This window comes from Dysidea avara, chromosome 10 (genome assembly GCF_963678975.1).
Source record: "Dysidea avara chromosome 10, odDysAvar1.4, whole genome shotgun sequence".
Taxonomy (NCBI): Eukaryota; Metazoa; Porifera; class Demospongiae; order Dictyoceratida; family Dysideidae; genus Dysidea; species Dysidea avara.
This window is the reverse complement of record NC_089281.1, coordinates 10126600-10390475: the sequence shown is the minus strand read 5'-3', so window position 1 is coordinate 10390475 and position 263876 is coordinate 10126600. Positions and strand designations below refer to the sequence as shown.

The 263876-nt window shown below is 38.3% G+C and overlaps 19 protein-coding genes, 2 long non-coding RNA genes, 1 other non-coding gene and 1 pseudogene across 31 annotated transcripts in view; 12 read left to right on the top strand and 11 right to left on the bottom strand.

The window, feature by feature from the left end:
• Window positions 1-1243, bottom strand: part of LOC136268859 (cytochrome b5 reductase 4-like) — a 5113-nt gene extending 3870 nt beyond the window's left edge. For both annotated transcript variants that reach the window (XM_066064327.1, XM_066064328.1), the window contains exons 1-2: window positions 1037-1243; window positions 59-159 (exon numbers count right to left, since the gene is read on the bottom strand). In XM_066064327.1, the coding sequence (XP_065920399.1) occupies window positions 59-159; window positions 1037-1232 (297 nt within the window). In that variant the 5' untranslated portion in view covers window positions 1233-1243. The remainder of the gene's footprint in view (window positions 1-58; window positions 160-1036) is intronic.
• A 17593-nt stretch (window positions 1244-18836) lies between these two features.
• LOC136236932 (uncharacterized) lies at window positions 18837-41485 on the top strand. Its single transcript, XM_066027162.1, has 14 exons — window positions 18837-19547; window positions 30240-30406; window positions 32061-32241; window positions 32440-32529; window positions 32580-32804; window positions 33535-33648; window positions 33728-34163; window positions 34681-34843; window positions 34944-35211; window positions 35261-35342; window positions 39049-39241; window positions 39351-39534; window positions 39623-39812; window positions 41257-41485. The coding sequence occupies exons 1-14, from the start codon at window positions 18939-18941 to the stop codon at window positions 41433-41435; spliced, it is 3081 nt and encodes a 1026-aa protein (XP_065883234.1). The 5' UTR covers window positions 18837-18938; the 3' UTR covers window positions 41436-41485.
• Window positions 41486-47582: 6097 nt separating this feature from the next.
• LOC136268906 (uncharacterized) lies at window positions 47583-63163 on the top strand (annotated as a pseudogene).
• Window positions 63164-63314: 151 nt separating this feature from the next.
• Window positions 63315-66477, bottom strand: LOC136236931 (ras-related protein Rab-4B-like). The gene is made up of 6 exons (XM_066027161.1): window positions 66353-66477; window positions 66225-66305; window positions 66049-66163; window positions 63804-64021; window positions 63656-63751; window positions 63315-63564 (listed from the first exon to the last, which is right to left on the bottom strand). The coding sequence occupies exons 1-6, from the start codon at window positions 66366-66368 to the stop codon at window positions 63455-63457; spliced, it is 636 nt and encodes a 211-aa protein (XP_065883233.1). The 5' UTR covers window positions 66369-66477; the 3' UTR covers window positions 63315-63454.
• On the top strand, window positions 66373-74669 carry LOC136236930 (atlastin-2-like). The gene is made up of 12 exons (XM_066027160.1): window positions 66373-66534; window positions 66584-66813; window positions 68476-68604; window positions 68872-69027; window positions 69506-69562; window positions 70121-70213; window positions 70769-70907; window positions 71118-71245; window positions 71304-71360; window positions 71470-71541; window positions 71589-72020; window positions 74400-74669. Exons 1-12 carry the CDS (start codon window positions 66480-66482, stop codon window positions 74478-74480), a joined length of 1629 nt encoding a protein of 542 aa, XP_065883232.1. The 5' UTR covers window positions 66373-66479; the 3' UTR covers window positions 74481-74669.
• A 2364-nt stretch (window positions 74670-77033) lies between these two features.
• On the bottom strand, window positions 77034-78346 carry LOC136268655 (uncharacterized). Its single transcript, XM_066064050.1, has 4 exons — window positions 78245-78346; window positions 78109-78147; window positions 77531-78022; window positions 77034-77472 (listed from the first exon to the last, which is right to left on the bottom strand). Exons 1-4 carry the CDS (start codon window positions 78288-78290, stop codon window positions 77225-77227), a joined length of 825 nt encoding a protein of 274 aa, XP_065920122.1. The 5' UTR covers window positions 78291-78346; the 3' UTR covers window positions 77034-77224.
• A 3972-nt stretch (window positions 78347-82318) lies between these two features.
• LOC136268603 (uncharacterized) lies at window positions 82319-84962 on the top strand. Its single transcript, XM_066063978.1, has 7 exons — window positions 82319-82424; window positions 82580-82720; window positions 82817-83023; window positions 83078-83236; window positions 83349-83555; window positions 83884-84396; window positions 84455-84962. Exons 1-7 carry the CDS (start codon window positions 82358-82360, stop codon window positions 84694-84696), a joined length of 1536 nt encoding a protein of 511 aa, XP_065920050.1. The 5' UTR covers window positions 82319-82357; the 3' UTR covers window positions 84697-84962.
• A 2290-nt stretch (window positions 84963-87252) lies between these two features.
• LOC136237079 (exostosin-2-like) lies at window positions 87253-108147 on the bottom strand. The gene is made up of 12 exons (XM_066027354.1): window positions 107638-108147; window positions 107367-107579; window positions 106407-106671; window positions 104576-104740; window positions 103597-103704; window positions 103364-103546; window positions 97138-97180; window positions 97019-97088; window positions 95542-95638; window positions 95235-95378; window positions 95053-95181; window positions 87253-87592 (listed from the first exon to the last, which is right to left on the bottom strand). The coding sequence occupies exons 1-12, from the start codon at window positions 108084-108086 to the stop codon at window positions 87371-87373; spliced, it is 2088 nt and encodes a 695-aa protein (XP_065883426.1). The 5' UTR covers window positions 108087-108147; the 3' UTR covers window positions 87253-87370.
• Window positions 108148-110584: 2437 nt separating this feature from the next.
• LOC136237078 (uncharacterized) lies at window positions 110585-111198 on the top strand. The gene is made up of 5 exons (XR_010692302.1): window positions 110585-110730; window positions 110810-110834; window positions 110893-110946; window positions 111001-111075; window positions 111125-111198. It is a non-coding gene; the product is annotated as an uncharacterized lncRNA (long non-coding RNA).
• A 146-nt stretch (window positions 111199-111344) lies between these two features.
• Window positions 111345-124302, bottom strand: LOC136237077 (mitochondrial amidoxime-reducing component 1-like). Of its 2 annotated transcripts, XM_066027351.1 has the most exons (6): window positions 124019-124302; window positions 123655-123849; window positions 115559-115727; window positions 115277-115441; window positions 113279-113340; window positions 111345-111943 (listed from the first exon to the last, which is right to left on the bottom strand). In XM_066027351.1, exons 1-6 carry the CDS (start codon window positions 124210-124212, stop codon window positions 111736-111738), a joined length of 993 nt encoding a protein of 330 aa, XP_065883423.1. In that variant the 5' UTR covers window positions 124213-124302; the 3' UTR covers window positions 111345-111735. The 2 variants fall into 2 exon arrangements, with proteins under 2 accessions (XP_065883423.1, XP_065883425.1); XM_066027353.1 differs by lacking the exon at window positions 113279-113340 and having other exon boundaries at window positions 111723-111943.
• A 4621-nt stretch (window positions 124303-128923) lies between these two features.
• On the bottom strand, window positions 128924-142466 carry LOC136268904 (mitochondrial amidoxime-reducing component 1-like). Its single transcript, XM_066064371.1, has 6 exons — window positions 142209-142466; window positions 135709-135903; window positions 132487-132610; window positions 131872-132036; window positions 130208-130269; window positions 128924-129145 (listed from the first exon to the last, which is right to left on the bottom strand). The coding sequence occupies exons 1-6, from the start codon at window positions 142400-142402 to the stop codon at window positions 128938-128940; spliced, it is 948 nt and encodes a 315-aa protein (XP_065920443.1). The 5' UTR covers window positions 142403-142466; the 3' UTR covers window positions 128924-128937.
• Window positions 142467-145269: 2803 nt separating this feature from the next.
• On the bottom strand, window positions 145270-146358 carry LOC136268173 (kelch domain-containing protein 8B-like). The gene has a single exon (XM_066063432.1). The coding sequence runs from the start codon at window positions 146353-146355 to the stop codon at window positions 145339-145341; it is 1017 nt and encodes a 338-aa protein (XP_065919504.1). The 5' UTR covers window positions 146356-146358; the 3' UTR covers window positions 145270-145338.
• Window positions 146359-148833: 2475 nt separating this feature from the next.
• LOC136236704 (anoctamin-10-like) lies at window positions 148834-171188 on the bottom strand. 2 transcript variants are annotated; one of them, XM_066026931.1, is made up of 12 exons: window positions 170917-171185; window positions 169931-170098; window positions 169421-169619; window positions 168497-168675; window positions 167867-168166; window positions 167407-167540; window positions 167201-167343; window positions 166799-166896; window positions 165449-165520; window positions 161579-161703; window positions 155321-155494; window positions 148834-149082 (listed from the first exon to the last, which is right to left on the bottom strand). In XM_066026931.1, exons 1-12 carry the CDS (start codon window positions 171112-171114, stop codon window positions 148935-148937), a joined length of 1938 nt encoding a protein of 645 aa, XP_065883003.1. In that variant the 5' UTR covers window positions 171115-171185; the 3' UTR covers window positions 148834-148934. The 2 variants fall into 2 exon arrangements, with proteins under 2 accessions (XP_065883003.1, XP_065883002.1); XM_066026930.1 differs by lacking the exon at window positions 148834-149082 and adding an exon at window positions 149089-149236 and having other exon boundaries at window positions 155238-155494; window positions 170917-171188.
• On the top strand, window positions 171166-183569 carry LOC136236705 (probable inactive tRNA-specific adenosine deaminase-like protein 3). Of its 5 annotated transcripts, none has more exons than XM_066026934.1 (13): window positions 171166-171323; window positions 174237-174304; window positions 181085-181139; window positions 181194-181258; window positions 181522-181720; window positions 181771-181873; window positions 182163-182437; window positions 182489-182889; window positions 182937-182961; window positions 183017-183070; window positions 183125-183199; window positions 183244-183368; window positions 183429-183569. In XM_066026934.1, exons 2-8 carry the CDS (start codon window positions 174247-174249, stop codon window positions 182655-182657), a joined length of 924 nt encoding a protein of 307 aa, XP_065883006.1. In that variant the 5' UTR covers window positions 171166-171323; window positions 174237-174246; the 3' UTR covers window positions 182658-182889; window positions 182937-182961; window positions 183017-183070; window positions 183125-183199; window positions 183244-183368; window positions 183429-183569. The 5 variants fall into 5 exon arrangements, with proteins under 5 accessions (XP_065883006.1, XP_065883004.1, XP_065883007.1 ...); XM_066026932.1 differs by having other exon boundaries at window positions 183424-183569; XM_066026933.1 differs by having other exon boundaries at window positions 171170-171323; window positions 174243-174304; window positions 183424-183569.
• On the top strand, window positions 181319-181390 carry Trnae-uuc (transfer RNA glutamic acid (anticodon UUC)). Its single transcript has one exon. It is a non-coding gene; the product is annotated as a tRNA-Glu (tRNA).
• On the bottom strand, window positions 183517-185407 carry LOC136236707 (ufm1-specific protease 1-like). Its single transcript, XM_066026937.1, has 5 exons — window positions 185248-185407; window positions 184180-184365; window positions 183947-184049; window positions 183740-183831; window positions 183517-183685 (listed from the first exon to the last, which is right to left on the bottom strand). The coding sequence occupies exons 1-5, from the start codon at window positions 185368-185370 to the stop codon at window positions 183572-183574; spliced, it is 618 nt and encodes a 205-aa protein (XP_065883009.1). The 5' UTR covers window positions 185371-185407; the 3' UTR covers window positions 183517-183571.
• Window positions 185404-192500, top strand: LOC136268903 (uncharacterized). The gene is made up of 5 exons (XM_066064370.1): window positions 185404-185505; window positions 185789-185969; window positions 187130-187263; window positions 190797-191327; window positions 192419-192500. Exons 2-5 carry the CDS (start codon window positions 185793-185795, stop codon window positions 192498-192500), a joined length of 924 nt encoding a protein of 307 aa, XP_065920442.1. The 5' UTR covers window positions 185404-185505; window positions 185789-185792.
• A 13638-nt stretch (window positions 192501-206138) lies between these two features.
• On the top strand, window positions 206139-219003 carry LOC136268899 (mucin-2-like). Its single transcript, XM_066064365.1, has 4 exons — window positions 206139-206212; window positions 208208-210489; window positions 210535-218909; window positions 218995-219003. The coding sequence occupies exons 1-4, from the start codon at window positions 206139-206141 to the stop codon at window positions 219001-219003; spliced, it is 10740 nt and encodes a 3579-aa protein (XP_065920437.1).
• On the top strand, window positions 218870-230560 carry LOC136236703 (uncharacterized). Its single transcript, XM_066026929.1, has 3 exons — window positions 218870-225956; window positions 228858-229031; window positions 229490-230560. Exons 1-3 carry the CDS (start codon window positions 219003-219005, stop codon window positions 230465-230467), a joined length of 8106 nt encoding a protein of 2701 aa, XP_065883001.1. The 5' UTR covers window positions 218870-219002; the 3' UTR covers window positions 230468-230560.
• A 2174-nt stretch (window positions 230561-232734) lies between these two features.
• Window positions 232735-241305, bottom strand: LOC136267864 (transmembrane protein 62-like). Of its 2 annotated transcripts, none has more exons than XM_066063031.1 (14): window positions 241086-241301; window positions 240921-241032; window positions 240739-240873; window positions 237686-237719; window positions 237453-237603; window positions 237275-237399; window positions 237099-237221; window positions 236894-237049; window positions 236686-236842; window positions 236532-236642; window positions 236385-236478; window positions 236250-236333; window positions 236077-236195; window positions 232735-233089 (listed from the first exon to the last, which is right to left on the bottom strand). In XM_066063031.1, the coding sequence occupies exons 1-14, from the start codon at window positions 241257-241259 to the stop codon at window positions 232847-232849; spliced, it is 1818 nt and encodes a 605-aa protein (XP_065919103.1). In that variant the 5' UTR covers window positions 241260-241301; the 3' UTR covers window positions 232735-232846. The 2 variants fall into 2 exon arrangements, with proteins under 2 accessions (XP_065919103.1, XP_065919104.1); XM_066063032.1 differs by lacking the exon at window positions 232735-233089 and adding an exon at window positions 235416-235747 and having other exon boundaries at window positions 241086-241305.
• Window positions 241091-241945, top strand: LOC136267867 (uncharacterized). The gene is made up of 3 exons (XR_010706807.1): window positions 241091-241408; window positions 241566-241797; window positions 241846-241945. It is a non-coding gene; the product is annotated as an uncharacterized lncRNA (long non-coding RNA).
• Window positions 241856-251754, bottom strand: LOC136267866 (zinc finger protein ubi-d4-like). Of its 2 annotated transcripts, XM_066063034.1 has the most exons (10): window positions 251439-251754; window positions 251133-251356; window positions 244876-245007; window positions 244646-244779; window positions 244489-244588; window positions 243715-243810; window positions 243158-243409; window positions 242337-242449; window positions 242200-242281; window positions 241856-241998 (listed from the first exon to the last, which is right to left on the bottom strand). In XM_066063034.1, the coding sequence occupies exons 1-10, from the start codon at window positions 251495-251497 to the stop codon at window positions 241943-241945; spliced, it is 1248 nt and encodes a 415-aa protein (XP_065919106.1). In that variant the 5' UTR covers window positions 251498-251754; the 3' UTR covers window positions 241856-241942. The 2 variants fall into 2 exon arrangements, with proteins under 2 accessions (XP_065919106.1, XP_065919107.1); XM_066063035.1 differs by lacking the exon at window positions 243715-243810 and having other exon boundaries at window positions 251439-251715.
• A 34-nt stretch (window positions 251755-251788) lies between these two features.
• LOC136267865 (protein adenylyltransferase SelO-like) lies at window positions 251789-263406 on the top strand. Its single transcript, XM_066063033.1, has 17 exons — window positions 251789-252307; window positions 253476-253540; window positions 253593-253649; window positions 254411-254509; window positions 255910-255977; window positions 256721-256872; window positions 256925-256997; window positions 257109-257192; window positions 257843-257963; window positions 258426-258470; window positions 261018-261099; window positions 261155-261247; window positions 261351-261436; window positions 261486-261532; window positions 263023-263102; window positions 263156-263200; window positions 263248-263406. Exons 1-17 carry the CDS (start codon window positions 251828-251830, stop codon window positions 263323-263325), a joined length of 1755 nt encoding a protein of 584 aa, XP_065919105.1. The 5' UTR covers window positions 251789-251827; the 3' UTR covers window positions 263326-263406.
• Window positions 263407-263876: the final 470 nt, after the last annotated feature.

The following is a 263876-nucleotide window of genomic DNA, read 5'->3' as shown; positions in this document are numbered from 1 at the left end:
GTAGTAAATAGGTAAGTGTTAAGTTATATACACTACTGATGCATATTTTCAGTATTACCTGGTTAAATAGCATAGTACAATCAGTTCCAGCTGCTCTCATCAACTGAGATTTTCCACCAGGATGAAAAGTAAGGTAGTGGGTGATGTCATACACTACTCCTGGATTTAAAAGAAATAAAAAAATTGAATTATTTACTTTTCATTTTTTTATGCAGCTAGCTATATGACACAGTAATTCACAAAATAAATTTCACTGCAGCTATATGAATGCATACCACTTTGAGCAACATTATTTATTGCATTGGGCAGACAAACTACGTAGCTGCAGCTGATGCACCCAGGGGCAAGAGAAAGTTACACAAGAATACAGCAGTGACAATCATAATAGTAAAATTACACATATGGTATCTATATTGCATTAATTAGATTAATTATATTTAGTTACATAAAGTCATTAACATTGCCAGATTCTATGATTGGTAAATTATTAACTACATGATTTTCTCAATGGTAAAAGCTACATTTAGCTATATGATTCAGTACAGTTGCTGGGAGCATGCATGCTTTAATTAGCTACTGTATTGTTATGGTATCTAAACATATAGCTAATGTCAGCTGAAACATGTGGGGCATGCTGTTTACCAAAGCTACAAATTAGTAGTAAATAGCTATATACACAGCTTGCATACATACATGTTTTTAATGTTTTACAATCAACAGTTAATGTAGGAACAGGATGAAGCCAGTTGCTACTTGACCGCTACTGAGGGAATCTGCTCAGCAGCTAAGGTGGTTAATTGACCCAAACCCAAGCCCAACCACACATGCATTCACGGTCTGAAGTGAAAAGCTACCGGAATTTTAACATAGCTACGTGCTTATATAATGTAATATAATGAAATGCTGCAGGCCATTCATGATCAGTTAAGGGGAGAGTTCTGCACTACTGAAATAGCTGTACTGCATGGCAGCTGACGGCACGTCAGTACTGGCAGTAGTAGCTATATGCGTGCATCACTTTCTAATAGCTGTATACCTCTAAATGCAGTCCAGCAATCATCTTCAGAATTATGTTTCTGCAGCTCTTCGAAGGCTACCATTTGCAATTGGTCCGTATCATTTTGCTGCTTGTACTTCCTGCAGAGCTTAATCCAGTCCAACAGGCCTTTTCCAGGATCAAGCTTGCTACGGCGGCGCTGTCTTGGGTCTGTCACTGTCATCCGTCCAGCCATAGCCCTTGTGACCTAGTACAAATTACAGGGTACCCTAGATCAGCCCTGATCACACTTTTATAGAAGGCTGCTCACGTGCATCCAACCAAGCTAGAATATACGGAAGTATTAGTGTATAGCAGAGGGTATAGGTAAACATTACATGGTGGGTAGCTAATAAACCAGGTGTGATGCGTTATGTTTTAACAGGATGTGGTTTGTATATGCTGCCAATTGATATTATCTGATTATCACTCCCATGGCATTGGTAGACTAATACAATTTGTCTTCTAGACCAACCTAAGGTATATATATAGACCATTTCCTATTCTCAAATTATGTGAATGTAGTGGAAACATAAAGTGTAAAACATTGAAACTTTTGAATGAAAGCATATGGCAACAACAAACGAGACAAGTGTCTCTGTATTGCCCATACAGTTTGCACATTGTTAATGTACCACCCATCCTGTGAATCTCTGTAATCATATATGGTCTGATGAATACAGCAACAACAAAAAATATATCACACATTAGTGAAACCATATTCATTGCATGTGTTTAAAGTAACCATAGTATCTACTCACATATATAATGTGTATATATAGCTAATTAAGTATATTTATAGTACTGAAAACTTTTATACATGGCTTTACATTATACAGTACATAGCTACCTCTAGCGGAGATCATATTAAAACAAATGGCATGGTCATAAAAGATTTTTTGCATGACCCCTTGTTGTATGCTGCAATTCAAGTATACATGTTCTGTTATGGCAACAAGCAGCAGTTGTGACAATGAGTTATATTTTGGAGTTGGCATTGAAGATGAGTTTCATAATAAAAGTTCAGGGTTTGCTTGTGCTTGCACACAAGAAAGTTTAGCCAACTACAATAATTATATAGGGCTATGACATTGATTGCATGCATTTTTAATTGATGAAGAGCGCCTGCTATGTGGCCACTTATAATTGTTGAATTTCTGCATGATCCGCACAGGATGTACTAGAATGCGCTAAATGCTGATTATTATTTCTTTTCACTATGGGCTGTCAGAATTGCACAAAAACACATGTTTCCATGGGTGTATCCATTCACTAGACTGGACTCAAACTTTTTTTTTGTTTTCTAGCTAGACTTTACCACAGAAGTATTTTAGAAATCACACCATTCATCACAGGACATAAAACTTGCACTCAAAGCATATAAACCTGCACATTATTCACTAAAACCTCAGCGTGGCTCATTATCAAAAATAATTTGCCTGCCGCTAGCAACAATACAAGTACTGTGCACTGTTAACACTGCTAAATGCATCTGTCAGTGTTTTGTAAAATAGCACACATTGGCATAAAATTCAGTTTTACACCTGCAATTATATTGAAATAATGTAGCATTGCCTAACCTGTCAGCATATAGATTGGCCAGCTCCTTGGTTTATAATGCTTGTAAATAGCAACGAGTGCACAGTGTTTAGTTAACCAGAGAAATGCTTCCCAATGCACACACCATCTAACAGGCAGGTAGGAAAAACTACATGTAGTGTACAACTTTTTAAGAAGAATTCAACCTAGCTACATTGATTACAAATTTATCATACCATTAAATAGACCACTAAAACTAGACTACAGTTATAATTAGCTGTATGTACCTCTAGAATGCAAGACAAGACACTGAGGACCCTGAGTGTGTGATATACAAAGTAATGATCATATGGCAAATCACTTTTAGTGGTTGGAAAAGGTATCTGGGCAAACTTTATGTGTGTCCACTCAGTAGTCCAGTAGTCCAGTCCAGTGAATGGATACACCCTGTTTCCATGGCATCAAATATAAATGAAATTTTCACTGAGGAAATTAGAAAGTTTTCAACAAATTTATGCTACTATGTTTTGTGCATGCAGTCTTTTACCATTTATACATAATTATGTCAATTAAACCGGCATAGAAAACGAAACAAATGTCTTAAAATCACGTGATTTTTCAATTCAATTCAATTATTAGCTTTATAGTGCAATGTTACAGGTGTACATGGTTGTACAACAATAGAAGTGAGTTTGTATACAATTGCACTAAAGGTAATCTGGTAAGTACCAGATCCCATAACTTAAATTAAGTACTTATCATTACTTATATAATTACAATTAGCTGCTAAATGTATCAAAGTTAGGTGGCTTGGGATGTTTGGAGCAGATGCTACAAGGACATGTAAAATGGAAACTATGCTGGTTGTCTGAATCGAAGTTTCTCATAAAATGCTGCCATAGGATTTTAGTTAGTTGAAATTTAATGGTAACAAAGGGTTGAGTTAGGTCAATTACTGGTAAGCTGTTGAAGGTTCAAGGAAGTCTGTTGAAGTAGAAGTTTCTTTGTTGATTAGATGATGTAAAAACATGTTCAAGTTTGTTACTGGAAGAAGACCTAGTAGAATGATGACAGAAATTGATGAAGGTCTGGATGTTGAAATGATCAGATGGATTTTGAATTGATTTTATGAAAAACAGAATGTCACACTGGTCGTAAATATACATTAATGGTAGTAGGTTGAGCTTGATAAGGCGAGTTTTATAATCAGAAACATAATCGTTGAGGATGTATTTTGTAGCTCGGCGCTGTATTCTTTCAAGAGCAGAGATATCTTGGATAAGGTAGGGATGCCACAATGGGGAACAATACAGGAGCTGAGACCTTACTATAGTGCTATGTACAGAGTTCTTTTAGTTGTAGTATTAATAGAATGGCTGAATGTACGTCTAAGCAATCCTAGGGTTCGATAAGCTTTGGATGAAATGTGGTGATAGTGGTTTCTCCAGGACAGGTCAGTAGATAGAATGATACCAAGGTCACGATGGGTGTTACTAGATATTATTGAGGAATTGTCAATGTTGTAAGAAGTTACTAGATATTATTTCGGTGCAGCAGTTCGTAGGGTTCTTCGTATGCCACAATATTCACTTTCAACATTGTTCAAGTAGTCTACCATCAACTCAAAGTATTGGTGGTTTAATTTTATTGGTCAGTTTCTGGTGGCAGCACGATATGTGCAGCTTTTTGGCGACAGACAAAATGTTTCTTGCTCTGGAGCACAGGACAAGCAGAGCAGCAACTGCGCCGTGGGTCAGCAATGACCATGCAGTACTAGGTAAAGTACCTGCATGCGGAGTATGGTTATAATTGAAGCTTGTTAGCCATCTATATGCTGAAATTCGGCCAAAACGACGCGATTTTTCCAAACAAATACCAGAATGGTTGATACATCAGTGAGACAGTCTCAGATGTGAAGCTCATAAACACCTAACAATACGGTTATCTCGTCCAGTAAACGCATAGAGCAATCCATTGCATGAAATAAGCGCTCACGTGATCAAAATTCAAATCGCGGAAAATACAACCATAATCTATTCCAATGACCTTAAAATCACTTGGAATCAAGTGGCAATCAGTTTGTGTACATTAGGTTCAGCATCTCGATTAGCCCAGCAGTCTGAGACTCTCCCTATTATGCCATCACAGCATAAAACACATCTGCACTGGCCCAGACCACGCCTGAGTGAACAATTAACACAAACATTTACAAAAGGAGTACACTACATGGTTCCTATTCAGAAATGAAAGTGATTTAGGGTGGCAGGTCAGACCCTTTCTGTCTCAATTGGTGGTAGTGTGTTGTCTCAGGTGCATTCTGTTCGGTATCTTGGAGTATTAATTGACTCTGCGTTGTCTTGGAACTTGCATATTTGTAATATGTTGTCTAGAGTTAGATCAAGGCTTGCTTCAATTATTCGGTTTGGGTCTCTGCCACCTGCAGTGTTGTGTGTATTATATTCAGCATTTGTGATGCCACTTTTTGATTACTGTGATGTTATCTGGACTCCATCTACGGCAAAACAGACTTGTATGATTGAAAGGATTCATTTCAAATTTATGCATAAGCTGCCGTCATCTTTCAGTTCCAAGTTTCAATTTACATTGACTGAACGTCGCTGTTTTCATACAGCTATTCAGATTTTTAAATCTTTACATCAAATTTCTCCTCCTTATTTACATGATATATTTCAGTTTTCGAAGGATGTTAGCTACTGGTCATCTTAGTCGTAATGTTAATCGTTTATTTGTTCCTAGAGTGTTTATCAACTATGGCAAGCGAACTTTTTTCTACCAAGGAACTGTTTTATGGAACAACCTTAAGTCCACTGTTACTGGGGCTGCCACTTTGTAGTCATTTCGTAATTATTATCTTAATTAATTCCTGTGTAATTTTGTCTATGTATCCTTAGTTGTGTATGTATGTTTGTTTGTTTTTTGTATATTATTAGTTATTGTATGTGTCTATTGTATGTTTGTTCAGGGCTCCACTGAAAATCAGTTTTACTGAGTGGACTCCCTGCTTAAAAATTACAATTACAATTTCATTGGTATTTCCGCGATTTGAATTTCGATCACGTGAGTGTCTATTTCAAGCATTGGATTGCTTTATGCGTTTACTGGGCGAGATGGCCGTATTGTTAGGTTTTATAAGCTTCACATCCTTGCTGTTGGAGACTGTCTCACTGATGTATCAACCATTCTGGTATTTGTTAGTAAAAATCGTGTCATTTTGGCCGAATTTCAGCATATAGACGGCTCAGCCAGATGGCTAACAAGCTTCAATTATAACCATACTCCACATGCAGGTACTTTACCTAGTACTGGTCATTGCTGACCCACGGCGCAGTTGCTGCTCTGCTTGTCCTGTGCTCCAGAGCAAGAAACATTTTGTCTGTCGCCAAAAAGCTGCACAGATCGTGCTGCCACCAGAAACTGACCAATAAAATCAAACCATCAATACTTTGAGTTGATGATAGACTACTTGAACAATGTTGAGAGTGAATATCGTGGCTTACGAGGAACCCTACGAACTGCTGCACCGAAAAATCACGTGATTTTAAGACATCATCATTTTCTACCAGAAGAAAGTGACAAACTTGGCTGCCACGCTGGTGTTATTCAAGTTACACTTAGCCTAACACATGACAATAGTTAGGAAGCCGGAGGATATCGATTTTTCGCGTTGCGGACCCTACCTATGGTAAGAAAAAAGTCAGTAAGAAGCTCATGGTCACCATAAATTATCAGAAGTAAATTACAGAATAGGCTGTCAAATCCCCACTATGTCCCCACCCCCATAGTAGGGGATTTGACAACACCTCAAGGATGACTAAGCGCATACTAAATTATTTCGTGCATGCGACTAGTAATAAACCTGCCCAGTAGCTAGTAAAATTATAGCAAGTGCGATTTTATTGTTTAGAAATGCAACTACAGAAAATCGGTGAGTGAATTGGACAACTGTCAATTGACCTTATGTTCTTAATAAAATCATTGAAATCGCCATCAGACAACTTTGAAATTAGAGACCATATTACCTTTACCAGTAACTCTACCAGATCAGGGACACATCACAAGCTAACCCATCCTAGAACAACATCAGCGGTACAGCGTCACTTTTACTTCAATAGAATCACACGACTTTACAGCTACCTCCCAGTTATTAACATTTCATTACCAACTAACATTATCAAACGCCAATTAATCCAACACTTATGGACTCATTTTTACAATACTTTCAATTCTGATCGAGCCTGCACTTTTCACCTTCTTTGTCCATGTCATCGCTGCTCCAGTGTGCCTATATCTGTAAACTTCAATGAACTGTAACTATAATTCTGTAATTAACGGTAACTAAAATTGTTTATTTATTAAATTTTTTTTTTTTTTTCACCTTGGATGTCAGCACCTGTTGCTGGCATACCTTCAGCATGCAATTTTGATTTTACTTGCACGCATGCTGTAACTGAAACTAAATAAATAAAATAAAAAAATTGCCCCAGGGGTGGGGACAAGAAGCAATGTCAAATCCCCACCTGGGGTGTGGGGTAGTCTCGCGTGCCAGACGGTTTGTGTGGGGGCGGCAAATAAACCGTCTGGTCACTGTTGCACACTTTCCGTGAACTCACTGGAATGCAATTAGATTACATCACGGCATTGTTTTGCGCCAAGGATGATGCAATAATCGTTCCAATCACCTCTTTGAGCAGACTAAGACAATAATTGTACTGGTAATGTCCTGGTGATGTATTCGAAACATTACTGAACGTCTTCGCTCGACTGAGACAATTCTGTCGTTTCACAAATCCGTAGCGAACCACGATCGTTCTTATACGAACGCTTTTAAGAGCCCTGTACTAGGGAAACAAAGATCCTAAGCCCATGGCGTTGTTAAACTTTCGAAAAGGTGATCTGTAGCCGAGATTCAGTTCTTTATTACACTATAAGAATTTGAATTATTAGTGGTTGTTTCGTCACAGAGTGCGCGAAGCGATCTGATTGGCTCTGCCAACATTCCGGCAGTGGTCCCGGAATGTGTGCAACCATAGATACTAAATACATAATGGATTGGAAACGCAATACATTTTACGGTTACGGGCTCGATACGGTCACGTGATGACATTTACGGGGCACAGCAGCATTTTCAATAGGCACAATACATTTTTGTCGAATTCGCCCAGAGTTTTCTCGAAAACAGGTGTCTTTTTTAATTCGTTCATCCTTTTTTTAGCACTCTCGAAGGTATGAACTTTTCTTTAGTATAGCATGTATCGCTAGACTTGTTTTCACAAAGCCAGGAAAACCCCCACAGCCACTACCGTCATGTAGCCATTCTTTCGCTTCGCTTTCGGAAAGTAACTGCTGTACAGTGCTAAAAATAATTATTTTGTATTCATTACGATGTGGCGAAACTGTTCAGCACTTCTAAAACTTCGTACGTAATACGCCCTATGCACTAAAACCCCCACAGTATTATTATTATTATTATTATTATTATTAATGGACAAAAATTGCTTGGCAGTACAAGACTGTCAAGCTAGGCCGCAGGCCTTTGAGAGTGCCCATATCTTGTTGTTCTCCATAAATCATCAAGATTCTTCTTAAACAATGCCACAGTTGGTGCAGAAATAACATCTGCTGGAAGAGAATTCCACAAATTAACTACTCTGTTAGTAGTTTTTGAACACAAATTTCGCGTTCCTTCCTTCACACCTTCGGTTGTACGAAACGACTAACCTTCAGTCACAAACCAATAAATAGCTGAATCATTTAGCAATGATTTAACGCTTTATAAAACCTGTAATAGTAGTCTCAGTGTTAAGAACAACTGCAGTTTGCACACTTGGTATCATTGCCATAAATCACGTGACCGTATCGAGCCCGTAACCGTAAAATGTATTGCGTTTCCAATCCATTATGTATTTAGTATCTATGGTGCAACAGTGACCAGACGGTTTATTTGCCGCCCCCACACAAACCGTCTGGCACGCGAGACTAGGTGTGGGGACGCCCGGGGGTGGGGGGTGGGGCATGAAATTGACAAGTGCATGACTAGCAGGTAAGAGTTGATCGGATCATAGATTATATATATCGATTATATATTCCCTACCCCAGGATTGGAAACCAAGGTAATTAACTCCAATCAACAGTTTAACTCAGCGTTGAACGTGTAACGGCGTATAGTGTAACGAAAATTCAGTTCGTCAGTAAATCAGGAAGAAATTGTGCAGAGGAACACCAAGACTCTCAGTGATGGATGATGAACGCGAGCTACGTATATAGCATCCACAGGTCATGTAAGGCCCCTATTTGGTGATTATTAGTTTCTCGCATCCTTCTTAAGCTACCACACGGTAAGCCATTATTTACTCTGCGCATGCTCAGAAGAACACGTGATACCAAACTGTTATAATTTTTGTTGATGAACGCTACAATGCGCTTTATATGATTATGATTATGATTATGATTATATACTGGGTCGAGACAGCACAGCTGATAATTGACCCAGGTAATTACAGACAAAAAAAACCCATTTAACATATACATGCATACATAAAAATTAATTATTTATTGTGTGATGACAAGGTGGTTGGTAAAAATTTCTGTGGATTGCTCTTCAATAAAGTTGTTAGGTAAAGTGTTCCATTCTCTTAAAGTATTCGAAAGAAGCTTTTCTGATATGATACAGTGGAACTGACTGGGATTATAAATTGATGTTGATGGAGCTGTCTAGTTGGATACTGAGTTGGTAAGAAATAAGATGGTAGCTGTATGGAAGGAGTAAGCTGATGAACGATTTTGTGAAATTGGCTTAACCTATTAATGTGTCTTCTCTCTTGTAGGGTTGGCCATTCAAGGAAGTTCAACATATCTGACGCACTACTGTACCAACTAAAATCAGAAAGGACCCATCTTGCAGCACGTCGTTGGATTTTTTCTATGTCATATATTAAGTATTCATGATAAGGGTCCCAGACACAAGCTGCATACTCTAACAATGGTCTTATGATGGTAATGTAGGCATTTTGCTTGACATTACTACTACATTTACTTAAGTTGCGCCAAAGAAAATTTAAGGATCTGTTTGCTTTAATGCACATAGCTTGAATATGATGCGACCATTGCATGCTTTCATGAAAAATAAGTCCCAGGTATTGATGTTGTTCTGTTAATGGAAGAGTTTCGTCATTTAAATTATAGTCATAATTAATGGGAGGTGTTGATCTTGTACACCTTAATACTACACATTTGTCAATGTTCAATTGCATCTGCCACTTTTTAGTCCAGTTAAGAATGATACTGAGGTCTCTTTGAAGGCACAGTGAATGTTCTAAGGAATCAATTATCCTATACATAACGCAATCATCAGCAAATAGCCGAACAGTTGAAGAAATATTTTCATCAATGTCATTAATGTACAACAAAAGCATGAGAGGTCCCAATACGGTTCCTTGTGGAACTCCAGACTTTACGGGTAGTTTACTTGACACATGATTTTCTTGAGTTACTTGTTGGTTTCTTTTAGTCAGCCATTGCTCTATCCATTTAACAAGGTTACCAGTAATTCCATAGTGCTTTAGTTTGTTTAATAGCCGTCTATGTGGCACTTTATCAAAGGCTTTGCAAAAATCTAAAAAGATCAGATCTACTTGTTCCTTTATATCACCAGGAGAACTGTTGTTTTCCTTAGCAAATTGCTGCAGTGCCAGTTGCAATCGTGCTCTATCGACTTCATCAAAGCAGGCTTTCAGTTGACTGTCGAAAAACAGTTGGCGATCACGAAAAGTAGAATCAGCTGGTGAAGGAAATGTTTGTAGTAAGAAAGAAAGACAATCTGGACAAGGTCTGTACATCAGTGTGTTAATATTATAAAATAATGGCATAATGGTAATACCCTCCCGCCCGCATCATAATAATTAGAAAGGCTGGATGAGAAACTAATAATCACCGAATAGGGGCCTAACAATGAATTGTAGACCTGGTGCTTAACTGTGACTAGCATTACTCACCAGGCCTTCCACCAAACAGCTAGCTACTCAGTGAGTGCACTCATTAGCCACATATTTGGCTTAAAGTGGTTCTGTATACTGCATCTATGTATAGTTACACTTTCAGAACTTTTATTATTGCTGATCTGTAAGTAATCTTACCTTAATTGTACATCAGTATTGTTTCATTACTTTCTTTCCTTGTAGGTGAAAGAGCAATTTGCAATGGATCGCACTGTACAGCATGACGCATCACTGCAAGCTTCGCATCTTTCATTGTAATTGCTAACAACATCTTATTGAGTTACTGACATTCTTTTGCAGCTTGGAACGACCACTGAGATAATATGAAGGCACTTCAGTATGCTGTGTTATGCTGCTAATATGTAAAATACTGTGCAGAGAATTGAACACAATATAAGCATGAATTATGTAGGTTTTCCTGGACTAGCCTCAGCATTTGTTGGCATTTTCTAAAATGCAGCCATGACTCATGATGATTTGGTATAGTTTTGATGCATCAATTGATCAACATGAGTTGTACCTGCTGCATAAATGCACAGTGACAGTCAGAGCCTGCATGGATGTTATCAGTTGAATGTTAGAGGACTGCCAAGTTGTATAGAAAAGCAGTGCCACTATAGCTACCTGTATGAGTACAAACAGGAGGAAAAGGTGTAGGACAGATACACTACCCATTTTAAAGACATAATATGCAGTATGTCTCCGGAATATGGAACAGTTGAAAATTATTTTGGTTTGCAAGTGTTCGGATGATAGCAAAGAATACACAATGGCTGAAGAGATCAGACAAGAAGTAACTAGCATCAAATCATTACTAGAATTGTCACACATAAAATCACGTACATCTCAATTATAAATTACAACATTTTTTACATCAAACAATTGTATTCCTTATACATGAATAACACTGCCCAGTAACTATCGGTCATCTACACAGTATAGTCACTTCGATAGAAACCAATAGTTACAAGCTGCCAGCAGCAAACCCATACCACAATTCAGTAACCTTATTATTTACACAAAATAGCTGCAGTCATAGTCTATAGGCTGGTGGTTCCAGCAACAATCATCCTTTTCTTCATTCTTCTTATTCTTATCCTCTTTACCAATTAGGCACTGGAGGGCATACACCTTTTCTCGAATATGCTTACAAAGAAAGTGTATAATTTCACATATAAGACTGCTATGGTCCTATGAGATCTTTGTGAAGATTACTTTGATCAGTGCATTGATGAGACAATGCCAGCATGGACACTAGCTAGATGGTGATCACCAAGATTCTTAGTATGGACATACACTGCCAATCTCTTCAGTTTGGACTTAATCTGCTTTGAAGACTCAACCTGCTGACTTTCCTGTACTCTTTCCTGTCGTTCAAAATAATGCAGTAAAATGTGTCTAGACAACTACTGAGTATAAAAATTATACATAGAGTTTACACTAAACACGAATATTTCACACTTACTGCTTATGGATACCAGACAATAAATTCATGTGAACCGTTCCTATAGAACTAAATTCCTAGAAATACACGACAAATCCAGCAGTAACCTCTCAGACAACGCCCTAAAACCTCCAAACTTTGTTATTGCAAATCGCAAATTGAAAGAGTCTTTTGTTGTAATTTCGCCTGAAAACGAACTTTGTATGGACTTTTACCTAGTCAAAACGACGCGAAATTGATTTAGTTGTTACTAGGAATACTTTACAGGGGATTTGGACACTTCATCAGAGCTCTAAAACCTCCAAACTTTCAGGGTACGCTTTTCCTTGCCATGCCCACTGCTGTCCACTGTTGGTCAGACATGTGGTCGCATGTTGTCCGAGGACACATAAAATATAATTTGTTTGTAATCATGCATGTTTTCTCATCAATTATTAATGATGGTTCTCTCTCCCTCCCCTTATGTAAGCAAATAAATAGGCTTCCCTTTGAAGTCAGCTCTTTTAGCATAATTCACCTCACCATAGACAAAGTTTACCAATGTAATGTACTGTAAAGTCAGTTATGAACATACACAATAGCAGTTTATTGGGAATACCAAGAAGACCCCTTGTTCTCAAATGATAAAAAGTTAGCTAGCCAGCTGATTAGTACATGTATGCATTGTAAAAGTACACTCAATGTATAATGAAGTATTCATTTATTTATTATCAACTTTACCAGTTAGGCACTGGAGAGCGAAAACAAAACAGAAGGCAGAGCCTGTGCAAGGTGTTTACCACTAACCTAGGAACCTAAGCGAAAATCTTTGGGTAAAGTAAACGGGACTATCTTGTAAACGTTTACAATGAGCCTTTCCCACTATTGTGTCAGAAAACAAAATTTAAGCCAAAGTTCATTGCCATGCTGCACACTGAACTGAACCCTCATTAAGACAGTTAGTTTCAGACAAGTAGTAAAGTATTGAGTTATAAGTCATACAAGTGTTGCGGTGGGGAAAAGTATGCTATAGGAGCTGACCTCAGTGGGGGATCCTATTTATTTGCTTACTTAAGAGGAGGAGTTGTACATATTTGGATGTACAGAATGATATTGAACTTCCATTCCAGTATTCCACCATTCCAGTAGTCCATTCCACTGTTTATACACTCCCGTAGGGAATATCTAATCCAAAACAGCCAAGCTGTAAAAAAAGTGTGCGGCCCTCAGAAAGGCTATGGTGAAAAAAGATGTGAAATCCAAGGTGGCGGCCAAGAAATGGCTGTGATGGTAGGTTAATGGTAAAAATTTTAATAACAACAATTCAGGTGAATTTGGTGCCGCTTGGTCTTGGCACAAAATTCACCTGAGTTGTCGTTATTAAAATTTTTACCATTAACCTACCATCACAGCCATTTCTTGGCCGCCACCTTGGATTTCACATCTTTTTTCACCATAGCCTTTCTGAGGGCCGCACACTTTTTTTACAGCTTGGCTGTTTTGGATTAGATTTCATTTCTTTTTGCATTTGTATACCCCAAAGCCGGCCTATGGCCAGCTTTGGGACTTTTTTAACCTAAGAAAAGATGAAGTAGATGTACTTTAAATATTTTATCAGTAAATGTACAAATTATATATACTGTATAATACATATGTGACCGGATTTGCGAAAAGGGGTCTTCCACACACATCCAATTTGCAAACTTTGACAATTGATAACTTCAGATTGGAAAGAGCTATTGCCTTGAAGTTTGGACAGTGGTGAGCACCACTATAGCTGAATACGTGGTGACATTTTCAGGTTAATATGTTACTTGAACACTGAGGTATGGTCTCCAACGTTTACGGAATTGGATGTGTGTGGAAGACCCCTTTTCGCAAATCCGGTCACATAATATTATATTGATTACAGAAATCTCCATGGTAGTTTCTTTGTAACTGAACACTCTACAAGGTGACTTCTTCTAATTGCTCTCTCTACAGGGTGAATTGTTTGTAGCTGAACGATCTACAAGGTAACTTCTTCTAGCTGATCTCTCTACAGGGTGATGTGTTTGTAGCTGAATTCTGTATAGGTGATTTGTTTGCAGCTGAGCTCTTTACAGAATGGTTTCTTTGTAGCTGAACTCTCTAAAAGATAACTTCTTCTAACTGATCTTTCTACAGGGCAATTTGTTTCTGGCAGAATTTTCTAAAGGGTGATTTCTTTGCAGCTCAATTCTCTACATGGTGGTTTCTTTGTAGCTGAACTCTCTACAAGGTAATTTCTTCTAGCTGATCTCTCTACAGGGAGATTTGTTTGTAGCTGAACTATCTACAAGGTAACTTCTTATAGCTGATCTCTCTACAGGGTGATTTGTTCGTAGTTGAATTCTGTACAGGTGATTTGTTTGCAGCTGAGCTCTTTACAAAATGGTTTCTTTGTAGCTGAACTTTCTCCAAGGTAACTTCTTCTAACTGATCTTTCTACAGGGTGATTTGTTTGTAGCTGATCTATCTACAAGGTAATTTCTTCTAGCTGATCTCTCTACGGGGTGATTTGTTTGTAGCTGAATTCTGTAGAAGTGATTTGTTTGCAGCTGAGCTCTTTACAGAATGGTTTCTTTGTAGCTGAACTCTCTACAGGGTGATCTGTTTGTAGCTGAAATCCCTACAAGGTAACTTCTTCTAGCTGATCTTTCTACAGGGCAATTTGTTTGTAGCTGAGTTCTCTACAGGGTGTTTGTTTGCAGCTGAATTCTCTACATGGTGGTTTCTTTATAGCTGAACTCTCTACAAGGTGACTTCTTCTAGCTGATCTCTCTACAGGGTGATTTGTTTGTAGCTGAACTCTCTACAGGTGATTTGTTTGTAGCTGAACTCTCTACAAGGCGATACTTCTAGGTGATCTCTCTACAGGATTCCTTGTTTCTAACTGAACTCTCAACAGGGTGATCTGTTCATAGCTGAACTTTCTACTGGGTGATTTGTTTGCAGCTGAACTCTCTAAATGGTGGTTTCTTTGTAGCTGAACTCTCTACAACGTGACTTCTTCTAGCTGAACTCTCTACAAGGTGACTTGTTTCTAGCTGATCTCTCTACAGGGTGACTTGTTTCTAGCTGAACTCTCTACAGGTGATTTGTTTGTAGCTGAACTCTCTACATGGTAGTTTCGTTGTAGCTGAACTCTCTACAAGGTAACTTCTTCTAGCTGATCTTTTTACACTGCATATTTGTTTGTAGCTGAGTTCTCTACAGGGTGATTTGTTTGCAGCTGAACTCTCTACATGGGAGTTTCATTGTAGCTGAACTCTCTACAATGTGACTTCTTCTAGCTGAACTCTCTACAGGGTGACTTGTTTATAGCTGAACTCTCTATAGGTGATTTGTTTGCAGCTGAACTCTCTACATGGTGGTTTCTTTGTAGCTGAACTCTCTACAAGGTAACTTCTTCTAGCCGATCTTTCTACAAGGTGATTGAGTTTTTTGCAGCTGAACTCTTTACATGGTGGTTGCTTTGTAGCTGAACTCTCTAAAAGGTGACTTCTTCTAGCTGAACTCTCTACAGGATGATTTGTTTGCAGCTGAACTCTCTACGTGGTAGTTTCTTTGTAGCTGAACTCTCTACAATGTGACTTCTTCTAGCTGAACTCTCTACAGGGTGACTTGTTTTTAGCTGATCTCTCTACAGGGTGACTTGTTTCTAGCTGAACTCTCTACAGGTGATTTGTTTGCAGCTGAACTCTCTACATGGTGGTTTCTTTGTAGCTGAACTCTCTACAAGGTAACTTCTTCTATCTGATCTTTCTACAGGGTGATTTGTTTGTAGCTGAATTCTCTACAGGGTGATTTATTTGCAGCTTAACTCTCTACAAGGTGACTTCTTCTAGCTGAACTCTCAACAGAGTGATTGATTTTTTTTGCAGCTGAACTCTCTACATGGTGGTTTCTTTGTAACTGAACTCTCTACAGGGTGATTTGTTTGTAGCTGAACTCTCTACAGGGTGATTTGTTTATCACTAATTTTATTTCAGTTGTTCCTTATGTGGGGCAGGATATTGTTGTTTTGATTTGAGGTGGGCCGATGGTTTGTAATGCGACTTTAAATAGGTTTTTTAGTTTACATTACTTGTTTCCTTTTGTTTTGTCCTTCTTGGCGTTAGTTCATTTGCATTTTTTGCATAAAGTGGGGTCGAATAATCCTATGGGTTTGCCTTCTGATGTAGAGAAAATACCGTTTCATCCTTATTATACGGTAAAGGATTTATCGGGAAATATGTTATTTTTTGTTTTGTTTGTTTTTATTGTTTATTTTTTTTCCGGATTATTTGGGTGATGCCGAGAATTTTAAGGAGGCCGACATTTTAGTTACTCCTATTCATATTAAACCGGAATGGTATTTTTTATTTATGTATGCCATTTTGCGATCTATTCCGAAACTCTCTACAGGGTGATCTGTTCATAGCTGAACTCCCTATAAGGTAACTTCTTCTAGCTAATCTTTCTACAGGGCGATTTGTTTGTAGCTGAGTTCTCTACAGGGTGATTTGTTTGCAGCTGAACTCTACATGGTAGTTTCTTTGTAGCTCTACAATGTGACTTCTTCTAGCTGAACTCTCTACAAGGTGACTTGTTTCTAGCTGATCTCTCTACAGGGTGACTTGTTTCTAGCTGAACTCTCTACAGGTGATTTGTTTGCAGCTGAACTCTCTACATGGTTTATTTCTTTGTAACTGAACTCCCTGCAAGGTGACTTCTTCTAGCTGATCTCTCTACAGGGAGATTTGTTTGTAGCTTAACTCTCTACAGGTGATTTGTTTGCAGCTGAACTCTCTACATGATGGTTTCTTTGTAGCTGAACTCTCTACATGATAGTTTCTTTGTAGCTGAACTCTCTACAAGGTGATTTCTTCTATAGCTGATCTTTCTACAGGGTGATTTGTTTGTACCTGAACTATCTACATGATGGTTTCTTTGTAGCTGAACTCTCTACAAGGTAACTTCTTCTAGCTGATCTCTCTACAGGACAATTTGTTTGTACCTGAACTCTCACATGATTGCTTCTTTGAAGCTGAACTCTCTACAAGGTGATTTCTTCTAGCTGATCTTTCTACAGGGTGATTTGTTTGTAGCAGAACTCTCTACAAGGAAACTTCTTCTAGCTGATCTCTCTACAGGGAGATTTGTTTGTAGCTGAACCCTCTATACATGATTTGTTTGCGGCTGAATTCTCTACATGATGGTTTCTTTGTAGCTGAACTCTCTACAAGGTAACTTCTTCTAGCTGATCTCTTTACAGGGTGAATTGTTTGTAGCTGAACGATCTACAAGGTAACTTCTTCTAACTGATCTCTCTACAGGGTGATTTGTCTGTAGCTGAACTCTCTACAAGGAAACCTTTTTAACTGAGCTCTGTACAGGGTGAATTGTTTGTAGCTGAACTATCTACAAGGTAACTTCTTCTAGCTGATCTCTCTACAGGATGATTTGTTTGTAGCTGAACTATCTACAAGGTAACTTCTTCTAGCTGATCTCTCTACAGGGTGATTTGTTTGTAGCTGAATTCTGTATAGGTGATTTGTTTGCAGCTGAGCTCTTTACAGAATGGTTTCTTTGTAGCTGAACTCTCTACAAGGTAACTTCTTCTAGCTGATGTATCTACAGGGTCACTAGTTTGTAGCTGAATTCTCTACATGGTGGTTTCTTTGTAACTGAACTATCTATAAGGTGACATCTTCTAGCTGATCTTTCAACAGGGTGATTTGTTTGTAACTGAACTCTCTACAAGAAAACTTCTTCTAACTGATGTCTGAACAGGGTGAATTGTTTGTAGCTGAACTCTCTACAGGGTGATTTGTTTGTAGCTGATCTCTATACAGGTTACTTATTTCTAACTGATCTCTTGAATTCTGTTCAGGGTGACTGCTCTATTAGGATGACTGCTCTATTAGGATGACTGCTCTATTTGAGTATCTCGATCTCGCACTTGCTACACCAAGTTGGATTTCGTGTTATAACTCCGTGGCTTTAAGTCTGATTTTTCTACACCATTGAAGAGCCTTTCTAAGATGATAACTCCATCTGTACAGCGATTTTCAAAGCATTACCCCAAGTGGTTTATCTGGTAGGCTTGGCAAGCATAATAATAATAATAATAATAATAAAAATTAGCTAATCTCGATTGCGTAATTGTTACACACTGTTGATTTTTTCGCTGTATCTTCCTGGTTTTTAGCTTGATTTCTTTCAAACCACAAAAGGTTTGAGGTTCAATAGTTAACCTATTCACCCACCGATTTTCAGCTTCTTCCCATACGCGGTTTACCCTGTAGGCGTGACAACATATTGGTATTATTTTTCGTGCATAATCGCTCATAACTCTTTGCCTGTTTATGGTATTCCAGCCAAAGTTGGTACAGAGATGCGCCTTTATACCCCCCTTCTGTGTGCCAAATTTCAAGGCAATCGGATAACGCGCTCGAGTTTTATAGCAGTTTTTGTAAGTGTGCGAAAAGAGGAAGAAAAATAAGAAGAAAAAAAAACGAAGAAACTAAGCCAATTTTTGAAGTCGCATATCTCAGGAATGCCTGAAGCGATTTCGCTCAAATTTGGAATGTGGAGTACTGAAGTTGGAGGGAATGTACACAGCAAAATTTGTCTTGTTTCATCAAGGCAGCACAGAGCTACGGAGGTGCGAAAATTGCGTTTTCTTTCTTCCTGTCAATATACTCACGGGGTTGCGCGCCGGCTTCTTGGGCCGCACGACACACTACCGTGTGTCTTGATATAATCTATGATCGGATGCATCTAATCGTTTTCTCTTGCCTACTAGTGCGCAAGCGTAGAAAACCACGTTGTTTTCGTGTTGCCCACAGGACATGTGTACATGTACCGGTATGTGTACACAGGACATGTGGACATAATATTATGATACTGTACCTGCTGTATGGTGAATATGGAGCAAGGTGTTGATAAGGTGTTGGTGATCGGTGTTGATGTCGGGGGTACTAACACGGATGCGGTTATATTGGAAGGCCATCAAGTACTCGCCCAAGTCAAACACCCAACTACTACGGATCGTACCAGTGGAGTACGAAGCGCCATAGAGAAAGTGATTGACAGTTTTGTCTCCCAGAACAAACAATTTTCAATTCGAAAAGATGTAATAACTTGTACGCTAAGAGTAAATATTGGCACGACCCATTTTGTGAACGCTTTGATTGAACGAAAGAACCTTCAGAAGGTTGGAGCACTTCGTCTCTGCGGATCTGCTTCAGTAGCCCTACCTCCATTTACAGATTTTCCTACATATCTGAAGCAGGCAGTTTATGGAGGTTATAAACTAGTTGATGGAGGGTTTGAGTGCACCAGACAAGAAATAGCTAGCATCAACAAGGAACAGATAATTCAGGCGGCTCAAGAATTGTATAACTCTGGAGTACGAAATTTTGTTGTGTGTGGCGTCTTCTCTCCACTGGTTCACAATCAGGAAAATGAAGCAGCAGAAATAATAAGAAATTTGTACCCAGATGTCTCCATAACACAGTCACATGTGGTGAGTACTACAATTTAATTATGGAACTCCCTTGAATTAATTAGTATCATGAAATTATACTAGATGAATAAAAATTTGCAAATTTTAAGAGGGATAATAGGGATCGCTGAAAAAAGCCACAAAACAAGAAGGGATCACTGGGATGCAGTGTTGGGCAAGTTACTTTGTAAAAGTAACTAGTTACATATTACTTGCAACTGAACTATTTAGTTACAGTTACATGTTACCCGTATATTACTTTGTGTCCACAGCCTTAAGCTGTCACGTGTGAAACGACCACTTTATCACGTGACATGATTGCATTGTTGGACAATGTGCAAATCTTGGTTATAAATAAGAAGTTGGTGAATAAGCTTCATTCAGTAGGCTTCATTACTTCGTTTAGGCTAGGCATTACTCAGAGGATAACTAACGAGATTAGTAACTTCGTTACTTGTAGTAATAATATTACGTAATATTAGACTTATTACAGTAACTATATATTACTTAGGTAACGCGTTACATTTGTAAGTAAAGTAACTTGAGTTATATTACCCATTTTTATAGCGTATTTTGTTATATTACTTAGTTATCACAAAAGTAATAATATTACGCATTACTCCCAACACTGCTGGGATGGTAATATAAACCACAAATCCCTATTTTGACTCATTTCAAAATGACAGAGCATGTAACTAAAGATTTAAGACAGAGAGTCAAAATAGGGATTTGTGGTTTACATTACCATCCTAGCGATCCCTTCTTGTTTTGTGGCTTTCTTCAGTGATTCCTATTCTCCCTCTTAAAATTCTCAATTTTTTATTCATCTAGGTTATGTATGTTTTATTAATCCAGTGATGAATTATGGATTTCTTTGATTGATAATGAAGACTGTGGTGAATACACTATTTTTGCATTCTGTATAGAGCTATTTCAGCATGTGATCAACATTACGTAAACCGTACTGAGATGCCATTTTGGTGCACCACCTGATTGATACGAACTGCGGAATGTACAGGATCTACGTATGGTAGAGAGGAAGACTTCCCGACGAAGCAAAGGAATGATACAAGGATAAACTATGAATTATAGGTGGGATCGACCAGTTTCTCAGCGATCTGCGAATTTAGCTGACAGTTTTTCCGAGTTTTCCTCCTGCCTGTCCTATGGAATCCATTGACACCGTTTGTTACTTTGTTCTAAGGACTAGTTTTATCACAGCTGAGCAGCTTAAAGCGTGGAAAGGCCTTGAAGCCTACAACCAGTTTGTATGCTAGTGGTTGGTTATATTAATTGTACCGAACAGGAAAGTTACTGGAAAGTCACTGGCTGGGTAAGGTATATTTCTTTATTGAATCATAACCTCTGATTGAATGATACTTGTAAACTATCTTTGTACATGTACAGTTCATTCTATACACATACAAAGTTGTATTTATATATTATGTGTTGTATAGGTTTGCCATTCACAGATGATGAGACGTTGCTGTGCATGTAAATTCTAGAGGAGTCAGGTCATGTCTGCTGTTCACATTGCAATTGCATGGATGGCCTTGGAGAAGGAAGTCCGTACACATATAGTGTGCTTTTTATCTGGTTCACACAGACAATTTTTGAGGAAACAAGGAAAACGAACTTGTGCTTTTGCCAAGGTCCAGAGAAGGGATCCACAGATGGTTTTACTTAAGCTCATGACTGTTCCTAAGGGAAAGTGGTACTGCATGCCCTAATTGTAGAATTTGCCACAATTTCTAAAAGGAAAAGGCAGCAGTAAAAAAAAACACTTAATAAGTACGTGAGGCATGCCATATTATTTGTGTTGTACAACCATTCATGTAAAATATAATATTTACTGTACAATTGTCTATTAATTTTAGTTTTAGTCAAATTAATGGTACAACCGAGTCACATACATTGATTAAAGCACAGCAAACATGGATTATTCAATCAATCAAAGGTGCGTCTTTGCCTTTTCTGATCAAAAGTGAATCGTTAGGTAAACCAGCGTGTGCTCCAGTGAAATCGTCACTCACAAAACTTTCCTCACATAATGGTGGTAGAGGTTCAGTTCCTTGCTCAGTTAGTTCATGAGTAGCTGTCTGGCAATTAGTAAGCTGATCCTGCACATTTCCAGAGCCATCACATTCTAACTTTCATCACTTAGCTGCATTCTTACCCAGCCAGTGACTTTCCAGTAATTAACCACTAGCATACAAACTGGTTGTTGGCTTCAAGGCCTTTCCACACTTTAAGCTGCTCAGCTGTGACAAAACTAGTCCTTAGAACAAAGTAACAAACGGTATCAATGGGTTCCACTGACAGGACAGGCAGGAGGAAAACTGTTAGCTAAATTCGCAAATCACTGAGAAACTGGTCAATCCCACCTATAATTCATAGTTTGTCTTTGTATCGCTCCTTTGCTTTGTCAGGAAGGCCTTCAGCATAGCTTGACAATCTCTACATTCCGCAGTTTGTATCAATCAGGTGGTGCACCAAAATGGTGTCTCGGTATGGTTTACGTAATGTTGATCACGCACTGAAATAGCTCTATAGTAATGCCATCAATGTTTCAGTACACGCATGAAACTGATCAAATTGCAATGTGCATATAGACTGAGAGTCTCCTAATATGAGCTACAATTTACATTACTGATACCTTGAATAGCTGTCACATTCAGTGCAAGGGTTGTTGTTATACACTTGACTGCATTATTAGAGTATTTACATGACTGCTCTATTAGAGTATTTTAATCTTGATAACCTGCCCACGCACAATAATCATGTAGCGAAAAAAAAAGACACCTTGCAACAAAGTCTTCAGCACAGATTATGCTTCCTGGCCTATACTGAGCTTAATTCTATTAGGCCACTCAAATTGGTAATTATGTTTCTGGTCCTTTGAAAATCAGTTTTAGGTGCAAGCAGGCAGAATTCAGCAACAAAGCAACAATGGAGTGACCGCTCAATTAGAGTATTTTTTGTGATTTACTAACTGTTCTATTAGAGTATATCGATCCATACTATATATGCACTCTGCCCATTTCTTGCAGGTTTTCACTGATAAAATGCAAATCATGACACTTAGATAGTTAGATTTAGCATACTTGTTGCAGCCCAATATTTGTTTCTGAAATCCAGGTTTTTCAAAAAGCTGATGCGGGCCATTTTACCCATGGGGTCATTCCATGCCAAATCAACAAAAAAAATCCCGATTCCTTTGGATTTTCATGAAATTTGGCATAGACATGGACTCTACTAAGAAACTTTCTCACACCAAAATTTGGCCCATTCTATTGATCTCCCTTTAAGATATGACCACTCCAAGTTTATTACAAAATACTACACTGGTTTAATAAAATGGCCATAACTTTGTCAGTGATTATCACAAAACCTTTCTGTTTAGATTTGTGGAATGCTTATTAAATTCTCTTTCAAGTGATATATAATTCATTATAATTACTCAAAGGAGAAGGTCAAACCACAGAAATGTGACTTTTTCCTTTTATCTTACTTTTTTCAAAAAAGATATTTCAATTACTTTCATTTTTTGTTCAAATATTCTTCTAATTCCCTTCTTTCATGACAGTAAGTTTGAAGTTGGGATGGCAAGTAGATCATGAGTTGTGGCTACATACGTAATTTTACATGTTACCGGGGGTATAAGTATGAACACTATTATAACATTACAAACTTTTAAATTAACTTATAATATGGAATTTCATCAAAACATGGCCAAGTTGCAATACACATACAGTTGGAGGCATAGTATATAAGTATCATAAGGTGATTAAACAGAAGTATCAATATTCACCATTTCTGAAGCTACACCAATATCCCCTATTGCTATGTATATCGATGCAGTTATGATAACAACATGATTTTGTGCAAATACCATCAGGGGTCCATAATAGAGGTTTTATGAACTCCGGATGCCATATAGTGGGAGGGTTTAGTAGTAAATTATCTTATCAAAGGTTTGACAAAATTGTGGAAACTTCACATTAACATTATGAAGTTGGAAAGTAAATCATTCCTTATTCACCAAATTCTTCAGCTAAACTTTTCTGTTATTCTGCAGGACATCTGTACATGTCAGCAGACGCTATATACATAATAACAGAAAAGTTTGGTGGAGGAAATATTTGGTGGAGAATTTGGTGAATAAGGAATGATTTACATTGGAACCTATCTAAGCCGGTCAAAACTTTGGGCTGGTCACTGTAGGAATGACACGAGGTGATCATAACATATCACGTGACAATCATACAAGTTACATCTAATACATTCGTGCAGTGCTATGATTATACCTAGTGTTACAAGTGCGTGTGTGTGTGCGTGTAATCTATATATATATCTAGTTCAGTTCCTACATCTCCCCCCCCCATCCTTGGTGGGCACGGGTGCGTATGTTGCTGCTATGGCCAAGTGGGGTCCTCAATTAGACGTGCGGGTGCTCTACGAGATCTCTGTGAACGGCGCTGCTGTTGTGCAGATTGAGACGGTTCGTGGGAGGGGGTATGTGAATCTTGAGGTAAGTTTGAAGGGATGATCTGCTGAGGTGTGTAGGCAGCACAAGAGGCAGGTGTCCGATGTCTCAGGAAGCGTCTGTTGCGTACGAGAACCCGTCCACTCTGTGTTCTGACATGATATCTTCGGTGAGGGCCAATTGCAACGACTGTTGCATATGTGTCCCAAAGCTTGGTCTGTGTGTTTTGCAACGCCACCGCCGACCCAATCTCAATGTCTGTAAGTGGATGCGTGTGGGTGTTATAGTATGTCTCTGACTGACGCAATGTGTGGGCTGCTTGCTGGTCTGCTTCCTGCGAGGAGCGTTGCCACTCTGGAGCAAAGGAGCGACGATGGGCTGGCAGACTGTCCTGAACAGGGTGGCCATAGAGTTTCTGAGCTGGCGATAGGCCGTCTCTACGTGAGGGAGTGTTGCGATACTGGAGGAGGGCTCTGCACAGCCTATTGTCATTAAGCTGGCGGTGATCCCAGGATGCTGCAAGAACCCTCTTCATCGATTTGACGGTTGCCTCGGCTTTACCGTTGCTCTGGGGGTATCTGGGTGATGACATCTTATGTGTGAAGCCCCACTGGGCAGCAAAGGTGTTAAACTCTTTGGCTGTAAACTGTGGCCCCCCATCTGACCACAGGATGTCAGGAATTGCTGTGCGGCAGAACGTAGAACGTAGTGCGGAAACTAGGTGTCTAGTAGTAGTGTTGGAGCCCATTGGAATGACGTCTGGCCAATCAGAGTAACAATCAACAATGATTAAAAATTGTTTACCACCGTAGGCGGCGAAGTCAGCAGCAACCTCTTGGAATGGGCGTAGTGGTTTAGGCTTGGACACTATCGGTTCCTTCGGATTGGATGGTAAGTGATCTTGGCAGAACTGGCAAGCTGTGATGATGTTCTCGATGTCATTATTGATTCCTGGCCAATACACCGTCAAACGTGCCCGTTGCTTGGTGCGGACTATACCCTGGTGTGCTTCATGAAGATCTGCTAGTACTTGACGGCGCATGGCTCTGGGGACCAGTAACTGGCAACCATGTACAATTAAGCCATCCTCTATGCTCAGATGTCCCTTAACAGCCCAGAACTGCTTGCAGGTTTCAGGGAGTTGACGGCGGTGTGCTGGGAATCCATTGAGGATGGTGCTATAGAGGTCCTGGTATTCCACGTCTTGTTCTGCCTTGTCCCTTAAGTCCTGGAGGCGTGTTGGTAAGGTGAAGCCCAGGCAGCTCACAGCCCGTATTTCTGAAATGGTGATTTCCGGGCAGAGCTGGGAGTCTGTTTCTGCCATGGTGTCCTCCTCGCACGGGTCCATGGTGGGGTGCCGAGAGAGGGCGTCTGGTGCATGATGGCCACTGCCTTTTGTCCACTCTGCTGTGAAATTATATCCCATGATTCGTGTCTTCAGACGTTGTAGTCTCGGGTTCTCTATCTCATCCAAGCGATGAGTGTTTAAGATCGATATTAGAGGGTTGTGGTCAGTGATAATGTTGAAGTGCGGTAACCCAGCTAGAAAGATGCGGCATTTCATAATAGCCCATGCAACTGCGAGCATCTCTAATTCAATGACAGCATAACGTGCCTCTGCTTCTGACAAGAAACGTGAATCTGCTTGAACTAGGACCCATCTCTCTGCTGTCTTCTGCTGTAGTATGAAGCCTAGCCCCTGCCTGCTGGCATCAGTACACAAGCGAGTTGGTTTGTGGATATCGAAGAAGGACAACACTGGGGCTGTGGTGAGGGATTTCTTGATCTGACTAAGGGCTTCGTCTTGGGTGGCAGACCACATAAACTCATTTTTGGTACTCAACAATGGTCTCAGCGGGCCTAGGAGAGTAGCAAGGGTGTTAGTACTGGTTGACAACTGGTTTACAAGCCCAAGAAAGGATCTCAACTCAGAGCGGTTTGTAGGGGAAGGGTAGGCTGTGATTGCCAAGGTAATGGATGGGTCAACCTGATACCCTTCTGCTGACAGTTGGAAGCCAGCAAAAGTGACCTGGCGCTTGAAGAATTGGCACTTGTCTGTGTTCAGGGTGATATTGCAGTCTGCGCAGCGTTGCAGAAATTGTCTCACGTGTTTCTCGTGTTCACTGATGTTGCTGTCATATATGACAAAGTCATCGACTATGCGGCGGAATCCTGAGAGGCCCCTGAATGCTTCGGTCATGCGCCGATTATAATGTTCTGATATGGACGAAAGTCCATAGGGAGCACGTAAATACTTGTATCGCCCAAATGGTGTAATGAATGTGGTGAGGGGTTGACTGGTTTCATTCAAGGGGCATTGGTGGTAGCCCTTTAGTGCATCAAGCACTGTGAATATCTTGGCCTCACTAGCGGCGATATCAGCAACTGCTTCCGCTGGTGTGGGCGATTGGTACCTCTCACGGATTACGAAGCGGTTAAGGTGGGACAAGTCTACGCACATCCGAATTTTATCCAAGTTCTTCTTTGGTGTCACCACAATTGGTGCACACCACGCTGTAGCCTCGGTAACCGGTGTGATTATGTGTTGTGATTCAAGCAATTGAAGTTCAGCCTGGAGCTTCTCCCGGTAGGCGAAAGGGATTGTGCGAGGTGTGTGAACACAAAACGGTTTGGCTGAGTCTGTTATTGCTATATGGAATTCTTCGCCTTGCATGACCCTTATGTGTCCGTCAAATACAGTTGGAAAGGCAGTAGTCAGCTGGTCTGTGGATGACAGTGGTGGCTGTAGGATTGCTGCATTGATTGTCACTGTTGGTGGAGTTGCCTGTTCCTTGGCGTTGATGGCAGCAGGGGCTACCGGGAGCGGTGTTGGGTAACAGGGTGGGAGGATTCCAAGTGCTTTACAGGCCTTCCATGACATCATTACTCCTGTGACGTCCTTGAAGACATGAATCTCTTCACGGTGTGTTCTGCCTTGGAGTGAGAAAGTAGTGGGAAGCTTCCCCATAGGTGTCATCTTGTGGCCACTAGCTGTGAGTGGTGATATAAGTGAGGGTAAGAGGTTAGATGGGTGTTCGTCAAGTAGGGTCAAGAGGTGTGGGCCTGCCGCTGAGATGTCAGCTCCAGTGTCGGGGAGCATGGATGTGACAGCGGATCCATTTACCGTGCTGACCTGTATGCTGATGGTTGGGGCATGGTCTGTACCAGTGACTTGTCTGAGTGCGGACAGGTGGTTGGGACTTTGTTCTGTGATGGTGGCGTCCTCTGGTGGTATATACATAACATTCGCCGATGGGTATGCTGGTGGCTGTGTGGTACCTGGTGTTCGGGATTGGCGTGCCCGGCACACTTTGGCAAAGTGCCCTATTTTGCTACAGTGGTGGCAGGTTTTGTCATAAGCTGGACAGTGCGTTCGTCCCCCCAAGTGTGGTTTGGATCCACATCCAGGGCACTGCTGCTGTCGTTGTTGGGGTGGTTGCGGCCTCTGGAGTGGTTGCTTTCGCTGGATAGGAAGTGGTTGCTGTTTATGTTGTTGGATTGCTAATACTGATGCTGGGGTACCCTCTTGGATTGATCGGCACTGCTTCTTAGCAGCCTCTTGCGCTCTGCATATGGTGATAGCAGCCTCCAAGGTCAATTCCTGCTGTCGAAGAAGGTGCTCAACGGTGTCCTGGTCTATTAGCCCCTCGATGATCTGGTCTCTGATGCTCTTTTGCGCACAGGGATTGGAGCAAAAGTTACAAGTCTTTGTTAGCTCTCTCAGGGCTACTAGAAAGTCATCGAAACTCTCTCCTGGTTGTTGCCTGCGGCTCCTCAAGTTGCGGCGCTCAACAGATTCATTGATCTGGCCATCTATGTGCCGTTTGATTGCCTGTATGATTGCAGCGGAATCGCTTCGCTGTTCCTCTGATAGGCCGAGGTTATTTACAATAGAGAGGGTTTCCCTCGACAAACACAATGTCAAAACCTGTACCTTGGTGGCAGCTGATTCGCCGGCCAGTCCTGATAGTGTGCAGTAGGACGTCCACTGTGCCCTCCATGCCTCAAAATCACCACCACGGTCCACTTGTATGTCGAGCTTGGGTAGATCAGACTGTCGGAAGACGTATGGCATCGCGGAAGTCTAGGGGCAAAGTACGACAGAAACAATGTAAGCTAATTACGGTGTAACCTTTACAGGTGCCTCGACCGGCACAGGGGGTCACTCAGGTGGTTAGAATAGTCTTCGGTCGACGAAGGTCACAGCGAAACTGCTCGCGGCGCCATGTAGGAATGACACGAGGTGATCATAACATATCACGTGACAATCATACAAGTTACATCTAATACATTCGTGCAGTGCTATGATTATACCTAGTGTTACAAGTGCGTGTGTGTGTGCGTGTAATCTATATATATATCTAGTTCAGTTCCTACAGTCACCTTCAGGCAAGTGGCTGCTTTTGAAGGTGGATTAGTGTATAGGTATCTCATTTGGAGAATTTATAGTTGGTTCTTATATGGTGGCCTTTCTGTACAGTCACTGTACCAAATCAAAACTCTCCAACTTCATTATTTTAATAGAAGCCTATTGGAAGTTTCCACAATTCTGTCTAACCTTTCTCTTACAAGCCTTACAGTATCATAAGATAATTTGCTACTAAACCCTCCCACTATATGGCATCCAGAGTTCATAAAATCTCTATTATGGACCCCTGATGGTGTTTGCACCAAAATCATGTTGTTATCATAACTGCATCGATATACATAGCAATAGGGGATATTGGTGTAGCTTCAGAAATGGTGAGTATTGATACTTCTGTTTAATCACCTTATGATACTTATATACTATGCCTCCAACTGTATGTGTATTGCAACTTGGCCATGTTCTGATAAGATTCCATACTATAGTTTAATTTTAAAGTTTGTATTGTTATAGTAGTGTTCATACTTATACCCCCGGTAGCATGTAAAATTACGTATGTAGCCACAACACATGATCTACTTGCCATCCCAACTTCAAACTTACTGTCATGAAAGAAGGGAATTAGAAGAATATTTGAACAAAAAAAATGAAAGTAATTGAAATATCTGAAAAAAGTAAGATCAAAGGGAAAAGTCACATTTCTGTGGTTGACCTTTTCCTGTGAGTAATTATAATGAATTATATATCACTTGAACGAGAATTTAATAAGCATTCCAAAAATCTAAATAGAAAGGTTTTGTGATAATCACTGACAAAGTTATGGCCATTTTATTAAACCAGTGTAGTATTTTGTAATGAACTTGGAGTGGTCATATCTTAAAGGGAGATCAATAGAATAGGCCAAACTTTGGTGTGAGAAAGTTTCTTAGTAGAGTCCATGTCTATGCCAAATTTCATGAAAATCCAAAGGGATTGGAATTTTTTTTGTTGATTTGGTATGGAATGACCCCATGTATTTCTGAAATTTCACATTCTCCAAAAAAGGATGCGGGCCGTGGACCAGAAACATAATTACCACTTGGAGTGGCTTTAGCCACAAGCAGCGTACACCAAAAAAACTACCCTCTGAGTGTGATCTTGTATGGCTTCTCATGCATAATGGCATTTTGGTAAGAAGAAACGGCTAGGTTTGGGCTGTTTCCATCCGAAAACGAAATTTAAAATAGGCCATGGACACGCACAATGATCAATTCAGCAAGCCTTGCTACTTTTTATCCTGTAACTTTATTGTTATACTACTTTAGTATATGGAACTGCTGCCAATAGTGTGAGAACTTGGAAAAATTTCATGGTCTAGGGTGGTTCGCGATCTGTGGAATACGGGCTTATTAATAGGTCACGGACATGTGGAAGGACTCAGTAAGCATTGCTATATAGTTTTTAGCTTGAAAAAGTGGATAACGTGGATAATTTTCACTGTACATGAGTGAAACAAAATAATAAGAAAAATAATAGAATTATGAAGATGAACAAAATGGCAAATTTCAGTTGTGTTCCAAATACACATACTGTTTCCTTTTTACTTGATACTTACTAGTGGACCAATACTGATTGCAAATAACCACCAGAGGGTTGTTTTGAGTTGGAGGATGCTTTCCAAGGTGGTTTTTAGGCGTGCGTTCTATTAGAGTTTTTGCAAAAAACATGGGCGATCCCTATTATGAACCCACTATCGTGGTTCATGATATCCTGGTGTAGAGTGTTTAATTTTTTCAAATAAAAGTGATTGTGTGTTAACTAGTATTGCTTGCTGGCTATGATAATGTTTTAAAATGCATCCTAACCATTGCATATTTTGTAGTTTAATCAACTTGGGTTGTTGGAACGAGAGAGTGCAGCAATCTTGAATGAGTCACTGAAGAATTTATGTCATGATACAATCACTGCATTTCGAAAAGCATTGGATGATGTTGGCTTCCCGGAGAATTGTCCATTTTATCTCTCACAAAATGATGGTACCCTAATCAGGTATGTCTGTGCATACAATATGTATTCAAATTGTATATTAAGAGCTCGTAATATTTATTCAGAGAACAGTCTGAGATGTTTGTTGAATGAGCTCCAGGTGGATACTCTCCTCCATAAAATAAAATGCTTGTTAATAGGCATAGAATATCTTATTAGTTATTGACATCAGTGATGAGAGTCTGATGAGATTTCTACACAATTTTCATAGACCTGAAATGCATGTGGACAAAGCTAAGTTGAAGCTGAAGCTACATCATCTGAGGGGCTGTATATTGCATAGAAAACTGTCAGTCAGCCAACATGTTCTCTTTGTGTTAGAAAACATCCAAGTGAAATAGAAAAAGGGACAAGTTTATCCTTATAATTAGTTAGCCTTAGTGGCAGCATTGCATCCATCCCATTCTAATGATGTCCATCTATTAGTAATATCGATTTTACTTTTGGTTTACCCAATTTTCATTGGATCAATAGTAAGCAATCACAGGCGAGTTGCTAACTAGTTACCCTGCAGGTTTACTTTCTAGCTTGTGACCTGCTGCAGGTTTCTATCTTAGATATAACCTCATTAAGTCCCCAGGTATCAAAGGAAAGTATTCATAAATTTTCTAATTATCAAACTGCGTGTGTGTGTGTGTGTACTGTTCATATCACAGTGTGTTATGTACATATCATATAGCACAGTGCAGTGGCCTTAATTTTACTTCTATGAATGGAAGTGTGTAGTGTAGACCTGTCTCCAACATAAAGTCTGTCTCAAGTATTGTAATGAATGCTGGGATTATTATGCCAGCAACTTTTATGCCACCATCCTCCAGTAAGCTTGTTAATGCTGTGATACAGTACACAATTATTACCTCATTCATCATTGTCACTGTCTATTTGGTAGTAAAATGGGCCTCATTAGAATATGCCATTGGATTACCAGTGATTCCATGAAATCCATCAATTGCAAGCTTGTACTTATCTTTAGCTGATGCCACTTCAAACTTGTTGTATTGCAGGAAGATTTCGCTACCATCAGTAAACTGTATGTCCATTCTCATTTCCTAACCACCTTGGCCTATAAGACAATAGAGGGCTCTAAGCCCATACCAAAATTCACCAGTTAACTTGCCAAACCCATCTTCATATTCCCGTTATAGTCAACAGATCCATCTTGTCTCCTCTGTACTTCTAACATCCTCCTCCTCCATTGATAGTGTCACTATAAGCCTCAACCTCCAAGTGATCATTTCTACAGAAATTGTTAATTACATATACTCCTGATGGTTTCGTGTTTCTGATAAAGCTGAGGTGACCATACCCTAGATCACAACAATCATCGATAATGTGATTGTTATCATCATTCTGATCATTGACCAATGGTACTATTACTGTAACCAATATAATTGCCATTACTGGAGTACAACTGCTAGCCCATTCACTGTTACTTCTTTTATACTAGTAATGAAGCCACTATAAATAGTATAAATAGAATAGTGTATCCAAAATAGCTATTAAAGTTTGTGCGCAAATAGCTTAGCCATGGTAGTAATGCTATTAATAGAACAATATAATAATATCCTAACTAGATAATACTAATTTAATGCAAGTTGTATCTTTATGCCAGCCAACATGTAGCTTATAAGTTATCAATGGTACTGTGTGTTCATAGTGAAGTGAAGGCCAAAGAGTTACCAGTACTAACAATATCATCAGGTCCTACTAATAGTATGAGAGGTGCTGCCTTCCTCAGTGGAGTACAGGATGCTGTAGTGATTGATATTGGAGGGACCACTACTGATGTTGGAGTTATAAAGTCTGGCTTTCCTCGTGAAGCCTCTGGCTACTCTAAGGTATTACAGATATATACAACAGTTTGTTCAGTGAACCACACAAATCATCTAAAAATATCAACATGATTTGTATTTTATACAATCCAACATAGTACAATGATTTTGTCTAACATGTGTACATTGCACATAATACTATATATCAGTATATGTGCATGTTGGACAAAATTGTTGATACAGTTTATAAATCATTTTTTTTAGCTACCAGGTGTAGATGTACGTACCAGATTTCGTCATCCAGATGTGATAAGTATCGGCCTAGGAGGAGGCTCAATAATAAGATGTAACAATGTAAGCTGTACCTGTGTATTGTAATAGTGTATACATTTTGTACTGTTCAGAACAACATTGTTCAAGTTGGACCAGATAGTGTTGGACACCAATTGCAAAAAGAAGGAGTTTCATTTGGTGGTGATGTCACTACTGCCACAGACATTGCTATGGCTACTGGATTGTTGGCTCCATTTGGTACTGCTAAACTACCCCAAACTATTGGATGTCAAACAGCTTATGCTGCCAGCATGCAGATCTACAAGATGATTGGTGACACCATTGATGCCGTTAAGGTTATGTATGTTTTTGTATGAGATGGCATAGTATGTTGTGTTGTGATTATTTTCAGTTCTATCTGCAGCACCTCTTGTATATTGGTTCTGAATGTGATGCTCTTTCGTGGGTTTACTGATGTAATCAATATATAAAGTCCTACACTGAATACCTTAATTTTATTTATATATGAGCTTGATGAATTTTGTCCAATTGCTCTATGGTATAGTTAAAATGAGTTTAACACTATTTAGAGACCCAAAGACGATGTGGGTGAAGGCCACCCATGGTTGATTGTTTTGGCCTGTGTCTTTGGCAATTAAGCCAAGCCCACATCATCTGAGGGGCTCTCAATCATGTAGAAACTTTTTAGAAAATTTCTTTGAGTGAAGAGTATAAAAGAAAGAGCTGCTAGTATGAAGATTTACCCTTCCAAGTTATATAGTGTCAGTGCCAGATCTTGACATTAGTGTATTGGTGCCAATGACGTCTGTAAAAAAAGTGAGGCTACTTCATTTTTGGCTTTGCTGATTCTCGTTTGATGAATATAGTAAACAACCACCTGGCTAGACCACAAGTTAGTAATCCCTCTACAGGGTTCAATTCTAGATAGTAACCTTACGAAGAACATACACGTATCAGTCTAGACAATAAAATACTTTAATTGAATAGTCATACTGTACTGCTCACTACAATATATCACTTACATGCATAACCTCTGGTGTCATATAATTGTACAATACATTATAGACCTCGTCCAAGGATGTTCCTGTACTACTGGTGGGAGGTGGTAGTGTTCTAGTAGATACTGACAACTGGGTGTTCAAGGGAGTCTCTGTCATGCAAAGAACACCTCACTTTGATGTGAGTGATTGTTTATCAACACCAGTTATATGTTATACTTGTGTTAAATACAATTTCTGACATCACAACACTCCTATAGGTAGCTAATGCAGTAGGTGCTGCTATAGGACAAGTCAGTGGCGAGTACAGAGACATGGTGTCTTTGTCATCACCAGAATACAGAGATCAGCTGATTGATGAAGCTATTGCAAAAGCCAGAGAACATGCTATAACCAATGGAGCAAACCCTGACACCATTACAGTGATAGAGAAATCCATAGATCCTGTGCCTTATGTTGGAGAAGTTGGGAAGTTTAATGTAGTGAATATTTACATTAAAGTTGTGGGAGATTTGCTGGAAGATGTTGACAAGAAGGATATTATCACTGCAGCTAATCCTGTGGTCACCACCAACCCTCAAGTACCTATTACTGATCATAGTAAAATAGAAAGGGCAGATAATCCACACTGGCCATATGAGAATGAGGAAGTCAAGAAACTTGACAAACAGTTTGGACTACCAGATCCTGTGATAAGTATGTTACAACACACTATATAGGAAACTGAAATGTTGATGAATCCACTATTCATCAGCTTCGGTATATTAAATGTTGATAAAAACAACCTCTTTTAAAGGAACTTTCCAATGTTTAAATTTTGAAGAACCGATTCTCAACTTTTTCTTCCATCAAATTTTCCTGTTGTACGGTTAAATATTAATGCATGTGTACTCTAGTGGCAATCTTGGTAATTAGGGTATAAAATAAAACCAAAACATTTGGCTGTAAAGGTCTTTTTGTAATAAACTTTATCTATGCTCAGAAACTGAATTGCATATATACTACAACAGTATAACAAGTGCTAAGTAAAAACATATACTCCAATAGATCAATCAGTGTGAAAGTTCAGAGATCACTCTTATTTTGTACCTTTGTGTTGATTTTCTTTGTACTTTGTAGTAACTACCATAAATTCATGCATTAAAGTTTTTCATATTAGTGTTGCTTGCTTTTTACACTTGTACATATGAAATTTGTTATAAATTCTGCACAGACTCCTCAGGAGAGTGGGTACTGTCTGCTCAAGATATTGAATGCTTGTGTATTGGAGCTGGTATTCTTGGCTGTGGTGGAGGTGGGAGTCCTTACTTTGGTGAACTCTTGGCCAAGAAGGAAATCAACAATGGAAAGGAAATGAAAGTTGTAAACCCACTGAGGTATGATTGTATACGCAATCACACTCTATATATATATATATATATATATATATATATCCTGCTACAGTAAGTAATCAACATTTTTTGTTTTGTTTCACAGACTCGATTCATCTCAACAAGGATTGTGTGCTCCTGTAGCATTCATGGGTGCTCCTTCTATTTCAATAGAGAAGGGAGTGTCGGGTACTGAAACATTAATAGCCCTTGAGGCTGTGAAGAAGCTACTTGCTTCTGGAGTGTGTGAAGAAGCTAACGACAATGGGAAGAAATCTGTAGGTGTTGTTGAAGTCAAACAGTCCACCAAGTATTCGGGTATTTATGAAGCAACTGGATGGGAGAAAGTTGATGCATCCAGCAAAATTAGTGAGGTTTGTTGTATAAGGATTTAAAATGATGAATATTTAAATAATTTTAAAGGACAGAAAAATTACTTCATTACTTTGTTGTGAAGTTGGTGGACTAAATGCTGTGGAGCCTCTCTTACTAGGAGCTAAATGTGGTATGCATGTACAGTACATGCTTGTGTGATTGTTTGGGCATGCATAAAGCACGCTAGCCTGTGTGTATTAAGACACAAGATAGTGTTGTGTGGCTCATGGAAGCCTTGTGTGACTAAGAAGCACAATTTTTTTTGTGGAAATTTCCCCAGGGTTGGAAACATACCTATGTCAAATTTGAGATGTGTGTATCTTAATTAATGATGTGTTTAAGAAAATTGTAACATGCCCTTATATCCATCAATAATAGCTAATTTGAATTTGTTAAGAGATAAGAAAAATTAGGCAAATGATGAAGGCATGCATCTTGGAAATAGCTAAGTTTTCATCACAATTTTGATTTGTTGTAATACCTACGTACCACTTAAAATACACAAGAAAACTAGCTGAATTTTCTTGCAGACCTTGAGATACAAACATCCTCTATTGAAATAGAAATGGGATTGAAGATCACAGGAATTATAATACGAAGAGTAGCTATCTAACAAGGATGCAATCTGTGTACTCTATTAGAGAGCAGCAATTTAGAGGTCTGTTGACAGAATTACTCTAATAGAACATACTCAAAATACTCTAATAGAACAGTCATTTTCCAATTTTGACTGCATGAGCGTCTACTGTATATTTTAATACAAGTATTAATTACTAATAACACTCGGTTCTGCTATTCACCTTCAGAAAAATAAAAACAAAATGTAAGCCTTATCTTATGGCTTTATATCTCTTCAATCATACAGTATAGTTGTACTGTATATTAGGGATCACTGTCTTTCTGGTAAAAAAAAATCACCCAAAATTAGCTTCACAATACTATCCTGGTGCCTTGGCAGTATTGGTTAGGTATTACCAGGAGCTTATGAGGCGGCGAAGGAGCATGAAACTCGGTTCCATCACAATCCAAATTACGTCACATTTTTTGAATAAATTGCTATGAGTGTCGCGCACAATTAGTATACAGCATCGATTAATGAGATTTTACTTTCCTTATATTGAAACTAATTGCTAATGAATTTGGATTTTGATGGCACCCAGCAGGCTACATAAGTTTCATGCTCCTTCGGTGGTTCATAAGCTCCTGGTATTACCAAGCCTAAAAGTGCCTTTAGTAAGATTCTACAATAGATTATTACAAAATTTAAAAAAATAATTATTCAATGGAATTTTCTACTGACTAACTGCTGCCTTCAAACAATAACGGCTAAGGTTACAGGCTTAATTTTTTCACTTTTTGACATCACTTTGTCCTGAGATGTGCCTTTTGGCAGTACATACAATGCATGCATCATGGACTTACCTTTGTCCTCCTTTGTGAGATGATGAGCACTTCGTTTGGCACAAAAAATGCTTGATACGTACATCAGCTGGCATTGTTGGACACCAAACGAATGCATGACAGACAGATGGACAGCTTTTCAGCTTTATATATATATACAAGTATAAGGGAATTTTAAATTTGATTAGGGGTAATGAAAAAAAAGTAGGGAAACAAGGAGATATACTAGTGAACATTTAATCTATAATTCAGTCATTAGGGATTAAAGGCATATCTGCAGGTGTAGGCAACCTCCTACTTTTTTCCATGATCCCTAATCAAACTTAAAATTCCTAATTATTCCTTATACTTGTTGGTTTACTTTTTTTGTATATAACATTATTATGACTGGTGAACCCGCACGTACCGCATCAAAGAAAAGGATGACATCAGAGTTAATGTTTTCATCTGAGCATGCACCCCAGCTATCAATTACTGACGCAAAAGTGAAGTGGTCATTACGCTTTGCTTTCAGCTATGTTCAGCCTGTTACACAGTGCTACAAACAAAGAACAGTAGGAGAAGCGCCACTACAATCAATCCAGTCACCATAAAAAATACGGATGATTTCTGTTTACAAACGTAGGGAAGTCATGTATCATGCTACTGTGAATCGACACCTTTGGCAGTCAGCAAAAAGAAATGGGAAAGAATTACCTTGCTTTTAAATAAAGTTTCCAAATGCTGTGTTTCATCATTTACAGCATGTTAAATGCAAGGGTGTAGAACAAAACTCACTCAAATTCTTTCTATAAATCGGATGCAAATTGCAAGTAAACACGTACCTATTCCATTCAATTTAAGCATGCCTTTATAAGTAACTTTTAAAGATACTCTAACTGCAGGTTATGTTTAGTCCATGTGGTAGAGCATGAGACTAGGGTATGAGATTATTATAGCAGGAGTAATGTATTTTGTGGACTGGACTCGCAGACTGGACTCACGGACTGGACTCATGGACTGAGCTGGTTATAGCTTTTAAATTATCCATCTATTTTAGCACTGGATAACACCACTAATGAGCTACAACTGCTGGTACTCTTCCTTACAAGTTGTGAAGACAGTGCATGCACTAATTAATTAGAATACACTTATGATACATGTGTACTAGTAGTGATAAAGCGTGATAGAGGCTATTGTTGTAGTGTAAGTGTTTTCCTTTGTTGCTTTAGCATTAATGTTAGGGCTGTAGTGATGAGCCAGCTTATTTGCATAGTGCCATAACCTTAACCCACCCACCTGCTGAGAATAATTAGCTGGTTCATCACTATAGCCTTAACACTAGTGCTAAAGCAACAAAGGAAAACACCTATGCTACAACAATAGCCTCCATCATGCTTTATCACTAGTACACGTGTATCATAAGTGTGTTCTAATTAATTAGTGCACGTGCTGCCTTCACAACTTGTAAGGAAGAGCAGTACCAGTACTTGTAGCTTGATACTGGTGTCTCCAGTGCTGAAATAGATGGATAATTCCTGGATTAGCTATTTCCAGCTCAGTCCATGAGTCCAGTCCACGAGTTCAGTCCGTGAGTCCAGTCCGCAAAATACATTATGCCATTATGGCACAATATTGCAGTGGTCTTTGCTTATGTAGCTACATTCAGCTCTGCTGTATAAAATTACCTGTATACTGTATGCTCATACCATTTCAGTGTACTTGCAGGATGGCATAATGCAGCCTCATGTTCTTTAAAAGTGACATCCATATACATGCAACATAGCTACATGAATTTTAATGCTTGGTTTCCATTACATTATGTGAAGATGGTCCTGCATATAGTGCTTAGTGCATAACAGATGTATACACAATATGGCAAGTTCTGCATTGTAGGGCAGGTACCAATGCCACAGTATTAAGGTGCAAATAAATGTCTTTTATTGTCAACATATTATTATCAAATGATGCTACATGTATAGCCTGCATAATAGGATAGGTAGTACTAGAACCATGCACATCATTTATACCTGTGTGATAAACACATAATTACTACAGTTGCTTTAGCTTAGCTACTGCAATTCTGCAAGTTCAGGAGTACCTGCATGCTTCATCATTTCGGTATACTTGGCAGGATGGTGGTATAAGGCTCATTTAAATGTGATACCACCATGCTTGCTGCAGGGCATGAATGACACTGATGTTTAATGCTTGGTTGTTATTATAATGTGGTCCCTGCATTTAGAATACTAGTTTGTACTATATAAAACCAAAATGGCTGAGCTGTAGAGCACAGCCATTGGACTGGTTGAAGGTGTGATATCAGAGGGCAGCGACCAAGAAATCCCTTTAATTTCAATTTACATTGTTGGCCATACTTTTTTCACAGCTCAGCTGTTTTCGATTAGCTATTATAATTTATCCATTTATATACCACTGCTATATTTGCTCTACAGGGTTGCCTGTACTTGATGCTGATGGGATGGGTAGAGCATTTCCTGAACTACAAATGTTTATACCATTCATCTACAACTCTGCCCCATATCCAAGTTGTGCTGCTGACAACAAGGGAAAAGTTGTGGCTATTTCCCATTCTGAATCCGCTAAACAACTGGAAAATGCCATGAGAATAGCCTGTGTTGAGATGGGGTACGATATGATCACTGTGTTACACATGCATGTTTTAAATTTTTTTTGTGTTGCTTGTGCTTTAATACAGTTCATAGAGATTTAGTTAGTGCCTGTGTGTCTTCAACAGGTTTAGCTGTGCTATTACCCTGGGTAATTTAACAATTGATGAAGTCAAGAGTATGTGTATATTGCACACACTCAGTAAGGCCTGGTGTCTGGGAAGAGCTGTACGTCGAGGACAGCTAGCCAAAACTGACCCAGTTAATGTTGTTACTAAAAGTATGAATGGAAGGTTGATTATCAGTGGAAAGGTACAGATAGTCCCAGACATATATGTTCTTATGTGTCTATCATGATTATATTTGTGGCATATGATTATTTTCTTTACAACCTTTACAGATAATTGATATCCATCGAACTACTGAAGGAGGGTTTAACCGGGGCTACCTAATGATTCAAGGATTAGGAAAATTTACTGGCTCAAAAGTTCAAGTTTTGTTTCAGAATGAAAACCTTGTTGCACACTGTGAAGATGATAGTGCAGATAGTATGGGAAAAATAATTGCTACAACTCCAGACCTGATCTCAGGTATGCCTATGCAATATACAGAGGAGTATGCATGTGTTATTTCTTCAAAATACTCTAATTAAGCAGTCGAAATAAGTTGATATTGTGCTACTTTTAAAAACCAGGTGCTCATGTAGTTAATACTATCCTTTCCAGCTAGATAGGTAATTAATCAACCTTGTATATAATTTAGTGCTCTGCTATGATTTAGCTAGATATACTGTAATTCAGTTTACATGAGTTATTTTGTAATTACAATGCTATGCACTGCTAAAGAAGTATAATTCGAACAAACTACTTTAAACTGCAAATTACGCACAGAACTCAACTGTTATATAGCGTGTGTATCATGTTTTCTCACAAATTGTTTAGAGAAAACCTTGAGGCTACAGCTGCCCTTCATTTTCATTTGCAAAAGTACGGGACATGACGCTCTTTCACCTTGAAGAAATTTGTTATTCCTGTTGGCCTATGTGAAGCTAGATACATTATGTTTCGTGAATGGCATTTATAAAGTCTCCAGTAATTCATTTCACTTGTGGTATTCAAGCCAGCATTAATAACCTACTGCATATTGAAAACTTAAGGTTAATACTGGTGCTGTACAGCCTTCATTTCTCACATAGAGACTGCTTTTAACGCAAAACTTTTGCTCACACACAAACTTTCCAAAACAATTGCGGTAAACCAGGGCATGCGCCTGGTTAAAAATAGGGAGGAGTTGATTATACAGGAAGACAAAAGCAAGGAGAAAAAATAATGTCATAGTAGGACAAAATCAAACATAATGCACTTGAAAATGGTATAATATGATAATTACCACAATGATTGAACCGCCATTGGAGATCGTGATACTCTAATAAAACAGCCACCACAAGCATGTAATCAACTTAGAATATGCATGTGTTATGTTAGTAAAGTCCAAGCAAATGCAATCCTTCTGGTAAAATAATAAGGATAAGGTGAAAAATAAAACACTTGTTGGAAATTGGAAGAGAAGAGTTAGTAAGATTTGCCATCATTATAATCAGGAGCTCATAAGAGCTGCAAGGCACAAAGGAGTGTAACACACTAGCTGTGTTCTATCTTTTATGAAATGCCTTTGCAGCCACATGTCCTTATAGAGAGAGCATGCAGTAATTACCTGGGCTGTGCCTGGTTATGTTAATTAACAGGTGCTAGCAGTTAATATGCAGCCATACAATGTCCATAATACTGGTAAGGTAGTTAAAAGATTGATTTCAACATAGCTCTGTTTCTGGTCCTCTACAGCACAGAGAGCTTACAAAATGGTTACTTAGTTCATTGTTAAGAGTTGCTCAGGCTTTTTACGTTACGAATAGCACACAAGTACTTAGACTCATCATGGCTTCCTTTGTGATTAGTCAAATGTTGGAACCACTAGTATCACGCTCTATAAGCTCCTATTTTAATAAAGCAATAACATTTTCACATCACCCTGTAGTGCTGGATTCAGATAAAGGAGAACCCATTACTACTGAAGAGGTCAAGTTTGGGATAAGAGTTGCAGTGGTTGCCATGGCAGCTGATCCACAGTTAACCACAAAGAGAGCACTAGAAGTAGTTGGACCAAGAGCATTTGGTTATGACTTTGATTATGCTCCTTACAATAGTACAATGTAACAAGGATGATCTGTATTATTACATAATGTTCACTCTTTGTCCCACAGCAATTATATACTGGTACCAGGGGGAGTTTTCTGGGGTTCTGGAAACCCCCTTTGAAATTTGAACTTGAATAGGCTTGCAGCAGAAACACCAAGCCATCACAGTGTGGTTGCGCAAATGTGGGAATAGAGTAGAGCAGTATAGCTACAGTGTATTAGGAAATTTATTCAAAAAGGAATTAAGGAAGAACATGCAAGAGTATAATTTAACTACAAGGAAAAACATTAATGAAGATCGAGATACTCTATGCAGTCAATTAAAACTACCCTCATAATGAATTGCGATTTAAAAATGTAAATTAGTTTGAATCACTTTAAACTTTCAATACCTAATTCTAAGTTTTTAATTGGAAACTTTGGACATGCATACATATTATTTGGATCACACTACAGTACTCCTGACCAGCCATTAATCCCTTTTAAAGGGAACTAGGAATAATATTATATTGAAATAGCATAATATAGTCATAGAGCATAAATAAATTTTGAAGCTATTTAATGTACAAAATTTGTCAGCAGCTGGAGGCTGCGCCCCTAGACCACTGCATCAATAACTATCAAATCTGGAAACCACCTTGGAAAAATTCTGGATATGCCCCTTGGTACATTATTATAAAGCAGCCAAGCTATGAAGAGCGTGTGATGCACTAGCATTGGAACACAATACACTATATGTGACCTGACTACACTACATTGTAATCTTACATATAAGAGTATATACGCACCAAAAGATTTATAAAAAGCAGTTCATTTACTATGCATAGCAACTCTATAGGTGTGATATACATAGCAAACTAAACAGAATGAAATAAAATCACTTTAATGTTCATGTGTGTAAACTAAACAGAATGAAATAAAATCACTTTAATATCAACAACTACAGTCACTTTGTTTTCGTGGTCAACGATCAGTGGTAAGCTTCCTCAAAGATCTGTCTCCATATTGTATCCCTGAACTCATCCGCTCTGGATCCAACTCTCTTGGGAAACATAAATACTTAACTAACATGCTACAGCTAGACACAAGTGCATATGAGCACAAACAACTTTACCAACCTGCTTCAATTTTAGAAAGTATCAACCGTGCTGTCTTGAGGAACACCTCTTCTACATTTTCACCAGACATGGCACTTGTTTTCAAAAAGGTCATCTCTATACCACAAATGAGATCAATTATTGGACCAGCAATGGTTCAAACACTGACCATTCTCTTGGCAAATCTGCTGGCTTCCATAAAAGTGACCTCGCATTCAGCATCAAGGTTGCCAACCAGGATGACTATGATGTTGGGCTAGCCAGAGTTCTAGCATCACTCAACCAACTGGATATTGCATTGTATGAGTCTCTACTGGAAATGTCATATACCAGTAGAGCACCCGCAGCTCCTCTGTAGTAGCTCCATGTTACAGCTCTGTATGAAGTGTTTAGGTAACAGCTAATTATTAAATTGTGTATCTTGGCATTCATTACGAATATTCAATCACAATTACTCTACATTGATGTACCAATATGGACATGCTTCATAGTTCTATACATGCACAGCGTTTACTTTTTGGTTACTGTTTAGAATGAATATACTTACAATCAATTCTAAGCTGATTTGTAGTTAAACAACTATTGGATGGTACAACAGATGTGATGTAGTAATGTCAACATTAAGTGACATGTGACACATCAGGGATTAATAACAAGAATCGTACAGTGTGTCTAGGAAGAGTATGGCACTATTTTAAGTCCTGCAGTGTTCATCAAGAAGTGGGGTCTTATGTTTTGTTACTGCAGGTCAGTAAAGTCTGAAAAGTATTTTGTACAGTTGACATAAGTAAGCATTATAGATGGGAAAGCACTCCATGTAAACTAATCAGGAAGAAGGCTTTGTGAGGGTTCTGGGACGCATGCATTCAATTCACATATTGCCATATAGCCATTTTATTGCTTTCTTACCACGGACTTTAGTGTCAGTAGTTGGCTATCATAGTACACTAATGATCATGTAGGTAGCCAGTGTGTAGTGTATAGCTATGCTGTAGACCAAGGTGTAGTCACATCAGCCCAATGTATATAATTACCTTAAGGTTTACCGTTATTCAGGTGTCATTATTGTGAACATCCAAATCAACTGCATATATTATCAGTGTATAGTAGAGGGTATAGGTAAACATTACATGGTGGGTAGCTAATAAACCAGGTGTGATGTGTTTTAACAGGATGTGGTTTGTATATGCTTCCAATTGATATTATCTGATTATCACTCCCATAGCATTGGTAGACTAATACAATTTGTCTTCTAGACCAACCTAAGGTATATAGACCATTTCCTGTTCTCAAATTATGTGAATGTAGTGGAAACATGAAGTGTAAAACATTGAAACTTTTGAATGAAAGTACATGGCAACAACAAACAAGACAAGTGTCTTTGTGTGGCCCATACAGTTTGCACATTGTTAATGTACCACCCATCCTGTGAATCTCTGTAATCATATATGGTCTGATGAATACAGCAACAACAAAAATATATCACACAGTGAAACCATATTCATTGCATGTGTTTAAAGTAACCATAGTATCTACTCACATATATAATGTGCATATATAGCTAATAAAGTATATTTATAGTACTGAAAACTTTTATACATGGCTTTACATTATACAGTACATAGCTACCTCTAGCGGAGATCATATTAAAACAAATGGTATGGTCATAAAAGATTTTTTGCATGACCCCTTGTTGTATGCCGCAATTCAAGTATACATGTTCTGTTATGGCAACAAGCAGCAGTTGTGACAATGATTTATATTTTGGAGTTGGCATTGAAGATGAAGTTTCATAACAAAAGTTCAGGGTTTGCTTGTGCTTGCACACAAGAAAGTTTACCCAACTACAGTAATTATATAGGGCTATGACATTGATTACATGCATTTTTAATTGATGAAGAGCGCCTGCTATGTGGCCACTTATAATTGTTGAATTTCTGCATGATCCGCACAGGATGTACTAGAATGTGCTAAATGCTGATTATTATTTCTTTTCACTATGGGCTGTCACCAGAATTGCACAAAAACACATGTTTCCATGGGTGTATCCATTGGACTCAAACTTTTTTTTTGTTTTCTAGCTAGACTTTACCACAAAAGTATTTTAGAAATCACACCATTCATCACAGGACATAAAACTTGCACACAAAGCATATAAACTTGCACATTATTCACTAAAACCTCATTATCAAAAATAATTTGCCTGCCGCTAGCAACGATACAAGTACTGTGCACTATTAACACTGCTAAATGCATCTGTCAGTGTTTTGTAAAATAGCACACATTGGCATAAAATTCAGTTTTACACCTGCAATTATATTGAAATAATGTAGCATTGCCTAACCTGTCAGCATATAGATTGGCCAGCTCCTTGGTTTATAATGCTTGTAAATAGCAACGAGTGCGCAGTGTTCAGTTAGCCAGAGAAATGCTTCCCAATGCACACACCATCTAACAGGCAGGTAGGAAAGACTACATGTAGTGTACAACTTTTTAAGAAGAATTCAACCTAGCTACATTGATTACAAATTTATCATACCATTAAATAGACCACTAAAACTAGACTACAGTTATAATTAGCTGTATGTACCTCTAGAATGCAAGACAAGACCCTGAGAACCCTGAGTGTGTGGTATATACAAAGTAATGATCATATGGCAAATCACTTTTAGTGGTAGGAAAAGGTATTTGGGCAAACTTTATGTGTGTCCACTGAGTAGTCCAGTAGTCCAGTAGTCCAGTGAATGGATACACCCTGTTTCCATGGCATCAAATATAAATGAAATTTTCACTGATGAAATTATAAAGTTTTCAACAAATTTATGTCACTATGTTTTGTGCATGCAGTCTTTTACCATTTATACATAATTATGTCAATCAAACATGTGCTCAGTGAATCATTATACACTGTCAAAAAGCAAAACTATATAGCTACATTGAAAACATAATGATAAAGTCAAGTCACTTTTTGGAACTAATAATTGGTACTTGGTCCAGGTCACACTGTGCTCTGCTAGGGTAATAAAATATAGACCATGCAATACATTGGTCCATTGATACATATAGCTACTAGTATAAAAAGTGGTCTAATTGGACCGTACAGGAACCGAGTAAAATAGCAGCCTAACCATTGCAGCATTAATTTTAATTATGCACTTAAGAGCAGTTCATAATAATAATGGTGAGACCCTGCCTTGTAGTTATTTAACTCTTGTTATGATTGTTAAGATCACCTTAAAAATTTGTATATATATAATTCCATGACCTCATTAATATAGCCACCTCTATACTGAAACCAAGAGTTGAGACCAAATGTTTGTACAAATGCGCTGAGTCAAGTTCACCAATTGATCAAATTAATGCCAGGTGATTGGTTCTGTGATCAAAGAGAAACTTTCCTTTACACTGATCTAAATAGTCGTCCACAACCTTACAAAAATTATAGATCAACTATATAATTATCTGAGGTGTTCCTGTGATTTTTGCGAGGGATCTGCACAAGCAACTTCAACATAAGTACAGTCTCTTAACAGCTTGGATAGTGCTAAGATCCTTGAAGCACTGGGAAACAATAAGATAGAGGCTGAAATGTTACGGGATTCCATCATTGGCTATATACACACTGCCTTATTCCCACTGTTCCTGAAATACGTAGCAGAACCCAACATGAATACATATCTCCAGCAATCCACCTCCCATGCACCTGTATCTCCAGAGCATCACACTAGAGTACCTGTCTTTCTCACTCATCTCCATTTTGGGACTATACTTTGTGGAGGCCATACACATGACACATCCTTGACAGGAGTCCAGAAATTTAGTTAGCTGCCTGAGTGTTCAACTTAAGAGGGAAGCATCTAAAATTATTACCGAATTTCAATTGACTAACACTGTTCAGTGGCCTGCTTTGGACAGCCATGCCCCATGCTAGAGTCAGGGTCAGCAGTGCATTTCTGGTCTCCCCATCTAGGCTAGAATTAAAAAGTTAATAGGGAGTTAGAATTTTGACAATTAAATGCATAAAAAACAGGGACTAACAGCATCTTGCTGCTTGGCAATTCAAAAATCACATAACTGTTTTGCAACCCTCACTAAAGCCATGCCCACGTATTTAGGCGGCATGCATTTGAACCCTGCATCGACCACAAAACGACAACAGAATGAATCCAGCTCTCTTTTATCATGAGATTTTCTCTGAACCAGTGATGCTACTTTGTTAAAATCCTGGCAATAATTCAGCACACGTGCATGTATAGATATCTATGATAATATGGTGCCAGAGGCCTTGACCTATGTAAACACATTATGACAGTTTACACCTGATCCAAAATTGTGTCTGAATGTAGGGATGACCACGTTTCAGTTTTTCAGAAATAAGGGTAGCAAGCTGTTTGCAAACAACAGTTGCTGCTGGTCCCATCCCACCACAACAAGAGAACACCAATGGAGAGAAGGTACCCCTCTCTACTTCATGAGCTCACTCATTATACATACGCCTTTTGTCAAGTTCAGGTCAGCAAAAGCATTGAGCTAAAGGGATGGAGCCGCACATGTGATAAGAGGAGGCCAAAGGATTAAAAATTTTTATGTCAAAAAAATGCCATTCTCGGCTATCCTGTCCCTCAGCACTCATGAACATTGTGACAAAGCCTATATCGCTCTGACAACAATGCTGCTCAGTGTGACATCAGTAGTTACATCACGCAATTCATTATAGCTAATTGAATGAAAACCACCGAAGGAACAGCTGAACTGAGACATGCTCAACAGTCATAGACATAGATTTCCCACAAACACAGCTTGAAGGCAGTGAAGAAGGCTGCTAAGCATTACGAAGACACTACTGAAGGGCATCACGAAAGGCTCCTTTTATATGTAGATCTAAAGCATAGCCATGATCTGATAGAGGAAGGGTGGTAAGCCCTTTCCTCACTAGAAATTAATACAGAACGTTGTAACTAGCAGGTAAGAGTTGATCGGATGCATCTGAGAAAAATTGACTAATTGTTTTCTCTTGCTTACTAGTGCGCAAGCGTAGAAAACCACGTTATTTTCGTGTTGCCCACAGGGTACATGTATGTGTACACAGGACACGTGGACATATGATACACTACCTGCTGTATGGTGAATATGGAACAATGTGTTGATAAGGTGTTGGTGATCGGTGTTGATGTCGGGGGTACTAACACGGATGCGGTTATATTGGAAGGCCATCAAGTACTCGCCCAAGTCAAACACCCAACTACTACGGATCGTACCAGTGGAGTACGAAGCGCCATAGAGAAAGTGATTGACAGTTTTGTCTCCCAGAACAAACAATTTTCAACTCGAAAAGATGTAATAACTTGTACGCTAAGAGTAAATATTGGCACGACCCATTTTGTGAACGCTTTGATTGAACGAAAGAACCTTCAGAAGGTTGGAGTACTTCGTCTCTGCGGATCTGCTTCAGTAGCCCTACCTCCATTTACAGATTTTCCTACATATCTGAAGCAGGCAGTTTATGGAGGTTATAAACTAGTTGATGGAGGGTTTGAGTGCACCAGACAAGAAATAACTAGCATCAACAAGGAACAGATAATTCAGGAAGCTCAAGAATTGTATAACTCTGGAGTACGAAATTTTGTGGTGTGTGGCGTATTCTCTCCACTGGTTCACAGTCAGGAAAATGAAGCAGCAGAAATAATAAGAAATTTGTACCCAGATGTCTCCATAACACAGTCACATGTGGTGAGTACTACAATGTAATTATGGAACTCCCTTAAATTAGTTAGTATTATGAAGTTATATATCCTGGTGTAGAGTCGCCCTTGTAGAGCATTTAATTTTTTCAAGTAAAAGTGATTGTGTGTTAACTATTGCTTGCTGATTATGATAATGTTTTAAAATGCATCCTAGCCATTGCGTATTTTGTAGTTTAATCAACTTGGGTTGTTGGAACGAGAGAGTGCAGCCATCCTGAATGAGTCACTGAAGAATTTATGTCATGATACAATCACTGCATTTCGAAAAGCATTGGATGATGTTGGCTTCCCGGAGAATTGTCCATTTTATCTCTCACAAAATGATGGCACCCTAATCAGGTATGTCTGTGCATACAATATGTATTCAAATTGTATATTAAGAGCTCGTAATATTTATTCAGAGAACAGTCTGAGATGTTTGTTAAATGAGCTCCAGGTGGATACCCTCCTCCATAAAATAAAATACTTGTTAATAGGCATAGAATATCTTATTAGTTATTGACATCAGTGATAAAAGTCTGATGAGATTTCTACACAATTTTCATAGACCTGAAATGCATGTGAACAAAGCTAAGTGGAAGCTGAAGCTACATCATCTGAGGGGCTGTATATTGCATAGAAACTGTCAGTCAGCCAACATGTTCTATTTGTGTTAGAAAACATCCAAGTGGAATAGATAAAGGGACAAGTTTATCCTTAATTAGTTAGCCTTAGTGGCAGCGTTACTAATAGTTCCCATCCATCCTATCTATCCCATCCTAATGATATTGATGTCCATCTATCAGTAATATCGATTTTACTTTTGGTTTACCCGATTTTGATTCAATCACAGGCGAGTTGCTAACTAGTTACCCTGCAGATTTACTTTCTAGCTTGTGACCTGCTGCAGGTCACAAGCTAGAAAGTAAATCTTAGATATATAACCTCATTAAGTCCCCAGGTATTAATGAACTGTGAACTAGTGGAGGTAAATCTTAGATATATAACCTCGTTAAGTCCCCAGGTATTAAAGGAAAATATTCATAAAATTTCTAATTATCATTGTGTGTGTGTGTACTATCATTTACTCTTGATATCATTGTCACAGTTTGTTATATACATGTCACATAGCACAGTGCAGTGGCCTTATTTTTACTTCTATGAATGGAAGTGTGTAGTGTAGACCTGCCTCCAACATAAAGTCCGTTCCAAGTAGGGATGCCGTGATAGTCACGATATACGACATGTCACGACATATATGTCTACGATACGATACGACATACAGTACTGTATGTCGCGATACGTACACGTGACCTCACGTGCACCTGTAAGTGAATAATGGCCATTGTCTCGAGAAATGGACGCCAATTTAACTTTTGCTGCCCCTAGTTTTAAGACTAGAAGTGAAATATGGACTTACTTTGGGTTCATGGCGGACAGTGATGGAATGGTAGTAGACAAGAAGAAAATAGCGCGCCGTCTTTGTCGAGCGATAATTGCCTACTCGGGTAACACGTCCAATATGACGTATCATCTTGAACAATTGCACATCAGCGAATTCAAGAAATACTTAGAGAAAACTGGGAAAACCAACTCTGTCAATGGCGGCAAATTATCCGAAGAAAACACAGTCGTGGATGATGAAACTGAAGCCCAGCCAGAGTCTAAACAACTCACGCTTAGTGCAGCATACAAAAGGACAGCTCCGTTTCTACAGAATAGCCCCAGATACTGTTCTCTGCTTCATGTAACAACAAATTTTATATTTCACACGGTGCAGCCATTAAGCTTAGTGGATGAGCCAGCTTTTTGCAACCTATTACAGGTTGCTGAGCCTAGATTTCAGCTGCCACACCGTACTCACATAACTACAAAAGTTCTACCTGAGGCATACAGTGGAGTTAGTATGGCAGTTGAAAAACAGCTGGCTTTGGCAAGCAAATGTACCATAACAACAGACCTGTGGACATCACAGCTCCAGCACATGTCTTTAACAGTTCATTTCATTGCTGATAAATTCACTCTGCAGAGCAAGTGTCTTCAAACACTTGAGGTCCCACAGGACCATGATGCAGTTCCATTGAAAGATGTACTCTCATCTATGTTTTCGGACTGGAAAATCACAGATAAGGTTTGTGGAGGTATCAGTGATAATGATAGTAACATTGTCAATGCCTTTACTCTGTTAAATATCGACCACTTTCCATGCATAGCTCACGCTTTACAATTGGCAGTCAACAAAAGTTTGAAGGTAGCAAGAGTGCAGAGAATTATTGCACGTTGCAAAGCAATTGTCAGCCATTTCAAGAGATCAGCTAAAGAGACCTACAAGTTACGAGAAAAGCAAGAATTGTTAAAGTTGCCACAACACATGCTTGTTCAAGATTGTGTAACACGCTGGGGTAGCACACTTTCTATGTTTCAGAGACTGATTGAACAACAAACGGCTATTTCAGCAGTGTTGGTGGAAGGGAAGGACGGGCATTTGATGTTGGAAAGTGGTGATTGGGAAGTTGTTGAAATGCTAGTAGAGCTACTGAAGCCATTCCAGCAAACTACCACTGTTATGGAAGCTGTTAGATATCCCACATTAAGCACTGTTAAGCCTCTGCTCTATAAGTTACTTACTAAAACACTGAAGATCACTCAAGGAGACTCTGCTACTTCTAAGGCAGTAAAGCAGAAGATTAAGAAAGACCTGGATGATAGGTATCACAAGCCAGCTGTGGAGAGGATAATCAATATGGCTACTTTCCTAGATCCAAGATATAAGGAACTATCATTTCTTGACTCCTATAGCAAGCAAGAAATTGTAGACATGGTAGAAGAGGAGTTGATTTCTTTGGAATCTGATGGTACAAATCAAGAAATGAGAACTGAAGAAGTTGTGGGTGATGATGATTTAGATCCACCAGTGAGCAAGAAAAAGAAGGGACCGATTTCTAAATTGATAGGAGACTTGTTTGAAGGGCAGAACAGCTCTGGATCTTCTACTTGCAAAGCATCAAAGGAATTAGAGCTCTACAGGGTTGAACAGCCTGTGAAGGACCTTGATTCAGATCCTCTAACATGGTGGAAATCAAGACAGTCAGTGTATTCCCTGTTGTGTCAGTCAAAGCTGTTCATTGCTTTGTAGCAACCAGTGTACCTTCAGAAAGGTTATTCAGCTCATCAGGGAATATCATTTCAAGCAGCAGGAGTCGTCTAACCCCTGAACATGCTGACCAACTAATTTTCCTTTTTGAATACAAAGCTTAACTAATTACCTGACAGCCAGTGACAGGTGACAAAGTTTTAATGGTTTTTAAAATTCATAACTTCAGACTTGTATTCATTAAAATTGTTAATTTGTTACATGATGTTACAAACAATATAGCAACTGTAATAATGTTATAGTTGGATGCAGTGGCTTGGCGTTGGTTGATAAGTGATGACATTTTACCTTTAGATAGATATAATACACATACAACCAACTGAACAAAGTGGCTTATGTCGTGACATGTGACATAAAAATTTCTGTATCGTGACACCCCTAGTTCCAAGTATTGTAATGAATGTTGGGATTAATACGCCAGCAACTTTTATGTCACCATCCTCCAGTAGGCTTGTTAATGCCGTGATACAGTGCACACTTATTACCCATTGTCACTGTCTTTGGTAGTAAAATGGACCTCATTAGAACATGCCATTGGATCACCAGTGATTCCATGAAATCCATCAATTGTAAGTTTGTACTTATCTTTAGCTGATGCCACTTTAAACGTATCGTATTGCAGGAAGATTTTGCTACCATCAGTAAACTTTATGTCCATTCTCATTTCCCAACCGCCTTGGCCGGTAAGACAATAGAGGGCTCTAAGCCCATACCAAAATTCACCTTGCCAATCCCATCTTCATACTCAACCCAGGTCTTGTTAAAGTTAACGGATCCATCTTGTCTCCTCTGTACTACTAACCATCCTCCTCCTCCATTGATAGTGTCACAATAAGCCTCAACTTCCAAGTGATCATTTCTACAGAAATTGTTAATTACATACTGTAGATCAGGAAATATTCGACAGTAAGAATATTTTGTGGTTGCCTCGACCAACGAAGATAAATTACGCGAAATGTTTTCGCTCTTGAATATTTTCTATTTGAGAAATATTTTTTGGAAGTTGAGCCATTGAAACACTTGAGGAATGAGTACGCTGTTGGAAACGGAAGACTGATGGCCTACCATCAGTGCCCAATATCTACCAGAATAAGTTTGCATGCCACTGTAGCTGCAATTTTAATACCGTAAGTCGGGTTGTTAAGCGCATGCGCTTATAATTTTCGGAGAAACCTTTTGTAAAAATCATACTATCTGTTAGGCCCATACGCCTAATAAATAATTATGGTGAGTGTAACACGGAATCACTATGTTGTAATAGAGTAGTTAATAGTTTGTCACGCCAGTATGTAAGGGTATTTGACTCCATTTTCGGGTGAATTCCTTTGTGATGAACGAAATTATCACTATCCAGATGGCTGATTTGCTGTATACATAGCGAAGAGAGACCTCAAGGGAGATGCAAGCGCTTGAGGAGACTTTAATTTTTCAGTATTTTCAGCTTTTCTTGCTGTGTGTAGCTCTATCATCGCATTTTGCCATGTGCGCTTATCATCCATGATTAATTACAAGAAATGTGTATGCGCTTAACAAATAATATGCGCTTAACAGATATATGCGCTTAACAACCTGACTCTACGGTATGATTATAGTGTCTAGTGGTCGAGGCTGACCTAAAGCTCCGTCACAGCTAGGAATGAATTGCACGTTCATTGTACCTGTTATCGGTTTTATCCTATCTTTCACGTTCCTTTCTGGCACACGGAATGCATAGCGACTACTACCACTAGATAGTAAAGAGCACACCGCTATGCTACTACAGTGCTAGCTTCTGAACCTGACAGTGTGCTGACCACAAATACAGCATCAACATGAATAGCCCTATGTTTAATTATTTGCTGTACAGAAATATTCACTGGTAAAATATTTTCGTGGTTTGAGCTGTCCACGAAAATATAACACATTAATTTATTTTATAGCTAAACTATCTCAAATGAAAATTTCCCGATTTACGGTATACTCCTGATAGTTTAGTGTTTCTGGTAAAGCTGAGGTGACCATACCCTAGATTACAACAATCATTGATAATGTGATTGTTATCATTCTGACCATATGCATTGACCAATGGTACTATTACTGTATCCAATAATAGTGTAATAATGGCCATTACTGGAGTGCAACTGCTAGCCCATTCACTGTTATTTCTTTTATACCAGTAATGAAGCCACTATAAATAGTATAAATAGAATGGTATATCCTAAAATAGCTTTGTGCACTAATGGCTTAGATGGTGGCAATGTTATTAATAGAACAATATAATTATATCCTAACTAAATAATACTAGTTGTGTCTTTACGCTAGTAGCTATCTAGCCAACGTGTAGCTTATAAGTTATCAATGGTACTGTGTGTTCATAGTGAAGTGAAGGCCAAAGAGTTACCAGTACTAACAATATCATCAGGTCCTACTAATAGTATGAGAGGTGCTGCCTTCCTCAGCGGAGTAGAGGATGCTGTAGTGATATTGGAGGGACCACTACTGATGTTGGAGTTATAAAGTCTGGTTTTCCTCGTGAAGCCTCTGGCTACTCTAAGGTATTACAGACATATACAACAGTATGTTCAATGATTCACGCAAATCATCTAAAAATATATCAACGTGATTTGTAATTACGTAATCTAACATAGTACTACAATGATGTTGTCTAACATGTGTACATTGCACATAATACTATATATCAGTATATGCGCATGTTGGACAAAGTTTATAAAATCATTTTTTTAAGCTACCAGGTGTAGATGTACGTACCAGATTTCGTCATCCAGATGTGATAAGTATTGGCCTAGGTGGAGGCTCAATAATAAGACGTAACAATGTGAGCTGTACCTGTGTATTGTAATAGTGTATTATATAATCATTATGTACTGTTCAGAACAACATTGTTCAAGTTGGACCAGATAGTGTTGGACACCAATTGCAAAAGGAAGGAGTTTCGTTTGGTGGTGATGTCACTACTGCCACAGACATTGCTATGGCTACTGGACTGTTGGCTCCATTTGGTACTGCTAAACTGCCCCAAACTATTGGATGTCAAACAGCTTATGCTGCCAGCATGCATATCTACAAGATGATTGGTGACACCATTGATGCCATTAAGGTTATGTATGTTTTTGTATGGGATGGCATAGTTTGTTGTGTTGTGATTATTTTCAGTACTATCTGCAGCACCTCTTGTATATTGGTTCTGAGTGTGATGCTCTTTCATGGGTTTACTGATGTAATCGAAATATAGAATTAAGGTATTCAAAGTGTATACACTTTGAATACCTTAATTTTTTTATATATGAACACTTTGAATACCTTAATTTTTTATATATATGAGCTTGATGAATTTTGTCCAATTGCTCTATGGTATAGTTAAAATGAGTTTAACACTATTTAGAGACCCAAAGACGATGTGGGTGAGGGCTACCCATGATTAAGTGTTTTAGCTGTGTCCTTGGCAACTAAGCCAAGCCCACATCATCTGAGAGGCTCTCAATCACGTAGAAACTTTGTAAGCTCTTTAGAAAATTTCTTTGAGCAAAGAATATAAAAGAAAGAATGCTAGTATGAAGATTTACCCTTCAAGTTTTATAGTGTCAGTGCCAGATCTTTACATTAGTGTATTGATGCCAATGATGTCTGTCCAAAAAGTGAGGCTACTTCATTTTTGGCTTTGCTGATTCTTTTTTGCTGAATATAATAAACAACCACCCGGCTAGACCGCAAGTTAGTAATCCCTCTACAGGGTTCAATTCTAGATAGTAACCTCACGAAGAACATATTAGTTTAGACAATAAAATACTTTAATTGAACAGTCATACTGTACTACTCACTACAATATCAAGACACACGGTAGTGCGGCCCAAGAAGCCGGCGCGTAACACCCGTGAGTATATTGACAGGAAGAAAGAAAACGCAATTTTCGCACCTCCGTAGCTCTGTGCTGCCTTGATGAAACAAGACGAGTTTTGCTGTGGACACTCCCTCCAACTGCAGCACTCCACATTCCAAATTTTAGCGAAATCGCTTCACGCGTTCCCGAGATATGCGACTTCAAAAATTGGTTTAGTTTCTTCGTTTTTTTTTTCTTATTTTTTTTCCTCTTGTCGCACACTTACAAAAACTGCTATAAAACGCGAATGCCATATCCGATTGCCTTGAAATTTGCCACACAGAAGGGGGGTATAAAGGCGCATCTCGGTACGGGGTATAAAGGCGCATCTCAGTACCAACTTTGGCTGGAATACGATAAACAGGCAAAGAGTTATGAGCGATTATTCACGACAAATAACACCAATATGTTGTCACACCTACAGGTTAAACCGTGTATGGGAAGAAGCTGAAAATCGGTGGGTGAATAGGTTAACTATTGAACCTCAAACTTTTTGTGGTTTGAAAGAAATCGAGCTAAAAACCAGGAAGATACAACAAAAAAAACCAACACTGTGTAGCAATTATGCAATCGAGATTAGCTAATAAAAAAACGACTGCTTGCCACGCCTACCATGCACCAAGTTGGATTTCATGTTATAACTCCGTGGCTTTAAGTCTGATTCTTCTACACCATTGGTGAGCCTTTCTAAGATGATTACTCCATCTGTACAACGATTTTCAAAGCATTACCCCAAGCGGTTTATCGCAAGTGCGAGATCGAGATACTCTAATAGAGCAGTCATCCTAATAGAGCAGTCACCCTGAAGAGAATTCAAGAGATCAGTCAGAAACAAGAAACCTGTATAGAGATCAGCTACACGCAAGTCATCCTGTAAAGAGATCAGCTAGAAGAAGTTACCTTGTAGGGAGTTCATGCAACTATGGAAAGAGATTGTTCAACTAGAAGAAATCACCTTGTAGAGTTCAGCTACAAAGAAACCACCATGTAGAGATTTCAGTTACAAACAAATCGCCCTGTAGAGAGATCAATAGGAGAAGTTACCTTGCAGAGAGTTCAGCTACAAAGAAACCATCATGTAGAGAGTTCAGCTACAAACAAATCTCCCTGTAGAGAGATTAGCTAGAAGAAGTTACCTTGTAGAGAGTTCAGCTACAAAGAAACCATCATGTAGAGAGTTCAGCTACAAACAAATCTCCCTGTAGAGAGATCAGCTAGAAGAAGTTACCTTGTAGAGAGTTCAGCTTCAAACAAATCACCCTGTAGAAAGATCAGCTAGAAGAAGTCACCTTGTAGAGAGTTCAGTTACAAAGAAACGACCATGTAGAGAGCTCAGCTACAAACTAGTGACCTTGTAGAGACATCAGCTAGAAGAAGTTACCTTGTAGAGAGTTCAGCTACAAAGAAACCATTCTTTAAAGAGCTCAGCTGCAAACAAATCACCTATACAGAATTCAGCTACAAACAAATCACCCTGTAGAAAGATCAGCTAGAAGAAGTTACCTTGTAGAGAGTTCAGTTACAAAGAAACCACCATGTAGAGAATTCAGCTACAAACTAGTGACCCTGTAAAGACATCAGCTAGAAGAAGTTACCTTGTAGAGAGTTCAGCTACAAAGAAACCATTCTTTAAAGAGCTCAGCTGCAAACAAATCACCTATACAGAATTCAGCTACAAACAAATCACCCTGTAGAGAGATCAGCTAGAAGAAGTTACCTTGTAGAGAGTTCAGCTACAAATAAATCACCCTGTAGAGAGATCAGCTACAGAGTTCAGCTACAAACTAGTGACCTTGTAGAGACATCAGTTAGAAGAAGTTACCTTGTAGAGAGTTCAGCTACAAAGAAACCATTTTGTAAAGAGCTCAGCTGCAAACAAATCACCTGTACAGAATTCAGCTATGAACAAATCACCCTGTAGAGAGATCAGCTAGAATAAGTTACCTTGTAGATAATTCAACTACAAACAAATCTCCCTGTAGAGAGATCAGCTAGAAGAAATTACCTTGTAAAGAGTTCAGCTACAAAGAAACCACCATGTAGAGAGTTCAGCTGCAAAGAAATCACCCTGTAGAAAGATCAGTTAGAAGAAGTTACCTTTTAGAGAGTTCAGCTACAAAGAAACCATTCTGTAAAGAGCTCAGCTGCAAACAAATCACCTGTACAGAATCCAGCTACAAACAAATCACCCTGTAGAGAGATCAGCTAGAAGAAGTTACTGTACCTTGTAGATCTTTCAGCTACAAACAAATCACCCTGTAGGGAGATCAGCTAGAAGAAGTTACCTTGTAGAGAGTTCAGCTACAAAGAAACCACCATGTAGAGAATTCAGCTGCAAACAAATCACCCTGTATAAAATTCTGCCACAAACAAATTGCCCTGTAGAAAGATCAGTTAAAAGAAGTTACCTTGTAGAGAGTTCATCTACAAAGAAACCATTCTGTAAAGAGCTCAGCTGCAAACAAATCACCTGTACAGAATTCAGCTACAAACAAATCACCCTGTAGAGAGATCAGCTAGAAGAAGTTACCTTGTAGATCGTTCAGCTACAAACAATTCACCCTGTAGAGAGAGCAATTAGAAGAAGTCACCTTGTAGAGTGTTCAGTTCACCATGGAGATTTCTGTAATCAATATAATTATATATATATATATATATAAATTGTACATTTACTGATAAAATATTTAAAGTACATCTACTTCATCTTTTCTTCCTGTGGTAAAGAAAAAAACGTAGGTTAAAAAAGTCCCAAAGCCGGCCATATAACAAATACAAAAAGAAATGAAATCTAATCCAAAACAGCCAAGCTGTAAAAAAAGTGTGCGGCCCTCAAAAAGGCTATGATGAAAAAAGATGTGAAATCCACGGTAAAAATTTTAATAATGACAAGTCAGGTGAATTTTGTGCCAAGACCAAGCAGCACAAAAATTCACCTGAATTGTCGTTATTAAAATTTTTACCATTAACCTACCATCACAGCCATTTCTTGGCCGCCACCTTGGATTTCACATCTTTTTTCACCATAGCCTTTTTGAGGGCCACACACTTTTTTTTACAGCTTGGCTGTTTTGGATTAGATATCACTTACGTTCATAACCTCTGGTGTCATATAATTATACAGTACATTATAGACCTCATCCAAGGATGTTCCTGTACTACTGGTGGGAGGTGGTAGTGTTCTAGTAGATACTGACAACTGGGTGTTCAAGGGAGTCTCTGTCATGCAAAGAACACCTCACTTTGATGTGAGTGATTGTTTATCAACACCAGTTATATGTTATACTTGTGTTAAATACAATTTCTGACATCACAACACTCCTATAGGTAGCTAATGCAGTAGGTGCTGCTATAGGACAAGTCAGTGGCGAGTACAGAGACATGGCGTCGTTGTCATCACCAGAATACAGAGATCTGTTGATTGATGAAGCTATTACAAAAGCCAGAGAACAAGCTATAACCAATGGAGCAAACCCTGACACAATTACAGTGATAGAGAAATCCATAGATCCTGTGCCTTATGTTGGAGAAGTTGGGAAGTTTAATGTAGTGAATCTTTACATTAAAGTTGTTGGAGATTTGCAACAAGATGTTGACAAGAAGGATATTATCAGTGCAACTAATCCTGTGGTCACCACCAACCCTCAACCACCCACTACTGATCATAGTAAAATAGAAAGAGCAGATAATCCACACTGGCCATATGAGAATGAGGAAGTCAAGAAACTCGACAAACAGTTCGGACTACCAGATCCTGTGATAAGTATGTTACTACTTGACATACAATATAGGAATCTGATAAGTTGATGAATCCACTCTTCATCGGCTTTGGTATATTTAATGTTGATGAAAATCAAGAGATCATAGATCAAAAAATCCTCTTTTAAAGGCACTTACTAATGTTTTGACAAATTCAAATAATAAAACTGATTCTCAACTGTTCCTTTCCTGTTGTATGGTATAATGCAAAGTAAATATTAATCTGTGTGTACTAGTGACAATCTTGGTACCATAGATGTAGTAACAGGGGCTAGAGCCTCCCCCCTCCCCCCTTGTTTTAGAGGGGCTTAATATCGATATACTCTAATAGAGCAGTCATCTACTAAATAAAGCAAAGTGATCCCCTGTGTTCCACATACTGAGTGAGCTTTACCCATTGTACAAATTGTATTAACCAGTCACCACCTTGCTTTGCCCCCTCATATTAGTTTTGTTGCTACACCTTCAGTAATTAGGGTATAGCGTAAACTATTTAGCTTTAAAAACAAACTTTATCTATGCTCAGAAACTTACTACTAACTAGCAAGTGCTAGGTAAAAATAATAGACCAATCAATGTAATTGCAAAAGTTCATTATCAGCACTCTTATTTGGTAGTTGGTACCTTTGTGTTGATTTTTTTTCTTTTTATAGCTATCATTCATACATCATGCTAGTATTGCTTGTTGTATGAATTTTAAATTCTACAGACTCCTCAGGAGAGTGGGTTCTGTCTGCTCAAGATATTGAGTGCTTGTGTATTGGAGCTGGTATTCTGGGCTGTGGTGGAGGTGGGAGTCCTTACTTTGGTGAACTCTTGGCCAAGAAGGAAATCAACAATGGAAAGGAAATGAAAGTTGTAAACCCACTGAGGTATGATTGTATACTTTACCATACTCAATATAATTATGCTGCTACAGTAAATAATAGCATTAACATTTTTTGACAGACTCGATCCATCTCAACAAGGATTGTGTGCTCCTGTAGCATTCATGGGTGCTCCTACTATTTTAATAGAGAAGGGAGTGTCGGGTACTGAAACATTAATGGCCCTTGAGGCTGTGAAGAAGCTACTTGCTTCTGGAGTGTGTGAAGAAGCTAATGACTATGGGAAGACGTCTGTAGGTGTTGTTGAAGTCAAGCAGTCCACCAAGTATTCAGGTATTTATGAAGCAACTGGATGGGAGAAAGTTGATATGTCCAGAAAAATTAGTGAGGTTTGTTGTACAAGCATTTAAAATGATACAATATTTCAAAAAGGACAAAAAAAATTACTGCATTATTTTGTTGTGAAATTGGTGGACTGAATTCTGTGGAACCTCTCTTACTAGGAGCCAAATGTGGTATGCATGTACATGCTTGTGTGATTGTTTGTGCATGCACAAATTGTGCATTAGCCTGTCTGTACTAAGACATAAGGTAGCGTATTGCGTGGCTCATGGAATCCTTGTGCGACTATATTATACAAGAACTACAAAAAAAAACTTTAATTGTGGGAATTTCCCCCAGGGTTGGACACATACTTATGTCAAATTTGAGGTGTGTATGATGTATTGTAACATGCCCCTTATGTATCCATCCGAGAAAAGAAAATTGATAGGAAGAACATAAGGCAAATGATGAAGGCATGCATCTTGTAAGTTATTTATCACAATTTTAATACATACCACTTAAAATACACAAGAAAACCAGCTGAAGTTTCTTGCAGACCTTGATCATGAGTTACAAACATCCTCTAACGAAATAGGAATTGAATTGAAGATCACAGGAATTATACAAAAAGCAGCTTTGAATTGTTCAGATAACTGAAGCCATATATGTGTAGAGGTCTGTTGAAAATATCTGGGTGAAAAAGTTGTGAAATCAAAGCCATTATTAAAAATTTTTAGCATTAACATCATTGCAGTCATTTCTTGGCCGCCACCTTTGATTTCACAACTTTTTCACCCAGACTTTTTAAGGCTGCACCATTTTTTCACAGCTTGGCTGTTTTTGTGTGGATATACTATACTCAAAATACTTTAATAGCAGTCATTTCCGATTTTGGATAAAGAAGGGTCGGATAACTGGGGTCTACTGTATATTTCAATACAACATTCAGCAAGTATTAATTACTAATAACAGTTACCTCTGCTATTTGCCTGTAGAAAAATAAAAACAAACACGAGCCATAAGTAAAGCTGGCTTGTGGTTTTATATATGTACAAAAGGTTGATCTGTAGGCTAGTTGAAAATGTGATATCAAAGGGCATCAAACAAGAAATCCCTATGACATCCTTTTCAATTTACATTGGTGGCCACACTTTTTCATTGTTCAGCTGTTTCAATTAGATATATAATATAATATTATCTGTTCTACAGGGATGCCTGTACTTGATGCTGATGGGATGGGTAGAGCATTTCCTGAGCTACAAATGTTTATACCATTCATCTACAACTCTGCCCCATATCCAAGTTGTGCTGCTGACAACAAAGGGAAAGTTGTGGCTATTTCCCATTCTGAATCCGCTAAACAACTGGAAAATGCCATGAGAATAGCCTGTGTTGAGATGGGGTAATGATCACTGTGTTACACATGCATGTTTTAAATTTTTGTGTTGCTTGTGCTTTGTAAGTAAGCTATATAAAATAAGTTCATGGAGATATACTTAATGCCTGTGTGTCTTCAACAGGTTTAGCTGTGCTGTCACCCTGGGTAGTTTAACAATTGATGAAGTCAAGAGTATGTGTATATTGCACACACTCAGTAAGGCCTGGTGTCTGGGAAGAGCTGTACGTCGAGGACAGCTAGCCAAAACTGACCCAGTTAATGTTGTTACTACAAGTATGAATGGGAGACTGATTATCAGTGGAAAGGTATGGATAGTCTCCAGACATGTACCTTCTTACATGTCTATCATGATTATATGTTCACAGATAATTGATATCCATCGAGCTACTGAAGGAGGGTTTAACCAAGGCTACCTAATAATTCAAGGATCAGGTAAGTTTACTGGCTCAAAAGTTCGAGTTTTGTTCCAGAATGAAAACCTTGTTGCACACTGTGAAGATGATAGTACAGATAGTATGGGAAAAATAATTGCTACAACTCCAGACCTGATCTCAGGTATGCCTATGCATGTATCTTCTAGTTAATTGCACAATAATTAACAAAATACTCTAATTAAGCGGTCAATTAAACAAGTTGACACTGTACTTCTAGTTGCCCAGGCAGTTAATACTATCTTTAATTGATCTTGTATATAATTTAGTGCTATGCTATTTAGCTAGGTAAATATTGTAATTAGTTTATTTCATAATTCATGAATTATGTAATTACGTTGCTATGCACTGCTAAAGAAGCGTAACTCTAACAAACAACAAATTACACACAGAAGTATCTTTTCAATTTATAGTACATCTATTGTGTTTTCTCAGACAAATTGTTTAGAGAGGCTGCCTCTTCATTTTAAGCATGCCCTTTCACCTCGATATTCCTGCGCCTGGTTAAAAAGGTAGGGATGAGTCAATTAATTTTTAGAATATAGGAAGACAAAAGCAAGGAGAAAATGCTGGCATAGTAGGACTAAATTTAGCGAAATGCACTTGTACTTGAGAAAATTGAAAGTAAACAATTGTGGTATATGGTATATCAAGAATTACCAGAATGATTGAGCCATCATTGGAGATTATGATGCTCTAGTAAAACAGTCACCACAAACATGTCATCAACTTAGATTTACATGTGCTATGTTAGTAAAGTCCAAGCAAATACAATCCTTCTGGTAAAATGAGGATAAGGTGAAAAATAAAAGAATCATTGGAAAGAAAATTGGAAGAGTAAAGTTAACTAGCCGTAACAGAGTTTGTCATTATAATAAAACAATGATGCATCTTTATATCATCCGTAGTGCTTGATTCAGACAAAGGAGAAACCATTACTACTGAAGAGGTCAAGTTTGGGATAAGAGTTGCAGTGATTGCCATGGCAGCTGATCCACAGTTAACCACCAAAAGAGCACTAGAAGTAGTTGGACCAAGAGCATTTGGTTATGACTTTGATTATGTTCCTTACAATAATAGTACAATGTAACAACTGTAGTATGGATGAACTGTATTATTACATAATACATGGTTCACTCAGTAATTATCATAAAATATATACCGGTATGTATATGGTAAATGTGTACACAATACACTCCATGTGTTGGCATGTGACCTGACTTTCATCACTGTAACAATACTGTATAACAAAGTTGGTATGTTGTATCCATACCTAGCATCTCTTAGCACTTTTGCATCTAAGCAAAATATTAGAGTACACATCAAATTTATAAAAAGCAGTTCATTTACTTGCATAGCAACATAATGCACTGTACAGGTGTAATATACGTAGTAAACTAAACAGAATGAAATAAAATCACTTTAATGTTCGTGTGTGTTTCATATAATATCAACAACTACAGTCACTTTGTTTTCGTGGTCGACGATCTGTGGTAAGTTTCCTCAGAGATCTGTCTCCATATTGTATCCCTGAACCCATCCGCTCTGGATCCAACTCTCCTGGAAAACAGAATACTATACTAGCTAGGACTACATGCTACAACTAGACACAAGATATGAGCACACACAACTTTACACAACTTTACACAACCTGCTTCAATTTTAGAAAGTATTGACCGTGCTGTCTTGAGGAACACTTCTTCTACATTTTCACCAGACATGGCACTTGTTTCCAAAAAGGTCATCTCTATACCACAAATGAGATCAATTATTGGACCAGTAATGGTTCAAATACTGACCATTCTCTTGAGCAAATCTGCTGGCTTCCATAAAAGTGACCTCACGCTCAGCATCAAGGTCTTTCTTGTTGCCGACCAGGATGACTATGATGTTGGGGCTAGCCAGAGTTCTAGCATCACTCAACCAACTAGATATTGCATTGTATGAATCTCTACTGGAAATGTCATATACTAGTAGAGCACCAGCAGCTCCTCTGTAGTAGCTCCGTGTTACAGCTCTGTATGAAGAGTGTTATAGGTAACATGCCTCATAGTTCTATACAGCGTTTACTTTTTAGTTACTGTTTAGAGTGGAATATACTTACAATCAATTCTAAGCTGATTTGTGGTTAAACAACTATTGGATGGTACAACAGATGTGATGTAGTAATGTCAACATTGAGTGACATGTGACACATCAAAGAATAATAACAAGAATCATACAGTGTGTCTAGGAAGAGTATGGCACTATTTCAAGTCCTGCAGTGTTCATCAAGAAGTGGGGTATTATGTTTTGTTACTGCAGGTCAGTAAAGTCTGAAAAGTATTCTGTACAGTTGACAATGACATGCAATGATGTTAGGATTGAGGTCGGTCATGCTCTATGACATAAGTAAGTATTATAGATGGGAAAGCACTCCATGTAAACTGTACTCAGGAAGGAGGCTTTGTGAATGTTCTGGGACGCATGCATTCAATTCACATATTAGAAAAAATGTTAACAACACAAGGTGTCAGGATTGAATGGGTTGAGATTACGATATATTTGATGACATGTAACATTCTGTAGGAAATTAACAGATGCATGTACCACAAACAACATAACACATGTACTTTGCATGTGAGGATCGAAGTACTGCTGCATACAGAATTTTCATACATACAGGTTACCAATTAATTAGCTACACAACCGTACCATATGAGTCAAGCAGTACATGGTTGGGCAAATACCGTACAGTACAGTTATGTGGATAATTGGGCAAATACATTCCACTTGGGCAAATACCGTACAGTACAGCTATGTGGATAATTGGGAAAATACACTCCACTTGGGCAAAATACAGTACAGTTATCAGACAGCACAATTGATCACATGCATGACATTGTAAAATCCTACCAGTTGGTTCTACGACTAGAGATTACATGGAGACTTACTGATATTCTCATCACCAAAAATTGAAGCAGTTTATGTGAGATGAATGCTCTGAGCAATAAGACCAGAAGTACAATATAACATTTAATCTATTGACAGCTGAATTCCTGGTAACTACTAGCTGAATTCCTGGTAACTACTGACTGAATTGCTAAATCATGTCTAATTGACCTTACTATGCACAGAACTACATAGTAACCATGCATCTAAATACTCACTATGAAATAAGGAACTCAACTGTGTTGTTTTTGTATAATACTATAACCACAAGAAGGTTATACATAGCAAAGTCTAAACTCCATCCTGAACAAACAATGGAATCCCAACTAACCGTCTACAAAGGAGTCTTACACTCCATAGAACTACTGTATTCTGTTTTGCTACAAAACACACTAAACAGTTTGTAGCGAAGCTAGTTTTATTCCTTGCATGATCTATAATGCCATGCTGCCATATGGCGGTTAAAGCCATTATACAGCTGTAATTAATGGGTTAAACCACTGTTGTGAGTATGAAAAACACAGAACTTAGCGGTGTCTCAAGGGAACTACAGCACTTGGCTTCACCTCATGTCATGCTGAATTAGCCTCTTAACATTCCCCCCCTCGTACTGTGTTTTCCATACACAAACAAACACACACAGAGATCAGTGTTTTAACTATATAACATACAGTACTGTACATACCACACTGTACCAGACAAATGTCAAATAAAACAACCAGTAAAAAAATGTTATAATGATCGAATACAAATGGAATGATTGACGGGAATGTAGATAACAGACATACAGTATGTACTCTACTACTATATCCAGCTGTAGGCATGCTGATCATCAATCTCACTTTATATGCATATGAACTATACGAGAGCCACTTTGTTTTAACCGCCAATAAATAAATCTACAACAGGCATACAAACCCAAAAATGGAAGGATACAACCAGTTGAGCATACCATCAGAAAACGAATTCTATGCATAAAAGGAAATATTAAGCTAATAAATCTATTTCGATAAGTTTGAAATCGTTTGAATTACGTGAATGATTTAGATCTGCTTATTTACTAAACTTGTTATCACTAAACATTCAGTAATTACACTTAGTAGCAACCCTCACCGAAATCTCTCCTGTCCTGCAGTGTCCCAGATTTGAACTTTGACTGATTTTCCACTAACATTGATTATCTTTGATCCAAACTCCACACCAATGGTATGGTTTGAGTCTGACTTGACTGTATAGGATTACACCAATGTATTCGTGTTAACAAGTCAACTAAAAATTTTAACACTTACATTTCTGTTCCATGAACTGATGTAGAATACACGACTTTCCCACCCCGGCATTTCCAATAATCAAGAACTTGAAAAGATAATCTAAGGATACAAATACATGTTGAACTAGTATTAACTGGCTGACTCACCATATGTCTCCGCCATTTCAACCGTTGTTCACTCCGCGTATCCGGTGACGGGCTTTTATTAGAAAAAAATGCGTTCAAATCAAATTCTGTGACCTTTCTTGTTTTTGAGCTAGCTAATCGTCTTAATATGAGCTCGCGTTACTCTGGACATACAACTAGACTATCTGGAGACAGTGCTGATGGTATGAATTTAAAAATTGTACAGTTTGTGAATGATTTTGCTTCTTGTAGACAGCGATGTGATAGATAGTCCCAGACCTATTCAGATAGTTATCGCTAAAGGCGATCACTCCTTCGAGTTGGATATAGAAGCGTTGGAGGCTATTTTGTTAAACAACAATGTTAAGAACAAGAAAGTTGTGGTCCTTTCTGTTGCTGGAGCGTTTCGCAAAGGAAAATCCTTTCTCTTAGATTTTCTCATAAGATACTTGGAAGCGTTAGAAGCAGATGCTGATGTTGAGGTGATCCTACTGTGCATTAAAAAGAATGTCAAATAGGAATGTTCTGTTCCACATTCTTTTTCCAACAGTTAATTTAAGTAGATAATGCACTTACATGCATGACAGGTACCTTTGAGCAGTTCAAGGACACTTTTACTGATTACTATTGTCAAGAGTTCATAATATTATGAACTCTTGCTATTGTGCAATTTACACATTTAGAAATTGACCACTGGTACATGTATATGATTCCTTCTGCTTGTTCTTATAAACCTTACTCTTTTGCCACAGTACTAGAAAAACAAATCTCTAAACATATTATTGGTAGTTCATTTGGTAGCTATAGGGCTACTATGTTTATTTCTTGTACACAGCTGTTTTGAAAATGTGTTTTGGTCTTATTGTACTCACTAGGTAGAGGTTATCCTTGAAAGTGATAAGTTTATATTATAACCACGTGATTGTGTACAATAATTGGGCTTGCTCTTCTCTCACACCACTACTATATATAAACATAACGTAGGGAATATAATGTGAAGTCAAGAGATGCCACTGTCAGGAACCCCAGAATTATTACTTTGCCCACCATGTGATAAGCCACCACTATCATTTTGATCCAGTGAAGTTGTGCAATACATGACCTTAGCACTTTACCAAATGTCTGCTTTTGCATACTTTTGTGAGATTAAAGAATATTGGAGGATTTTATATAAAATTTTCTAGGAAAAACAAGTTGATGTTGTGCAACTTCTAAAAACCAGACGCCATGCAGCTAGCTAACTCATCTGAAATGAAGTTATTAACCAACTATATGTATTACATAGGTTTTTGGTTGTGCAATAATACATAATTAATTTATTATAATTCTTTTATTTCATAATTCACGAAATTTTGTAATTCTTCAATTACGTTGCTATGCGCTGCTAAGGAAGCGTTTGTTAAACAAACCGCTTTTATCAGCACTTTACGCACAGAAGTATCTTCTAAACTGTTTTATAGTTTGACTATCGTGTTTTTTCCCACAATTTCTCTTGACAAAGCCTCAAAGCTGCTCTTCATTTTTGTACGCGTAAGTAGGGGTACGCCCCCTTTCCAACTCGAAGGGATAGGCTATTCCTGGTAGTCTACGAGGCCTGCACAATTGTTTTAAATGCTTGTAAAACCCGAAAGGAAGGTAATTCACGAAGTCGGAGGAGAATCACCACACCCGTATTTCAGACCGCCGAAAAGAAACCACCTCAAAGCAAAGTTTACCTGTGCGGAAGTTTACTACAGACTTCATTTAACTTTTACTTCTTATGTAAAAGCTGCTTTTCCATTTAACGATTTTGCTCACGTGGGTGAGTACGGACAAACATAGGTAGATAGGTACTAGGTAGGTACACACACACACACACACACACACACACACACACACACACACACACACACACACACACACACACACACACACACACACACACACACTTTTACGAAAACAATTTCAGTAAACCAGGCGCATGCCCACAGCCGGCCTTTGGCTGGCTGTGGGCACGCACCTGGTTTAACAAACTTCAGCAAATATATATTATGAGATTTGACTGATAGAATCATTATCTTAAAATATATGGTGTAGCCATTAGTCCATTGTGCTGTGATATATTTTTATGATGGGTACTCGTCATACAGTCTTGTTACACCCAGGAGTGGTTAGGTAGTGAGTCAGAACCACTTGGAGGGTTCTCATGGAGGGGAGGAGCTGAGAGGGAGACCAACGGTATCCTCATGTGGAATAGAGCATTCATCATCACCAAACCTTCTACTGGAGAAGAGGTCAGTGAATATATACCAGTAAAACAATTGGGCCACCCCTGGGTATATACTGTATTGTCGTCACGGCATACAGCTTAGCTATGTTTGAGACCTACTTGACATTGCCACTATAGTGAGGCACTTTCAGTACATGTAAAGTGGTGACTGTTAAGTGAGCTCAAGGTTACTGTATTTTGATCATTTGTGTAGTGCATGTACTGTACACTTGCAAACCCAGTAAACTGTTTATACTATCAACCCTTACATTAATTAGTGTAATGGTTTTAGGTAGCAGTATTATTGTTGGACACACAAGGAGCATTTGATAATCAGTCAACAGTGAGAGATTGTGCGACGATATTTGCTCTCAGTACAATGATCACTTCAGTACAAGTGTACAACTTATCTCAAATGATACAGGAAAATGATCTACAACATCTTCAGGTAGGGAAACTAGATTGTGATCTTTATATAGAGTATAGTTTCAAGTGACATCACGAGTTGTGGTGTTAAACTGAAGCGGATGGCATTTGTACAGGTAGAATGGTCATTTCATTATTCTGCTACTGTAGAAACACAGACAGCCAAACAACTATGGTGATATATATGTAATCACTTACCAGTTGGTACTAACATATTAGGAGCATACTTTGTCTAATTTCTGATATGCTCCATCTCCTCGTCCACACATTCTGTAAAGTTGCTCACCAATTAGATGGTAGAGGATATCAGAAACCAGACTAGCTATGCTATCATGTCTTAATGATAAACGATTGTTTCACCTTGGTGAATTTACTGTCCATGTTTCTGTCGTGGCAGACATACTGCAACTATTATGTGATATTGAGCTTTTGCCACATGAATGAAACTATTCTATACTCATTGTACAGTATTCATTTTAGATTTTTGTGTATTTATTTAGCTGTTCACTGAATATGGCAGACTGGCTATGCAAGAGAGTGAGTATAAACCATTTCAAGTAAGTAACACATAGAATGGTGTACCACTGTGTAATCCGTGCGTGCGTGCGTGCGTGCGTGCGTGCATGTGAGGCAACATATCCAGCATATGGCCTGGCAATTGAAAGGTCCAGGTTTGATGCCCAGTTATGCCAAGTTGCTGCCTTACTTACATTGTTTCGCTGTATAATGGGGCCTGTCAACTGGGGAATCAGCCCACCCAGCTGTAATATCGATGGGTATGGTACTTGGTGTTAACTGGGAGAGCAAATGACCAACTGTCCTTGTCTTGCTTAGCAGTGTTAGGGTTGTTGTGGAACTTCAGGTTAGATTTTTTTTGTGGTTGTGGAGTCTAATAACGTAGACTGCCCTGATTTATAAACTGAAACGTCTCTTGTACATGCAGCAGTATGATTAGCCTTCTTGTAGCCATCATGTTTGTGATTATTGACACAACCTCCCATAGGAGACCAGAAAGTTGATTCATGAGACAAACTACAACAGCATGCTAACAATGTTTATTTCTAAATACTGACCTGATACCTGTTAACTATAAGTACTTTATTACTTACCCCTAGTCACTGCTGTTTCTGGTGAGGGACTGGAGTTATCCTTATGAACACTCTTATGGACATGATGGTGGACAGGAATATTTGGATAAGATATTGAAAGTAAGCATGATGTATTGATCAGCTTTGTTGCAGAATGATGCACATGTAGCTACCATACTCAGGGGCAGATCCAGGGTTTGACTGAGGGTGGGGGGGGAGGGGGGGACCATGACCAGGGTAGTAGGTATAGCTATAGGTGCTTTACTTGTTTCAGAACTGAAATTTTTAATGTAGTATAGTTATATGCTAAATCAGAGTAACTTTCTAAGTGGTCTATACATTGATCAAGAGCTGCATGTAGGGAGCATATATTTGACTGACTGTTCTATTAGAGTATCTCAAGTATCTCAATCTCCCCTTCTGAATCCGCCACTGATACTCCCTCTACTTTAGTAGCAGGAACAAAATACTCTAACCATCTTAATGCAAACAATATTCTAATAGAACAGTCACACATGTATGTCATACAAAAGTAGCAAACTATGTAGCGTATAATTTTTTTTTTGAAAAAGAAGTTGTAGCTGGGAAACAAAGTTGTGAAACGATAACGCTATTTTGTATAACATGTTCCTATAGGAATTTGTTTGCATAATTTTATTTTATTGGTGTTTTTAGCTTACTGATTCTCAGCATGAACAGTTGCAGTTGGTTCGAAGACACATTCATTCTTGTTTTGACAAAGTGGCTTGTTTCTTAATGCCCCACCCTGGCCTTAAAGTTGCCACTGACAAATGCTTTGATGGACGACTAGCAGGTATGAATGTGGTACTGTATATACTGGAGTACTTATTGACTGTACATTGTAGTTTGTGTTGTCTGTATGCACACACTCACATGAGTGTAGGCAGGTGTTTGTTTATGATGAGCATGTACGTATCTGCACCTGTGCATGTATATACATGCAGCTGATTGGATTACAAATTTGTCATAGAAGTTTATTGCCTTTTTAAAATGTGTTCTCTAGATATTGACGGTGACTTCAAAATGCAGCTATCAGATCTTGCTCCTTTACTGCTGCACCCAACTAGACTAGTTGTGAAGACCATCAATGGTAACTCCGTGACTGGAAAGGACTTGCTAGAATACTTTAAGGTAACTAGTACCGGTGGTGTAATAGATTGTGTATATGAAGTACATGTTGTGTACATAGGTGTATATGAAGATATATCAAGGAGAAGATCTACCTGAACCGAAATCAATGTTGGAAGTGAGTTATGGGGTATATTTATTTTGGGTGTGTAGTGCTTGAAATAATTAATGAAATCACAGTTACAATAATAATATGATGATAGATGATAGATATGTATTCTCCATAGGCAACTGCTGAAGGAAACAATCTCACTGCATTAGCTGCAGCTAAAGAATACTACAAAAGAGAAATGAACGAGGTAAACATTATAATAAAACCAGTTTATTAATAGCTGTCTATGTTTAGCTGTGTGGAGGAAACACACCATATATGGCAGAATCTGAGCTAGAAAGACAGCATCTTGAGAACAAGGAAAATGCTATTGATAAGTTCCGTGCAACTAAGAAAATGGGCGGGCAAACCTTTAGTCAGAAATATGAGGAACAATTATCAAAAGAAATTGAAACAGAATATGAAGAATTTGTTAGCATGAACAACAGCAAGAATATTTTCCATGCTGCAAGGACTCCAGCTGTTCTGTTTGCACTGATGGTAGTTTTTTATTTGATATCCTATCTGGTTGGGTTTATAGGAATACAAGTGATATCATCACTTGCCAACTACTGCCTAGGCATCTCCATACTCTTGTTACTGGCCTGGTCCTATATCCGATATAGTGGAGAGTACCGTGAAATGGGTAGTAGGATTGACAGCATTACAGAATTGATATGGGACAAGGTAACTCTGTGTGTGTGTGTGTGTGTGTGTGTGTGTGTGTGTGTGCTGTAGTAAATCTTTTATATGTATTATTGTCTCGTTGGACAATCAGTGATATCAATGGTCTCAACGGTGTTTACCTACTGTGACGAATGACACGGTTATGTTATTGACTTGTAGTGGGACTTTTCAAATACCATAGTTGATGCTATGCCTACTAAGAGCCCAATCTCAAAAAATGGGTGTGTCCACTATTTGAAACATTTTATTGCATAAAACATTAAAGTGTAGACACTATTTGGTACACCTCCTTACCGTCCATATATTCAACTCGAGTGCTAGAACTGTTTCAATTTTCAGTGACCACACCATCAGTAAGTGTTCATGTGATCTATAGCTAATTGTAGAACAAACTGCTTTTAACAGTTTACAATGCCACACACATAGTCATTCTTGCTGTCTGAGTGGGATTGTTTTCGTGACATATTCTTTACATATATGTACTGTATTTTCTGCCAACCTTTATGATCACTAATGTACAAATCCAACTGAATGTACATGTACAATTTGAATGAAATGTTGTTACAGTATGCTTCAAAATCTTTGTTATTCTTTCTGAAAATTCTTTTATTATTTTCAAGGCTATATTCCTGAAGTTTTGCCAAATATAGGCAAATTGGCTGGAGTTTTTGAAAAATATATGTGACCACTACAGATATTGATTGCTTTATTAGAGTGATTGTTCTGTTAGAGTATCTCAAACTTTCAAGCTGCTCACAGTGTTTAAGAGGTGCATCAGAAATTGAAAAGGTATTTATATTTTTTCCAAGAATTCATCTGATTATTACTTATTACTTCCATACATTCCTAATTGAAGCACAGAAGGGCAGTATAACATTTTTGAGCTTGATACCATTGTAGTATTTGTCACCTTGTCGGGGGTGAAGAAATGGGGCATAGGGGTCACTGCACCCCATTGCCCCCTCACTTTTCTCAATTCCCAGTTGCTGCCAGTTAACCAATGGTAGGATTTGAACATTGCATGAATCAGTATTGGGGTGCATTGTATCAAAACTATTTTAAAAAATTGTTAATTTAAAAATGAAGTAGGGATCTAGCTAATGCAATAAAAAGTAGTGAAACAAGAGATGAATGATGGTATTACAGCATAGCTCAGTTGGAAAGTCCCTTCGTACAATTTTGTAAAAATATACTAGTTTGTTTAGTTTTTGTTGTAGCACAGCTAGCTACAATGTAACTTGTGACTGTTGTATTAGAGTGACTGTTGTATTAAACAGGCTGTAGGACCAGGTGTCCTACAGGCCTTTAGCACTTGTGCTGTAAAGCCTCAATAAATAAATAAATAAATAAATAAAAAGTATATCTTGAGTCAGCCAAGGGGTGTGCAGCTAGCTAGACCAATAAGGGATGAGGTCATTTTGTTTACTGTTAAGTAAACAGCTAGATTATTAAGAAGGTAAGGTGTGGTATCCATACTCTATCGCTATTAGTCCACCTAGATCTTTATTGATGGACGTGGTTGCGAACCTATCATGAACGGGATCCAATCATGAACTTGCAGATATCTAACTAGTATATCTCTTTATAGTAGTGCCAAGACTGAAGCGCTTCTGAAATCCAGCTCTGAAATGATTCTATGGCATCTATTATGCTGCTGAAAGAAAGTATTGATACGGAAAATTAATGCCTCGGTATGGTTTCGTTGGATGAAGAAGAAGGCAAGCAGCCTGATTGAAGATAAAAGAAAACACAAGGCGTAGAGGGCCTACACTTGTTGGGACCCCCAAAAAAGCACATCCCACTGGTGAGCTTGTTATTGTGGTGTAAAATGGTGGCTGTGTGCTGCTCCGTTTGGCTTCTAGCCTTGCGACTGTGATCATTCAGGCAGTGAGACCAAAGTTCAAGTTTTGGCAATTTTTAAAAATTTTATATCCGGCCACCTGTAAGTGTTTTGTTACATTTAATGCTGTATTGTATATTTTATGGACTAGTACTATTCCGTAAAGGTGATTTTCTTTGCGTAAAATGTCTCTAGGATCACTTTTAAAGGTGGAATTTTGGGTGGCATGCAGGGTGATCCCTACTTAAACAGTACTACCATTTGATACTGTAATAGAACAGTCACGTTACTACATGTTGTACCCTATTCCAAGTACACATGTACCACCGAAAATGCACTCAGAATCAATCTCAGAGCATTCAAGTTTCAGAATTTTTCTGTAAAGGGCATGCCTTCAACCCCCTGTAGTGTTGGCATGCTGTGTTTCACGTGTACAATTAATGATTTTTAAGTACTTTGTAACTGACAGCCACCCCATATGATTTGCCCCACCCCACTTTGGAGTACTATGCACCTTGACATATATTTATTTGACTTAGGTGTTATCTCCTGTGTCTGGTCAGCTGATGAACAAAGGTATACAACATGCTGCTAAACTTGCTTTAAAGAAGAGTCAGTAGATACTCCAATTATTTCATTAATTATTAATATATGTGTATTTAATGTTTTATAGGCTGAGCATATTTCAAATAGAATTGTAATTGCATTGTAACATGTTTGTAACTACATTATGACTTATGTGAACATGAACATGTAGTGTGTAATTTTAAGCATGTATTATTTGGTGTCGTTTCTAACTATACAACTGACTTATTGCCACAGAGAATAGCCGGTTTTCGTTTTATTGCAGTGTCATTTTTAGCACTAAAACAAATACCTGTATAGGATTTTGGTATTCAGAATTGGTACCTGATTCTCGTTAAGATCATGTGACCCAATGTCATCAGTATGATGTATTCCTACATGGGGTCTCTTGTAAGACATTGCATATTGATTAGCTGACGTGATGTACTTGTCTTCAAGAAGTGAAACCACAAGGCTGTGGAATTTGATTTTGTGGATTTTAATGTATAGTTCAACATGCATTGGATAGCAATTTATTGAACATAAAATCCAACATTAATAGAAAGGCAAAATCCAGCCGATCAGCTAGATCATTGTGATGGAATATAGCATCCCAGTCTCTTATTGTTTTGTTTTTTACATGGGTATATCAGGTGATGAGAATAGCAATATTTTGCTTACACATATACACAAGTATAATTTACCAATACTTGTGTGGGTTCAATAACTTCTTAAATGTCATACTACTAAGCAACTAGATTTGTTTGTACAACAATGTGCAGCTGTAGTGGTATATACATGCTGGGGCTAAAATCACATGTAGTTGCCACACAGCTGTTTGCTTTCAGTGTAATAGATACTGGTAGAAGAATGTCAACATGAAATTCTGTGATTTATAAAACAGACCATTGCACAATGTTAAGCTACTCCAAATAAATTCTCTGTTTGCCGTCCTGGACTCTAGAATAGTTGCAAGCAGGCGGGGTCAATTTCCATTATACTTAAAAGTTTTTCAAGCCGTAATTTGCCTGGCACAACCATAAAAAATTTACATTAAAATGCTTATACATGAAATGTGAGTTTGTGCTGATTTGATAGCACTGCTGATACTGTTACAAGATGGGCTTTTACCAAGCCTGTACAGTATGCAAGTATAACCAGAAAATAGTGGAAGAATATGGAATAACATTTAGAACTGACAGAAACCAGATGTGGCGGTGGATGGGAAACAGAATTTTTTTGGAGTGGCCTTATAATGATCATGGTCAATAGGTAAAGTATTGGTTTTTGAATGTATATATTGCATACACAGTAACAACTTTTTTAATCAGCACGTCAAGCATATAGGTAGCTATACAAAACATCCAAATAACTTCTTTTTATATACTGGGCATCGAACAAGCCCAGACAAATTATAAAATTCATAGTTTTAGAGATTAACTAAGTATAGTTCCAGATACAATGTGATTATTGCCTGTGCATGGTCACCAGATGACAAATTTATGCTGTTTATAGTAATTATAACGTCAGATCACCTGTAAGGTGTGATACTTGCACATCCCCTAACCCAGTACCGCTCCATGTTGTGAAAGTCAGTGTTTTGTCTGTTGTTAACTGATTCCACAAAATGGCAAATCTTGTTTGTGTTCCTCATATATAGGAACGGACAAAATTATTCACCAAATTTGCTTAACAGAAAAGCAGTTAGTTACAATTTAAACAGAAGCAGTGCATGGTATTCATCAAATTGTACTATATACCTTACCAGAATATATCACATTCAATAGAGGCCATTAGTACAAACTTCCCTTATACCATTCATACAGAGATAGAGACCTTCTGTGCTTCACACAGAATTTAGCAACCTGCAATATAAAAATTGTGCAATCTGTATTAATTTTGTACATTGCATTTATGCTTGTTGTGCAAGGTACTTGCTATATTATGCATGTCCATCTACTCTATGATACTGTAAATGTGTTAGCTTATTGTATGTATCAACTACATTAATTGCTGTGAGGTTTATCTCCTTGAAGATGCAGTGACATGTTACCTGGACTTGATCCACTGCATCAGTGCAAGTGGTACTTTACAGAGCAGCCTTTCATTGTTTTGCACCCTTCTTTTGGAACTACAGTGTAAAGGAAATATATTTTTACATCCTGTGTATCCTATAAACCTGATACTGATTCTTGAGGAATTTGTGGTGTACACCTGTACATTGTGAAGTTTTACATCGCCATGTGATCCAATATCTTGTAACAACTGATTCTGTTTACGATTGAACTATGTATAATAATGTTTGCAGTGTAAGGTAAAACATGCACATAAAAGTTACTCATATAGTATATAGGCACACTGAAAGTATTAGATGTACCTTGATATATGCATTGCATGTAGTTCTGCATGTGTTTTATATTGTTATACGGTGTAATATAATTGTACATCATATGCATTGTCATGCATGAGGTATCACTTACTGTGTTACTGTTTAATTGTTAGAGCTTTACAGTGAACAGGACTGAAGGTTTGACAGCAATTTATGCTACATGAAGTCTTTGGATCACCTAACTATGGAGACTTTAAGACAACTCAAATGAAGTGAACAATTAGTCAGTGATATAGTATGTTCTTGCAAATCTCTTAAAATGATATTTCAAATACAATTATATGTGGTTATGTATATATAAAAACACCTACAAAATGTATGATTGTAAAAAATGCTGTGATAATTGCCATGCTTTAAAACATTGATGTTTAAATAATTATTTAAAACTACATAATGATTATATACTTTAAATTATTTATGTTTTACAAAAGCGAAGTTCTTTTGTAATACACTGGTGACTATGTAGTCAAAAATATTTCCTTCAATTAGTCCCTCTCCTTGATGTCCATAGTTCTTAGCATGCCAGCAAGGGGAAGTGCTGTTGATCACAGGGTTGTAGCTCCACACTTCACCGAGTTGTACTGGAACAGGTGGAAGATCGGGTCGTATCAAAATCTGTTTGACTCTATCAACAGTAACTCCATTAGCCATAAATTGACCTGATAAAGAAGGTAATAATAATAAGTCTTATATGTTGCATAGGCCATTTTATCTTACCCATTAAGCCATGAGAATGTGGAATCAACTGATCTTGGATTTTCCAGTCAACATCAAGATGGTCAGGGTGGAATGTAACATCAAACTTTGCCTTTAGCTGTTCATGTGATACTTTGATGAGGTTGGCTATGGGGCCCTGTTTAGGGACTAGTCCTTTTGTGAACTTGATGTTGATGTGTCCACTAGCCTGTATTGTTATTTGTCTGATAACTGAAGCTTTTAGCTTACCCTGGTTGGGTAGCACTACTTCTTGTTTGACAGAGTCAAATATGATTGCTTGTGCCTTTTGCATATTCTGTGGTATGACAGCAAGCTTTCCAATCCATGTTGCCTCAGTGGAATCATTAACACTGTCAATAAATAGGGCATTGACGGTAAGGTGTGGGTTAGATATTAGGTTAAAAGTTAGTCCAGCATATCCTTGAATTGAATAACAAAGAGTTTCATTTCCCATCAACGGAATTGTAAAATGCGGATCTCCTGATACACCAGCTGTATAAGAAAATAACAAAATTTTGTTGGTTGTGTATATTTACAATTCTAATTGCAAATTAATTATAGCTATCAGTGCAACTTACGATTGTTATCTTCATCTCCTGATCCAGGCATACCGTTTGCTACACAGCACAAAACATATAGTGTTAAAATTTACTAGATAATAAGCTAAATGCAGTTAATATGACTTAAATGTTCTACAATATATACATCCCTTACCTTGATAAAGAAAAGTAAGTAACATCCACACTGCAAGAGATTTCATTTTACTAGTGACAGGCTGTAGCTACTATCAGTACTGGTAACTAGAGTAAATGATTCTGTAGGGAAATATCTTGTGTTTTAAGGTGGTTGTAAGGAATCTTTTAAAAGGTTTCAGGTAGTATCAATATTATGTCAACAGAATTCAATCCACTCCTTTACCAGCTTCACTGGTTATGCTACCACTATTATTCCAGACTTAATTTCAAATACTTGGGACACTAGTAATTAATTATAATGTCAATATTATTTGTTGACTGTAACTTTTATGTGTTGCCTTGTTGGCAGGCCACGTACATTTGTGGGGCTATTGTTGTTTGCAAATGTCAGCAAACTTTTGCTATTGAGGATTGGCAGTTTGCAGTGTCATAGACTAAATTAGTTCCTATATATTATGGTATGTGCTGTGTGTCTACTAGCTATAGCTTCTGTGTGTACATTAGTACAAATTTCAATGGACATATGTGTTAGTAGCTAATCCATTCAGATGTCTTAGCTATATATGTATGTATGGACACAGTATAGACCAAGTGGCTGACCCCTATATGGGTCCAGCATACTCCCTTTTCCCACATATCTAACTGAATTATGACTAAACACTGTCAAACATACCCACTTGCAGTATCATCTACATGCTTCACCCACACATTATCCAAAAATTGTGCAAACAAAGTAATGAAAGTGTAAGTATCATTTTCTCCTTCAGCCTATTATGTCACACAATGTTATAGTATCCCAATTATACTGTGTACATTGGCTACATTCTGTAAGTTCATATGGCATAGATCAATAATAAACATGTGCCATATAAGAACTAGTTTCTGGGATAATGTATGTAAATGATACTACAAGTGGATATATGTTTGACAATGTTTCCACAATTCAGTTAGATACATGGGAAATATTTCATGCCATAAACATGAAATGAACATCCACCTAAACATTGCCATAATCAAACAGGAGATGGACTGACTGTGTATTTTGTAATTATCATTTGGCATTTGTGTAAGCTTTGAGCTTTGTAGTAGTAGCTATATGTAGTAGCATCTTCTTGCAAGCTACACAATTACACTTGTAGGATCAAGAATTTATAATGCCTACACCATTATAAACTCTTGGTAGGATTATAAGTAATGTACTGTTATAGCATTCTAGTATGTTTGGCAATCACGTAGGTAGATTCATTTTTAGAATGCTGCTGCAAATCAGTTCAATTATCTAAGAAATCAATTGAATTAGAATATTCTACATAAAGGGTAATAGTACTACATGTAACTGATCATGCAAGGCCTTGTTTGTCCAGGTATGTTACAAGGCCAATTTTGGAAATTATTGGACAGCCTAAAAATTGCCAATTTTGGCTACTTCTTGCAAACAAAAGTTACCACTTTTGGCAACTTAATGAAAGCTCTCCAGGTACATTTCTTTTTACTTCCTACACCCAGGTATAGGTGTACATTCGTTTCTGTGAAACATATTGCCTTCATCAGAATTCATTTCATTAAAAGTACTTTCAATCAACCCATGAAGTATTGAAAATCACCAATCTCTTACTACGTGGCCTTAGTGCCATGTGATACTTTACAGCAAATGAAAATGTTTGAAGAACTTTCTACCAGTTACCCAAAACTTGTCTGAGTCATTTTCACGTAGATTATAAAAAATGCATAATAAAGTGTTTGAGGTCCTGATGACAATGTCTAACATGACATTGTGGTATTGTATAACTAATCAATTCAATTCTTAACTGATAGCTTCAATTAACTATACATAATTGTAGGACAATTAATGTTATGTTGCATTGATACCATCTTGCTACAGTGCATGGTATTTAACTACATGCAGCTGCAGGTAGCTAAGCATACAACTATGACTATCACTTTAACAATTTGCTACCTATGATGCACATAACATTACTGTGTTCATCTTTAGAATACAGGTGTTCACCAACAATATTATTAACTATGCAGATTCCTAATATGCCTTTCATGACTATATCACATGCATACACAACTATCGGCACGTGGTTGTGCTGTAATGTACATGGCTTGTGTGTGCAATGTTTCTTTTTCTATTCCAAGAAGTCAGCACCTCAAGTTAATCAAAACCACACAACATACAACTATTCAGGAACTACTTGATTATGAATACATAGTGTAGTATTAGTCCCTGTCAGTTGAAATATGTGCAGGTGTGCTTGAACTTGATGTGTATAGTTGAACACAGGAAGGATATAGATACTTTATAGAAAATGAAACAAGGATAGATACTTTATAATTACCACTGTATTTGGTGTGGAGATGTTGCAAGTAGCTAGCTTTGTCACTTAGTAGTTGAAAGAGTACGCATATGCACACACACACACACACACACACACACACACACACACACACACACACACACACACAGAGATCTTGCTAAATTCTTACCCAAACACCAGTAGAGAAACAGTGGTGTCCTGGCAAGCTCTGCTAGACTGTAAGGAACTGAGTATGGATATCTTCTTGACCTCTGGTGGACTGTTATCTCATTATTGTGCCAAATAGCTTTAGTGACTAGAGTTGTTGATGGGTCTTAAAATTTGACTGTATAAATTATAGAACAATATAATGTATGCATATTATATTGTTCTGTAGAGCTATTATACTCCTAAAGCATAACTTTGAAAATCTTTCTTTCATTCTTAGAATAGCTTAGCCCTTCATTTTTTTCTCTTTCCATTTTTCCGCTACCATATGCTTATAATACAATTGGTTACACCTGAAGTTTATTTTATCCTCTACTGAGCATATAAAGAGAGGTACACTCATCCCTATCATAGTGCATGGATGGAAAAATACTTCAACCTTCCGTACACAAATATCTGCAATGCATCCATGGATAAATAAATTAATATTGCTACTCTAATAAATATATGTTTCAACATAATTATACTTGTGCAGGTGTGTTGTAGGAAGATGTGAGAAGAATATGAAACTGGAAGTTTTTTTTAGTCGGTTCTAAGGCTAACTTACATTGGTAGTTATGAAATAAGACCATACATAACAGCAGCAACACTTCCCTTAGAATTTCAACACTTCCCTTAGAATTTCAACACTTGTGAAAAATAGATACTGTTGATTATAATAAGATTAAACATGCTCATATACAATGTTTCATTTCATAACTACCTATGCTCACATATAATATTTCATTTCAAAACTACCTAATCAAGTTACTTGTTTAAGATTAAACTTTCGATTGAAGGTGGTGAATAATCAGGTAGGAAAATATTATTATTAATTGATTGATTGATCATGCATCTTTTCTGTAGAATCATTTGATAGCTAAACTTAGCAGCCATGTACTAGAAAGGCCAGCCTCTTAACAGGCCATCCTTTAATAAGAAATTTATACAGTAATCCATGCACCTGTATAAAATGTAGTCACCTGCTTATTAGAAATTTGGGACCATGCAGATGGGTTCCACTATATCACAGAATTCACAGCTTTAAAATATTCTACAAATAAAAACCATAGCTTAGTATAAGATTGACTGTTCATCTCATATAGCTTAACACTGTATGAGTATTTAAGCCTGGATTCTATTGAAAACTAATTCTCTCCTGTTTCCTTAACATACTAGCCTTTTTTTTTCTATCAAACAAGAATACTAAATAATGCAGACAATTTAAGCAGGATGCACCCATTCATAACTCACATAAGGTATGGTTCTTATTTATTTAGCCAGTAATAATTAACACCAGGAAAAATGTAGGATTAATAGTACACATATACATTGTCATGTACTCAAAACAACGAAGTATTGATCTGAGCTACACCACACATATTTAAAAGAAACAGAAAAAGTTATGGAGGCTCAAAGCTTGTATGTACATCGGGATGTTTATCTTGGAAACCAACTAAGGCAGTTAGCCTGTGTGTGCATGCTTGATTGAAGACTACCAACACCAATACAAACATTCAAGTGCACAACCTCATATGTATTAATACAAGTATAGCCAATACAAACTCTCAGTATTGTCTACAAGAGATGGTGGTTGTAGTGTTTTGTGTGATCCAGTGATAGTCATGGCCTGTGATAAACTATGTTGCTTTATTCTACTGCTAACAGTCACCATCAGCCAACCATTACCAGGTAAATATACCATAGAAATGAAAGTATACAGATATTGTGATAATATAACATGCATAGATATGGTGCATACATTATATTGTTCTATATACAGTCACAGATCCAGATCTAGTGGATTTTATTTGTATGGATTCATTACAGTATTGTTTTTTACACAGTTTCCCATACAGTAAAGTATGGCTTCAGTACAACTAATGGTGTGGTGGTGAGATCTGGCTCACACTACTACTTCAATGTGCACATCAGCGAAGCAGTGATTGAAGCATTGAGTCTCGTAGCTCGAGTGACTTGGAAGAAAAGTCAGTGTGTATATACACAGTAGCAGCTGTATGTGTCTTACTGTGATATATATAGCTAATATACGTATTGAAATGAATACTTTTACATTACTACAGCACAACGTAACAGATTACTTGACCATCCAGATATTGAGCTTGCGTTAGTGACTGGCAATACAGTAGCAAGAGGATCAGTACGTTTGGACCACATACCATCTGATGTATCCAGCTTGGAGTTGTCATTTGTATATACTGACTGTTGTATTGTCAATGATAATGACAATGGCTACTATGACAAACACATTGTAGAGATTACAGATCATGGTATGTCTTCTATGTGACTGTACATGTTGAGGTATGTATAATTGTTTTTCATAGTACCTGTTGTTGATTTCTCTTCTGCGAAATTCACTGGTACTGAAGATGATGGTAAAGTAGAAGTGACCCTCTTCACTACAATGCCAGCAAATATCGATATTCCAATTACATTGATGATGACAGATCAACCATCATCTCCAACATCTGCAGCTGCTTTAAGTAAGGCAAACACCAAAATACTCTTACTTGAAGAGTTTGTCTTCTAAGCAAACACATGTAATTATTTTCATATATAAAAATTGCCTATATTGTGTATTTTACAAATTTATAGGATACATCGACTATGACGCTGCTTCAATTACAACAATGATACACATTGGTGAAGAGGAAACTTCAGTTGTCATTCCCTTGTATAGTGATTGCGATAATGAAACAACTGAGATGTTCACCGTCAACTTTACTATACCTGAATCGCTGAAAGATGAGGTCACCACTGGACTAGCCAATATAGTTACTGTTAATATCATTAATTCACCAAGTGAGTCTGGTATACAAGCTTGTTATGTAACCTTCAGCTAGCCTGCCTTTAGCACACCTGCATGCATCAAGGGATATTTGACTAACATATAAAGCCATGTTTAGAGACAATGAAGCCCTTTAAAGCACTGTCAATAAGTGTTTTATTTCATGACACATGCAGAGTCCATACAATTAATCAACAGGTGCAAATATTCAATTCTGCAGCTGGTTTTACTATAGTATGGTGAATGCCGTTTGTACAAGGTTTCATCTCTTAGTGTGTAATTGCTACATATAATTTTTGATAGTCATATCACACGTTACTATAATGCTGTGTTTTTGTTTAGATTTAGTAACATGTGACCAGCCTAAGGTAGTCGGTGATCCTCATTTTGTAGTACCGCTGTTATCCAACCAGACACTATGTTATTCTATACAAGGGTATGCTGGACTGGCATTTAATCTGATTAGTAATGAGGACTACTTCATCAACGCCATGTTCATTGACAGTGAAGAAGATACCACTGAGTCAACGTGGATTGGAAAGTTGGCTGTAATCCCTCGAAATGTGAACAAATCACAAGCAGTCCTATTTGACTCCATCACTCAAGAGGTTAACATACTTGGACAAGGAACTTTCAAGGCATCCATGATTAACCAAATTGTATTTAAAAAGAATCAGTCAGTTAGTTTTAAGTTAGCAATGAGCAGTGCTAAGAAACAGAAAGATGCACAATCCACAGTCAACGTTGTATATGATAAACCAAAGGCTAGCTTCACTGTACACTTACTTCACAATAAAATAGATGTTGACTGGAACATGCATTATGAGGCCACCTCAAATATACATGGATTAATGGGTTAGTTTAAATCATTGTTCTCCACACGTCTTGTGTACATTGCAACTCTATTCTACAGGGCAATTTATGGCTGAAGGAGTGAAGATTGATCCAGAAAATAAACTGTTAACTCGACCAAGAAACAATCCAGTTTCAGTTACAAAGAACACTAGTAACGATGCACTGAAGCCACAGAAATCATGCTGGCATGCAATAACTCATGGCAATCAAGGAGAAGGACTAATAGAAGGCAAGATATTGGACTACACAATGGAATCTATAATGGAAGATAATTTTACACCACCAAGCAACAGTCAGTGATGTGCAACTATGTGCACAAAAGAAACATGAAGGTGTTCCCCTTGTAGGCAGTGACCTTAATTGACTGCCTTATAGAGACAGACCACATATATATTTGTTTACAACAATATATCACTTGTTGTATATACCATGTTTTAACTACTTCAGTTAGCTTTGTATATCAAATACTTGTGGCATATTATTTTGATTGAAATACATTCCTATAGTAATGCATTCTTGTATGCACATGTATTCTTTTATACAATGACCAAAATACTTCAACATGTAGCACATTATAGTCTACCAGCTCTTGTTCAGCTAAACTGTGTTAGATGTTACATTGATTAAAACAAAAAAGCTGAGCTGTGTGTGACAATATAATATATCATGATAGAACTCATTATCATCACACATGCAAATAATGCAATCCTTTATTATGCTACATAATACTGATTTACCAGTGTCAATCATAAAATTACACTTAATCCACCATAATAGTAAACATATCTTGTGACATGGAACTGCATATCTGTATACTTTATAGTAGTATCCAACGATTTACTGTTCTAATAAGATTCAAAATAATAATTACCTTGTGACTACTAAAGCATAGAATGAATGCCATTTTAATTTTTTGTAATAGCATGGGACTTACATTTTGTCTACATATATTCATGATAGCATCTTTACTTCATTAATTTTTATTGCCTTTAAATGTTTACTGTCACTCATAAGCTATATAGAACTTTCATTTATAAGGTAGAAACTGAAGGAAGTGGATAGCTGGCAGTTATGGTTATGACTCTTAGGTAAATGGTTCAAATTGGTATATATACACTTAAAAACTATTTTCAAGTCACTGTTCTATTAGAGCATCTCAACCCACATTTGTTGGTTGTTTTTTTGTAGCCAATTTCTTCCGACAAAATTTGAGCTAAAATGGGTACCCAGTGATTTCAACTTTTCCCTTACCATGTAGACATGACAAAAATTTGGTCTCTTATCTCTTGTTTTGTAAATTTGACTTTACAATAATTTCAAGGCAAGTCGAAAGCACATTTGGGTGTTTATGAAGAGTGCAAACAAAAGAAACACAGAAAAGGGAGAAAAAAAAGAAAGTTAGGATGCTTCCAGGTAATTTCGCTCACATATAGTGTGTGGCCTTCCCTACACGGTAGGAAACGTCATTGCAAAAGAAGTTCCAATTGGGGAATGTATGAGCAAGTCTTTGCAATATGTTGCACTGTTTTTTTTTTGTTTTTTTTTGCCACACTACATCATTACACAAAACTATTGTATGGCAGTTTGTAGTAGATCTTAACAACATTTATAATTACTTTTAAAGTCAGTTAGGGGTGAAATGAATACAAAAATTTGGAAACAAAATAATCTGAGTTAACAAAGAAATTTTTCTTAAAGAGTTTCTGCATAACTAGGTGTTTGAAAGGGACAAATTCACGCTGCAATTTGGTTGTTATGCAATGAAAAGTCCTTAATTTGCTTTTAAAATGACAATGAATGAATGACAGGTTTAAAATGACAGCTTCAGTTTCAACAGCTTTTAAAGGTAAAAGACTGATTAACGAATGAATGAATGAATACTTGTAGTGTTTCAGGTCTACAATCAGTCATTAAAAACTTCTAGGAAATATTAATCTGCATTACTAAACCCCTGCCCCAATACAGTAGTCTTCTTGGAGCAATACAACACTTACACTGTGTGGTCTTGATTCTTGTAAATCAGAATTGCTGCAAATTATAACTATGCACAAGATTGTGCTACAGACTATATAAGACATTCTGTTTGATGTATGCCCATATGCTTGTGGTGTCTACTCAAGACAGGGCAATACTATTTAGTGGACTGGACTACTGTACTGGAATACTGGACTGGACTGATATATTTTTTGTTTTTGCACATTATATGGTTGGATTTATTGAGTTTCGCCAGTTAACGGCAATTTGGTAGCCTGCAGCCCACTATTAATAAACATTGAATACGGGCAATAAATGTACAAAAATTATCTTTTAATAATTATGCTACTGTTCAGTTGTGCTGCTATACAGCATGGGGTTCAATACAGCACTTACTCCTTACCCTGTAATGCTGCTATGTGACAGTGATAGTGATCATCTTTTCAGTTGACTATGACATCCTTAGAGCAAGCACAACGAGCAAACTGTGTAGTTTTTTGTGGCATCTATAGGGGCTTAGCCTTTTCAGCACTGGCGATTATAATTTCTAATTGTTAAGCCCCAGTGTTGAAATAGACATCTGGCCACGAAAGACTACACAGCTTGATCATTGAGCCAGCTCTTCATCAACTGGAAAGATGATCACTGATTAACTATCACTGTCACATAGCAGCATTACAGGGTAAGAAGTAAGTGCTGTATTGAGCCCCCTATGCTGTATAGCAGCATAACCCCGTATTTAGTGTTTAATAGTGGGCTGCAGGCTACCAAATGGCCAATAACTGGTAAGACTCAATAAATCCAACCATGTGTAAAAACGTCCTAATCATAAGTATGGATACATACGCAATATTTTTCTCACGCTGAATTTTGAATGTCACGTACATGGGTATGGTATATTGTAATGGATAAAATACAGTGAGTGATGAAATGAGTACAGAATGTATGACTGGAAATAGTCTGATTTATATATACAAGAAATAATTTGATGGGTGGAGTTTCACATGCTGCCCATATCTGAAAATTTCTTTGGTACTGTAGAAACATCATCTTTGTACAAAACTGGGTCTGCTCTGAACTGCACAGACTTCAGTGGCATGTTACCATAGATATTAGTGAATACTTTTAGACATTCATGTCTCTCCAAGAAGTGGTTAGGATCTGACCATAAAGAACCAACTGGTGAACAATCCGCACATTTAAACTTCTTTCTAGGTGTGACCTACATGTAACAGTAAAGTACATTAGTAAAAGTGAGTATAGTAGAAGCTTTATACAAGTATTCAAAAGTTAAAAATACACCAACCTACAATGGCCCCTCTATTATCCGAACTCATTGGGCCCCAAGGGTGTTCAGATAATCAAAAATTTTGGATAATAGAAGTCCATTCATCTATATATATATAGCCCTAGCCCTGTTCAATTACTCTAATGGATAATCGATGGCCGGATAATGGAGGTAGTACAACCATGTACTCTATATGTACTAGTGACATTGTTGAAAGGGTGGAGATCTCTTAAAAACTTACTTTCTGGACAAGACAAGTGTCATTCTTGCCCGACATAATAACTACTTGATACTGGTACTATTGTCACGTAAAGTTATGAATGTCATGCCAGTGCAGTGGCACTGACACAATCAACTTGACTTAAGGATAAATCCCAATGCTAGCATGCACAGTTTGTCTCTTTCCCTACCTCTAAAACACTTAGAACGGGCCGGAAATTGGTTTCTATGCTTTTTAGAGCCTTTCAGACAATGAGAGCTTGGCTACTCAGATAATTACCTCAGCATGTAGCTTCAGTAGTTAAGCTTATGGGTATCCTCACCCACATCATCCTTTGGTATTTAAATAGTGTAGAAACCTTTTTGGCCATTCTAACTAATGACTTGGAAATTTAGGACATTTAGATAATCAGGATACTTTTGGTTGGTCCCAAGGTTCTATACAGATTTCACTATAACACTAATCATACAGTACGATAGTACTGTATAGTAGGGACCACAAAAGGTGTGGGCGTGTCCCATGAAAAAACATCACCCAAAAACCAGCCTCAATTTTTCTAGACGACAGTATTGGTAAGGTAAACTAAGCCCAAACAAGCCTTCAGATCGACCTGAAAAGCTTTCAACAAGTTGTTATGGAGTTTAAAAAAATATTATTTAAGGTTACGGGATACTGTAAACCCCACATGTACACTATCAATCATTTTTCATGATTAGGGGTTTGATTTTTCTTAATGCATTGTTATGCATTCTTAACTTCTCATTAATCGACATGGAATTCAAATGTTGTTATGGAAACATGAGTTGTTCCCATGCCAATTAGTGAAAACTGTGAACTAAAAATCAGACCAATGAAGAACCATGAGAACTTACTAACCATTCTGAGGTCTGAAGAACATCACTTGTGAGGGACTATCAAGAGGATTTGTGAATTATTTATTTATTTTTATTTATTATCAATTTTTCCAAAGAAGGGTTCCACAAAAGGCTAGTTAGCCTGTACTATAGTATGTTCATGTTGAGCTGAATCCTCAAAAACATTTAATAACTCATGGGTGCAATTACACACCATTTTGAAATTTGGCTCATTTGTAGTACTGCTTGACCCGCTAAAAATGTTTCAAAATCTTTTTGTTCAAATGTTTGACATCATATTTATGGCCATTAAAAATTTTCACAATACATTTCCTATGGAGAAGCCATATAAATACAGTGTCTATTACAGCGTTTTCCCGAACTTTTGATGGAGTCAAACTGTATGTGTCTGTTGTTAACACCTTTGTTGTTACCAATAATCATCTGGTTGGCTGAAATGTTAACTCTGTTGAGATAAAATCCACTTTTAATTTTAACTGTTTTTCAGGGTTCAGCTCAACGTGAACATACTATAGGTGGTCCCCAATAATGTGTATAGTTGCTGAAATATGACTACAATATGGCCTAAAGCAAGACACTGTGGTCACAAAATTAATTTTTAAATTGATATCACAAGCACTAGAAACATTATTTCTAACAAATGGCTCCATCAAGCCCTAGACAAGAAACCAAACTAGTAGTCTGTTTATACAAAATGTTAACAACTAGTTTGACAGTCCTAATTTTTGGTTCAGGAAAATATCACCATTAGTCAGCAAAATTACGCATGGCTTAAAGTTGCTAAGTGTGTTGTTTCTGTTATCTTGTACTGTTACATGTGTTTTCTTGTACCTTGTAACTGTCCAGTCAGCATGCTCTTATTCTCCCAACAATTTAAGCCTGTTACCAGCTGATACACAACACAACATCAACTTAATTACGTAATAAAATTTTTGTTTGACAGTTGCTCACTATCCCGTAACCTTAACGGAATTTTCTAGTGACTGACTGACTGACTGACTGACTGATGCCTTCAGACAAGCGTAACTCGATAACAGCTAAGGCTACGGGCTTGATGTTTTCACTGTTTGATGTTGCTTCAGCCCGAAAGGTGCCTTTTGGCATACCACAGTGCGTACAATGCATTCTTCGTGGACTTACCAGTGTTCTCCTTTGTGTCCCATTCCTCTTGGCTGACAGCGAAAAGTGTCGATTTGGCGGTAGCATGTGATGGCTTCCCTTCGTAACGGAAATTGTCCGTATTTTTCATAGTGGCTGCTTTGATTACGCTATTCAAACAGTTCTTGATTCGTACTGCTGTGTAATGAACATAGTTGGCAACGAAGCATAATGGATGCTTCACTTTTCAGACGACAATTGATATAACTGGGGCGTGCGGTGCCATTTCTTTGGTTCACCAGTCATTACAATTATATATTTTTTTAAAGTTAACAAACAAGTACACAAAATTTTTTGAAATTTTCAACTAGAGTAGGGACCATAGCACATTGATAAAAAGTACTGAAACAAGCTGGAGTAGTGCATGATATTTAAATCACAGTAAAACAATAAGAAGTGATATATCCATACTGTAATGGTATCTTGAGCACAGTAATTCCTACAGTAATTCCTACTTTTCTCTTTAAAATTTCCTAATAAAACAGTCAGCTGCAGATTTTAATACAGGTGTAGGCCAGTCATGCTATTATACTTTTGACATTTACACATGGCGTTAATCCTTTCATAGCTACAACCGGATTTATCTGGTACGACGCAATAAAAGATGCTCCGAGAATAATTCTAATGTGCTACCACTTCTATCATGCATTTTATAGTATAATGTGCTTACCCGAAATGGGCACGTCCATAGAGGTCCTGTTTCTGGGATAATCAGATCCTTCGTACACTATCATGGGTTTGTTTTGTAATACTGCAAAGCTTTTCTTATTCAACCACCAGAAAATATGTAATCCCTACTTTGGCATTGTGGAGTAATGCCAAAGTAGGGAATTTCCCACATTGCTACAATGTCAAGTAGCAGAAGGTTCCTTATCAACATGAAATTGACTAAATACAGTGACATATGACAGCCATTTTGAAGTACACATGACAAGGTTGAGAATATGAACTCACGGAGTGAATTATCATAATGGACAGGAATACCAGTTGTACAAATGTATTAATATAATTATGTGTTTTTTTTGTTAACCATCATATCAAGAGTTAATAATAAGAGAGGAGGGTGTCTAACGCCGTATAGTCCTGTAATAGATGATTGTGCAGAAGTTAAACGGCTTCTTTTCCGTGTAACGTACAGACTGGCTAGTATATTTTCGCATTTAACCACAAAGGCTATCCCTGACACAAGGGCGTGCGTTCAACTCGATGTTCAAGTTCACCACGAAGAGCATTGCTCTGTTTCATAAAGAAGTGTAGCTGTTAACCTCGAAGATAACTCTAGGGGAGAGCGTCTGAGAAACCAATAAACACGAACCAAAGGCGGAGTATCGCTTCGAATTTTCACTGCGTCGCCATGTTACCCTACCATTGAGCATCTTGAATTGAAGGAGCACTGTTCCCTGTACATACAGCTCAGTCTTTAGTTCAGTCCTCGAATATTCTCGAGGATTCATCACGGTACGGCTAAACTAATTGCGGTAAGGAAACAAACAAATACTAGAACCCTATATGTTACACGGAAAGGAAGCCGTTTAACTTCTGCACAATCATCTATTACAGGACTATACAGCGTTAGACACTCTCCTCTCTTATTATTAACTCTTGATCATATTATCGCTGAAAATTAGGGCTAAAACAAATGGTCTAAATGCTATTGAACCAAATAACTTTGAATATTTAAATATTCTATATGTTTATATTTCCATAGGAAAAAACTGTGCTTGTCTGTTGGTGCAACTCTTATAGGCCCTAATAAAATGACAATGTAGTATTAGGGGTAGAAACAAAATTCTGCTACAGCCACTACCATGTAGTGGCTATGGCCCTAAAAAAATTCTTGACCATCCTTGAACGATTAGAGTATCTCAAACCATACAACTTGTTAATTCTGTTAGGACATTGTCCAAATTTACATATGGTGCAGTCAATTTATCCCCATGACAGCAGCAGTTCCCTTCCTGTGGTAACTATGCCCAGCACAGCAAAGGTATTGAAACACCCATCATAAAAGTATGACTACAAGGTACTGAGTATGTAGAATATACTGAATGTGGATATTGCCAAACCCTCCACTGCTGGACATGAAGAAAACCTCAAATTCACGGTAAGATGAGTGTACCATTTGGTAGTACGTGGTGCTGATTGTAATTTCTACAGGAAGAGATGGAGTATCTCTGGAGATTTAAGCCTGTTAAGACTGATGGAAAGGCTTACGCTCATGCACCAGGAGAATTCCGTGAACTAAGTCTGTCCAGCAGTGGATAGGTGAGGCTTTGTTTGTGGCCAAGAACAAGCTACTTTGTGGTGGTACCCTCCTCCTCTAAAGAGGAATGACAAACAGATTCCCCAGCCAGATAGATGTCTATGTGACACATACAGTAGGCTGTTTTCATGGATGCCAGTAAGGAGATGGCAGGTTGTGTTGAAGAGCCCAAAGTGTAAAATAGACACATTAACGTGAGTGAGCAAAATTGGGCTACAGCAATAATTCATTTAAATTACAGAACCATTGTCAGGAGGACCTGTTAGCATCTGGCCCTGAAGATGAAAAGGAGATTGACTGGGCCAAATTCCGTGCTAAAACGATGTTAAGAAGGATGCAGAGAAGGAGAAGATGCATCCAGTACCAGAATCCTACTTCCTGGTAATCCTCCTTCCTGGTATGATTTCCCAGGGCCAAGTGGTGGCTACTATGGTGTGGTATACTCAGATGCCAGTTCTACAGGCTATGATGATTACATGCTTAACCGTCCATATTTGCCTGGATAGATGAGATTTGGGGTCCACACAGTATCAATATATTTGCTAGCCCAGTAAATACTCAACTGGAGAGATCCAACACAAGATTTCGGGCCCCGGGTTCTGAAGCTGTGGATAAAGCTGTAACTTGAGCACGAACAATAACTGGTTATTTCTACCTGTCAATTTGATCCCTAGAGTGATTAGACATACATTAGGAGCCAAAGGCACTCATTGTTCCCCACTGGCTGTCTTCCCCATTCAGGCCCATATTGTTTCTCAATGGTACTGAGCCAGCAGACTTTATCTTGAATTGCCCTGTGGTGATGGGACTAATTTTACGTGGGAGCTCAGGTGCAAGCCTATTTCATGGATTGCCCAACAAACCAGTCCTAACTATCTGGTTCCAATGCAACGCTGAGTAGATAAAGCCCCTAGCTACATTATCAACAAAAAATTTAAAAAGTAAAATAAATAAACACATGAGCCCATAAGCGCCACAAGGTAGTCATAAAATAATGTAATAATAAACACTTTGGTCACAACACAGAGGTGTAGTGTTATGTTGGCCACAGTTCAGATGAACAGTACAGTGCTGTGCCAGTCATAGCCCAGAGGTGCTACATATCACAGTTCAATGCATTACTATGCTGTGTTGGTCATAGTTCAGAGGTGAAACACTGTGTAGACCACAGTTCATTGGGTTGCAATACTGTGTCAGTCACAGTTCATTGGATCGCTATACTGACAAATCAGAAGTGTAATGCTGTGTTGGGCCACAGTTCATTGGGTTGTAGTGCAGTGTTGGTCACAGTTCAAGAGCTACAGTGTTGTGGGTCACAACTTAAATTCAAAGCCCAGTGTTAATACCTGGGATAGTCACAGAAGGCAAAGGGCACTAGCGTGTACATAGGCCGTGAAAACCTACTGTGATATTCAAGACAATGTGTTCATGTTATCTTGTTCTGTACATATGTTAACACATGGGTGCTGGAAGTTGATCAATGAAACAGAAAACCCTGAGTTAAAAGACCTTGCTAGCAGGTTGCCAAATACAGTGTTGCATAGTCGGGCTGATAGCACTGCTAAGAATACATCAGTGCCTTTAAAAGATGGAAGAGATGGGGCACTGGCTCACCAATTGCAACCTATTAAAAATATAGATATGAATTTCATAAGGTGTATAATTAACTGTTGCCCCTAACAATCATTACTTGTAGGTCTGTATGTCTGAAGTAATCTCTCCCATCTTAAAACATAGGCCATGAGATACATGTACTGTATGACATTTTTTAATTTGTAGTTTTCCTATACGTACGTTATAAGTCAACTAGTCAAACAGCAGAAATTCCATTAAATAAAAAAAAATATTGAAATTTTGTAGAAACCTACTGGAAGTACTTTGGATCACACTAAAGGCAGTTTTGGGCTTGGTTATACCAATATTGGCAAGGCACCATAAGGTATTGTGAGTTTTGAGATGATATATTTGGCCAGAAAAGCCCAAGAATCTTCATGATCCCTAATGTACAGTACTATCGTATACATACTTCTCATAAATGTGACAAAAGGACTTCATAATAACGATGCCAATTTCAAGTGCCATGTTTGGTTGTGCAATCACACTTAGCAATATGTATTTTGATTTTCACCATTGTGAAAAGTATTCACAATATCTTCAGAAAGTTGTTTCACTCATTTTTAAAACTGGCACAAAATAAAGCACCATATGCCATATACTTAGAAATTCAATACAGGTTCTATATGGCTCACATACAGGCTGCTATTAGCATACAATATTTAGCTGAACATTTTGCTCACGGAAAAACAAACAAATATACAAACAAACAAACCCACATATATGAAAAGCTCATGTTCTAAAGGCTGGTTTCCATATAGCCGCCAACTGCCTGTGCATTGTCTGCGATAATTGCCGGGGTCATGACGGGGGCACTTTAACCAATATGTAAACATACCTTGCAGGTATCGCAACAACTGTGCCGCAGCCACCATAAGTTATTCCTGGCTCTTCTGGCATCACAGGCAGGACGATTTGTTAATGGAAACAAACACTGCAGGCAAACACCAGCAATGTTCAACATGAAGAAGCCAAGTATGGCGCCTACAAGTATGCCATGCTTCATGGAGTGTTACTAAAACACCTGTAACGTGCCATGTTGCAACAAAATAAGGCATACCTTTGCAGGCCAACTGCAATAAGTCGCAGGCTACCATAGACACTCTGACTCAGGCAATAATGCAGGCAGTCTGTGGCTATATGAAAACCAGCCTTAAGGCCTGCTTTTATAACACAACTAGGGTACAGTAGGAATATGAAACAAATCAGAATACTAGTACTATACATACCTACATACATACACACACATATATTTTATACTGACTTTGATAGGAGCTTTTCCAGTGTAATTTGAGATCACAAAATTCATAGCTATGTCTTCACAGTTCATATTCTTATCAACCCAATCTTTCATTGACTTAGGAAGATGATGTGTATATAGGTGATTGTAAAACTACAATTTTAACACACATGTAATAACACAATCATGATCACATTCAACAACACCTTGTGATAAAATGCGGCTCCTGTCAATACAATACTAATATTATTAGTCCATTCTGAGTTGTACTTCCAAGTGTTCTCTGTGTGTGACCAAAAGTGGACTCTGCCAGGAAACCCAACCAAATGATCAGGGTACTCCGTCCACACCTGTTGTACACATACAGAACGTTATGAGGTGGTTACACAAACCATTGTACTAAACATGTATGCATATAAATATAACTAACTGCTTCAAACTATGCAAATAAGTATATTACAAAAGACCCCTGATAATGTGCTATCTGTAGTATTGTGTAATGTGTGTTCTTACAGTATAGCCAAACTCCAGTTCATCAGGGGTCAACATGATAATGTCATCATCAATAGACAGGACACAATCAGTTGTTATTTGAGGGTAAGGATAAAACCTGTGTGAAAAACAAGTATTTGTAAATTAAGTGATATTCAAGTAAAAATGATATTCAAATAAAAAAAAGCATGCAAAAAAGAGCTAAATGGTTAAGGTAACAAAACAGATACAAGTGTATGGCACTATAGGCAGTAACAGACATAAGTAATTACAGTATTGTGTAGTGGCAGATCTAGAGGGGGGCATGTCCCCTCCCTCTCCCTCCCCCAAAAAATCTAAAGATTGAGATACTGTATTTACTCTGCGGCATTCATTACCTTCATTCATAAAATCATTGCGGCAAATATTCAAATTTGACCACCACTCGATACTCAAAAACAACGTTGAAGCCCTTATTTTCAAAATTGATTGTGGTACAACTCAAGTGCAGCTACTATTAAAGGTACGGTAGTAAATACAGTACTCTAATAGAGCAGTCCAGAAAATACTCTAATAGAATAATCACCACATGTTATGTATATTGTAACACTATAAGAATCCTCCACAATTATGAAAGCTTGCATCTGCAGCACCAGCTTATGAGCTCCTCGCTGCACCAACCCATGGGCATACTTTTAGCTTTATAGCCTGCTAGGATTTTTTTTTCTGTTTTTGCAAATTAAATATACTTGGTACTTAATTTTATATGACTTTAGGCTCATAACTGAACTCATGACCATCACTGAATCCCTACATGTAACTCTTCATCCAAGTTATGCTTGGCTGAAGGCAGTTAGTAGGAAATTCAGTTAAATAGAAATTTTTTAAAATTCCATACAAATTTGTGCGGTTGCTCTTTACAATAGTGAGATCCCTACTATACAGTACTACTGTACTGTATGATAAACTGAATTAGGGATTAAGTGTCCACTAGTGTATCTTCAGGTGTAGGTGATCCCCTATTTCTTTGATCCCTAATCAAACTTAAAATTTGCTAGTACTTGTAAACTACTTTGTCAACTGTATAGACAAAATTTCGTATAGCAGCATTCTTTTCCAGGAAACATTTTTCACAAAAAAACATCCCCTTTGAAATTTGCAGCTCAATTATATAGTATTGTTTGTATTGTATTGTTTGTTTCAGGGTCTTTTAAATGCATAATGGACCCTGAAGAAGAGAAAATCTTTCTCCCCCTCAAAATTTTGGATGGTGGCAATCCATGAAAATCCCCCCCTCAAAAAAATCCTGCTATAAGAGATGGGATAAAACACTCTCACTTCTGTGACTTGCAATGTTGCTATAGAGAAAAAACTTTATTGGAAGTAAACATTTGGACTTGAGCTCACCCATCTAAATCATAGTAACAGATACCTGAAGCTAATCATTTGTGAGATATCTTAAACACCTACTGCTTATCATACATACAATATATATGGTATTTGGTCACAACTAACTAACCTATTGCTTAGTTTATTTTCCTTGCTCTGGATCAATTCCACTGGCTTGCCAATAATAGGCCATTCGGTAGCTACAGGAGACAACAATCAACATAACATACGCATATCAATAGCACTGACATGGAGGAGGTGACTTGTCCAGGTTATTCCATATTATCAGAATCTGTAACAAAATAAAATGGTTGTCGAGAACTAGTAGCTGACAATGTTATTATTATTAGTAGTAGTTGTAGTGATTACGTAATTCATTGTGTGTATGTATCACGTTTGTTGTAGGCTGATTAGTGCGCTTCATGAAGAGTGAACACGTGTAAGTTGAATCGATCCGCTATTGTCGAGATTGTCCATTCGGATAGCTTCGAACCTCCGTTTCGTTACTAACTCTAGACTATCTATCACATTTTGGTGCTGTGACCAGGGATTTCGAATGGATACCCTTCAACACGCCCGTGCCTCCAGACGTGGCGGGCGCTCCTTCGTGACCAAGCTTCTCACCAAAGCTCAGGCGATCACTGAAACTTACACCGACGACACCCGGGAATCGATTTCGTCCGAAGACAGGGAAGGGATAGAACTCGTCCTCACTCAAGTCTCGTCGAAGAAACGCCAACTGGAAGAACTGGACCAGACGATCGCAGCAGCACTAACAACAGAACAAGAACTGGAAGACGAAGTTGGGGATACTGAGATGTACCACTTCAACCTAACTGAACGCATGGCCAGTTTGCGGAAGTTCACCATTTCTCCTGTGTTGCTAGCGAAGACTAAGGCCCATTCAGGAAGTTCTCAGAACCGTCCTATCTCTGACAACAGTACTGATCAACAGCCAGAGGACAATAACACTCAACCAGAGAATGCTGATCATGAGCAGGACTATTCATCAACAGGGCACACAGCAGCTGCTGGAGTGGTGAGTAACTCATTGCCGCACACACATGTTGCACGCAATGTGGGTCAGTCTGTGGGGCAGTTTGTAAGCCGCTTACCCAAGCTTACCCTCCCAACATTTAGCGGGGAACCACTTCAATTCCAGACTTTCTGGGATTCCTTTGTGGCGGCTATCCACAACGATGAGGGTTTAACAGGGGTCCAGAAATTCCATTACTTAAGGGCACAATTGCAAGGGGATGCATACAATGTAATCGATAACCTCCTCCCGCTCACTGACCTGAACTATGAACATTCTGTGGCTTTGCTCAAAGAAAGGTTTGGGCAGCCTTATAAGTTGGTTGATGCCCATATGAATGCCCTAATGCACCTTCCAAAACCTGTTAATAGCCTGACTAGCCTACAGAATTTTCATGACAAGCTGGAAAGCCACATGAGAGCTTTGATGTCTCTGGGAAAGTCTCCAGACACCTACAGTACTATGCTGACCCGCATGGTCTTAGGAAAGCTTCCTGCTGACCTTAGAAAGCAGTTTGCTAGGGACAATAGTGGTGGTGAGTGGACCATCAGGGATGTCATGGCTTGCATCCTTAAGGAAATCCGCGTCCTTGAAATAGGACATTACTCTAATGACTCTAACAAAGAGTTCCACTCCACAGCTGCATCCCTCCACACCGGAGCAGCTAAATCTGCAGGCCAACGAGAGAAGAGGGAACCAGTTTGCACCTACTGCAAGGGCTCGCACACAGCCAACCAGTGCACTGTTGTTACAGACCACCAGCAATGCACGTCTATTGTAAAGGGAGCAGGTCTGTGCTTTAATTGCCTGGCACACCATAGAGTGTCACAGTGCACCTCCCGCAGACGTTGCAAACAGTGCAACCAGAAACACCACACAAGCTTGTGTCATTCTCTCATTGCTACAACCAGAAATCCACAGCCACCACCCCCTAGCACCCCTCAGCTACCCCCTGCCCCTGTAGCAAACCACATTCAGTCAGTGCCTCCTCCGCAGGCCCCCCCTGCTGCTAGTACAAGTGCACTTACCACTGTCTCTAGGCCCCAAACCCCCCTTGAGTATATTCGTAGTCCCTGCCTGCTGAAGACTGCTATCGCCACAGTCTCTGCAGGTCCGTATAGCACGAAAGGAAACATTCTCCTTGATGAAGGCGCACAGCGCTCCTTCACCTCTCAGGACCTCGCAGATAGACTTTGCCTGAAGACAACAAACAGAGAACGGGTATCTTTGTCATCCTTTGGAAACCGTGCATCTTCTGCCAGACTCCTTCAAGTAGCTACAATCTCAATACACACAATTGGTCAGAGCCCCATTCCTATCTCAGTTTTGGTTGTACCTCAGCTGGCGGCTCCACTACAGAACTCCATGCGGATGGAGCTTACCAAGTTACCCTACTTGAAGGGCTTGCAGTTAGCTCACCCTGTCACAGAGGATGACAACTTCGAGATTAATGTTCTTGTAGGTGCCGATTACTATTGGACATTTGTCCAAGACCAAGTCATACGTGGCAATGGCCCTACAGCTGTCAAGTCCCATCTAGGCTATTTATTGTCTGGCCCTCTACTGCAGCCATCAGCAGCTGCTAACTTGATTCAAGTAAACTTTACAGCTGTAGATGACCTTAGCCTTGACACCTTCTGGAAAACAGAGTCAACTGGAATTTCCTCAACTACCATGGACAGTGATAACCATTTCTTGAAAGACTACATGCAATCTAATATCAAGCGCCAACCGGATGGAGCCTTGTCCCTGAAATTCCCTTGGAAGGAGGATCACCCCCCTCTGCCTTCCAACTTCTCCATATGTGCCAAGCGTACCAAATCCTTGGCCAAGAGGTTAGCTAAGACCCCAGAACTCTTGAGCATGTATGGCCAGATTATTGCTGACCAAGAGACCAAAGGCTTCATTGAGAGAGTCAATGATTTCAACACCAAACAATCTCATTGCATCCCCCATCGACCTGTTAGGAAGGACTCGGCTACCACACCAGTCCGCATAGTGTATGACTGCAGCTGTAAGCAGTCATCCCACTACCCTAGCCTCAATGACTGCCTTCAGGTAGGCCCACCCTTTCTTAACCATCTGTGTGCCATACTGCTACGCTTTCGTTTGTTTATGTATGGTCTGTCTGCTGACATCGAGAAAGCGTTCCTTCATGTACAGCTTGATGAGTCTGACAGAGACTATACACGCTTTCTCTGGTTGTCTAACCCGCTTGACCCCAACAGTACATTTCAACTGTATCGCTTTAAGGTTGTCCTGTTTGGAGCTAGCTGCTCACCGTTTATGCTCAATGCAGCTATCACCTTTCACCTACAACAGCATCAAACACCACTATCTGCCAATCTCCTTGACAGTCTATATGTCGACAATGTAGTCACTGGCTGTGACACTGAACAAGAGGCCACTCAATACTTCTTAGAGTCACGTTCATTGATGAACTTATCGAAGTTCAACCTCCGCACCTGGGCGTCTAACAGTCCAATGCTCAGGAATCTAGCACACCAGCACAGTGTAGCTGAGACTGAAGAGGTTGTCAAGGTCCTTGGCCTATGCTGGAATGTTCAGCTTGATGAATTGTATCTCTACTCCAAATCTGATCTTGCCACTTGCACTCCAGTGACGAAGCGTGATATCTTGCGGTACACAGCTTCAATCTTTGACCCACTTGGTCTAGCCACTCCAGTAACAATAACTGCCAAGTTGTTACTTCAAGAACTTTGGCAAGATAATGTATCTTGGGATGCGGAATTGGCTAAACCCTGTCAGATCAGATGGGCTACCATAACAACAGATATCTCTACTGCTTTACAACAAAAAATTCCAAGACAGTACATACCTATGCTCCAAGCAGCAGACCTTTCTTCTGCTGTCCTACATGTCTTCGCTGAGGCCAGCCCAAAGGCATATGGAGCTGCTGTCTACATCCAATGTGGCAACTATTCTTCACTTGTAATGTCAAAATCTCGTGTAGCTCCCATCAAGCAACACTCGCTGCCTAGGCTTGAACTTACGGCCGCAGTTGTAGCAGCTCGCCTAGGCCCCTTTGTGGTGGATTCATTCAAGCTTAGTGCCACCATTTACTACTGGTCTGACAGCCAAATAGTTCTGTGCTGGCTCAAAAGCAAGAAGAAGCTTAAACCTTTCATCGCACATAGGGTGAAAGAGATTCAGTCCAAATCATCACTATGGCAATATTGTCCAACAGCTTCCAATCCTGTGGATCTTTTGACCCGTGGATTGACAGCATCACAACTGGCCGATTCAGTGTTGTGGCGAAATGGCCCCTCTTGGCTGTCATCTCCTGCCAAGTGGCCCACCTGGAATCCTTCTGAAGCCATGATTATACAAGCTGTCACTGCTGATGACCCGCTATCAACTGCTGGGGTTCACAACACAGCTATATTGCCACCTACCACTGGCTTGCACAACATTGTTGATCCTTCAGCTTACAGTAGCTACACCAAGCTGCTAGACGTAACTGCGTATGTTCTGCGTTTTGCCCATAACACCAGGCAAAAGCTCTTTAAGCTCACAGGATCACTAACCCCATCTGAAATATCCATTGCCAATCTTCGATGGGTGGGTAATGTGTAGCACAGGTGCTTCCCAGAGGAACTAAGCTGTCTACGGTCGACTAATCGTGCATCAAGACTGCCACTGGTGAGGCAGCTCCGACTCTATGTGGATCACACTGGCTTGATCCGTTGTGGTGGTAGAATACATAATGCACCGCTCGCAGAATCAGCTAAATTTCCTCTTCTTCTACCACAAAAGGACCCATTTACCTCCCTTCTCATCTGGCACATACACAAGCAACAATACCATGCTGGGGTTAGCATGACACTGACATCCCTCCGCCAAATGTATTGGGTGCCATGTGCAAGGCAAAGAATAAGATCCTTACTGAGGAAGTGCGTGACCTGCAAGAAATTAGCTGGTAAACCATACTCTGCACCGGATCCTCCCCCACTGGTGAAGGCCCGTGTACAACAATCCATGCCATTTGAAGTCACTGGGATCGACTTCTCAGGTGCTCTGTATGTGAGAGGCATTGGAGGAGAACACAAGGTGTACATTTGTCTATTCACCTGCGCTGTAAGTCGGGCAGTACACCTTGAGATCGTAACAGATCTCACGGTCGAATGCTTTCTACAGGCCTTCCGTTGCTTCAGTAGCAGGAGGTCCTTACCACGCCTTGTATTGTCAGACAATGGCTCAACCTTTCTTTCAGCGGCAGCGGAATTGAAGGCCTTATTCTCCTCACCCTCACTTACAGACACCTTAGCTAGGACTGGGGTAGAATGGAAGTTTATTCCCAAGTGAGCCCCCTGGTTTGGGGGTTTCTGGGAGAGGCTAATCGGGTTAACAAAGTCGGTCTTGAAGAAGGTCCTGGGGAGAGCATTCACAACACTAAACAGCCTTCAAACTTTAATTGTTGAAATAGAGGGTATTCTTAATAACCGGCCCCTTACTACTGCCCCCACAGACATAAATGACCCAGACCCCATCACTCCTGCCCACCTACTGTATGGCAGGAAAGTTGCTTGTGTGCCCTACCATGTGACTACTGAGTACGACTACAGTGATCCTGACTTTGGAGACACCAATATTCAGACAAGAGCTAAGAAACAAGGAGCATTGTTGCAACACTTTTGGACTAGATGGAGGCAAGAATATCTCACTGGGCTTCGAGAGTTTCATCAAACAAGTGGCTCCAATGTTCAAACAATCAAGTCAGGAGCTATTGTTCTAGTGCATGACGATACTCCCCGTCTCACTTGGCGTCTTGCAGTAGTTGAGGACACTATTTCTGGACAAGATGGTCTCATCAGAGCTGCGAATATTAGAACATCAACTGGCAGGAAAAACCGTCCAATAACCAAGTTATACCCCCTGGAAGTCAGTACAGCAGAATCCAGTTCCATTCAGAAGCAAAATTACCAACATAAGGAAAAGTTATCAGACAGTGTTGCCCAGAATCCCACAGTTGAAGCAGCAAGTGGTAGTTCCAAACACACTCGACCCATCCGTCAAGCAGCAATTCGAGGAAGGCAACAAGTTCAAAGTGGACGAGAACACTATGTGGCCCCCTGGAGGATGTCGAGAACTAGTAGCTGACAATGTTATTATTATTAGTAGTAGTTGTAGTGATTACGTAATTCATTGTGTGTATGTATCACGTTTGTTGTAGGCTGATTAGTGCGCTTCATGAAGAGTGAACACGTGTAAGTTGAATCGATCCGCTATCGTCGAGATTGTCCATTCGGATAGCTTCGAACCTCCGTTTCGTTACTAACTCTAGACTATCTATCACAATGGTCAATAGGTAAGGGAATTAATTCTACACACACACACACACGCACACACACACACGCACGCACGCACACACGCACGCACACACGCACGCACGCATGTGTACACATACAGCACCAATACCTTGGCAAGGCTGGGAGCTTTGGCTATCCCTCTAATCACTTGATATAACATATCAACACGATCATAAGTGAGAATAACTGCTGTAAAGCCTTGAGAGACATCTGGAGCAGGTAACGGTAATTTGAGATAGTTGTACTGGAATTTACTAGCTGACATCACATCAGCTGGATTATTGTTCCATGTCTATTAATAAAAAAAAGAACATGTCTAAGTCTTCCAAGTGTATAGCATACCTCATAGGTCTTGGCATGATGTGGAAATATCCTATCATTGATGATATCAAGGGCTGTGATAATAATTCGTCCCATTGAACTGAAATATTTCTCCCACAAAAATAATCCCTGTGTACATTGATGAGTGAATAAATACCATACAGCATGTTTTTTTCTTTTTATAGAGAAATTTTCACAATTATCGCAAATAGATTGCTATTCATGACAATACACTGCATTCCCCTTGAAATATTATGCAATGCATTTTTTTGTTTAGTGGCAAGCACTCAAGCAATGCAATCATCTCAAACTGTCACTATTGCAGTAAAGTTATGCAAGTAGTGTAGGCCTTGAAGCAAATTTGTTAAAGAATTGCAGTGCCAGAAACTGTCATAGTACTTGAATACACCAACAAGATAGTTGTGATGACATGCCCACCACCACACTGTCTTAAAAGATAGCTACCTATGTATATGTGCTTTCTTATGGAAGGGTAGTATTGAACTAATCATTGCAAATATCTTCGCAAATGTAAATACTTACTTGTACTGATTGTACTCCAGTCATAGCCACGTTGTTAAGTGCATGTGCAAAGACTGAAACTCATAGTAGGTGAATAACACCAGGACTATAGGTGAATAATACCAGGACTGTCTTGGGATGTCCTTTAGTTCCCTGGACTACTTGGACTTGGGACGCAATAAGTGAATAACATGAAAGCAACCTAGCTTGGAAGATTTTAATTTACCGCAGGAAACATTGTAGAAACTGATTTGAATTGTTTCAGGCTATATATTACGGTACACTTAAAAAACACATGTTTCTATGATGAACTTTGTGGTTAACACTACAGTATGTAAACAACAACATGCCAGCAGAGCTCCTTAGTCCACAGTGCACAATTTCATGTAAACTTTTTACACATACTGTGGCATGTTTTGGAGAGTACTACACAACTATCACTCCAATCTACCACGATTATATTAATACTCATCCTAACCTGATCTCTCAGTTCAGTTTCATGTTCAGTTGAAATCCTACTCAGTATAGTAGTGAACAGTTTGCTAAGATCATGTGAGTGTACTCTAATTGATGCTCTACTCCAGTCTAGCACTTCAGAGAATGGCAACACATAACCATCAGTGACAATCACTGGTATACAACCCTGTAGTGAACAATGATGCTGTATATACACACGCCTGCATCATCAGCATATGTGTATCTCCTTAAGACAACAAATTCACATACTTTTCAATGTGTAATAGAAAAATGCTTATTGAAATGGTTTGGGGGTCACTCTGCAGGCATTTTGGGTTTGAATAATCCTAACCAATACTACCAGGAGCTCATAAACACTGCAAGGCGCAAAGGAGCGTAACACTCGGGATATAACTGTGTTCTATCTTTTATGAAATGTCTTTGCAGCCACACATAGTGATTGCCTGGGCTGTGCCTGGTTATGTTAACAGGTGCTAGCAGTTAATATGCAGCCATACAGTGTATGGGGTAAGGTTTCAACATAGCTCTGTTTTTGGTCCTCTACAGCACAGAAAGCTTACAAAATAGTTACTAAGTTCATTGTTAAGAGTTGCTCAGGCTCTTTAGTTTAGAGCTGTTGTGAAGGAAAAAGTAAAGTTGGCCAGAAAAACCCAAACCATTATGATCCCTATTATAAGTACTACCAAGAGAAAATAATATTTACTCTTGGTACTACTGTACTGTATACATACAGGTCAGAAAAACTGCCAAACAAAATAAGTTATGTAATTGTAGGAATCATGGAGAAATGTATTGATTGCAATAGTGTCAGTAGTGCTTACTGTCAAGTGCAAATATATTTCTGCAAATAAAATCTCTGGATTTAAGAAATTTTGCAAGGATGAGTTTTAAATTACAACAGAATAGTTTTCCATAAAGTATATCAATTAACAACTAGAATCTTGTAGGAATCTTCACTTCTGCACACACTTTTGGTTTATACACCATTTGCATACCCATGATCAACTAGAGCTAAATCCTGTACACACACACAAGCACACAAGCAATCATCATAATAATTAAAGGTGGACCGATACCGATACTGGTATCGGTATCGATGCCGATACCAGTGGTATCGGTATCGGATCGGTATCGGTAATACAAGGTACAGATACCACAGTAGACACTCACCACTTTTATTAAACCATCTCTAGCTAAGTTTCCAGAACAAAGTAGCGAAACAAAGCCTTTGTTACTCTTTTCCAAGTATTGCTGCAATTGCTCCGTGTGTATTCTAATATATTAGAGCACGTGAATCCTTTGTAATTAAATGGTAGTGCAGTTGTTCCCCAAGAATTAAGTTTATGACTACTTGGCTTGCTTTTTCATGAAAAAGTTTGGTTGAAAAGCTGTAACAAACATTGTACAATTATCAGCTGTCCACAAAAATTAATTGCCTTATCAATAAGCTTACAAGAAAACTACCTCAAATCAAGAAATTAGTAATCCACAATGATGTTTATCATGTTTAGCTGTTATATTTTAAAACTTGATTGAACTGAGATCAATCAATTACTGTGATATTTTAATAGCTAACTATGTATCACAACAATGAAATTTCTATAATAAACTTGTCTAGGCTTCAATGTATAGTATCGGTATCGGTATCGGCAAATAATTTCAGTACAAATACTCGTATCGGAAATATCGGTAAAAAGTGGTATCGGTCCATCTCTAATAATAATGTCCTGTCCTGTCCCCTTGACCACAGAACAGTTTACTACAATTACCTCCTATATCCAATTCAGACAAACGGAACATACATACAAAGCTGACCAGTCAAACTGACTTACAGTCATCAAGGCATCCAATAATTGATGTGAACCATAACGAAGCTCTTGAACTATCAGACAATATCTTGATTGCATCAGGATGGCTGGATAATCAACGACCTCACTACCAAAACACTGATGAAGTATGGATGGCTGATCATCTGATAACAATCCTTTGGAACAAGAGTGTAAACTCATTACTTGCTCCTCGTGTGATAACTTTTCAAGGATCTCAATTAGTTCAGGTAAATGATATGGACTTCTAAATATAGTCAAATACTGTTTCCTGTCAACAGAAAAAGAAACGCAAAGCACATGTGTATACACAATACACATGTGCATGTGTGCAAGTGTGCATGTGTGCATGTGCACACACAAATCCAAACAGTCTCCCCACGCTGATCAATACAGTTCAAGAACTGCACTCACTCACTCACTCACTCACTCACTCACTCACTCACTCACTCACTCACTCACTCACTCACTCACTCACTCACTCACTCACTCACTCACTCACTCACTCACTCACTCACTCACTCACTCACTCACTCACTCACTCACTCACTCACTCACTCACTCACTCACTCACTCACTCACTCACTCACTCACTCACTCACTCACTCACTCACTCACTCACTCACTCACTCACTCACTCACTCACTCACTCACTCACTCACTCACTCACTCACTCACTCACTCACTCACTCACTCACTCACTCACTCACTCACTCACTCACTCACTCACTCACTCACTCACTCACTCACTCACTCACTCACTCACTCACTCACTCACTCACTCACTCACTCACTCACTCACTCACTCACTCACTCACTCACTCACTCACTCACTCACTCACTCACTCACTCACTCACTCACTCACTCACTCACTCACTCACTCACTCACTCACACACACACACACACACACACACACACACACACACACACACACACACACACACACACTGGGTTGTCCCCTTACCTAAAAGTTGTGGTGGATGTCTCAGTATAAGCTCGTCTAGTTATACCATTATACACTGGTATACTAACATCAAAGTCTCTCCTATATGATCTCTCTGAGAATCCACCTCCGGCTAAAATAGCCTTACCATAAGCAATATCTATTGTAGTATTAAAATCTGGTGAGGAGCCAGGAATCATGTTAACTATCAAATGATTTGACCCATCCTCCCAACTGTAAACAAACAACATACAAACTGAAACTATGGATCTACCTACGAGTAGTTACATACCCAGGTATACTGGCTAAAATCCTTGAAACATCCGATGTATTAATCCTGAGTTGACTTAGTGTATCAATAGGTGGAATAAACAGACAGGCTTTTGAGAAGTTAACTTGATAATAAGGACTTGATTTAACTGCCTGTAACATCTCTTTATACTCCAACGAGTAAGGGACATTCAATGCATTTCCATGACTGTCCACAAACGTCATTTCATCATAAACATACACGCCAACCCTGTCTCGTATACTTAATGAGCACAGGGAGATCTCAAAACATTTATGAACCGTACAGGAACGTACTTGAACACCCGATCCATCTGAGTTCTTAACACGTAAAATACTTTGCTCGTCTCTTCTCGCACGGAATGGATTAAAGTACATTCCAAGAATTAGTATAGATAATAATAATATCAGTATAAAAGTAACAAGTCTTCTAGCAACACTCTTTGAGGCCATTCCGCTAACAAATCAAACCATAACGCTTGGTAAATAGAACAAACCAACATTTGGCGCAGGCGCCTAATTAGTCTACAATAATATCGTGGTACCAACTAGTCGCCAACTTCTCCAGCAGCTGTCTGTGACTTTGTGGAGGTACAATGCGAAAATGATACTCCGCCAGTATTCGCTTACTGCTGAGGACGAATTTCCTGGCTTTGACATTGGTTAAGTCCCTAGAAAAGGTCCAACGTAGAGCTGCTCGGTGGGCACTGTCTGACTATAATAGACTTAGCAGTGTAACTGATATGCTAGAGATTATGGGTTGGCCGTCACTTGAATCTAGACGAAGAATTGGTCGACTACAAACATTTTATAAAGGAATCAACAACTTATCAGGATTATCCATTCCACCATATTTCTTGCCAACTCAACGATCCACCAGACACCACCACACTCACCACTTTATCCAACCCAGTACACGGTCCAGTTATTATCAACATGCTTTTTTTCCAAGAACAATCAAAGATTGGAACAGCTTGCCAGTATCTGTCATAGAATCAGAAAACATAGATACATTTACTAATTACTTATTGTCTATCTAATTGTTTGCTGTATATCTTATGTGTATGTGTGATTTCTTTGGGGTGTTGATCGCCCCCTGGGCGCATCGGCAATTGCCGTCTGCCCAGTAACAATAAATAAAAAAAAAGTTAAGTACGTAGGTAGTAATAAGTATATAGTTAGGTAATAAGTAGTAGTATCATGGTGTAGTTTTCAGTATGTACAGTCTCGCGGCGCCCGCGGTCTGTCGGCGGAACGCCGCGAGATCGAAATTAATTCAGTGGGTTAAATCCTGTAGATCATAATAGAAAAGGCTATTAACTAATAGTTAGCCAATATGTGTAGCTAGCTATGGGTCCTCAGCCAAATAGCCGCTAGTCTCGTGCCCATGCAGACCGCTTTTTTTCTTATTGTGTGGGGGCGGAGGAAAAAAAAGGCCTTTTTTCTCCGCCCCCACACAATAAGAATAAAAGCGGTCTGCATGGGCACGAGACTAAATAGCCGCTAGGTGCATGTGCATAGCCTCCCTCCCTGATCAGTCTTTAGTGCTCCTGCAAACGATATAGCTAACATTATGATCTCATAACTAATGCTTTAGCAATTGTTTTGTGTAATTAATGTACCTTTTTTTTTCCTGAGCACACGACTGACACCAGCAGGGCTGACTGTTCAGTACAAATAAATAAATAAATGAATAAACTTCAGGCCACACAATTTCTTTGAAATATTAGGTTGTAGCTAGCCATACCTTTGCATGCATGTGGATTTTTCTCAAGAGAAATATTGCAGTCAACCATTTCTAGCTATGCCAATTTATAGAGGTGACAAGGTATTTTTTTCGTTTTTGACAAATAGTATAACAATAATGACATAATGACACAGCAAGTGTAGAAACACTATTGTAATTAGCTGATTAGCTATCAAGAGCGTACATCAGTGTGCAATTCTATTCCAATACAAGTTCAGGAAAGGAATGTAACAGACAATGTACTTTTAATAGTTTCCTTGTGCAAAAGTGTGGTGAAACTTTTGATTGGGTTGTAGCTAGCTAGGTATTGTGTCAGACCGCATAAAGCAGTACTGCAAAAATGAGCCAAATTTCAAGGAACTTGCATATTGAGTTACTAATCAATGTAGCTGAAGGGCATAGCCATATAGATAATCTTGCAATGACACGTAATACTGCATTCTCCTCATGGGTATGATTTCAGGTGAAGTGTTGATGTGTGCTTGATGAAAAGAACAACCATATTTCTTGCCAACTCAGCGATCCACCATGGATACACCACCACATGCACTCACCACTTTATCCTACCCAGTACACGGTCCAGTTATTACCAACATTCTTTTTTTCCAAGAACAATCAAAGATTGGAACAGCTTGCCAGTATCTGTCATAGAATCAGAAAACATAGATATATAGCTACATATACTAATTACTTATTGTCTAGCTATCTAATGGGCCCGGTTTGCTGTATATCTTATGTGTATGTGTGATTTCTTTGGGGTGTTGATCGCCCCCTTCCCAGTAACAATAAATAAAATAAATAACACACGTGCATACTGAAAATTACACCATACTACTACTTATTAGCTACCTAACTATATACTTTTTACTATATACCTACATACTTAACTTAACCAATGTCAAAGTCAGGAAATTCGTCCTCAACAGTAAGCGAATACTGGCGGAGTATCATTTTCGCATTATACCTCCACAAAGTCACAGACAGTTGCTGGAGAAGTTGGCACATAGCAAACTTTCGAAGTAAACCGTTTCTAACAGTTGTTCTGTCAGCTATGGATCCTAAAATTGATAGGGCATATGGTGACCAGACACCAAAGGTCTCACATACAAGAGGGATAAAATCTCCTCCATTATCATTCACAATGTCCTGGTATTGGTTGTCCTTAGCTATAAATAAATAAAGAACTTGCTAATTGGCGGGAAAGTATGAATAAAACGGGTGGGGTTTACGCATGCGTGAAACTAAGGAATTCCAATTGAGGTGGTTCTTCATTCAACAGTTGTTTGACGCTCTCTGAGAACAGGATTATTTCGCTTTGAAGATGGTGGTAGAAGTCAAAATAGTATACTGGTAAGTATTCGTTGTTACATTTGCGGTCTTTTTTTTTGTGATATATCGCTGTGTTTATCGCTTTCTTTCTCCTTTACAGCGGTGGATGAGGGTACGGGTCCCGGGTAAGTTCTTTTTAATGTAAATATAAGGATTGGCCATCTGTTGCTTTTTTGTTTGTAGTTCCGTCAGTTCCAAGGGACACTGACGGACGAATTCGGCAAGGACGTCAACGTCGTAAGTTCACCTTTTATGTCAAAAAGAAATGTTTTAATGTTACGCTCTTCATAGATTGGCGAATCTACTCCTACCATCACTGGATATTTTGAAGTGTACGTTGCAGGCGATTTGGTCCACTCCAAGAAGGTAGAGTGTAGTAAGCTTTGGAGTATTAAATTTGGGTTACTTACTATAGAATGGTGATGGCTTTGTTGATTCTGATGCTAAGCTGAAGAAGATAACAGCAGCCATCGAGGCTAAGTTGAAGTAGCCAACTACTAGATTGCAGTGTGATTAGGTTAGTAGCATACTGCACTTTGCAAGTGGTTGATTGTATTCCCAATATATTCAGGTGACTGTTTTTGTGTAACTCTGGATTTTATTATGATGAGAGAAGCACAAAAGCTAACTAGCTGAGCATCTCTTTGAACTCTGAACATCCTTGTTGTACTGAAGCAGTAAACTACCTCACACTGAGCTGACTATTTGTTGTTTTTTTTGTATTGTGTTATTACAATAAAAAGTTTTTAAAAATGTATTCTGTGGTATGTGGGGTTATTTCAAGTGGTTAGAAAGGGATGATGCAATGATCACAAGGTGCTCATCAACAGGAAATAGATTGAGGAATGTGCATATACATCACGCATGATCTGCAAAAAAAAAAAAAACTGGTTCTGATTACTTCATGCCCACATACAAAAAAAAATATGTTTGCTCACAACATAATCAAATACTTGAGTCAATCCACCTGTACATTTAAATAAAATATAGCTACACACTTATAAATAGGGGGGTACAGAGGAAAACTTAAAATATACTATATGGTACATATACACCATCACCAATTGAAATGGTTCCTCCTTCTAAAACAGCACAGCATACACCAAATATTCCATTTTTCCTACTCTGGAGTATTTTATTACTTCCACTATACATTCTGTATGTCCTCAGTGTCTTCAGTGGCTCTGGTCCCTTCACTACTCCTTCCTCCTGGTCAACTGTTGTTACTACACATCTAGCGGAAATAGTGCAACATTAGTTTAGAGGCATATATTAATTGTGACAAACCAGTTATTATGCATACACCCATGTATACTACTACACTGTATATACTTTCTCTACGATCTATATTAGCACTCCATGACATACTACTACTATGTAACACGGCATGTACTTTAACTACAATCTAAGACATTACATTACATTATACACCCTGTATCTGAAGTCTTAGTAATCACCTTGACCTCCATCAAAATTATTACGCATTACTTTTGTTATCTTGATAGCCAAAAGCTGGGTAGGGAATTTCAATCTAGCCCAGGAAAAAATTTCTTCCTTCTCATAGAACAAACAGCTAGGATTACTTTGGTTAGCATAAAATATCACTGCAAGCTTTTAAACATTTTCTCATACAACACTTTTGAAACTCAAACGTTCAGTTTGCCCAATGCTGAAATGATAGTTCTACTACAGGATTCTATTAGAGCAGTTGAAATCAGCATTGTAAGTGGGTCATTACTGTTGACCTGTTTGACCCACTGACCCGAAAAGTAATCCGGATGGAACCCGGATCCCGCATGTGATCAGGTTTAATTAAAATAGAGGCGTGCCTCAAGAGCTAGATTAGAAGTCCACAAGTTCCATTAGTTGACCCTGCATTTTTTTACACTATAGAAAGGATTGTCTGCAAGAAGTGAGTACCTACGTATTGTCAAGTGGGCATGGCTTCACGTATGTATTATCAAGTGGGTGTGGCTCCATGTAAGTCCACATGCACATGCAGCTACAGCAATTAAGAATTTCCAGAAGTTAGTTACCTACATTTCAAGTATATATAGCAACACGGATCTAGTGATGCCATGCATGCCCACAGAGAACAACAGCTGATGCAATTCCGATAAGTGGGTGTGGCTCTACATACCCCGCACAGACAGCAAAGCATATTCCTGAATGGCAGGTGTGGTTCCACGTAAGTTTCTTGAGTGCTTACAACTGCATTTCCACCAATACAATCGAGCTTGTTAACTTATAGTTATGCATGATCTCATCTGGGTCAGACCCAGATATTCAGTGAAGTGGATAAGATCCACTTGACCTGGACAAAATGTGACCCAAATGACCCGGCCCACTTACAATACTGGTTGAAATGCATCATTTTTGAAACAATCTTTGAGGTGGAGTTTACATACAAAATTTCAGAGTTACATGTATGGATTTTCCAGTTATCTGAGCACTAGGTGGGTCCTCAGGGATTTGGAAAACTGTACTTTATGAAAGCACACATTCTAGAAATTTCCCAAACACACAGTGTACAGTATTGTTGCATGTACAAATGATTATCACTATATACCTAGTACAAGGTCTCTGAGCACGTAGTTTGACAGATCCCACTGTGAAATGTGTCCAAGAGTCCTAAGCAATAAATACATATACAATTACTGGTAGCAACGTACCAGTTAAATGCATACAACCTCTCTAATCTGACACCTCTGTTATCAAACAGTACAGTAGTACTGTTTAGTAGGATTTCCCCTAGCTATAAATTCCACGTCTAAAAATCATCACAGAAATATCATATATGACAAAATCATCTTTATGGAACGAATAGTCTTACTCCATTCAACATCAAATACTGCATTAAAAGCAAGAAAATACTTACAGGCGACCTGACATAGAATTTTTAAAAATCATCTAAATTTGTATTTCGGTCTGCCTGCCTCACCGTCTGACCACAGTCACAAGGCTAGAGGCCAAACAAAACTGAGCACGGCCACCATTTTATGCCACAACACTAAACTCACTGGTGGGATCACAGGGATGGGCCTTTTGTGGTTCTGACAAATGTCTACCTTCTGCACTTCACCATTTCTTTTATCTTAACCTGCAACGACCTAGCTCCGTAGAAAACAAAATATTGTACCAGTCCTCCTAGCTTAATCTACCGCATAGTATTGTAGTGAGATCAAGATGTGGTCAAAACCACATGTGTATTTTATAGCTATGCTCTAACAAAAAAGTAAACATTAATTTAAAAACCAAGTAGGGTTGCAGTGATAAAAAGTAGTGCAAAAACAGATGATGGTAGCTATGAGGGAAAATCTTTACTTGGCATTGTAGCAATGTGGGAATATAAATTGGCTTTGGGATTCAATGTCAAGTAGGGATATTCCCCCATAGCTACCATCATCTCTTGTTTCACTTTCATCCTAGTTCATTTTTATATTATTACACTCTAGTACCTCTATAATCTGACACTATTTTTGCTGCACTAATAAGACTTTACTGCATTATTCTTCCTTGACAATCTAACATCTTCACTGATTTGACAAGATATTTTTGGCACCAATGAGTGTCTGATTGTAGAGGTTTGACTGTACACCATGTTGTGCAATCAAGACATAATGTAGATAATGTGGAAGCATAATTATGACATTAGACCAGAGAAAGTTTTATTGTAATCATCATAAGTGCTATCCCACTACTGTACGCAAGGAAATTTTGACATAATAAAAAAAATGATGAATTCACACTTCATCAAGATTAAATGTTGACAAAAAAATCAAGAATTTGTAGATAAAAACATGTAAACTTGACAAATTAAGCGTCAATTTGTTAAAATTTTCTTACTTCAAAATTTCCTTGCATACGGGTCACGTCTCTCATTGATCTAACTTCATAATGGGTATTCTGTCTATCACATCACAATTATCCACTGGATATTCCTCTTGGTAGCTAGGAACCCATGAGCATCATGTTTAAATTATCATCCAGCACAGTAACTTAAAACTTAAAACAAAGATCCATATACCCATAGTCAAGGTATCTTGCTGGTATGCCAGGAAAAGCAAAACAAGGCAAATACTGTAGCTTAGTGCCTTCTGTGATCTCTTGTAACATTTATAGACTTTGTAAGCTGATAATAGTTACTGTAAATACTAGGGAAAGAAGTCATGTATACTAACGACTCTAATCAAGGATGATGGAAAGGTTACAATGCACTATTGTGTAGGTACACGTGTATAATTAAGTTGTGGAGGAGTTTCAAATAGCAAAGCCATAAGGTGCAGTAAGTCTACCATCTAAGGATGCTGTTATGTAATGTAGAAACAACCTCTGTAAGGTCAGCATGTAGTGTCAGAACAAAGGTAAAGTGGGTAGGCTTACAGTTAGTGTACAAGTATACTGCAAGCACTAAAGGACACCATGGTAAAGACAAAGATTTTTGTATTTGAAAATATTAATGAAGCCAAACTGTAAATTTCTATATAGACATGCAATTACAAAGAAAATTTTAAAATCCTTTGAGAAAACTGTGTACATACTGGTACACATATTTTACACATCTCACTTCAGGATGCTTTCTACCAGCAACTGAGCTATCCTCTGGTATTCTCAATACAATGTTACCTCTAAACCTGTCAATAGGTAGTGTCTGAGCTTGGAGACGAGAATTGAGATCATCTAGAGCATTTTCTGTCACTACCAGCAATGAACTTGTGTTAGCAAAAGACGTCTAAGGGTAAGAAAGAAAATTCATACTAACTGTTGAAAAATAATGGTTCTTAAAGTTTTACTTGAGAAGCGTAGGTGTATATACATCAATACTTCTGTTATATCACACGTGACTGACCTGTTCACTGGGTTTTCCTAGTGATCCATATGTGGTGTGATCGGTAAAGTATCTTGGTTGATGAGATGGTGACATATAGTACATTCTACACTCTATCCCAAGATACTTGCTAAACCACTGACTGGCTTCATCACCAACATCTTGACCTTCTCCACTGATACAACCATCACTATGATAGATGTACATGGTGTATTACATACACACGCACGCACGCACGCACACACACACACACACACACACACACACACACACACACACACACACAAACACACACACACACACACACACACACACACACACCACCTTTTCTTGACTAATAGCATGTGTGTCCTCAATTAGCACTGTATATAGCACAGGGGAGGCTCACTTAGCATCGTTTCATTACTATAAGTCAAAAAGTGGGGGATACATATCCAGGGCCAGAGTCCAAATTTTTTAGTGATCAGGCCATCTATATTAATGCTGAAATGAATAGCAATTTTTACTATTCAAATAGTTGTGAACAAAGCGACCGAATATTCGATTATTCTTTAAACTTATACTTCTGTTAAATAAGTACTGAAACTTTTTGTAAGGGAGCAAGGTGTAACAATGACAGAACTTTATAGTTTAAGTAAATTACTAATGTAGTATTTGTCTGTATACTAATGTAATATGTGTGCACGTATGTTTAGTCATTAATTAGAATTGACTCGTGACAACAAGTTTGCAGTGGAGATCCCACCGAGATCCCTTCCAATCGAGGATATCGGGATGCAGACTTCAGGAGGCTACCTTCCAGACGAAGAGGTTGATGATTCTTTTGATGTTGGCAGTTATTGGAGCAGCACCGCTACTGGAAGTCGACTTTTAGGAGGAGACACGTGGTGCAGTGGTGGTGGTAGTGGAGTCGCACATTATTGCAGCTGTTATATAGTCACATATTAAGTTGTGTGATAAGTAGTAAGAGTATACTGGTATACCATAATGCTGCATGATGTCCGAGGACGTGTACGTCCAACTGTCGGGTAGTGGGCACGATTGGCCACGTGTTCCACTACCCTTCAACTCCAAGCGCCTCACCGCTGAACAGATAAAGTGTGTGACTCGAGCGCTTGATGTGCCAACAGAAGTGGCTGCTACTGAGGTCCGTGTAATGATTGAGGGTAAGCTGAGAGAGCTGGGGCGCGAGCCAGCAAATGTGCAAGTACTCATGTCCACCAGCGGCATGTCATTGTTGGACGAAGGGGAGGAATTTATGGTCATTCCGGTCGACCACGACGGTGAGGATCAACCTGAGGAACAAGAGAGTGAAGGCAGTTCCCAAGATGGATCTGGCAATGAAGCTGAACAGCTGAGGACAGAGCTACAAGGGGCGAGAGCTGAGATAGAGGCCCTCAATGCAACTGTTGCTGCTCTACAGACCCAGGTGGACGAAGGGAAGGAGCGTATAAAACGGTTGTGACGTACCAACTGTCAATATTTAACAGAGTTAGATAATGAATTGTTCAGCCATGATGCTGAGATTGAGAGATTGAAAAGGCAGATCCAAGATATGCAACCTAGAGCTCCACCTGCAACAGGTGCTGAATCAATACTGGACACTAGCACAACCAGTATAAGCGAGTCTAGATCGCGAAGGGGCAAAGCCCCACCTGTTGATCCCTTCACTGGAGACAACTTGACTAGTACCCTGGATGATTGGCTCCCGTCACTGCACACAGCCACAACATGGTACGGTTGGACTGAGGAAGAGAAGTTGATGTAGTTAGCAGGGCACCTTCGTGGCAGGGCTCGACAGGAGTGGGACTTACTCTTGGATGAGGAGAAGGGAGGTTATTTTCGAGCAATCCAGGCACTCTGAGGAAAGTTGGAACCAGTCAACAAGGCACTGGCAGCCCAAGATTTTCGCCACATATTCCAGGGTGAACAAGAGATTGTGGCTGACTTAATAAGGCACTTGGAGCACACTTTTAAGGTGGCATATGGAAGGGACTCCATGTCACAAGAGACTCGCAGTGCACTGCTACATGATCAACTGCAGGATGCACTGAAAACATGAGATCATGAAGGCCCCCACTGTGTCTGGAGCACAGAATTATGCAGCACTTTGTATGGCTTCTCGTAATGAGGAGAAGCGGTTGCTAGAACTTCGTAAGAGGTAACAGTATTGCCAAAATATTAATCCCCCTCGGCGTCCAACACGACAAATGTTTATCCCATCTAGTAACAAGACAGGTAGTACACGCTCACAGAATGAGCACCAGAACCAGAAGTCAGGTGACGTTGACAAGAGTAATGTCAAACGCTACATTTGTGGCAAGACAGGTCACATGCGGTGGCACTGCAAACAGAGGAGTAGGAGTGAGAGCACCACTACATATACACATAAGAAGGTTAAGGAGAAGCCAAGCACGAAGATGGTCAGTCTAGAGAAGAGCCATCCTTCGGGAGCAGCACCACAAGTGAACCCACGTGAGTTTTTGTTATCAGACTCTGAAGAGGAGAGTGAGATTTCACTAGTCCGAGTACAGGATAAGGGTAGCAAGTCACAGCTAGCCCTTGAGGAGTTAGCTGGTGTTCCAGCAAGAGGCATTGTAGACACAGGTGCTGACATCACTATTATGGGACCAGAACTGTTTAAGAGAGTTGCATCAGTTGCTAAACTGAAGAAGAGGGAACTGAAGAAGGCAGATAAGGTACCACATACTTATGACAGGCATGAGTTTAAGCTGGATGGTTGTTTACATCTTGACATTAATTTCAATGACAAGACAATGAATACAGCAATGTATCTGAAGATGGATGTTCATGATGATCTGTTGTTATCTGAGGGAGTGTGTCATCACCTTGGTATTGTTGCATACGACCCCAGTGTCTTGAGACAGACTACAAGTCAGAGTACAACATGTCCTTTTGCACGCAGTGTTCGTGTTAGTTTAGTTAGTTCAGTCAGGCTAGCACCCTCTAAGGAAACATTAATGAGTGTACAAGTTGAGTCTCAAGATCTGAAGGGTTCATTGTTGCTTGAACCAGTGCTTGATTTTACTAAGTAGTATGATGGTCAGTTACAGATAAGTGAATCTCTAGTGCATGTTAATGATGATGGTTGTACGAAGGTATTATTGACTAACACATCTGGTGCCACATGTAAGCTGGAGAAAGGAGAGTGTGTTGGGATGGCGTTTGAGGCAGTAACTAAAGAGGCCACCACCCCAGCTTCTGGAGAGTCAGAGCAGGCTAGAAGTGCTGATGGAAACGTTAATGATGGTCCTCAAGGCAGTCACCTCAGATGACATTAGTAAGAGGAAACGAGACCTGATTGCCTCAGTTGCATAGATTGGTAAGGAGCTGCCTTGGGAGGACAGAAGTACAGTGTGTAAGTTACAGGAGTTGTTGTGTGAGCACCACAATGTTTTTGCCATAGAAGATGGTGAGAGAGGAGAAACTGTGATGGTTCAGATGGAGATAGACACTGGTAGTTCTGGACTCAAGAGACAGCCAGCCAGACGGATTCCTTTTGCTGCAAGACAAGAGATAGCTTGTCAGTTATGTTCAATGCAGGACCAAGGAGTGATTCACCCTTCATCCAGTCCATGCGCTAGTCCAGTGGTGTTGGTCCGTAAGAAGGACGGATCCTTAAGATTTTGTGTAGACTCCCAGGACCTGAACTCTGTTACGAAAAGTGACACATTTCCTCTCCCGTGTGTGGATGATTTGCTTGACCAACTCGGCAAATCCAAGTTTTCTCCACGTTAGACCTAGCATCAGGTTACTGGCAGGTTCAAGTCCATCCAGGCTCACAGGAGAAGACAGCATTTGTTACTCACCAGGGCCTGTACAAGTTCTCTGTCATGCCATTTGGACTAAAGAACGCCCCGGCTGTGTTTCAGAGACTGAAGCAAACAAAGGATACTGATGGGCTTGAATCCTGATGAGTGACCCAGTTTTGTATCTGTTTACTTGTAAGATATTATTATCTATTCAGAGACACTAGAAGATCATTTAGAGCATTTACGTCTAGTACTACAACGTTTTGCAAAGGCTGGGCTAAAACTCAAACCTTCCAAGTGCCACTTTTTGTGTGGAGCAGTAAAGTACTTAGGACATACAATTACTCCTCAAGGTATTAAACCTAACAGTGATCGTGTAGTGGCTGTGCAAGACTACCCTGTACCTACATCAGTCAAGGCAATTAGACAGTTTGTGGGGCTAGTTTCCTACTACCGGCGATTTATCATAGGATTTGCTAAGATAGCTGAACCACTTCACGCATTAACATGTAAGGATGCTGTGTTTGAATGGAGCACAAGCTGCCAGGAGGCTTTTGACACACTGAAGAAGTGTCTGACTGAATCACCAGCGTTGGCCTACCCCAACTTTACAGAGAGTTTTAGACTGGAGACTGATGCATGTGTGCAAGGGTTGGGAGCAGTATTGTCACAGTCACAAGCAGATGGTCGCCTTCACCCAGTGGTTTACGCAAGTAGAGCTCTATCAGACCTTGAGAAGCGTTTTGCGGTAACAGAACTAGAGGCTTTGGCTGTAGTGTGGGCCTTGAATCACTTTCATGCATACCTGTATGGACACGATGTGATAGTGTACACAGATCACTCGGCAATGAAGGCAGTTCTCAAGACACCCAACCCAAGTGCCAAGCATGCTAGATGGTGGACAAAGGTTTATGGAAGTGGTGTGAAGAGTATCCAGATAGTTTACAGAACAGATCCAGCAGAGAGAATTTGAATGCAGATGCTTTTTCTCGCAACCCTCAGGGTGAGGCACCCAGCTCTCCACCAGAGGAGGAAGTGCAAGTGGCTACAGTGAATTCTAGTGAGGTGGACATACAGCAGTTACTAAATAGTGATGTTCCACAGTGTGTTGTTGACCAGAGAAGTAATTTTGGAACAGAACAGCAGAAGGATAGAGAACTGAGAGATATTATTCAAAGATGGATCCCTTCCTGATGATAACAAAGTTGCTAAGAGAATAAGTTGTCAGTCCTCATGTTTCGCTATTGTTGATGGTATACTGTATTTTGTTGATCCGAAACATGACCACCGTAAGAGATGTGCAGTGCCAAGTCACTTAAGGAATCAAATACTGGAAGAGAACCACAGTGGTCCAATGGCTGGTCACTTCGCAGGTGAGAAGTTGTACAAGTCTTTAGTAACTCATTGGTGGTGGCAGGGCATGTATAGTGATGTCATGACTCATTGTGTCTCTTGTCCTCAGTGTGCAATTGTTAATGCCGTAGGTCATGTGAACAAGCCCCCACTTCATCCTATTCCAGTATCATGACCATTCTAGATTGTTGGAGTGGATGTTATGGATCTTCCACTTACCAAGTCGGGAAACCGGCATGTTGTAGTGTTTCAAGACTACCTGACGAAGTTCCCCCTGGTTTTCCCTGTCAGAAGGCTGTGTGCCTGGCCAAGCTACTAGTTGAAGAGGTAGTACCACTATTTGGAGTGCCTGAATCCCTATTGTCAGATCAAGGTACTAATCTCTTGTCACATTTAATGACTGATTTGTGGAAGATGCTTGGAATTAAGAAGCTGAATACAACAGCTTACCATCCGGAGTGTGATAGGATGGTTGAGCGAGCTCAAGTCTTGCTTAAGGAAACATGCTGCCATATGGTAATCAGTGAGATAAGTATCTGTATGGTGTACTGTATGCATATCGTAACACACCCCATGAATCTACAGGAGAGAAGCCATCTTACTTTCTCTTTGGGATGGACTGCAGAATGCCAACCGAAGCAGCTTTTGTACCACCCACCAGATCTAACTTGTCAGACATAAGTGATTATAGGGAACAGGTAACGACAGCTCTGTCTCTACAGCAAGAAGTACTGCTGTTAAGAACATTCAGAGAGCACAGAAGAGGTACAAACTCCAATATGACCGTAAGGCTAAGACTATCAATTACAAACTTGGAGAATGGGTATTAGTACGTTTCCCTGCTGATGAGAGTGGTAAGAACCGGAAATCGTCGAGGCCATGGCATGGCCCATATCACGTTACTGATATAAACAGTCCAGATATTAGTGTTGCAAAGGTGTATTTTCCACAAGACAAACAGATCACTATACACCAGAGTAGGGTCAAGTATTGTCCAGTAGCTTTCCCTGCTGGCTTTTATTGGTATGGTGGCAATCAGAAGGGGCTAAGCAAGGTCCCTCAGTGGGTGCAGAACTTGTTGTCTAATGGAGAAGACAGTCCCGATAGTTTACAAGCTAGTGATGTTGATAGAGAAGAGGAAATCACTGATGTGCCACCTTCAGATGTTATAACTGATAAGGAATCAAACAAGGCTATAGAAGAAGCAGAAGTCTCAAGTGGTAGTGATGGATCAGTTTCCACACCTGAGGCCGAGTCTACCACGCAGCAAGTCCTAGATAGATCACCCAAGGGTCCTTACCAATTACGGAGACATCCACGCCCTTTCAGGAAACAGATGGAAGCTCAAACTAGGGTCTAGCTTCATCAAAGGAGGAGAAGATGTAACATGACAGAACTTTATAGTTTAAGTAAATTACTAACTTAGTATTTGTCTGTATACTAATGTAATATGCACGCACGTATGTTTAGTCATTAATTAGAATTGACTCGTGACAACAAGTTTGCAAAGGTAAAGCCTAGGAGCTATTTCTATCTTTTCTAAAATAGAATTTTTACAGCATAGATACATCACTTCATTCACAATCTTAAGTTTCAAGGCTGGCTTTTCCATCTGAATACAGTGTACAAAGTGCTAACGATTATTCAAATAGTGTGTTAACGAACGGAATAGTGTTAAGCCGACCGAATAGTCAAATAACCGAATAATTGTTTCAGCACTAGGCTACGTCAAAATTAATATCTAATGGATTCATGTGACAGAATACAAACTGCATGCATAATAAGCATGTAAACTTGGGGGGGGGGCATACTCCCCTTGAAAGATAGATGTTCTGAAATCAGATCTGATGGCTACTTTTCCAATATAAAGTCTCTTTCAACTTTTTGCTGAAGCATTGAGTATACGTTCTGGTAATTTTGTGCTACGGTAGCAATTAGTTCAAACTGATTTTTATTTTATACTTTGCTCTCATGGGAAAGTTTATCTGGAAATGACACTAAGCGAAGACTACTAATGAAAGTGTATATCTACAGACCTTCAGCACTTGTGCTGTAAAGCCTTAATAATAATTTTTTTTTTTAAATGCTGCACACATAATTATAGTGCAGGCCGGAAGTACAAAACAGTCAACAAGTTAATGGTACAATAGTTGCCACATGAAATTCAAAGGAATATTTTGTCATAAAATGCAGCTGACTGCTCTATTAGAGTATAAAACTACGTAGCTGAAAAGTGGTCTGGCCAAATGCTCAGCTGGACCATGGTACCGTAACAGACCTCAATTAGTACTGTATGGTACAGGAAGAGGGAATACAGCTGAGAGCAACACTCCTGGGACTAAGAAAATCTCTCTGATATCTGAACAGTAGGATCAGGAGCTCATGGAGTCTGAAGAACAAGTTTATTTCATTGAATAGGTTCGATTCAAACAATATACTGATAAAGGTTTCTCAATGTGTAGTGATGCTCATAGCTCAACAAAGAAGACAAACATGGGCTCCTGATAATGTTAATAATGTACAGCAGTAGGAATCTGTTCACGCTAATACTCAATATGCTACAATTGGACTTTATCTTTACAAATGAAAGTACCATGAAAACAGATTAACCATGTTACTAGCAGGGATGAAACAAATGCTACAAATGCTCATTAAGGATTTTGGTAAACGGATAGTATAATTCAAGTACTCATTAAGATCCCATCATTTATCATCACATGTATAATACACTTATTACGAAGGACAGTGTGTAATCTGTGGAGTTTAATTTGTGGAATTTAATGCACTTTGCCACTTACGTGCATAGAAGTCATTGGTACTTTAATGCAGTGTGTATTGTTGGTATCACCTGAAGTTTTTACCTGCTGATAGTCTAGTAGCAAGTACTCAATCGTTAACACTATTTAGAGCACTCGACTACTAAACATCCATGCTGTTTCGTACATACACCAGTATTCTATTGGTACATACTTCACAATATGTCATTATTACCTCACCACAGTAGGACTACTGGGTGGAAGTTCCTCTGGTACCACCAGTGATGACATACCAGGTGCTGTAATGTGGAGCTCTATCTTCCCATTAGATAGTGGCCGTAATTCTGGTACCACTGCTGCTAGCTTTGGGTATTGAGTCTGAGATAATATTTTGTTCCCATCTTCCACCTTTTTAGCTATTGTCCAGCACCTGTATATATAATGGAATAATAACAGACGCCATGACTTGGGATTTGATCCCTGCCCAGCGTTCACAACAATTAATTGATTCAAAAAAGCTAATTACCATAGATGTGATTACTAACATTGGCATTCACAGTATCAGTTTATTTTATATAAATCTGCCTAAAGAAACTCGCCTGTCATATTTTAATCCTCTGCTACTACACTCTGATGTCGTGAGTTCAATACGGTGACAAGATTTAATAGGGTAGGTGTATAACTGTGTGACCTCTGCGACTTTTCTACTGCTTTTCCATTTTCCCCATAGATATACACCGATGACTGCCGCTACACTGGCAGCGGACACTCCTATTATTACTCGACTAGTCATGGATTTACTTACGAGATAAAAGCAGACGAAGTGTTATTGGTTTTTTTACCTCGGTTTCTACGCGGTTACCAACGGAACGCGCCTCGAAAATTAAAGATGAGGACGCGCTGTTTTATAAGCTCACGTGACTTTGGGCTTCATGCCTAAATATTTCAAAATTTGATAATTTCGTGGTTTTGGGAGAGAAAAAAATTTTATCCTTGAAATGTTTAGACCTTATACTCTACCATTATACACATGGTCAACCTTACACAAGGTGGATGTATATAGATATTCCTTTATACCATCAGCAATCAGACTCTGGAACACTCTACCAAGAAATTTGGTTATAGTAAACAAATTTCAAGACATATTGCTTACATAGCTACACACACACACACACACACACACACTTGTAATTAACTAACTAACTAAGTAACAACCAATGTAGCTATACACAATTACACATATGATTTAGATATGTACAACAATAGTAAATACTCCACTCAGGAGGTATGTACATCAACCATATAATTATTACTATTACATTTTGGCAAATCCGTAAAAATAGTTTATTTTTAGCAACATTGTTCATCCTCAAAAAAATTTGCCCCTTGAAATATTTACGCTATATGGTACGCCCCTCCATGTGCCAGGGTATATTTCTGCATTGGTATGTGACCCGGGCAGTCAGTTTTATAGCCATTCCAGATATCACTGAGTTTGACAACCATAACTTTCCTTTGCTGTCAGACCTTCAGTGCTGCTGTGCTGCTCCAACTACATTAAAAATATTAATTTCCATGCTTTTATTGACTAAGGTATATGTGGGTATATTGAGTCACTTAAGCTTTCATCTCACTTCCAGTATCATCAATAAAAAGAAATTGTAATTGGTCATTAAGGTTGTCTGTTGTTATCTTTGGTGGGTTTTGCTTGCGGTATAACTAGTTTTTTCTTTGGTACAGGTATTTTACGTAATTTCTTTTCTTCCTCTTTTTGAGATTTTTCTTGTTTCCTGTATTCTCTCTCAAGTTGACATGCTTTCTTTTCCAGCTGCTGCTGCTGCTGCTGCTGCTGCTGCTGCTGCTGCTGCTGCTGCTGCTGCTGCTGCTGCTGCTGCTGCTGCTGCTGCTGCTGCTGCTGCTGCTGCTGCTGCTGCTGCTGCTGCTGCTGCTGCTGCTGCTGCTGCTGCTGCTGCTGCTGCTGCTGCTGCTGCTGCTGCTGCTGCTGCTGCTGCTGCTGCTGCTGCTGCTGCTGCTGCTGCTGCTGCTGCTGCTGCTGCTGCTGCTGCTGCTGCTGCTGCTGCTGCTGCTGCTGCTGCTGCTGCTGCTGCTGCTGCTGCTGCTGCTGCTGCTGCTGCTGCTGCTGCTGCTGCTGCTGCTGCTGCTGCTGCTGCTGCTGCTGCTGTCACATTCAGTTTACCATAAAAGTTTGTGTGTTTATGCACATAAGCATACTCACGATCGACTCATGCATGGTTCTGCTTAATCATGTCTTCATTCAGACAAAACAAAGGCAAATATCTAAGCCATTAGTAAGGCTTAACCCTTAACCTGAGTGATCACTTTTAACAATGTACACCGCCTGCGCCATATATAATTGAAGAAGTGGCTGATAAATTTATTTAAAATGTAAATTATAAATGGCTTCTTCAATGCGAATAATAAGCCTTTGCGATGGAGTCACTGCACCTCACACTGCACCACTTGAGGATCAGTCTACAGTCACATGAATGAGAGCAAAGCTGACAAGCATGTGTAACAATTATCTGAGCAATTATCATAAGTTGTTTATGCCTACATTTACCTATAAGTTATGTTCTCACACTTTTCCTTTAAGACCTGTTTCCGTTAAGAACAGTCTCCACCACATGTTCACTTCAGTGGCATAGCCAGGAATAAATCTTTACCGAGGCAAAGTTTACACATTGACCTAATTGAAAGGGTCTGCTTCTGACTCAACTGATTACCTAGTAATTCACAAATGCTTTCAAGCATGGGTGGTACAACATTTGCAGGTTGACTCTGGTTGGATGGAAGAAACTGTTTTTCTACATGTCATAAGTAATGCTCCAGCTTAGTTAATGCTATACAGTATACCATGCTTCAATTATTAAACTAGTTTAATTGCATTCAACCAGCACAAAAAACTGAATTACTCCAGAGATTGTTGAGTGGTCAGGCCATCCATGGACTCCAACAGAGGTCATAGTCGTGCGCACTATACTTTTTATTGATCTGATGTGATATTTAAGTCAGAGATTATCTCTTTCATGTGATGATCAACTGCATGTGCTAAGCATGTCAAGCTAGGGAGTCTGGGGGCATGCTCCCTCAGGGAAAATTTAAAAAATATATGCTTTGAAATGACATGTGGAGGCTATTTTTTATTGTAACTGCATGATTTGCATGATCAATTAGCTCACTGCAATGTCATGCAGTTGACTCATTGGAACTTTTGAAAAGTAATTTAATACAATTAATATAAATGTAAACAATTCAGACCAAGCAGTGTAATGAGAACAGTGGCTAATCTGTACTGAATGCTCTATTAGAGTATATTACGTTGACTGCTCTATTAGAGTATCTCAATCTTTTACAAATTCAAGTAGCTGAAAAGCGGTCCAGCACCGTGTCACTGTAGGCTCTGGCCCTGCTTAGTACTACAGCCATAGATTCTATCATGATGATGTGTGGTCGAGCGTGTGTGGTACAGCAATGCTGTCTAGTAGTATAAAGGTTTGAGTAGAAAATCAGGGGTGGGCCTGCTCAGCCTGTTGTTGAGAATTTTTACCGAGGCAGCTGCCTCGGTTGCCTCAATGGTAGCTACGCCACCAGTGCACTTGCTTTGTTTATCAAAGAAAATTAAAATGCAGCATTTAACAATACTTGCTCGTGCATATAAATAGAGCATAATAGGGTTTTGTTTACTTGCTTCAAGTTAATGCGTAGGTAGATAGTTATAGACTTTATTTTCTACAGCAAGCGTTTTATTAGGTTTTGCAAGGGTGACCCATAATACCCCCTGACTCATAATAGGAACACATACCTTACTATATATAGCAATACCCACCTTTAAAGTTTTACATTCTGTAAATTTCAGCCCTATACTTGAAGTAGATAGAACTACTTTTTAGAAAAAAAACCTATGGCCGGCTTTACTTTTTATCACCAATGGCTTCACCACGTGCATGCAGGGGCGGAAGTGACACCTTTATTTAGGGGGGAGGGGGGGGCTGAAAAAAAGGTAACTACCTGCTGACAATAGCTGCCCTCCACACTATATCTCCTTATTTATCATAGCTTGCTACACTGCTCCTCTGAAGAATACTGTGACTGCTCTATTTGAGTATCTCGAATTATTGATGCTATTGAGCTAGGCTCTTAATCATGACAGCTATAGATAATTTTAGGGGGCAAACCGCTCCATAATCTTTTAGACAGGGGCTACAGTCCCCTTTCTCTATCACCCCAGGACATGTGTCAAGGCACACTGGAACCTCAATTATCCAAACTCCTTGGGACCATGGGTGGTCCATAAGTCTGTATCTCTGAAACTGTGTATAAATAAATAACCTTAAAATAGCATAAAAATAATTATTTTAAAATTGCTTGCATGTGTTTGGATAAAAATTTAATAGTGTGTAACTATAGTGGTCATCACTGTATCACACTGCAGGTGCTATTTGTATTTGTGAAGTGTTGCAAAAGTATTCACTGCAAGAATTGAACATATCACGGAATGACATTGGAGATAATGGAATTGCTGCCATATTGCAAGTTGATAGTAGTCAGATTGGTGAATTGTATGCTAGTAGATGTGGTATCACTTTTACTGGAGTGAGATCACTTTCAGAAGCATTGCTACCCAACAATAGTTGCCTTCGGGTTTTATTTTTGATGGGTAATCCTATTACTGTGGAGGGAGCTTGTCTGATTCTAAAGTCAGCTGTGGATCATGGGATCTGTGAAGAAGTTACTGTTAATAATGAGTACAAGAATGATAATGATGTAAAGATATCAATGACCATGTTAAAGAGAAGACCAGAGGTAAGAAGCTATATTGTATAGCTATCATTTTATAATGGACACAATAGCAAAACATTCTACTGAATGGAAAGGATAGAGCACATGGTAGTGAATAAGATGGCAATCAACTTGCAAGACAAGGGGAGGAGACCACAGGTAGGGTGGATGATATTATGTGATGTAACAATTACTAATGACATAATAGATCAGAATACTAGTGATACACGCATGAACAGGTAAAGTCAAGTGTTGTGAAGAGTTAGTATATTGTGAACTTTTTGTAAGTGATTATCATAATAAAAGCTTTTTGATAGGCAGGGTAATCATCATCTACATAAATGCAACATCGTTTGATTTGTTGACACACACATTATGTGCACTGCAGTTTACTGACAATAATAATAATTATAATCATTCCTTGAGCTGACTATAAGCATACTGTATACCTAGTTTATATGATGAAATCAGTAGCTAAGAAGCATACAGCTGCAATTACTGGTCAATTACTTCAATATTGTAATGAGCTAGTTTCCAATCCTATAGCAGTCCTGAAAGACTACATTTTATCCAAGGCACAAAGGAATGTTTCACAGTGTTTAGTTATGTATGTGTATACAAGGCATCAAGCAAAGTTGTTTTTCCCTCTTACGGTCAGACTGAGTGATACATTAGTTGATGTACGTAAGGCCCAATCTGTATGATAAAGTAAAACAAATTAAAATATACTGTATGGTACATATACACCATCACCAATTGAAATGGTTCCTCCTTCTAAAACAGCACAGCATATGCCAAATATTCCATTTTGCCTACTCTGGAGTATTTTATTACTTCTACTATACATTCTGTAAGTCCTCAGTGTCTTCAGTGGCTCTGGTCCCTTCAGTACTCCTTCTTCCTGGTCAACTGTTGTTTTTACACATCTATAAACAACATTTATTATATGTTGAAATGCATGTAGTGTACAAAAAGTTATAGAAAGTTGTATGGTAAACAAAGCGAGTGGGTGAGATCAGTCTAAGGAAAGTTATGTATTGATATTTACATACTAGTTAAAACACAGCAAACAAGTGCAATACGCAAAGTATAGCATGAGGGAGGGAGACTAATGTAGCATGAGGAAATACTAGGCTTGAGACCACACCACATCCAAATGCTATATTTTCTGTAGTGCATGATGCTTTAACTGGTTTTATGTATTTTATGACTAGCAGAAGGTTGACTGATAGAGATGCCGAGTATACACATTTTGAAGCTTGTTTGGCAGTTGAGTGAACAACTGAGCAAAGGCCTATGAGAAATGGATAAGTTATACAGCTACTCAACTGTTAATAGCTAAAGGCATCAATATCAAATCAGCTGAAACTAGCCTAGAACGTGACTTAAGATTGAGCTGTATGCAGTATGTGAAGACAACATTACATCAGGGTCTGGAAGTAGAGACTAGCGTACAAAACAACATGGGGTATGAAAATCAACTATTCTATCAATGTAAAAATATATTTTGAAAATGTTTCATGTCTAACCATGTCCACCTTTTCCAACTGCCCCCATAGAAATTAAAAACAAATATAGTGCAATCATCACTTTTCATTTATAATTGCATGCGCAGAGGGTAGGCTAGTACGCTACAGATTACAGCACTACAGTACAGACCATACTGTTGTACAAGTAATATAGAATTTTAATACAGATAGTATCATGTAGTCAGGCCCTTTAGAGCCTCATCACTTTGGTGGTATAAATGCCTGTGCCTTATACTGAAAAACCATAAGACACTATGAGATCCATTATAGATTTGTAATTTGTTTTATTGATATAATGATAATAGAAGATTGTTTTGCACTCAGTACATACAGTCAACCTTTCAGTATACTGCATGATCAAATTGCGCTAAATAGTCTCTACTAGTGACTTCTCAATTTAATGCATGCCTTATTCTTATTATTGCATGCACAAATGATTAGTGAACACTATATACATACCTAGTACAAGGTCTCTGAACACGTAGCTTGACAGATCCCACTGTAAAATGTGTCCAAGAGTCCTAAGCAATAAATACACACACTACCAAAAGAGCCAAGCTGTAAAAAGGTGTGACCATAGAGGGAAAGAAGTGAAATCAAAAGGTGGTAGCCAAGAAAAGGCTGCAATGATATATTGTCAATATGCGATGCTGTCATTATCAGCACTAACACAGCAATTTCTTGACCACCACATTGAATTTCACAACTTTTTCTATCTAGCTTTTTTGATGGCTGTACCCTTATTTACAGCTTGGTTGTTATAGTAGAGACAATGATTCTTTTGTATTTGCAAGCTAAAATTAGGCTACAAGTGACTGTTATTTAGAGTAGTTATATTACCTACTAGAGTATCTTGATCTTTTAATCCACTATTGTTCAGAACAATGCTACAAGTGTTGCTATCATGTGAGAAACTATAACTAAGATAAAGGTTTAAAATGTGTCCTGTTTCATAGTACAGTAGATTTAAGATTCTGTAAACTGAATAGGGCTGAGCAATTATGACATTTTGCTACTTTCATGATTGTAGGATGCAACATACCACGATTATGATAAGTATCATGATGTTATAACTCATATACATCAATAGCATTGTGTATGTGCAACTTTGTATGAGCTATTTATTTTAACAACACACGGTGAAGTTGTTCAACACATTAAGGCCAAAGGTAGTTACTGTTTAATACAAACAGCATAATGAATAATAATATCCTTAAAAATTCAACAGTTTCTAACAGGTAAGCTTTTTAACTACATAGTAAGATTTATTTACATATTGAACTGTCTCAGAAGTGTAGGCTTGTTTTCCAGACTGTGTTCTTCCACAACAGCATGCACCACCATTTTGAATTTACTAATGCACATTTTAATAATACATATAAACATCACAATGTTCAGAGACAATTACGATTAATCCCACCATCGATACAATCTGCCCTAAAACTGAAGTTTAAATTTCCCGATGTTTCAGCAGTGTGTAAACTCCAAAGGGTTTCCTGAAACCCCTGGATACACCCCTGTTATGGGTAATTCTTGTTTTATTTTTAGCTGGCTTTGGGACTTTTTTTCTATATAGAGAGAACATTTGAATAATGCAACAAAGAGTACATAAAATCTTGATACAACTCAATGCTTTTTAAATCTGATTTTTCTACAAAACCACTGAAAAGGTTTTTCTACAATCATTAATCAATTCTTCCATTACATAGCTCTACATTCAAAGAACAATATAATATATATATGGAGACATGGTGAAATATTATTTGAAAAGGGGTTTCCACTACAGCTATGCAACAGAAGGCATACAAAATGCACTACCACAAATGACACCTTTCAGAAAAGAAATAGCACACAAAGGAGGACAGTGGTAGGTACACAATGAATGCATTGTAGCTACTGATGTTGGTGAAAAGGCATATCTTGGGTCCAAGCGACATCGAACAGTGAAGAAATCAAGCTACTCTTTTCTGAAAACATCTGGTAGGTAGTCAGTTAGAAAAAATTTTAATTGCAGCTACATTTCACATCACACTAAAGACACACTTATGTTTGATTATACCAATTGTCATAAAGGAAACACTAAAATACTACAGGGGTAGTACAAAATATTTTGCACATCTCACTTCAGGATATTTTCTACCAGCAGCTGAGCCATCCTCTGGTAGTCTCAATACAATGTTACCTCTGAACCTGTCAATAGGTAGTAGCTGAGTTTGGAGACGAGAATTGAGATCATCTAGAGCATTTTCTGTCACAACCAGCAAGGAACTTGTGTTAGCAAATGATGTCTAACAGTAAAAAAAAGAAGATTCATATACATTGCTAAAAGGAAGAAACTTACAACTGTGTTTTAGAGATGGAAATTTGTACATATACTATGTTGCACCGACATGAGATTCAGCTAAAATTCCAATAGTTGACACTAAATAATATTTTCAAACCAGTATAATTGTAGCTAATCAAATACATTAAGGACCACTTGTTTTTTCAAGAAATTGGCCAGCATTAGCAATGTTGGACACCAAGAAAAGTTTATAAATATGTTTTGGAGTATACAAATTTGTACTTCTTGAATATCTGCATCTACTGCTTATTTTCCTCATATACCAATGTGATACACTGGAACAATATAGAATTCTCCTGATATATAGCTGATCCAATTATTGGTGTAATACTACCTCATTAGACTAACCTGTTCACCAGGCTTTCCTAGAGGTCCGTAAACATTGTGATCAGTATCTTGGTTGATGAGATGGTGACATATAGTACATTCTACACTCTATCCCAAGATACTTGCTAAACCACAGACTGGCTTCATCACCAACATCTTGACCTTCTCCACTTATGCAACCATCACTATCACTGTGATACATGTACATGGTGTATAAGAATTAACACAAATCCATGCAGATACATAATGATGTGCAGTATTTCATCAACTAGGTAAAAGTACACCTTTATTGCAGTGTGATACTATTTACAGTAGTGAATAAGACTGTTATTGTAAAGTTCACCCTTGAGCAGTACTATAGTTGGATAGTTATTGTATACCGTATAGTGGGAAGTTTTCAAGGGATGAAATTTTTGTGAAACTATATAAAATGTGTTTTTAATTCACGAAAGTCTAGAAAATGGTTTTGGTAGAGTATTAGCTATGTGTATAAACCTAAAAAATTTCACAATTATATTTTCACGAAGCTATCATTACTCACAAAATTCGTGAAAGTTTCGTCCCTTGAAAATTTCCAACTATATGGTATTTGTTTTGAGAACTGCATGTGGTATAAAATGAGAAATTATGGCTTACACACAAACTACACATAGAGCTTATGGGCCTCAAAATCTCTAAACTATATCAACATTTTTATTTGCGTCATGATGGGCCTACATCATGAGCTTATGGAATATGAAGGACGAGTTTATCCTTCAGAATTCTTGTAAACAATTGCCTTAGAGAAATGTAGTACTGTATATATATAATCAACTTCAATAAAAAGCACTAGCATTTAAAGGTTCTCTAGAAATGTACTAATAAGGGTACAAATATCTATAGCTTCTCAATCAGCAGACAATCTCACACCCAAGCCATACTGTACACTAGGATGATCAAAAGTATTGGGAAAAGCTCATACAGCGCATGGTGGGATCATGAAGATCACACCTTACGACAAAAAAAAACTATTGACGAGAAACCAGCTCCACTATGCCCTGGTAGTTACAATCAAGCTCAAAGTGCTTAAAGTGCTTTCAGTGCAACCAGCTTTCAGTAAGTTGTTGCAAAATTTTACTTACTGGAATTTTCTATTGACTGACTCACTGACTTACTTACCAATGCCTTCAGACAGGTATAATTCAATAACTGCTAAGGCTATGAGCCTGATTTTTTTGCTGTTAGACATCGCTTAAATTCAACAGGTGTCTATGGGCTGTACTATGTAGAGTACAATGTATGCATCACAAGCTTCCCACTTTGTTTTGCTGACAGCACAAGGGTTAATTCGCAGTAGTATACCAGTGGTTTGGTTTGATTTAAGAGTACATAATAATAGAGGAGGGATATATTATGTACTCTTGGTTTGATGTTACATATCATCTACACCATGCATCCAACAGTGTAGACTAACATACAGCTGTAGTACAAAACAGCTACATATACATTGTTTATCAGTAATTATGTCCCACTGAGTGAAAACTGGCTGTTTTCAGAAAATTCTGCTCTGCTATAAAAACATATTGAAATACACTGGGTAAAAATATGCATGTTACATAAAAAATTATGATTGTTTTGGTACGCACTGAAATGAAGCTCAAATCAATAAAACCTATATACCACTGGATTCACCTGTCCATGGAGAGTAAGAAAATCTTTGTTTCTTGTTTGTACAGCAAAGCATACATGAGTTATGGGCACTTAGTTATGATGCGGTAGAATAACGTTTACTGTTGTCATTTCTGCCTTCTTCTTAGTCAACATGGAGGAGTACAGGGAAAACACCATACCTTTGATAGATTTTCTAGTTCATGGTTTACAGATTGAGCCAAGTCCCATCTTTGTAGCTTGTTTCAGTTGTAAGTTATGATTGACTATTTAAGCACCCGTAATTTATTTGCTGTACTGTTGCTGTACAAATCGAGTCTATCACTGTTCCAACTGTCTAGCACTGGTATTGCTCTTTCTTTTGCTGCAGTGCTATAGATGTTCACTAATGATGAATTAGGTTTACAATAAGAAGTAGGAATTTTACAAGTTACAGGGATCATTACTGCTTGGATCATCATCATCTGAAGAACAAAAGTAGAAATTAAATTTGCACTTCAGTGATGATCCCACTTGTTTAAGTACTTTTTATTGTACTAGCTTGTAACATTCCTCACACTTGTCAGTATTAAAAATTAATGAGTGCTTTGATGGTGGGCTCCTAATAATAGTCCTGATATAGCTACCACAATATATAGGAGTATCCCTGATAACCAATATGCCGCAATATTTGTGCAAATTTGTTATTATGTTGAGAAAATGAGGTTTGAGGGAGTTAACAGTCCAATAATTACACCTCTACTTATGTACGATCCCACACCCTGAATGAAATTTTAGTGCCAAGAAAACAGAGCAACTGCAATACTAAGAGTACTATGGACATTTATAGTCTTTGTTCCTAGAATTGAACCCCATTGATTTACATACTTCAATTATTTTAATAGAACATAAATAGCAACACAACTTTTGACAGCACTATAAAATCCATACACTAGTATTAGGGCTGTACTGATTCCACTTTTTACCGACACTTCAAATACCAAATACTCAGCTGGGAAGTATCTGCAAGTACAAGTATCGATACCAAGTACCTTAAAGTAGCTACTTCATAGTGCACACGTTTATTAGTTACACCACATATAGTGCATTTCATGGTGTTCTTGTACAAGTTTTTATATGGTTCATGTTTATGATGAAGTAGCCATTCAAGATTCACAAAGAAAGAGGTCACTGAAATGTAAACCAGTTTAATGGATAGTCCAGTATTCTTCTGTACTTTACCTGGAGAAGTGTAGATAATATCATAATGGTGCTTACAAAATACAAATATCCTAATAAAACAGTCACTTCTACCTGATTGTTCTATTAGTGTTATTGACTGTTCTATTAGAGTATATTGATCTTTTCCTCAGTAAAGCATTTTCACGGTAAGTTCCAGCATAGATCAGTACTTTTGCTGGTAGCTTTTAGTGTTATACCTGATGCTTTCAGGTGTCCATTGTGCTAGTAAATAAGCAAGTACAAGCAAACATTATTTTATTATTGCATGTGATAAGAATCAGTATCTGCAGCAATATAATAGCAGATTCCAATACTTCATGAAAACAGCAGTATTGGCCCGATTCCAATACCGATACCAGAATCGGTGCAGCCCTAACTAGATTGGCACATTTCTCACATGTAGCACACTAGACAATATTACCTCACTACAGTAGGACTACTGGGAGGAAGTTCCTCTGGTACCACCAGTGGTGACATACCAGGTGCCGTAATGTGGAGCTCTACCTTCCCATTGGACAATGGCCACAATTCTGGTACCACTACTACTAGCTTTGGGTACTGAGCCTGAGATAATATTCTGTTTCCATCTTCCACCTTCTTAGCTATTGCCCAGCACCTGTATACACAATAGAATGACAACACACAAAAGACAGTCAATGAGGTATAGTGGCAGGCACACATAGGTTTGCAACTGCAGTCAAAAGTGTTGATTAAGCCATTGTGTGCTTGATCAGTGACTTAATACTTAGAATTATTGATCAATAATTTGTTTGTTCTTGACCAATAGTTTAGCACTAATTTTGTGTTGTAGCCTAAACTGCTGATATTGAGTTTGACCATGGTCCCAAAGGTATTCGTAGGCAGATCTAGGGGACACTGTTAGGGGAACACAGGAGACTTGACAGGGAAAGAAGGCAAATTTAGGATAAAACAGTGTTTATTGCACTAGGAGAAAAGCTTTCTGGTAACCTGATTGATGGTTGTGTCAGGGGTGGCGGAGAAGGGGGCTATAGCCCGTGTCAAAAAGATTATGGAGGATTAGCCCCCCTAAAATTATCTATAGCTGTCATTGAACAATTGTACTAATTGCATCACACCAAATAGCTAACTATATTTGCAATTCCAGTGAATCAACCGTAGAGTTTGGTTGTTAAGCGTATGTATATATTAAGTACATATTACCTGTTAAGCGCATACCCATATCTCATAAATAATCATGGTTGATAAAGTAAAACACATGTGGACGAACATGAAGCTCCAACATGACATGAAGTTATACAAGAGAAGAAATGTTAGAAGTTTGCTAATAGGAAATTTCATGAAGTACAAAGCCAAAATATGCGTCTTTACTATACTTACCCAGTGAAGCATAGTATGTTCACACAAAGGACTCAGTGCAAAAAACTGGACTCAAAATGTTGGTACATGTAATGACTGCAATTCACCCCACCACAAGAGAGTGAATCCATAATAATCACAATGAGGTTTTTTATTAGGCACATGTGCTTAACAACTATATGTTAAGCACAATATTAAGTGCATGCGCCTAACAACCAGATTCTACAGTATACGAATCAAGATCGATATATCCTAATAGAGCAGTCACCCTAATACGACAGTCAACAAATATAATAATATTAAAGGTGACTGCTAAAATCATTCTCAGATTTAATTTCGAGAGTCTAAATCTCAAAAATTTCCTGGAGGAAGGCAGTATGTCCCCAGATTTCATTATAGGTCTACTGGATATACTAATATAAACGTCTCAAGCTTGAGATACCCTAATAGAGCATACAACAGTCAAACTAATGTTAATAGCATTCTGATATACTGCTAAAATCACTCCCAGATTCAATCTCAGAGGGCCTAAGCATGCCCCCAGACCCCCTAGATTTACATGTTTTGCATGCTAGTGTGCTTTACACACTAAGACATGTCATACCCTAGCTTCACCACCCCCCCTCCCCTACTAAATAAGGGTGGCTCCTCTGCCCCTGGGTAGTGTATAGAAATATCATCATAATAATTCACAATGGAAATTTAATAATCAGGTATGGTGAATGTTCTATTAAAGTATCTTGATCTTGACACAAAGTATTCCACGTGATACAGTTACCACATGCAAAATACATGTGGAGCCTTTGTCTTGTAATTATAGTACCTATTGTTTTTCTGTGCTTCAATAGGGTGTGAGTAATCCTCAAATGGGTAGTTGGTAAAAGGTGGACATGGTTGGACATTTTAAAAATATACTATATAACATCAAAGGAAACAGCCAGAATTACTGGAAATTGTCATTGTCATTTCACATTTTCCACCTGTTATAGAGCGGTTGCACAAATAATTACATTAGATGTGCTTAAAAAACATGTGGCAAGAATCCATTGCCACAATGCATGAAAATTGAGTATCCGATTCTACTGCCACAACGCAAGTATGGATAGCTTAGATACTACAGTGTTACATTCACCTATTATAAGGTATTAATATACTAGAAGGACGAAAGCGTAGCTGGTCTGGTTTCTGAAATTACAACAAAATCCTAGCACGCTCACGAAGCCAGATGCTTATTCAGTTTACCAATGTGTTAAAAGAGTTTTCTGACACAATTATGAAGAAAGAAAGCAGTTTAGCATCATCATTTCAACTTACGAGTGGACCTGTTTCAAAATTGCGTGGGCGAATGCACACTATTTTTTGCCATGTAGCCACAAAACAGACAGGCTATGCTCTCACTACTCTAGTATGTTAGTACCTGATAACAGATGATTATCAACACCGACGTAGTTTGGCTGTTAGTCACTCTACAATAACAGGAAAATGAAACACACAATTTTACCAGCATCTGGCTGTACAAATGCCATTATCTATGGCCACACGTTTTGCCATATGTTTCAGTTGAACGCTGCGCCTGTGACATCACATGCAACTGCTCTATACAACATTACAAATGAAGAACAGTACAAAAAGTATCATTGCAATCATTCCAACCACTGAGTTGCATGATTAAATGTGCGCCCTGACTATCAATTATTCGGATGCAAATGGTCATTCCACTTTGTTTTCAGGTATATTCCACAGTGTTTGGAGTTCCATTCTTTTTCAGCTCATAGTGGAATGAACACTAAAATTTCTTACCTCTCCTCTATCCTCCTCCCCCCAATAGATCCACCTATGCCTGAGAATGACATGCCCCTAGAAAATTTTGTATTGTAGATTCTTACATCTCAGATTGCTTCTGGTGCATTCTCAGCTACCTGAGAATGACCAGAAGTAATCTCAGGTTACTACTGTTCCTGATGCATTTTGATGCACTTTCATTTTAACTGTTGCTTAAAAAATTAAGCGGGATAAGAGCTTGTCAAGGGAAGGTGGGCAAGTGCCCCTAAATGAAACCCTGACAAGAGGGTAATACACGTGTAGATCTTAGGAATGCGGGTGGGTGGAGCACTGTCCCATTACTTTCTCCACTGCCGTGTAGGTGTTGATTCATGGTAACGTGGTTTCAGTGCGGCTGGTTGCCACAAGAATTGTCCATAATTTCTGTAGTGACTGGATTAATTGCAGTGGCCTTTTCCGTACTTGGTACTTCTTTCACTTGGTTGATAAATAAAGGGCAGGCACTTAAATTATAAGACTCCAGTTGGATGTATTCTCAAAATTTAACTCCCTATGTTTGAATCTCAGAGCATTTTTGATAGCTAGATAGAACCTGCTCGATGGTTATAAGTGTACTCAGGACTTTAATGAGGCTCAGGGGTATAGCCAAACTTTTAGTGATGCCAACGTATGTACATATATGTGACTGGATTTGACAAAACCCGGCTTCGACGCACAGAGATATGGCAATTTTAAGTAATCATTGTGTAATAACTTCCCAGTGCCTACAGCTGTGCAAACAAAATTTGCACCAATTATTCATCTATTTACTAGCTAACACTATGTGGGTGCATAAGTTTCTGATACCCGAAATGTGCCCTGTTTTGGGAAGCTTTTTTCGAGAGGGTAATAACATCACAGGTGATAGTAATAGGGGCAGTGGGTAGGGGGTGATGGGTGGGCTTAATATAGGAGTATAAAATGGAGCAAGAAGACTAATGGAATCCAGAGGCCAAGCTTGGGCCCTCCATGGCCCTCGAATCACTCCAAATTAATTGAGAACACTATTGGTGAGCTCTCTGTGAAGTCCCAGCTCACTACACACCAAGCCATGGCCATTTAATAGCGCCAATCTTCCACACGTGGCTTTGACAGGGTCGGAAGAAAGCTGCTCCAGAAACCAGACTCGCCAGGAAATACAGAGTGGAATATGATAGTGTATTAGACCAGCAATCCATTTCTGGTAAAAACGTAAGTTTGATTTTGTGTGTGTGGAAGCTGGGTTATATGAAATCCGGTCACATATATAGCTACATAGTACCATAGCTAGGTAATATGTGGAAGGCATACCTTAGTGTGTACTCTAAGGGGATCTGGGGGGCATGCCCTAGAATTTTTTATTGAATCTGAGAATGAAACTGAATGTAAGATGATTTCAACATTTATTAGAATAGGTACCATTATTTGCCTGACTACTGTATTAAGGTGACTGTTCTATTAGAGTATTTGTCCTGTAAGTCATGACTAGGGGGCACAGCCCTCCTCAGATCCACTCAGTTACCTGAGAATGTACTAGAACTTGAAAGAGTCTAACACACACAATTTTCTGGTGGGCATTCCCTCACACATCCCTAGTGCTGCACACAGTATTAACATTGCTTCCCCTTACTGTAGGGTTGGGCAATATTTCAATATTATCGCTTGTATGCAATATTATGATGTGCAATACTGGGTACTGCAGCTTTTTTGAAAATACCGCAATACCGTTTGTGCAATATTATTGCAATTTCTGCATAATTGCTAAGAGAGAAATTGTGTTATTAGTGCTTTGCAGTGACTACAGGACTGACACAAACATTAGAGAGCTGTACCAAGAAGCACTGAAAGTCTGACAGCAACTTGTACTTCCATTGCATATCAGAGTTGAATACTGTAGGCCCACAATAATGTCTTATTTATGACACATATTATCTTATAGTGGATATGGCAATCTATATACTCGCAATTATCGCATGATCACCTCAGTGCAATAATCGCAAGTAGAAAATACCAGCCCTACCTTACTGTATGATAAGCAACTGTACTGCACATGTAAAACTCTGTGCCTCTTCTTCCTTGCATGTACCCGTCAGTGTTGGGACAGTTACTTTTTAAAAGTAACTCTTTACTTATTACTATTACTTAAAACAAAAACTATTTAGTTGCAGTTACATATTACCCATAACTATCATATTACAGTATATTACTTTGTGTTAAGCTGCACATGTGCAACTACCACGTGCACCGTATCACGTGACATGATTTCATTGTTGGACAATGTGTAAATATTAGTTATAATCGTATTCAAGAGAAAGTAAATTGTCAGTAAGCTTCATTCAATAGGCTTTGTTACTACTTCATTACTTCATTGAGGCTGAATTTGAATTAAAAAAAGTCAAATCCCTACCTTTGCCCCACTGTTATTATTATTAACACTGAGCAAAAAGATATGTTTCCATGATGTTTCTGTAATGAAACTTAAATGAAATTTTCAGGAAATATACAAGTTTATCACAAAATTGTCATAATTCATGCACATTTCCTGAAAGGAATTAGGCACATTCGTGTATATAATTGCCGAAAGATAAATTAATTGCGACAATTCCTTACACAATTCCAAATAAATTTTCTGTGATTCAGGAATTACACACATTTGGGTATTTCTGACTCAAGGAATTGTCATAATTCAAACATAACTTTTTTGCACAACGTAATTGTATTATGCACAAACCTCAAAATGAGGGCGTGTACACATATAAAGTACATCTATAAAATATCTACAGTCTAATAACTGTTGCCTGGGAGGGGTTTGATGAGTGCATTAGTTACCACAAAAGGATTACGCAATGAGTTACATAAGTAATGCGTTATCCCCAACACAGTATCTGTACATGAAAACTGATGAAAGCCCCTAGAAATTAGACTTGATTCATCATTTGTAGCTAGGCCACCCTCAGAGGAGGTTGGACACACTATAAGCGCTACTTAAATATATTGCTCTTAATTGCATTCTTTTCTTTGGTATTTCATGTGACTCTCAATAGTCGCTATACTAAACTAAAAAACTATGGAGTTCACTGGGGTTTGTTAGATATTCAGATAGTCCTTCACGTAGGTTTCAAGGCTATGTACTTCGTTTTCTCAAAGCACTTGAGATTCGGGGTGAAATTAATAAATTGTGATTTGATGCATACAACTTCACCAGACTTGTCACGTACATTTTCTATAATGAAACAACGACCCTTCACTGCGTTACACTGAGATTGCTGTATTACTTTCCTCGATAAAACTGATTTTACGTAATTTATTTTATTGGCGCTTTAAACTCTGGCTTTGTTACCAGCCAAATCAACGGGGTTCGCCACGCAGTTAGATTTAGGAATACATAAACTTTCAAATGCACTATAGTTTTAATAAAATTGTCTTGAAACGAAGATTTTCCAATGAAAATGTACAGCTCACGTGAATGCGTCCAACCTCCCCTGGGCCACCCTTTATACCTGATTTCACATCATCATTTGATTTTGAATTTTACCTCAAACCAGTCGGCAATGCCGTTCTTCCCTGGCAGAGGAGCAAAGACACAACATACATAAATACAAACAAAAATTAAATACAACAGAGCACATACATTAACACATGTACAACCAAACAATTACAACATAAGCACACAAACTATTACACACACAAATTACTATATAAATCAAAATTAACACATATATAAAATAAATCGTCTTTGAAGGTTGGTAATATGTGTAGGCGCGTACCTTTGAAGTAACTCACCTGTCATATTTTAATCCTCTGCTACCACACTCCGACGTCTTAAGTTCCATACGGTGGCAAGATTTAATCGGGTAGATGTATAACTGAGTGACCTCCGCAACTTTTCTACTGCTTTTCCATTTTTTCCACAGATATAGTCCGACGACTACAGCTGCACTGGCAGCCGACACCCCTACTATTACGCGACTAGTCATGGTTTTCGACCGGTATTTCAGCAACAGGGGTGTGCTCTCTTTTCCGAGCTCGATCTACGAGTCTATGTGGTGACGTCATAAAATATTCTAGAGGGCGCTTAGCCTTACTTGGTGGCGCGAAAGCCGAAAACGTCCGGGAACCACGAGGGGAACCAACAGAGCGGTAAAATCAGGAGCAAGCGAGGGAGCAAGGCATGGAGTTATTTTTGGAACGACAGAGATATTAGTGGATATCATATCACATTTGCCCACTCGAGATAAGGTGAAATGCCTCGTCCTATCACGAAGATTTCGAAGCATCGTAGAAATAACATCGTTGTGGAGCGAATTTGTGTGGCCAAACTATGACGAGCGTGAAGAGATGTGTGTGAGTGGCGTGTTAATGAAACAAGGAGAGCATGTGGCTAAAGCTAATGGATACATAACATCACTGCAGTAATATAAGACAGCTCCATCTACCAGCTGTAACAGTTAACCTAAGCCTTGATCATCTACGAAAGGCTCTGCTACAGTTGAAGCATTTACAATTATTGGAAGTGCAGTGGTGTGCTGCTGAAATTAAGCCACTGCTGAAAATGAGTTCAACCATTAAAGATCTCAGATTGCATGTGCATAACCAGAAAATGTGTATTACATGGTTGGAAGAGTTGGTAGCGTCTGGTTTTAAACCACCACACATGCATTTGATATGCCCAGAAGATGGTGAGGTATTACATGACATTTATGGTTTGCCATCAGATTGCATGGCCAAAGTGGAATTCAAATGTGCCTGTTGGTCATACTGCTAGTTTTAGGTAGTCGGATGATTGTAAGGTTCCGTTGAACATTTGTCCACATTTGCCATTGTTTCAACTAGAGTTTGGACAAGGTGCTACCTTTCTTTTATTGAAGCTAGTAATTTTGGAATATTAGGCTTGGATGGCCATGGGAATTTACAGTTTACTAGTCACTTCCAGGGTAAGAAAGCTGCCCATGCTGCATTTGCAGTTAATGTACTCTACAGTTTGCAGGCAGGCATCCCTCATGTAGCTGATGTCAGTTTTGTGACTGATTTTGATGTCTCATGTGATGAAGATCTTTACTCTGGTCACTTGGAGCAAATAGCCTATGCTTTCCCTAATCTTCAGCGACTTAACTTTGAGCACTGCTTTCAGTGTTTGAGTGACCTTAGAGGTCTACGCATGATTGCAAAAGTCTGCAAAAGTCTGCAAGGATTGAATTTACTTCATATTCTATCTATGGAGGTAGAAAGTTGCACGAAGTTATGGAAAATACTTAGTAAGGCAAAACTTACTCATTTAGCATTGGAATGCTGTATTTTGTTTAAGCATGATGTGCTAAAGGCAACTCTTGTTAGCTTGTATCAGAGATTTGTGAACCTAAAGGCATTGGAATGTCACAACTCCAACAATATCATTCCATATAATAGCAATAGACTTCTTGTGATGGTTCTGTCACACTTTCCATCTCCCATACTGCAGGTTATACAATCTCCACTACTTGGCTGCCGAAGATGTTTCACCGTGCTGCAATAGACTCATGTGCTGTAGGTTTGATTTGAAATCTTTTCATTCTGCTACTTTGCAACTGCCTCATGATTTTAAATTGCAGTAGTTGTGTATTGACTCTTGTGACTTTGATGTGTGCAATACTTTCATGGAGAATATTTCATCTCATGGTGATTTGGTACATATTCTGCTACATGTAAAATTTGTGACAGCTCAAGGTGTTGCTACTTTGGTGAAGAATTCACCCAAATTATTGACTTTGTGTCTGTTTGCAAGGCAGCCCATTTGTACTGTGGAAGGTGAAAAGGTTGATTGGCAGAATTTTGAGGATTCTTTCATAAAGGAACTTTCTCACAGGAAACTTTTACTATGGGTGTGTACAAGGTGGTACAAGAATTTGCAGTACGATTCAGTTCATACATATATTCTGATGACTCTGCTCAGTACTTCAGTAGATTTCTAAAGGATACCGACCTTTTGCCATTATGGATAGAACGCAACCTTCCTATGTAGATACAGCTATATAGACTGTCACATGGCTCTCAGCCTAATTTGAATTCATAGCCCTATATGTATTTTAGGTTAGAATATATACACACGTTATACTCTTGCACTGTTCTCTAAAAGTGTGTATATATGGTGTGTATCATAATTATGACCTTTATTTTAGAATGGAAACCATGATTATTAGCAAGGTCATATGTATAATGGTTGCTCAGTTGCTCTCCAGATGACAATGTGTGCTTGCAGGATATTTGATATATTATAATCTGTCTTATCTGCATTTTCAAATGTCTGGATCCACCCTTGCATTATAGTGGAGATTTTAAACTTGCAAATAATGAATAACTTCTGGTTCAAATTCTGATCCTATGAAAATCGGAGCTTAAATTTATAGAGATATCTGTTATATATGTTGCCCATGTTATACCTTTCCTCTTCCAAGTGTCTTAGTATAATTAATGGATACCATTTTTGTGATTCTATTCGAGCTATTGGACTGCTTCATATCTTGTGGCCAAATGCACCCCTCCTAGATATGCCACTAAGAAATCAAATGTATAAAGTTGCATACATGTTATTATCATAAAGTTTTGCTGAACTATACTGACTTTTCTCAGTGTATGTCCAAACTTTGCCATTTCAGTAGCCTGGTGTTCCTGCTGCAAGCCTATACAAGTACAATTTCAGAGGGGTTTTCTGTAACTCCAGGGAAGCCCTCTCCCTATGCTCCTACTCCAACTTGAGATGCCTGGGCTATAACTCCCACAAGCAGCAGCAGATGTATTATCTATTGATGAAGGCAATATTCACAAGTTCAAACTAAACTAAAACCAAGAAGCCACTTAACAAAACATGTGACATAATAATAATATCATAAAACTAGGCAAACAAATTAAAGACCTATGAATGCTACAAATGATAAATCTACTGAAATTGTCCAATCCAGACTTTGTTGGTAGCATCATCCTTCTCATCCACCTTAATCACTCCTCCTATCACTACCAACCTAGAATCATTGCTGCTTGCCACAGCTGCAGAAGCTACATGCAATGGAAGTGTCGAAGTGGGTATCCATGATGAAGATGATGGATTGAAAGTAAAAACTTCATTGAAAAGCTTCATTTCTGGGCTGTTATCTTCTTGTCCTCCTCCTAAAGTCAACAGGTATTTGCTCCTCAGACTAACAGCCGCTAATAAGCTATTTGGAGTATCTACAAGATGTTGCCATTTCAACTGATTACTGGACAAATTTTGTACTGGAGCACCATATACTGACTTAGGAGAGTTTTCACCAAGGACCAAAGTGACCCCTCCTAATATATACACCATGTCATTGACTATGACTGACTGTAGAAAGGAAAGTGGTTTTGGTAGGTCATCGCACTTGGACCACTGATCAGTAGCCCCATCCAGCAACTCAGTTGTGTTTAATGTTGTCAAACCAACCTGGCCACCCATCACTATCATCGTTGATTTGTGGCTAACAGCTGCATGCATACACCTTGCTGTTGGCATTTCTGTATAGTCTTTCCAATGGTTATTCTCAAGCGTCAGCACCTTATTTGTGACCTCTCCATCATTCGTCATCCCACCTACAACCAGCAGTTTGCTCATGAGGACAGTCATGGCAAACAAGGCATGCGGGGTATCAATCGTGTTCCATTTGTCAGTATCTGGATCATAGATATCTATTGCCCTTACATTTTCCTGGTCATCGCCACTCGTAAAGCCACCTCCCACATAAACTGCTTTATTGAACAGCACCGCACAGCCTTGCGCTCTAGCAATCGGTGCAGGCGCTCCTTCTTTCCACTTTATGTTAACTGATCCACTGAACAAGTCGGGTAGGACATCTTGAGAGGCCATTTCGGCTCTATCAGCTGGTACTCCAATCGCGTTATCACATGATGATGTAATCAATTGCGTGGGGTACAGTGTCATCACGTGGACTCGCACGTCATTACGCATCACGTGGAATAATCGGCTGTGAAAGAAGTGCAGCCACTGATGAAGATATGGACTATCATGATCAAGAGCAGGCCTATGGCCTATTAACTTGTATTGTTCTCTTGTAAAGGATATCTTGCTAGTGTCTGCCCTCCTAGCACTATTCCAACTAACCTTTCCTCCAGCAGACGGCCTGACTTGGTGTTGGTTTCCAATAATCGAGCCAATAATTCCATCTGTTTGTTCGAACTCACTATCGCCACCAATTGCAATACCAGCAACATCTTTTGGCTGCTAGAGCTCGGAAGGAAAATCCGAGGGAAAATCAATATGTCTGTTTACTGTAATGATCTTCAGCTTTCTGGCTTATCTAGATGTGACCGAATTTGACAAAACATGTGTGGAATTTGACAAAACATGTGTGGAAGCCTTGTTTTGTCAAATTCGGTCACATATGATAATCTCATTTCCATCGAGATTGGTTGCTTAGGCCATTAAGACACAATTTCCCAAGAGGCTGATGCTTGTAAAGTGACTATACGAACCCTGTTTAAGCAGGCTGTTCGCATTGCTGTTTCCTGTTCATAAGCTTACCGGCAGGATGGATCTATTATCGGTTTGCCTAATTATAAATTACCGAACCTGTAATTTATTAGTGCAAGTCAAGCCAGGGCTCCTATATAGCTGTACTGTCCACCAGCTGCAGTGCATGGCACCCCTGTACTATTACATTGTATATTGTCTTAACAAAATAAGATGTCTGGCTCAGCTCTCTCCTCTTTGTGCAGCTCCATAGACCAACTAGCTAGCTACTGTCAAATCATTGATTTTTTTTAATGCTTTACAGTATAGTAATTGATTCTGAGGGTCTACCAGTGACCTACACCATAGATAATATACCTATGCCTACACCATCAGACTTGTTATGGGGTTTCTGCTCTGAAACATGGTAATCAAAAATTCAGTCCAGCTACCTAGCAGTATATAATAAATATATAATTACTCTCCAGCAATAAATTTTTACCATTTAGGCCTTAGAAATGCAAGTTCCAACTGAAGTCTTTATATAACTGTATAAGTAACTGCCATTAAAATGGTAATTATATTTAGAGGCGGCTATTGCGTATGTATGGGGATCAGTTTCAAGTGATTTTGGAGTTAAGAAAGGTAAAATGAGTGTTTTGTCACTATAGTAGTGTTTGCAAAGAGTATAATCGTTCTGATAAACTGATTTTGGTGTACTGAATTAAAGAAAACCTTGGCAGCAGCTCATCAAGTAATGTTAAGGCTCTTCCAAAAGGAGGGATTCCATGGAACCCCCCTGTACACTGATAGCCTAACCTACACTATACTACATATTTAGTTACAATAGTTATAATTGTTATAGATGCAGGAGTCTTGGAACAATGGGAACAGGGACAAAGGTAATGAAAAAAAAACAAGGAGTATTGTCAAAGTTTGCTAAGAAATAAAAATTTCTATGATTTCTGTTTAATTACAGCTAGAGATTGTGATAGAATAATCTTGGATTGATTATTGGCAGAGAGTTCCATAATCTAAATAGGTTAAAAAAAAATAGCAGTTCATAAAGTTATCTGTTGGAGCGTTAAGGGAAAACGGATGTCAGCTATTTCGTAAATTTACATTATTAACTGACCAAAAAATTCAATATAAAAACTCTATCACTCAAATCTGAGCCATATAGCTATAGGTGCTGTAGACCATATCAAACCAAACAAGTGGAGGTCTTGACGGGCCTCTGGTCAACATAAAAATACTCAAAGCTGGTGAAAATGCCTAAAAACTAATCCCGACTGTATTTTACACAATATTTATACTGTAGGAATAAACTGAGCAAAAATTTCACTCTTGTGTCTTCTATTTTTAATAGAAAATCCTTTAGCTGTTCCACCACCCAGATTGGAGTGCTGCTATATACATCACATCTATACAAAATGACAAGAAATTTGATAGCAAGCTATTTCATGGTGATTGTTTAATGGAAATTTTGTGTACTACCCACAAACGTAGTTGTTTTACAACCTCAACCAAATTGTGATTCTATCTAGGAAACCGGTCTTGTCCACTTATTTCCACTTATTCCAACATAAGGAAAAGCTGGTATTGAACACTTTGAGTGCTACAGTGTAGCATGTTTGATCATGAATTTCACTATGCTGACCCCAAATTTGGTATGCCTACTTTTGTATGGTCAACATGCATACTAAAGGTAATGATACTTCCAGAGTTATAAAAGGACAGTCACTGACCTGTGGTTCCATTGCTGACACAGTTTTTGTTTAATCAACACCAATGTCAAAGGGAATCCCTTACAACTATTAATTTGCAAAAATTCACAGATTGCAGATATGGTCTGTTATGTGATTAGGTATAGTTTGCGCTCACAAGCCCTGGCAGGTTTTGACAGGCCCAGTCACCAATTATGCATGGCCACATGGATGGTTAACCAGCTAGAATAGAAATACAATAAATGTTAATCAAGGAAATATTGAGAAATTAATTGAATTTCTCAGAAAATGCTGTTAATGTACAGTGATCTGCTAGATACTGTGTCAGTCTTTTTTGTTATGACTGGACCAGTAATCTTGCTTAGCAATTCCAATACGGACCTTCTTGGGTACAGTGTTTATCATGTACTCCAACATTAGTGCCACCAGAAACAGTAAATGTTCAGCTGCAAACACTAGGAGAACAACATACCTAGGGAGAAAAAAAAACCAAACACATTACTGAATTATTACAATTTGAAACCCATGCATTAATACCATATACATGTAGTTGTGGAAATTAGTGAGTCTGACAATGATACCATTTGTACATGTGGTACTGCTTGCCTGGCTTTGTAAATGAAATCCTGAGAAGTGTTAAGGACAAGGTGAACTTTGAGTACTTCCAATTCTGGGTCTGATGTCACATTGTGACATAACTAGGCTGTGTGGCTTAATATCTCAGTAGAACAACATAGTCAAGTTATGTGTGTTTTTGTGCATTGCATTACATGATACAAACTATCATATAGCCTAAATATTTTGATAACGGTACTACTGATACTAGAATTGGTGCAGCCCTAGTTTTACACTAGTTCCTTACCTTCAAGAGTATCCACAGTAGAAGTAACCAACACTTAAGTTTTCCACCATTTTAGAGAGTTTTTTTAAAACTCCATGTTGACTGTACCAGGCGAGCTCCCAGCAAAATTACTGATCTACGCTGAAACTTACTTGTGAAAACACTTTACTGAGAAAAAGATCGATATACTCTAATATAGAACAGTTGATAACTCTAATAGAGCAATCAAGTAGAAGTGACTGTTTTATTAGAATATCTGTGCTTTTTGTAAGCACCATTATGATATTATCTACACTTCTCCAGGGTTATGATCAGTGTCGGAGCGATCGCACCAGAGTGGAGGGTCTGTGCAACTCTGCGCACTGTTGCAGGGCTGGAGGAAGCAATTTCACTTTGGTCAGGCAGTGTGGCAGCAAGAGGTGAACACAAGGTTGCACTGTCCTGCATGCAAAGCATGCAGGCTTCTAGGGGGGTCTGGGGGGCATGCCCCCCCCAGGAAATTTTTTAAAAAGAGGCCCTCTGAAGTTGAATCTGGCGCGAAATTGAGCTACCTTCAGTCCAAAAATTGATGAACACTTTTAATATCTGTTGTGCATGCTCATTTTAATAATTGTCATGCTATTTACAGATTAAGATATGCAGTTAAAAGATCAGATGAAACCAGCATATGTGTATTACACAGAATAACTATTATGATGATGGTGACCAAGTTTATTATATATAAGATGATGAGATGATATTTGATAACTTGTACAACATTAACTGAATGTTATATACAATTTACATGTACTCAGTCACTATTTACTTTGCATCAAACTTTCCAAAAAAACTCAAACGGTGTTCACTGCCTAAAAACTTCTTCTCATGCTCAGCTTGCATACATAAGTAACAAAACGCGGCATCCTTGTCAACATCATAATGAAGCCACTTGTAGGTCTGGCACCACTCTGCTCGAAATGATCGTTTCTGTCCATTCTTACCAAACGTGCGTTTCGGAAATTTAAACAGTCGTGACGGACGAAATTGGCTGCACAGACTGAGAGGCTCTTGACTAGAAGTAGCTGAAGATGAGGCTGAAGATGAACTCATCTTAGACCTGGACATCACCACAACGGTTCACGTGGAATCATTCAAGTGAAGGCTACCGATTGTGGGTTTCCCTCCGTTTCACTATTAAAAAAATAAATTTTTAAAAGTAGCTAAAATTTGGTCCGGCACTTGCCGGGTCTGCCGGACCTATTCCGCCGCCCCTGTGTTGTCATTGGCTGCTTCCCGTCCATCAAGCCTTTCAGATAAAGTACAGCAGAATACTGGACTATCCATTAAACTGGTTTGCATTTCAGTGACTTCTTTCTTTGTGAATCATGATTGGCTACTTCATCATAAATATGAAACATAAAAACTTGTACAAGAATACCATGAAATGCTCTATATATATGGTGCTATTAATAAATATGTGCACTATGAAGTAGCTACTTTGGGATACTTGGTATCGGCAAGAGTTTATAATATAAAAAAAGAGTTCATAATAATAATAAAAAATAAAAAGAGAAGAGTGTCCTACTGCAGTATCACCTGTACAAACACGAATTGCACAGTTATGATGCAATACCTATAGTCACTTTCAATGTGCTAGTTGGTCAGGAATGTAGCTATTAAGCAGTCCATTGATGACATTATTAACGCTCCTTAACACTATGTGTTGACATGATATCCTAAAGTAATAAAAGTTTTACTGTATCACCAAGAGTTAATAATAGTGGAGGGGAGAGTGTCTAACGCTGTATAGGGCTGCATAAAATGAGCGCGTGGGAGCTAAAGGGCTTCACCACGGATAATCTCGTGTTTAATCGCATTCTCTACACTTGACAACTAGAACCAATCGTCACTTTTGTCAGATCACATCAACGATGCTACACAAGTTCATGAACACTAGAATCGATATTTGGGAAGTGCTGATAGTGGTATTTGGTTCCAACATGGCAGACCAGGTAACATCGCATCGCGTCTTCGAACGACGGTCAAGGTTAAGCAACGTTTCAACTTCTGATCATGATGCTAGCTCTGAAACGGCTGAAGAATTTTGTGAGCAAGCAGAAGAATTGCTAGCGTCAGGTTCACAAGTCATGTCCAGTAGCGTGCTTCAATTAGACGCTATCTGTAAAACTGGAGAACAGCGTTTTAAAGGATTGGTATTTGCTCTCAGACATACTGGAATGGAAGGAACTAAAACACTTACTATAACACAACGTGAGCTTCACTGTTACCCTCCATTTGGTTACACTTCAAGGGTGCATATTGTACTATCGATACACTCTTTTCTGAATGAGTATTGCGCTGGCCACGTAACCATAATTGAATGCGTTAACAAGTCACTTGTTAAGATTGCTGAAGCCCTTTAGCTCACACACGCTCATTTTATACAGCCCTATAGAGCGTTAGACACTCTCCCATCCACTATTATTAACTCTTGGTATCACTTTGGGATATGTATTTATACCAGGCTATACTGAAGTAGGACACTCTCCTCTCTTTTTATACAAGTACATAAATTTTTTTTGGAATTTTCAACTAGGGTAGGGACCATAGTACATCAATTAAAAGTAGTGAAACAACTTGGAGTAGTGCACGATATTAAATCACAGTAAAACAATAAGAAGTGTTATATCCCTACTCTGCTCAAGAAATGCACAGTAGGGATATAACACTTCTTAGAAAACGGTATGCATAATATGCTTTGATTTTTGGAGGATAATGAGGTCTATAAAATCCACTAAGAGAACTGCTAGCAGGTTCTTAAAATGGTTAGAAACCTGCTAGCAGAAAAGACCTACAAATCTCACTTTCGATCATTAATGCTCTCTCCAAGCACAATCAGGCTGATAGCCTGCAGTGGGTGACCAGTCACCTAGGCCAACATGTGGTTAACCACTCTATTCATTTTATAGGCATACCTAAAAGAATTCAATTATGGGAGGTACAATCTAACGTTGTACGTACATTTGTCACAATGAACAGAGAAGTCCAAAAATATCACGGAAAGTTCAGTTTAGCACCCATCTATTTCTAGACTGTTTTATGGCTGTTATTAAACTATGGATACACTTTACCAAGACCTAACTGGGTAAGCTTCCTTGTAGAATGTTATTTTACACTACGTGTAATGTGGGTGTGGTTCATATTATAAACCGTGCCTGTTCTTCGTGCTACTGTGGCACCACTGAAGGCATAACTTGTCACAACTCGTTCCCATTGTATAAATCCACACAAGATGCTTCTTCGACACATGTGTTCTTTAACTGCTGTGATGCCATAGGTACTGGCTACCGCTAACTTGGCTCAACATTATCGATCACTGCCGTTTCCCAGCTGTGCCAGATCCAAGTCTAACTTGCGAAAGGAAGCAGTGCGAGCTTTGATTTTTTCAACACTTCAACAAAAGCATGTTCACTCTTCCGTGATTATTGTAACATTGCGCTACCATTTCAGTACGACGTATAACCCAATCCCACACTGACTCCACCTACGTATATGCCCATATATAACGCACACATTTCTAAGTTGGTTAGAGACCACACCCTCGGATCTTCGTGCTAGGTCTCTAACCTACACTTATTGTTTTACTGTGATTTAATACCGTGCACTACTCCAGCTTGTTTCAGTACTTTTAATTGATGTGCTATGGTCCCTATTCTAGTTGAAAATTCCAAAAAAATTTTGTGTTCTTGCTTGTTAACCTTATTTGCAAATAATTATTATGACTGGTGAATCCATGCATAATGGCACCACGTGCCCCAGTCATATCAATTATCATCTGAAAAGTGAAGTATCCATTACGCTTTGTTGTCAGCTATGTTCAACCTGTTACACAGCATTTTGAATCAAGAACTGTTTGAAAAGCACCTCTGCAATCCATGCATACCGAAAGAAATAAATGGTGCTGCGTGCCCCAGTTATATATCAATTATCATCTGAAAAGTGAAGTATCCATTATGCTTTGGTGTCGGCTATGTTCAACCCGTCCACAGCAGTACGAATCAAGAACTGTTCGAAAAGCACCTCTGCAATTAAAATAGCCACTACGAAAAATACGGACGATATCCGTTACGAACGGAAGCCATCACGTGCTACCACCAAATTGACACTTTTCGCTGTCAGCAAAGATGAATGGGACACAAAGGAGGACAAAGGTAAGTCCATGCATCATAGCTGCTGCGGTTGGCAAAAAAGCACATCTCGGGCCAAAGCAACATTAGTAGTGAAGAAATCAAGCCTGTAGCCTTGGAGTTATGCTTGACTGAAGGAATCAGTTACTCAGGCAGCGCAAAGTGTCAATTTGCAGAAATGTTGTGTGGCTTCCCTAATGTGGTACGATTTCCCTGTGCATGTTTATCGCCCAAACTTTCCATAGCAACTGGATTGATTGCAGAGACGCTTCTCGTACTGCTCTTCATGTGTAACGCTGGTTAGTGGGCAGAACATGGTTGAAAACGAACTGTAATGGCCACATAGCTACTTCACCTTTCAGTAAAAGCTTGTTGGGGCACGGATCAGGCACAAATTAGTTTTATGGTATGCCTGGTATCATTCTTTCATTTGATGCAGTATTTACTGGTGCATTAGTCCAAATAACACTATTTAATAAGGAGAAATTAGGAAATTTAAGTTTCAAAGAAAGAAAATAACAAGAGAATAGCTAAAAATTAGTCAAACAGGAGAGGTTGCCTATACCTGCAGATATACTAGTGGAAATTTAATCCTAAGTTATAGACTAAAGTTTAGGAATTAAATGTCCACTAGTACAGTAGGGGACTTTAAAAAGTTTACATATGGTTCACATAGAACTATTGTAATACTACTAGTAATTACGATTAGTTTTTACAGTTGCCTTAGTAATTACAATAACAATTACTTACAGTTTGTAGTACTGCATTACTATTGTTTTGTTAATGGACTGCTACATGCATGATACAGTAGCTGCAATGTTACAAATTTCACTACCCCCCTGATGTTTTGAATACTCATGGTAGTTACCCAATTAAATTGTTCTGGGTGTGGTTGTGTACACAACTGCCTATTAAACTAGTTTTGTTGTAAATATGTGAACATATTGTAATTGGTTTTTACAATTACAACGATGATTGTGAAACTAAAACATTACAATGGTTTTTATAAAACCAAGTGTAAAGTCACCTACATACGTATATCTGCAGGTATTTATTTTTTCATTTATTAGGGCTTTACAGCACAAGTGCTAAAGAGGTTTTCTAGGACACCTGGTCCTACAGCCTGTTTAAAGATGCTATAAGTATGATTGAAAAGTTGGAAAAATCCCTGGACCTGGTCAACCTTGATCCTGCAACCACCCGATTTACACTCAAACATTTACAGGAGTCTGCCAGGCAATCATGATGTTAATTTCATGTATTTGTATCCATATGAACCCTAGAGTGTGACTTTTTGTCTCAAAGTACAGTGTACACCATGTGTATCCAAATAGAGATTATTTATTTATTAAGGCTTTGCTGCACAATCTGTAGGACACCTGGTATACTTCTTAGCTATTCCCTTGTTCCACTAGCTTTTTTCTTTGATCCCTAAAAATTCTTCTACCTATATTGATATAAGTGGAGGGATATAGCCCCTTTTTTCCATTGCCTATGGTTTCTGATGGTTGAATAAGCACTAATCACTCTCACTGCATGCTATCATCAACAACCAACAATCAATACTTATGCAACACATTTGATTTATATTTCGTATTTGCACTACCAGTGAAAGGATACGGTCATTTAAGAGGTACACACTAACCAATACAGCATCTTTTGTAATGAAGACAAAACATGTTACTAAATCAATACCAGCATACCTGCCACTTCCAAGTGCCATGACTTGATCCCCATCAACGGCGTCCCTGGTGAACAACCATGGTAGCCACTGCATCATTTGTTCAGAGGAGAAGCCAAGAATGAAACAATTTGTCAATATACCAATGTAGACCATTGCCTTCATTACAGTCAACCATATACCAATGTCCTTTTCTCTACAGACAATAGAAGTCTACCCATTACAGTATATCAACATACACTATAGTGGTAGGCCCAGGCAGAGTGGAAACATGTACAGTGTATATAAAATATGTGGCCAGCTTGTAGGCCAAAAATTACCATTGGGTGTTTTGTAACCATCTCAGCAAAAACCTGCCTAGTTTGCACGATTTGTCTCAGCATTACCTACAGTATCCAAAGAATGGGTTGCCAAAGTTTCATGGTGAGTAGTTTTGGAATTATTGTTGACAGTAGGAAGAATAAAAAACAGCAACTACACCAAAAATAAACTACAGGTGCTTACACTTGCAACCTTTTCATTGGTCTACAGTGTTAAGATTTGGCTTAAACGTTCATCATGAATTGGCAAGGTATAGTTTTAGCTCTGACACACATACACTTGGAGCTACAGGAACATAACAAAGATGAGCAGGGGAAACAAGGTGGTGCATAAATAATTAATTTGAGACTTAAGTACTTTCCTAAGTAATGGCTTCATAAAAACTTGCATATTTTTTTCTTTGAAGTGATATTTTTTTCTTTGAAGCATGTGTAATTTCAAAATTTTGCTTGCACAAACTAAGCGGGTTTTGCCAAGACAGTCACATATAATATTAGGGTGTCAGTTATAGGATGGCAATTTTGTAGCTCAACACCTACCCGTGGACACAACCAGCATTTCATCATCCCTCTTGCTAGAACTGATACATATTTAAATTCTTTCCTACCCTCTGCTATTAATTAGTGGAATTCTCTACCCAATTCATTAGTTGAACTGGATGATTTAAACCTTATACTTCTTCCCAACAGACTGATTTAATGTACATGTATGATTATCTGTGTGTTTATACTCTTTTGTGAGTTCTACACAGTAATTAACAATAATAATAATACAGTGGAAACTGTCTAAGCCGGTCACCTTCGGGCCAAGATTTCTTGGCCTTAATAGGCAGGTGACTGCTTTAGACAGGTAAATTAGTGTATAAACTTCTCACTAAGGGAATTTAAAGCTGGTCTTTTTAAAGAGGTGGCCTTTCTATACAGGTGGCCGCTAAGACAGGTTCCACTGTATATTCATGTTATTTTGGGATACTAAATGATATCCCGCATTTACAGCTACAGCGGTGAAACTATTGGTTCAGTGGTAAAGTCTTAGAGAATGTGAAGGTGTACATCGAAAACCCAACCAGTTTGCATAATTAAGATAAAGGTTATAGGGTTTAACTTGACAGGCTTCATGACGCCTTTTGCAGTTGTTATTAACACTACACTATGGGAATAAGGCAGACTAGCAGTTCCCCTGGCCTCGAGCCACAGCACACTAGTGTCCCATTCACCCATACAAGCAATTGTGCATTAGTAGAATTGTATTTCAACTGGAAGTAGTTATTAGTAGTTCGACAACCTGACCAAGAGAGTACACAAGCTGAGAGGAGGAGTTGACCTGGATACCCCCCACTGCACCATCACAGCCATCAGGTAGCTAGCTACATGTAACTCCAACATGCAGCATACATAAGCAAAATTAATACAGTGCTGTGACCAATTAAAGGAGACCATGCTTATATACAAATGGTACACTGAGCACTTTCACTGTCCCACTGTTTGGATCATGAAGTCCTTAATCCCTGCCATGAGTGCTGTGGTGGCTGCACCAATCCTGTAGCTATGACCAGCAAAGTCATGAGCCGGGAGGTTCGCAGCTGTCAGAACCTGTCTGGTGGCAGATACAAATTCTGGTTGAGACAAAGGAGTCCCGTCCTGGTAGAGGAACAGCACTCCAGGCATCCTCCCAAGCAGCTATAGGTAATCATGAACGGTAATGACAGGGAAAAGATCATCTCCTGTTTGCTCTATGAACACCTTGATGCCCAATCTTGCTTAGTCCATCTTTGAATTCTTGATCAGTAGAGAGACTATTGATGGGGAGGCTGGATTATGCACGGCAACATCCAAAAAGGAGAGAGTCATACTCAGTTCCCTCCTCCAATGTGATCTCCCCTGACGGGAAAAATGAAAAGAAAGTCATGACAGTAGCTGCCCAAAGCATTGTTGAAGGTTGGTCAGTAATCCAGTGAGGCTTCATCCTCCTTAACATCATCAGCACAAAACTCCCTTTTTTACCCCTTTTGACTTTAATTTCCCTGATAATTTGCTGAAGTCGGAGCATGTGGCTGATGTGGGGCTCCTGGAAACCATGAGAAATTTGCAGTTGACGCACCCCAGACAGATAAGTTCTGATTGATCCATCGGTGAGGCCCTGCTGTTGCAAAGTAGCACAGGGTGGCCTCTGAGGTCAATGGAGAAGCTGTTGCAAAAGTCTAGGTAGTATTGCTCTACTGCCTGGTATGTCCAGTGAGTGGCAGCAGCAAGGCCAGCCTCGTAGTACTGTACCTTCATCCAGCTGGGTAATGGCAGTCACCACATTCAAAAGGGGGAGAACATGACACTGCATAATGAGTGAGATGATGACAGTAAACATGCCATACACAACTATAACACATGGCTATCCTTGCAATACACATAGTACATTAGTAGCAAAGTCAATTTATACAGTGACACTACATAATGAATATAAAAGTCTGTAGAGTTAAATCATATGTTGGCTCTGTCCGCTGGGATTTTAACTGCTGATGGTAACTTCTTTAAACAGCCCCATTCAAGACGAGGAGATCCAAGTACTGAATACGAGAGAAGAGGACACTGGGACCGGCGAAGGAGATGCCAAAGGCACTTTAGTAAAGAAGTGGTCCAAATGGTTTCTTGAAATAGCATCAGTCCTTGAGTTGAGATGACATGGTATGTGAATATTGGAAAGCTTCATAATTGGCTGTGAAGAACACCTGGAGTCTAGTAAGGCGCATCATGTGAGCATCCTTGCAGCTGATAGAGTTCAGAACCGACACAACAGCTTCATTGTCAACTATGAAGTGGATGCACTTGCCTGACCATGCCCTGCCAAAGGATGCCACTGCCAACACCACTGGAATTAGTTCCTTTACTGCAATTGAGCACTGACTTAGCCTAGGAGACCATTTGAGTTAAAGCCATTGGACAGCTCCGCAGCACCACAAACCGGAGATGTCAGAGTAGACAGAAATATCAACTTTGGACTACTGTAAGTCCCAAAGAAGGGACATGCTGTTCCAGTAGGAGCCACCAAAACTATATCATATATCAGCCTGGGGTGGAATACTAAGCTGAATACGATAACTAGGGCTACTTCCCACGCCCTGGAGAGCATACAATCTCCACAGGAACAGGCGAATCACTTTTGTTGCAAACTGGAAGAGCCTGGTCAATTGCTCAAGATTGCGCTTCCTAATTAAGAGAAGGTGAGCGCACTGCTCCAGGTATAGACAAGTAAGTAGCTCCAATAACTGAAACTGGAGCTGGAATGACTCCATGTCCACCTCTATGCCCAGGAAAGTCAGGCATTGGACTGGACCTTCTAGCTTAGCTGGTTCTATCGGAATTCCCAGGTAGTTAAATTTTGACAACAGGTAGGAGCTCAGCAGAAGCTTTTGAATGAGCCACAAGGATGAAATCATCTAAGTAATGGAGGCCTTTGAGAACGCCATCCTTCTTCAGCATCCATTGCACTACATCGGCAATAGCAGAAAAATACTTAGGGGCCAGGCGTAAACTGAAGGGCAACATCCTGTCGACAAATATGGCACCATCCCACTGAATGCTCAATAAATACTGATCCTCCATAGCCAGGTAACCAGTATGCCTCATTGATGTCTGCATTGACAAGCTTAGACCCTCTTCCCTTGAGTGGCCACTATCAAAGCAGCTAAGTGGTCCACAGAAGTATACGATAGGGAGGACAGGTCATGGCTAATGCCATTGTTGACACTAAACTGAGGGGAGAAGAAAGGTCCACTACGCTTGCCTGGCTCGGGGATGGGGCCAATAGGGCTGGTGTGAATCCCCTTGTGAAAAACCCCTGCTGGAAACCTTCACATGCACCTCATGTGACAGGTACATGCCAAAACACTGACCCGCTACTTCCATGAAACACAAACATTAATTTGTCCTCTTAGGAGGACAAAGAAGAGTTAAATCATACTCTGTATGTTAAAACTAATGAGGGACTGGGGCAGTGCAGGTTTCCGTTGGTTACCATTAGAGGATGTGAAGCCAATGCAAAAAGCATAGACAGGATATAGTCCACAAACACAAAGTCCGGATGGCCAGCTAACTTCTGAGCCCAACTTGACCATTGTAAGGTGTCGATATCATAAGAAATGACCATTGGAGGGGTTGTCTACTGCTCCTGGCCATTATCCAAGGCTGAGAGGTCCTCTGAGTACATATAGTGACTGCCATCCACCATGCCTCCTGTAAGCTCCTTATCTGCAATGGAAGGGGAATAGAAGATTATATACCAAAGCGGTGAAGATTAATTCCCACAACCATCAAAAGCTCATGCCCGCAGAGCATTGGTGATAACGCCCAGGGTGGCCAGCCCAGCAGTGCCAGTATCTCAACCTACCACTACAACTGCTACAATGCAGATAAGGCTCACACCAGAGGACCTATCCAGTATCGCAACAGCCGTAGTAACCAGCTGGGTCATCATCAAGAAACCCCCTATCCACCGCTGCCTCCCCCCCCCCTCCTTTGACACAAATCCCTCACCCTTTGTCAGGTAATTGATATATGTGACTTACATTGTTGTTCTTCCCTTAATTTAGCTAATGTGTGCTACCCGGCTGAGGTGCAGGGACCAGCCACTGTGTAGTGTTCTGTGGCTAGTACAGTGCACTTTACCTGCTGTCGTTGTTGACTACAAGGAGGCATGGTAACAACCAGTTATTGCATAACCTTTATCTTTGCTGTTCACATAGGTTGCCGCAGCACAGTGCCTCTACTGCCTTTGGATCCCCTATTAGCACTATGGGGCACCCCCTCCCTGCTATGAGTGTGGCTAGTGTTCCTCAACCCAGTTGGGAGGCCTGAACCACTTGGGATTGAGCTATGGAGGCTGGAGTAACAGGGACTGACATCACTACAATGGCCACAGGAGAGGGCACGACTGCTTCAGAGACTGGTTGGTCCATAACACACTTAAATACACTTCAACGACGACAAGGCATAATGAAACAATTGCCAACTCAGAGTTAGAACAAAGAATAGCAGAATAAATTGACCCACTTGACCCCCAAAACACCTTTTTCATGCCGAGGGGTTCAAAACCCTTGACGTACAGTGTAGTGCAGTGTACTACTACCTATTGGGATTCCCGTGTAAGCAGCAGTAACGCCTTCGAAGTTAACACCCTTTAACCTGCGGTTAAACTTGTACAAAATGTGTGCTACAAAACAATTTCACACAGTCTTAATTGCTTCAGTAACCAATGATAGAAGACTCAAATTGAAATGTCTAGCATCTACAGTACCTCTTCATGGAGAGGAAGACTACAGGTATCATTGTTTTGTTCCTGTACCATATAAAACAAACATGAGTTATGTGTGTTGCAGTAAATATAATATAATCATCGCCATTTTAAACTTGAAGAGCCTTCTTGTTTAAAAGCATGGGTGAACATAGGCCAAAAACTGTACCTTGATGAATGCCTCAGTTTATGGTGACAATGACACAAGCCTAAACTCCATGCTTTTTGCACTCATGACTTATGATCCATTAAATTAGTACCTGTAATTTATTTTCCATATAGGCACTGTACAAATCAATTGCTTTGCTCATCTTGTTGTCTATCGCTACAACTTCAATAGATATGGCTGAAACTTTAACAACTCTTTGGTTTTCCATCTAGACACCAAAGAAGTATTAAAATAAAGTTCAAGAAAAATGCAATGCAAACTAGTCGGGTTTTTGCTCAGTGGGTCACAATATTATTATGATGAGGACTTTAACTCCCTGTTCCCCTAATCTGCTAACTAAAATGAAACTGTACACTGTATGTTCACTTTGAATAATTTAGACTGATATGACTATATGGGATGTGGTAACACAGTGTAAAAATGTAACTTACATGTACAGTATTATATTCACAAGAATTATATCTATGTATCAACACACACGCTGTTACAAATATTGATGTACTGTACCTCCTTGGGTAAGGTCGTCTGTAAGTCCACAGTAATTTAAGCAAATCTGACCTGAGCTCAATCCAAAGAAATATTAAACTTACAGCTGATGCAAGTGGAAACGCTGAAGCAAACAAAGTGATGTACTAGATAGAAAAAAGGAATGAATATATAGTTTTACGTAGTTCCAAATGTTACTACATGTATAAATTTTTTAAGGGACACATTTTGCTGGCATTTATTATAAACACACGAAAAAATTATCTGCAAATCAGTACACTCAATGGTGTGTTGTCTTGCCCAATGTCAAATTAGAATTTTAAAACATTAGTCCCGTAAAACATAGCAAATTACACATAGTAAAAACAAATACACTGAAAACTACTGCCATCTTGTACAATTGGGCACATACAGGTAAGCTCTTGGAAAAGAAAAAAGCTTTTACAGTATAGTTAGAATCTGAACCCCAATGCTCTCAGGCACACCAGTTGACAAAACACTCTAATAATACAGTCAATTTCTCAGATTAGGTATATAAATGTTCATTCTCCCTCCTACTAAGTAATTATCTAGTATTTGAATATCACCCAATGACAGTCATGGCATTATACTACAAATTTAAGAAGATAATGCATCCACTAATCATTAACAAGACACCATAACACGCATTGTCTATCAAATTAGTCTAATTGAACAGTCATCGTTATATTTATATTGTCACTCAAAATAAGTACACTACATACAGATCTACTCCAACATCACTGTTTGTGTCTAGCGGTCAGTACAAACCATTAACAAATTATTACTTAACTATATTCCAGAGAATTTATTATTACCAGCCCTACGGAGGAGCTGTATTGTATAACGCTACATAACACACAGATCAAGTGTAGGAAATAGGTCATTTATGAAACACTATGTAATTGTCTATCGTGTGCAATAATAAATCTAACGTTTCCTTATGTTACGATCATACACCCTGTACGTGGCACCACAAGCAGTAAAATGCCTATCTTTTCTAGCCTTCAACACCAATCCTTGACGCAGGTTTGAGGTACCCCATCAAATAATACTTTCATTTTCCAGTGTATCCACCATTTTGTTCTACAGACATGCATGTTGTCATATGGTTTCAACAAGGAAACCTCCCTAAATTGGATTTGTAAAACAATTGTGGCTCTGTGGTAACACAGAGGGAATCGTACATAAGTCTGTCTGGACTTAGCAAAGAATCCACTGTGAAATAAGACCAAGCATTTAAATTGTGTTTCTCATGGGAAACTATTACTATAGTCAACAACCCTGGCCTCACTACTGAGGAACGTAAAAGTGTAGCCACTATGCAATGCAATACTGTAAAATGCAATAGCAATACTGTGTTGTTAGATACCTAAAACAAGTTGATGCTGTGCTACTTCTAAAAACTAGGCCCCTACTAAATAATATCCATAACATCCGTTAAATTAATCAACTCTTTAAAAATTAACTTAACCACACAGTGCTATAGCTTTGTTTCTCACCTTGTTTTGTAACAATACATGCAGTACATTAAACTTAAACATATTTTGTAATTCACCGAAATAATTTGCAATTCATCAATTATGTTGCTATGTACTGCTAAGGACGAGCAAACCACTTTAAACCGCAAATACGAAGAGAAGTATCTTCTAAACTGTTTTATAGTTTGTTTATCCTTTCATATGTAAATTTTCTACACAAAGCCTTATGGCTGCTCTTAATTTTCGTTCGAGTACAAAGGGGATACGCGCCCTCTTTCAACTTAAGAATATGTGCCTTTCCTGGTAGCTTATATATTACAAGGCCTGTGGCATTGTTTTTCAGTCATACAACATGTTAGCTAGCCCTTACTGAACTGTTCCATCTGGTTTTAGTTATCAGCCACACTCCCTTCAAGTAAACACAACAAAAACAGAAAGTTGAGCTTTTAATAGAGTACATAAACAGCCTTTATTCACTGAATGGTGCTTTACCAAAGCCTGATTGCTCACGTGGGTGTTAGACAGACACACAGTTTTTTTGCCAAAACAAAAACAGAAAGTTGAGCTTTTAATAGAGTACGTAAACAGCCTTTATTCACTGAATGATGCTTTATCAAAGCCTGATTGCTCACGTGGGTGTTAGACAGACACACAGTTTTTTGCCAAGCCAATCTCAGGTTTAAAAATTACAGTGACTGCTACATGACAGCTGCAAAATTACAAATTTCACTGCCCCTGCTGTTATCAAGCTTGTTGCCAGCTGGTAGTTACACATTTAATTTGTTCTTGCCCCTCTGTGTGTGGTTGTGCATGCAACTGGCAACCAGACTTGTTTGTTTTAAACATGTAAACATATTGTAAACATGATAGTAATTACGATATGTTTGGTTTTTACTATTACAATGGTCATCGTAAAACTATTAAATTACAATGGTCTTTACAAAACCAAATGTAAAACTTTTTAAAGTCCCCTACTGTAACTCACTTCAAGCACAAGATACTACAACCTCTCTACACTGGTTGCAGTACTCACAGTCATATCCAGTAGGTCAGCATGCCAAGTGGCCATGGAGCTTTGGAATGACAGAAGATGTGGTAGCAGGTTGTCAATATACATGTACATTGATTTAACCTGCTAGTAGCAGCTGCTGCACCTACAATGTCAATCTTCAGAATGGGTGCAGAGTCAGTGAATGTGATGTGGTGAATGTTGGATAATTTACTTGTTGGGCTGAGGAGCCATCAGGTTGGGTTGACTGAAGAATGGAGGCAGAGGGTTGAGGCAATTTGAGTTTACTACGAGTGGCAGACTCTGGAAATGACCCAGTTGTGACATGACACATAATATGCAGGGCATTGTGTGCACTTGTGCATTTCAAAATTGTGAATAAGAAATGCTTTGGCAATAAGCATTTCTATCCCGATATCACAGGCACACTGATTTCATGGGATTCATGTAAGGAACTTGGGATCTTACCAGATTACTATTCCATTACCAGTATCACCATACCTTCTGTAGCCAGTGCCACTGCAGTTTTTCCTATCCACTGTATTGGATGGCAACCAACAAAAAAGCATGGACAGTGAAGAATTCCACATCTACATAGCTACTGTATGTAGGCAAACTGTGACAAATTCACCTTTGCAGGATTCCAACTCTCTGCCGCGGGCTACCAAGTAGACCACTCCATTATAGAAACCTAGGAAACTTCAGTGCGTAGAAACATTGGTAAATGCCTTGGATGTGGATTGTGGTCCACCATCAAACCCATAGCAACAGTGTCGGGTGTGGCTGTACTGTATGTAGATACAGTAGAACGCTAGAGATAACTCTATAAGTTGGAGTGTTAGGGTGTAGAGGGATCACAGCTAACCAATTAGTGTAACAGTCACTGTCAGTGGTATCCTGACTGACACCGTATGAACAATTGATTGCATAATTTTGTGTAGCATTTGTTTGTAGTACATCCATTTAAACTTGAATACTTGAAAACAGTGAGTGGTAGGAAACAGTTACAGTATGTAATCATCTACCAAGTGTGATTATGAATCTGATTTTGGCTTTCTTATTTTCAAACAAGGATATTCCACATTATTTAACCCTTCTGGCCTCGGAAATGCAATTCATAATGGATTCCATATGCATTGTCCACATGTATTATCTTTCAATACCACCAATATTCTACTCTTGCTTTCTACATGTACAGCTCCTTATTGCCAATAACAAAATATTTAATTGATTGACTGATTTCAAAGTTGTCATGTATCAAGGTTAGTGTACGATCATAGTATAATCCCACCCACAATAATATTGTAGCTGAAAAAATTGGAATCAAAATATATCAACTAAACTCAAAACACCATCACATGATATTTTAAATAGTAACCTTACCCCAAACTGTATCACCATCTCAAGGTAGTCATCAAACTGTTCATATTCATCTTTGACATGATCCTTGAGAAACTAAAACACAAAAAAAGTATACAACAATATTATAATTATCATCAAAACTTAACTGTATAAATGCATCACAAGAATTTACTATACAACAGTACATGTCATATTACACAAGTGCAAGGAAAAGTTAAGAATTTTACAATTGAGTAGGGATCATAGAAATAAAAAAAGGAAGGAAACAAGGGAGGCCATCTACATTTTCAGCTATACTAGTACAAATTTACCACTCCAGTTCATATACAGACTGTGATATGACTGAAGTAGGGATTAAATATCTACTAATATAGTTGCAGGTGTAGATGACCTCTCTCCTAATCAAATGTAAAACTTTTAATTTTTCCTTACTCTTGTTTGTTTATTTTTGTAATTGCTGGTGAACCATCGCATAATGCATCAAAGGAAAGAATGGCACCAAACCCATTAAAAATTATTGAGCGACTGAATGCATGCCCCAGCAATATTAATTACTAAACACAAAGGGCCATTCCACTTTATTTCTATGGTTGGGACAAAGCTTCGAATGTTTCGTGGGTTTGAAGGTTAAGTAATCTTCGACGTATAAAAGTATCCTTCGAAGTTTCGTAATACACTCATAGTCTATGAAAGAGTTAATCATCGTTATCTTTATTGCAGCTGCTTATTCATCTTGCGTGATCGATGTTTATCTTTTTGCAATTGATCTTCGTGTGCCATACTCACCATAATACTTTTACTTAAGTAACTCCCCTTTTTTGGACACTGCATGTCAGGACTTTCATTATCTGAACACCTGTGTGCCAGTTCAATCATAAAAGTGTTCAGATAAAGGTGATTTGTTGGATAAATGAAACTCACCGATTTATATACAGAGTTCCATTCAGGTACTCTAATGGAACACATACTTACTCTAATAGAACATTCACCCAATGACGAAATACTCTAATAGAGCAGTCACTTATACTGTTCAGATAATTGAGATTTGGATAATCATGTTCCTACTGTACTGCTGAAAAAAAGATGTGTGGAAATTGTGCAGACTAAACAGATTTTTGTTGAGATGGTTACATATATCAAACTAGAACTAAGTTTATCTAACAGATACATTAAAAACTACCTATCTTTAAGCTAAAAAGCTGTAAAGAACTCAGATCCTATGCATAAATAAATGGCATTCAAATTTAGGTTTGGCTTGGAAAGTCTGTTTTGTAAGGGTACGTAATTGTATACTGTGCTCTCGCCTTTCCCAAATTACCATTATCATACACTCCACCACTAATATTAAGCTAGTAGCTATGTATAAAATACCTGACAATCTTCTTTTGTAGTTTTGGACTTCAACATTTTGACTACACCAATAACTGTTGGTATGACTGTTTCTATCATGACACGACGAACTTCATCCGCTAAAAATTACACATAATCATAAACAATGATGGATTACTGCAAAGAGTCACATGTGCATATAATCAACACTATTGATCTACAGAAGGGATGCAGAAAGAACTCCAAACAGCAGATTGAACCGCAGATTGAACCATCAAATACTTTAATTAAAGTGCTTTTTAAAAAACATATTGTTTAAGTGGGTAGATTTGCAATTAGATCAAATTATTATAAGACAATTAAAACGCCACATGTAATTACATACAATCCTAGCATAGAGTTTAATCTGTACATGTACAGTAATTCTTGTACAAACATACTTACTATAAAACAGACCAATCATTTCGTTCCTCAATGCTACCACATTAAATTGGTAAAAAGCAATGTAGAAAAGTGGCAAATAACAATCAGCACATTCAAACAAAACTCTTTTAAAAATCAATGAGTTATGCCAACTATGGACATCCCTATAGAATAAAACCAGAGGATCATTCACAAATCTTGTTGTAAAATACACGGAGACAACAAACCTGTGGTTTTCATTATCAGTACACCTTTGAGCAATCTTGCTATACAGTTGGTTGATAACGAAAATGACCAATGAATGACCAATCACAGGTAACATGTAGCCAAAGTAAGGACTATCTTGAGCAAACCATCCACCCTATAAAATATCACCATGCATGCAATAAACAGAGATGTTATGGCCAGTATTAACATGAAAAGCTATAATAAACTGCGACAAAATGCAATAACTAACTAGATCCTCAGTACTCATACTTTAACTTAAAAGTTATCAGGTTATGACAAAGACTAGCAAATTTTTTATACACATATCCTCCAGCATGAATTTATTTGAATACATACATGTAAAACACCATACTATACAAAGGAAGTCCAATGTAAAAGCTTGAGAAAACTATTCAAACTAAAGTTTCAGAATGTAACACTCCATAATTATATACAATAATATTAAAGAGCATTGCTTACAGGCTCTGCAAATTGTGCCAAATACGAGACATAAATTGGGCTATTCTTATCTATGATGTATCCATTCAAGTTCAGAGATAAAATCATTGTCAATACTCCCAGTAGTAATATAGGTATTGTTATCAACAAACTCAACAAATAACGAAGTCTTCTCTTCCAATGTGGGTAGTATAATCGTGGTTTACCAGTGACTGGGTCAGGTAACAAGGTACCATAAAATTCTGCCCTCAGCTCTTCTTTTCTTGAGATGTGGTATGAGTGCCATGCAAATGTATGGTTTGAGCACTTCCTCTGCCAGAACTATAATAAAAATACACCAGTAAAAGTTTAACTATACGTACACTTACTAGTATCACTCTTGCTAGTACGAAATTTTAAATTAGTGTTGGACAATACATGCACACAGCAGTTACGCTGCAAACACAACTATTTAAATTACAGGATTACTATAATAATTACAAGGCGCACAAATAGGATTATATTAGCCATTGAGAGATGAAAAATTACAAAATAATAAATGAATTTATGAAGATCAAATTATTTAATTGAATTAAGCACGCATGCTTGTATGTTTGAGCTATGCAATGGTCATGTGTGTAGTGTGTGGTGCATACTGTATGCATCACTTACGATGATAAACAACACTCCCCACACTACAATGAACAAGGAGAACAATGGCACATAGGGATCATTATCAATGCTGGCACCACCAGGACGCAAGAAATACAGAACCAGCCCAATAATAGTTGAATAACACAGAAAGTAGCCAAAAAACTTCATCCATGCAAAATAAAGAGCAACTTCTTCACCTGTAAAAAAATACATGCATATGTTCATACAATGATGCAGACACTTGTACAGGCACATACATACTACATACATACACACATGTACACACAGACACAGACGTAGACACACACATGTTGTACACACACACACACACACACACACACACACACACACACACACACACACACACACACACACACACACACACACACGCACACACAATACACAAAGCAAAACACACACGCACACACACAATACATTTGTATTATATTCAAGTCTTTAAATGATCGGCTGGTTCTATTAAATAACCCTGGGAATAGTCGTCACTTTTGCCATTATCTGTTGTTTCAATACAGCACAACAAATGCATTGTGAAAGAAGAAAAAATGTAAAAAGCAATGGATTTGCTTCCTCATACAAATGTTTGATGGTACAAGTTATACATTACATTATAACATAACCATTTAAAGCATCTGTAATTTGTTTTCCCTATTATCACTGATACAAATTGATTTTTCTGTTGTTGCTACTGTATAAGTTCTCAACATAAATATATGGAACTGAAGTTTCTTCAGAGCATTACCTAAGAGAATTAAGAAACTGAAATGCATTATGCAACTTTTAGCAGATTCAGCCCTTACAATTACAAAAATATTGATGATGCAGAGGTGTATGAAATGTTGAAATTCAGTGATACAAGAAACTATGTGTGAAAAATTTATCATTGATGAGGTGGCTACTGACATACATAAAACACTTTATTACCAAAATAATCCCTGACATCACTGATTAGCTGATCTCGCAGGAAGAAAGATGTCAACAACTGTTTATTGACCTTAGTTAACTGCTTAGGCTCGTGAACCAAATATGAAGTTTCCAAAATAGCCGGAGTAGAATATGTTTCTAAAGCATCCAGGAAACATTTGTCAGGCTCCACCACACAATCAAATCCTTTCAAAATTTCCTATAAAAAATGATTATTACAAGTCAATTAATTGCCTTATTTCAGCATTGCATATTCCCTTATAGAACTTTCTACTAGTTATTTTAAGATATAAACCTGTGTAACATTTAATTTCCACTTGATAATTATAATTAGAAAGCAATCAACCCATCAACTTCTTGTGACTAAAATGGGTAGATAAAATCCTTGTCTATTGCTAAAATTTGACTTTCCTTTTTTAATCCATTTATGAATACTCTAAAACTTTAACACATACACGACATCAACGATGTATTGCAACACTGTATGCATACTCCATGGAGAAGCCTTACTGGTTCATATGTAACACTTTGCAGCACACTGTGCAGTAGCCTCCCTTCTTCTGCTGGTGTAAAAAAGTTATTTCTGTCATCAGATCCTTTGAAACTAGACAAATCCTTCACCGCAAACTTCCTATAATACCCATTTTCAAGTTGTTTCTCCATATGATTACTTTCAGCCTGCAATATTTAAACCAGTAACACAAAACACAATTTATGTTTACTATATCCCACAACCTGGCCTTCTTCCGTACACATCACTATAGCCCCTTGTAATAGCTAACAGCCATAATAGCTAACAGCCATAATAGCTAACAGCCATTAAATTGAGGTTAACACATCAATTGGAGTTAATGGAAAAAGCACCAGCTGCCATCATATGGGCTATAATTAGAAATATCTGCCATGGGCTTTAGTTAGAAGTACCGTACTTTCACATGTGCAGTGCACTGTGAGTTAAATTTGCCTCCACCCACCCAGCAGCTACTTGGTAACACAAAAAGTTCCATCTGTGTAATCTTCCCTGTGGAGAGCTATCCTGGGAATCAATAACTGCTAAATGTCTATCAGATATTACAAGGGCTAGTGTATAAGAAGGTCCCATCTCATATGAATGGGATATACTTTTATCCCTGTGATGCATGCTAACACCTAAATACATACATTAACCTTGAGGTTACAACGTTCTTTATTAATTGGTTTCTCTCAGCTCTGACTCACTCTAGATCGAATACCTATGCCAGTCCAGTAATTGGGAGTCCATCTAGGGCTTCCCAGCCTTACCTATAGGACCACCTTTGGAGTGATACCCCTTGTTAATTTTTGGCTAGTTTACTACCTTCCTGATTGGAAACCTAATTTGCCAGGCGTAGGAGTGACACGTACTCGAGGCTAAAATGGTGAGATTTTGTTTGCTCATAAGCAAACACTGTAGCCTCAAGTGTAAAAGATCTATATGGTTACTCCAACTACACTTTACATGTTGCCGAATTGTGTACCTGTTTAGCTAGGCAGTCAAAGCCTGCTGTTACTAGCAACGCAGAATCAGAGGAGCCTTTGCACTTGACAAACTCACAGCTAAGCTCATGTTTTTGTAGTTGTTTCTTCACATACTCTAATATTTTCTCCCTGCGATTTCCCACGTCGTCCGAAAACACCAGGGCATACGGTGTTACAGCAGTCCTTTGTTCAGCCATAGGTCCAGTGATATCTCCAGTTGCGAGTCATATGGTCTGGATTATGACGTCTTAACAATTATCGCGCTAGGAAAAACAATTACAACGATGGAAGTCAAAGAGCCCGAAATCGAGCAGTCGAGAGGGAATTCAGAGCATTAGATATCGATAAGCTGAAGTCAAAGCTAAAAGTCGTTGCTCATTCACGAAACAGTCATCTGCTATTGTTTGTAAGATAGTTTTGTTTTGTGTGTGCGTGTGCGTGTCGAGGTACGTGTGCAGGGTGTGCGCTCGGGTGTGCGAGTGGCTGTTTACAGCTAGTACACACCGTGACACCACACTTCACTACTCTCTGGATATGAGACCTCACTACAATAGTACGTGGTATACAATTCTGTTTAGTCATGACAAAGGGGCTGGATTATTTTGCTATTCAAGGTATTTGACCTGCAGTCCATCCGTTTTACAGACGGTTAAAGACGTCATTATTCTGAAGAACTGTGGGTTTAATTGCCCAAGCAGATTTTTGCAGTTTTACTACATGCTTAGCATTTTAAAATACATGGTGCCGGCTCTATATCATTTGTTTTTTATGCAAGTAAGCTATATCTTTTAGCTACGCCATCTTGTAGAGCTTAAAAGAATGCTTCATCTATTACCAGATGATTATTTACCCTGACACCTGCAGTTGTCATGATCAAACGAATGAATACTATTGTAGAAGGCCTTAGTCTGACAACACCAGCCCTTCATATACTAGGTAAAGCACTGCTGCGAGTGCAATATGGAAAAAAATAGCACGAGGGCTTGGGTGAGAGACTATTACAGCATGAGGCAAAGCCAAGTGCTGTATTCGGCTCAAGACCACGCCAGAGTGCTATTTTTTTCATATTGCACAAGCGTGGCAATGCTTTAACTGGTTTAAAGTGCTTTCTAGTCATCTATGTTCGGAGCATTCATTTTGTAGACTCGAATATAGTATCAGTTTTCAGCCATCAGACAATTGGTACAAGATGCTTGCACATGCGCACTTAGGAATGCCGTAAATATAGCAAAAAAAATCCTATGTTACGGGACCGTAAACATAGCCACTTTGGAAAATTTATCACCATCAAAAACAACCCAATTTACAGTACATCACTTTCATGCCACAGGAGAAATTAATAATTACTAGCTATCCCAATAAATCAATAAAAAGCAATGAATCTACTATCAAACAATCCTTTTCCCAGACTTATATTTGTGGATGGCAACATTTCTGTTTTTGTAAACTCAACAACTAGCTGAATTACCGAGGTAAGACGAATACCAGTCCAACTGATTGAGTAGGTAGGAATAAGGCTCCAGAAAAGCACAGCCAATGACCAGATAAATTGAACTATTTCTGGACACCACAAAGTACTCTAGCCTACAACCAGGTCTCCCTTTACATTTACTTAAAGCACTTGCGTGGGTGAAGATCACAAATAAGAGCACTACTCCATACAGCACTGCGTACGGAAATACAGCACTGTTGATCATGTGTGTAACATTTTAAATCGCCAGAAGTAGCCAAAACAATGCTATCTGTTTGTTTTATGACCAAACTTGTACTATATAGACACTTGACTTAGTCAGTCATGGTGCAAATATTTATTTAGCTGGTTGTTTGTTGTATGAGGGTAAGTTTTTGGGTGAGTTTGAGGCGAGCTGGGGTTGCCAGGATGCTTGCTTCACTTGCTCCAACCCTAGCTCGCCTCAAACTCACCCAAAAACTTACCTTCATATAGACAGTGAAAGTCATTATTGTGTTTAACAGGCAAACGTCAGGTTAATGTTAGGGTTGGGGTCGGGTTCAGCTTTGGTTTCTTCTTCACTGGTATGGGTCAGACTATATAGTATTTTATATTTGTAACATTTAAATAGTACAAAAACAAGAGAAGTAGACAGCAAGCACCGGTGGTTCAGTGGTAGAGCGTGGGTACTCCAAACCAGGATGTGTGGGTTGGAGCCTTGGTCACATCACCCTTTTTTTCTTCGTTTCTTATACCTTTTTGTGTCACGATTTTTTCTAAGTTTTTTTAAAAATAACAATGACTGGCACAGCCAAAAAAATCATGTAACAAACTAAGTCACGAGATGCTTGCACATGCGCAATTAGGAATGCCTGAATATAGCAAAAAATCCTACATTACGGGCCCATAGATATAGCCACTTCATAAATTTTCAAGGTTAGCTATATCCATGAAAATTTAACCCACGAATGTAAACAAACATTTAAATTTTCACACGTGTTTTAATTTTAACTGGCATGTGAGTAACCACTCGTGTTCCAGTTACTAAACAAGTAATACTACTTCCTCTTCAAAGAAACAGTGAACACACACGAGACATTTTTCAAGGAATGTGTCCAATAATACTTTCATCTTTGCTACTGCATATCTATTACTCTCGTTTGTATGTTCTCGTGTGCAGGTAAGATTTTCACCAACTGTAGCAGTCCATAGTCGATGATATACATGATATCCACGTACACAACAGTTGATCTCAAACATAGACTTTGGACATACAGCTGTACGTGACCAATCACGTTATCAACTTGTTGGGCTTGCTCGCTGCTGTAGGTGTTGTGCCTGTAAATAAGGAATGGTAAAATAGTCAATAGTCTATCAATCAGCAATACACGATTGTTATAATTTCAGCATGACAAAACTTTCATGTTAAAATGTTTTCATGGGTTACATCACTTTGTATTATCAATTGTGTAAGAATTGTCAGTATTTAAACAAATGTTTTGCATCTTGCAATGATCAAAACTCACCTTATCTGTAAGCTGGCCAGAACACTGTTCTACATAGTGAATTAGCCTGCCATTTCACTTTATTGAAAAATAGCTAGCATAGAAACTTAAACACATTGGAGTTGCCCTAACAACTGCTAGCATAAATAATTTTTTTTTTAAATTATACTCTGTGTAGCTGTAATATAACATATAATAGGGCTTACAATCATATGGACATGTTGCCAGGCCTATGGAAATCCTTTGTAGCATGGATGCTGCTTATGATTTCTCTCTAGGTCTAGAATAATGCCCTGATATACTCAATCATTACTTGTATAGCATTTGAGTATGTATATAGTGATCTACATTGTTTCTTTTAAAGATACAGTAGTATGAATTGGAAACCTGTTGCAGTGATTGGAGATGATTATCTGAAAGATGTTGAATTCTGTAAGTGTGTGATATAAAGGTTGTTTTGCATAAGGAGGTGATTTAACTCTAGATAGAATTGGGCGGATAACATTTACATTCAAATGCTTGTACATGTCATTATACATTCTCTCTATTTAGTTTGTTAAAAAAAATTGGACAAGAAATTTTTGGACAATTGAAGTCAAGTTTGCCTAATTTTCTTCCACAAAAGTTTGTGTCATACGGTAGTCACTATGGTACCCAAAATCAATTACCTTGTTAGGTAGGCTGCTTAAGTTTCTGACTGCCTGCTACTTTCAGTTGCTTTCCTATAGGTCTCTTGTAAGATTTTGATTAATAAAAACATAGATACTATACTAATAACACAGGATTGTAAGTTCCATTTTGTGCACAGGCACTCCTCATTGTACCAAAAGTAATTAGTTTAGCCTGTTACGTCATAGAAGAAGACGCTGCTAGGTCATGGCTAAATATGGTCAACGGGCCTATTTAGTGACTTATATCTTCCTTAGAAAAATAGCAGTATTTAGCTATAGCTACTGACTTTTTATACTAGTTGCCCTAGTATTGTAATTATAGTGGAGCTGCGTAGGCTTTTAGCCAGCGAGTTTTATTCATGCTGAAGAATGCTATTGAGAGTGTTACTAAGGATAGTAGCTTCCGCCTTCCAGTAGAACCTGCTGCCAGTTCTCTGTGAGCCGCTTATGGATTGCTGGAAAGATATGAGCAATTCAAATATAACTTTGACTCTTTGGAAAAAGTCTGAGAAGTACTCCAACAACTGCAAGCCTGTTTTGCTACCTCCAATAAGGAAATATCTTTTCAGACCAAGAAATCCTAATTGTGCAGGGAGTACCATTCAGTCCAAACTGGAGTAGGATTTCATGCTTTATGGGAGAAGTTCTTTGTTCAGGTTGGTATTGAAAATCCTGGACCCACGAATTAACAGATTTGCTGTATGAACAAATGATCAAAGAGTCATTTCCAGTTCGTCATGTGGATAGTGGGCCTGTAGACCAACCGATTACATACAAAGATGCCAACATAGTACAGTATGTGCTGCTGGGTATGTCTGCAGGAAGATAAAGGAGAAACTAGAAAAGAAGACATCCCCAAACCAGCAAATGATTAACTTACTGTATGAATAGGTTAATAGAAGACAGAAAAGAAGACCATGGTGAAGTGTCACTGTCAGTGGAATGGATGGAGATGATAGATAGGGGAGGATTATGTCATGTGAAAGATGGGACATTTTATCTATTTAATGCAATGGAGGAGGAAGTTAGGGAACATTTCCGTTTATCACGAACTCGTCCATCAGATAGGTGAGGGGTACAAGGATAGTGTGATTAGCTCCATCATAGAAAACGAAGAGATACAATTTCATTGGGCAGTGTTAACATAAGACAGAAGTTAATGAAGTACTGCTGATGATAGTAAAACTGTGGACTACCATAAGGGGATTTTCATTTGTCAGTGACTGGCTTGAACTATACAAGCAAAACAAACAGAAATCTATTCAGAAATCTAAACCTCTTTGTAAAGACATCAAGTGAACATGTATCTGTACTTAACAATAAAATTGCTATAACTATATACAATAATGTACATGTATACAGAGAATCAAGTACTGCATTAATGACTGCATATGGTCAGGTATATATGATTTTCTCCTTTTAATTGGAACATCTGTATTGTCTTCCATTTCACATCCCCTACAATTTCCCTCAACAATTGCCATAGATGTTTGAATTACTCGTATTACTTTGTAATTTTTGCAAAACTCTTGTGCACTTGGGTTGTCGTTTACTCTTCCTCGCTGAGTCATTGTAATCTGAAAAACTTCTTCAGTAAATCTTGTGTTATCTGTTTGCTAAGAAACTCAGGGGCACCAGGCAATGAAAACAGATACATGGTACTAACTCAAGAAAAAGTTTGACTACAAAGAACAAAAGGTGTAGTATATGTCCATAAAGTCTTACTGGTAAGTGTCATGCCATTAGATGTCTCCAGGCTCAATAGCATATTCTTCTTTTCATTGTCCTCGAAACCTTCTCTTTTAGCAACAGCCTCTTCCCAATTTTCCAGGTATTGCAATAATACTTCTTTAAGGAACTGCAATATGCACAATTCAATTAACATGAAAATTTTAATTATATACCTCTAGTCTAAAATCAGTACTTTTACGATATGGTTGCTTTAAAGCAGTTTGATTGTCCCGGCCTTCTGTGTAATTTCCCACATTAAGGCAATCAAAAAACTTGTTAATAAGGTCAACAAATTCTGCAGTTGTCGCAACTTCCTCCTTTTTAGTGAACAACAGTGCATTTGCTACACTGTTGCCAAATGCATGGGCACAGTACACAGGCAAAATCCATGGCCCCATACCTGTGCAGCTAGATCTACTCTCATCTTTGAAAAAGTAGTCAGATATATGTGTTCATACTTTAGCTTTCTTACTAAAAAAGTACCAGGTGCTTCTCGTTTAATCCTTCCTTCAGTATACAGCTGAACAATGTGTGACCAGCTATTTGGCTTTTTAACTGTAAAAATAGATAGCAATTAAGTGTACAATCAGCTACAAGGACATTATTCATAATTATACCCAAAGTTGTGTGCTTGCAAAGCAATTTCTGATGGTTTTCAGGAGAAGAGGAGGGACTGAAAAAAAGAACACACTTCTATTTTCTGTAGTATAAGGGTTTTTGACTTTGTACACTTATTCTTTGGATCTTTCAGGACCGTGCAATCGGAATAGACGGCAATTTGCTGATAGTCCATCACATGTCAAACCAAGCACCTTGAATCTGATCCTCTCTAAGCGTCCTACTGCTTTCCAAAACACATGAAACATTCAATCTCCACTTAAATTAGAACAGGGTAATTGGGCATATGGAAACTGCAGGCCACTGTTAAGACCTCTGACCATTAGAACAAGCATTGTCTTTGCTAGTGGCTGTTTGTATGGTGTACTGCTACTTTTCATTTGTTGTTGGAAGGAAGAAAGATGGGTGTTTATTTCTCCGAGGTTAGCAAAACCCACTAGAGCACCTACATGTATAGTAATACACAGACCCTTACGATTGTATAATATACCTGACACTTTGTCATACACTAAACTCTCTCTAATGTGCATCTCATCCATAAGCACTACCACACATTTCTCATATTCTTGACAAATAGTAAGTTTTGCTGCTTCGATTAGTTGTAAGTCAACATCACTAGAAAACCCAGAGGTACTGTAACATTAGCAACATGGGTATAGTCACAAAGAGTTTGCCACGATGGAAGGGCAATGCAACCAGACTTTCTCAGGGCTTCATACAGATAAGTGCACCACTTAATCATTGTTGGATTCCATCGCATAGCAGATGGTACCTTTGAGCGAGCAGCTTTAAGCTGTTGGTCCCAAAACAGGCGTCGAAATGAATTTGATGAAAACTTCTGCTGACACTCTGGCTTCAATTACACCCAGCAAATCTTGATGAGTTTGTACATCAACACTTGCTTCTCTAGTTGTACAGTAACTGCAGCTAGTTTTTCTTTTATGTTTCTCACTTCATCATGTGCTGTCTGGAGCAGTTCTGTGCTCACTTGGTTGCAGCTTTTCAAAACGACATAACATTGAATGCAGGGATTTTCTGTGGTCCTTACAAGGAGGACAACGCGCATCATCTAATGTAACATGACGGATAGTAGGAACCCCAGTCAGAGCTGTTTCTACACATGCCGATGGATAGTTTCCTATACACATGCAACATACTGTGAATACAATGTAGTTTTAAATATACTTCATGACACATATAGCAATGGGCCATGGATACCCTTTATGTGTAGCTCACTTTCTTTGTTCATAAAGATGCCTTTTCGTGATGATACTAGTTTATAGAATTTCTCATCTGGATTACCTTGGCAGATACTCAAGGTGTTGTAAAAGGTAGTTTACACAAGATGCACTATTTAGTAATGCTGGTGTCTCTGTTGCTGGTATATTATGCTGAGAAAGCCCCGCACCATACACAAACAAGCTCCATGTCAAGTCTTGGTTGACAACCATCCTGAATTGAATCAGTGGTGCGCTTCTCCTCATTTGCAGTTTTGAAACACCAGTTTTGACTGTATTCTCATCTTGTAGTATGGCAGTCCACCCTAGAAGTGAGCACTGAGATGTGCACACATGAGCTATATCATAATGATAAGGAGGCACTCCACCAACTGTCTCAATTCTATGTTGTAAGTCCTTGGATGTTATTGGTGGTCATGGTGGTAAAAGCACTGAGTGGCAGTGAAACAACAAAAGAACCAAGAGCTTCTTCAGTTCTCTGTTTCTTGAAAGATGGTCTTTATTCTTTCTGTGTCTTCCTAGCTTAAACTTTCTTGGCATTTCTGTGAAAGCATAGCTAGAGTGCATGGAATACAAGATTTATTCGATGTAAAGTACTCAGCTCTATGAGACATAAACTAAGATTTGAAACTATTATACTAAGCCACTCTAGTATCATTAATCTTCAATATGATTACAGCAGTTGCAAGAAAGATGCTGAGAACTACTTGAAACAGGTACACAAAACTGGCCTACTTCGTGCCTCATTTGTATCAACAGCACACTAGCTATTATGTTTAGCTGCACAGCGTACAGCACAAGCCACCCAGAATTGCCTCTACTTTAAAACAGTATCACTGTAGGTTGTTACAGACGGAGTATGAGGTACAAAATATACCTTTTCGTTCTATGTGGCCGTTTAGTATTGTGTTACAAGATAAGTTAGGGCGAATTGTATAGAAAAATGCGCTCATATTTTGCCATGTATACGTACCTTTGTTCTTAATAACTTTAAGTGAAGTTTGTGTCCATACAACCAGATCTTTACACTCATTTCTAACCCTTTACCAACTTGAAGGCATAGCTAAATAAGTGTGTGCGAAACTACAAGGAGTGTTTGAGCTGAATATACACGTAATATTGAGTCCGCGAGCAGAGCTTCCAATCCCATGTTATTAGTATAATATCTATGATAAAACAAAAACACTGTTCATTGAATTGAATAACCATTCAATTTCATCTTGTTCTATCAACTCAAACATGTAGCGAGGAAGTGAATTTGAGATTTATAATGCCTAGTAAACAAATGATAATCAATCTTATTAGTGCACCAATTAGAATTAAATGCTAAGAAGAATGTGCATATAGGTGGTTATGTAATCTATCCAAATAATGGCCCATTATTAATCTATTAATCATCTGATTAATTGTAAGCAACTAATATGTAGCTGTTTGAGTCATTTGAAATGTGTGTGTAGAACTTTTTGAGAAGACAAGTTAGAGCTTTCTGAGAAGACGAGTGCTTATAAGCAGATTCTTCACAGCTTTAATTATTGCCAACTAGACTGCTAATGGCTGCTATGAGGTGAAATATTTATAATTACTCCTCCAAGTTTACTCCTCCAAGTTTACTCCTCCAAGTTTACTCCTCGTGTACCATTCGTGTACCATTGTAAGAGGTGCAAATTGCTCCATTATGTGTAGTTATGGATAATGCTTCCAGGGCAATAGATTCCTCTATCTGGAAAGCAGTACAATGAATGAGAATTGCTGCACAGTCACAAAGAGGTAGTGGGGAGTAACAGGCTAATTATTTTTATTTAATAGTCTAAATATTATGCTTCAATAAAACACATACAGCATCATTACAACAAGAAAACATACAGGAAACTAAGTAAAAAACATTGAAACAAAATTAATAAATAGGTCAGTTATTGTCTATATTGCTTGTCTATTTGGTAGCACACTTCGTCTAATTATTATTATTCACAGTATTCTCATAAAGCCTGCTGCATTAGCAGATGTGAATTCTAAGATTCCTGTACTCCATAGAAACCTGGTTGTAAATCTATTTCATACAAGCAGACATGACATACACCTGTATTTCATGTTGAATCATAGATATATGACTCTTAATAGGGATTGGAAACAGCCAGTATACTACCTGTACAATTGACGTCACTGGTTAGATATGAGGCACGTTTCGTTTGTTACCTCTTTGAAGAGCATAAAAAGGCTAACATTTCTTTTTACTGTAGACTATCAGTGTAGGTTTAGTAGAATATGAAGGTTCTCTAAGGTTAAGTGATACAAGTTGCTTTGGTGGAAGTCACTGACTGGCCTTTCCCACAGAATAAACTCGTCATATCGTGCTGTTTCGGTATCGCTTCTACACCAAGGTACGTTTCTGTTCCTGTGTACACCTTCTGGTATCGACAATACTTGGCTTTTTAGAATCCCTTTGGTTATTAGAATTGAACAGTATGGTTTGTAAGCCACACCTCTAGTTTAAATGCTACATATTTCCTTGGTTACAACTTTGCTAGATGTTGTTGCACCGTCATGTTTCTGTTCTCCTAACTCTGCACAGCTACTGTCTAACGTAACTGTTTGTCTTTCAAGTTTTAATCTAATGCCAAAGCTGTGGAACAAAGCTAGTAGGTTGGTAGCACACTTCGCTCTTAGGTTCTAAATCACTCTCACAAAACCTTTAAAACTTCATTAGGGGCCAATTAAATTAGTATACGATACAAATTACGGAAACTACCCATAATATTCGAAACAAGCCTATTTTCTGGTGCATGATGCCGTTTCCAATCCCTATTAGGAGTCGTATATCTATGGTTGAATCAACCTTTATTCATGTAGGTAGCTAAAGCAAAGGTTTGACATACAAAACCTTTTTTTGGCTTTTTGTCAGTGTCCCTAATACAGTGATCAAACTGTGTGTTATGTTATATTGTGTTTTCATTGAGGTGAATTTTGGTGTGTCAAAACCATAAATAAGAAGAGTATTTCTAAATTAATCGGGTAAGTTTGTATTAGAAGTGTACTGATATTCAGCTGTGTATCAAACTGATGTAGTATTGCAGACTCTATCTACTCATTTGAAGATTGGAAACATTTAAAAAGAGTAAAATCCGACCAAGGTAATGAACAAATTTCAGTTAGCAAATATATAGTAATAGTTTAGCTCTATAAGTCAGTAGTCCCATGTGGTCTAGTGGTTAGGATTCCTGGCTTTCACCCAGGCGGCCCGGGTTCGATTCCCGGCATGGGAACTAAATTTTTTTTTCGATTTGCAATACCTTTTGCGTGCACATTTTTTTACTTTAGTCCTAACGTTTCTGTAAACACCAACGTTTTTTTGTCTACCTGTTTTCTTTACTTCTGACCATCTTTGCACTCTTAGATAAAGCTGCCGTGTTGATTACACCAGTGCAATGTAGTACCAGCAATTATATTAAACAGCAGTTAAACTACCTTACTGTAGAGGATGATTCAGTTCTTGAAATTTGTACTATTAAAGTGCCATTGACCAAGCCATTGACTAGGTCACAGTACAATCAAGCAATTAAAGTATGGCCAGTCAGTTTTCATGAAGACAAACAGTAAGCATCTCTTCATCATAAAGTGTGTAAGCATTACATTTACACCACAGACTTGAAAGAAAAATTCATGGTAATTTGTTCACTGAAACTGATTTAGTATGTATGCAAGAATACATGAACACGGCTATTACTATGGCTTCATCCACTACTGAGGTTAGTTCAATCACTTCACAGAAAGAGATCATTATAGTTGTAATCTCATAAGAAATAGAATGACACAGAGTTGTAGATAATACAATAATTCTTGTATCCTTGAAATTTTGTTTTGCATGTATTAGAAAGAATTGCCACATAATTTTTTGCTGTGTCTTCTTTTTAACAATTTGTTGTCCATGGTGTTTGGAAAGTAGAAAAGTGATGGCTTCACCTGTATAATAAATAACGTAATAAGTGTGGTATTGAAATTCACTCAGGTTATTGACTGTCGATATTGTTTTTTCAGTGCTCCTCAGGGGCAGTAATGGTTGATCCTGCTATTCCAAAGATTGTTGCTATATCACCACCGGAACTTTCCCAAAAGCATTGCTTGCAACATCCAGTGATGGCATGTATTGATTTAGTGGCATGCCAACAAGGTGGTGGTACATGGATAAAGACTGAAGACAGCACTACAGCATCTTCTCAATGTGAACCACCAGAGTCAAAGCGACTTAAACTGTCACAACAATACTTATGTACTGGATTGGACTTGTACGTCACAAGGGAACCATGCATAATGTGAGTTAATACCTTTGTACATATATATGCTTTACATCAATTATTTGTCAGGTGTTCAATGGCACTAGTTCATTCTAGAATAAAGAGAGTTTTCTATGGTATCACTAACCCATCAATAGGCGGTCTCGGTAGCAAGTACAAGATTCATACTCATGTGGCAATCAACCACCATTTTGAAGTTTACAGTGGAATAATGGATCAAGAATGTGGCTGCTTGTAACAAAAGAATACTGCTAGTGTTGTTAAGCTTCTTTAAAGCATAGCATCAACTATTAGAATGACTTTTGAGTACTTTGTACAACAGGGTTATTTCAAAAGAAACATACTTTTTTGTAGAAAGGTTTCTGTGCATGTGAATTAACATTTTTCAACAGTTGTTTCTGACTTAGTTGACAATAGTAACTGGTTACTGGGCTATTTAAAATGGCACTTAAAATAGAAGTCACTTACTGGTAAGCATATAACTGTAAATTTAACTAAATAATGTTAACTTTGGCAGTGGTGGATGAGGATATGCTTCAAGGGTAAGTATGCATTACTGAAAGGAGTAGATTATAACTATTAAACATAATTTTGTAGTTTCGCAAATTCCAACAGAGTTTAGAAGAGGAATTCGGAGATGACATAGAACTTGTAAGTGTGCTATTTTAGCAACTAAAAAGCCACTTTATTTTAACCATTGATAAGGTTGGAATTGCAGCTAAAACCGTTACTGGTCAGTTTGAGGTAACCATCGATGGAGAGCTGGTCCATTCTAAAGAGGTAAAAGCACTTTGTGTATAGCCAATACTATCTGACATCCACAGAATGGAGATGGCTTTTGTGATAAACCAGAGAAGCTAGAAAAAGTAATGGATGTGATAGAGGAGAAACTAAATGAAGGAGAGGATGAAGAAGATGAGGAAGAAGAAGACTAACGTGTCATTCTAAGGTTTGTCATGTACTGTAGTAATGTGTGACATGTAGTCACTCTGTTTCACTGATAGTGTAGTACTGGATAATGACGGGAAAGCATAAAGGCTACCATGCTTGGCAACTCCCTGAAACATTTACCATGCAACACTTATTGTTATGACATCTGAAGTATCCAATATAAATATGTAAGCTGTTATATGAAAGAAATACTTACTGATACTATACAAGGGGAAGACAGAAGTTATAAAATGAATTACAATCAAATACATCAAGTTGGTACCACTTCACGTAACCTGAAACATCTTCATTACCTGTTCCAGTGTAATGTGGATCCTAAAGATACAGTACACGTGATGGCAGTATACTAGTAGAGCGAGCTTGACTCACAGCTATCAAAACAAAGTTTTTGTCAGAGCCATTCTCCTCTGTATTGCTGGCTACTCCAATCAAAGTCTTGGATGAGGAGTCAATGTTTCCTCCTACAAGAATTATATCAATGATTGATATTTCCTATAAACTGCATACGTAGGTTCAATGTGAAAATTAATGAAGTATGTACCCCCCACATTTTGACACCTAATACAAGGTGCTTACCAATCATCACTGCTGAGCCATTGGATAGAAAGTGCCTGTGAAGTTCTGGTATGTGTTTGGCAACATCTGTCCCACTAGCAACATGAATAAGTTTACTGGCTACCTAATAGTAGTAAATGTGATGATAACAAATTAATAAATAATATTCATTGAAACCTATCCTACTTAAATATCAATAGTCATGGTGATTAATTAAGTAATATTGATTACACATTATTACAACACTAACTTACATTGTATAATTCATCTAACACTATAGAGGCTTCCACACAACCAATCCATTGTTTTGAGCTTTGAAAACTATTCGGCTTATCTCCAACCGTCACAAGTGTCTTCTGGATATCTGATAGAGATGGTACGCTATCTGGGCAGCAGCAGTGGCATAGGGTTTGTAATGTTCTATATCCACAACCCCAACCCTGAACAATAACTAGACATTACAACTGGAGGCTTTTAGCAGAAAACTTTAAACTTTTACATTCTATGGTATCATTGTTACACAGTTACACATCATCACTGTGGAATTAACCATATGTGAAAAATTACACTGAATATAGACATACGTGGGTAGATACAAGTATGTCCTATCAACGGTATGTCTCGACCACACAAACTTTAACCTGTGATTTAACTTCTTTACTAGAAGATTGATATATATAAGTAGGAGTAATTCTTGATGTGTAATACTATAAGCATCCTGCTACAAAAAACACGTACTAAAGCATTTGTCTTCATCACACATCTGCACCCTTTAATCTGCAATATATTATCAACTATTTTCTTTGCAGGAGTGAGCTACTATTATAATACATTATCAAACTGCAGAGAAGGTTGGTCACATGTCATAACCCTATGATGTTCGATTATGCAACCAAGCCTGACGTTAAGGCTTGTGTAACAGCTAGGAAAGTAGTGCGTTGTACAGAGGCTTGTAAAGACCCTCCCTGGTATGAAACTATGGATGCACAATCCATCTTTTAGAGTATTCGAGGTATCTATATTGAAGTAGTTCAGCATGCAGTTTGACCATAGATAATAGACGCCTATACATATGGTGTCTACTATCTTCTTTTGAGATCACGAGATGAATGATGACATGTGACCAACCTCCTCTGATAAAACTGCAAACTACACAATATGGCTGATGGAAAAAAGGTAGTACAATCCTACAAGACAATTATCACATCAAAGACAATATATAATATCTGAATCTTTGAACACCATAGCACACTGTTGCCAATATATGTAATGAACGCCCCCTCCCCAAAAACACATTGCATGGAAATACCACTACTACTAACTCTGTCGTCAGTTCCATCGCAACAGTAATAAAAATATTTACAGTTCTTCGTAATTACTGAAACATTCAATCCTTCCACTAAACTAGCACAACTTGCGTTCTCAGCAAGCTCCCGCAAATCCATCAACAAAACCAGACCACATATCACGTGATTTTTCCTAAACACGGATCAACGCATGGGGGAGTAGGTCATCAGGTCCGTGCACTTTTTGTTGATCGAGGAGAGTAGATCGGTATCTTCATGAGGTCTGCAACGCAGGTACGCTAGCATATGTGTTTGTGAGAAGAACATGATGTAGCCATGCTTTGGTTGCGGAAAAACACCAAGCGGCACACCAAAGGTTTTGCCTGACTTGGCGGTTTTGTTCGTCCATTCTTGGATCTCTCTGAAATGTTGTTCAATGTGTTCTTTGTACCTGCTAAACAGGTCGTAAATGTCATCAGTATGATAAAGAATGCTTTTTCCCAAAATATTATTCATGTTTATTACTGCTGTAAGCCCCGCCTCCATGTTAATAAATGGAAATCATCTCTTTATATAGAGAAATGGTATTCAATCAGTGGCTTTCTTCTGATGGCACAAAGACAATGCTAGAAAGAGTTAGCTTGATCGTGGTGGTTGTTTGTTATCTGCTGGCTGTGAGCAATGGCACTGCTGGAATTGATAAACACTGCTTACATGGTCAATCATTTAACTTGTTCACAGATGGTACACTTGTTGAGGTTAGTAACTGTTCCTTGTATGTTATGACTTGTATATAAAATACTTTGCGTGTGTGTGTGCTCAGTTGTGCATGCACATTACCTTGAATCCATGGTACACATAAGTTTATTTGGAATGCAGTATTAAGTCTCATACCAGTACACTATACTATGACATGAACACACATAAAATTTCATTTCAGTTCTATACTGCAATTTACTTACCACAAGAGCTGGAGAGACAGGCATGTGAAGTCTGTTATGAGATCAGAGCAAGCTTGTATTACAATATTTTGATACTAAAATTACATGCACCGGCTGAGATGTTTTGGACATGCATGCACTGCAATGAACACAATAATCTTTTTTTTACTAAGCATGCAGGCCCTACATTAGTGCTATATACAATATAAGAGTTATTTATTAGGTTTAGTGAAAAGGTTCACTTTTGTTTATGTATATTTGTCAGCATTTGTATATATGAATTTTGTTTTGGTCATTAAAACAATCAGTAGCAGACGATTGTTTCCTGTGTTGCATGTTGGCATTCTTGATTAATTCTACACTGCAACATAATAGCTGGTTTGGTGTTTTTGTCTGAGTATATAGTACATATCTACAAAAAGAAAAAAAGTTATATCTATTGCATTTTAGAACTGTGTTTTGTTATGTGCATGGGTAAACTTGCTAACTCCCACACTTATGAAAAACATTGATGTATTTTATCACCTCATGATCACCACCTATGGATACAATAATTTCGTTGTAAACACATCAACGCTACTCAAGGAACATTGTAACCAAGCAACAAAAAGTTTCAATTAATTATAAGGCTATAGGAGTACATGCGTTGGAGGATATAGGGTGATGGTTGAGATAACCTGTGTTATAATAATTGCAACTTTCTTAGTGCAAGGCAGTACTTGGTCACATAGTAGGCAAGGTGCCAAGTAGCTACACAAGTTTTGTCTTGAGTAACGCGGTTTTAAGCTGCTATTATTTTAACCTAGTTTTGATAGGGTATAAAAATGTCTTCTTCAAACTGGTATTCAAGTCTCACACTATGATCGCCAACCAGTAATGTAATGACGCATGACAGAGTCAAAGAATTAAAATGTATTATAAACTGTATAATTTCCTATGCAACATATCCAATATGGGATGTTTTGTTTTTGCTATAGTCACAAGATTCTGGTGAACCCAAATGGAACTTTGTTGTCAATCATGAAAAATTACCTCCTGCAAATGGTTTACTAAAAGGATATTCTATCAGCTTGTGGCTAGAACTAGAAGCAGCAAAGAATTATGATGATTGGTATGTGGTACTTTTTTATGTGTAATTCAAATTCACTCTAGTACAATGCAATGATAGTAGCAGGTACTGGCAGCTAAGTGTTACTGTGTATAATGTGTACATATATACTTATGTAATATACACACTCATACATACATCTAATGGCAGTAATTGCATGCTTTATATCATGGTGATCACCATGTGGGGGAACAATGCTGTTCGTGGGATAACATGCACTATGAATTTATGACCAGATATATCTGCATGATAGTATATAGTTGGACATATCTGCAAAACCATAGGATTGATTTGGCTTGCAAATTAATAGCTCCATATGTGGGAGAGTGTAAGGAGTAAGAAATAGGATGTCCACTAAAGTGCTACAGCAGAACAGAATAAAAAGGTTATGCGCAATAGGATAATATCGACCCTTGATTTGTATTCAATAAGTCAAGCAAGCCCGTTTATTGTTGTATCAATTAAATGGAATGCTGTATGAAAGTTGGCAGGAGGTACAAGTTTGCCAGAATCTTTTTGATTTAGTGCAAAAATTAGTTAACTTTAAACCAGACACATGTGTGTCTGGAGGGCTGTGTATATAGTTTCCAGTACTTGTTGTGGGAAAAATGTGAGTCTGTGTTTGCTTGTCTGTCCACAGTCATTCATATGAACAAAACAAAGTTAGTCAGTGTGTGAGAAATGAAGGCTGTATTAAGTTTCCATACAGGTAGGCTTTGGTTACCAGTGTTGAAAGGTCGGGTCAACTGAGACACATTTTGTCCAGGTCAACTGCTTTACAGATTATCCAGGTCTGATCTGGATTTGATCACATGTGAAACAAATTAAGTAGTTGGACAATGTGGAAGTGTATTCCAGTCTCTTTTTTAGCCATACCAAGTATTGTCTGTAGCAATACGTGCAACTGTACCCATTTATCAGTAGGATTTTAGTTTCTAGGTATGCATGAATCCAGGCTTACATGGAGCCACACCCACTAATTAATTGTTATTGTACGAGTCATGGTCTAGTTTTGTGTATGCCAGCTTCTTTCGTGAGTCACACCCAATTTATATTAGGAACTGTTTGTAAGCATAGATACGTGGAATCACACTGATTCATCAGTACAGTGTGTTGAAGTTTGTAGGCTGGTATGCACAAAACCACACCCACTTACAGGAAACATGTATTGTCCGAAAACGTTTGTAGAACCATGTCCACTGACTGATTGTACTTAGCACACTAGTCAAGCACTCAAAATGTAACTCTTGGCACACACCAATTCGGGTCTCATCCAGACCAAATCTGGTCCTTTCTGAATTTATTCCAGTTTATAATACAGGTAGCGGGATTCAAAACCTCTCTTAATAAACCTATATATGCACCTGAAAATGCTAGAGTAGGTCCCTGCTACCTGAAATGGCATATCCTTTGAAGTTGAAAGCGAGTTTTGTGTGCATACGAAAATGAGGAGGCTTTGCTGAAAGAATACGAAAGTGATAAGCAAACTACAAACATTCAAGACAATACTTCTATGCATTGCTTCTGATTTAAAATAATTTGTTCAAGTTACATTTGAACGAGGGGTCAGCAATAAAGCATAAATTCTGTAAGCCATTAATCTTAAAACCTCAAAATTGGTAGGTTTATACTGCATGTAGTGCAACAGCAACAACCCAGCTAGTAAAGTGCAATTTGCCATGAAAGTACATTTTTTCTCCAACAACGTATCCATGTGAACCAGGAATCTGTACATAGCTGCAGTACAAAACTGCCAATAGCTGCATGGAGATTTCACACAAAGGTTTTCCCATTCTGTATTTCAATGTGATAACTTATGGTTTTAGCAGTCAGCATCTGAGTACTTCCACTTCATGTGTACAGAAGTTTTCTATTTAGGTTATTAGATGCACAAGTACACTGTGATTGTCTTCACATTACAGTTATAGATTATAGTACACTTTGACATTTAATCTGCTTGTATAAATAATCCACTGCATTTCTATATGGCTTTTATATATATGTTAAAGCATTGCCCCGAGCACTATATGAAAAATTAAAGCACGAGACGCACGGCCGAGATGCTAATAAAGCATGAGGCAAATTATGAAACTTTCTAGACGTGTAGCTTCACCATACACTAGGACTCGTAATTAACACACGTTGCCCAAATTATTGGCAGCCTGACTGCACAGACTGGTTTGACAAAGTAACTCACACGACGTAGTTCACCATAGTTTGGCATGGTAGACGTTCATCACGTATGAGTACTCCACGCATATGATTGTGGACATTTGGCAAGTAATATAGTCATGTAATTATAGTGGAAGTGTTTGTTGTTTTGTTTTCATTTAGCATCAACTTGTTGTTTGATTTGACAATACATGCTTTCCACACTGAAACAGTTTCCTCTACAAAATATTTAAACCAGATATTTACTTGGAGCCTGAAAGAGATGGCTCAATGTGTTAATAGTTGTGTACCCTCTTATTTTTAACCCCCCCACCCTCCCAAAAAAATTGTAGCTGACCAGACCTTAAATTCTTTAAAACAGTGTACACCTACAGCTGCATGCAGTTTGATGTTGACAACGTTTTCCTCACAGCTCAAATTGTGCATGCAGGCACACACACACATATGTGCATGTCTGTCTCTATCCACATGAGTAAACATTTTAAATTAATATGTGAAGGTGTGAACACACATAGCTACATTGTATTAAATGTCTAGACATGTTAATTTCCTTGTGAGTTTCTGGGTGTAGTATGTCCCTGGAAAACAGTGTTAAATTCTCCCAATATAAATTTCTATACTATGCTAGTAGGAACAGTGAAATACTCCAACTTGAAAGAAAGTTTAAGTGCTGAAAGTTGATAGCTACATAGCTAGTGAGCTTGTATCAGTATAGTGTGTGACTAGTCCGAGGGCTTGAACTAATACAGACATTAGTTTTACTATATATATATTCATAGTATTACAGCCATTGTACTGTTTAATCCCACTTAATGTATACACACATATATATATATTAATGAGTGACATTGTTCATAGCCAATCCTACTACATAATACACATGCATAAGAGTACATGATAAATCTATCATGCTGTTACTACTACCACACTATATAGTTTCATCCATATACATGCTTCATTATAGGCTTGGCTCTTTTTGGTATTCAAAATGTGTATGTCCAGCATTTATCTATGCCTATAAGGTAGGTATGTTACTATATTGTGTGGGAGCAATGTTTTATATCAACAATGTGGTTTGACCACACTCATGTTTAACACTGTTGGTATGAGATGGGTCAAATATGGTTTGAAGTGACTATTTTAGAAAGTGAAGTATTTTGTGGTGAGTAGACCTTTTTATCCTACATGCACAAAGGAAATTAAGTGTCTCTTACTCTCACCACCTCTTCCATCTCATTGTTTGGTAGATCCCAATGGTCTATTATGCTTTTTATTCAGACCACTTCATTAGTGATACACATATTTATCAAATAGTTATAGACCCTTTATAGTAACCACACTGCTACACATGTATCTTTTTGTAGGCGCATAATCTCTCTTAGCAGTGCAGCAGGAGAAAATCTGTGGGAGATTTTTATCAGGTCATCTAATTCTAGCAAAAGATCAGCAACGTTCTCTGTCTATCTTGAAGGTGTACTTGTTGAGAACCCTAAAACCATGATGACTGTGCGACTTCCTTTCAAACTCCAGCAACCAACATCATGGCATAGTTTATTGTTTGTTTTTCTTTCAAATGGTCAGATAATACCTTACTTAGATGGGTTTATGGGAGAAGACAACTGGATATCGGGTTTACTTGATGGTAATGATTACAGTATCAAATTTGGTGTTAACCAATCTGATCAAGAGTCTAAAATGCACTATGAAAGCTCATTTTTATACACAAGGCCATTATCAGAGATGGAAGCTATTGTTCTTCAGCAAAATGTAACTTTAACTAGTGGAACAGATTTTTATCCACACTGCTTGTGCCCTGTAAGTTACAGACCATCTTTTGTTGATCAGTATTTATGTGAATATGAACTTGATGATGACCAGATATCATATGCTTCAAGGTACATACGAATGTGTAATATTATACCAGTATGTATATTTGTATGTGTCTATTGCATGTCAATGGCATATGGGACCGTAAGTTGCCACTCATAATATTATTGTATGACTAGTGACTTCAAGGTACACATAACCCCAGTACCTCGAGTATTAAGCGGTACTACTGACAGCAAGAATTTGTCGTTGTGTGTTATAAAGCAGTAACACCTCAAAATTGACTACAAGTCACACAGCAGCATTAAGTCTTGCACCTAAAAGGAGGTGTAAGTCATTGTGTCACCCAATGGTTGACCATAGCAGCAATATAATCTATAATTCCTAGTGTAAATATGGGGCTTACGTCATTACATAGTGGAGCACCTTAAGTCGCACTAGCCTATTTCAAGTGCTATACATCACAAGATGGCATGTTTTGCACATGTTACTGAAATGTGCTATGAAAATAGTAACTAGTTTCTGTAAATGTATATGGTACATAATATGTAGAAGTGTTAATTGTGCAACTTAATGTAGGATGTGACATGGTTCTTACGCTGTTCTTTACATGTCAGAAATTTCGGTGTTTAAGAATTAATTCTAATGTGCTAGCTTTTTGATGACATGTACATCTACTATCATACATTTGTGGCATACAGTAATGGATGCATAATGCAATACATATGTGTAATAATATTGCTCACACTTTGACAAGAACATCAGCAATAACTCATATTAAGATTTCTAGCAATTCACTACTCAGTAGTAAAATCTACAAAAAGAATAAGTAACTTGACTAATTTGTGTAAATTTTTTCAGTTAAGTGGTCTGAGGTCATGTGGTCATTAGGACAATCATGCACTTCATTACATAGTCACTTGCCTATCTAAACTCGGACTCTGAGCTTGGAGTTCAATATCATATTCTGCATTTCTACTTTCAAATTGTATGGTGATCATGATAGATGTCCTTTCTTAACAGCAATGGTGTAGCTCCCTTCAGTTCTTTATGTTGTTGATAGCTTCCATGGTTTCTGTTGATTGTTCTTAGATGTTGATTGTTGTCTTGCAGGACATTTTTCCACCTTAGTATAAGTTCAAGTGCAACTTGTCCACAGTCCTTTCTTCCAGGTGTTTATTGGTACAGCAACAGGAAACACAGACATGGATGACCCAATAAGTGGTTGGAGAAGAAATTGAAACAGATAGCTGAATCACAATAATAATGGAGTTAATACTTCATTGCCTACGTACTGGCCTGCGTACTGGAGAGATTCTTTCATATGCAATGAAGGATGGGGATTTATTCAATCCGTATCCAAATCTAAAAGGAAACTGTACAAGATCTTTGGTGCATGTATCTTCACTTCCTTCTGGCAACAGAGTAGGACCTTCACCTGCAATATTACAGACAATTGTAGAATTGTTTGATTACGAGGTTCAGTACATACATTGATAGCAAAAATTTAGTGCAGACTGTGCCTTCCATACAGATAATAACGGAATGAGTTATCGCCCAAACAACAGCCAAAGTTTCAAAATCAATGGCTACATAATTCCTCTCAGACTCTCAGATTTAGAAAGTTAATGGCTGGAATATGCTACATGGGTGTAATAATAATAATAATAATAATAATAATAATAATAATAATGAACTTTTCAGTGTACATATACATGCATACATACAAGTTGCAGATGTTGGTATGATAGAATCGGGACATGTGGCAGCACACTGATGGTCCACTGACATCCTGTGTCAGTGGCCAGAAACTAAATTGTAGTAATGATTAGCTGCAAAGTTTACTTACTTGATTACTTAAAGGGAGGAAAATTAACAGTTAAAGGGAGTTGAAATTAGGTTGGTGAGGGATCTTAAACACTTTGAGCATGGACATAGAAATGAAAAAGAGCAGGTGTTGTTGGAGGTGAAATTGGCAGTGAAATGATTCCACAGATAATCTAAAAGTTTGGCTTTTATCTTGAGTGGGTTGTCCTAGTAGTTGATAACGGGAAGGGCATTCCAGATGCGAGGAAGCCGGTTAAAATAGAAGTTACTAGTGGAATTGTCAGGTGATCTTGTTTGGAGTAGCTTGTTTCCAGAAGCTAGACGTGTGTGACCAGTTGCAAATTTAATGAAATTATTGATGTCAAATCCATTGTGAGGGTGGTGGAGATTTTTAAGAAAGAACATCACATCATTTACATCAAGAATGTACATCAGGGGTAGCATATGGAGTTTAATAAGACGAGACTTGTAGTCAGTAGAGTAATCATTTAGAATGTATTTAGTCGCACGCCTCTGAACACGTTCCAGTTGCTGAATGTGCTTAATTAGGTGGGGTTTCCAGATGACCGAACAGTAGAAAAACTGGGATCTAACAAGAGAGGTATATAGTCAAGATTTGGCTTGGACATAATTTTGTAGGGAGAAAGTTCTTCTTAGAAGTCCAAGTACCTGATAGGATTTGGAGACAATGTGGTTATAGTGAGCATCCCATGATAGGTCGCTTGATAACATAATTCCTAGATCTTTGTATGTATCAACACAAGAAATCTGGGAGGTGCCAATATTGTAAGATGTTGGAGATTTCCTTTTAAAAGATAGCAGAAAGATTTTTGATAGACCGAATAGAAGATTCCAGTGGGTACTCCAAAAGTTTAAATTATTTAAGTATTCTTGAAGTTTAAGTGAATCTAGTGGTGAGGAGATAGTTTTGATGCATTTGGTGTCGTCTGCAAATAGAAACAATAGACAAAATTTAATCATGTCCGGAATATTATTAACATATATGAGAAATAGAAGGGGGCCAAGTATACTTCCCTGTGGGATTCCGGATAGAACTGGGAGGAGGTGAGACAAAGAGTTGTTAATCTTCACACACTGATAACGATTAAGTAGATATGATTCAAACCATGACCAAAGCTTGCCAGAAATTCCAAGTGATCAAAGTTTGAATAGCAGTTCCTTGTGGGGGACACTGTCAAAAGCTTTTTTGAAGTCAAGATAGACTACATCAGTTTGGTCATTAGTACTAAGTATGGTGTTCAACATGAAAAGCAACTGTTGCACTGTGGATCGATTTTTTAAGAAGCCAAACTGCTGAGGTGAGAGAAAACTTGAAATGTAAGAAATGGTTTTGTTGTAAACTAGTTGTTCTAATACCTTAGATGTTATACAGAGTAGAGAAATTGGACGATAGTTAGTAACTTGAGTCTTGTCACCAGATTTATGTACAGGAACAATCATGTGTATGCGCCATTCATAAGGTATGGAGCAACTATTTAAACTGATTGTAAACAAATGGTGCAATGGCTTAGCAAGAATGTTAGCATATTGTTTGAGAATCCTTGGGCCAATACCATCAATACCAGTGGCCTTGTCAGTATGAAGTGAGATGAGTGCTTCATATACTTCCTGTTCAGATATTTGGATTGATACTAAGTGACGTCTGAGAGATGGGTCAATTTTGTCAGGGTAGGGTGGGAGTACGAAGTCTGAAGAGGTAAACACAGAGAAGAAATATTCATTAAAAAGAGAGGCTTTGTCAGCATTGTCTGTGGCAGGAGCACCGTTATAAAGGACAGAGGATGGTATAAAGCTGGATTTTTTGACACTTATATATTTGTAGATCATGGAGTTATTATTTGGTGCAAAGTTATTGATTAACTTTCTTTCAAACTCTGACTTGGCTTTATGGATTTCATCAGACAGTGACTATTCAGCAGTGTGTAAACGATTCCTGATACTGGAGGAGGGAGATCTGCGAAGTCTTTGTTTAAGAGACCTGATACAGTTAATCTGATGTCTGATTGTTGGAGTGAAATATTTGGGCTGGTGAGTAGCATTGAGCTTGATCTTTGGAATAAATTTTGCCATGGCGTCGCATAATGTGGATTTTATATATGACCAGATAAATTCAACATTGTTAGACTGAAAACAATTGGAAAAATCAATATTGTACAGAAAGTTAGTCAGGCCATCGTAGTCTCCCTTATTGTAGTCAAAAATGTAGATTGGTTAAGAGGTGATACTGTGTTGGGTAGTTGATAGCTGGAGTTTGAAGCTGATTAAGTAATGGTCAGACTTTGTTACCGGATTTAGATCATTAGATATAACAATGCATATGTCTGTGACTGAGTCGGGTGAATTAGTGAAGATTAAGTCAAGGGTGTTGCCATGAATATGAGTTGGACTGTCAATAACTTGAGAGAAATCATATTGGAATGAAAGATCACATAAGCTTGAGGAAAATTTGCAGTTACTAGACAGAGTGGCCCAATCAATGTCTGGGGAGTTGAAGTCACCAAGTATAAAGGTCTTTACTGAGGATTGCATTGTAGTCTCTAAATAGGACAAGAGATCCTGCTTGTATACTTCAGAGCAGTTAGGTGGATTATAAATAAGACACAGGTTAATAGGTTCATGCAGCATTAGCTGGATAGTAAGGGCTTCAACTTCATCAGGGATGCTAATAATTCTAGTGGGGATCGTCTGCTTAATTGCTATCAGTATACCTCCACCTCTGGTTTTACGATCATGACAGTAGATTGAGAAGAAAGGGGGTAAAATTTCATTGTCGTAGATAAAATTTGACAACCAGGTTTCAGTGATTGCAATAATTTGAAAATCATGCGAGAGGACAAAGCTTGACAGATTAGTTAAATTGTTTACTAGACTACATGCGTTCCACAAACAGTCTAGTCAATTTGACTCTTCCATAGGGGATGGAGTGGAAACTGAGGAGTTGGTGGAAGCATTTGGGGCATTGGATGTGTCAGTGTTTGAAACATTGGTCACAGGTTGGAGGCTTGCAGATAGTAAGCAGAGTTGAGAGTTTTGCACTGCTGCATAGAGCTTATGATTGATGTACAGACTGTTCCCACGAATTTTGATGTGCTTGCTCTCGGTGCCACTATCAATGAGGCTTCGTCTCTCTTTTAATAGGATACTTTCGATTTTACGCTCCTCAGCTGACATATCAGGTTTGATTGCTATACCAGATGACAAAGAACTTTTACATGATAGAACAAGGGTAGCTTCAAAGGCTCTCAGGAATTTGACTAGAATGGGGCGGGAGCGAGTACTACTTTGATTGTATTTTCCGAGTCTGTGGAAATCCTTCATTGATTCAGGTGTAATAGATAGCTTGAGGTCAGAGAGAACTTTCATTAAACAGTCAAGGTCATGCTTCGTCCGGTCGTGCTTACTAGTGTTTGCTGGTGATTCCTTTAGGCCATAAACAACAACATTGAATTTCTTGTCAAGTGATGAAGCTGGTTTAGGGATAGATAGTTGATTATTATTTTTAAAGGTTGCAGTAGGGTTGGCGGCAGCATTGTTAGTTGGTGCAATTGGTTGGCTTGGCTTGAGGACTTGGTTAGACTTTTCGGTACCAGAAATCACCTTAGCTTCAACATTTTCTAGCCTCTTCACAAATGAAGTTTGTTTACGAAGGTCGTCTTCAATCTTGGCAATTTTAGTTTCCAAAGCATTTTGTTTGTCTTGCATTTCGTTAAAAATTTTTAGAGCTCCAGTGACTTTCAGTCGACCAGTGGTACAGAAGAACATGATATTGGGCGACGAGTCACTGAGGATGTCATACACTTTGTCAGAGATGCCAGCACATCGGCTGTGTTCCCAATGGTAGCAAAATTCACATAGCAAACCGTTATCTTCAATCGATTGGTCACAAGAAATACACGACTCAGTTTCCGCAGTGACCCCTTCTTTTGTTTTCTTGGTTGGTGGAGTGGAAGTACCAGTCGATCTGTCACGTTTCGTCGGCATTGTGGCCCCAGGGTAGTCTCCCCGGGATCGACTGTAATTTTCCATCCATCTGAAGCTGGGACAATATATATCACTCCCAGTCCTAGAATACTGTCAATATGAAGTATTGATAGGCAAGCACAGGTGTGGTCGTCAAACATACCCTCAGTTGGTTAAAGGCACACTCACATTATGCAGTCCATCAAAATGGTCAGAGCATATAAGGGTTGTGCAATTGAGGAAAATCATTTTGCAAATCTAATGAGATGTTGACATTACACCTCAATCCTCAACTTCTGAACAGCAAAAATTTATTACTATTCTGTGGATTTAGTTTTTGGTTTGCATCCTTGAAACACCTGCTACAAGTATAAGTTTCCACTTTGATCTGCAGATTTTAAATCTAGTGTGGCAAAGTACAGTGGAACCTCAGTTATCTGGACCCCACTTCACTTTGAATGGCCCATCTTGTCCAATAGGTCATCTATTCATTAAGGTCTCTGTAGTCAATACAGAATCAAAGAGATCCATCTCACACCAACACCATAGGGCTTGCTCTTTGAGGGTTGTATTATTTCCACTGTGTTGCATCTTGTCTAGATGAGTGACAATTTCTTGCTTTGCTGAGTATGGTAAATGTCAAGCAGCTTGTTTTATATCAAGTCTCCAGTGTCAAAACTCTACAAGATTAGTCTCCCCTCTATCCTCATCTTTCAATAATAATATATCATGGTATTGCTCCAGAGTGGTAAGTGGTCCATTCATTTGTTCAGTAGACAGTAATTGGGAGGTACAATGTAACCTCAGTTATCTGGCCAAACTACAGAAATGACTGCTCTATTAGAGTAGTGACTGTTCTATTAGAGTAGTCTAATACTACAAACACTACATGATATTTTTACCAATGTTGTTTATGGTTATTTACACACAGTTTCACAGATATGGACTTTTCAAACTTACAGACCACTCCTAGTCCCAAGGGGTTCAGATAACTGAGTAGGACTCTGTACTTGTTTTCCTAATTATCTAGCTTCCGCCAACAAACATGTTCATGTGAGTAGGCCTGAATCTCAAATGCTAACTTGGCTAGGCATACTATTGTCATTTTGTTCATTCTCCACTCTCTGTTGTGGTTCTGCTGTAATTGGTATAGTTAATTCATCATCGCACCCTCCATAACAACAATTTCTACAGGCTTTTCTTTTGTTTGACGTAGATGCTTTCAGTTACGTCTGTGTATTTGTCCATTATTTGCTCTGACTAGATAAGATCGTGCACCAACTTTCTTTACAACTGTAGCTTTCTTCCATTGATCACGATGTTTTAATGGGCTGAATGCGAACAAATTGTCCTACAACAAGTTCTGGTAGTTCTTTTGCTGTTTTGTCATATTGCTGTTTTGTTTTTGTCTTTCAACATTGACTTTCCTCTATGTTTCAGCAGTTTGCTGGAGTTTGGTAACTGTGTCCATGTTCTTCGTGACTGCAACTTTTGCACTGGACTGTATTGGCCTCCTTCTGTTGGTGTGTTGCGCCATGCCAGTATTGCCAGGTTTATGGCTACATCATCTTGGGTCACCTTCTCAGAATGTTTTTTGCAATTTTCACTGCTGATTCTGCCTTGCCATTGCTTTGACTGTGATACTGGGAGTTAGTCACATGCTTTATTCCCCACTTATTTAACAAAATTGTCATATTGTTGAGCTCTGAACTGTGGCCCATTGTCAGTGATTATAGTTACAGGTATACCATACCTAGCGAAGTGAGCCTTGGTGTGCTTAACAATAGTATCACTTGATGTGTCAGTTACTTGATCTAATTCCCAAAAATCACTGTAGTAGTCAATGGTTATGAGGTATGACTTTCCTGCAAATGTACAGAGGTATTGTGCTACAATAGCCAATGGTGTAGTGGGTATTTCTGGTGACATCAGTGGCTCTTTCTGTTGTTTGGCCACATAGTCATTACATGTGGGGCATTGGCTTGCTAGGTACTGGATTTCTCTTGCCATACCAGGCCAGAATATGACATCCCTTGCTCGTCTTACACATGCTTCTGACCCTTGGTGACTCAAGTATGTCCTTTTCAGCATGAGAGGGCGCATTCTTTTAGGGACTACTACTTTGTTCTTTTAAAGATAATATTATTGTCTGCTACCAGTTCATCTCTGTAAGGCCAGTATGTTCTGATGGAGGGTTGTAGGTCCTGCTTGAGTTCTGGCCATCCATTGTGGTTGGCTTTGGTTAGCTCCTTGAGTGTGTCATCCTTGAGCTAGGGTAGCTTCTCTGAGGGTAGCTAGTCCACTGTCACTGAGTCTCACATGCTTGGCTGGGTCAGTTTCTTCTGTTCAACCTGTTTTCCTGATGTAATTGAAAAATTTCATAATCTGCTCTCTGTGTTGGTATCTGCTCATGTAAATATGCCCGACTAAGCATGTCAGCAATTTCTTTCCTAGGGCAACATAAGACTTTGAGGGTGTATTTCTGCGGTCTTAGTAGCATCCGCTGTAGTCGTTTAGGTGCATTGTATATAGGCTTACTGAAAATCAGCACTAAGGATCTATGGTCAGTATGTATGGTTGTCTGTTTTCGGCCATGAATATACTGATTGAACCATTCACACACAAACACAATGGAGAGACACTCTTTTCTATTTGTGCATAATTCTGTTTGGCCTTCATTAACGAGCGTGACACAAAGGCAACCGGTTGACCCTGTTGTAGGAGTGTGGCCCCCAAGCCCTTTTCTGAAGCATCACACTGTATTGTGGCTTCATCATGCACATCATAAAACTTCAAAACTGGAGCCTTTGTAATTATGGTCTTTAGTAACTGAAACACTGATTCTTGTTTACTCTGCCATGTGAACACGGCTGACTGTTCAGTGAGTAGTCTCAACGGCGCTGCCACCTGTGCTAGCTGTGGTAAAAAAACGAGACAAATACTGCAAACAACCTAAAAAACGCTATACTGCCTTCTTACTATCTGGTCTAGGCATGTCTGTTATCGCTTTGACTTTTGTTGGGTCTGGACAGAGACCATCTTTAGTCAAGCGATGTCCCATATACGAAACTTCTGAGAGACAGAGTTTAAGTTTTTTCTTATTGAGTTTCAGCTTTGTTTCTCATGCTCGTTGCAGAAGATGTTTCAAGTTGGCATCATGGTCTCTCTGGCACTCTTCATTTGTATCACCACACTCAAAAACAAGAATGTCATCCGCGATAACCTCCACTCCCTGTAGACCCTATAGAGCTGTGTGTATTCTCCGTTGAATTCTTCTGGAGCAGATGATATGCCAAAGGGCATGCGCAGGTAACGGTAGCGACCAAATGGGGTCCAGAATGTTGTTAGGTATGAGCTTTCATCATCCAACCGGACCTGGTGGAAGCCGTCTTTGGCATCTAGCACCGTAAATATCTTCACCTTTGCAAGTGTGGGAAGGACCTCTTCAAGTGTGGGCATTTGGTACTTCAGACGTTTAATTGTCCTGTTTAGGTCTCTGTGGTCTATACACAGTCGAAGCTTACCAGGCTTTGTAACTGCCACCATGTTACTAATCCAAGGGGTCACCTTGGTTATTATACCTTGTTTAGTAAGCTCTGCTAATTTTTGCTTCAAAGACTCTTTCATTTCCACCGGTACTCTCCTTGGAACGTGTTGCACTGGCACTACTGAATTGTCTACATCAATGTGGTATTCATTACCCAAGCACCCTAAACCCTTAAACACATCATCATACTGTTCAATAAGTTTAGTACTTGTTACATTACAAACTGTATGCGCTGTTATTATTCCTAATTCCATACATGTGGTACCTGATAAAAGTGGCTTCTGCTTTCCACCTATGACTTTAAAGATCAGCTGGTATGTCTGGGAATTGTAAGTGTACACTGGCCTAAAGTGTTAATCACTGAATTGTCATAACATTTCAGTTTTGAGATTTCTGGTTGCAGAGGTGGGTTTGTGGTATGAAGAATCGCACACACACATCTGTCTTACTCATCACATTACAGGTTGCTCCCGTATCTACGTAAATGACAATCAAGGGTCCCAGCTCATGTTTAAGCCAATGGCACAAAGAATTTCCCTTCCCGATTGTGTTTGACAGTTCCCACTTGTTCAATAGTGAATAGCTCATCCTCACTCTCTGATGCTTCAGATGGCAACTCCTGTACTATGGATATAGGCTTGACTCTTCCTTTTCCTTGCAAGCAGACAGTATGGAAATGATTCACTTTTCCACACTGGTGGAAAATCTTGCCATAAGCTGGACAATGTGTTCTGTCTAGTGCATGGTTTCCTCCACAGTACTTGCAAGTTGGGTGGTGAGCCTTAGGTTTCTTGTACTTGATACTCTTCTTCAGATTCACTGCGTTATTGGGTTGCTTGCTTCACTGCCAATGTCTTTTAACTGCTCCTGTGCTGCTTCATTGATTTGCAGGGCTTCTAATGCTTTTTAAAACATACACTCCTTTTTATCTGAATAGGCGAGCTTTTGCACCTTGGTCACGGAAGCTTAGCACGAGGCAATCACGCAGCATCTCATCGTTTATGTTTCCGAATTTGCAAGATTCTGCTAAGTGTCGTAGACAGATTATGTACTGGTCCACAGTCTCGCTTTGCTGCTGCTGAGCTGAGTGAAGCAAGTGTCATTTGTACAAAATATTCCGAGTATATAGGTGCAAAATATTCCTCCAACTTTTTGAGAATCTTCGTTGGCTTTTTCTTGTCTTCTTCGGTAAGTTCTATACGTGAAAGGATTTGTTGGCACTCTCTTCCCATCACCGTCTTCAATGTGGCTATTTTTATTGTGTCATCTTTGTCATTTAGTTGCGTGGCAGTAGCAAAGTCGGTGTAAGCTTCTTTGAACGCTTTCCAATTCACTGCAACGTTTCCGGCACAGACCATAGGGTCAGGGGGAGGAAGTTGACAGTTCGCCATCTCAACTCTGTAGTCTTAAAATCACTTCAATTATAACACCATGTGTCGCATGTCCATTATTCTAATTGAAGGTACAACTACAACTGACATGCATGCACGTACAATTACATTAAGCAACTATCCCTAACACCTACTTAAACAGTACTATGCTAATATAGTCAGCTACTCTAATAGAGCAGTCATTTACTTTGACAAAACAGTCAGGTGCATCTGAGGTTATGAATAATCATTAATCTTAAAATGTTTAACAACTTCTAGACTCTAAAATGTACAACATATATGTTGCTTGTCGGGCCTTCTCCTAGCTGCATTAGTATAATTTCCACTGCAGCTTAGTATCTGTTAACTTACTTTCAACACGTAGTGGCCACCTTGTTCAATTAAAATTATTCACAGCTTTAATATAAGATGGCTAAACAAAAAAAAATTCAACCCCCCCTTCAACTATAAATTTTATTGCTATGTCCCTGTCTTGATGAAGAGTCTTGGTGTATCTAACATCAAATCTAGCAGTAATTAAGAAAATTCTTGCAGAAATCCCAAAGTTACATTCTGATTTTTTTGGTCTGCCTGCCTAGGCCTAGCTTACAATAGTTGTCAAAAGGCTAGTAGATCCAAAACAGCACATTAGTTTATATGACAATAATGAGAGCTCATACATGGTATTGCATTTTACAATTCTGACAAATGTACTCTCTCTATGCCTTACCTTTTTACATTTTGCCTTCAACATTTCCCCACCAACATTTCTTTCATGTGAGGAGACCATAAATATCCCTTTATATCAACACTTCTCTTTACAGTGTATATATACAATATAAAATAATCTGTAGTGCATATACTACTGTAAGAGGCTGAGAGTAGATAGCTTCACATATAATGATTGGTTTGCTATAAAAACAGAGTACACTGACCATGCCCCTCACCAGAGGCTCAGTCAAGATTAGCAATTACAAGATACATACTCTAATAAAACAAACATCCTAGTACAACAGCTGTGCATGGAATTCTTATAGAATAATCACACAACAAAAACAAACAAATTAGTGTATTATTAATTTTAAAGGAAATAGAGAGACTAAAGATCTAATGGTATTACAAATTTTCCACTTTTACATTGAATAACAACATGCCAATGTAGGATTTCCATAGCTATGCTATAATATCATAGTATATTAGAGAAAAATGAAGTAGGGATCCAAGCAACAAAAAGTAGTGACACAAGAGATGAATGATGGTATTACAGCATACATAGCTTTGTGGGAAATCCCTACATTGGCATGTTATAACAATCATTTTGTTTAATGCCAAAGTAGGGATTTTCCCACTGAGCTATGCTGTAATACCATCATTCATCACTATTTTTACAAATATACTAGTTTTTTTTTAATAGCATACAGCTATAACATGTAACTGTTCTATTAGGGTGACTGCTGTATTAGAGTATCTTGAGCCAGCATTTTGCCTTACCAGGGGTGTGTCATTATTTCATATTTTAATTGTGCTAGCATTATGAATACAGCTAGACCAATAATAATAGGTCATGATTGTAAATAGATTGTTAATCATTATTAATCAACCAAGATCGTATTAGGTAAGTGCTTAAATAAGTTTGCAGTGCCTAATTATGCTGCTCAAGGAAAGTGTTGATAAGGAAATTACCACCTCAATATGGTTTCATTGCATGAAGAAGGACAAAAGTTAAGACCAACCTGATTGAAGAAAGGTAAGGCGCAGAGGGCACACAGAACCCCAAAAGGCACATCCCACTGGTGTGAGTTTGTTATTGTGGTGTAAAAATGGTGGCCGCACATTGCTTCATTTGGCCTCTAGTCTTGCAACTGTGGTCAGGCAGGTGGTAGACAGGGGCAGGCAGGCAGGCAAGCAGGCAGGCAGGCAGGCAGAAAATGCTCTATTTGGACTAATATTATTCCGTACATCACATAAGGTGTTTCTAGGATGATTTTAAAGGCAGAATTTTAGGTGGCACACATATTTTTTTGGGGATCCCTACTTAAACAGTACTATGATACCATCATGACTTTTATTCCACTGCCTTTTGTCACATGGATATGTCAATACGCTGTTTTGATCAATTTCTGGTGGTAACTACAAACTGTATAATATACCCGTTGTTGTATGTTGAAATGTGTATAGGCTAGTATATTATGCCTTGTATGAAAGAACTTCCAGCACAGCTAATTATCCATCTATGGTACCACTCAAATGCAACATCATCTCACGAGAGTGCAAGCAATTAAACAACTTGCTAATTAAAGGGTATGGCACCATTTCGTAGCAAGTATTCATCCTACTAGTGAGTGAAATGGGTGTCACATCCTTTAATTTGTGAATTCTTAATTGTTCGCAATCTCGCAAGATGACGTTGCATTTGAGCAGTGTCTTTGCTACATTAATATGCACCGAAAAGATTCCAAATCCCTGCTGTTGTGGCTCCTTTGGGGCATGCCTGGATTGCATGTTGCTGGGGATCAAGTCACCACCGAGTCTAGTACATTTCACAGGGTTTTTGTTTCAAGGTTCTTACTCCCTGTATTCACAGGGTTTGTCCTTCTCACAGGTCCCTTAGCATTTACAGACAGAACTGCCATACAACAAATAATTAGACTTATTTCATAATACATACAGAATGATAGTACTGTTTAGACTATGATATAGCTCATTTAGAGGGTTACTAAATCACTTAGTCACCTGACATGCTCATTTAGTCACCTACACATGTTCATTTAGTAACCCGCCCTCAGGCAATTTTGTACGTGAAAAATAATTATAACATGAAAGATACACTGGAGTACTTGATAATACTGTAATACAATTCTTCTCCGTGTTCTGCGAATAATTCTGGAGAAATAGTAGACTAAGCGGCATATCTACTATAGCTCTAGCCGTTACTCTGGTTACAAATCGAATAATTATTTTTGTGGGCGTTGTAAGGACTTCAGGAAGAAACCGTTGTGCTGTTCTGCATTGCTCTTTCACGCCACCCTAATGCTCTGGCTATAAAGGTATATACTTTAAACCATAGTCTAAATAAGTTAGACACCGTGACCAATGGGAACTAAGCGATTTAGTAACCCCTCTGGCCCTTAGTAGCGCCCTCGCTGCGCTCGGGACGCTACAGCCTCAGGCCATCAGGGTTACTAAATTGCTTAGTTCCCTTGGTCTTGGTGTCTAACTATTATGTAGTACATAGTAGTGTTCATGCAGTTTCCTATTAAAACCAGCATAGTGAAAAATTGTTAATTTAAAAATAAAGTGGAAGCCCGTATATTAGAGATCATGGAGGTTTGGGTTTTTCTGGCCAAATAATATCATCCAAAAACCAGCTTCACAACACCATCCTGGTGCCTTGGCAGTATTGGTTAGGTATAACCAAGCCCAAAAGTGCCTTCAGTATGACCCTAAATGCTTCCAGTAGGTAGTTACAATTTTATTAAAAATCTTATTCAACAAGTACACAAAAAATTTGGAATTTTCAACTAGAGTAGGGACCATAGCACATCACTAAAAAGTACTTAAACAAGCTGGAGTAGTGCACGATATTAAATCCAATAAGAAGTGTTATGTGCATTTCTGTTATGGTATCTTGGAACACAGTAGGGATATAACACTTCTTATTGTTTCACTGTGATTTAATATCGTGCATTACTCCAGCTTGTTTCAGTACTTTTTATCGATGTGCTATGGTCCCTACTCTAGTTGAAAATTCCCGTGGCAAATTTCTTTTGTGTACTTGTTTGTTTATTATGACTGGTGAACCCACGCATACCGCATCTGAAATGGCACTGCGCACCCCCCGGCTATATCAGTTATCGTCTGAAAAGTGAAGTATCCATTGTCAGCTATGTTCAACCCGTTACACAGCATTTCGAATCAAGAACTGTTCGAAAAGCACCTTTGCAATCCATGCATACTGAAAGAAAGAAATGGTACCGCCTACCCCAGTTATATCAATTATCGTCTGAAAAGTGAAGTATCCATTACGCTTCATTGTCAGCTATGTTCAACCCGTTACACAGCAGTACGAATCAAGAACTGTTTGAAAAGCACCTCTGCAATCAAAATAGCCACTATTTCCATTACGAAGGGAAGCCATCACGTGCTACCGCCTAATGGACACTTTCGCTGTCAGCAAAGATGAATGGGACACAAAGGAGGACGCTGGTAAGTCCATGAAGAATGCATTGTACTGTACGTACTGCGACAGTACATACTGCGACATGCTAAAAGGCACCTCTTGGGTTGAAGCAACGTTGAACAGTGAAAAATCAAACCTGTAGCCTTAGCCATTGTCAAGTTACACTTGTCTGAAGGCATCAGTCAGTTGCCCAGTCAGTTACTCAGTCAGTCAGTAGAAAATTCTGTTATTTAAAAATTCCGTAGCAACTTGTTGAAAGCATTTCGGGTTGTTCTGAAGGCTTGTTTGGGTTTAGATTTGCCTAACCAATACTGCCTCATCATTGTCAGGGAAAATTGAGGCTGGTTTTTGAGTGATGTTATTTCGTGGGCCACGCCTACTCTTTTGTGGTCCTACTATTATAGTACTGTATGATGAAATTTTCTACTGACTGACTAACTGCCTGCCATCAGATAACAGCCAAGGCTACGGGCTTGATTTTTTCACTGTTTGACGTCGCTTCATCCGTAGATGTGCCTATTGGCATACCGTGCATGCATCATGGACTTACTAGTTCTTTTATTATAGCTACAGCTATGATATGTACATATGGCTGTTTTATTAGAATATTGAACAAACATGGCTGCTGTATTAGGAGGAGTGCTTTATTAGAGTATCTCAAGCCAACTAAACTATTTAAGGGGCATGGTCATGGCATGCCTTTTTTATCTTCATGCTATCAGTCAATCGCTATAAGTACAACCAAGAGTCTATAATGAGAACATAAGAGGCATGTCCCTCAATTAGGGCTGGGTGATAGTGAATTTTTCAATGTCCAAATGATAGTAAGACACTGTTCATGATAGACGATAGTATAATGATAGTATAACGATAGTGAAAATCTACTTATTACCTTCACAGAGATATGCAAGGAGGGATGTACTTATGGATATGTTTTTGACTAAGAGAGTAAACAGCCTTTTTAGACTGATTTTTGTTGTTAAATATTATTTTTCCAAGTGTTTTGCATGAATATTTGCATATTTTTAACTGTCTGATAGTAATTTTTCAAACGATAGGCGATACACAATAGCGATACACAATAGCGATACTATCCCGATATTCCGATATGTTCATACTATCCCCCAGGCCTACCCTCGATTGTTATTGTTTCAGCTAGTTTGTGAAAGATCCTATCGTGCAGGTGCAGTGTCTACTAACTGTCTGCTGGTATTATATCAGCATGAGCTAAATTGTGGTATCCAAGTGTTGATACGGAAAATTAATGTCGACGACCAGCATGACTGAAGATGAAAGGAAAGGTAAGGCGTAGAGGGTAAGCACTCATTGGAACCCCAAAAGGCACATACCACTGGCGAGTTGGCTGAAAATGGTGGTCATATGATGTGTCATTTAACGTCTAGCCTTGTGACTGTGGTCAGGCTGGCAGGCAGATAGGCAGACCAAAAATTGGATTTTTAAAATTCAATTAGAGATTATGATATGGTTTTTTTGTAGGTGTAATGGTACGTATATTCGACTTAAGATACACTAAGACTCTTCCGTAACTGTTAGGTATTTTTTGCTCTTTAAGATGTTTGTTGGGTGGTTTTTAGAGGCAGAATTTTGGCAGGCACTGTTCATTATTGGGGCGATCCCTACTTACACAGTATTACCATATTGACCAGAATTTACCTTCATGGCACCTTTTTTGCAGTATTGATTCGGTATAATCAAGCTGGAAAATCCCTTCAGTGTGACTCAAAATGCTTCCAATAAGTTGCTATAAAATTGTACATTTTTATTGTACACTGATTGACAAAGTGACAGACAAGTGTAACTGGTTGGTTGCTGTTAGCTTAACCTCATGCTATATTGCATAGCCGAGGGACTAATCCTCTAGCTAATACTTTTATGTACCTGAAAAACTGAAAACATTACCTTGAAGTTGATCTACTAGTTTTTTGATAAGATAGTCTATACAACAATAATTTAACATGCTAACAAGTTTATGTACTATGTACCCTGTTTTTGCTGCACATATATATTCTTTCTTTGATTTAGGGTTGATGATAATTCAGCAGATACACTATGGCCACACTACATTCAGCAGTATAGCAGACTAAAAAGAGCTGATAATGATGTCGGTAGTGGAATGGATAATATGACAACGGCTAGTAACATTATGAGTAGTACTCTAGCTCCAACAGCAACCGCTAATGTTTCGAGTACTCCAGCTCCAACAACAACCAGTGATGTTACAAGTACCCCAGCTCTAACAACAACTGGTGATGTTACAAGTACTCCAGCTCCTACAACAACTGTTGATGTTTCAAGTACTCCAGCTCCATCAACCACTAATGTTACAAGTACTCCAGCTCCAACAACAACTGGTGATGTTACAAGTACTCCAGCTCCAACAACAACCAGTGATGTTACAAGTACTCCAGCTTTATCAACAACCACTGACGTTACAAGTACTCCAGCTCTATCAACAACCACTGACGTTACAAGTACTCCAGCTCTATCAACAACCACTGACGTTACAAGTACTCCAGCTCTATCAACAACCACTGACGTTACAAGTACTCCAGCTCTATCAACAACCACTGACGTTACAAGTACTCCAGCTCTATCAACAACCACTGACGTTACAAGTACTCCAGCTCTATCAACAACCACTGACGTTACCAGTACTCCAGCTCTATCAACAACCACTGACGTTACAAGTACTCCAGCTCTATCAACAACCACTGACGTTACAAGTACTCCAGCTCTATCAACAACCACTGACGTTACAAGTACTCCAGCTCTATCAACAACCACTGACGTTACAAGTACTCCAGCTCTAACAACAACCACTGACGTTACAAGTACTCCAGCTCTAACAACAACCACTGACGTTACAAGTACTCCAGCTCCAACAACAACCAGTGATGTTACAAGTACTCCAGCTCCAACAACAACTGCTGATGTTACAAGTACTCCTGCTCTAACAACAACCACTGACGTTACAAGTACTCCAGTTCTAACAACAACTGGTGATGTTACAAGTACTCCAGCTCCAACAACAACTGGTGATGTTACAAGTACTCCAGCTCCAACAACAACTGTTGATGTTACAAGTACTCCAGCTCCAACAACAACCAGTGATGTTACAAGTACTCCAGCTCCAACAACAACCAGTGATGTTACAAGTACTCCAGCTCCAACAACAACCAGTGATGTCACAAGTACTCCAGCTCCAACAACAGCTGGTGATGTTACAAGTACTCCAGCTCCAACAACAACCAGTGATGTTACAAGCACTCCAGCTCCAACAACAACCGGTGATGTTACAAGTACTCCAGCTCCAACAACAACCGGTGATGTTACAAGTACTCCAGCTCCAACAACAACCAGTGATGTTACAAGCACTCCAGCTCCAACCTCAACCAGTGATGTTACAAGTACTCCAGCTCCAACAACAACTGGTGATGTTACAAGTACTCCAGCTCCAACAACAACCAGTGATGTTACAAGTACTCCAGCTCCAACAACAACCAGTGATGTTACAAGTACTCCAGCTCCAACAACAACCAGTGATGTTACAAGTACTCCAGCTCCAACAACAACCAGTGATGTTACAAGTACTCCAGCTCCAACAACAACCAGTGATGTTACAAGTACTCCAGCTCCAACAACAACCAGTGATGTTACAAGTACTCCAGCTCCAACAACAGCTGGTGATGTTACAAGTATTCCAGCTCCAACAACAACCAGTGATGTTACAAGTACTCCAGCTCCAACAACAACCAGTGATGTTACAAGCACTCCAGCTCCAACAACAACTGTTGATGTTACAAGTACTCCAGCTCCAACAACAACTGGTGATGTTACAAGTACTCCAGCTCCAACAACAACTGTTGATGTTACAAGTAGTTCAGCTCCAACAACAACTGGTGATGTTACAAGTAATCCAGCTCCAACAACAACCAGTGATGTTACAAGTACTCCAGCTCCAACCACAACCAGTGATGTTACAAGTACTCCAGCTCCAACAACAACCAGTGATGTTACAAGTACTCCAGCTCCAACAACCAGTGATGTTACAAGTACTCCAGCTCCAACAACAACCAGTGATGTTACGAGTACTCCAGCTCCAACAACAACCAGTGATGTTACGAGTACTCCAGCTCCAACAACAACCAGTGATGTTACGAGTACTCCAGCTCCAACAACAACCAGTGATGTTACGAGTACTCCAGCTCCAACAACAACCAGTGATGTTACGAGTACTCCAGCTCCAACAACAACCAGTGATGTTACAAGCACTCCAGCTCCAACAACAACTGTTGATGTTACAAGTACTCCAGCTCCAACAACAACCAGTGATGTTACAAGTACTCTAGCTCCAACAACAACCAGTGATGTTACAAGTACTCCAGCTCCAACAACAACTGTTGATGTTACGAGTACTCCAGCTCTAACAACAACCAGTGATGTTACAAGTATTCCTGCTCCAACAACAACTACTGATGTTACAAGTACTCCAGCTCTAACAACAACCAATAACATTACAAGTACTTCAGCTCCAACAACAACTGCTGATGTTACAGCTCCAACAACAACCAGTGATGTTACGAGTACTCTAGCTCTAACAACAACTGGTGATGTTACAAGTACTCCAGCTCCAACAACAACTGCTGATGTTACAAGTACTCCAGCTCTAACAACAACCACTAATGTTACAAGTACTCCAGCTCTAACAACAACTGGTGATGTTACAAGTACTCCAGCTCCAACAACAACCAGTGATGTTACGAGTACTCCAGCTCTAACGACAACTGGTGATGTTACAAGTACTCCAGCTCCAACAACAACTGCTGATGTCACAAGTACTCCAGCTCTAACAACAACCACTAATGTTACAAGTACTCCAGCTCTAACAACAGCTGGTGATGTTACAAGTACTCCAGTTCCAACAACAACCAGTGATGTTACGAGTACTCCCACTCTAACAACAACCACTAATGTTACAAGTACTTCAGCTCCAACAACAACTGCTGATATTACAAGTACTCCAGCTCTAACAACAACCACTGACGTTACAAGTACTCCAGTTCCAACAACAACTGCTGATGTTACGAGTACTCCAGCTCTAACAACAACTGGTGATGTTACAAGTACTCCAGCTCCAACAACCACTAACGATGTTACAAGTACTCCAGCTCTAACAACAACCACTAACATTACAAGTACTCCAGCTCTAACAACAACTGGTGATGTTACAAGTACTCCAGTTCCAACAACAACCAGTGATGTTACGAGTACTCCAGCTCCAACAACAACCAGTGATGTTACAAGTACTCCAGCTCCAACAACAACCAGTAATGTTACAAGTACTCCAGCTCTAATGACAACTGGTGATGTTACAAGTACTCCAGCTCTAACAACAACTGGTGATGTTACAAGTACTCCAGCTCCAACCACAACCATTAATGTTACAAGTACTCCAGCTCCAACAACAACCAGTGATGTTACAAGTACTCCAGCTCTAACAACAACTGGTGATGTTACAAGTACTCCAGCTCTAACAACAACCACTACTGTTACAAGTACTCCAACTCTAACAACAACTGCTGATGTTACAAGTACTCCAGCTCCAACAACAACCAGTGATGTTACAAGTACTCCAGCTCCAACAACAACCAGTGATGTTACGAGTACTCCAGCTCTAATGACAACTGGTGATGTTACAAGTACTCCAGCTCTAACAACAACTAGTGATGTTACAAGTACTCCAGCTCCAACCACAACCACTAATGTTACAAGTACTCCAGCTCTAACCACAACCACTAATGTTACAAGTACTCCAGCTCCAACAACAACTACTGATGTTACAAGTACTCCAGCTCTAACAACAACCACTAATGTTACAAGTATTCCAGCTCCAACAACAACTGCTGATGTTACAAGTACTCCAGCTCTAACAACAACCACTAATGTTACAAGTACTCCAGCTCTAACCACAACCATTAATGTTACAAGTACTCCAGCTCCAACAACAACTACTGATGTTACAAATACTCCAGCTCTAACAACAACCACTAATGTTACAAGTATTCCAGCTCCAACAACAACTGCTGATGTTACAAGTACTCCAGCTCTAACAATAACCACTAATGTTACAAGTACTCCAGCTCCAACAACAACTGTTAATATTACGAGTACTCCAGTTCAAACAACAACTGTTGATGTTACGAGTACTCCAGCTCTAACAATAACCACTACTGTTACAAGTACTCCAGCTCCAACAACAACTGGTGATGTTACAAGTAGTCCAGCTCCAACCTCAACCAGTGATGTTACAAGTACTCCAGTGCCAACAACAACTGTTAATGTTACAAGTACTCCAGCTCCAACCACAACCACTAATGTTACAAGTACTCCAGTTCCAACCACAGCCACTAGTGTTACAAGTACTCCAGGTCTAACAACAACTGCTGATGTTACGAGTACTCCAGCTTCAACAACAACCACTAATGTTACAAGTACTCCAGCTTCAACAACAACCACTAATGTTACAAGTACTCCAGCTCCAACAACAACTGCTAATGTTACGAGTACTCCAGCTCCGACAATAACCACTAATGTTACAAGTACTCCAGCTCCAACAACAACTAGTGATGTTACGAGTACTTCAGCTCCAACCACAACCAGAGATGTTGCAAGTACTCCAGCTCCGACAACAACCACTAATATTACAAGTGCTCCATTTCCAACAACAACCACTGATGTTACAAGTACTACAGCTCCAACAACAACTGTTAATGTTACAAGTACTCCAACTACAACAACCGTCATTGTTACGAGTACTATAGCTCCAACAACAACCGGTAATGTTTCAAGTACTACAACCCCAACAAGTGATGTTACAAGTACTACAGCTCAAACAACAACTGTTAATGTTACAAGTACTATACCTCCAACAACTACTGCCAATATTACAAGTACTCCAGTGCCAACAACAACTGCCAGTGTTACAAGTACTCCAGCTCCAACAACAACCACCAATATTACTAGCACTCCAGCTCCAACAACGACCGCCAATGTTACAAGCACTCCATCTCCAACAACAACTACCAATGTTACAAGTACTATAGCTTCAACTACAACGACCATTAATATTACAAGTACTGCTATAGCTCCAATTACAACAAATGTTAATGTTACTAGTACTATAGCTCCAACTACAATAATTGTTAATATTACAAGCACTATACCTCCAACAACTACCGCCAATATTACAAGTACTCCAGCACCAACAACAACGCCTTATGTTACAAGTACTCCATCTCTAACAACAACCGCCATTGTTACAAGTACTATAGCTCTAACAACAACAGCAGCCGCCAATGTCACAAGCACTCCAGCAACTGCCAATATTACAAGTACTCCAGCGCCAACAGTAACCACCAATGTTACAAGTACTATAGGTCTTACAACAACCGCCAATGTTACAAGTACTCCAGTTCTAACAACAACCGCCAATGTTACAAGTATTATAGCTCCAACAACAACCACCAATGTTACAAGCACTCCAGCAACCGCCAATATTACAAGTACTCCAGTGCCAATAACAACTGCCAATGTTACAAGTACTATAGCTCCAACAACAACAACCAATGTTACAAGCACTCCAGCAACCGCCAATATTACAAGTACTCCAGTGCCAACAACAACTGCCAATGTTACAAGTACCATAACTCCTACAACAACCGCCAATGTTACAAGTACTCCAGCTCCAACGACAACCGCCAATGTTACAAGCACTCCAGCAACTGCCAATATTACAAGTACTCCAGCACCAACAATAACCACCAATGTTACAAGTACTCCAGCTCTAACAACAACCATCAATGTTACAAGTTCTATAGCTCTAACACCAACTCCAACAACAACCACCAATGTTACCAGCACTCCAGCAACCGCCAATATTACAAGTACTCCAGTGCCAACAACAACCCCCAATGTTACAAGTACTATAGCTCCAACAACAACTGCCAATATTACAAGTACTCCAGCTCCAACAACTAATGTTACAAGTACTATAGCTCCAACAACAAGCACTAATGTTTCAAGCACTCCAGCAACTGCTAATGAAACTGTTAATGTTATGAGTACTCTAGCTCCAACAACAACTGTTAATGTAACTCTTAACATTACAAGTACTCCAGCTCCAACAACAACTGCTAATTTATCTGTTAATGTTACCAGTACTCTAGCTCCAACAACAACTGCTAATTTAACTGCTAACATTACGAGTACTCTAGCTCCAACAGTAACTGCTAATGTAACTCTTAGCATTACAAGTACTCCAGCTCCAACAACAACTGCTAATGAAACTGTTAATGTTACGAGTACTCTAGCTCCAACAACAACTGCTAATTTAACTGTTAATGTTACAGGTACTCCAGCTCCAACAGCAACTGCTAATGTAACTGTTAATGTTACGAGTACTCTAGCTTCAACAGCAACTGTTAATGTAACTCTGAACATTACAAGCACTATAGCTCCAACAGTAACTGCTAATTTAACTGTTAATGTTACCAGTACTCTAGCTCCAACAACAACTGCTATTTTAACTGTTAATGTTACGAGTTTTCTAGCTCCAACAATAACTGCTAATCTAACTCTTAACATTACAAGTACTCCAGCTCCAACAGCAACTGCTAATGTAACTGTTAATGTTACAAGTACTCTAGCTCCAACAGCAACTGTTAATTTAACTGTTAATGTTACAAGTACTCTGGTTCCAACAGCAACTGCTAATGTAACTGTTAATGTTACCAGTACTCAAGCTCCAACAGCAACTGCTAATGTAACTGTTAATGTTACAAGTACTATAGCTCCAACAGCAACTGCTAATGTAACTGTTAATGTTACGAGTACTCTAGCTCCAACAACAACTCCTAATGTAACTGTTAATGTTACAAGTACTCCAGCACCAACAGTAACTGCTAATGTAACTTTGAACTTTACAAGTACTCTAGCTCCGACAACAACTGCTAGTGTAACTGTTAATGTTACAAGTACTCCAGCTCCAACAGCAACTGCTAATGTAACTGTTAATGTTACGAGTACTATAGCTTCAACAGTAACTGTCAATGAAACTGTTAATGTTACAATTACTCCTGCTCCAACAGCCACTGCAAATGAAACTGTTAATGTTATTAGTACTCCAGCTCCAACAGCAACTGCTAATGTAACTGTTAATGTTACGAGTACTATAGCTTCAATGGTAACTGCTAATGTAACTTTGAACTTTACAAGCACTATAGCTCCGACAACAATGGCTAGTGTAACTGTTAATGTTACAAGTACTCCAGCTCCAACAGCAACTGCTAATGTAACTGTTAATGTTACGAGTACTATAGCTTCAACAGTAACTGCTAATGAAACTGTTAATGTTACAATTACTCCTGCTCCAACAGCAACTGCAAATGAAACTGTTAATGTTACTAGTACTCCAGCTCCAACAGCAACTGCTAATGTAACTGGTAATGTTATGAGTACTATAGCTCCAACAGCAACTGCTAATGAAACTGTTAATGTTACGAGTACTCCAGCTCCAACAGCAACTGCTAATGTAACTGGCAATGTTACGAGTACTATAGCTCCAACAGCAACTGCTAATGTAACTGGTAATGTTACGAGTACTATAGCTCCAACAGCAACTGCAAATGAAACTGTGAATGTTACAAGTACTCCAGCTCCAACAGTAACTGTTAATGTTACGAGTACTATAGCTTCAACAGCAACTGCTAATGTAACTGTTAATGTTACAAGTACTCCAGCTCCAACGGTAACTGCTAATGTAACTGTTAATGTTACAATTACTCCTGCTCCAACAGCAACTGCAAATGAAACTGTTAATGTTACGAGTACTCCAGCTCCAACAGCAACTGCAAATGAAACTGTTAATGTTACTAGTACTCCAGCTCCAACAGCAACTGCTAATGTAACTGTTAATGTTACGAGTACTATAGCTTCAACAGTAACTGTTAATGTAACTTTGAACTTTACAAGCACTATAGCTCCAACAGTAACTGCTAATGTAACTGTTAATGTTACGAGTACTCCAGCTCCAACAGCAACTGCTAATGTAACTGGTAATGTTACGAGTACTATAGCTCCTACAGCAACTGCTAATGAAACTGTTAATGTTACGGGTACTCCAGCTCCAACAGCAACTGCAAATGAAACTGTTAATGTTACGACTGCTCCAGCTCCAACAGCAACTGCTAATGTAACTGGTAATGTTACGAGTACTATAGCTCCAACAGTAACTACTAATGTAACTGTTAATGTTACAAGTACTCCAGCTCCAACAGCAACTGCTAATGTAACTGTTAATGTTACAAGTACTCCAGCTCCAACAGCAACTGCTAATGTAACTGTTAATGTTACAATTACTTCTGCTCCAACAGCAACTGCAAATGAAACTGTTAATGTTACGAGTACTCCAGCTCCAACAGCAACTGCTAATGTAACTGTTAATGTTACGAGTACTCCAGCTCCAACAGCAACTGTTAATGTAACTGTTAATGTTACAAGTACTCCAGCTCCAACAGTAACTGCTAATGTAACTTTGAACTTTACAAGTACTATAGCTCCAACAGTAACTGCTAATGAAACTGTTAATGTTACAATTACTCCTGCTCCAACAGCAACTGCAAATGAAACTGTTAATGTTACGAGTACTCCAGCTCCAACAGCAACTGCTAATGTAACTGGTAATGTTACGAGTACTATAGCTCCTACAGCAACTGCTAATGAAACTGTTAATGTTACGGGTACTCCAGCTCCAACAGCAACTGCAAATGAAACTGTTAATGTTACGACTGCTCCAGCTCCAACAGCAACTGCTAATGTAACTGGTAATGTTACGAGTACTATAGCTCCAACAGTAACTACTAATGTAACTGTTAATGTTATGAGTACTCCAGCTCCAACAGCAACTGCTAATGTAACTGTTAATGTTACAAGTACTCCAGCTCCAACAGCAACTGCTAATGTAACTGTTAATGTTACAATTACTTCTGCTCCAACAGCAACTGCTAATGAAACTGTTAATGTTACGAGTACTCCAGCTCCAACAGCAACTGTTAATGTAACTGTTAATGTTACAAGTACTCCAGCTCCAACAGTAACTGCTAATGTAACTTTGAACTTTACAAGTACTATAGCTCCAACAGTAACTGCTAATGAAACTGTTAATGTTACAATTACTCCTGCTCCAACAGCAACTGCAAATGAAACTGTTAATGCTACAAGTACTCCAGCTCCAACAGCAACTGCTAATGTAACTGTTAATGTTACAAGTACTCCAGCTTCAACAGTAACTGCTGATGTAACTTTGAACTTTACAAGTACTATAGTTCCAACAGTAACTGCTAATGAAACTGTTAATGTTACAATTACTCCTGTTCCAACAGCAACTGTAAATGAAACTGTTAATGCTACGAGTACTCCAGCTCCAACAGCAACTGCTAATGTAACTGGTAATGCTACGAGTACTATAGCTCCTACAGCAACTGCTAATGAAACTGTTAATGTTACGAGTACTCCAGCTCCAACAGTAACTGCTAATGAAACTGTTAATGTTACAAGTATTCCAGCTCCAACAGTAACTGCTAATGTAACTGTTAATGTTACCAGTACTCTAGCTCCTACAGTAACTGCTAATGAAACTGTTAATGTTACAAGTACTCCAGCTCCAACAGTAACTGTTAATGTAACTGTTAATGTTACCAGTACTCTAGCTTCAACAGCAACTGCAAATGAAACTGTTAATGTTACCAGTACTATAGCTCCAACTGCAACTCCTAATGTAACTGTTAACATTACGAGTACTCCAGCTCCAACAACAACTGCTAATGTAACTGTTAATGTTACCAGTACTATAGCTCCAACGACAACTGCTAATGTAACTGTTAATGTTACGAGTACTCCAGCTCCAACAGCAACTGCTAATGTAACTGTTAATGTTACGAGTACTCCAGCTCCAACAGCAACTGCTAATGTAACTGTTAATGTTACAAGTACTATAGCTCCAACAGTAACTGTTAATGTATCTGTTAATGTTACAAGTACTATAGCTCCAACAGCAACTGCTAATGTAACTGGTAATGTTACAAGTACTATAGCTCCAACAGCAACTGCTAATGTAACTGATAACGTTACGAGTACTCTAGCTCCAACAGTAATTGCTAATGTAACTGCTAATGTTACGAGTACTATAGCTCCAACAGCAACTACTAATGTAACTGCTAATGTTACAAGTACTCCAGCTCCAACAGCAACTGCTATTGTAACCATAAATGCTACTAGTACTTCATTTCTTACTCCAACAGCATCAGAATCAACCAACATTAGCACTGTTATTGTAACACCATTGACCGTTACAGAAGTTATCAACACCATGGATACTTTAATCCTTGTAACGATTACTAACAACATAACAGGGTTATCTACTGTGAATAGTATTTTACCCCTAACTACAACTGTGTCCCAAACACTATCCATTCTTAATACCTCTACTGAACCCTCCAATACTGCTACTGTTATTGCTTCATCATTGCCTACAGCTACTATTCAAGTTGCAAACACCACAGCTACTTTGATTTTTGCTTCAACAGTGACGCCAACTGCTAATGTCACTGTGTCTCCTAATGTTGTACTATCAAGTGCAATAGTGCCAACAACTGCCAATACTTCAGCAGTTAGTCTAACCAATCCATTGACTACTTTATCAGTTATTAACACCAGCAGTAATGTTGTGCCATCCACTGCAATTATCTATACAGCATCAGTAATGACTAATGACATAAGTATTCCAACTGCAAGCCCAGTAGTATCATTCACTGAGCCTACAATTACTACTACAATGCTAACTTTCGTTCCCACTTCTGCTCCAATAGAAACATCTGCGTACATAACAACTGCTGTTGAAATCACAATGACAAGCTCTGGTTTCAGTGGTGATGGTAGTGGCTTTACAACTAGTATCCAAGAAAGTAATGCTACTACATTTGTGGCTCCTTTGTCCAGTCCAATAGTTTCTACACAGCAGCCAGTTACTGTAGTCTCATTAACATACACCAATTCCACTAGTATGACTACTGCAATGACTCCAAGTATTAATATTAGTTCTACCCCAGTTCATGTTAACTCTTCAGTAGTCAGAATGGCTACTACCAGTGCCTTGTTAGCTACATCTCTCCTTAGTATGTCATTTACTGCAAGTCCATCACCAACACCTGTTTGTTCAAATGGAACTGAATTTTGTGATATGTTGATGGAGTGCATTCCGTATAGTCAAACTTGTCCTAATAACACTTTTGAAGCATCAATTTCTATTTATATTGATGGACCTGGATTTTTGATAACTAGAATAGAGCAAAACACTTATGAACCCAACCGATATTTGTTTACATTTGGTGTTTTTATAAATGTGCAACAAGAAGGTATTCAAGGTAGCATTGTTACCCAAGCTGGAGTGTTACAACAGTCTAGTAGTTTTACAATTCCTTTGCAGTTCAACCTGACTAGACTGAAGGGATACTTACTTACATCTGAAGTAACTCCTGAAGATAAAATTTATGTTCTTGTTCAAGCTTTTGACAAAAGATTTAGTACAAATGTAAGACCACTTAGAGTTGAAATAATTGGTGTAACTAACACAAATCATGTGATCAGCAGTACCTGTTCTATCAGTGATGCATCTGGGTATTGTATTGGAAGCCTAGAAAATTTTAATAATGCATTAAGTGTTAATGTATCAGTTAAGGAAGAGCATAGTTCTCACAATGAAACTGTAGGATATTTCAATATATCGCAGGCTACTGGAAGTCATGAAGTCCCACACCCAGCGATGATGTTGAATGTACCAACGCGTACAATATACCCTCCAGATATTGTAACAATAACACTAAACTCCAGCAACTATGACATAAAGTCTTTATTACTAGACTGTAGTGTTAATAATGAGTATGCATCAATTTCAGTATCACCCTTAAGTGGCTGGAGTACGCTGACATCGGCCTTTAATAACACAAACAATCGTTTGGCAATAAGCCATGAGCGAATAATAGACGATGGAGAACTACTGTTATCAATGGAAGTAAATATATCAAACTATAATGCAGATCGTATTGAAGTAAAGTGTGAAATTGAGGAAGTCCTTTTGTCTAATGGAGCACTCCTTGGGAATCCTGTGATGGTGGTATCTGATCGCACGGGTACAAGAAATTCATCAGGACATTTATTCCTTATTAAAGATGATGTGGTTCATTTGGTTGCTTATTCTGATCAAACAGAATTGCTCAACTCTGCTGTTTTCAATGGTACTGTGATTAAGGCAAATCTCACCATCAAGGGTATCACTAAATCTGGAAAAATAGTTGATATAAATGATCTTATCTGTTCATCTAATTCTACCATTATTAAAGTCATGCCAGACTGTTCTGAAGTATACCTTGATGGTACAGAACAAATGGGCTCTAATGAAGTGAATATTACTATAAAATATAGGAACACTGATCCTATTATGGTTTCATTCAAAGTGTGGTATCCAGAAAATCTCATCCTTCAAGCTGAAGATACAGTTCTCAATGCCATTTCCAATTGGCCTGATCCAAACTTGAATTGTAGCTCAAGATATCAACAAACATTACTACAGGTGTTTGCAAATGTGTCTGATGGGAGAACGCATTATGTACTTGATGTGACTTTGCTTGCTATTAATATTCTGGAAAGTTCTAATAACAGTATAATAAAGATTTTTCCTAATGCAACAGTGTTGGGTATATCACCAGGAATTGCAACAATAATTTCTAGAGATAATATGAACATGCTTCGATTTAATGTTACAGATTTTTCAGTGAGGGCAGCATACCTGGAAGTAATGTTATTTAGTAATCTTAATGTTAGCATTTCTCCGACCATAACAGATGTATATGATCAGATATCTGGTACTGTTAGCCTCACTGAAGTGAACTACAATCCCAAAGTTATGTTAGTGAATGTAGTGTTTGCTGATAGTCAAAGAATGGAAATAGGCCATTCTCTATACCAAGTTAACTGTACATGTCCTGAGTTTATTTCAGTGACACAAAACAATGAAATTCATACAATTGGTACTGGTTCAGGAGAATGTATTAGGGTTACATTAATCAGGGACAGAGCTTGTTATGTGAGTGACAATGTAGAAGGTACAGCAAATGTTTCAGTGCAATTGCCACAACCAGTTAATCTAGAGATTAGAATGTCATCATCTCAGATTACTGCTGATCGATATGTTTCCAGTTTTGCAAACATTCCAACAAATGTCACCATTGCAGCAATTCTCCACTTCAATGACAGTGAATTGGATATTACTTCTTTGGATGGGACCGACATTACAACTGTGTTGCTCGGTAGTCCTTCACCAATGAGCCAGTACACATTGTGGGCACTGTCCAATCACACTGATTCTAATTATACTATTGCCATTGAAAATAGTGAATATAATATGTCAAATTCATCTGTTATTACTGTTGTACACAAGAGTGCACTTAATATATCAGTACATCCATATCCAACTTACACAGGATCTGATAGTAGAAGTACAGAAAGCCTTGCACTTATAGGAAATAGTGGAAAGTACCAACAAGCATCACTAAAGGCAGTTCTAGTCTTATCAAATGGTGAAGAAACTGATATAACACAGCATGTTAATTTTAGTTCTGGAGCTAATGAACTGGTAATCAGTGATTCAATAATAACAGTAAATGACACTGTATCTGGTACTATTGATGTGATGATCACAGCACATTTTGACTCTTTAAGCAATAATATTATAATTGAAATACAGTCTAGTCCAGTTCAGGTAGAAACTATTGATGTTGTAAGATTTGTAACTGAGTTTAATGGAGTCAGATCATCACAAGAGTATGTTGATGCTGATGTAACACTGACTGATGGTACTGAACTTCTCAGTATATATAATGGAAGTATTACTCTCTATCCAAATTTGCTGGGGTTTTCTGTTACTGATAACAGTAGTGTATCTGTGAATGGTAACATTATTACTTTGCTAAACAATTCCCAAACTCCTAATTATGTAAGAGCTTTTAGTCAAGCAAATAGAAGTATTGAACAAATGTCGGATGCTTTCATATGTAACTTACAGGCTGACTTATATGATATCGATTTAGGATACCAGACTTTCCCAATTACTATTGAAACAAGTAATATGGTTTCAATTCCAGTATACGCAAATTCAGAAAATGCTGATCTTGGAATATTTGAGTTAGAAGTCTCTTATTCTGCTGAAGTGCTTGAATTCATTAATGTAATTCCAGGCAGTGACTGGAAAACAGGATCACTAAATTATAAGGATGAAAATAATTTAATAAATTTTGGTGGTATTAATTACCAAGGTAGCCATGGAAGGATTCTTCACATTGCTAACATTACTTTCAGAGCCACCAGAGAAAGCACCACTACTTTGAATACAACTATTGTTTTGCTAGCTCAAGCAAGCTTTGGAGCTGATTTGCTGGTTAGCAGAAACATCCCATCTGTAGCTGGCCATATGGTAAAGGTTGAGGTGACTTCAAGTCGCAAACGCCGTGACAGCATCAACGATGAAGCACCATTGACAAGTCCTCCAACTTTATCATACCATGCTCAGTACAAGCGACAAGCTGATGCTGATAATTTCAATTGTACTATTGAATGTACTGAGGGCTCTTGTACATGTTGTGCTGACAATAGACCAGTTGGAGATGTTAACTTGGATTGTCAGTTTGATTTGAGAGATATACACTACCTTCGCTATTATCAAGTAGAAAAAGTTCATAATTTTAGTTCAACAAATGGAATGACTATAAACAGTCGGGTATCCAGTTTAACAACTGAACTTGATATAAATGGAGATGGTCAAGTGAACAGCTTGGATTCAGATCAATTGGAAAGAATTGATCTTGATTTATTGCGGGTGATAGACAATGTAACAGCCAGGTGCTTTGCTGAAAATGATATTTGCAGGTGCAAAGTGACTGGTGAATTGTACACTTCAACATTAGAACCATCTCTTAGTAGTGATGTATTTATATATGTGGACTTTGCTAGCACTAATGAAACATTTCAATCAGAGATTAGTTCTATGCAGTTTACCAGGGGTGATTGTTGTGTATTTGACAAAGGTTCCGGTCTGTATGGTGGAATTGTGAGAGCCAATATACAGAATGATGGTAGCAGAACTGTTTTTGTGGTTGAAACCAACTCTAGCTTTAACACTGATGACATAGGAATATCACTCATACAAATTACAGTTGATGAAAACAATATGACATCTGCTGATAGACAATCTGTTTACATTACTTCTGGAAATATTTATTCATCATCCTTGAACACCAATATCACAATTCCTGAAATCAGCCAATATGCTAACATTATGCTTGACGATGGCTATTCACCATTTATAAATCTAACAAATGATTGTCCCATAGTAATAATAACAACTCCAACAGTAACATCATTGACTTCGTCAGTAACTCAAAATGCAACTTTGACCCCAGTGATAACATTATCCAGTACTTCTTCAATTGTAATATCATCATCTTCTACAATCTCACCAGAACTGACATCCATGTCTGCAGCCACCACTGAGAGTTCTTCATCTACAACATCACTTACAGTAATGACAATATCTACCACTGAGAGTTCTTCACCAACAGTAGTGACAACATCGCCTACAGTGGTGCCAACATCACTCACAGTGGTGACAATGTCAGTGTCTGCAACTACCATTCAGAGTTCTTCATCTACAGTAGTGACAACATCACCTACAGTTGTGACAACATCAATGTCTGCAACTACCACTGAGAGTTCTTCACCTACAGTTGTGACAACATCACCTACAGTGGTGACAACGTCAATGTTTGCAACTACCACTGAGAGTTCTTCATCTACAGTGGTGACAACATCACCTACAGTTGTGACAACATCATCTACAGTAGTGACAACATCAATGTCTGCAACTACCACTGAGAGTTCTTCATCTACAGTAGTGACAACATCACCTACAGTTGTGACAACATCTATGTCTGCAACTACCACTGAAAGTTCTTCACCTACAGTAGTGACGTCACCTACAGTAGTGACATCACCTACAGTTGTGACAACATCACCTACAGTGGTGACAACGTCAATGTTTGCAACTACCACTGAGAATTCTTCATCTACAGTGGTGACAACATCACCTACAGTTGTGACAACATCATCCACAGTAGTGACAATATCAATGTCTGCAACTACCACTGAGAGATCTCTATCTACAGTAGTGACAACATCACCTACAGTTGTGACAACATCAATGTCTGCAACTACCACTGAGAGTTCTTCACCTACAGTAGTGACAACATCACCTACAGTGGTGACTACATCACCTACAGTTGTGACAACATCACCCACAGTGATGACAATGTCAATGTCTACAACTACCACTGAGAATTCTTTATCTACAGTAGTGACAACATCACCCACAGTGGTGACAACATTACCTACAATGGTGACAACGTCAATGTCCGCAATTACCACTGAGAGTTCTTCATCTACAGTTGTGACAACATCACCCACAGTGGTGACAATATCAATGTCTACAACTACCACTGAGAATTCTTCATCTACAGTAGTGACAACATCACCCATGGTAGTGACAACATCAATGTCTGCAACTACCACTGAGAGTTCTTCACCTACAGTAGTGACAACATCACCTACAGTGGTGACAACATCAATGTCTGCAACTACCACAGAGAGTTCTTCATCTACAGTTGTGACAACATCACCTACAGTGGTGATAACATTACCTACAGTGGTGACAACGTCAATGTCTGCAACTACCACTGAGAGTTCTTCATCTACAGTTGTGACAACATCACCTACAGTGGTAACAACATTACCTACAGTGATGACAACATCATCTACAGTAGTGACAACATCACCTACAGTGGTGACAACATCAATGTCTGCAACTACCACTGAGAGTTCTTCATCTACAGTAGTGACAACATCACCTACAGTGGTGACAACGTCAATGTCTGCAACTGCCACTGAGAGTTCTTCATCTACAGTAGTGACAACATCACCTACAGTGGTGACAACATCACCTACAGTTGTGACAACATCAATGTCTGCAACTGCCACTGAGAGTTCTTCATCTACAATAGTGACAACATCACCTACAGTGGTGACAACATCACTGTCTGCAACTACCACTGAGAGTTCTTCATCTACAGTAGTGACAACATCACCTACAGTGGTGACAACATCACCTACAGTTGTGACAACATCAATGTCTGCAACTACCACTGAGAGTTCTTCATCTACAGTAGTGACAACATCACCTACAGTGGTGACAACGTCAATGTCTGCAACTACCACTGAGAGTTCTTCATCTACAGTAGTGACAACATCACTTACAGTGGTGATAACGTCAATGTCTGCAACTACCACTGAGAGTTCTTCACCTACAGTGATGACAACATCGTCTACAGAGGTGATAACATCAAGTGGTGGTAGCAGTGGAGGTGGTGGTAGTTCTGCAATATATGGAGCAATTGTTGCAGTGATATTGGTTGTAGTGGTTGCTATTGTGTTAGTGATAGCATTATGTTGGTACAGAAGATACAGAAGAACAAAGACCTGGTATGTGAAAACACACTCTAGACCATCGTCTGGGTTATCAAGTAACTACTGGTTTCAAGAGGAAGAAAAAATAGTAAGTTTAGATTATGTAGTGTCTTGTATATTAGTATATACATGACTATTAAATCACTGAAGTGCATGGCTATTTTAATCATTGTAGAATTTTTTTTTCAAGACACGTGGAAGTGAGTCATTTGGCCGAAAAAAGCCAGCATGCTATATCAGTAGTGAAGAACATAAACACAATTTCATGCATAAATAACTCTGTGCTTCTTTATCTGAATAATGATGGTGATTTTTTATGGTGGAGTTGTAGACAGGCTACTTTCAACAAAATCAGCCTAGCCATTATAAGCTCTTCTTTCTCACACACTTTACATATGTAAAACACGCATACCCAACCCGATAGATAGTTGACACATGGGAAAAGAGGCCAAAGGGAAAGTAGTTTGTTACCAATTTTCATGTGAATCTGGTAAACAATGCCGGATGGAGTTATGGCTGATTATTCACTTTAAAAGACTGATTTCTGTCACGCCTATGGAATAATCCACTCAGTTTGGAGTAAAGATCGGAAATGCAAACATTGGTTTGAAATAAACAGCCAGAGTTATGATGCAAAACTGGCCTTCTAAAATCCAGGTTGTAAAAATCAAGGGGGAGCAAGAAATGGCTGCAATTTTACTGTCAATGATAATGACATGTTTCTATTTAACATTATTGGCCTTCACTTTGACTTCACAGCATCTTTCATCCTGGCTTTTTAGGAGCCCGCACCCTTTTTTTACAGCTTGGTATAGGTACTATTTTCCATAACTTTTTTCCAGTTTCGATCCAACATTACTTAAAAGGACACCAGTATTGTATTGTTACATGTAATTCTTCATAAGTTGATATTGAATACAAGTGTAAGGAAATTTTACATCATAGTACTGTATAGTAGGGACCACAAAGGAGTAGGCGTGGCCCACAAAATAACATCACCCAAAAACAGCCTCAATTTCCCCTGATGACAATGAGGCAGTATTGGTTAGGTAAAACTAAGCCCAAACAAGCTTTCAGATTGGCCCGAAATGCTTTCAACAAGTTGCTACGGAATTTTAAAAAAAATTATTTAACAGAATTTTATAGTGATTGACTGACTGACTGAGTAAGTAACCGACTGATTCCTTCAGACAAGTGTAACTCGATAACGGCTAAGGCTACGGGCTTGATTTTTTCACTGTTCGATATCTCTTCAGCCCAAGAGGTGCCTTGTGGCATACCGCAGTATGTACAATGCATTCTTCATGGACTTACCAGTGTCCTCCTTTGTGTCCCATTCATCTTTCCTGACAGCAAAAAGTGTCAATTTGGTGGTAGCACGTGATGGCTTCTCTTTGTAATGGAAATCATCCGTATTTTTCATAGTGGCTATTTTGTTAGCAGAGGTGCTTTTCAAATGGTTCTTGATTCGTACTGCTGTGTAACGAGTTGAACATAGCCAACAACGAAACGTAGTGGATACTATAAAAAGGCAATGAAACAAGGGAGGTAATGTACACCTGCAGCTATATAATAGTGGACACTTAATTCCTACTCAGTAATATGCAGCCAATACTGAAGTAGGAAGTAAATTCCCAGTAGTATAGCTGCAGGTGTAAATGGCATCCATTGTTTCACTACTTTTTTATTTCTATAATCCCTGCCCAAACGTAAAAATTTCAAATTTTCCTTACAGTTTTTTGCTACCTTTTGTAATAACATGCCCTGATCATCAATTACTGGAATGTGAAATAGCCATTCTGCTATATTTTCAGCTATGTTCCACCTGTTATACAGCATTAAAATCCAAGAACAGTAAGAAAAATGCCTCTGCAAGCAGTCCAGTTGCTACAGAAATTACAATTGAAAACACACCCAATTACTGTAAACTTCATAGAAGCTTGTTGGAAGGGTTTGGGTTTGGGGTGACTCTGAAGACATTTACAGGCTTGACTATGCCTAATCAATACAGCCAAGCTGTCATGAAGGAAAAATGAGGCTGGTACTTTTTTGGCGAAAAATCCTCCATGACTCCTGTTACACAGTACTACTCTTGCTACTACCGCACTGTATGATGCAATAAATTTCTTTACAAACTATAATATTATGCTGAAATAATAATAATTTACTTTTAAATTCTTATTGCTAAGGAATGGATTTTTAGTATTTGAGTACCCTTTATCAGTGGCGGATCTAGATGGGTTTCTGGGGTTTCGGCAGAAACCCCCTTTTAAATTTAGCTCAGTGGCAGTATAAATACATAAACATTGTTGTACTGACAACTTGTCATATCGAACAACTATATACCACTGTATTTCAGTAGCATGCATGCAGTTGCACTTAACTGACACCATTTATAGCTATTAAACCCTCAGCAACACTTCACTTTTCATCTTCCACTGCATTTAAAACGATCAAGTTACTCTAATAGAGCAGTCAAGTAACTACTCTAATAGTGCAATCAAAGCTACAGCTTATAGTCACCATCTTTGCCCTATAGTTACCTATAATATTTAAAGTTTAAAACATTGGATTCATTGTAATTACTAACTAAAAGTAGCCTAAAATCCGATCTTAGAGCTTCTAAAATAGAAAACTTTCTGGAGAAACGTCATCAGTTGCTTTATTCAGCTATACCAACTTTCAGAAACCCCCTCTTAATAATCCTAGATCCGCCACTGTTTATAATTATAGTGTTAATGGTCAAGTACCCACAAATACTAGGTACTTATAGTGAAATATGTATTTTATATAGGATCATAAACAGTTTTCAGGAAAACTTATGATGTATTTAAGTACCTATGTATGTAAATGTTTCCATCAAGCATCAATTTATGTTAACTGTCCTTAACAAGTATCCAAGTATTTGGCAGCTTTTGTTTCAGCTCTATTCATTATAACATGTACATTTTTTGCAAGTGTAGTAAAAGTCGATATATTTCTATTACAGGAAATGAGTCCAATAGATATAGCCCCAATTGCACCTGGTGCAACTGAAGAACACTACAGAGACACAGTATTGACTCCTAATGGAGTAGGATATCAAAATGCTGGGTACACATCTGGTCCTACTCAACACACTGGAGACAGTACCGTCAAACCTTTGTCTTACTTTAATAAACCGGTATGTTATACCTCATAATGCACAAATGCCATCTCACTAATGTATATATATATTATATAGCCATATTGAAAAATTCTACTATGTATAGATCTTCTATCATGCCATATTAAACATTCTGTACCAATTCAGCTGCTAAAAAATTGTGGGGGTTAGATCTATAGCACACTGAGATTAGACAAGTTTTCATTTGCAACCAGTGAAAATATTAGCTTGCCAACATTTGAAAGAAAGCTATAGAGAAGATAGCAGTAATATAAATCACTTAATACAGATGGCCTTCAAAACCTCTTTCTTACATTTTCTTACATACACACACTTACTGAAAATGAACAATAAAACACTGACATATACATCTATGTAATAGTCAGAGTGTAAAGTGTTACAAGAACACTTTGTACCTTACAGTACTTATGCACTACTGATAGTTGTAATGTTGTTTTACTGCAATGTTTTAATAGTCCACAAGTACATCATCAGGACCTCCACCACCTTATTCTGGTCCTATACATGGCCGTTCAAGACCTAACAGTGGTACATATGATGATGATGTTGATTTGAGTTTTCATGATGAAGCCATATCTCAACCATACCTGTCACTAGGCCTTACACCACTCTCTCAGCTATCACCTCCAGATGACCAAGATGTCGGTTTCTTTCCTGGCTTGCCTCCACCTATTGCAACAAGTACAAGTGATCATGGTAGTTATAGCATACCAGTTGATGGCCCTATGTTCATTGACGATGGCAAAAAGTCTTTGCGACGGAAAAGACGAGGATCACTATTAGAGCCTGTTCCTGAGCAACCTTCATCTACAACACCTTCAGATTGCACAAGCAGATACTCACAAGGAAGTCATGGATTAAGTCCAACTCAAAAATCAGTCACTTCAATGCACGATGAGTTTATTTTTCCATCTGCTAGTATATCACAGGACTACTTGGGTAACAAAATGAACAGACCAATAAGCCCAAATTATGGTGCACAGAACTCTGGATACAGTTCTCATTTAGATGACGATCCACTAATTGATTTCAATGAGTACGGTTCTGGATATAGTATACATGTAGATAGTTCACCAGATCATATCAATGATAGCTCTACAAGGTTAGCTCATAACACCAAAGCCCAAAGGCGTAGGAGCAGCAACAATAGCAGAGGATCACAGTCAGATTCTAAATTTAGCAGAGCTGAAGCAGGGAGACAAAATGTTAAAAGACCTAGGTCAAAAGGAGACTTATCATCACAAAGACAGTCATGGCAGCCAAGAAAAGATGATGAAGGGGTGGATAGACCAGTGAGTCCTTATGGAGTTTATCCAGTGCTATATAACAATAATTATACACCACCTGAGAGAGATGAGGCTCGTGCTCAGTTCTTTGGTAGTATGAATTCAATATCCAGCTTGAAAGAAGATCATGTAGTAACTTCTTTATAAATTTGTTTGTAAATTGCATTCATAAGTTAATGTATTTATATTGATGTATATATATTTTTACTTAAAGATACTAAGGTACTGCAATTAAACCAACATTGGTTCCACTCTATGTGGTTTTCAAACATACCAAATTTTAATATGCAAATTAATTATTTGTGGCTTAGCAGTGGCCATAAAGCCATACTCCATCAAAACAAGGCCATGTGGACAGGTTGACCATGCACCTGTGCTTTGACATCATAGATGTTTCATCATCGTTATTCCATACTATGACTGTATAGTCATTCAGCTGTTTGTATTACATAATAATCATGCTCAAATTGGGTCATGTGGTGCCCCACTGGCCATCCCCTGTATTTGTGAGTAAGTCTATGTGCAGTTGGGGGTAATCATCTTCCCAAGGTGTAATGACACCCATTTGTGACAATTTTTTACAATTGCTGGACTTTTATTTTTGGTATCACCATATTTTGTGAATAATTTTATTAACATTGAATTTGGTCTAGTTAAGAGATTTCAAACATGTATGTAAAATCAGGAATCTGTGTCAACCATTCAAATATTATAACATCTTGTAATAATAGTATCCTACTGCTTACCTTTGTATACTAAAGAATATTATCCTGCAATTTGATTAAAGCCATTCAAAGTCTGCGAAATAGATAGTGAACATAGTACTTATTAGTGAAAAAGTGGTATTTGCAACGAGAGTCTTATGCCAATGCACTCTTCTATGGCACCATTGCTAAGTTCTAATCTCCACTGAATCCAGAAGCACTATTATACGGAAAATATATTTCTTCTTCATTTTTCTGTTTGTAATTGTGCTGCAAAGTGACAAACAGCAATATAACAATCTTGTCATGTGAAGTCACACAAACACATAATATTTATTATAGGAAGCCATTAAAATATTATCAATGGTCAAGTTTTAGTCCAGAAAAGCCATATAAGTACTCTAAAAATGTATTTATTTCTTTTACATAAACATGTGGATTAATCGTTAGGGACCCGCCGATTATGCTGGCATAATTATGAGCATAATAGGTGTCTGAAAGCATTGAGCATAATGCTAGCATAATAGGTAGAATATTTGTGTAATAGTATGAATTCTTGCTTATCAAAATAGGTATCACAGAAAAATCGATATACTCTAATAGAACAGTCAGTAACTCTAATAGAACAATCACATAACTGACTGTTCTATTAGAGTATATCGATCTTTTCTGTGATATGCATTTTGACAAGTAAGTTTGTGCTTCAGCCACTTATTATTTATCCATAAATTGGAAATTATTAGCAGAGCATGAGAACTGAGGCATAAATAATTGGGCATAATTTGAGCATAATGGGTAAGTATTGAGCATAAATTTAAGCATAATAGGTAAATTTTTGAGCAGTGCAGCATAGCATAATAGGTAAAATTATGAGCATAATCGGCGGGTCCCTATTAATAGTACCGTAGAAGTATTAACTTATTATGTTGCACATAATTAGAAGGGGGAGAAATGAACAGATTTAGAAACTAATGTGAAATAATAAAACACTGATTGTTCAACACTAACCTTTACTTGAAATAAAAGTTCTAGAAATAATCTATTACTAAAGCAATCAGACTTCATAGATAATTATTACATGGCAGCTAGCATTAAGGCTAATGTAGCTATATGTATTATGTTAAAGCATTGCTGTGAGTGCTATATGAAAAATAAAGTACGAGGCACATGGCCGAGATGCTAATAAAGCACAAGGCAAAGCCGAGTGCTTTATTAGCATCCAGGCCAAGTGCTGAGTGCTTTAGCACTCTTTGTGGGCAATATAGCACTGTTTACACTAAAGTGTACTTTATGAAATTTAAAGTACGCTTTTGCTTTGATCTCACCCACGCAAAGTTCTATAAACCACTGCATTGTACAATCACTAACTTTGTAAAAGTACGCTTTTCCTTTGATCTCACCCACGCAAAGTTCTATAAACCACTGTATTGTACAATCACTAACTTTGTACCAAAAGGAGGCTTTACTCTATTTGTTTAAATTGTTCTCTCTTTTTTTTGTTTGTTCTGAGCACATGTTAATTAAATCCTTTCAGTCTCTGAGGTTGGCGTGAAGCTTATGCACAAGTGTACCACCACTAGTACGAAACTATTTAATACTACTGGAGCACAAGTACCTACAGTACATACAAGCATCCATTTCAATTGTTCTATGCCACTAGACTAGTACTGTAGTCATTGAGTACATGAGTGATGTATTAACACCTGTATATGAAAATCTGCACAACCAGTATTAATGGTACAGTGTATAACATCACAATAAATATTAATAAAATGGTTTCTAATTTAATATTACATACTGCCAAGTATACACAGATACTATTTTAAGATCTCAGTTTATTGTTTTTCCATATAAAACCAATCATTGTTAAATACAGAATCCCACTCCATGATATCCCTGGTGAGAAGATAAGTGCCATCCAGCCATAACAGAGTGTCATCATGGTGGTATAGTAGCATATCGCCATAACACCAACAAACGACTGCAGTAGGAAAAAACAGATAATGTTTCTTCCATTGACTAGCATGGCTACAGCTCTCATCATGGGGTAGTGGATTAGAAGTAACTAGATGTAAGACGATACATATTATACAGTAGCTCACCAATATTAGAGAAGACACATCTTCTACTTAATAAGTAAAGTATAAAATACAAGTCTGTGGTTTGGTACATCAAGAGACATGATAGTGTGTTATGTGGCTGAAGAAAGATGGTCTGGGAATGTGGCAGCCAAGTGCACATGTGTTACAAAGCCAAAATCATACTCCCATAATCTGACCATATGCATTTTGCAGTAATAGTTGCTTTTTTGACATGATGCACCATCCATATCAGAATAGATGAACATCTGTTTATAAGGCACCCTTTGAATTCCTCCACACAAAAGAAATACAGTAGTACTTCTGTTATTCTTTTATTTCTGTATGTAAGAGATTTACTCATAACACTATTATTAACCCTCATCTATACCCACCTTAGGTTCTGGCCAGTACAGCTGGGCAGTAACTCAGTATTGATGCTAGATGTGAGTGTCTTAGCAAAACATTGCACATTGCTTGTTACATTACAAAAGTACATTGGTGTAACTTTTAGAAGCAAGAGAGATGGTCACATTAACACTATCGATTAACACTAATGATTAACACGATAACTGCTTTTCTTGTCATATTAATGAAATTACACTTTGGAAGGCCAGTTTCATATCAGCAAGTAATTGGCATAATTACAAGGAAATGGAGAGTCATGAGATTAGTTGTGTAAAAATGCATTGTGCCTATAAAAGGAGCACGTGGTCTCATTTAATTGGCATTTTATTTGGCTGTGACAATAGCAAGTGTTTTGTTATTACGAACAACAAAGAGTTAACTTAGATAGAGGAGAATTTTACAGCTAGCGTCAAGTCCATACAGGACCAACTTACAATGCTTACATGCGGGGCTGAAACCCCCTCCCAACAAGAAGACTAACTAGACTTGAGGGTGACGAGGCAGATTCCAAGGAGGAAGTAGAAGATTTCAACACTCAACAAGGTTCACTCAACCCATTCAATGTGCTTTCTTGGAGGCGTTGTGTAACAAGAAAATAAGACTTAGTTGGCAAAGGCTAAGGTGAATGGTACTCAGGATTAGTGATAGCTATAATGCACCCAGTTGGACACTGTAATATCAGTAAACTTACCACCAGCGGCAAGGATAGCAAACAGAGCAGTTAGTCAGATACAGAATTTCTTGATTGGATGCAGCTATCCCTCTTATTTTCATCTGGAGAAAGCAGAAGAACTGGAGATATCATCACTGGGATCCAGACCTCCCTACAGTTGATGGGTAACGCCAATTACTAACACTCCATGGACAGCCTGATGGTGCAACTCAATCCCTGATGAAGCAGCTGGAAAACTCAACCGTGCAACCACGGTTCCCACTAGTACTGGAACTCCTGGAGAACTACCCTCAGAGGATTCCACAACTATCAGACTTGATGTCAATGCTATTGGGACAAGAATTTCTGATGTAGCAGGAGTATCCCAGTTGATCGCCTGGCCTATCCCAGGATCATGAGGAATTTCTTTGCAGGGTTCAGACCTCATGCTTGAGTGACCTATAAAGGATGTTGTGAATTTCTTAGTCAAGTTACATTTATATACACAGAATGCATGTCGTCCAGCAATATCAGTTACCCATGACTATGTGGATGGAGTCAGCGTGGGAAGTCACCCTACAGTGACATGGCTCCTTCAAGGTGCATTAAACTCTAGACCACCACAATTAATTATATACTGTATGCTTCCTTCTGGGATGTTGGCATGGCAATCCAGCACATCAAAAGTCTAGGACTTAAGTCTTAAAAAAGCTGACTATGAAGACACTGATGCTGACCAGACCATTGTGTTCAGCTGATCTGTCCATTACAGATCAGATCCTTTAAATCAAATGGAGTGGTCTTTTAGCTAACCGTCTGACTAAACAGAGTAGGTCATCAAAGCCTATGGCAAACTTCTTCTTTCTAAGCTTTGCCAAAGTTACTACCATATACCTTGTGGGCAACACTAAGAACCTATCAGAGAGGGTTTCAGGCTGACTACCAAGTGATTCTAGATTTCAGCTTTGCCTGTCTTGGACTATACCCCAGTATCTAGCAGTGCCCATGAGTTTGTTGTGGCATAAAAAGGTGGCTGTGTGCTGCTTTTGTTTGGCCTCTAGCCTTGCAACTGTGGTCAGTGAGGCAGGAAAACCAAATTGCGGGTTTTGTATATCCAGACACCTGTAAGTGTTCTCTTGGTTTTAATGATGTTTTTAATATAGAATGGAATAAGATAAGATTTTTCACAGCAACTGATTTTTCAATGATGGTTTTCAGACATGGCATTTTTATCACTGCACATTATACTTTAGGAGTAACTCTACTACTAAACATTATGGGCTACTGTACTGTTTGATACAAATGTTATAAGGAGTTTGTTGTACTAATGGAGCAGTTTCTGTAACGTTAAAGTTCCTAGAATGCCCACTCAGCAAAGCAGGTTGGAGAAATATGCTCTGGAGTTACAGTTTAATATGCAAAAATCATATAACAACATATCACTCTAAAGTTTTGCAGCTAGCTATAACTTATAGCTAAAGAAATATCAGTCCCAAATTTCCAAACGTTAACTGCTGTAGCTATTGGCCTTCAACATCAAGTATCAAAGAATAAGGCTGACAATATGCTTACAAATGCTCCAATGCTGTAAAAGATCAAGATACTCTAATAGAGCAAACAAATCATGTAAATTTCATTATATGGAAATATTTTTACACAAACATTTTTTATCAAGATTTTTAAGTGAACTATGTGTACGGTGTTAGATGATGTCAAAAACTATACTACTGTTGCATGTTATATACAAGCTATTGCTAATACTTGACTTTTAAAAATATATTAGGCTATAAAAATAGGATGGAGACTACAATGAGCTGCACACGTGAGACAATAAGTGTTAATTGAATTTTTCAGATAGACTACAGCTGTATATAGGGTGATACGTATATACACTGTGCAAGGTGTTTAGCTTACCATAGCACAACCATGAAGATATGTTTTGGAACCAGGAATGAATGTACCAGGTATAAACAGTCCATGCACTGTAACAATGCCATACACTCCACTAAGTAATTCTCCAATGTACCATGGGCCTGTATGTACAACAACACTTTTATTTAGTATATCTCTTCACTCATTATATGTACCTATTCCATAATTTAACAGAAAGATGATTGTGGGATAGAATAGGAAATTCTTGCTAGCAATTATCTCACAGTGACCCATTAACCCTACACAAAAAATTTAAATCATTATACACAGTACAATAAAAAAGTTCTTACCAGCTGGTACAACCGTACCATGTCTGCCTCGCCATTTGGAATACAGCAACCAACCAACAAATAGTAACCACAGCAGTGTAAACATGAGCCATAGCTACGTATGTATAAAGGAAAGAATAAATGACACAATCAACTATGGTTGTTCACCATAGATGGCATATTAGCCTGTAAGAAAAATAACTTCACTACTCCTAAGGAGACAGGTTGGGTGTCATGTGAGAATGGTTGAGTAATTCTGTTGACATGGCCTCCACCATCCTACAAATACAGAACAGTAAATTATTCACAAATTAACACTAACCGTAGCAACTACAGTAACATAATGCAGTCCTTTGTACTGTACAGGGTCCCACTTGAGTACATACAATGGACCAGTCACGTGATGCATTACACCAATATCTTTGTCATCCAGTGAAATATTTACACTAACAATTGGGTCAGGTGAAAATACCAGTACTCTAAATAATGACAGTATCCAATAACAACATACGTAATACAATACTGATTACCTGATATGAGTAGACCGAGCTATTCTGTTGACTGGTTCATGGCTAGGACTCACAAACTGATGATGTTTAGGATTAGTAATGACAATGACTGGCTGGTCTTTAAGATAGACATCACTGAAGGACAGTAAATCATGATCAAAAGCTAACACACGATACCTACAAATTAAGTCACACTGATTACATAGCCAACAATTATTGATGGCACCTGCGAATAAATTTCCAATCAGCTAATTCCAATTCTAGTCGACCATCTGGGTGTGTAGTGTAAAGGTTGTCAACATAACCAAACACATTATGAAGGTGACCACAAAGGTAAACTATTGATGAACTAAAAAGAAGTACATGTAAGAGAGGGGTCACAAATTGAGAGATACCACCTACCTAAGCAACTGTAAAAAATGATTATGGTTAGTTGTAATAAAGGAGGATGGGTAATGACTTAACCAAACTGTGTGATTAGCTCCAGCACACTGCTGAGACAATTGTTTAATGCCTAATAAATCTGCCTGTAATGGTACATTATATAGCTAACACTATCTCAGCAATAATCATACTGTACCTCACTAAGAACTCCAAAGAAATTATATGGTAGGCGTGGCCCTGGCACAGGATGTGCATCAATTGCGATAAAAGAATAATTACCAAAATCTGTATGATGTCTGTAACAATAGGAGTGTGCTCCATATTGCTTCCAGCTGTGAGAGTACTCCCTGTATGGGAAATCAATGAAATAGTCACATGTACTGTGTATATACAGTACAGCATTGGAAAAAAATTGTCATACATGTATACCTGAATCCTGACAAGTCCATCAAATTAAATGAGTCTGCAATGCAGAAAACAAGACACAGTAAACAACTCAAGCATATACAGTAATCATGCGAACATTATTTACGAAAAAATATGGTGTAGCATGATTGTGTAGAATAATTAATGCAAGGTGGAATCTAGGCCACAGATTCTTTTGCAGGGAGAAACATCTGATTATATCTCTGCTACAGCTGGTTTAGGACATTATAATCACGTAGTGAGATGTAGACACAGTCACCACCAAAAGAGCTAAGCCCTCTGGTTCCTGCACCCTTCAGCATGTACTGGAGAGTAAGGACTGCAACTAGGTTATAACGGCTACCAGTAAGACAGAGTAAGAGATCTCACCAGTGGAAGAACCCTTTAATTGCAGTTATTGTGCAGTAGATTAGACCCTAGACCACAGGGAGGAAATCTGGGAGCTATTGGAATCCTACTTTTATATGATCTACTTCCGGTTCTTCACAATGATTAAGGACACCTCCTCACATTCACTAGGAAGCTAAAAGGCATTGTAAGAAAACCTATTCCCAACATACTGTATACCAAATGTTCCTAGGCTGGGTAGAAACATAGTAGGATTCGTCCTGTATGAAGCCATACCAGTAGTGGACATGCCAAGTTGAGATCTTTGAATACCAGGGACACAGCATGAAGCCTGCTCAAAGCTCTTAGAAAATGCCTTGGCTCATATTTCAGTATGCACAGTGTGCATTTTGGCCATGTCTGCTATACCAAAATAGGTAAATCAAAATCAATTGGTAGAGAGTTCATGTTCAGTTTGCCATTTTCTTTGTTTATTGTATAATTAACCATTAATATTTTGTTAGTGCAGTTGAGTGGGAAAACCTATTAAAGGGGGCATGGTCTGATTGGCCCAATATCCAGATTTTTTTATAAGGTGATCCTCTACCTCTATACCAAATTTGGTGCTTTTATCACTAAATGCACAATTGTTATGTATTTTCAGTTAATCCACCTCACTTGTAGTTCGGCGAGAAACGCAGAGAGCTCACGTTAGTTTGGCTTCTAGCAATGTTGTTAGGCACACGTTCAATTGATATTATGTTCAATAATGACATCATTAATTATATAAAGAGAAACAGAAGAACTCGGAAGCGTTACATCATAACTTCATGATATGCCCTTCTACAGAGGTATTTGAGAGTAGGATACTCTCCTCAGTATATATATTATGAACTCTTGGTCTCAGCCTCTCAGGCTATGGTAAAAGTGTTCAGATAAGTTAATTGTTCAGATACAGTGTAACTGAAACCCATACATTTACAGTATATACAGAGCTCTGTTGAAATACTCTAACAGAACATACACTTGTACTCAAAATACTTTCCAATTTCGAATAAACGAGAGTATGGATAAACGAGGGTTGAGGGTCTAACCGTACTGTAATATTTACACTATTAAGCATGATGAGGTTTATAGTTAACTGATAGTGCCTGCATATAGATGAAGGAAGCCATATTGTAGCCTCAGGATAAAAGTCATATATGATGGGTACTATGTAGCAGCTGCAATATGTTTGTTAAGCTGGAGTGACTCCAATGAGGCTAAGGACACCACGATCCTCCTCATGGGGCCTAACAAGCATATTGCTGCATACCTGATGATATGACTTCTTATCCAGAAGATGTAGATGCAGCCCAAAGCCTATAATTGTGCTGTAAAATCCAACCTGATTATTGACATGATGATCTTTTCCAGGCATTTCCATTGGTTGTTCCTGTTCTCGTTATTCATTTCTATTCCTAGAATTCTACTTACCTGATAAAAAGTGGTGAAACAAGAGACAGATTATATGCCAACTTTTGCTTTTTGAAAATCTTCTACCCAAATCGCATAAAATGTCATATTTAATGGTACTGTACATTTTTCCTAAACTACAACAATTTTTGAGCACGTGAAAGGATTATGAAGGACAGTTCTTAAGATTGTATCTTGGATTATAGTAATCTATAGTTAGCTTAAAGGTGCCCAAGGGAGTAGTGGCATATCTAGGAGTGAAGGTATAGGACCTGAGACCTACCTAACAAGTTGACGTTATACTACTTCTAAAAACCAAGCGGCCATGCAGTTACTACTTTCCCATTCTAACTAAATAGGCAATTAATCAACCATGTACATTTTATTCATGCTATTGCTATAAATACTGTAATTTAGCGTATTATGTAATTCTGTAATTACGTTGCTATGTGCTGCTAACAAAGCAAAACTATAACAAATCACTTTAAACCGCAAATTACACACAGAAGTATCTTATTAACTGTTTTATAGCGTGTCTATCGTGTTTTCTCACGCAAATTGTTTAGAGAAACCCTTGAGGCTGCCCTTCATTTTCGTTCGTGTAAGTACGGGTAACACCCCCTCCCCCCCCCCCCTTCAACTCGAAGTATACGCTATCTCTGGTAGCCTAGGAGGCCTTCAATGTTGTTTTGAAGTTGTTAAACGTCTATAAAACCGAAAGGGAAGACCGTTCACAGGACTCCGAGAAGAAACCACCGCAGAGCAAAGCTTATGTGTATGGAAGTTTAATACAAACTTAATTTAGCTTTCAATTCTTAATTACATCCTGGCTGCTTTTTACCATATAACGATTTTGCTCACGTAGGCGCGTACAGACAAACATAGATAGGTAGGTACACACTTTTACGAAAACAATTTCAGTAAAACCAGGCACGCGACCACAGCTGGCCTTCGGCCGGCTGTGGGTGCACGCCTGGTTTAAAAACATTTGGTGCTCTTCTAGAGGTTTTACATACACCCTACTATGCAAATGTCTACAGCTTCTAATATAATACAACCCCTGGCTGGCTCCTGCTTTTTCTAACTATGACCTCCTTGCCAGGTCCTGGATCAATCGCATGAAAGCTGTACTCAATAAGCAGAGATAATCTTATAAGCTACATCAGTTGTAGCTAATCTTGCTGTTTTCATCTGGATATGTGAAAATAACCTGCCTGTTCCATGTCTTATGGTTTTTGTTGATACTTTGAAAATAAAGTACCACATTGACTCACCATGGTTACCCGGAAGGTCAAGCCAAGGTCGTTGATCAGCTGCACCAGTTTCTTTAACAACACTATGATACAATTTCCATTCATCCTCATATTGCTCAGACCCAAATGTTCCACGACGAGAATCAGTAAGATCACCTAATCATAAACACGGTAGTCTTACACATGAAAACTTTCATACACACCAGTTACTAGGACCAGTGATGGGTCAATGCTTGGAATAACTTTACTGCACAGTTCTCTGAAGTCACTAACGCGTGAATGATGCTCAAACTTGCTGATGTGCAAATCAGAAACCTGTAAATGCACCATGCATGTGAAAATGGTTCGCCCACGCATACTTGAATTACCTGTACGAACCAGAATAAATTCTCCATTTTGCCGCTAGGAAATATTGAATCATTTGCAGTTGAAGAATAGGAATAAGTGACGGCATTGGAACCATCAAATATATACCAACTAACTAACACGTATATCACCGCACTAAATATTGGTACAAGCAGAGCATACTGTACCGAGCGCATTGTCACTTGTACTGAATGCTAATATATTCGAGCAGCCATAGTAATGACGAAAAGAAGGAACCCTAGGGCGGACGAGGCTCCACTTCAGTTGAAGACACACGTGGGATTTAAGCAGACCGCTACAAAGGAAGAAATTGAGAAATTACAAAGTGAGCAATGGGGTCCTTCAGAATGTTTGACTTGGCGGCAGTTGACGCCAAAAAACAACAAAAAAACAGCTGAGACTATTAAATTAAACCATAGTACTTACCTGTAACTAAACCAATGTACCGATTATTAAATTATATCTGTATATGTGAATAACAGCTCAGACTGTAAAGATCATGTTCCAAGCATCCAGTGACCTAGCTCAATCAAATGGTCAGGCTACAGGGACATGTGGTGCAGTGAAGATGACAAAAAAATATTGCTACTTGTGCAATAAAGTTGATTTACAAGGAACAAAGTGTACATGTTGTGAAAGATGTGTTTGCGAGTCTTGCAGACAGGTGTGTAGTGGGTGTGGCTACAGCTGCTGCTTCCTTTGCTGCACCTCAGAGTAAGTAAGCCTCCCCATTTGGTATTATATAATTGTATACTTCCCTAGTTACAGCCAATCAGATGTCAGAAACTTCTGTATGAATTGTTTAAGATGAAAAAATCAAATACAAAAAGAATTATTGTCTATTGAAGTGTTGATCATGTTATTTCCTTGCAGTGCTTGCCAGTCGTACTACACACAGATTGCAACTCCATGAACCTACAGTATAAAATAAGTATTAGTGGTAATACAGCATTCAGGTGGCTCCAATGGGAGACTGGTCATGCATGACAGTTGTACTTATTGTGTGATTACACAACCAAACATGACACCTAGTATTTGATTAAATCCTATACGTCACTCATAAAAAAACTGAGGTGATAGCATTGGAATTTTCAAGAGCATGAGAAGTTAATTTACCTTCAGGAGGTTCTTTAATTGGAGGGCTAACACAGTACATGTGATATCCCCTATCACAATCATCACAAAACAATAGCTGATCCTGCCAATCAGAGATGATTATGGTAAATAATGGAAGTATTGGTATGATGGCTTACATCATTATCACTCTGACCACACAGATGACAAGACTTGCACTCAATACACTGCCAACGATACGTCATTACTATTTCCATTAGAGCAGGAGAGAACTGAAGGCACGATGGATGACCTGTGGTAATAAATGCAACAATTACTAGCTAGAAGAAATCAAGTTAGCCCCCCTCCCTCCACCAAATTTTGGAACAATTTGTCTAATTATATAGCAGCTGCCCTTCATACATCTGGTCAAAATTTTGGTTGCACATGGATATAGTAAACTAATTTTTGCACTGGTATAACCATGATGGTGCTTAGTGGTACAATACCTCAGGCTACTGCATGCTCATTTGGAATTACATATATGCTTCAAAAATCCTGGTATCTGTAATACAGTGTTCTAATGAAATCTTGTGTACATGCAATAGGTAGAAACAATAGGTAGAAACAAGGTGTATGTCAGCATAAAAGCAAACAAAAAAAATCTATGTAAATAACAACGAAATGTGACAGTGAGGAGATTGAACCCAGACGAGATTACACTACCACTCCCAGCTACTTAAGAAGTAATTTATATAAGTAACTTACCTGGTGAAGAAGGTACCAAAGCTGAACTAGACCATAACTCTATTGATAACTGAGGTTTGCTTGTTATCTATAAGCAAAATGATGTCTCTCACTGTCTGTATCAACAAGAGTCCATATATTATGGACTCTTGGTATCAAGGTAGCTGGTTTGAGGCAAGTTAGCCTTTGGTGGGATTGGCGCTTTGTGCCTTCAACCCTAACTTACATTTGTACTTTATAATCTGGACAAAATTGTCACATTTACAGTACTTACCAGATCTGCCACAATCAGCACATGACACTAGCTTCTCCGGTTTACCAGTCTTCTTGTTAAGGTTGTCATCACCAAGGCAAAAGTCGCAGTAGCCATTGGGTTTAGCATCTCTTATTTCCATAACACTTCCACCCTCTCCACTATCATGTCTTTTCTCATGTCTTTCTTCAACATGGCTAAATGCCTCTTGACTATGGTAAGTAGTTCGATGAGCCTTCAGTACTGACAGGGTCTTATAACGGCGACCACAAACTGCACACAAAAAATAAACAGTTAAACAACAATCATCAATCGTGAGGTGCAACACATAAGCTATTTACCAGATTCATAAGCTACAGGGTTTCCAGCACAATTGGAAAGTTAACACCTGATAGAGGTCCAAAGTATATTGTTAGTGGATTAATTCTTTCCTGCTGTTTCTTCAAACTTAGTAAAAATTCCATGAAGGTGCTATGAGTAATCATGTGTGCAAGTCTGTGTGCATGTAGATATGTATCATACGAGTGTTTTTCAAACACTTGTTTATGCACTCAACACATAAGGTTCTCTATGCTTACCAATTACAACAATGGTGTAATACAGTGGAACCTCAGTTATCCGAACCCCTTGGGACCAGGGGTGGTCCATAAGTCTAAAAGTCCGTATCTTTGAAACTGTGTATGAATAACCTTAAAATACATGTAGCATAAAGAAAAAAAAATTAAAATATCAACTACCCTAATAGAACAGTCATTTCTGTAGTTCGGTTAACTGAGAATCTGGATAACTGAGGTTCCACTGTACCACAAATCAGATTCAATTAAATGCTTGGACCTATCCAAAAAAAAAAACCCGGTCTCAAATAAAGGCCCTATTCTTCTACAGGCTGGGTATGCTGGGAAGAAATAAGCCTTATACAAGGAAATATGGTAAATGTGCAGAATCCTCAGTCTAAAACTATTTGTCTGCAATAAATAAATAAAATAAAATTAGTGTGTTTGTGTGTGTGCGTGTGTGTGTGTGTGTGTGCGTGCGTGTGTGTGTGTGTGTGTGTGTGTGTGTGTGTGTGTGTGTGTGTGTACATTGTCACTAAGTAACCACAATGCAGCATACACCTTATAAACATACATGTTTCAAAGAGCATGTTTAATATCCACATGACCCATATAGAACTACTCTCCAGCTCCATCTAAATGAATGTATCACGCCTACCCATTCAAAGCAACAAATTTGTAGCTAATTGTGCAGGGTGAATAATTTCAGTTTACGGATTAAATGGCAGCATTATAAATAGCTGCCTTTAATTTGGCTGGGAAGCAAATAAAGGACATTATTTGGTAACTTGCACTCACTGTTGCAGACAAATGGTCGCTCCTCTTCTTTAGGGGTAGAGGTCACTTGAGAATTAGTCTGTCTGGTAGTAGTGGTAGTCCTTGATCTACTGCCATTGGACTATAGTAATAAATAACTTAGTCATCAAACACATCAGTTAGAATGACACACTTAAACCTTTCTAGTTGATTTTCTTTTAGTGACATGTGCTTCATCCCCAGAACTACTGGAAGAGTCATTATACACTACTGCATTGCTGTTATCTCCACCCCTATCCACTGAGTCACTGTCATCACTTTGTACTGCACTCACTGTATGGAAATACACATACAATGTTTAGTCAAATACTTAAGATATATGACCATACATATGCTGTACATACATTTACATTCACCCTAATGACATACTTTCAATGTCAGCAGTGGTTTTCTTGTTTGTGAGTTCCTCAACAGCATGTGTACTGCGTTTGATCACTGGACCTTTATCAATTACTTGTGCTGGTGCCATAGAAACTGAAGAATTCTTAATGGTTGGTACATCTATTACGATATCAAAAATAACAGTGTGGCAATGCTTTTATGTGAGAACAAAATGAACACAAGAAGAATTCACTGCTTTGTTGCTATTGAGTTGTCTACATGCAGAATACATACAAGGTCATGTTGTTTTGCATATGTAATTGAAAACTCCATACAAAGTGCACACAGAATTTTCATAAAGGATGTTTTCAAAATGGGATACATCTACCGTTCAAGTTGACACACATCATTCTTCTTGTTGCTGTACAGGGGCTGATAAAGATGAGTATTAGCTCATAAAACACCCGTACAACACTACAGCAAATGTTTTAAGGATGGTCACACCTTCACAGGAAGCCAGGAGCATGCCCACAGTTTCTACCTAGTAAAATAGTTAGCATCTACAACATTTTGCTATTTTTAGTAGCTTTTCATCCAAGAAAAAAAAGTATTACAGTCAAGAAAACGTGGTATAAAAATGCTTTCATGAAAGACAATTAGCATTGCATAAAATTTACTTGGAAATTTAGTGGAATGAATGCCCAAAATTTCATGCACTGACAGTATGAACTTTTCATGAATGTTCAATGAGTTTTCATAGTAATTCAATTGGGTCAGTTTGAAGGTGCACATTGGGAGATATAAACAGTGGAATGGACTACTGGAATGGGATTTTTTAAAGTTCAATACATTTTTAACATCTAAATAAGTACGACTCCTCCCCTTAAGTAAGCAAATAAATAGTATTCCCCTTGAAGTCAGCTCTTTTAGCATACTTTTTCTCACCACAACACTTGTATTACTTATAACTCAATACTTGTCTGAAACTAACTGTCTTAATGAAGGTTCAGTTCAGTGTGCAATGTGGCACTGCCACAATGATGTTTTCTGACATAATTATGGAAAAGGCTCACTGTAAACGCCTACAAGATAGTCCCTTCACCCAAAGATTTTCACTTAGGCTCCTAGGTTAGTGGTAAACACCTCGTACAAGCTCTGCCTTTTTTGTGTTCACCCTCCAGTGCCTAACTGGTAAAGTTGATAATATACTTCATACTTTTACAATGCATACAAATCAACTAGCTAGTAGTGCTGGGTGATACAGATTTTTCTTATGTCGTATGTCATGGAAAAATATATTCACGATATGAATATATGTCACGATATATACCAAATATTTTAACTTGATGTTTGTTTTCTTTTTTCAGATGGTTTTCAAGTATGTACTACTACACTGTACACAAAACACAGGAATAAGATCATTTATTAGCTAATACATCATTTGCACTTATACAGCTAGTTAAAATGATAATTAAAGAAATGTTGATTTGCATACTGGCAAGTTACAATACTTAGTCTTCCAGTTCACCTACAACTTAATCTACGATACCTTCATCATCTTGATCTGTTATGGTATTTAAATTAGAGATTATCAGTTTACAATAACTACATGTGTAAAGTACATGCAAGTTAGGAGGGGCATGCTCCCCCAGGGAATTAAAAAACAAACACATGTACAGATGCTTTGAAATGGCTTTTTACATACACAATCTCTTTCTCCTTTCTTTTTAAATATCAAGATAACTTAGACCATTCTACTGACTGTTTTATTAGAGTATCGCACTGACTGCTCTATTAGAGTATTTTGATCTTTTACAAATTCCAAGTAGCTGAAAATTGGCGCTGGTTAATCACAGTGGCTCTTTGAACTATTCTTCTCACTGGTCTACTGCTTCCTACATGTCCCAAGCGCTGCACACAGATCTAAGTAGATAGCGCCTTCAAAATACCCAACAGTATGCTACACTGTTGACGTGGGCGCAGCAGGAGTAATGGAAAAACTGGAGATGCCATATTATGAGCTCACGTTGTACTGCTTAGATCACGTGCGCTATATCGCGATATAATTTCTAGCTATTGTATCACAAGATAAAAATTATGTCGTGATATGTCGTATGTCGGCTATATCGCCCAGCACTACTAGCTAGCTAACTTTTTATCATTTGGGAACAAGGGTTAAGTCAGGAGTCTTCTTGGTATTCCCAATAAACTGCTTTTGCAGTGACTTCAGTACATTACATTGGTAAACTTTGTTTATGGTGAGGTGTAAAAGAGCTGACTTCAAGCGGAATTCTGTTTATTTGCTTACTTAAGGGGGAGGGATTGCACTTATATTTGGATGTAAAAACTGATATTGAGCTTTAAGAAATCATTCCACCATTCCAGTAGTCCATTCCACTGTTTATATACTCCCATGCACATTTGGGCTTGATCAATATACCCAACCAATAAGTATGGTACTTCATGTACCCGCAGTCTGGCACAATCTACCAGTGCCGTACAATTTAGTGATATGCATTTTTATATAGCTACACACCAGAGGAGGTTGGACATGATATAAGCGCAACTAAAAACTATTACCGTTAATTGCATATTTCCAATACCAGGGCGAAGATTAAGTGATTAGTAACAGACATACCTAGTTTTTTGTGATGTACAACAGAATTCTTATTGAAACACTAGTGCTCAAGTTTTTTGTTCTCTCTAATCAATTTCCGTGAGGCCAGGCTGGTGGCGTCCGGTTCCTTTTTTTCAGTTTATACTTGGAGCCAATTTCAGCATCTACTTTCTTCAGCTCAGCTACAAGCACGTAAAGTGTCCTTATAGTTCTACCCATCGATTTATCCGTAGATAACTTACGAAACTTGTAACACACGTGATCCCTTAAGATTTCAACAGCGATTTACGGGCTTGGAGTAGTGGGGTTGAATGGGGTAGATTGTCCTAAAATACTAAACTTGAGGTGCACTTTTGAATGGTGCTTGTTAAAACTTTGCTGAAGGCTTGGTTATACTTTCAATACAAATATATGCGTGCACGTGTGCCGTGTCCAGCCTCCTCTGGCTACACACTATGAGGAAGAATGCTTGCACACAGTTCTGCTACAGTTGAAGACTATATCACCACATACACATGGTGATCAGGAATAGCGTATCAGTGTGCTACCAATCATTAATATTGAAGTTAATAGCTACATGTACTATGGTGTCTAGAAAGGTAATCCATAAATGGTTTAAAACTGTACATTATACAGTACATACTGTACATTATACAGTACATACGCTGTATTAAAAATTAACTAAGGAATAGGATCGCTGAAAAATCCATGAAACAAGGGGGCGTAATCAACAAGATTCGTGGTTACATTGAGTAGCCTCATGAATTTCTATTTTGACTATATATATACTTGTGACACTAGCAAGCGTCAAAATGGAGATTTGTGGGTTTACTTGATCAGGAGTGCATCGAATCCTATGGACAAGGGAGCATGTAATTTCGTGTAAAGAGCAAAATTCAATCATGGCTGCTGTGTACTATAAATAATAAGTAACTTTTAAAATTTCCTAATTAGGATATTATGTGGAGGTGCATACACGAGTACTGTACGTCACGTTTCCGCTGCAACGAAGCAAAGCTATGGAAGCAAAGTTCAATGGCATGACAGAGGAATAGTAGCACAGGCTTAGCAGGACAGTCTTTCTACAGTCACTAATCACGTGGAATCATGCGAAATTACTCCACTTGACTATTCCAAGCTCTACGTTTGACTTGACGATCGTCCTATTGAAGCAGCTTTACATAAGACAATGGAGTAGCCCCGTAAGAATAATGTAACCAATTATATACATAGTAACACTGGACGCCATGTTTGAATTTTGCCAGAAGTATTGGTAGCATACAGAGTTACACACTCCCTTGTCCATATATAGGATTCAATGAGCTCCTGACTTGATGAACCTTGTTGATCACACCAGCAATCTCTTATGGGTTTTTTTAGTAATCTCTATTCCTTATTTTTAAAAAACAACATCTAGCTGGTTTAATAGCATGGTTATAGCAAGCAGCATTCCAATGCATATTGAATACCTTATAAAATGTTCTGTGAAGGTTTGCAGTTTAATGCAAAATGGAAGGCTCTGTGGAAGTTTCTATATAGCAGCACAGAAAGTGGTTTCGGAAAAATAATGACATGCAATGTGGGTGCCCAGACGTGATGTGAACAGAGGATGGGAAACTACGGTCTCATTTTGAATGGCCTAATTATAAGTAAACTACAGTAGAAGTCTTACCTTAAGACATAGCTTCTAATCTTATCATGGAGAAATACTGCAAACAGGAATGTAGCTATAGACTTGTTGTTTAGCCAGCTCAGCAGGTAATAATTAAATGCCATCTGACATATCTTCATGCTATCCTAATATCCAAATGAGAGTATCGTGAACCATGATAGTGGGTTCGTAATAGGGATCTTCCAGTGTCAAGATACTATGAATGTTGGTTTTGATAAAAGCACAGTGAAAATCTAAAAATAATGGTTCTAGGGATTAGCTTGCAAAGAAGCCAGTTTCATGATTCTCAAGATTTAAAAACTCTAAAATAGAGTAGTCACATATCATACAGTACGATAGTACTGCATAGTAGGGATGATGAAGGCATGGGCGTGGCCCGTGATAAATGTCACCCAAAAAATCTGCCTCGATTTCCCCTCATGACGACAAGACAGTATTGGTTGGGTAAAATTTAGCCCAAAGGTGCCTTCAGATTGACTCAAAATATTTTTGTCAAGTTGTTATAAAAAAAATTGAATTTTCTACTGACGGATTGCCTGCCTGCATGCCTGCATGCCTGATGCATTCAAGCAAATGCAGCGGAAAAGTGGCTACAGTATATAGCTACAGCCCTACTTTTTTCATAGAAATGCTTCGAATTCACTTAAGAAGAAATCTTTGGAATATTGATAGCCATACATTACGTGTGTTATTGTCATACTTTTGTCCTTCCATACACTAAAACGGCCATAGCTTCGATCTCCGGGCATGCACATTTCATTATGTTATTGCACCAACATATTGGAATATATGTGCAGGTAGTTCAGTAAACTGTTTTCCGTTGTAGACAAGATGTTGCCTGCAACCAGGAAATGGACTGTTTGTGGAATGGTATGCACAAAGCATATGTATGAAAGTAGTAAGTTAGTCTGGCGTAGCTGCGTGTAAGTGAATTAGTCTGGTGGCTATGCCAGATGCCGTATACGTATAAAGTTTCGAGGTAGAAAACTTTTGTAGATGAACAACTATGGCAAATTTGTAGGAAAAATTTCTTATAGCTAGGCATTTACTATAGCTAATTATTTGCACAATTGCCAGATTTGGAGGAAAATTTTCATAAGTGAAAGGTGATCTGTGAAATCTACAAAAAATTTCCACCTTTAAAATTTTTACGTATATGGCATTAGTGCCGCTGGTGCATATCAGCAGTATAGCCCTTGTACAGATTCATGATTGCTGCAGATCATGATCTCACTCATGAATATGAGAAATATTTAGATGTCAGCTTTTTAATAGCGGCCATGAACAAACAAACAAACAAACACCTAAAGTAGGGTCAATTGCAATATAAAGTACTAACTGGATCATGTCCATATACTATAAAACAATAAGGCCATTATTTGGGGTGGGGGTGCACAAGGTAACTACTGTATGATTGCAGCAATCTTGAAAACTGAACTACGCATCCTCAATATTTGCACAGCACAATTCATACACAAATACTGACTGTATTTATTCCGTCTATGTTTAGGAGTTGGAACTAATAGTCCAAATATTCTACCTTGGCTCAAACAAAAACAGACCACAGCCCCCAATAGTGAATAAAATTAGAGTCATTTATAGATTTGAGGTTCGTTTTGTCTCGTTATAAGGAGTTTTTTAAAACAGTTGTTCCAATACTGAATAAAGATGGAGTTAGAATATGTAGTATTGGAACACTATTTTTGCTGTGTTGGTTAATCAGATGAATAATGGTTAAATCTTTAATAATGGGGAAATACGTGCGGCAGTAAAAATACATGCAGGTGCTGATGAAAATCTGAAAATCATTAAATAGTGGCCATAAGAAGTGACAGTGCATATTGATTGTAGCTAGCACAGTAGGGATATTTACTTCTTATTGTTTTACAGTATCTGAGCTATAATGTAGAGCATTAAATTAAACCGCAGTACTTTTAACTGGTGCACATGAATAAAACAATGATCTTTCCCATATATGCTGCAATGATCTTTCCCATATATACATGGTACACATACTTGGAATATCCCGGTGAAACTCCATCTTCCATTTAATTGGTGGATAGCTGTATACTTGGCCAGGCTCATTTCCCCTTCTACGCTGACTTCGGCTACGCCAAATAAAGCAGTCACTTTGAGCCACACCAGTTTGGCTGTCCAAATATGGTAATCTGTCTTGTCTCTCATTTCTCAAATATTTATTGTAGACAGCTACTTGTTCCAACATTTCTTTATAATGCACACTAGAGGTAAACATTTACACACAACACATATGGTGGCAGTATATTAACAAAATAGACACCATACAGTAATGTCGACACTCACTTTTTCCGCCATTCACTAAACGTCGTGAACGAAGTTACCGTGTTAACATCGTTCATCATTCAGTCATTGAAGAGTCAAAACGTCTCACCATATGGTCTCACATAAACTGATAACTTCCGATGAGTTGTTGTAGCGGTGATTAATTATAGCATGTGTTCTACTCTTGCGTTCAGTGATCATGAATTATTATAAAATTGTACAAAACGGATCGACCAACAATAATTAAGAGGCACACACGCAATGATTCAACAAAAGTTTGTAGTTTTATAATATCCATGGATTATAATCTGCTTTATCATGTCTGTTATCTATGGTTTTTCATAGATAGTACCCTATGCTGACAGGCGTACGTCTGATCGTATCACCGCACGTGGGTGAGTGGGCATTAAATGCTCGTGAAAATGTTAAGCAGCACTATGAGTATCATCTATGGCAGTACAGTACTCGAGCTTGTACTTTTACAGTTGCTGGTAACTAACGCTTCTTTACTTAGTGATGAAACATGTGTGGCTATCAATAGCGAGAAATATATGAGTATTATAAATCATGTAAATGAACTACGACAATGTCCAAAAGGCAAATTCTTTCATTTATGGAGATTTTCAGCTAACAGTGTTTTAAGAACGCGATTCCCCATTGACAGTATTGAACAGAATTATGTACGGAAAGTTTCAAATGTGATATTCTCGGTCGTCAAACCTTTTATGCTTTCTGACATCAAATTAGTAGCGGTGTCCAGTGAAGCACTGATAAATATTCTGGATTTGGACCCTGCTGTTAAGTATGATTCTGTATTTTTAAATTTTGTTGCTGGTAATTGGATTCATCCATCAGGAGTGTACTTGTCTCACAGATATGGAGGACATCAGGTTGTTAAATGAGTGATATCCATAATGACGTTTTTTGATGTTGCGATTACAAAATTTGATGTCATAATTGACAAAATGGCCGTGTTAGTGTGGGGGCTTTAGAGACTTTGGCGCACAGTATTCGAAATGAACGTTGTCTATATTTTTACACGTGGAACCACTAGATAATAATGGTAAGAAGTAGTACACGTACTGTGACAGTGCAAATCTAGCTCCAACAAGAAAAGCAGACCGAACATTTTAAAATCGCACACAAATAGGCTTATTTGAATTGCCTTATATACTATAAGCCTCACCTTTGCCCTTATTCGAATTTATAAACGCTATCATAGGGAAACACCATCTCGCCCAATACCTTCATGTACAAAGTCCCCACACTACGGCGGCCATTTTGTTTTGTGACATCACAGATAATGCACGCTACGTCAAGAAACGTAATTGCGGATATCACTCATAGCAGTTATATATGGACTGTATAGTGATACTGCAACTATACATTGAGAGTTTGAAATCTTAGGACCTACAACTCAGGATTCACGTGAAACACATGAAGCAGTTGAGTACATGCACCTGACTGTTTTATTAGAGTTAGCTGAATGCTCTATTAGAGTATTTCAATTTACCATCTTGCTGATCTTAGAAGTAAAGGCTCCTCCCGTGACATTTGGGTTAGTCTTCAGTCAATCCAGTTCCCCTTTTTCTATTCCTAGTGATGTAAGCAAGTTAGTTTATAGCTTCTTATAATCGACAATGATCGAATTTAGGAAGTGAGATATAATGTAGGCGGGGGACTGAAACATAGAATTAACAGTAAGTGACATTAAAAAGACATTCTACATACAGATAAGCTGTGAGCTGATGGCATATATTTGCCTAGGTTGGAGATTCATTGTTCACTGGGAAAAAGTACACTGCAGTGTTACCAATAATATTGCATATCCACCTTTTAAGCCAATGGAACTAAATTACCTGGCCATATACGTGATCGTCTTTGCTATAAAGCCAGTCTTGTATAGTAGTCTTATTGGCTCAGAATTTCACCATCACGTAGTCGTATGTAGTGGCCGTAACAGTACACCAAGTTCAAGTCAGCATAAATTATCAAATAGAAGGCTATGCAAGCTCTGGTTTTTGCAGAGACATTTATATATTTTTCTTTACACTCTAGTTTGGCTACTGGGCTGGACAATTGGGAGATGGAAGGGCTATCCTCTTAGGGGAATATGTGAACCAGTAAGACACAACTAATTATTTTAAAACAGCTCAAGTATTGTCAGATTTATAGAAAAGGAGAGAAATGGGAATTACAACTAAAAGGATCTGGGAGAACACCTTACAGCAGGTACTGTGCATATAGGATATGATTGATGTTTTCAAATTCACCTGGTGTCCTTGAGGGCATTACTATTCAGTTGACTGGAACACTGGACTGGACTACTGGACTGACATGTTTTTGCACATTCTACAGTTGGATTTACGGAGTCTTGCTAGTAAGTATCCTTAGGGCACCTGCAGCCCACTTCTAAATGCTGAAGATGAAAAGTGAAATATGTACCAGTCTAAGGCTGGGTGGTATTGAAAATTTCACAATATGATATGTCGTGGAAATAATATCACGATATTTCGTATAGTTTGATATTCACCTTAATTAATGGAAGTGTGTGAATGCTTTAATAGGGTAAGTGATTGGTCTGTTATATTACAGTTTTTGACTGCTCTATTAGAGTATGTTGATCTCAAATCAGCGATGACATCACATGATGTAATCCTAGAACATATATTGCTAATATATATATTATAATACTGTGGTAATATTGATATCATGATAATATTGTTCCACAAATTTTGGATGATATGATTATCGTTTCAGTACTATATCGCGGTTTTACGACAATACCGAGTTACCGTCCAGCCCTAGTCCAGTCCACTAGTCTAGTCCAGTGATTGTATACAATCATTCATTTTTGCTTAGAGTAAGTGTGCACGTGTACATATTTTAAAATCCTAATCTGTTTAAATAAAGATCTAAATTAAATTTGAAACAGTGGTGTGGATCCATGTGCATGTACTAGTACTGTACTGTTATTTGTAATACTTATACAGGGTTGGTGATGGTAGAGCTGTCTTGAGGTCATCTATTAGAGAATTTCTTGTCAGTGAAGCAATGTATCATTTGCACATACCAACCACAAGAGCTGCAAGGTATCATTGCTTGTACATGTACGTACAGTATAACATATATTGTAGTCTGCACTTAACATAAAATGTTTTTCTTGTTGGTACTACCGCATACACTGTAGGCGTTGATTGCTGTCATGAGAATCATCTGTAATTTCCGTAGTGACTGGATTGTTTGCAGAGGTGCTTCTCATACCATTCTTTGTTTGTAAAATATACTGTACTGAAAATGAAGGGGGATGGCAACATCACTTTCCAGTAACTGATATTCAGGGTGCATTAACTCACTCAATAGATATTTATAATATGTCTGGATTGGTGCCATTCTTTCCTTTGATGTGGTTCACCAGTCTTTAATTATATCACCAAAAAGTAAGCAAACAAGTGAATTAGAAAAAGCAGGGATCATAGAAATAAAAAAAAGCAATGAAATAAGGAGGTATTATACACCTGTAGCTACATGTATACTAGTGGACATTTGATTTGCATGGAAAGCATTCTTTTCTAGGGGGTCTGGGGCAGCTCTAGATTGTATCTGGGTATTTTCAAAGAAAAAGATATTTACCGTATAGCGGGTTTTTATAGCGAGACATTAATTTTAGCATCTGGGATCATTCACTATAATATAATTGGTGAGAACTTTGGCGCTGTGATAATGTTATCACTTGAGTTTGCTAAGGTCACATGCTGTTGAAAGCTTCATCACTATAAGCACTCTGTAAAGATACTATACGTTTGCCCAATCTAAGCTGTGTCCTGTAGTGAAAGTCAAAGCAGTAAGAAAACGTGCGTGTGACTTTAACTATCAATCTATGCTCGAGCCAAATACGATTGTGATTTAGCCTGTAGGCTTGCTAGCAAAAAGCTTTCTTCCAGTCCATGCAGGCTAGTATAACAATGCTTATGACTTAGGCATGAAAGACATTAGCAAAAGTGGTGGAATGGTTAGTGCATGATGCTGTGCAGGCGCAATCCGCTTTGTCTTTGCTCTGCTAGTTGAAACGGAAATAGTTAAAGTGCTTGTTGCAAATGTTACCACATCACTTTATTGTGTGTATCTTAATTAACAGCGATATTTTAATTTTAGTGATGACCTTTTGTCGCTAAATTTTCTGCCACTACTGTATTTTATTTCACATGAAATTTCAGATGTTATAATAACCCACTATACGGTATTTCAAACTCTTTCAGCTTTAGCGACTGTTCTATTAGAGTATATTTATTAATTGACTTCTTTTCAACCGGCAAAAAAATGCTATGACTACTGTTGTAGTGGTTGTTGCACTTACAACAGCTTTGCCAATGTTTCCCTCCATGTGTCAGTCAAATTTAAAAGCATGTTAACTAATTTGTAGTAGCTGTTACTATCCATTCAAGTTATTTCATATGTATATGGAAAATATTACAGTACGTTATGATCACAGTTTAGTAATGAGTGAAGACACTGTTTGGAGGGATCAGTTTTATGATGGACATCCTAAGCTAGAAAAAAGTTTGTGTTTTGACGATGCATGTATGCAATAGTTCTGGCATACTGTATGCATTACACTGTAATTAGGTAATGTTGCTGTAGCTCTATGTATATTATCATGTTACGAAGATAATGTCATTATTACATGAGACCGAGGTTGAGTATAAAAATGATAATATCATCTCTTTACGAGGATAATATTGTTGTTATTACACAACACTGAAGTGGAGCCGAGGTTGAGTGTAATGACAATGATATCTGAATGTATTTTATATTGAAGGAGTTCACGCATATTAGCCCCTGTGTGCCAGCACGGTGTAGATCGGTTTAGTACAGTTTAATTTCCTTGTCTATTAGTTGAACAAAGCTACTACAACCAAACTGTATACACTACTGTTTACCATGCTGGCATGGTTCAGTTACCGTACATAATCATAATAAACGAGATGAGTAACAGTAACACATTGTTACTCAATTCACGGGAAAGTGTGACAACCAACTGGCACCTCATGATCATGGAGCTTGTGAACTTGTCAGATTCACCACCTATAGAAGGTTACCATTTATATTAATGTGTGCTGTGGCTGTTACACTGTAGTTAGAAATGCGTGAATGGCTGATTGCATGATCTGAATGAGAATTATTAGACATTGCTTTTTGATTATGTGATTCTGTATACTGTTACCTGTATGTACAGTATAAAGATTAGTGAACTCACCTCATGTAATTATTTTGTTACCTGCTTGTTGATTATGTACTTTTAGCTGCTGTGGTGCTCCGTCTATCGAAATCATGGTTTAGGATTGGATCGTTAGAAATACTTCATTATTCCAGAGAGTATATGCTGTTAAAAGAATTGGTAGATTTTATCATAGAAGATAGATTTCCATGGATAGGAAAACAAGATCGGTTTCTTGTAAGTGTTTTTACTAGTTGAAGGTGTACTGTATGCAGTTATTTACCTGTAGAAATTCTTTGCAACAGTTGTGGAAAGGACTGCTGACTTGATAGCTAAGTGGCAAGCAATTGGATTCACACATGGTACTACTGTACTGTACTATACTACATGTACATATACACATCAGTATAATAAAATGCATACTCTTAAATGTACTGGTTACTTACAGCTCTGTATATCTTTGTGTTTGCCAGGTGTTTGTAATACAGACAACTTTAGTCTGTTGTCTGTGACAATTGATTATGGTCCGTTTGGATTTATGGACAATTACAACCCAGGTCGGTGAATATAATATACTTAATTGGTCTCGTACTGTATGATGACAGGGACTATGAAGTACTTCAACTTGAATGACCTTCGTGGTTGGCTGGTTGAAACCTGGGTGGGCCTCTGGATCAAGCCATGATAGGTTGGCTTTTTTTTGGTCCTTCCAGGTATTTACCCTAGGATACTTTACTCAAAGATTTCCTAAGCTAATGATAAACATCTCATGCTGGCTATGCCTTCTGTGTTTTCCCTCCAGGTAAATGCGTAGCTCCATGGCTCCTTCTCCAAAGCACACCATTTTTTACATTATAGCTGTATACCAGGTAGGGAAAGCCATACAGCAAATTTGATTCAGTCATTGTGAGATACTGTATGGGAATTCAATTTTTTTTCTTTGGTTTTGTCTTCTTAAGCATTAAGGGTTCTATGGAGGCATTTTTTTCACACACTTTGCAAAAAATGGATATTCAAGGTGCTGAGTTTGGATAATTGAGGTAGCACTGTAATTGCTAAAGAAGTTGTATAAGAAAATGCAATAGACACTTCTTAAATGCAATCGAATTTATAGTAACCTCTGGAAACATTCTTGGCATCTGAGAATATGTAGCATACCACATCAGGAGTTCCTATATTCTAGTTGCACTGTATTTTGTTTATGTAGGATATGTTCCTAATACTTCAGATGATGAGGGAAGATATAGTTTCCAAAATCAGCCATCAGTTGGTTATTTCAATTTGGAAAAGCTGATGATAGCTATGGGTTCTCTTTTGTTCCAAGAAAGGTACATATCAAATGCATGTAGTTCATTATTAGGTTTGTGTATAGTTATTTCCTCACCCCAATATCTACCCTTTTGGCCATCTGCATATATATTACTATCTTTCTGTAGCATACAGCTGTATATTGGAATGTGATGTCATACATGCATAATAAATTTCAACAATTGCAATTATAAATTGGACGCAACAAAATTTAATTGTTTACTTTTTACATATAAACAAGTAGTACTGAACTAAATATGTATAAAAATATTCAAACTGCTTTAGTACAATTGTATTAAAATTTGGGCCGTTTGATTACATTATAAGTGTATTCAAGGTACAGTAACGACTTTAATAACAGTACCACTATATGGCAATATATGTTTGATATCTGCTATATGTTTGGTACAGTATGCACTTGTACATAACTTTTAAAGTTTGCATGTATCCCAAACACTTTTACGTTGTGTGTAATTATGCAGGGCTAAAATCATCCTTTACTCATACTGGGAAACATTTCAAGAGAAGTATGTAGTACTAACAGTCGAAACACAGCCATAACAAATTATACTTTTGAAGTTAATGCCTCAATACACCTTGTACTTGCTAAATATGGTACATTTCATTCTTCTCATTTTGCATAGCTGTTGCTAGTTCACAATGCACCGTATGGCTTTACCATTTGTCCAGCACATAGCTTGAAAGAGAGACCAAATTAACGTGAAACTAAGGACCAATGCAAACATTGAAAATTTATCGCATTGCTTTGGTGTCTCATGTGCAACAATTTCAAGGATCCTCAACAAATGGTTACCACATATTGATACACGGTTGCATGGCTTGATACTTAGAGAAGTTTTGCAAAAGACAATACCGCAATCCTTTCAACGTTCTTTCGGAAAGAAGGTTGCTGTAATTTTAGACTACTTCGAGGTTTACATCGAAAGGCCATCCAACCTCCGAGCAAGAGCTAGCACTTGGTCTAATTACGAGCATCACAATATAGCAGAGGTATTCCTTGGAGTTACTCCTCAAGGAGTGATCTTTTTTGCATCTGAATGTTGCAATGGGGTGGGCGTGTACGTGATGTGCACCTTACAGAACACTGGAATTTTGAAGAACTGCTGCCATCGGATTTTGTTCTTGCTGATCATGGTTTTGACATTGCTGATTCTGTGGGCACTATGCAAGCCAAACTTCATTTACAAGGAACAAAGCCAACTGTCTGCTCTAGAAGTTGAGGAGACTAGGAAAATAGCAAATGTTCAAGTACGTGTAGAGCATGTTATTGGCTCTGTTAAGCAGAAATTCATCTTACAAAGTACCATTCCAATTCAGTATGTCACTAAGCAGAAAGATTGGAATACTCCACTTATTGACCATATTATACGTGTATGTTGTGAATTAACAAATCTATGTGATTCTGTAGTACCTTTTGATTAACCTGATAGTTATTATGATGACACCGTAGAGAGAATACTATATTATACAGTTGTACTACTTTGACAATCTTTGCAATACTACCTTCCAGTTGGAATTGTCTTCATATTAAGGCATTTTGTGTGGAGCTACTCAATCTTGCAGTCAGGATTGTCACAGTCTATCATTTCACCTTGTTGGTTACAAAAGCAGCACAAATGATCCTCATCACTAGACTCTATTGGTAATCCTCTTCTTTCTGTGCTCCACATTCTGGACGTGTGTACCAGTGTCCTAACAGTTCAGGTAGTATACAGGATGACAAAATGCAGTTGCAGTTTTAAGGCAATTGTCCCACAAACCATTATCTTGGAATATTCTGTCAATAAAGATGTCAGCACTTGTACCAAATGTGCACACATCAAAATCACAGTAGCTAACACCACAAATATATATCTGAGTTGAATTTGGTAATAGTGTGTGCGGTCTCTGCATAGCTTCAATTTACCATCATGCTCCATTAAGCAAAAAGTTTTATGCTTGGTGACTGCATTCTTGATGGTGTCATCCTTGTGACTGTAAGGGCACTTGAGCTCAATAACCCCTTTCCATGACATGTACAGGAAACAACACCATTAGGAGATGCTCCAAGATGAGGCCACTTTGGATTGATGACAAACCCCACATCCGAAATTCAAAGTTTTCATGACTGGGTCCTATTTCTTTGCATGGGATACTTTTCCTTCTTAGTACCCCAGTCAGTTTGTTTGCTGGAAAAAGAACAAACATCAGGGTAACAGATCGATTTAATGAGGCTTCATGATGGATTCTCAATTGCTGTACTGCAGACAGCTTTCATACGTGATGTAGTGACTCTACCACTTCTGTACTTGTACCACAATGTACATTTATCCTGTGATCTGGTTGCTGCCTCAATAGCAAGGGAATCTCTGCAGTCAAACTAATGAATACTGCATCACAAGCACTTTTTAGATCATCAAATTCAACATCAATTAAATTTGGATTGTAAAATTCAGTAAGTGTTAGCATATGTGGAACCAGTCCTGGTGTTTTGTCTCTTGTTCCACCATATTTAGACAACTATGTACCAAAATCCTAACGGACACCTTCCCAACACTAAGCTTTGTAAAAAGGAGTTCCATTTTTATATACGTTTTTTGGAATATTTGATGCTAGCCACTTTCTGTACACTTTTCCATGCAGGAACCACAATAGTTCATGTATTTTAGTCATAAAAATTTGTTTTGGACAACCTACACTTGAGATTTTAATTGTAGCCAAGGCAACAACTAAGCAACATGGCAAAGTTGCACAACTGTTCTTATGTTCAGTGGATTGATTTTTCAAGATGAGAACTTTCCAAGGTTTGTTTTTAATCTGTTGCTGCACAATGGTATCGGTGAAAACTAGAACAGACACACACGCAAGTGATTATACTAACCTGTAGACACATAAAAAAGCTTCCTTATACCACAAGCAATACGTTGTACTCTTATGTACTTTATCAACTGTTTCACCACCATTTTTTCATGAGTGAGTGCCTCCCACTTACAAATAATTTGTACTGATAGTTATGACTGTGTTTCGGCTGTTAATAATGTATGCTCATAGCATGAGTAATTACAGTAGTTTAGGTACATACTTTACATGAGACAAAAACTTGGTTTGCTAAATAAAGAGATAGAAGATGAGTTACTAATCCAGGATTTATTAAAAGTGAGTATGTTATAGTTATGCAATACACGTAATACCATGTACTGTATACTCACAGATTATGGTTAGGTTTAAAGCTGATTATACTATGACGTTTAGAGAATTGTCTGAAATAAGCCTAGAGGACCTTCAGTTGGCTAAATATCCTAAAGTACGTATATTCACAGTAGTGTACATACATGTAGTTGTATTATGAGACATGCATATATTTTTACGTAGTTGTATTATGAGACATGCATATATTTTTACTTTAGGCATTTTGGACACTTCCTAATCTTTCTAGAAAAAGTCATGACTCATGGACAACTTGGGTCAAATCATATGCTGACAGACTGCAAAGGTACCCAGTGGATAGCATTATTATTATATTAATATTATTGTGTGTCCAGAAATGGTCCAGGAGTGTCAGACATTGTCAGAATGATCAAGATGCAAGGTGCAGCATTAAATATAGTAGTACTGTATAACAGTGTTGGAGCCAGTTTATATACAGTTGTTTGTCTGGTTTTTGACTGTGCAACTGTTAGCTGACCATGCATTATACTCTAATAAAGCGATCAACTCTATTAGAATGACCTGTATAAAGATACAGAACCATTCACTTATTACATTCAGTGAACATGTACATTGAATGTATATGCAGAATGATGAGAGGTGTACAAGTTACAATATGGTTGGGTATTGTTATAAGCTACTGATTTCTAGAGTTCATAAACAATGTGCTAAATATTGTATTCAAATGTGACTGGCCAAAAAGCCCATCATTTTTGTACATTCCTTGAATTCTGTTTTATTACTTCTCTGCATGTTGTCTATAGTAGTGGACAGCCAAAGTTTCAATCATATATATAGTCAGTGCTAGACAGTTGGAATAGCAGTAAGTTAAATTCACAACTGTACAGCAAATCAGTAATAGCTCACAACTATACTAGCTACAAAGATAGTACTTGGGCTCAATCTGTCCACTATGATTTGGCAAATCCATCAAGGTATAGTTGCACAAAAGAAGGCCATTCCAACAAAGAAATAACAATGACAAACTTTATTTCTATTGCATCGTAAATATGCGTCCATTGTAAATAAGTATCCAATATGCCTTTTACTGTTGGCACACAAAACATAGATTTTCTTACTCTCCATGAACAGGTGAATCCGATAGTGTATAGGTTTTATCAATTTGAACTTTGTTTCACTGTGTACTGAAGTAATTAACATGCAAAAATTTTGATGTGGCACATACCTGTATTAATTTTTTAAAAGAAAATTATACTGGCCCTTATGACACACCCTTCCACCTCCATGTCTCTAAAGGAAATAATTTGAAGACGAAAAAATCTGCCATAAAGAAAAATTCATACTGGGAAAGTCCTATTTGTCGTTTTGCTAGAGCACACAAAGTGGGCATCTAATCCAAGTACAATTCTCCAATTTATCCAAGCCTTGCAAAGACAGAAGTAGACTAATAAATGATTGTACGTAACAGGCAAGACCGGACAAGTCAAGCATTGAATGCTGCCACTTGATACCTATAGCCAAGCATGCAGAAAGTTTCTTAACAAAATTGGAAGCCTCATTATGTAGCATTCCATTTGCTGACATAAGTATGACCCCTGATGATCCTCCACAGCTCTCCTGGACAGCGTTTTTTTTTCTCCATAGCCCCGGACTCCAGGAGAACAGTGAAAATAAGATTGTGTCTATGGCAAAATTGAATTTGTAGGTTTTGCTCAGCTGGTCACAAATGGTTCTGGGGTAACTTCCATATAGACAGATTACCATAACAGATGCTTTATATTTGGTTGATAATGATGTATGATGGTAATAGCTGCTCTACATGCATTACAGTGGAACTGATGTACATGTATACTGTAACTTTTAGCAGGTTTTATCTGATACTTAGTAGTATTTGTTCTTGTTGCTGGACAGATGTCAATCCTAGATATATTCTCAGGAACTATATGGCTGAAAAGGCAATTCATTTAGCTACTGTGGGAAATTTCACTGAAGTATGATGCCCTGTATTGCAGTGTGTTAAATACAATGTGTCTATATATTGTAGGTTGAACAATTACTAGAAACACTTCAGAATCCTTTCAAACAAAATGTAGGTAGCTAAATGTATACTGTATTACCATTACATTTCTATTTCAGCTAATGGCAGATGCTAAAGGATATGCTTCTTCACCTCCAGAGTGGTCCAAGACAATAAGAGTCAGTTGTTCCTCATAAGAAACTTTGATAACCAGTTGTTTATTTTGTCAGCATATTTATATGCATGTTTGCACTCTTTTCATGTGCTTGTTGAATATATACCTCATGCATAGTAAAAATACAGGCATATAGACTCCATATAGTTTGTAGACAACTAAGTATACCAAGTTAAAATGGCAAGGGAATAATATAGGTGCAGCCCCATGTTTGTAACTCACTGAGTTGAGAATACTGAACAAATAGTAAGAAGTATAGCATACACATTTTAGCTCAACATGCACAGTATGACTTTGGAGAGCTAGAACTGTTGCATCAGGCTGTGTCCTAAGTTAAAGAGAGATCCCTCCATATAATTATACTAGGCTAACAGTTTGGGATGATTGTCAGATTGGTTGTCTTTGTTGTGCAGCTAGTGCCGGAATACAATTTTCAGTGCATGCACCAAAACCTGTGTAATTAAAAAAAAAGCTCTGAAAATCCTAGATCATATACCAGCCTATGCAGCAAGTACAGCCTGTGTGGCATTAGTCTGGCGCGCGCGGGTCGGCTACGCCAGACAGACCAGTGTG

What these genes read in the sequence shown, in the direction of transcription:
- LOC136236705 (XM_066026934.1), top strand. Translation starts at nt 174,247, where the DNA reads ATGAATTGGAAACCTGTTGCAGTGATTGGAGATGATTATCTGAAAGAT. An exon ending in AAGAGTAAAATCCGACCAAG is followed by an intron (nt 181,259 to 181,521) that starts GTAATGAACAAA and finishes TTGCACTCTTAG; the next exon opens with ATAAAGCTGCCGTGTTGATT. An exon ending in ACAAGGGAACCATGCATAAT is followed by an intron (nt 182,438 to 182,488) that starts GTGAGTTAATAC and finishes ATTATTTGTCAG; the next exon opens with GTGTTCAATGGCACTAGTTC.
- LOC136267866 (XM_066063034.1), bottom strand. Translation starts at nt 251,497, where the DNA reads ATGATGAACGATGTTAACACGGTAACTTCGTTCACGACGTTTAGTGAA. An exon ending in TGCTGATTGTGGCAGATCTG is followed by an intron (nt 242,450 to 243,157) that starts GTAAGTACTGTA and finishes TTATTACCACAG; the next exon opens with GTCATCCATCGTGCCTTCAG. An exon ending in GTGGTCAGAGTGATAATGAT is followed by an intron (nt 242,282 to 242,336) that starts GTAAGCCATCAT and finishes TCTGATTGGCAG; the next exon opens with GATCAGCTATTGTTTTGTGA.
- LOC136237079 (XM_066027354.1), bottom strand. Translation starts at nt 108,086, where the DNA reads ATGGCCTCAAAGAGTGTTGCTAGAAGACTTGTTACTTTTATACTGATA. An exon ending in GAAAATAAACTAAGCAATAG is followed by an intron (nt 95,639 to 97,018) that starts GTTAGTTAGTTG and finishes TTTTTCACACAG; the next exon opens with GTTTTATCCTTACCCTCAAA. An exon ending in GAGCCGCATTTTATCACAAG is followed by an intron (nt 95,182 to 95,234) that starts GTGTTGTTGAAT and finishes TTAAAATTGTAG; the next exon opens with TTTTACAATCACCTATATAC.
- LOC136236931 (XM_066027161.1), bottom strand. An exon ending in GCAGGACAGGAGAGATTTCG is followed by an intron (nt 64,022 to 66,048) that starts GTGAGGGTTGCT and finishes CTCTTCATACAG; the next exon opens with AGCTGTAACACGGAGCTACT. An exon ending in ACTTTCTAAAATTGAAGCAG is followed by an intron (nt 63,565 to 63,655) that starts GTTGTGTAAAGT and finishes TCTGTTTTCCAG; the next exon opens with GAGAGTTGGATCCAGAGCGG.
- LOC136236707 (XM_066026937.1), bottom strand. Translation starts at nt 185,370, where the DNA reads ATGGATTTGCGGGAGCTTGCTGAGAACGCAAGTTGTGCTAGTTTAGTG. An exon ending in TGGCTCAGCAGTGATGATTG is followed by an intron (nt 183,832 to 183,946) that starts GTAAGCACCTTG and finishes TAATTCTTGTAG; the next exon opens with GAGGAAACATTGACTCCTCA. An exon ending in AAAACTTTGTTTTGATAGCT is followed by an intron (nt 183,686 to 183,739) that starts GTGAGTCAAGCT and finishes CTGTATCTTTAG; the next exon opens with GATCCACATTACACTGGAAC.
- LOC136268655 (XM_066064050.1), bottom strand. Translation starts at nt 78,290, where the DNA reads ATGAAATCTCTTGCAGTGTGGATGTTACTTACTTTTCTTTATCAAG. An exon ending in AGGAGATGAAGATAACAATC is followed by an intron (nt 78,023 to 78,108) that starts GTAAGTTGCACT and finishes TTTCTTATACAG; the next exon opens with CTGGTGTATCAGGAGATCCG. An exon ending in ACATTCTCATGGCTTAATGG is followed by an intron (nt 77,473 to 77,530) that starts GTAAGATAAAAT and finishes CTTCTTTATCAG; the next exon opens with GTCAATTTATGGCTAATGGA.
- LOC136267864 (XM_066063031.1), bottom strand. Translation starts at nt 241,259, where the DNA reads ATGCGCTCGGTACAGTATGCTCTGCTTGTACCAATATTTAGTGCGGTG. An exon ending in ATCACTGGTCCTAGTAACTG is followed by an intron (nt 240,874 to 240,920) that starts GTGTGTATGAAA and finishes GTTTATGATTAG; the next exon opens with GTGATCTTACTGATTCTCGT. An exon ending in TCTGTTAAATTATGGAATAG is followed by an intron (nt 236,196 to 236,249) that starts GTACATATAATG and finishes TTGTACATACAG; the next exon opens with GCCCATGGTACATTGGAGAA.
- LOC136268603 (XM_066063978.1), top strand. Translation starts at nt 82,358, where the DNA reads ATGGCCTGTGATAAACTATGTTGCTTTATTCTACTGCTAACAGTCACC. An exon ending in TCGAGTGACTTGGAAGAAAA is followed by an intron (nt 82,721 to 82,816) that starts GTCAGTGTGTAT and finishes ACATTACTACAG; the next exon opens with CACAACGTAACAGATTACTT. An exon ending in AACATCTGCAGCTGCTTTAA is followed by an intron (nt 83,237 to 83,348) that starts GTAAGGCAAACA and finishes ACAAATTTATAG; the next exon opens with GATACATCGACTATGACGCT.
- LOC136236932 (XM_066027162.1), top strand. Translation starts at nt 18,939, where the DNA reads ATGGTGAATATGGAGCAAGGTGTTGATAAGGTGTTGGTGATCGGTGTT. An exon ending in AAGCCTCTGGCTACTCTAAG is followed by an intron (nt 32,242 to 32,439) that starts GTATTACAGATA and finishes CATTTTTTTTAG; the next exon opens with CTACCAGGTGTAGATGTACG. An exon ending in AAAGAACACCTCACTTTGAT is followed by an intron (nt 33,649 to 33,727) that starts GTGAGTGATTGT and finishes ACACTCCTATAG; the next exon opens with GTAGCTAATGCAGTAGGTGC.
- LOC136236930 (XM_066027160.1), top strand. Translation starts at nt 66,480, where the DNA reads ATGAGCTCGCGTTACTCTGGACATACAACTAGACTATCTGGAGACAGT. An exon ending in ATGATCTACAACATCTTCAG is followed by an intron (nt 69,028 to 69,505) that starts GTAGGGAAACTA and finishes GTATTTATTTAG; the next exon opens with CTGTTCACTGAATATGGCAG. An exon ending in GTGAGTATAAACCATTTCAA is followed by an intron (nt 69,563 to 70,120) that starts GTAAGTAACACA and finishes ACTTACCCCTAG; the next exon opens with TCACTGCTGTTTCTGGTGAG.
- LOC136267865 (XM_066063033.1), top strand. Translation starts at nt 251,828, where the DNA reads ATGCTCGTGAAAATGTTAAGCAGCACTATGAGTATCATCTATGGCAGT. An exon ending in GGGAGAACACCTTACAGCAG is followed by an intron (nt 253,650 to 254,410) that starts GTACTGTGCATA and finishes ATACTTATACAG; the next exon opens with GGTTGGTGATGGTAGAGCTG. An exon ending in CCAACCACAAGAGCTGCAAG is followed by an intron (nt 254,510 to 255,909) that starts GTATCATTGCTT and finishes TTATGATCACAG; the next exon opens with TTTAGTAATGAGTGAAGACA.
- LOC136236703 (XM_066026929.1), top strand. Translation starts at nt 219,003, where the DNA reads ATGACTAATGACATAAGTATTCCAACTGCAAGCCCAGTAGTATCATTC. An exon ending in TTCAAGAGGAAGAAAAAATA is followed by an intron (nt 225,957 to 228,857) that starts GTAAGTTTAGAT and finishes TTTCTATTACAG; the next exon opens with GAAATGAGTCCAATAGATAT. An exon ending in TGTCTTACTTTAATAAACCG is followed by an intron (nt 229,032 to 229,489) that starts GTATGTTATACC and finishes ATGTTTTAATAG; the next exon opens with TCCACAAGTACATCATCAGG.
- LOC136268899 (XM_066064365.1), top strand. Translation starts at nt 206,139, where the DNA reads ATGGACACTTTCGCTGTCAGCAAAGATGAATGGGACACAAAGGAGGAC. An exon ending in AAGTCCATGAAGAATGCATT is followed by an intron (nt 206,213 to 208,207) that starts GTACTGTACGTA and finishes TCTTTGATTTAG; the next exon opens with GGTTGATGATAATTCAGCAG. An exon ending in AACAACTGTTGATGTTACAA is followed by an intron (nt 210,490 to 210,534) that starts GTACTCCAGCTC and finishes CAAGTACTCTAG; the next exon opens with CTCCAACAACAACCAGTGAT.
- LOC136237077 (XM_066027351.1), bottom strand. Translation starts at nt 124,212, where the DNA reads ATGACTAGTCGAGTAATAATAGGAGTGTCCGCTGCCAGTGTAGCGGCA. An exon ending in TAGGAAAACCCAGTGAACAG is followed by an intron (nt 115,442 to 115,558) that starts GTCAGTCACGTG and finishes TCTTACCCTTAG; the next exon opens with ACGTCTTTTGCTAACACAAG. An exon ending in GCTCAGAGACCTTGTACTAG is followed by an intron (nt 111,944 to 113,278) that starts GTATATAGTGAT and finishes TATTTCCGCTAG; the next exon opens with ATGTGTAGTAACAACAGTTG.
- LOC136268904 (XM_066064371.1), bottom strand. Translation starts at nt 142,402, where the DNA reads ATGACTAGTCGCGTAATAGTAGGGGTGTCGGCTGCCAGTGCAGCTGTA. An exon ending in CTGGTAGAAAATATCCTGAA is followed by an intron (nt 130,270 to 131,871) that starts GTGAGATGTGCA and finishes TTTATTGCTTAG; the next exon opens with GACTCTTGGACACATTTTAC. An exon ending in GTTCAGAGACCTTGTACTAG is followed by an intron (nt 129,146 to 130,207) that starts GTATGTATATAG and finishes TGTTGTTTATAG; the next exon opens with ATGTGTAAAAACAACAGTTG.
- LOC136268173 (XM_066063432.1), bottom strand. Translation starts at nt 146,355, where the DNA reads ATGACACTGTACCCCACGCAATTGATTACATCATCATGTGATAACGCG.
- LOC136268903 (XM_066064370.1), top strand. Translation starts at nt 185,793, where the DNA reads ATGGTATTCAATCAGTGGCTTTCTTCTGATGGCACAAAGACAATGCTA. An exon ending in CAGATGGTACACTTGTTGAG is followed by an intron (nt 185,970 to 187,129) that starts GTTAGTAACTGT and finishes TTTTTGCTATAG; the next exon opens with TCACAAGATTCTGGTGAACC. An exon ending in CAGATATCATATGCTTCAAG is followed by an intron (nt 191,328 to 192,418) that starts GTACATACGAAT and finishes ACTTGTCCACAG; the next exon opens with TCCTTTCTTCCAGGTGTTTA.
- LOC136236704 (XM_066026930.1), bottom strand. Translation starts at nt 171,114, where the DNA reads ATGGCTGAACAAAGGACTGCTGTAACACCGTATGCCCTGGTGTTTTCG. An exon ending in TGATGTCAGGGATTATTTTG is followed by an intron (nt 168,676 to 169,420) that starts GTAATAAAGTGT and finishes ATTTTTTTACAG; the next exon opens with GTGAAGAAGTTGCTCTTTAT. An exon ending in AGACGACCTTACCCAAGGAG is followed by an intron (nt 155,495 to 161,578) that starts GTACAGTACATC and finishes TATTGTCTGTAG; the next exon opens with AGAAAAGGACATTGGTATAT.